The sequence below is a fragment of the Nilaparvata lugens genome, chromosome 10 (assembly GCF_014356525.2).
Source record: "Nilaparvata lugens isolate BPH chromosome 10, ASM1435652v1, whole genome shotgun sequence".
Classification (NCBI taxonomy): Eukaryota; Metazoa; Arthropoda; class Insecta; order Hemiptera; family Delphacidae; genus Nilaparvata; species Nilaparvata lugens.
This window is the reverse complement of record NC_052513.1, coordinates 24,147,195-24,426,438: the sequence shown is the minus strand read 5'-3', so window position 1 is coordinate 24,426,438 and position 279,244 is coordinate 24,147,195. Positions and strand designations below refer to the sequence as shown.

At 34.8% G+C, this 279,244-nt stretch overlaps 6 protein-coding genes, 1 long non-coding RNA gene and 1 other non-coding gene across 11 annotated transcripts; 5 read left to right on the top strand and 3 right to left on the bottom strand.

Annotated features, from left to right (window-relative positions):
- The first annotated feature begins 58,104 nt into the window (after positions 1-58,104).
- Positions 58,105-58,319, top strand: LOC120353449. Its single transcript, XR_005572408.1, has one exon. It is a non-coding gene; the product is annotated as a small nucleolar RNA U3 (small nucleolar RNA).
- A 3,723-nt stretch (positions 58,320-62,042) lies between these two features.
- On the top strand, positions 62,043-99,677 carry LOC111062464 (tektin-1). The gene is made up of 7 exons (XM_022350158.2): positions 62,043-62,220; positions 74,525-74,911; positions 75,891-76,163; positions 76,595-76,817; positions 77,796-77,932; positions 79,862-79,943; positions 98,832-99,677. The coding sequence occupies exons 2-7, from the start codon at positions 74,526-74,528 to the stop codon at positions 98,967-98,969; spliced, it is 1,239 nt and encodes a 412-aa protein (XP_022205850.2). The 5' UTR covers positions 62,043-62,220; position 74,525; the 3' UTR covers positions 98,970-99,677.
- LOC111062453 (astacin-like metalloendopeptidase) lies at positions 99,564-114,001 on the top strand. The gene is made up of 9 exons (XM_039436664.1): positions 99,564-99,575; positions 100,635-100,782; positions 101,652-101,822; positions 102,949-103,263; positions 104,220-104,353; positions 107,365-107,521; positions 108,858-109,169; positions 109,934-110,067; positions 113,728-114,001. Exons 1-9 carry the CDS (start codon positions 99,564-99,566, stop codon positions 113,899-113,901), a joined length of 1,557 nt encoding a protein of 518 aa, XP_039292598.1. The 3' UTR covers positions 113,902-114,001.
- A 715-nt stretch (positions 114,002-114,716) lies between these two features.
- LOC111062307 (calcium release-activated calcium channel protein 1) lies at positions 114,717-153,584 on the bottom strand. 3 transcript variants are annotated; one of them, XM_022350011.2, is made up of 5 exons: positions 153,558-153,584; positions 133,486-133,557; positions 126,093-126,245; positions 120,090-120,215; positions 114,717-117,271 (listed from the first exon to the last, which is right to left on the bottom strand). In XM_022350011.2, exons 1-5 carry the CDS (start codon positions 153,567-153,569, stop codon positions 116,738-116,740), a joined length of 897 nt encoding a protein of 298 aa, XP_022205703.1. In that variant the 5' UTR covers positions 153,570-153,584; the 3' UTR covers positions 114,717-116,737. The 3 variants fall into 3 exon arrangements, with proteins under 3 accessions (XP_022205703.1, XP_022205695.1, XP_022205710.1); XM_022350003.2 differs by lacking the exon at positions 153,558-153,584 and adding an exon at positions 151,757-152,189; XM_022350018.2 differs by lacking the exons at positions 133,486-133,557; positions 153,558-153,584 and adding an exon at positions 130,778-130,969.
- Positions 136,023-151,837, top strand: LOC120353412. Its single transcript, XR_005572365.1, has 3 exons — positions 136,023-136,243; positions 149,103-149,353; positions 151,594-151,837. It is a non-coding gene; the product is annotated as an uncharacterized LOC120353412 (long non-coding RNA).
- A 4,187-nt stretch (positions 153,585-157,771) lies between the features above and the next one.
- On the top strand, positions 157,772-168,690 carry LOC111062433 (dihydrolipoyllysine-residue acetyltransferase component of pyruvate dehydrogenase complex, mitochondrial-like). Of its 2 annotated transcripts, none has more exons than XM_039437012.1 (7): positions 157,772-158,058; positions 159,969-160,051; positions 161,872-162,054; positions 164,344-164,537; positions 165,623-165,782; positions 167,159-167,292; positions 168,415-168,690. In XM_039437012.1, exons 1-7 carry the CDS (start codon positions 157,899-157,901, stop codon positions 168,542-168,544), a joined length of 1,044 nt encoding a protein of 347 aa, XP_039292946.1. In that variant the 5' UTR covers positions 157,772-157,898; the 3' UTR covers positions 168,545-168,690. The 2 variants fall into 2 exon arrangements, with proteins under 2 accessions (XP_039292946.1, XP_022205821.2); XM_022350129.2 differs by having other exon boundaries at positions 157,773-158,058; positions 161,866-162,054.
- LOC120353408 lies at positions 168,690-174,924 on the bottom strand. The gene is made up of 2 exons (XM_039437016.1): positions 174,487-174,924; positions 168,690-168,980 (listed from the first exon to the last, which is right to left on the bottom strand). Exons 1-2 carry the CDS (start codon positions 174,622-174,624, stop codon positions 168,735-168,737), a joined length of 384 nt encoding a protein of 127 aa, XP_039292950.1. The 5' UTR covers positions 174,625-174,924; the 3' UTR covers positions 168,690-168,734.
- A 3,440-nt stretch (positions 174,925-178,364) lies between these two features.
- Positions 178,365-255,170, bottom strand: LOC111062415 (fatty acid synthase-like). Its single transcript, XM_039436663.1, has 34 exons — positions 254,983-255,170; positions 253,730-253,899; positions 252,957-253,109; positions 252,143-252,316; positions 238,644-238,844; positions 237,373-237,611; positions 236,050-236,283; positions 235,569-235,760; positions 234,723-234,851; positions 233,648-233,878; positions 232,554-232,736; positions 221,074-221,378; positions 218,687-218,831; positions 218,091-218,213; positions 217,158-217,266; positions 216,087-216,344; positions 198,049-198,225; positions 196,933-197,087; positions 196,766-196,773; positions 196,355-196,442; positions 195,569-195,765; positions 194,570-194,824; positions 194,222-194,345; positions 193,869-193,933; positions 192,754-192,837; positions 192,406-192,529; positions 191,129-191,305; positions 190,496-190,675; positions 185,678-185,876; positions 184,629-184,815; positions 183,718-183,863; positions 182,514-183,245; positions 181,491-181,726; positions 178,365-180,983 (listed from the first exon to the last, which is right to left on the bottom strand). The coding sequence occupies exons 2-34, from the start codon at positions 253,887-253,889 to the stop codon at positions 180,855-180,857; spliced, it is 6,099 nt and encodes a 2,032-aa protein (XP_039292597.1). The 5' UTR covers positions 253,890-253,899; positions 254,983-255,170; the 3' UTR covers positions 178,365-180,854.
- Between the last annotated feature and the right edge of the window lie 24,074 nt (positions 255,171-279,244).

Genomic DNA, 279,244 nt, shown 5'->3' with positions numbered 1-279,244 from the left:
TGATTTTCATGATGGTTAGCCTACATCATGGATTTTCTGAGATTTACATCATGGATTTTCGAGAAAATGAAAAATTTCAATTTTTCATGATTTTCATGATGGTTAGCCTACATCATGGATTTTCTGAGATTTACATCATGAATTTTCGAGAAAATAAAAAATTCAATTTTTCATGATTTTCATGATGGTTAGCCTACATCATGGATTTTCTGAGATTTACATCATGGATTTTCGAGAAAGTAAAAAATTTCAATTTTTCATGATTTCCATGATGGTTAGCCTACATCATGGATTTTCTGAGATTTACATCATAGATTTTCGAGAAAATAAAAAATTTCAATTTTTCATGATTTCCATGATGGTTAGCCTTCATCATGGATTTTCTGAGATTTACATCATGGATTTTCGAGAAAATGAAAAATTTCAATTTTTCATGATTTTCATGATGGTTAGCCTACATCATGGATTTTCTGAGATTTACATCATGATTTTCGAGAAAATAAAAAATTTCAATTTTCCATGATTTTCATGATGGTTAGCCTTCATCATGGATTTTCTGAGATTTACATAATGGATTTTCAAGAAAATAAAAAAATACAATTTTTCATGATTTTCATGATGGTTAGCCTACATCATGGATTTTCTGAGATTTACATCATGGATTTTCGAGAAAATAAAAAATTTCAATTTTTCATGATTTTCATGATGGTTAGCCTACATCATGGATTTTCTGAGATTTACATCATGAATTTTCGAGAAAATAAAAATTTCAATTTTTCATGATTTTCATGATGGTTAGCCTTCATCATGGATTCTCTGAGATTTACATCATGGATTTTCGAGAAAATAAAAAATTTCAATTTTTCATGATTTTCATGATGGTAGCCTACATCATGGATTTTCTGAGATTTACATCATGGATTTTCGAGAAAAAAAAATTTCAATTTTTCATGATTTTCATGATCGTTAGCCTACATCATGGATTTTCTGAGAGTTACATCAAGGATTTTCGAGAAAATAAAAAAATACGATTTTTCATGATTTTCATGATGGTTAGCCTACATCATGGATTTTCTGAGATTTACATCATGGATTTTCGAGAAAATAAAAAATTTAAATTTTCATGATTTTCATGATGGTGAGCCTACATCATGGATTTCCTGAGATTTACATCATGGATTTTCGAGAAAATAAAAAATTTCAATTTTTCATGATTTTCATGATGGTTAGCCTACATCATGGATTTCCTGAGATTTACATCATGGATTTTCGAGAAAATGAAAAATTTCAATTTTCCATGATTTTCATGATGGTTAGCCTTCATCATGGATTCTCTGAGATTTACATAATGGATTTTCAAGAAAATAAAAAAATACAATTTTTCATGATTTTCATGATGGTTAGCCTACATCATGGATTTTCTGAGATTTACATCATGGATTTTCGAGAAAATAAAAAAATTCAATTTTTCATGATTTTCATGATGGTGAGCCTACATCATGGATTTTATGAGATTTACATCATGAATTTTCGAGAAAATAAAAAATTTCAATTTTTCATGATTTTCATGATGGTTAGCCTACATCATGGATTTTCTGAGATTTACATAATGGATTTTCAAGAAAATAAAAAAATACAATTTTTCATGATTTTCATGATGGTAGCCTACATCATGGATTTTCTGAGATTTACATCATGGATTTTCGAGAAAATGAAAAATTTCAATTTTTCATGATTTTCATGATGGTTAGCCTACATCATGGATTTTCTGAGATTTACATCATGAATTTTCGAGAAAATAAAAAATTCAATTTTTCATGATTTTCATGATGGTTAGCCTACATCATGGATTCTCTGAGAATTACATCAAGGATTTTCGAGAAAATAAAAAATTTCAATTTTTCATGATTTCCATGATGGTTAGCCTACATCATGGATTTTCTGAGATTTACATCATAGATTTTCGAGAAAATAAAAAATTTCAATTTTTCATGATTTTCATGATGGTTAGCCTTCATCATGGATTTTCTGAGATTAAAAAATTCCAATTTTTCATGATTTTCATGATGGTTAGCCTACATCATGGATTTTCTGAGATTTACATCATGGATTTTCGAGAAAATAAAGGATTTCAATTTTTCATGATTTTCATGATGGTTAGCCTACATCATGGATTTTCTGAGATTTACATCATGGATTTTCGAGAAAATAAAAAATTTCAATTTTTCATGGTTTTCATGATGGTTAGCCTACATCATGGCTTTCTGAGATTTACATTATGGATTTTCGAGAAAATAAGATATTTCAATTTTTCATGATTTTCATGATGGTTAGCCTACATCATGGATTTTCTGAGATTCACATCATGGATTTTCGAGAAAATAAGAAATTTCAATTTTCCATGATATTCATGATGGTTAGCCTACATCATGGATTCCCTGAGATTTACATCATGGATTTTCGAGAAAATAAAAAATTTCAATTTTTCATGATTTTCATGATGGTTAGCCTACATCATGGATTTTCTGAGATTTACATCATGGATTTCCGAGAAAATAAAAAATTTAAATTTTTCATGATTTTCATGATGGTTAGCCTACATCATGGATTTTCTGAGATTTACATCATGGATTGAAATATTTTATTTTCTCGAAAATCCATGATGTAAATCTCAGAAAATCCATGATGTAGGCTAACCATCATGAAAATCATGGAAAATTGAAATTTTTTTTTCTCGTAAATCCATGATGTAAATCTCAGAAAATCCATGATGTAGGCTAACCATCATGAAAATCATGAAAAACTGAAATATTTATATTAATGAACAACGGTTTACAGTGAGTTTAAGGAGGCACATTACACATTGTTCCAATTGCTCTTTTTGTGATACTAATAAAGATTGAGAATGACTGCCATTCGCCCATAATATAGTGCCATAAAGAAGATGAGAATGAACATAACTATTAAACGTTTAATAATGTTTTCAAAGATACTATTTCCTTCAACTTTCCTAACATAAAAATACCTTTGGTAACTTTTGGAATAGTATACTCTACATGACGATTCCACTTCAAATTACTCTGAATAAATATACCTAAAAATCTTACTGAGTGCACTGTACTTAAGTTGCTGTATGAAACAGATAAGTTTTGTGTCTTGTCTAAATTAAGAGCTAGGTTATTGGCTTTACACCAGTCAAAAATTATGTCTATCCTTTCTTTGACAATAGCTTCACATAGGTTGTGATCAGTCTTAATATTCAAACACACATCATCAGCATACATATAACAATTAGTACATTCATCCTCAATGTTGGATGACAAGTCATTCATGTAAATTATAGAGAGCAAAGGCCCTAAAATTGAACCTTGAGGCACTCCATTAGGCACAACCCTTAAACTAGATGTATCTCCTTCAAAAGAAACAGCCTAAAATCTATCCGCTGAGTAAAATCTTACAAGAGCCATCGAGCCACCTGTGAATCCTATATTTTCTAGTTTTGAGATTAAAATGTCATGTGATACAGTGTCAAATGCTCTTGAAAGATCAAAAAATTTAGCATTTACAGCACTTTTTGCCTCCATTCCATCTAATACATCCTGAACAAAAGACATAACCGCCTGGCAAGTGGTATGATTCTTCCCAAAGCCAAACTGTCTGCATGACAACAAATTGTTGTTTTCAAGGAACTTGGAAATCTGCTGGGCAATCAGAAACTCAAAAATCTTTGAAAATATTGGAACTATTGAAATAGGTTTATAGTTTCCACAAAAGTTAAGGTCACCTTTTTTAAAAATGGGTACAACTTTGGAAATCTTAAGTAAGTCAGGAAAGATACCAGATTCAATACAACTATTAAAAATATGACATAGAACTTCACATATGTGGTAACTACTAGCTTTACATATGAAAGAGTTTAGATTAAAAATATCAAGACAGCCACTATTACTCAAACAGTTGATAGCAGAGAAGACCTCTTCAACAGTTACATATACAAAGGAAAAAGATATACCACGCGTTTGCACTCTCTCTAAATAATGTGAGACACTATAAGCACTATCTGGTATAGCAGCCAAAACTTCAGCTATACTGTCAATATAATAAGAATTGAAACTTTCAGCGTTCAAGTTTACATTTCTACGTCTAGATACAGATTTACTATTTAGTGTTAAGTTATCTTTGATAATTTTCCACATTATCTTTGGTTTGTTGATTGCATTACTGACTAGGCCGTTATTGAAATTCAATTTAGCCAGTTTTACTTGTCTGTTGTAAGAATACTTGATAATTTTTTTCTATATTTCTCTATGTACATCCAAATTAAAACGTTTTACCGAATTAAAATAAGTAAACAAGATTCTTTCATGACAGCCAATTCATTAGAGTACCATGTTTTACTTATAGACTTATGATTAACATTAACATTAGGCTTGAATGTTTTTACTGGGAAAGCAACATTTACATAATACAGAAATACATAGAAAAACAGTGAAAACTTATTACTAGGATTATCACAGGTATAAGTCATAAGTCACAGGTATCACAGGATTGTCTCTCCAATCAATGGCTCTTAGCATTCCATCAAACCAAATGGTGCATGTACTTTTAATTTCTCTTATAGTTATTGGTGTGGATTGAGAACAATGATTACATTTAAAGCTTGAGTTCAGATTAATTGTAGCAGTCACTGCATGGTGGTAAGACGCAGTCTGAGGCAAAACTGCTGCCTTCCACCTAGAGGGATGGATTGATGTAATTACATTATCAATACATGTGCCAGAGTCATTTCTTATATTCGGCCTGGTAACTTCGTCATTGAGCATGATATGCAAACCAAAACAATCAATTACATTTATAAACTCAAATGTCAAAGGATTTTGTCTATTGTTAAAATTCAGGTTAAAATCTGCACAAATCAAAACTTCACACTTGATTTCAGATGAAATATGAAGCATTTCATTGAATTTCTCCATGAAAAGAATACTGTTATTGAGATCAGGTACACGGTACAGACATAAAACAAGGATTTCAAGCTCTTTCAAGACTACTGCACATATTTCAAAGACATTCATCACAGTTAGGTTACAGAGTCTAGGGACTATTTCCCAAGACAGACGATTATTGATAAAAATAGCTGAACCTCCCCGGTTCACTGCAGGTCTGCAATAAGAACTACTCAATACATAGCCATTTAAGTTTACAAGATCAAGCTCCTCTCTCAACAACCAATGCTCAGTGAGGCAGACTATATCACAATTTAATTCTTGTACCTGAATTTCAATTAGTTCAGTTTTATTAAGGATACCTTGACAGTTCCACAGAAACAGTTTCACCTCCACATCAGCAGCTGGCGACTTCACTCCTGCTACCCTTCTTTTATTATTATTATTTTTATTATTAGTGTTGCCCGCTCCTAGGTATGAGGAGAATCCACTCTGTGAAGCTCGTTTCCCGGAAGTAATGCAGGAGAGATTGGTGTAGCCTGCGGCCCAACTCCAACATCTTGGCTCAAAATTTCGCGGTCCAACAGCAACGTTTCCACAACATTGTCACTGCAGTTCTGAATTGAACTCCGAAGTTGCTGTTCAATTTCTGTTGAGTTCACATCAGCTGTCAACCTGTGCATTGGTAAGGGCGTGTCCTGATGGGGACCAATCCTAGAGTATTCCAATGAGTCAGAAACATGGGCTGCATCCACTCCTGCTGGTTCTCCGATCTCTGCTGATCCGTTCTTGTCACGTCCTTTTGTAGAATCGCCTGCAAACTTCATAAAATGATTTGCAAGCATCACTTCAACTACTTTAGTAGGCTGAAACCAATAATCGAGAGACAGCACATAATTCCAAATCACCAATTTGGCTTCAGAGTGAAACACTCAACAATAGATCAAATGCATCAAATTATAAATGTAATAGAGAAGTGCTTAGAAGAGAAAAAAGTTTGTTCAGCAGCTTTCCTTGACATAGGGCAAGCTTTTGATAAAGTATGGCATGAAGGCCTCATTTTCAAGCTCAAAAAAGTGCTATCAAAGCAATATACAGATATATTACAATCCTATCTCACTGACAGATACTTTAGGGTCAGGCATGAAAGTTCATATTCTGATTTGAAGGAAATTAAAGCAGAAGTTCTTCAAGGCAGTGTTCTGTGACCAGTTCTTTATCTACTCTATACCAGCGATATTTCCAGCCTTGATGAGAGTACTACAGCAACATTTGCAGACGACACAGACATATTATCAGTAGACAGTAATATTCATATTGCAACAGAGAAACTACAGAGATCTATCAACAAAATTCAAGATTGGACTAGAAAGTGGAGAATGAAATTGAATGAAACAAAGTCTAATCAGGCCCTTAAACCCTGCTAATTCAGATCCTGATAGCAGGAGGATATCAGGAGGATATCTAGAGACAATCGGGAACGTTACTCCCGTAACAGAGACCCCCCTCACGGCCGACACCAGATTGTTCCTGTCCCTCTCACTCCACGCCCAACCCTGTTAGGCAGAGCGAAAGCACGGCCCCTCTAACCTAAAGGAGGGAAGCATTTCTCCCAGGTGCTCAAGACCCTGTTTCAACCCCCGACTCAAACGAGGGTGGTTGACGGAAGCCCCACCAAGTCTCCCGTCCCCTGCTGCAGCTCACCCCAGTCACCGACTGAGTCTAGCTGGCCCAGAGCGACACTGGGAATTCTGGTAGAAGAAGGTGTGGGCAAAAATCTACTCAGATAATGATGCCAAGTATCTAGGTATGACCTTGGACTCAAAGCTTCTCTGGAAGGCCCATGTCAAGAAGAAGAGAGAAGAGCTTGGAATCAAATATAAGAAGCTGTATTGGCTGATCAGAAGAAACTCCATCCTTTCAATCTGAAACAAAGTACTTCTGTACAGAGATATTAAGCCAGTTTGGACGTGTGGTATACAACTTTGGGGGTGTACCAAAGACAGCAACATCAATGTCATACAACGTTTTCAAAACAAAGTGCTAAGGAACATTGTGGATGCTCCTTGGTATGTCAGGAACAGCGATCTTCATAGAGACCTGCACATCGAGAGAGTAGATGAAGGAATTGATAAAACTTTGAAAGTAAACAATTCGCTTCATAATCAAAGAGTGAATAAGAATCGAGAGGTCTTAAAACGGTTGATTGATGTTACATGTTTCCTTGCCAAGCAGGAGCTACCATTCCGTGGACATGACGAGAGTGAAACATCTTTGAATAGAGGGAATTATGTTGAAACTTTGAATCTTCCTAAAATGTGGGATCCTACACTTTCTGACATTTTGAAACTGCAACAGTCTTTAAAGGAACATCTAGTGATATTCAAAATGAGCTGATTACAATAATTATTATAAGTGACATTGTAAATGAAGAAATTCAACGAGAGATAAAAAACGCAATTTTTGTTTCTATAATGCTTGATGAAACTTCTGACATGAGAAAAAAATCGCTGCTGTCTACAATTCTTAGATTTGTGCGTGAAAATGGATGTGTTGAGGAGCGGTTCATTGGATTTACGGATGTTAGTGCTGATCGTTCCGCAGATGGACTGTTGGCTCATGTTAAAAGAACTGTAGAAACGTACAACTTGGCTGATAAATTTGTGGCTCAAACATAGGTTGGCACTGCTGTTATGTCAGGTCATTTCACTGGTCTTCAGAAAAAAGTGCAAGACGAGTACCCTACTGCCCTTTTCACACATTGCTACGCACATGTTCTCAACCTTGTACTATCACAAGGGATGAATGAGATTCATGAGTGTAATGTATTTTTCTCTACTCTCAATGGGATATCAACATTTTCCTCGCATTCTTCAAAAAGATCATTTGCGGTTCAACAATATTTGAAGAAGTCTATACCATCATTTGCACCCACCAGGTGGTGTTTCACATCTCGACTTGTGAACACTATTGAGACTTACAGAGAAGAGATTATAAAATTTTTCAATAGAATCAATGAGAACGAAAATGATGAGTGGAAAGGAGCAGACAGATGCACTGCCATGGGATTCATTCAATAACTTGAAAGTTTTCAGACTGTGTTTCTTCTAAACACATTTTCGCAATTATTTCACAAACTGATTCAATCTACAATATTTTGCAAAGTGAGCAAGTGGACATAATGACATGTTTGAATGTGATAAGAGACTTTAAAAATGATCTAAAATTTTATCGGAAAGGGGTGAACAGTTGCAAAGATTGCAAGGAAAAGGAAACTGGAAGAGATGATATATCATGTGATCAATGCAAAACAGTAGGTTTCAAATCAGTGTGGGAAAAGACTGTTTCCACCGTGGGCCTACCCCCCAATACAAGAAAAAAGACCAAGGAAGAGTATGTATCTCCTGAACAAAAATACAGGAGGCTATATCATTCTATAATTAATAATTAAATTGGACACATCCAAGCTCGATTTTCAACATTGGGAAGCTTAAGATTTTTTGAAATTCTCAATCCCAAGAACTTTGAACTCTATTCCACCCCAGATATGTTTCCTGGCACTCTATTCGTTCTTTTGGAACAACTCTATCCAAAAGTTTTCGATTTTCAAGGACTAAAAAGTGAATTGGTAGTGTTCTATCGTTGGTCTGGCCAGAAAACTCGAATTGTAGTGCCAGAATGCCAGACTGTAGTTCTGCCAATAGCAGGCTTGTGTTTGCGCTGGCGCAGACCGTCCTGCTGCTTGGCATTGTGGATGTTTTTGTAAGTCTTGTCTGTCTTGTTTTGTCAGCCCATTTTTTTTGCAAGACCAAATTTGTGTTTGTCTGTCATGTAATTTTCGATCGGAAATTTCTTTTAAATTGTTTGAGTGTCATGTGTGTGAATTATGAATATAACAGCGTAAATAGTATTGAATTGAATTAATTTGAATTGGATTTGAATTTATAAAGAATCCAGTTTGAGCTTTGTTCAAAACACAGTGCATAACCTGCAAGTTGAACACAGAATCAATGAAGAAGCAGCCCATAAGCAAGAACCTGTCTACTCCCAGATTTCGTCCCACCCTGGACCTGACCAAAACACCCAATAAAGGCTTTGAAGGGCAAGTAATCAAGATTGAAATGAATTTGGTGAGTTTTTGCTTTTTTTTTATTGTTCATTAATTCAGAGTTTAACTGTACAAATAACCTGGCTCAAATTGAAGATTAAATTTTGCCCCTTGTTTGTATTTGATTATTTAAATAGTAAATTACAGTCCTATGGTAGCTCCAGCCTGAGCTTTGTTCAGAACATTCTATGATCCTGCCGAGCCGGGATAAATTTAAATCTGTAATTTGTTGATTAATTCACACACATTGGATTTAAGCAGTTTCGTATTTGTCCAATGTTGGCATGTTGAGAATGGTCTGATCCATGCTCAACTTAAGTTTGTTGTAGCCTTGTTCTAAGAGCAAGGTTTCTTGTCAATTTGTATTTGTCTGAAATTAAATTTATTTCAGTTAAAATTATAATTTCCCAAAACTAGGCTCATTGTGCTCTTTTTCAGGAATTTGTTTGTTTGTTGGAATTTGTATTGTCCATTTTTTATACATGTTAGTGAAGGTTAATCACCAGCATGATTTTGTTTGTTCAATTCAACAAGCTATCGTTTGTTTGTGAGTTGTTGGAAGAACATTATCTAATCATATAGTTTTGTTTTCAGCAATAACTTATCTTGTGAATTGATAATCAAAGTTTAACTTTGATAACTTACTAACTCGTGATTCTTCCTTTCATCTAGATTTGAACTCATTCTTGTTTTATTGTCTGTTGTTTGTATTGTTGGAGCTGAATTGTTTTGTGTATGAGTTCAAGATGGAGGAAAAATTACAGAAACAAATCAGGGTGCATCGCGTTAAACTGGAACAATTGTATGCCAGATTGCAAAGAATTTATGACCTGTCTAAAAATGTCTCTGATCCAAAAGTTGCTGAGCAATTTTCAATCTTGTACCCTCGGGTGTCTCAGACCATTTCGGATTATGAAAAGACAGAATTAGTGGTTAATGAATTGGAACTTGAGTTGAATAAAGATCATGTTGTAGCATTCAACGACTCACACCTAGATCTGTTTCAGTATATTGAAGTAGCTGCTAACACTCTTGAACAGAAAGAGGCGACTGTCGCTATTGCTCAATCTTTGGCAGCTACAGCAGCTAGTTCACAGCCGGTCATGTCTGAGTCGGTACTGCCTAAAATTGACCTTCCAAAATTTGATGGGAACAAGACTCAATGGTCGGTGTTTTATGAACTATTTAAGGCATTGGTACATGACAAAAAGAATTTGAACGATCAGCAGAAGGTCCAATATCTTGTAAGTAGACTCACTGGACAAGCAGCAAATATTTGTTGTCATTTGCCACCATTGGCTAACAATTATCAAATAATTTGGCAGGCATTATTGACCCACTATAACGATCCATGGGCATAAGTCGATGCCTATTTCAAACAAATTTTTGAATTTCGTCCAATAAAATCAGAATCGAAGGCAGGTTGTATTGCAATTTTGGATGGGTTTTGCAGTTCAATCAATGCATTGAAGAGATTGCAACTCACTGATTTGTCAGACTCGATATTCCTCTATCATGGCTTGAGATTGCTGGATCCAAGTTCTTGTAGAAATTTTGAATCGGCCATCCGTGACAAGGCTATGCCAACTTATACTGATTATGTCAAATTCATTGAAAAGCAAATTAAGACTCTTCCTTCTGATGAGAAACAGACTAAATCGTTTAATATGAAGCACAAAAAGGATAATAAATCAAAGGTGTTTGTGGTTCAATCTAATGATTCATCTAACGATGCATCTAGTAAAAATCCAAATTGTCTGAAGTGCTCAAAACTGGGTCATCGGTTAGTAGATTGTGCAAGTTTCTTGAAAATGACTCCTTGGGATCGTTATTGTTTGATTAAAGGAAAGTTTTGTTGTTTTCGTTGTCTTGATGTGGATCATTTGAGTAGAAATTGTCATAGTAAAACTCAGTGTGCTCAATGTTGAGAATCTCATCATTCTTTATTGCACTTTTCCAGATTAATTTCCAATGAAGGTGTTGCGTCCTTGTCGAACTCCAAGGCAGGTGGCACATCACCTATTAGTTGTTGTTCTACATCCAACGATGTAGAAAATTCGACCGTTGTGTTGTCAACCGTCACTGCACATGTTCGAGATTGTAATGATCAGCTTTGTGATGTTCGTTTCTTGGTTGACACCGAGAGTCAGTGTCATTTTGTTACAGCCAAATTGTGTCGGCGTTTGAGACTACCATTCCAGCCCATGAAAACTGTTGTTCGTGGATTCGGTGGTGGTACTAGTGAAGTTCGAGGTCATACTTGTGTGTTGATTCAGTCGAAGTTGGGTCCTACCGTCAAGTTTTCAATGAATGCCACAGTGGTAGATAAAATCATCGACAAGTTGCCTTCTTGTGAAATTGACAGATCCAAACTTCATCATCTTGAAAATCTCACACTGGCTGACGACAAATTCTACCTTCCTAGTAGAATAGATGGCATCATTGGTGCAGAGTTAGTTCCTCACCTGCTATGTGGGAGTCCTAGTACAGGTGAATCGCACGAATTGATGACTGTTAATAGTGTCTTTGGTCACATTCTGATGGGGAGAGTGCCGATTCTCACTTCAACAACGAATGTGTCGAATTGTTTTACAGCCATCTGTAGTCCATTCGTTGGTAGTCCATAGTTGGATAGTTTTGTGGAACGTTTTTGGGAGTTGGAATCGTGCCCTGCACCAAGCTGTCAACTGAAACCGGAAGAGTTGGAGTGTGAGGTAAATTTTCGGAAGTCTGTACATCGTGTGAATTCTGGTCGTTTTGTTGTTGCCTTGTCATTTGCGGAGCCGCCCAGCAGCATGGGAGATTCGTATGCTGTCGCCGAACACAGACTGCTGACTTTGGAGAGACGACTAGAGCTTGACAGCAATATTTGTATTTCATATCATGAAATATTGATCGATTACCTACGTCAGGGTCACATGTCATTTGTAGCAGATCAGACAGACTGAGGTGGTTACTACATACCGCATCACGCCATCGTGAAAGCAAGCAGCACTACCACGCCCATCTGAATTGTATTTGATGCTGGTTCCAGAACATCATCTGGTTTGTCATTGAACCAGGTTCTTCATGCTGGTCCCAAATTGCAGACTGACATTTTTGTTTTGTTAGTTAATTTTCGTTTGTTCCCAATTGCACTAACTGCCGACATTAAACAAATGTATCGACAGATATTAGTGGAGGATTCCTGCCGTCGTTATCAGCATGTATTGTGGAGATTTTTGCCGGAGGATCCAATCAAGATTTATCAGCTCAATTGTGTTGTTTTTGGTGTTTCAAGCTCTCCATATTTGGCGCTTCGCACCGTCCACCAGCTTGTAGAGGAGGATGGAAATCGTTTTCCAGTAGCCAAGGCGAGAATACCAGGAGACATGTTCATGGATGACTTAGTCACATCTGTCGCCACAGAGTCAGAGGCTGCGGAGCTGTATCGTCAGTCCAAGCAGCTGTTTGAGGGAGGAGGTTTCTCGCTCACAAAGTGGACTTCAAATTCACCATCGATGTTGGAGAAATTCTCGGAGGAAGAGAAATCGTTTTCGTACAAGGATTCACTTTGGTTTGTTTCAGGATTCTCACATCAGTTTGATTGGTTTTTGTGACGCATCATTGTCTTGTTTTGGTGCAGTTATCTATGTGAAGTCACAGAATGAGAGTGAAGAGCCAAGAGTTGTATTATTGTGTTCAAAGTCCAAGGTAGCACCATCTAAAGTTGTTTCAATACCTCGTTTGGAGTTGTGTGCAGCACTCTTGTTGGCAGAACTCATGAATTCAGTAGTCACTATTATTAGTAAACATTGTCATGTGTCTTGTATTCTATTGTCACTCTCTGATTCTACAGTCACCTTGTGTTGGATTAATGCTCCATCCACGAAATGGCAAACTTTTGTTGGTAATCGCATTGCAAAAATACAGGATTCTTGTATACAGGGGTGGATGCATGTTGCCGGAATTGAAAATCCCGCTGACTGTTTGTCTTGAGGTTTATCACCAGTTGAGCTTGTGAACTTTCCGTTGTGGCTCTCAGGTCCATCATGGATAGCAGAGGACGAATGCGATTGGCCCGTCCAAACTCAAATGGAAGAGATAGTGGATCCACCGGAGGCGAAAAAACCGTCAGTGTTGACAGTCACAAAATCTCCTGATTGTAACAGCAATGCAATATATTCATTGATTGGTCGTTGTTTGGATTATGGTCGCCTTTTGAGAATTGTAATTCTTGTTCTCAAATTCTTACGAATCTTACCCCAATTAGAAGAATCAGATTTTGATGTTGCTGAGAGGTATCTATGTAAAGTGGTACAGAAGATACATTCTTCATCTGAATTTGTGCAATTAGAGAAGGGAGAAGATTGTTCTATGCGCCTACGTCGCCTGTCTCCAATCATTGATAAAGGTGTGATTCGCGTCGGCAGTCGTTTGTCTCATGCTGGACTTGAATTTGAGACTTGTCATCAGATGATCTTACCAAAATCCGACGCTTTCGTATTGATGTTAATTGATTATCATCACAAGAAGAATTGTCATGCTGGACCTTCGTTATTGTTGTCCTTGATCAGACAGAAATTCTAGATACTGTCTGCTCACTCTATTATTCGTATTTGTGTCTTTAATGTCCGGTTTCTCAGTCGTTCCATAAACTGTTTATCCATTCAATAACTTTATTGAATCGATAAACATGAGAAATGCGTTTCTAGAACACTCCCTAAACTTATTGAATCCTTAAATCTCTCGATAAACACCATATGCCTGGTTTCTCAGTCGTTCCATAAGCTGTTTATCCATTCAATAACTTTATTGAACCGATAAATATGAAAATTGCGTTTCTAGAACGTTCCTTAAACTTATTGAATCTATAAATCTATCGATAAACTATAGTGCCAAAATCCAGCCTATAAATATTTATGGAATGGATAAAGTTCTAAAATTTTTGGTGGCAATCAAAAAATTAAGTTAGAAAAATTAAATTACAAAATAAAATTAAAATTAGTGTAGATCACCAGTATTTTAAAAACAAAACAGAATCAAAGTTGCACTATATTTAGCATTGATAGCCCTCATTTGGTGTCAGCCATCTTGTTTTGGAGACATCAGCCAAAAGATGTCAGTACTGTAGAAAATTACCTCACAACAGGAAGCATGGAATAAACATCCAAGATTTGGTTGGTTACCATAGGAACCATGTATAAAGTTTGTTTAAGAAAGTGCTAGTTTTGGATCATGCCATGTTGCCAGATTCAGTGAACAGATAAATCGTTCCATAGCTAGGGATTCTATGAATATGTTTGAGAAACCAATAAAAATTTATTGATTGGATAAAGTTATTGAATCAATAGCTATAGCGTTGTTTCTTCTTCTTCTTTGACTACCGTACGCCTAATCACAATCATATGGGATAAGCTATAGATTTGTTTATTGAACGAAATAATGCCAAAATCCAGCCTATAATAATAATTATTTATATCGAATCGATAATTTTGTTTAAAGGTTATGTTGGAATGTTTTGTGTTCGATGTTCTGTTATTTTAATATATTGAAATGGATCTAGATATAATTAGGTACAGCAGCAGTTCAGATGATGGAGTGTTTGAGTTAGATTTGAATAGAATTATATTCTTCTCTCACTGCATCCCATGCCTTGCTTTTATCTTTTATTGAATATTTATGTGTCTTTTTATTTTCTATCACATTTTTATACTTTAGGCAGATCTCTACTAATTGTTCTTTTTCAACCTCTGCAAAATTCTTGCCCCGGTCTCGTTTCTCTGCCATAATAAATTATAATAATAACTTGAAAAAATATCATCAACGTGGGAAAAAACCTTCAACTTGAACTTCACAACAAGCAGCAAGGAATAAACAAACAGGATTCAGTTGGTTACCATGGCTACCATATAAAGTTTGTTTACGAAAGTGGTCGGTTTGGAATCATGTCATGCTGCCAGATTCATTGAACAGATGAATTGCTATGGATTCTATAAATATGTTTAAGGAACCAATAAAAATTTATTGAATTGATAAAGTTATTGAATCAATAGCTATAGCGTTGTTTATTGAACGACTGAGAAACCGGGCATAAGTGTAATCGTTGTTTCCGTATTTGACCTAGTAATAATGCAATTATTCCGAAAATGGGTGACCTGCCTGCTTGTTGAGTGTCAAAATGCAAACCATTTAAAAATTGTGGTGTGGATTACGCTGGTCCTCTTGTAACGTTCAAGAATCCGAATGGATGAATAAAGATTCCTTTTGAAGAAATTCATAGGTCTAAGTGAAATAATAGGCTAATATTGCCAAAGATGATAACGTTAAAGATTAGATAATATCAGGCATCCTGGCCAAATTGTACAATGGCCAAATAGGAATGGAAATAATTTTTGCTACTGTATAATATTATATAAAATATTGAAAATTTGAGGTTAGGCATAAAAAATCTACTGATCGTCGACCTAATGATCGACCGAGTCGCACAACGTAGAATCTGACCAAACACCTTGGCAGAAACTTATTGTGGCGAAACAGTATTCAACTTGAGGAACTAAACGTCCCACGTGGCTAATTATTGTAATATACGAAACAACCAATAATCTGTAAAAAAATACTTTGCATGTAAAAAGCATATTAAAAAACCCCAACAAAAATAATTAAATGTATTAAGGAAGTAGGAGGTTACTAGGCGCATGAATACTATAATAATTTGCATGCACCAATCAAATGTTAGCAATTGATAGGCGGCAATAGTGAGCCAATTCAAATATATTTGTATATATTTCTACAAATGATAAAAATTTATAAATTATTATTGTGCAGTTTATGTTTTGGTTATGGCACGAAGGCAAATAAATTATTAAAGATGTAACATAAGTAATAGTTTAATAGTTTGGTACGGTCTATTTGAGCCATGAATGGCGGAGGAACAGAATATTTAAATTTCATGTAAATTTGGAAATCGGAAGTGAAAATTGTAACTGAGAAAAGAGAACTTCGACACTTGCCTGCCAACCACCACCATGTGAGGTCACCAAAAATTATAGAGCGCAATACCTTACTGTACCTATTAATAATTCAAAGTTAAATTGAATTACTAAATTTTCTCATAAGACTTTGTGATGCTAATGTAAAGCAAAAGTCATTTTTAAATAATTTTTCAACCCCTTGGAAAAGACGATTCCGGCTACAAATAATCCAGGACCACCAGGAGTTTGGATCGACACCAGCAGCTCATAGAAAATTCTGGCACATGAGTGAAAAATATTGAAATAGTGATAGGGCGCCCTCAGTGCTTCGAAATTAAATAAGAATCAAAGCTAGCTCGTCGAAAGGGTTTTTTATAAATTAAGAATTTGGTAAAATACTTGCGCAAGTAAATATAGTATAAAAGGTATTTTATTAGATAGTAACAAATCAATCCATATATCAAATGATCCATCAATCAAAGAAGACTAAGATCTAGGCTGTTAATACATTATTTATATGATCATTTATTTCTACAATATAATTTGTGATAATTTAATGTAGCTCTGATTCACTAGATGAATTGATCTATCTATTCTGTCAGGTGCCGAATCTCGCACCCTGAGATAAAATATAATTATTATAAAGAAATCTATTGGAAACCATAGAATTATATATATATATATATATATATATTTGGATTATTAGTTTATCAATTTATCATGCTGATTTAAGAAATTTATTCGAAATAGAATTGTCCAAGTCGACAAGTATCAGCAAGCTGATATCAAAGCTACATGCAAATAAATGCATATGATCATAAAAATGAAAGCACATGGTAGCGTTTTGTGCCATAGAAATTAAAGAATAGTCTTAGCCTGTGATATTTTATTGATTTCGATTATTGTTTTGTCTTATATTATATATTTCTGTCGCTCTCTATATTTTTGCTTGGATTTATTTTTTGAGATATTTGTTAATATATGTATCAAATTTTTTATGGTGTATGATTTATTTTATTCCTCAATACTATAGGATAAGTTTTATATATATATATATTTTTTTTATAAATTATCAGTATTATTTTTAATCTCCTGTCTGAGCCCATTAATGTATGATAGGCCACGAATGCACAGAAGAACATGGTGACTAAACGTGGGACTGATGATGAGAGCAGAGCTCATTAAATAATTATTGAAATTAAGTCAAGACCTATATTGAGGAGAATAACTAAAGACAAGTCTAGGCATATTGAAATTTGTCGTGGATAGATAATAGAATAATAGATACAAGAGTATTGAGGAATGCAGGCAGGTTACTTTTTGGGGAATCAATAGCTTTAAATAAGGAGAAATTATTTGTTTTAAAGAAATTTTTATATTATTATTGTGGAAAATATATTTTTATAGAGAGAGCTATTATATTTTATGGGCCTAAACTGTTCAAATTTTTCTAGTCATAGCCTAATTATTTTGTATATAAGCCGGTTGGAGAATATTATAAACCAGTCTGTAAGCCGATCAGGAATCAACATTCCAATATTGTAGTGCTAGAGCATAAAAAAAACTTAAGTATGAATACCATGTCTAGGGTTATCCAAACACTCTGCACATAACTGTTCCACTGTGAATCCTTGTTTGTGTCTTTCAAGCATTTTGCATATTATTCATCACTTTTTAATTAGCATTTATCACATTGGCATAATGAACCACACTCCTGCAAACTCTGAAGTTTCATATATGTACAGCGGTTGTACAGATCCCACTTTGTCGACTCCCAGCACATCAAACCCCACCATGGTAGATGCCAATACGCCATGAGAAAGGGAACCAGGAAGTGTTGGGTTGATAGTTTTCGATCCACAAGGTCTGCAACCTCTATCATCCACTCAAATCGATGCCGCTGACACACCATTGAATCAGAGGATAGCAGAGATCAACTTCGTGGGGGGCGAGGAGCAGCCTGCAGATCCCGTATCTCCAGAGGCCGAGTCACATCTGAGCAAACAAAGTATATTTTCAGTCACAGAGCTAGATCCATTTAAAAAGGTAATAATGGGACAAACTAGTAGTATGTTCACTATTATGCTACAGAACACAATGGATAACATGATGCAGGAAATTGAAAAAGAGAATGCAGCAATTAAAGAGGCAAACAAACAAACAGTAGAGCAGGGCATGAAGGAGACAGCAGATGCCATACAATCAATAGAATGGTGGTTAGATACTATTGATAGTAAAGTAGAGAATCAAAGAGAGGAGTTAAAAGCAATGATAAATCTACACAAATCACTTCACCCATTCAAGAAATAACAACTAGCATTAAAACCGATTGCCATCAAGAAATCAAAAAACAAATTACCGTTGTTAACCAAAACTTAGCAACTACAGTTGATAAAAATGTTAATAGTATTACAGCTATGCAAAATAAACAAACTAATATGTACACAAAAATGAACCAACTGCAAGGTAGCATCAATCAGAACACAGAAACCTGTAAGGCTTCAAATGGAACTCTGCTAATTCAAAAATCCACTCTAACTCAACTAAATCAAGAAGTAAATGCTAATAAAATTACAAATAATAATCAATGGCAGATGGCACAGGAGAAAATAACAGTATTAGAAAGTCATATCCAACAACGACCTCATGGAATCCAAGCAGATAGCATTAATTCACATAGTATATTGCAGGGACTTGGTAAATTTGATAATACTGATTGCCATTTGCAACCTCAACCATTCATTGATCAGATAAAATTAGTACAAACTCTTGCACCCACCTCTTGGAGTATGTGGCGTCTTCGTTTGACCAGCTTATTAATTGGCAAACCCCTGATGTTTTTTTCGGAGTAGAGCCCATGAGTTTACATCATTGGAGGAGTTTATAGTTGTCTTCCTGGAACAGTATTGGAGCAGAAGTGAACAGTTGGATGTGCTAGCGGATATCATATCATGTGATTTCAATCCTAATTTAGACGGTGCATGTACCACTTTCGTCACTGCCCTACAGTTCAAGAATTCTCAGCTGAACGAGCCAATTAATGAATCTGCATTAGCGAGTATTATTTTAAAGAAGCTACCATATCAAGTTAGAATGGCACTCGCCACCCAACCCATTACCGATTGCAAGCAACTAATAAATCATCTATATGGCATACAGTCTGTGATGGCAATATCAAATCACCGATCAGACCAAAGGTACACGCAGAATCAACATAATTCAAAAAGTAATCAGTATACCAGCCAAACCTATGAACCAGTATCATATGATCGCTCTTGATCTGCCCCACAATTTGAACGCCGCTATGAGCACAAACAAAATAATAACTGGAATAGTAGAAATTTTCAAAATTGCACAACTAATCATTACTCACAGCAAAATACTCGCAGGAATTATTATGATGGCCGTGATCGATTGAACACAAATAATGGTTACACTCAGAATAATTACAACAGAAATTACAAACCGCCACCTCATCAAATAAGTACAAATTATACATTAGCGCATGCAACAGGATTAAACCAACAAAGAACACAGAACCCAACACCCAACAACCCACCACCAGACACACAGAAGGCTACAGCTAAAAAACCATGACTCTATGATACCCCCGATATAACGCCTACAAGCTCCAATGAAACAAACAAAGAAAAGCAAGATATTTCAGCATCATACACCACCTTCAGAAATGATTTGCCGGAAATTTTGTTAGAAAAAACTAAGAAAGAATGCAGGCTACCCTATATCCAAATATAAATCAATATTGAAATATATGGAATGAAGGTTCAAGCATTAGTAGATAGTGGTTCACAATGTAGCCTTATACAAACAGACATATTTCAACGTCTAAAGGAAAAAACAAAATTAGCTACTCTACCGCTAACCAATGTATATGTATCAGGTATCAGTCCAGGACAGCAAATACATATAACTACCCAATGTTTACTGGAAATAAACCTTCAACAACAACGATTCGCTTATACATTTCTTGTATTACCTGTATCCGGTCCGCACCTAATAATAGGTACAGATTTTCTCCAACATTTCCAAGCCTGTTTAAATTTCCAAACATTGAAATTTCATGCTTTTACCGAATCCAAATCACACGGAGTTATAGTACCACTTGATCTGAAAAAACGCACTGAAGGAATTACGGAGATACACTTCACTCACTACATGGAAGGCGCGCCGAAGATGTGGGGTATCCACGAAATTAAGAATGCTATGGAGTATATGGAGGTACTAAGTCTAACAATTGAGAACCAGGTACAGATAGGAGATGATATCGAATTGACCCATCTGCCAGGAAAGAAAAATCAGACCGCCGACTTTTTATCCAGAGAAATAGATGCTACATATTGTCAAGATACTAACCTAAAATGTTTTGCTGTAAAGAGTGGAGAAAGCATACCAAATCCCCCCAATATCCAACCACGAATTCACACTGCCATATTGACCCCTAAAAAAATCCGCACCGCCCAGTACGAAGACCCAAGACTGTCCCGGATCCGCGAACTGATGGAAGAAGGAGCTACTGAACCACCCGATTACCTGCGACAGTACACCCACTACAAAGGATTTATGTTCCACCGACCGGCTAAAAATACTTACGACTGGCGCCTAATAATCCCTGCTAACATGGAAACAGATGTGATAAAAGAAGCTCACAAACGTATCGGACATTTTGGAACTACGAAGACCCTCCACCTACTAAAAGAAAGCTGTTATTTCAAAAGCATGCATAAAAAAGTGGCCAAAATAATAAAAGCTTGCAATATATGCCAGAAAGCCAAATACCCGCGATACCATATCAGAGGCGAAATGAATCCCATTCTCCCTAGTGCACCATTGGAATTGATATCAGCAGATATATATGGTCCATTACCCATGGCACAATACGGAAAGAAATACATATTCGTGCTTACATGTGTTTTTTTCAAAATATACAATGCTATTTCCCATAGGTAAATTGACCGGAGAAGTTTTGGCCCGATGCATAACGGAAAGATGGACTAGTGAAGTAGGAAAGCTTAAATGGATCCTATCCGACAATGCAACCTATTTTTGTAGCAAGCAGTGGAAGGAAATACTTCACCTGGCTAATATTAAATGGTCGAGGACATCTCTTTACAACTCCAGCGCTAGTCCGGTGGAGTGACGTATGGCAGAGATCTCTCGTTTTATGCGGACTTACTGTAACGAAAAACACCAACAATGGGTTAGATATGTACCATTTTTAGAAGAGTGTTATAATAACAGCCTAAATGAAAGCACTGGTCATACTCCTTACGAAATCATGTTCGGTAAAAGAAACACTACATTTATCGAAAAATTAATTGATTTTCCAAGCTCCGAGATAAATAAGCCGACAAGTTCTAATACCCATCATCTAGTCAGGCTAAAGCTAGAACAAATGGCAAGTAATAGAAAGAGATTTCACGACCAAGCCTACAAAATATTTTCGTATAAGATTGGAGATGAAGTTTTAGTAAAGAGCAACAGATTATCAAATGCTTTGGAGAAAGTAACCCATAAATTCTTTTTAATTTATTCAGGGCTATTCACTATCGTAGCCATATCGCATCACAATACAGTCCAGTTGCAAGAGAATGAAAATACACACACTGTTTGGTGTGAAAATGTAGCCAATATTAAACCATATCACAGAATTTGGAATAATATGATAAGAAATCAAGAGAAAACATCATTATCAGAAGAAATTACTGACCTATCATGATAAATTCAGTCTTGGCCTAGACCGCATGGCAACAACTCAACGTTTTAATTCCTTCCAACTGTCAGAAGCCTGAAACAGTCAAAGAACAATTTTTTAAGTATGTAATTTAATAATATACATCAGATAAAAAAGGACACAAACGGGGATAGTAGAAAATAAATTAATTAAATCACCTTAAATGTAGAAAATGTGACGAATAGGTTAGTTTCATGCTGTAAGCTAGAAAGCTAGCAAATTATGACGTATAACTCCAAAATTCAGTCAGCTGGCCAAAGCCACCTGAATCAAATGTAGCCCTCAAACATAAGATTATGAAGAAAGTATTGTACCCAAAAATGTTATTTATTATTGTTATTTATTGTATTTATCAGTGTTAATATATTTATTTATATGTTTTATAATTTATCACCATTATTTTATGCCATGTTTGTTACTGAAAAAACCTCAATTGAAAGCTAGTTACCATAAAAGCCTGAACCTTGTAGCAAAAGAAAAGAATTGTACCTGATATATAGAAAATTATTGATATTAAGACCTAGTAATTATAATGAAGTATAAGCCCCAGAAAATTTGTACATCGAAGTTATTGTTCAAAAGAAATTTATTGTAAGAGAATCAAGTGTATTGTGTGGAATTAGGTTGGTGACCTTGCGAGCAGCAAATTTTAAAATACTATGTTATGGATGTTGTAATGAGAAATGTGTCTAAGATGTTATATTCGTGATATTTTTGTGTTGATAAGGAGAATTTATTATTGTATTTGATGGAGATCTAAGGGGGGCGTAAGCAGATAAGTCTGTGAATTATTGTAAATCTTTGAGAGTATTTTCTTGTGGAGAAAGTATGGAATATGTTGATGTGTTGAAGGATGGATTTTCATTAAAAATATTGTGATTCTCAAAATATTTTGAATTCAAATCCAGGGGCATGTGTAACATTCAAAAATCTGAATGGATAAATGAAGATTCCTTTTGAAGAAATTTGTAGGTCTAAGTGAAATAATAGGCTAATATCGCCAAAGATGATAACATTAAAGATTAGATAATATCAGGCATCCTGGCCAAATTGTACAATGGCCAAATAGGAATGGAAATAATTTTTGCTACAGTATAATATTATATAAAATACTGAAAATTTGAGGTTAGGCATAAAACATCTACTGATCGGCGACCTAATGATCGACCGAGTCACACAACGTGGAATCTGACCAAACACCTTGGCAGAAACTTATTGTGGCGAAACAGTATTCATCTTGAGGAACTAAACGTCCCACGTGGCTAATTATTGTAATATACGAAACATAATCTGTAAAAAATTACTTTGCATGTAAAAAGCATATTAAAAAACCCCAACAAAAATAATTAAATGTATTAAGGAAGTAGGAGGTTACTGGGCGCATGAATACTGTAATAAATTGCATGCACCAATCAAATGTTAGCAATTGATAGGCGGCAATAGTGAGCCAATTAAAATATATTTGTATATATTTCTACAAATGATAAAAATTTATAAATAATTATTGTGCAGTTAATGTTTTGGATATGGCAAAAAGGCAAATAAATTATTAAAGATGTAACATAAGTAATAGTTTTATAGTTTGGTATGATTTATTTTTATTCCTCAATACTATAGGATAAGTTTTATATATATACTTTTTATAAATTATCAGTATTATTGTGGAAGCTCATATCTGGGCCTATAAAGATTTTTATGAGACTATATCCTAGTAAAAACAATGACCAGATTTTTATAATTATTAAAATATTCTTATGCTCTACCGATTGATGCCAAGCAGGAGGCTAATCGTTATTTAACTATAAAAATAACGTGACACTCTGCATATTACTATGACGAGACATCATAATCCTTGTGTTTTGAAAGCCTACATTTGTCTGTTTGTGTGTATGGCAACAAAGGCGGTACATATTGAGTTGGTATCGGATCTATCAACGCCCATGTTTTCAGCTGCGTTTTGTCATTTTTTGTCACGTTGTGGACCCTGTCGTGTGATGTATTCCGATTGTGTTACTAATTTTGTAGGTGCCAAGGAACAGTTGCGAGAAATATCTCAACTTTTGAACTCATCCGAGTTTCAAACCACATTGACTAGTCAACTTGCCAAACACAAAATTGATTGGAAATTCATTCCCCCTGGTTCGCCGCATTTTGGAGGTCTGTGGGAGGCAAATGTCAAATCTGTAAAGTTGCATCTGTTCCGAGTAATTGGCAATCAACTTCTCACCTATGAGGAACTGAACACTGTATTGGTGCAGATTGAAGGTGTCCTGAATTCCCACCCACTGTGTGTACAAAGTAAGGATCCGCGTGAACCGCTGGCTTTAACACCAGCGCACTTTTTGACTCTAACACCGTTGAAATCGTTTCCCATGCGGGACGTGGACAGTGTCCCTGTGAATCGTATCACCAGGTATGAATTGGTCAGTCAACTTATTTAATCGTTCTGGAACCGATGGAGAAGAGAGTACCTGCACGAACTTCAAAGTCATAAAAAATGGTTGAAATCACCCACTTCTATCGGTGTGGGAATGGTTGTGGTAGTTGACCAACCAATCACAACTCCATTGCAGTGGCCACTGGGTGTCATCGAACAAGTGTTTCCGGGAAGTGACGGCGAGGTTCGAGTGGCAACAAGTTCACCTAAAAACTGGTATTTATAAAAGACCAGTAACAAAATTTTATCCACTCCCAACTCAATAGTTGTTGTGATTGTTGCATTTTTTCTTTTGTGTTGTTTTTTGGTGTTGGTGTTTTGTTCTTTTTGGCATGTCTGGATTTTTCCTTTCCTTGGTTTTTTCAGTTTTGTAACTTGGCTGAAAAATAGTTTTTCAGAGGCGGGGGTATGGTCTGGCCAGAGAACTCGAATTGTAGCGCCAGAATGCCAGACTGTAGTTCTGCCAATAGCAGGCTTGTGTTTGCACTGGCGCAGAGCGTCCTGCTGCTTGGCATTGTGGATGTTTTTGTAAGTCTTGTCTGTCTTGTTTCGTCGACCCATTTTTTTGCAAGACCAAATTTGTGTTTGTCTGTCATGTAATTTTCGATCAGAAATTTCTTGTAAATTGTTTGAGTGTCGTGTGTGTGAATTATGAATATAACAGCGTAAATAGTATTGAATTGAGATAATTTGAATCGGATTTGAATTTATAAAGAATCCAGTTTGAGCTTTGTTCGAAACACAGTGCATAAGCTGCAAGTTGAACGCAGAATCAACGAAAAGGCAGCCCGTAAGCAAGAACCTGTCTATTCCCAGATTTCGTCCCACCCTGAAACTGACCAAAACACCCAATAAAGGCTTCAAAGGGCAAGTAATCAAGATTGGAATAAATTTGGTGAGTTTTTGCTCTCTTTTATTGTTAATTAATGCAGAGTTTAACTGTACAAATAACCTGGCTCAAATTGAAGATTAAATTTTGCCCCTTGTTTGTATTTGATTATTCAAATAGTAAATTACAGTCCTCTGGTAGCTCCAGCCTGAACTTTGTTCAGAACAATCGTACTTCAGTATTTCAAAAGAAATCACCAGTTGACTTGCTACAATTTCTGGAACAAGAAGGCCTCGATTCATCATTCAAAGAGGTGTTCCGACTAGCGAATTTGACCTGCACAATTCCAGCAACCACAGCATCAGTTGAGTGCAGTTTTTCAGCACTCAAAAGGATCCACACCTATAAAAGATCGAGCCAGACAGAAGAACGATTGAGTAATCTTGCTCCAATGTTGGTAGAAAAGGGGCTATTGGAGTCTTTGAGAGAGAAGAATGACTTCTGCAATGTAGTCATACAGAAATTCGCAGCCAAAACCAGGAGGGCCGAGTTACTGTATAAATAAGGTAGGATTTTGAATAGTAAGTTTATCTTATACTGTTATACTAGATGTATAACCTTCATGCTCCTTACCTTATGTACCTGCTCTATGAATAATCGTATGAAATGGGACATAATTATCTTCAAAGTAGTGAGGGGGGTGCAGCTTTCATTCGCACTTTCAACTGAATTGTTCCTGGAGATGACTGAGCCAAAAAGTCACGCCTCGCCCCTGGCTGAATGAAGTACTACATGTCAGTCCTAAAATTCAAAATGAATTGTCTCAAATTCTGTTGAGCTTCAGAATGCATAAAGTTGCTAATACAACCGATATTAAAATTATATACCGGATGATTTCCATCAGAGAGGAAGATCGTCAATACCAACATATCCTCTACCGTCCTTCAGCTGAAGAAGATTTGACTGAATTTCAACTCAACTGTGTGACATACGGTATGACCTCCTCTAGCTTCCTTGTGCAACGCACCATGCTTCAATTAGCAAACGACTATGAATCAGAATTTTCACTTGCTGTTCATTCCTTAAGACAATACATGTATGTGGATGACATAGTAACTGGTGCACCTAATATACCAGAAGCCAAACTATTGATTTCTCAATTGAATGACCTGATGAGAAAGGGAGAAATGCAGTTGAGAAAGTGGGCATCCAACATATCAGAAGTAATCGATGATTTCACAGATGAATTCTTGGAAAACCCGTTAGCATTTTCCGACTCAACTCAGAATATCAAGGTGCTTGGCTTCCATTGGAGTCTATCCTCCGACAATTTCTCATATGTGGTGACTCCGTTTAGTGAAAAACCAACTAAACGTTCAATATTGTCTTATATTGCGAAATTATTTGATCCACTAGGATTACTTGCTCCCTTTATATTTACATTCAAGTATTTTTTAAAATTGATTTGGTTGGCCAATTTAAGTTGGGATGACCCATTAAATGATGATTTGCTTCGTCAATGGAACAGTATCTCTAATTCAATGTTACTCCTTACAAATGTTCAAGGTCCTCGCCACATTGATACCACCTTTGTGAATGTTTCTCTACTTGGATTTTGTGATGTGTCAGAAAAGGGGTATGGTGCATGTATCTACCTTCACATAGCATCCAACGATCGATTCATTTCCATGGATCTGGTAATGGCAAAACAAGGATTTCCCCTGTCAAAGTGAACACACTTCATAGACTAGAACTATGTGGGGCTCTGCTTCTTGCAAAATTACATAAAAATGTATTATCTGCTTTTGGAAAGTGCATCTCTCGTTTATATTTGTACACTGATGCAAAACTAGTATTGACTTGGTTGAAAACTCCTGCCCATAAACTCAAAATTTTTGTAAGTAATCGAGTTATAAAAATACTTGACTTATCTTCACCAGAAAATTGGTCACATGTCACAACAGATCATAACCCAACAGATTTGTCTCAAGGAAAGGTCTTCCTTCTGATATGAATTCCGATAATGGTCTCAATTTTGTTGGAGCCTCCCGTCACTTATGTGAAGTTTCCAAATTTTTACAAGAAAATCGAAATGAAATCAATGATAATTTCATACAAAGAGAAATTAGATGGCACTTCTCACCACCAGGTAGTCCTACATTTGGTGGAATGTGGGAGAGTAATATTAAATCAGCAAAAACACTGATAAAAAACCAAATTGGAGAAACACCCCTCACCATGGAAGAGTATTCAACTATTTTCGCACGAGTTGAGGCTATATTGAATAGCCGTCCAATTCTAGATTTGTCAGCAGATCCTTCTGAAAATGCATTGTATCTGACACCGGTTCATTTTATATCTGCTTGTCCATTACTCCAAGCTCCTGAATTTCCTCTTGATGAAAAGATTTCAATCAATCAACGTTGGAGTCATCTAAAACAGAAGCAAGCATTTTGGAAAAGGTGGTCCACAGAATACCTCCATACAATGATCCAGAGAAACAAGTGGAAGAAGTTCACAGAAGAAATCAAACCAGGACAACTAGTGCTGATTCAAAATATGAATACGCCTCCCTCTGTTTGGCCACTGGCCAAAGTTGAAAATGTACATCCCGGAATCGATAAGGTGATAAGATTAGTATTGCTCCAAGCCTCAACTGGAATCATCAAAGGAGCTGTTAATCATCTGATAATACTCCCCATTGAATAATCTTCTTTCTTCAAGTGTAAATAAATCTTTGTTGAATGTGTTTTCTTCAAAGATACTCATCTTTATAGAATGTTCTACTCACCTTTTTTTTATATAAACTTTAGTCTTTTCTTCACTTCATTTGTGCTACATATCATTCATATTCTACAAACTCTTTATCTTAAAATGAACCTTGTTCATTTTATGTGGGCGGTATGGTTAGAATTCTCATAAACTTTAAGTGCGTGTATTGACTATTGACTCAAGCAGTACCTACCCCCTCCTCACCCTTCCACCTTGTTGTGACATTCTTCCAGAGTTCCTGTCAGTTGACATTCAGATGTCATCAGTTGCGTGTTGATTGCTCACTCAATCACTCTTACAGGTAATACCGCCTTTTTATATATTGTTTTTGAAAGTTACAATTTCATTCTTATAGTAAACTCTCGGTCCTCCGTCATAAACCCTCTCAACAATGGGTAAAATGATGGCTGAAATCCATCAAATGTTTGTGTGTGTGATGCTGTTATTAATAACAACCATAATTCATTCATCAATTAATAATCCAATTGAAGTTGAAAATTCTCAGCCGAAGTTCTCATTTTTATCCATTAAAGAATCAGAAAAAATACAGATGGAACAAAAAATTTGCATTCAAAATACACGCCAACAGCTGATTGGGATGGCTGCAAGATGGCTGAACTGACAAGCACGCGACCTAGCAGGAAGAATCGCACCTAAGTTTGTTTCATCCAGCTAAAAAGTACTGAAACAGGATTCAGAAATTTAGACTTTTGCTCAAATTACCAAGAAAAATGCTTAAAGAAAACGGAAAAATATTTATAAAAATAACATAGACAACAGAGAATATTTATTGTAGTATTCTTATGTTTTTTTATTATATTTATTTATATGGATATCGAATGGTAATCATTTAACCTCAAAATTCGAATTTTATATAATGTATATTTGCTACTTTTCATATTGCTTGCTGTTGAAATAATAATTATCAATAGAAAAGAACTATTATTTATTATTAAATGATGAGAATTCGTAAATGATGATTATGATTTAGATGAACATTATTCTTGTTTTGGATTTCTAGATTGGGATTTTATCATAAATGTAGGGTAGCCATTGAAATGATTCTTATCTAAATCTAACCACAGTCATTGTTACCAACTCAATTTTTGTTTTCGTGTACTAATCCTCCATAAAACTCACCAACTATTTTATGTTGCCATGTTGCAAATCTGGAGTATGCAAAGTAATACTTTGCGCACTAGAGCAGAAAATTGATTCTTTGCATTCTGTAATCAGTGCAAGAATGGTCACTTTTCAAGGTAACTGTAGGAAAAATTAATTTAACCCTAGAACATGAATAACATGAAAATGTGTTTAGAAGGGTTAGGTACATTTTGAAAAAAATGACATTTCAATTTGATTGAATGCTGAAAAATATACTGTCACAAAGTCACCCCACTTTCTGGGGTAAGTTTGTGACAACTTCGAGTTTTAATGAAATTTTAACTAAGCATTTTTTTAAGATATGGTTGATACAGTTAGAAAGACAAAATGTGGAGGATTGATATGGAATAGACACAAAAATTAAATTCTCTCTCATTCCAGTTCAGAGCTTGCAAATGTTTATAAACTGTCACAAAGTAACCCCCTGCTTCGGTATGTAATTTGATTACAGCCAAACATGTTGACATTTGGTAGAATTCTATGAGATTTGGCAGGAATATTACTTTTTCAACTGTGCATTGATGTACACAAGGTTTTTTGAAATTTTGCATTTTAAGGATAATATGAAAAAAAAGGAATTCCTCCATACTATGATATCACTATAATTATATATAATCTACTCTGAAGATAGCATTAATCAGATGCAATTAGAAAATTATTCATAATCAATCAGCTGACAAGTGGATTACATAGTAGATGTCTGGAGACTTAACACTGGAGAGAGACACAAAAATGCACTGTTTTTTGTATCAATCGCACTTCATAGCCGCTCTTTCATGATGCACTAATGTGTGTACAGGGCATTCCTATTGCTTTCCCTCTTCTTCTATATAAATGTGCGTACAGATATACGCGCCTCCAACAAGCTCTGCCATCGTACTGCACTCGCTCCAATCATGAACGTTACAGGAGATGTTAGCTCTTCTAGCATTTCACTCTTGCTCCTTGGTCGATCATCAATCGCTCTGCTGGAATGACGTTCGATTGCGGAGCAGAGCAAAAGTCTGTATGCACCTTAATAAGAGAGAGTAGGGTTGTGTTTGTTTGCATCAAAACATGTCATCTTGTAAATGAATAAGTCTTTCACAATTTGAATAGGCTAATAATTATTATTGTACTTCCTGTGATATTGGATGGGCATGTTAAACTCTCGGTCCCGGCTGAAGTATGACAGTCATAAGGCCCATTGATGGCTTAAATTATATAATCAGGCGGTGGGACCTTCCCACAAGGGACTCTCCACCAACAAAGGCCATACAAATTTACTTTACTTATTATTGTACCTGATAAGCTGAAAATTCAGTTGAAAAATAACAAAAATAATAACTGACAATTCTGAATAAAAGAAATTGGAGATTAAAAAAAAACAAATACTCTTTAGACATTGCAAAATACAATCTATATGATAAGAGAGAGTAGGGTTGTGTTTGTTTGTGTGTTTGTTCCCATTGCTGTGCTACCAAATTTTATCCAAATAGGTTTGATAGCTTTCACCTAAGGAAAGTTATCGGTTCCAAATATGCTAATATCTTGATAAATCATGAATGGATCTAATGCCTATGAATAATAACTCCAGTTCAGTCAAATTATAATTTTCATAAAACTTAGAGCAATTTACATGAAAATTTACTGAACAAAACCATTTTTACACTCAAACATAGAATCTTACAAGCTAAAATACTTACCCCCGGTTTTTCGTACGTCGGTTAACATTTAATCACGATTAGATGCTGAACTTCAATCGAGATTAGTGCTAACCGATGCATTTTGGTTTCACAAAACAGAAATTTCAAGCAATATCGCTGATTAAACTAACCAGCATGAAAAATTTTAATTCTGATTAGTTGGCACCATTTCAACCGCGATTAGTTGAAACGAAGAAGATTTGGTTGCACAAAGGTAAAAATCGAAAAATAACACCGGTTAAACTAATCGACATGAAAGATTATTTAACAGGCCATTCACGGGGAATTAAAATCGCTAATTCCGGTTAGTTTTCAGTTTGTTTTCATTTCAATCTATAGGTTATAGGAAAGTACGAATAATTATTGAGCTGTGTTCTAACTAGTTTTCTATTACCTTTGAACGAAATAGATGATATAAGCTGAAAATATTAATAAAAAGTAATGGTCAGTATTTGGAAAATATAAATCAAATGTCTATTTTATTTTATTTTTCAAAATATTGTAGGCGTTGAGTTACGGTACTATTATTGTGGAATTTAGTCTTAGAAAAGAGTGGACTGTATAAATAGGAGAGAATAAATCAAATTCTGATATTGAGAAACAATGTGTCTTGACTAATTTGACACCTGACTGAAATTCCACATGAGTGCAAGAACCGTTGTGCATTCAAAACCTGTGCACTGGAATGAATGCAAAACAGTTTTAGGCAACTCAGTATTAAAACTAATCAACAACATGTAGACTAAGGTGAAATGCCAAATGATAAAGTAGGTTAGTGAAATACAAACTTTAATCAGCATTAAAGAATGTCAAATCACATGAACAAGAAATAAAGAATTGAATACATGAAATAACCCCTCAGGGTGATTGGTCGACATATAAATTGGAATAGAATTTAACTTTGTTATGAACAAGATTAGGATTACCTAAGTTTAGAAAAGGATTGAAGTACATGAACAAACTTGAAAACGGTATTAATGATTCTAGTAAAAAAAACAAGTAAAAACAGCAATCTGAATGCAAGAACTGATTTCAATGTAACAATTTGAAATAGTAATAATTTGAATTTTAATTGTCGAAGAGTGACAGTAGAAAGTTATGAATATAACAGCAATGTACATAGAAAATAATCTATCTGGTTATCAAAATGGAATAATGAAACAGTTGCTAAATAAACGTTTATAGAATACCAGAGTCTATAATAAATAGTCTTTAGATTAAACCCACAATTGTCATTTCCAATAACAAACAACACCTGTGAAGATTAAGATGTAAATATGTTGAATCGCAAGGCTTCAACATTTGAATTGGTTCGGTACCAACAAAAGAAAACAGGTAGGTTAAAATTAACCATAAGGTTATATGAATAACAGTAGTTCATACTGAAATAGCAAAATTGCAAAATGCAGAAACTAAGCTTTAGCAATAATCAAAGAATAATAACAAAGAATTAAATAGGATTGATAATTGCAATGTTCACAGAACATTCATGAATTGATTACAAAAAACTGACAAACAATTCTCAAGAGCAATAACTCAAAAAATAAAGTAAAGTTGATTATGAACAACCATGAATTCCTAACCTGAAAGATAAAAACAATAGATTAGGGCAATATAAAAATACAAAGTAGGTGATACAAAAAATACTTAGCTGCGGAACATAATGCAAGAGCCAAGGTCCCGGTTTGGTCTAGGGCCTTCAAAGACAGCGTGAGCTTCCAATAGCTCGAATAGGCCAAAGTCAAGGTCCCGGTTTGGTCTAGGGCCTTCAAAGACAGCGTGAGCTTCCAATAGCTCAAATGGACACATCAGGAGAGGGACAAGATTCCAACTTGTTTGAAATGCCAATGAAACAGCAGCCAGTTGAAGAGGAAGAGTTTTCAATCAATGTTTCGAAGGATATATTTCCCAAGTTTTGAAAATATTCAGTTGCAATATTTGTGAAATGTGATTTACAATTGATTTACAGAGTCACATTAATCAGTGATATTGGCAATATATCACAATAATTATCAATAGAATGAATGATGGGTAAACTTTCAGTCCCACAATGCAAGTAAAGAATTACTAAACAAGGTTAGCACTCGATGTAAAAACAAGAGCCTGCAATATGTAAAACAAATTTAAACTTGTAGATAGACGCGGTGAAGCACACAAGCAGCCATTTTGAGAATGCTGTAATGGAAATAAAATATGTAAAATTGAAACAAGTGTTCAAGTCTTGAAAAACTAATAATAGTTCCACAGAACCAGTCAAGAATATCCAACAATTGAAATAAACAAAACAGGGTGAGTTGAAAACTATTTTCACGAGAGATGAGAGTTCAAGTTGTAACTTATATATTGTACAAGGTGTACACACACACACACACAAGAGTTCCCGAACACGTTGACAAATTAGAAATGAAATAGTAAATGAACTACTTATGCGATTTTTAAAGTTGATGGCTCCAAAGAACCGAAAAAATGTCTCCAACAAATGAAACAAGCAAAGCAGGGCAAGGTGAAACTATTTTCACGAATAAAACAGAATAAATGGAGACACACACGAAGTTGCTGCTAGACAGCCAAATGATGAACAGTGAAGACAGGAAGTGGATAGCAAGCAGGTGCTACCTTGATCAAGAAATCACCAATAAAATTGATGTTTAAAAAGATGCAAAAAATATCCGGAAGCCGAACAACAAATTGACAAATACAATAATAAAATAACAAAGGCTTCAGAACATATCCAAAAACTAAAACAAAGATAAATAAAATATGCAGCGAAAATGCACAGTATCAGGTCGGCAGTGGACCACTAGTGCTCCAGCTGCAAAGATACAAACTAAAAACTACCGTGCAGAGAAACATGACAATACAAAATCAAACATCAATAAAAAAGATTGTTTGAAGATGGAGAATAGTTTTAACAATTATGTCATATCATAATAGATGGAAGGTTTTATCCTAAGTAAATAGCTCTAGTTTTAACATTTTTATAAACGTTATCTTAATTATTAAAACAGAGCAACATTCAAATTGTATTTTTGTTGAGGTTTTACTCAAATTATAATTATTGGTAATAATATTCTAATCAATTTCAGCTCATTATTATAACCTGAAATCTAACCATTCTCAGCAAATAATAGCCTATATTGGTTGATTACGGCTTTACTATAACTATATTTTATAGAACCAATTTATTTAAGTAAAATCTATCTTTTATAGGTACAATGCGCACAATAATAGCCTACAATAGACTATACAATATTTTCTTAATTGATATTTGACATCTTCGCACCTTTGACCGAGCAGAGCTGGATTGATTGAATCACAGGTGGGTCTTGACGATGTCGCCCAAATTGTTCTTAAAATACTAGTTCAGTGAGTATTAAACACAGCCGACAAGCCAAATAATGGCTATAAATACCAGAAGATTTTTAAGTCTTTAGACTAATAAAGCAAAAAGGTTTTTAGTACACATTACAAATTTCTTCGTCTTAAAGTAGGCTACCGTACTGTAGGGTAAGCCTATACCCAAGTTTAGAAGCCTACACACATTCTCATTTTATGTATGGGCTGTAGTTTTTAGGACACCGCAACGGTGTAAATGTAGGTCCAGTGCCGATATAGCTGTCATCAAATTTTTGGTTGAGATCGATTAAGTGTATGTTATTTGGATCACAAAAATTAAATGGCGGTCACTATTGTTTATTGTTTTTATGAACTAAACGAAGTTCAAAGTAGCACAATTTTGCATGTATTTAACCTATACCGTGTCATCCATGTTGTTTTTTAAACTATTAAAATAATATTCTTATGGCTTTTATTGGTGGAGAGTCCCTGACGGACTTACGACAGTCATACTTCAGCCGGGACCGACAATTTAACGTGCCCATCTATACGGTACCATTGATAGGTCGGTACAGTACTTAGGTGTGAAAATAGTCTTGAACAAAGTAAAGTTAGCAAAAAGAAATTTTTTTGTAATGTATGATGAGTGGCTGCCGTTTAATTGTTGTGACCAAATAACATGCTTAATCGATTCCAATCAAAACTTCGATGACAGATATAATGGCATTAGGCATGGACTTTAGCCGAGCTTCTGTACCAAGTTTGAACATTTTTTCTCGATTTATTCTTGGAAAATATGAGAAAACGCCAAGTAACGCAAGGAAAATGCAGTAAAACTGCCCATCTTGGGCTTATCTTTGGCGAAATTCCGAAGTCTTCTCAAGACGAAATTTCTAGACCCTTGTGCTGAATTTATGTACCAAATCTGAACATGATCTGTCAATTAGTTCTTGATAAGAAATAGAAAACGCTCCAAAACCGCATAACTTAGGCATTATCAAAACTCTAAAATTTGAAATTATTAGAAATTAGAAAACAATATTGTATTTGCTTTTTGGGATGTATTCCATTGTATATTTATTTATTTTTTGAATAAAGAATAATATATATATATATATATGAGATATAGTTATTCCAAGATCCTCCTCCCTGTACAACATTTCCATACCTCAGCTGAGCCTGTGTACCAAATTTTAACATTTTCTCTCAATTAGTTCTTGCAAAATGTGAGAAAATGCAGATTTTGGGCATATCTTTGTATTTTGTTTCAAATCCGTTCTTAGTGCTCCTGTAGATGGCCAACTGAGCAAACCTACCAAATTTGAACGTATATTTGGTCTAGTAGATCTTTAGTTATGTTGATTATGAGTGAGTGGGTGAATGAATCAGTGTCATTTCGCTTTTATATAGGCTATAGATAATAGATATATTTATAATAATACCGTAGAATATGTAAAAAATTTATTTTTGAAAATTTGAATACCTAGATTATTATCTACTTACTGCTCATTAGTGACGACCGTTCAGTTGTATTATGTGTCGTGTTGACATTACACCATCATTCAACGGATGACACAACTAAACAGTGAGTTAACTATAAAATATTTATATTTTCAAGTTTTCAAAAATAGTTTGTAATATGAAGTCTCATTTGTTTCGCTAGCAGGAAATGGATTCATCAGATGAAGAGATATTTGAAAATTATGAAGAGTACATTGTTGAGTACAAGAATATTGAGAGAAAGGATTGAAATGATATACTTCTATGATGATGAAGAATTAATTTGTCAAGAGATTTCGACTTTCAAAAATGACATGTCTATTTATGAGTAGTAAAATTGAAAAAGAAGTGAAATCCAATACAAATAGAAACCTCCCATTATCCCCGACTCTGAGATTTTTTGCTACAGGGACGTTTCAAATGGTATCTGGCGACCTTGTGGGAGTCAACAAATCTACTATAAGTAGAATTGTGGCTCTAGTGACCGAAGTCCCTATCCTTCATTTAAAGGACCTCATCAAATTCCCCACTGACGATAATGAACTTTTAAAAATAAAAAGTGAATTTGCAAAAATTAGGGGGTTTCCTGGGGTGTTGGGGGCGATATACACATCCCTATAAAATCACCAGGTGGGCCAAATGCCGAACTTTTCAGAAATAGGAAAAGATGGTTTTCCATCAATGTGCAGGCTGTATGTACTGCATCATTAAAATTACAAATGTGGTGGCACGCTGGCATGGCTCCTGCCATGATAACACAATATTAACAAATAGCTGATTATGGGCTCAACTTCAAACTGGGGAGATCAAGGGAGGCTATTTGTTGGGAGATGGAGGTTATGCTTGCAGTCAACATCTCCTAACACCAGTGATTAACCCTAAAGACCCGGCAGAAGCCCTGTATAACAAATCACATATTCAAACAAGAAATTGTATCGAAAGAGCATTTGGCGTGGTGAAAAGAAGATTCCCATGCCTATCGAGTGGGTTAAGGGTAAAATTGCCCACTGCATTGAGGTGCTGCCATGCATTGTTCCTAAACCTCCACTATGAGTTTTTCGTTTAAGATTATTGTTTTTCACTGTAATGGAAGGCTGAATTATAATTTCCTCCTCGCCAATATCAATCACCTTTACTGACGCTTCAGTATCTTGAACCTGTAGAAATGTAATAATTATTTATCAACAATTGTGATCCAAAATAAGTACTATTTGGAAAAATAGAGTTGAAAGACATTAAAATCGTGACAAAAGCTTCAAACTGCTGAAATAATTAGAATTTATTAGTAACAGTGATATTAAATCCTAAAAGCTGTACTTTGTAGAATACCATTCAATCGTTTATTTGTGTGTTTTTGTATAAAATGATGAATACACTATGGAGCCAATGAGTGCATTCATGCACTGTTATTATGCTTTCCATGAAAGCGCGCATTATTGTGGAATGTACTTATCTTAAGATAAGTTAGTGATTTTTTGCATTATTACCTCATCTGTACTAGTAGCTGCCTGAGCGTCCATACTGTATTGAGAATGAATGATAAACCCACTTGTTTATTGAAATTCATGTCATAATGTTCATTGAAATTCAATCGATCATCATCCATCAATCAATATATTTCATAATAATTGAATACAATAGAATATTCATTTCAGATCTACTCTCTCTATTTTCGAGACAATAATTGATAAACTATTTGAAAGACAATATAATTGTAGGAATAGGATGTAATATCTGGACCAGATGGTAATGAAATGAACAAGAATACTTGAATAAAATAAAAAAACAGATAGTTTTCTACAAAACGCGCAAGCAAATCTGAATGAATGATTGCCTCCATTGATTTATTAGAAACGTGAGGCTCCATTAGGCCCCTATACATGGTAATGGTCATTGACCGAGCGAAGTGAGGTCTAAAATTGAAGTCGACGGTTTGGCATTTCTCTTAATGTTTATATGTTGCGCATTTACGGCGAAACGCGATAATAGATTTTCATGAAATTTGACAGGTATGTTCCTTTTTAAATTGCGCGTCCTTTAAAAAGGAGCCTTCTTCATACGCCAATATTGGAGTAAAAATCAGACTATCGAATTATTCAACATGAATCAGCTGTCGAGTGGATTATAAATCGCATGCCATGACGCATGCAATTCAATATCTCAATGTAACTTGGTAAGAAATCTGGTGTGGTACACTCACACAACTTTCCTTGCTCATTGAACTGCAAGCCTCATTCTCAAACGAGAATAATTTAGGGGAATAACATAATGACGATTGGCGGCAACATATTTGCAACTACGATCAGACTACTGTATATGTGTATATTATAATTTTTTTCAGACTACTTTTTCCTTTGTGTAAATTGTGGAATTCGATGATTTTTTTAAAAGTCGTCAAAACAGCTGTTCTACAGATGAAATATCTTGACTATGACTGTGTTCTTTTCATAAACTGCTCTACCTACCTCATGCACGAGAAGGAGGATACAAAGTCCATTTCTCAAGGATGGAGTGTACCCCCATTATTTTCACAGGAATGAGACTCATGTCAGTTGATGTGGCTAATGAATAGCTATCCATGGTATAAATTTGAAGAAAATCGTTTGAGCCGTTTTCGAGAAAACCGTGAAAAACATGGTTTTTTAGTCATTATCCGCCATTTTCTCATGAATATTACGGAGCTCCTGAAATTTTCCCAGAAATGAGACTCATGCCAATTGATAGGGCTTATGAATAGCTATCCATGGTATGAATTTGGAAAAAATCGTTAGAGCCGTTTTCGAGAAAACCGTGAAAAACATGGTTTTTTAGTCATTATCCGCCATTTTTCTCAAGAATATTACGGAGCTCCTGAAATTTTCCCAGAAATGAGGCTCATGCCAGTTGATAGGGCTTATGGATAGCTATCCATGGTATAAATTTGAAGAAAATCGTTAGAGCCGTTTTTGAGAAAAACGTGATAAACATGGTTTTTTAGTGATTATCCGCCATTTTTTCCGCCATCTTGAATTGAATTTTATTGAATTTCTTATTGTCGGATCCTCATGGTATAAGGACCTTAAGTTTAAAATTTCAAGTCAATCGGTTAATTAGGAATGGAGTTATAGTGTTCACAGACATACACACATACACACACACATACACAAAAATGTTGTACACAGACCAACACCCAAAAATCATGTTTTTGGACTCAGGGGACCTTGAAACGTATAGAAAACTTGAAATTGGGGTACCTTAATTTTTTTTGGAAAGCAATACTCTTTCCTTACCTATGGTAGTAGGGCAAGGAAGTAAAAATCAGTAGATGTGTAGACTATAAATTGCATGCCTCATTGAATGCGATTTTTATGCACTATTAAAATTTAATAGGATGCAAAGAGCTTATAACAGCTTGTCTTTTGGTGTTCTCGCGCTAAATTCCGGAAAGCGTTATGATAATTAAATCTTGTGTAAGCATGATCTGATCAAATAAATAGTTGGTGTATCAGTGTGGATGTGTGGGAGTGGCCGTAGTCGAGTGGATCAGATGCTGGCTTTATGATTCAGAGACCCGGGTTCAAATCCCGGCCCGGGCAAGATATTTATCTCGGGCCACTCCCGTGTATCGGATGGACACGTTAAGCCGTCGGTCCCGGTTGCCTAGAAAGCAGTCGTTAGGTCATGTCAGAGGCCCTGAAATTGATCAGTTGCGACCTGAAAACTCTGACACCAGACCTGAGCCAGCCAGGTCACACGATATTATTATTATTATATTATTATTATTATTATATTATTATTATTATTATATTATTATTATTATATTATTATTATTATTATTATTATATTATTATTATTATTATATTATTATTATTATAGTGTGAATGTGTATATGGTTTGGGACGTCGTTCAGTTATAAATTCTATTTATTCTATTGATAAAATTTTTGTTCATTATTTGTTATTATATTCTTTAATTTTTATAAGTTTTGGAATTTTGAATTCTCAATTTGTTTTATTTTTCCTTTTTTCATAAGTATTTGAAATCTTTGTATTTTTTATTTTTGAATTAGGTGGTATTTTTGCTGTTTGTACTATTTATTATTGCATAAGTTCGTATTATTTTTATCATTATTTTTCTTTTTCATTCGTATCTGTACAATTTTTATTGTTAAGGAGACAATTTGGGGAAACCCGTTGTCTCCATTGTGAATAAATAAATAAATGAACTATTGATTGCGTGCAATAACGCAAGCAATTAATAACTAAAATAACATAGTATTGTCTCTCGAACTTTCTTTGCTTTGAACTTGGGCTGTCCTGTTGCCAGTATGTCTTGAAGGAGATTAGCTTTTGATGTTAGCATTTTTGATCCACCAACCCCAACAGCCATTAGTCGTTTTCACACCGATATCTCGCCGACATGACATACAGACAGGATTTACTCTGATGGACAGTATAAGAGGAGGCTGCGGCACAGTATACATACAGTATGGAAACTTGGCTATAGTGAGGTCCACGTTATGACAGTATTTGATCAACTTTGGTTTTGCAATCCTTGTCTATCTTTCGACAAAGCCGGTGGTACTATCCTTTTCTAGGTACACAACGGTGCCAATTATATTTTTGACAGTGTAGAAATATGATTAATTGATACAGAGAATCGGCATCGCTATTCTTCTATCTTTATTCACTGTCATTATAACGTGGACCTCACTATAACACTCTGACGCAAAAATCCGCCATCTTGTTAGGAAGCGCCACAGAGAAGATTGGTATTTCACGTCCACAAGGCGGGGTATTGGTAAAAGTTTTTGATTAGCAATGAGCGTCTTCAGGGATACACTGCTCCAATGACTCGAGTGACTCGAGCTAGGTGACCCGCGTTTCATGGGAGCTTTTGACAGTTCATCACCCGGTCGCCATCTTTGATTTTTCTAGCCCGGGTCAGGAATCGTGACCCGACCAAATAGTACGGGCTACGAAGTTCTAGCTCGAGTCACCCGGAATCGGAGCGCTCCTATTGGTGGATAGATTCGCGTCATCTGCTCTGGTCTGCAGTCAAGAAAACAACACAACTTTTGAAAATATGGAGGATTACTATGAACAGCAGTATGTTTTTGATGGCATATTTTATAAAATAATCGAAAAGAAGGAGATTCATACATTATTGGCTGTTGAGTTTATTATTTACATTATTGACAATATTATTAGTTCTGTATGGCTATTCTATTAAAATATATTTGTGCTCATGACGTGATCTATCCAGAACTATTAGGCTTATTTGTTGACCAAGAAATTGTTAATATTATTCTGTGTAGTCATGAAAGTTATTGATCTATTCACACAAATTGTATTTGAATAGCATTGAGAAATTTACTTTTGATTTAGGCTACTTCTTTTTCTACTTAGATTTCTATTGCCGTTTAACCTCAATACCTATTTGTATTTTGTTTAGGGCCTCTTGATTTAATCACAAAATAAATAGAATTTAATTTTCAAATTTCAGAATACTTAATCGGCTGGACAATATATTCAACCTAATAAACTAAACTCATTTTCAGTTCATTAAAAAGTTTGTTATTCTTTAAGGAATAGGCCTCAGCTAGGCATCATAAAGATAATAAAAATTATCTCTTGCTTTCTATAAGAGCTGTGTTAAGAATAATTTTATTTGCTACGCAGGTCCTCTGCATTTTATTAAGATTAATTCTAATTTAAATTTACAGCTTAATTAAACTTTATGATTTTTGTTTTACAGGCAACCCGGACTTCTTCCAGTCCTATCTGAAAAAAACGATGGCCACATCGAGATGGCTGGTGTAGCAACAGTTAAGGCGCTTTTATACAATGCTCTTATAATACAAATTATATCACATAATAATTAGGCTAGCTGCATATTGAGACGCAACACAACGTGACGCAAGTCTGCTGATTAATATCAAACACAAATTAATATCATGTGATTATATTATAATGTTCACATTAAAATGGCTGGTATGAGGTTACAATGACTGTGTGACCTGAGGCTAATAATAATAGAAGTTGGTACAGATTCGCGCCACACGTCAGCTTAGTTTAGTGGGTGAAATATTTTGTGCTATAGTAAGGTACACGTTATAAGATGACAGCATTTGATTAACATTGGTGTTGCTGTGTTTCTATCCTTTTGCCTAATCTATTTTTATCAATGTAGGAATATAATCAATTAACAAATTTTTCAATCTAATTATGCAAATGTATTATTTAATCATTAAGAAATATAATTTCTTGATGAGTACAATCAATTGATTTTTTTAAACAAGAATGAACAGTTTAGTTTAATATGCAGCTTTATGTCCATTGCATTTTGAAAATTGCATTCTGACTAGGCAGAGAATCGGTAACGTTGTTCTTCTATATTTCTCTACTGCCAATATAACGTGGATCTCACTATAGACCCGTTTCTTCTATCATATACATTCATAATTATAACATAATAATAGGAATGACCTTGGTGATGTGAATGAAAGTCATACATAATTTTGCTCCTGGGTTTTGGAAGATTTTGTGTTATAAATAGTCACGGATAAGTACAAATTTTGTATTAATTTCATTATTAATTGTTTCTTGATCACGTTTTATCATTTTGTTTTAGATTTTAATTCTTAATTCTATTTTATAAGCCAAACATCGTTTAGAGGTTATTTTGAGGTTAGGTTTTCGAGATTTGAAAATAAACATAGATAGTTTACTTGACTAAAATTATAACCAAATTAAAATCCTATCATTTATAAATCAATTATTATTATTGCAAGTAATATAATTTCTTAGATAGGAAGATGAGCTCAAGTAAAACACCGAAGGTTAATAATAGAAATGTAAACATAGCAAGAGTACTTACGCGTTCCCAAAACCAAAATTCAAAAACGCCAAAACCAAAAACCCCAGTTCTTCAAACTACTTTAGCCGAAAAAGTTGCTCAACTACAAAGTAGCCACACTAATTTAAAAAACCAATTAGAAGTAACTTTAAAAACGTCTGAGGAAGAAAGGTTAGGGATGGTAGAAGAAATTAAATCTTTGGAACTGATTATAAAATTACAAGATGAAGACCATAAAAAAGAAATACTAAATCTAAAAAATCAATGTAGTCTAATGTCGGAGGAAATAAAGAAACTAAAATCTAAATTTGATAATACTAAATGTATGATAGAACCTCCGTCCAAATGCAAAAAAATAGAATCTAACCTAAATGATGGGAAATGCTCTGAAAATGGTCGAAATAAAACATACAGTGAGGTTTTGAAGACAGCAACCAAAAATATAGCTGAGGGAAATAAAGATAGGAAAGGGAGAGTTCTGCTACTGACGTCCAGTCATGGACGTGATTGCAGTGATCTCCTTGATAAAAGATTAAAAAATAAATTTGATGTCCAATGTTTTTTCAAGCCAAGTGCATCAATTAATGCAGTTGTAGAGTCAGCTAGGGAACAAACTAAAGATTTTGATGAAAATGACTATCTAATTGTACTGGGTGGCTCAAATAATATAAATGAACCTAACTTGAATCATCTTCCTCAAGTAACAGAAAAAATCAAGGAAATTGTGCCACTCAGCAAAAAAACAAACTTAATAATAAGTACTATTCCTAATAGGTTTGATAGGCCAGAATTAAATGAAGCAATCAACTCGACAAACAAATCAATCCATAATACAATCAACAGCCTAAAAAATAAGAATTCTAAACAACTGGGGATTTGTTTTCTAAATGAAAGGCTGAAAAGACATAACTTCACTAATCATGGGTTGCATCTAAATCGATCTGGCAAAGTAATCTTTTGTAATAGATTGGCAGAGCTGATTGAAAGCCGTTTGCAATCCTCTGGTTTAAAAACAGTCAAAAAAACAAATAACGATTTTTTAGTAAATTGGCTCAAAACAGGGAAAGGGAAATAGCTACAAATGCTATAGATAGAGTAGCACAAGATGGTAAGGTTTTTAGTATTTATCATCAAAATATTCAGTATCTTCGCAACAAAATTGACAGATTAGAAGTATTTCTTAAACAGGAGGATCCTGACATTGTTATTTTCACAGAGCATGGCTTAAAAATAAAGGAAATAAATCAAGTTAGGATTCCAGGCTATTCACTGAGATCAGAATTTTGTAGAATAGCTCATAGAAGTGGTGGTGTATGTATATTCACTAGCAATGCTAAACATACCCAAACTTATGAACTGGATTTTGTTAAGAGATTTTCTGTTGAGATGGATTTAGAGGTGACGGGACTAAGGTTAAAAATTGATGATCGATTTGAGGTAGCAGTGTTAGGTATCTATAGGTCACCAAATGGAGACTGGCAAAAATTTTGTGAGCTGCTCCATACACTTTTGGAAATTACAACCGCTCGTTTCACAAATGTTATAGTAGTAGGAGATTTCAATACCGATTTTGCCAGGCAGGATAAAATGACAGAGGACATTAGAGATATTATTAATATGAATAATTTAGAAATTAAGGTCCACGAATATACAAGAGTAACTCGAACTTCACAGACAATTATTGATAATATCCTCACAAATATAGAAGGTTGTAATGTCAGGTTAGGTAGCTCAGATCTGTCAGATCATAACTATCAAATTTTAGATGTTAAGCTGCAGGGCCAGAATCCAGCAGAAAAAAAACTTTTGTGAAAGAAATTCAGCAATATGAGCTAGGAAATATAAATTGTTTGAAGCAGGAACTGCTTCAAGAAAATTGGAGTAGTGTTTATAACAGTTGTAACCTAAATTACAAATATAAGCAATTCATTGATACTCTAAGATTTCACATTAGTGTATGCTGTCCAATAAAAAAAGTCAAAGTAAAAAGTAAATTAAACAAAGTAGATGAATGGATAACTGAAGATATTCTTACTCAAAGAAATATTGTTAGGGAAGCTTATGAGGAATTTAAATTAGTGAGGGATGTTCCGAGTGAAGTCAAATACAAATGTCTAAAGAAAAACTATGCAAAAGAAGTGAGGAAAGCTAAGTGTAAGAAAACAGCTGAAATATTAACAACTAGTACCAATTTTAACTCTGCTGTTTGGGAGGTAATTAATAGAAATAGGAGAGCAGCTCAAAAAGATACAGTTACTAATGTCCCTAGGATAATCGATGAACATGGAATTTATATGGATGATAGTATAGACATTTGTAACTTTTTCAATAAGTATTATCAACAGGTTGCATATAATCTCCAAAAGTCACTGAACACTAATACTTATAATACAACTACATTAAATGCTGAGCCAATTGAAAAGGTATTTAAATTTCATCCATTATCAAGAGATGAGTTGTCAAGAATAATAAAAAATTTGAATAACAAAAAAACAGTAGGATTGGATGGGGTCTCAAGCAAAATTTTAAAAGAATGTGAAAATGAATTACTGGACCCTTTATTGCATCTCCTTAATACTTCACTAGAGCAGGGTATTTTCCCTGATGATCTGAAACAAGGAAAAATTTTGCCAATTTTCAAGAGCGGTGATTCTGAAAGAGTTGAAAATTATAGACCCATTAGTATTCTAAATGTAATAAGTAAAATTTTTGAAAGAGTAGTTTTAAATAGGCTATTGATGCACCTGGAAGAAATTAATTTCATATGTGATGAACAGCATGGGTTCCAGAAAGGGAAATCTACTAAGACTGCAATAGTATCCCTTGTTGAAAGACTAATAGATATAATAGATTCAGGTGAGAAGGCAGCCGCAATATTTCTTGATTTATCCAAAGCTTTTGATTGTGTGAACCATAGAATATTATTGGAAATACTAAAAACTGTAGGTGTGAATGGTATAGAACTAAAATGGTTTGAATCATATCTCATAGGTAGAAACCAGTGTGTTGAGCTTACCAAGGTGGATGGGAATGAAATAGTAAAAATTAAATCTCAAAAACTGGAGGTCCAGGCTGGAGTACCTCAAGGCTCAATTCTGGGTCCCTTACTGTTTCTGTTGTATGTGAACCAATTACCAAAAGAGTTAAAAGATCACAGAGCTCTGTTGTTTGCTGATGACACATCGCTTATCTTTAACAATTATTTATTAGATAGTCTAGAAATAAATGCTTTTACTGGAGTACAGTCAATTGTCCAATTCTTGAAGCAAAGGCAATTAACAATAAATAGTAAGAAATGTCAATTCCTACAATTCAAAAGTAAATATAATTCAGTAGAGGATAGAGAAATAAATGTGTTTGTAGAGGAAAATGAATTAGACCAAGAAGAGAAAGTAGCATTCTTGGGAATTTTATTGGACAGGAAATTAACATGGCATCCTTACATTGAGAGGATATGTAATAAGATATCATCTGGAGTATTTGTCCTGCGGCAGCTTGCTAGGCTGAATGATAAAAAACTACTGTTAACTGCTTACCATGGACTTATACTATCTCATATTAGGTATGCTATTTTAGTATGGGGTAATTCATCTCAAGGACAGGGTGTTTAAGATTCAAAAGAAGGCACTCAGATGTATAGAGAAAGTGAATAGGTTAGACTCTTGTAGGCCTTTATTTAAAAAGCTTGGTCTATTGACTGTGCCATCTTTGTATGTATATGAAGTTGTAATGCATGTGAAAACGAGTGGTGTGATCCAGAATTCAGATGTTCATGAGTATAATACGCGAAACAGAGCAGATTATCATATAATGGGTCACAATAGTAGGTTATTTGAACAAAAACCAGATTATATTGGTAGGAAATTTTATAACAAGCTACCTCAAATCTTGAAAAGTAATGATGATTTGAAGATTTTCAAAAAACAAATTAAAAAATATTTAGTTGATAGAGCTTTTTATAGTGTACAAGAATTCCTTTCAAACCTAAACTAGGTTGAACTACTTAGTGTTAGAATTATTATGTAATAACATGACTTGTCTTATACTCCATGACTGGAGTCTTTAGGACGTAATCTTAAAAAATTATGCGTGCTACTCTTCCAGTGTGATTTAAGTTTCTGTGAGATTTATAGTATAGTTCAGGCAATGAATGCTCAAAAAAGGGTATAGAGGGAAATGTTTGGAAGACAATTTTTAACCCCACAGTTCTGTTGAGTGTAGTGAGGAGGTAAACATATTAAAAGTCCCCCTGTGCTAAGGGGGTGGGGGTGGTTTAGAGTGCCATTTTTGTATTCTCACATAAAACTCAGAAACTATGTTTCCTAAGGACTTGACTGTCTTATAAAAAATTGAAGCTTACGTAATTTCCTACAATATTCATTGTACAATTTTTTTATATATCCTCTAGTTTTCGAGATATCTGCTATTGAAGGTGTGACATTTAAAAATAAACATGTTTGTCACCAATTTTTTTCTATTAAATTTTGTAAAACTTTGAAGTGAAAAAAACACTCATGTGTGTGATGTGGTGTGATTTTTCACTTTAAAGTTTTACAAAATTTAATAGTAATAACCCCTCCAAATTCCTTTTACAATTGGTCTATTGTTGCAAAACTGGAGATTTCACACTCAACACTAAAACTGTTGCAAAAGGTGTAGGGAAGTTTGTAAAAGCGTGAAATTATATATCAAATTGGATAGAATTTAATGCCTTATAAGCTCATAATCAGCATGGGTTTTCCCGTCGATTTTTAAAAATTTATTAGAGCAAAAATAGAAAAAAATTGGTGGCAAACCTGTTTTTTTTTCAATAATGTCACACCTTCAATAGCAGATATCTCGAAAACTAGAGGAGATATAAGAAAGTTGTACAATGAATATTGTAGGAAATTATGCAAGCTTTAATTTTTTATATGACAGTCAAGTTCTTAGGAAACATAGTTTCTGAGTTTCATGCGAGAAACCAAGAAATTGTACTTTAAACCACTTTCAAAAATTGTCTTCCCAACTTTTTCCTCTATAACCTTTCCTTGACTGGACTAGTAGCCAAGCTTGAAGTTTCCTTCTTGAACAACTTCGAAAAAGTGTTACTGATGCAGCCTGTTTGAGAATGATTAATGTCATATTGAAAATTCATAACTATATTATATTTTGCAAGTACCACTGTATACTTTTTGTGTAGTTGAGAAGTTGATATTGTGGTAATTATTCATATCGAATGAAAAAGACTCAAAATTGTCAAAAACCACTGATTTATTGATAATTAGAAAGACCGGTTTTGGTTATTACACCATTGTCAATCTCTGATAAACTAAAGTTTAGTTTAACTAAGTTAAAACTAAGGGTTTTTGACAATTTCTGAGTCTTTTTCATTCAATACCACTGTATACAGACTGTACTACTAGTAATGATAATATAATGCTTAGTAGGCCTACCTTATGAAAGTCAATTATGTTCACTACTTAATGATGTTTTAATATGATTGTGCATTATATGCCACTCTCTTTATATTACAGAAGCCACCACAGACAGTCATGTGTGGACGACTGAAGCGACCAAACTACTTTTGGAAGAGTACCGCACGAGGACAAACACATTCAGAAATTCTAAAATTAAAAATGTAATACTATGGAGAGAAATCATTGATGTTTTTGAAGCCCATGTGTACTCTGGGATCACTGAAAAGATCCTAGATGATAAATTTAGAAGCTTGAAACGAACATTTAATCGTAGGCCTATAAAAAAACAATGATACTAGAAAAAGCACTGGTAAGGGGTCCATCAAGCCTTGGGAATTTTATGATTCGATGGCAGATATTTGGCAAGATGATTCTACGGTCAACTTGCATAAAGCATTTATTATGAGCAGCTCCTTTGCCCCTCATAGAATGTTCTATGAGTAGTACTTTGAGAAAAATTGTATCTGTCACCAGCAGCTAAGAATGTTTCTGGTTTGCTCAACATCCAAACTGTAAAAAGGACTTTTTTTCCCAAGAGTTATCTTTATATTTGCAGGCTGATTAATTCTCCTTCCTATGACTTCAAAGAGCACCTGAAAATGTTGGAGTTAATTTTTGTAAAATTGGAAATGAATTAAAACATACAATCTACCAGTCTTTTATTTTAATACACAAAAAATGAGATACTCAATTTTTAAAATAACAAACCAGCAGTTACTTGAGATGAGTAAAATGGTGTAACAACAGAAACTAGTCTCTTGAAACGTTTTTGAAATAAGTGTGGTTTAGAAAATGTAAAGTTGATGGTTTTATTCCTAAATACATTGAATGTTTTAATTCATTTTGGTTCTTTTAAAATGTCAAAACTAAATCAGTTTTTTGTTTTTATGCAATTTAAAAGCAGCCAAAATATATTTTCAGGGGAAAAAAGTATTATTTTCATTCAATGAAGACTAGTAGTCTATTTGATAACAACCCCCCCCCCTAAAATATATATTCATAATTAATAAACGAGAATCCAAAATCTACACCTCGACCCACTTGGTCTGTTACCGGTAGGTGACCTGAAAAGAGTAATGCTATATTAAACATAATTACAAAATTTCAGTGGAAAGATTCTGATGATGATAATAGTATGGAATCTTACCTGCATGGTCTGCCGAGACATTCTAAAATCACTTTTGAACTCACTCATATTATAACGTTGTATTACATTTTCATAATAGCCTAAGTTGTGAGGTCTTATTGTATTATCACGTTCATGATGAAATAATTCATTGAAATTCCTTAAAGGAATTTCCAATTCCTCCACAACAACTCCAGCAACTGGCCCTACAATGTTTGGTGCATCAAAATAATTATGGTTGTTTTGTTCCTCCTCTAATTCTCCCAGAATAAACTCATTCATCACATCATTAGCCATGTTTGCTTTGTTATGTTACGTGTTTGTTTGGCAAAACATAACCTGCGTTTAGTGTCACACCTGTGTGTGTGTGTGTGTGTGTGTGTGTGGTGTGTGTGTGTGTGTGTGTGTGTGTGTGTGTGTTGGAACAAGGTATAATACGGGGAGACAATCAAGTATACACAGCACATTAAGGGGAGGTGTGTACACTAAGGGGAGACCCCGTAGTGTCACTGCTCAATTTTAGTAAAAATCACTTCTACATGCTTAAAATCATGTAAAAACGTAATAAAAAAAAATCTCCCCATTTTGTTAGTACTCCACCTAATTGGGATACACTCCAGTTTCCAAAATTGCCACCACGTTCTGCTACGATCGCTAATACACACTTACACAAAACTCATTTACGGATTGAGCATACAATGCGGGGTACTTGCATATCCCTGCATATCTCCATTGTCTCCTTCACTGTTCGAAGTAACTGGTTTGCTATGGGGCTTGCCGTGAATTTATGAATCAGCAACTCATCTCCTTTTTCGTTCAGACTCATTGAGTCACAGCTTAGCGAATTCATAGTTTATTTTTCTGTTCATTCACTTGAGACATGAGAAGGGAGCGAGGAAACATGCTGCCAGAATGTATTGTGGTACTGATTTTTTAGTTATTTGGTACAAATAGTCTGAAAATGATTCTTCACAAAAAAATACCCTCTGCTAACCTTACAGTGTTAAAAATACCTGTTTTTTTCTCCATATAACTCAAAAACCTTTCATAGTGAAAAAATCCAGAACTGTTTCCAAGAGAATAAAATCCTCTACAATTCAACGCCAAATTAGGTTCATCACAATCAATGGTGACTTGGTAACACAATTTCCCGAGAATTTTCCGCATTGAATTTGGGTTATTGCTAGAATGATGCGAATGGGAGGCTTGTTAAGATTCAAGAATAGCACGTCAGTAAGTTTATATTCTTGAACAGGCTTCACTGAGAATTCACTTACTGTTTTAGAGAAGCGGATGCCTCAAACTTTGCTAACCTAACATGTATCTCAAGATCAGGATAGCCTATGATAAAATGAAATTTGTCTCTTAGTTTCTCTCCATATTGACATTTTCTTCTGTGTCTGTCAATCCTTGCAAAAACTCTCTTGTAAACCTTGGATTGAATATTTTACTTGTGTACGGCATGCTCACTTTTTGTGAAAAGACGTTGTTCCGGAGAAAAGATTTAGTAATCATACCCTGCTCAAAAAAAAAAAATAGTAGTCACAACACCTTTTCCAATTTTATTTGAGAAAGTAAAAAGTTAATTTGAGAAAGTATCAATTGTATTTGAGAATAGTCACTTGTAATTGAGAGAATGTCAGATGTAGCCTAAATGAGAATAGTCAATTGTATTTAGGAAGTCATCACACATGTAATTGAGAGTAGTGAATTGTATTTGAGAAATCGTCAAATGTAAATGAGAAGATATCATATCATGAGCAGACATTTGAAAATGAGAAAATTTTCCAATTGACATGTCGTGACTCTTCTGTAGCCTACAGTACAGGTTTGATTTGAGCAGGAAAGGATACTGTACTACGTACACAGTATTCCATAGACTTTGTATGAGTGAAATTATTATTTTCAATTGTGAAATATTATTTCCCCTGTACTGTTCACGAATGATTAATGAGAATCATTTCTATGTATGTATTGGCAACACGACTTTTGTCTCCAAACATTTGAACTTGATGAAGATCAAATTCTCTATGTTCACGGCGCAATTGAACTTTATCATCAATCAATTGAATCTCTTGATCAAGCAATTCGGTAACTCTCCAATGGATTTTGGGGCTCAAAAATATTTTTTATTTAAAAACTAAACGTTTCATTTGAATATAAAATATATTATCATATTATTTTTTATGAGTACAGTTATGGAAAATAAAAGTATTGGTTTTTTAAAATCATTCCCCAATTACAACTGACAACTTTTCGATTTCAAATCGTATGTTCTCAAATTAGGAGTTGATAGTGAGCTGTTGAACGGAGCGGTCGCAGAATTGTTTTGCTCTCTTATCTCAAGTTTCCGGACGGGTCGTGCTTAATCGGTTCATTTAGTGCATGTTTAACCTAAAACGTTCTTTCGTAATAAATTGAATTATCAATTTGTTATTTATTTGTGAAATTGTTTTCAAGTGAATCGAAATATTCAAAGTTTAAATTAATAAAAACAGTATCCACCAGACGGTAGTGCTAAAAAGAGACCTAGAGCTAAAAGTTCTTTCGTAATAAATTGAATTATCAATTTGTTTTTTATTTGTGAAATTGTTCTCAAGTGAATCGAAATATTCGAAGCTGAATGAATAAGAACAGTATCTAACAATACTTTTCACCGGACGATAGTGCTAAGAAGAGTCCTCGTGCTAAAAGTTCGCCTGAGCTCGAAGAGATGGAACAGAAAAAGCGTGCTCCAGACCCAAGTGTTAAAGCTTCCGGTAATGTGAACTCAGACTTTATTGAATCACTATTTGACCGTTTTGAAAAGCGGTTTAGTAAGGCTATGGATGAAAAACTCGCGCTGCTAGCTACAAAGGTGGATTTAAATGGTCTAATTGAAAAAGTGAATAAACTCTCTGTCGAGAATTAACAGTTAAGAAATCAAATTGTTGCTCAAAAAATTCAGAATAATCTCATAATCAGGAAGATGGAAAATTTTGAAAATAGATCGAGAAGGAACAATATAATTTTTCGCGGGCTGAAATATGAATGTGCAACAGTGCAACGAATGTGCAACGTGAGAACTGTCAAAGACTTTTGTGTGAGTCATTTGGGGGCACGAGCAGGTACCTGGGTTAATCGAGCACATGCATTGGGCAAGAAAATAGATAACGGGCCAATCATTGCGCATTTTCCGGACGATCAGGACATCCATTTCATCACGAGAAACAGTAGGAAGCTGAAGGGTACACAGTTTGTGATTCATAAAGACTTTGCTTTCGACACAAGAAAACGACGATCAAAGCTTTTCCGGGTGCTTGGCGAGTTGAAGAAACAAGTTCCGGGAGTGAGAGGAGAGTATCGGTTGAAGTGGATCTTTTAATCGTGAATAGTCGGGTTTTCACGCTGGATGAGGAGAATGGACTGGTCTCGGAGGGAGAGGATGGGCTGCAGAAGATCGGGAGCATGTTCGATGAGAGTGTGATGCGGGCCGTGAGGGGGAGCATGTGTGATGAGGAGGAGCGAGGCGGCGAGGACGAAGACCGCAACCGCTGAGATAACGCCGTCAGTCCGTGTGAGAAGGGACAGTTGAGTATAGTAGCGTACAATGTGGCTGGATTAAGTGGTAAGATTGTTCAAGTATATAATTTTATTTGTAATTATGATGTTTTTGTACTATTGGAGACGTTTGTTGAAAGAGGAAAGCAATTGTATTTTGAAAACTGTTTTCCAGATTACAGTTTATACTGGGAATTCGCAGTTGGAGAATCAAACTGAGGTAGAGCAAAGGGAGGAAAGTTAATAGAAATTAGTAAAAGAATAGAGAGTTTTTGTAAGGTAATCGATGCGCTTGAGAGGAAAGTTATTCACATGAATGCAGGACAACGGGATGAATATTATATAGTTCCAATTTACCTGAGTGGTGGAGGAGACATGGAATGGGAGAGAGAATTCAATACATTATGGAAGTTTATGATAGTGCAAGAGCATAATAGAAATAATATGATTCTAATTGGAGATTTTAACGGTAGAATAGGAAATGGACAGGACATGTCGGAATTAACAGATGTAATAGAATTGGGAAATGCACTGAGTAATAAGCAAGAGTCAAAGGATGAGTGATTAATATGAAAGGTAAGAAAATATTGGAGTTCTGTGAGGTTTTTATTTCATCATTATGAATAGAAGGATAAGTGGAGATAGGTGGGGAGACTTTACTTTTATAGGCAGAGGGGCTTCCGTAATAGATCTATGTTGCATGGCTGTCGAATTAGCGCAAATAGTTGGAAAATTTTCTATTGTGCCAGAATTTTTATCTGATCATTCCCAATTGAAGCTACGCTAATCACGGTTGATACTCTAGAAAGAGAGAGCACAATTTTACCACTCTTACCGAAGTTTAAATGGAAGGAAGCGAGGAAGAATGAATATATATCTAAACTCACCAATGCTTGTAGAGAAATAAATGGTCTTCCCGAGAGTAGTGAAGAGACTTATGAAGTATTAAATAATCTTGTATATAGAGCTGCAAATTATGTGCCCCAACCTGATAGAAAGAGAGAAGGATGGAGAGAAAAGTGGTTCGACAAAGAGTGTGCGGTTATGAGAAAGCGAGTGTTCAGCCTATTGAATGTGTTTAGAAAATCAAATTCGGAGCAGGTGAGAGAAAATATATGAAAGAGTAAAAGACAAGCGTATTACAGCGATATAAAAGAACAATTCAGAAGAGTCAAGGATTCCAGTGATTTGTGGGCTCTGATAAAGAAATTCAAGTGTAGAGAGTTCAAGATTTCGGGAACTGTGAGTGCTGAGGATTGGGTTGAACACTTCAGACGAGTGTTTGGATCAGTTTGCGGGGTAGTCCCATATTATGCGGCGAGGAATGTTGAAGATCAAACTCTTGACAAAGACATAGATATGAATGAATTGGAAAGTGCCTTCAAGACAATGCGCAACAATAAGGCTCCAGGTGATAACAGAGTTCCTGCTGAGTTTTACAAGAATGCGTCAAAAAATTACAAAGAGATTATTTTGACTTTTTCCAATGCCATCGTCAGAGGTGGACAGATACCAACAGGGTTTCCACGTTCAATTATATTTCCATTGCATAAAAAAGGTGATACTAATGAAGTGAATAATTATAGAGCTATATCTTTTATAAATGCTGTCGCTAAAGTATTTTCATTTATTTTACTGAGAAGGTTGCAGCTGTGGGAGGTAAGAGAAAGGATTATTAAAGAAAATCAGTGTGGCTTTCGGAGAGGTTATTCGGCTACTGATAATATTTTTGTTCTATTCAATATAGTAATGAAAACGTTGAATAGACCTACAAAGAAGTTGTACTGTTTCTTTTTGGGCTACGATAGTGTGGACAGAGAGGCTTTATTTTTTAAACTGAGTGAATTGGGACTAAATTTATTGCGATGTTGAGGAGTCTATATAGACATACGAAGTCAAAATTAAAATGAATGATGTTTCACTTTATATTCATACTTTATCAACATGATATTAATCAGTAACTATCTATAATATATATTTTCATGTATTTTTTGCAGTCATCCATTCTTATAAATAGGCTACATTATTTTTAATTTTTATGTGAATAATATTTACAACAGTTTCGCATCACAATATTTTATTGTAATTAGTCATGTTCGTTTAATATTATGTTATCCTTTGCTATTTTTTATTTTGTTAGATTTTTCGCTCACTTCCAATCTCTTAGTGAATGGATGCACATTCGATAATTCCATTGAGTGTTTGATGTAATCTAAAGTAATAAAATCTTCAGCTTGGCATTCAAGTCTCAAAAATAGCCTAGCATAATTAATAATAGCCCACAAAAGTTTTACATCATAATAATTTAGTTATTGTAGTGAGGTCTATGTTTTAACTCGGATTTTCTTTTGTCTGTCTGTCTGTCTGTATGTATGTATGTAACGCGTTGATAGAATTCTATGAGATTTGGCAGAAATATTCCTTTTTCAACTGCGCGTCGATGTATTAATACACAAGGTTTTTTCAAATTTTGCATTTTAAGGATAATATGAAAAGAGAAGGAATCCCTCATTACTCCGACATCACTGTATATAATTGACCGAGCGAAGTGAGGTCTAAGATTCATGTCGACGGCTGTGCATTTCTCTTTATGTTTATATGTTGCGCATTCACAGCGATATACGGCAATATATTTCCATGAAATTTAACAGGTATGTTCCTTTTTAATTGCGCGTCGACATATATACGAAGTTTTTCAAAATGTTGCATAATATAAAAGGAAAAGGAGCCTCCCAAAGATACTCACAAAGATACAGAATATCTCTTGCAGTTAACAGAAGGCTTGATGAACATGGATCTTTGAAAGTTGTTTTTTTTTGCATGCATCCACTCTTTAAAATAGGATACATTATTCTGAATTATTCTGTGAACATAGGTGTAGACTACTTTCTAGGATCATGTAAATGTTAGGGTCAAGCTACTGAGAAGTCATGGTGGGGGGAGTGAACAAGGCCGTCGTGTTTTTCTTAGGCTAGTTTCACACGGCAGAATCCCGTCTCCTGAAGATCATATTTCAGATCATTTCATATTTCGCAGCTCGAAGGCTTTCACAAGGGGATCTCAAATTTCAGACGCGTTTGCTCAGAGTATGACTCATTACTTTTCTCAAAGTATTCGGATTTGGATTCAGCGACCCCAAATTTTTTAAAGCGTAAGTCCCATTTTCGAAAATACCCAAAAACAAGGGAGTTACAGCAGTTTTTAATATAGCTTTTACATTATCATAAAGTTATGTTTAGTAAAAATGTACCTACTAAGATAATAATACTTCTGCCTCACAGGTAAAGGTTTTTAGAAGCTTCTAAACATTCTTGAAAAGTTCAAACATGAACATTTTAAAACATTAGGGGCCGGTTTCCGAGCTCGGGATTTAGCTGAGTCCAAGACTTTGAACAGCTGGAGTCAGAAATTTGGTTTTCCAAGACGGGGCGTAGTCGCAGTCATTGTCATAGTCACGTTTGAATTAAATCTCGAAAAACTAGAAAATTGAACACAAAATAAAATAAAGAGAAAATAGTGTAAAGTTTCAGCTATTTTGAATTATTCAGGAATGTCTAATTCCGTCAAGGAAAAACGTTTCCAATTATAGAAATGAGAAAATAGAAACTAAGACTTCTATTATAAAAGCTGACCTTTTGGAAAGCCAATTTTCTGACTATTGCTGTTTAGAGTCTGGGACTTAGCTAAATCCTGAGCTCGGAAACCGGCCCTAAAAGTTCTAGTTTAAAAAAAAAATTCCAGCTTTGAAAGTTTCAAACTTCAAAAGGTTGAATCCAAATATGGAATCAGAAATCATCTCCCATTATCACTCAATAAAATACGAGAAAAAGTAACCTTGTACAGTTAACTTCACTGAATTATTTACGTTGTCGGGATTTCAATTTTGTCATACAACAATCTAATTCATTAGGTTGAAATCGTTGAATATTACCATGGATTTCCTGTTGAATCATTGACTTAAAATCTTTGCAACAATCAATAAAATCTATTACACAGTATAAATATGCAGTCAGTGAGTATAGAATGTAACATTCTATACTCACTGCATACAGTAGGCTATAAACATTGTGCTGATCTGAACAGTGAGTATAGAATGTAATTACATATATTACTCTAACAGCTAACTGGATCTGAATTGATCTATTGTAATAATGGACATAATGAAATATTGAATATATATATATATACATAATGATATATACTATTCCAAGTAAAACGAAACTAATGTTTGTGTTTGTATAAGAGCTGCTGAGTGGATACTGCATACTGAGAAATTCATAAATGATCCAGACCAGCCTGGCGACTTCGATGCTATCGACACCGGAATCTCCTTTTATTTCTATCAATGAATGAATCTGAATTAAAACCATGTATTGTATCAACTATCCTATTATCGTATTGTAATTCGTGAAGCCTGTTTAGTAAAAGCCAGTTACATACACATCGATTTTTTACCGTCCTTATAAAATTCTATTAGATCAAACAGATGATGTTTGACAAGTTGCACTTATTCGAATTCATAAGGATGGCAAAAAACAATCGTACAAAAATCGACGTGCATGTAACTGGCTTTCGAAGACCCATACGATATTGTATTCTATGATCAATAGAATAGTAAATATCGAAATAAGTGTTGCAGCCAAAACTTGTGTTAAGAACCGGTTTTGTCCCCGCTTTGTAAGTTAAACTAAACACACAATTCCTCCCCGGAATGTGGGTTTGAAGTGTACACACCATTTCTCCCCGCTTTGTGCAGTGGAAGTGTACACACATTTCTCCTCGGTTTGTTCAGTGAAAGTGTACACACATTTCTCCCCTTTTTGTAGGTTTAATGCGTAATTTTTTTTTCAAGTTAACAGAAAAAAAGTTACAACTGTATTGAACACATATTAATATACTTTCTAAAACAAAAATTAAGTCTCCAACATGTGTGTAAATGTGTGTAAATCAGCCTCCCCGCAATGTATGTTCATTTCTCACCTCCCCGTTTGTTACCTTGTTCCAGTATGTGTGTGTGTGTGCGTGTGTGTTTTATGGTACTCCCGAATATTCAAAAGTACGCGCCAAACTGCATCGACCGGTCGATGTCAGGTTGTCGTTCCATGGGATCGCTCAGTCTGCCCCGGGTCAGCCGCCATTTTGTTCGGCTCTGGGTCACTCGAGTCACTGACTCAAAAGTATCCCTGAAGATAACCAATAATCGCACCTCAGTAAAACTTCATTGGTTACGATATCGCCACTGCGCAAAGTTAACTTAATCGACAAACTGAAGAGCACCCCGATCTTCCAACACACAAAACTCTGGCGAGAACTGGGAACACCCCAACTTTAATCGCGTTTTATGACCGTTAAAACAATTTCCATGTGAAACTTATTAGTTAATCAGATAAAACAAGTGTAAAATCATCATAAAACAATAACGTATTTATTTTAACTTGTTATTGAAGTAAGTATTATTGAATAAAAATGTAGACCTGCAAGGTATTTGGTATGACTAGCGGCATCTTTAGTCGAAACTTAGAAGCTTTGATTTTGTGGCCAAGAAGTGCTGTATCCATACACACTCGGCAGTCTTGTGATGCTACTTTCTAGCAACTCTCATTTGAGTTGTGTGTGTTGGTTGGTATAATTATAATATAGTTGGCCGTTGGAATGGAGAAATTGAAATCATACTTGACAGAATCTTTTCTGTAGTATGTATTTCTCATCTAAATCTCAACTTTTGAGTTCACTTTTACCACAATGAGGAATTCTTATCAAGTTCTCCTGAGCGTGAGGCAGATGTCATTGAAATCTTATGATTCTGATTTGGTCATCGATGATCGTTCAGATCAGGTTGTGTTGCCTGGTCTGAGGGAGTTCTTGATATCTGAGTGGTAAAAGTTAAATTAAACTAATTTAGTAATATGATTATCATTGATTATCATCAACATAATGAAATGTCTAGGTGAAATATCTAGGTGGTGAAATATATTCTATTCTATCCATCCATATCTAGTCAAGCATTTCATTAATTTATTATATGTAGAGGGAAGAGAGTAAGGATTATATAGAAAAAAATTCATTATTCATAAAAAAATGTGGATGTGGGTGATTGTAGTTTAAAAGTTGCATTTTGTGTACCAACTAAATTTCGCTAGATATACCAAATACCTTGCAGGTCTACATTTATTCAATAACTCTAACTTCAATAATAATTTAGTTTCAGCAAATAATTTTATTGCTAAATAACAATAATCTTGATATCAATTAGACCATTTAATTCTTTCTAGAACCAACAATCAAAAATTAGCTAGCCAAGCACCTCAAGTCAAAAGAGCAAAATTCACAGTTGTGATAATAAATATAGGATATAATATTAGAATAAGGTTGTCCTAATTTTGTATGATATTGTATGTAAAATGAAATAATAATGATTTTCTTATTTATCAGAAAAATTCATGCTACACTAATTTTTGTAATAATACAATACACAAAATAATAACAATTGAAAATATTAATGAATCCTTCTGATCAAATTACACATATGCAAAGCTTCAAAGCTTGACCGCATAATATGGGAGTATCTACAAAATAAAATAGAAAATTCATTTTGATAACAGTACATAACCAATAAAAAAAATTTTAATAATAAAAGATGACACATTGACAATCATGGTTTTTGCACTACCAGCTATGTATAAATATGTAGGTATAAAAATGGCATCCAATCACAACATAACAATAATTATTCATGAATTATAAACGATTTTTACACAATTTGTTCGAAATTTATCATATTGGAAACCATCAATCTTTTCTCATTAGAAATCCAAAGCTAGAAACGATTAATTTTATACAATAATATTATACATACTTTCTATATCTTCTTATTCACTCAGATTTAACAGGAAAGTCTTCAAATTACGTTTGAACAGCTTTGGTGAGCCACTATGCACAATGTATGAGGGCAGTTTATTATAGAATTTTCCTTCTAAGAATAGAAACGAATCTCTAAAAAAAGTTGAATTGGGTTTTGGCACTCTAACCTGACCAGCCCTCCGAGTAAGAGGGGCATGCTCAGCTAAATCTACTGTATTCCCCGAGTTCCCACTAGCGCAATAAAACTGTATAAATACTTTGAATATGTATAATGATCTTAGGCTAAGGATCCTCAAATTGTTGAAGAGATTGGAGTGAGCAATAGGTTTTTCATGCAAGAAATGAAGCAGGGATATCTGTAGACGCATTATTGGTTTCAAGTGGGTAAAATCAAGCATTGAGTAGGTACGGTACTACTAAAAATTGTCCTATAACTGCAATCAATAATAATTATTATAAGATGTATTTAATTATAAAAGTTTAGATGAGTCAATAACCAAGATAAAGAAGAGAAATCCTTTTTCAGATTTCAAAGATCTACTACATTAATACCTAACATTCTGCAGGTATTATGACATTGTCTATTATTGGGCATGATGGAAGGTCACATTCATTAAAAATAAAGACTGGGACAGCGCAAATGACTTTTGATGAAATTTGATGAATGACGGCTAAAATAGCAAAAATGTTGTCAAAACGGCTCGAACGATTTCGATCAAATTTATACCTGAAATAATCATTGATAAGCTCTATCAACTGCCACGAGTCCCATATCTGTAAAAATTTCAGGAGCTCCACCCCATCTATACTAAGTTTGATTCTAGATTCCCGATTATCAGGCTTCAGATACAATTTAAATAAAAAAATTAAAGTGGGAAAGATTGAGTATAAAAATAACTACAATTAATGTTTAGTAACATTTTCACCTAAAATTGAAAATACGCTCGAAATTTGAGAAAATGTGATTATTCAATTGCAAACTGTTGATTCTATTAAATTATTCACTATGAAGAGATAGCAGACCTTGTGTCTCCAGCGTTATTGTCCTGTCATCAGCTGGCTGAGATCTTTGAATAGTAGACTTGAGATGCGCGTGAGCACTAGCTTCAGGTGATCAATTTTCAAAACGGCACGGAAAGTTGTGTGAGTGCGCCATACCAGATTTTCTACTTTCCTTGCCCTACTACCGTAGGTAAGGAAAGTATTGCTTTCCAAAAAAAATTAAGGTACCCTAATTTCAAGTTTTCTATACGTTTCAAGGTCCCCTGAGTCCAAAAACATGATTTTTGGGTATTGGTCTGTGTGTGTGTATGTGTGTGTGTGTGTGTGTGTGTTGTGTGTGTGTGTGTGTGTGTGTGTGTGTGTGTGTGTGTATGTGTGTATGTCTGTGAACACGATAACTCCATTCCTAATTAACCGATTGACTTGAAATTTTAAACTTAAGGTCCTTATACCATGAGGACCCGACAATAAGAAATTCAATAGAATTCAATTCAAGATGGCGGAAAAAATGGCGGATAATTACTAAAAAACCATGTTTTTCACGTTTTTCTCGAAAATGGCTCTAACGATTTTCTTCAAATTCATACCATGGATAGCTATTTATAAGCCCTATCAACTGAAATGAGTCTCATTTCAGGGAAAATTTTAGGAGCTCCGTAATATTATTGAGAAAAATGGCGGATAATAACTAAAAAATCATGTTTTTCACGGTTTTCTCGAAAACGGCTCCAACGATTTTCTTCAAATTTATACCATAGATAACTATTCATAAGCCCTATCAACTGGCATGAGTCTCATTTCTGGGAAAATTTCAGGAGCTCCGTAATATTCTTGAGAAAAATGGCGGATAATGACTAAAAAGCCATGTTTTTGACGGTTTTCTCGAAAACGGCTTTAACGATTTTCTTCAAATTTATACCATGGATAGCTATTTATAAGCCCTATCAACTGACATGAGTCTCATTTCTGTGAAAATTGCAGGAGCTCCGTAATATTCTTGAGAAAAATGACAGTTACTAAAAACCATGTTTTTCACGATTTTCTCAAAAACGGCTCTAACAATTTTTTTCAAATCCATACCCTGTATAGTTATTTATTAGCTCTATCAACTAACATGAGTCTTTTTCCTGGGGTACTAATGGGGGGTCCACCCAATCCTTGAGAAATGGACTTTGTAACCTCCTTCTTGTGCATGAGGTAGGTAGGAACACGGTTTTTACTTTTTCTTCTTCCATATACCGTGGGTAGGTAGAGCAGTTTATAAAAAGAACACAGTCATAGTCAAGATATTTCATCTGTAGAACAGCTGTTTTGACGAATTTAAAAAAAAACATCTAATTTCACAATATTTACATAAAGGAAAAAGTACTCTGAAAACAATTGTATATACACATATACAGTAGTCTGATCGTAGTTGCAAATATGTTGCCGTCAATCTTCATTATGTTTTTCTCCTAAATTATTCTCGTTTGATATTGAGGCTTAGGTTTATTTAGCGAACTATATTGGAAATTTTAAGGTAGGGTTATAAAAAGGGCACTTTGTTCCGTGGATGTTTTTTTACAAGAGAAATATTTGATCAAAATAAGGGGAAAGGTTTTTAAACGAAAATAGATGTAAAATTTTAAATAGTTCAATGAGCAAGGAAAGTTGTGTGAGTGTACCACACCAGATTTTTATTTTGAAAAGCAATATTTTTCTTACCTATGGTAATAGGGCAAGGAAAGTACTAAGACTGTTTGACAATCACCATAGCAACTCCAACTCAATAAATTATTACAGTACCGTACTTCTACTCGCAGTCAGTTTAGACCTGTGCATTCAGTAAACAGTATTAATTGAAAATTGGGAACAAAATTTATTCTTCTGAATCTTTTTCCTAGGCTATCGACTTCTCCAAAATTTTCTAAATCAAGGTAAATGAGAGCAATTCCATGAATCATTAATCTTAGGTACGGTACTGTACGGTACCTTTTATTTTCAACTGAAGTAGGCTATTCGGTTTGAATTCAATTCAATTGAACAAAGTTTGTGCACACGGTAACAGTAATAAAAAAGTTCATTTTCAAAAAAGTACACTTTTTACGAAGTCGTCACGTATCTTCCCTTAGTTAGAGAAAGGGTGGTCTTCTGCTTCTGGAACTCAGTTGTTGCTGTGTTGGAAGGTGTGCTCCTGCACACGATACAACAATAACAATGAACAAAAACCTATCATCACCAAACCTTTTTATTCTATATCCTATATAAAATTCCAGTATATTTTGTGTGATATTATGCCAATAAATAATTGAATTCTAATGAAGAAAATTGGTTGCTAGTGTGCCTGACCTTTTAAAAGATGATAAAGAAGATAATTTTGAATAAAATTTAGAATTTAGAAATAGGCCGACACATCTAGAAAACACCTGAGTCTATACCTAATTCATGCAGGTGAACGGGCTAGAGTCAAGAAAACTTCAATTAATCTTGCCATGCCTGATTTAATAGGTTTCTACTATAGAATAACACTACAATTTGAAATAATTGAAAAATACAAACAGCTTCAATAAACATTGGCAACTAAAATCGAACAACAGAAACAACAATATCATGTTAATTTGCTGACATTCTTCATCTGATTCGGGGGCGCATTACTATCCCCGTTTAGATAGCAATACGTCACAAAACCAAACAATATCAGTCATAAAATAACCAATTGATTTCAATATGAAATTGCTCAAGAAAGAAAAGCCCGTTGAACCCAAATTTCGTCGATAGTAACCCATATAACCCATTTCATAATAATTTTGAATCCCCACTTTTGATTGACATTCTCGAATGAACCTGTGTTTCACTACACTGCACTTTCGTTGGTCTGTACGTTGCTTTATCGTCGGGGTTACAGTACCTTGTTTTTGGCGGTGAACTTTTACCGGTTGAATTTGGCTTGACGGCGAAGTCCTCTTACGTCCCTAGACCTGTCGTCTGAACGGGTGTCTTGAAGCGGTGTTACATAAAGTTGCGGAACCAAAGGGGTGGTACATGAAGTTGGTTTGGGGACACACATGAACCGCTGTAAATAAATGTATTACAGCATTAATTTCTAACTCTTCCTACAATTCATCAAAAGCTAAAACAGGAGTTTATTCTGTTATTTAATTTAGATTTTATCTTGACGTTCTGATTTCATTCTCAAAATTTGAGATTGAATTAAAACGAATTTACTTGCCAGAGTGTCATTAACCCTCCGTCAGACGCACCTATGGCCGAACCGAAATCGGGCGCACCCGGCCTGAGAGGCCACCTTCATATTCTAACCACCACTTCACACTAGATCAATTGAGTAGCCAATTTCCAAAACCTGTTATTTCTATGTTTCACAAATTCACAGTAATCGTCAAAAACTAATAAATTACTTACTAATAAAGATATTTTTATGATTTTTTCTGCTTAAATCATTAAAAAATCATGTTTTTAGATTTATATAGTGCTATATAATCACAGGTATCAAATTTTTTTATAATAAGCATTTAAAGGTTAGATATAGCTGGTTTTGGAAATGGAAAATAATTTAACAGGTTTTGGAATTTTACAGGAAGCCATCTTGTTTTCTGTCAATTTCCAAAGCCTGTTAAAACTACTTCCATTTCCATAGCCTGTTGGAGAGAGAATTCAATAAAATAGCCTTTTTTGTAATACAACTTGGTTCAATTATTAAAAATACTGTAGAATACTGTAATTACAACGAATGAAAAGATAAAAAAACAAAGATTAAAATATATTTGTGACAATACTTTGCAATTTATATGCGTCATACTTTTTTGCCATTTATCTACAGGGCAACATCATCTTCTGGATCTTCATTTAACTGAAAGTCTATTATTTCCTCCTGCTCTTCACAAAGTTCTTCTTGTCCCTCAGCTTGGTTTTGTCCATTGAACACCTCCTTGTAAAACTTCAATGACTGGGTCTCTTCCCAATTTTCACCAAAGTGCAGTTCCAACAGTCTTTTTACATCAGCAAGCTTAGCTGATTTTACAGTAACTCCTTCTTTCACTTTTTCCAAAGCAGCACTTCCAATCCTTTTTCCACGTTTACATAGGGTCCTGCTTGTGCCACTTTCAAAATTGTAAAATGGTTCCCCTCTGACCAAAATTGTAGACAATGCTTTATTTCTAAGGAAGACAATTTTTTTGGCTTTTTGGAATTGAAAATGCCAATCAGTAGTTCTTCTCAATACCTCGTCAGACAGTTGTTTCCATTCCAACACCTCACATTCTTCTCCAAGATGAATCACTGTTGTATACTTTCGGAAAATGTCCAAATACTGGTCTGGATTTTCAATCACACTTTTGGATTTGAACTGGCGTTCAAGAATTCCAAAAACCCTGTCAGGTGGAATGAATGAGTGTCCTACAATGGGGAAAGAAAGGACAACTTCTTTAACATGATTTGGTGCTTTGTTGAGCAGCCAGAAAGACAGCATAAAAACTATAGTGCTATTTTCATTTTGTCCACCACAGCCATCAGAAAATAGACGGACTGTGGTGACTTCATCAAGATTGGAAGAGCATAATCTGTGGTACAATGCTGAAGCAATTTGTACAGAACCTTTAGCAAATTCATTTTCACACCACACATATGAAAAACAGTTTTCCTTGTTCAGGCTTGATTTTGAATCCCCCTCAACCACTGTGAAATTGTAGAGGTACAACTGACGTCGATAATATGCCTCCTGATCAGGTACTTTGGGGAGAACCAAATTTTTTTTGACAGTCATAACTCAAGATTATTTCATGTTCTTTCTTTTCTTGCAAAGCAGCAAAAAATGTGTCTCTTTTTTTATGAACAGCAAGTTCAACTTTCAATCCATCACGCTTCTCCTTATTTCTTTCTAATTCTATCTTATTTTGAAGGCACGAGCAAGTTGAACATTTGTCACTGTAAGGTGCATGAAAACTTATGTTGAAATTTCCATTGAAAACATGCCTGAAAAATTCGTATTCTACACTAAGATTTTCATCTTTTTCTTTTTCCATATACATTTCCCACATCTTTTTAATAGAAAGCTCACTTGGTAGGTATTGTCATATTTTTATTTTACCTCTACAGTAGTGATTTTGAATAGGCTGGAACGTTTTTATGAAGTCCATAACTGCTTGCCTTTTCATGGCATACTTATCAACTTTATAACTTAATAAATATTTTGAGGATCATCCTCTTCCACTCCCATTTTGCCGTCAAAAACTCAATCTATAGCAATCTTACAATCTTAACAATCTTATAGCAACAGTATCTGATACGACAATGAGATCTGCCATCTGAGATGAGCAGTCTCCTGTTGGTCCAGCTCCAGTCAGCTAGAAAACAGCTGTCTAGAAAAATACTTTAAAAACACAGGTTTGCCAATACTCATTCCCTTTGTAAATAAAATGAATATAAGCCTAGCTGTAGTATAATGACAGGGAGAAGAGCTTTAGATCACGAGAAATAGATGCATGAGAGAATAAAGCTCGTTTTATTCATTTTTTAATTATTTTATTCATTATACTCATTCCCTTTGTAAATAAAATAAATATATAAGCCTAGCTGTAGTATAATGACAGGGAAAAGAGTTTTAGATCACGAGAAATAGATGCATGAGAGAATAAAGCTGGTTTTGGAAATGTTTTGCCACAGCCGCCATACTGAACTAATATATTTAACTGGTTTTGGAAAAGTAATCAAAAGTATGGTTTTATAACAGGTTTTGATTCTGTAGCTGCAGTGGAAATAACAGCTTTTGGAAATTGACAAACTTTTCAAATGCTTATTTAATACATATATAACAGACTTTGGAAGCAAATAACACATGGAAACGATAGCTGGCAGTATGAAGTAACCATAGATACCAACATCTCAATTTCGAAAAATTAGACCTATAACAGGTTTTGGAAATTGGCTACTCAATTATAATTCAAAATACCAATAGGGTAATGATTGGTTGGATCTATTCTAAGTAATTATACCAAACATATTACAAAAAATTGATATTTTGAACACTACTAGTATGGTTAAACTAAAAATGAAAATTATCAATAATTGTAAAAGAAAAAAATATTTTTTCAGCAATTCAGGCTATTTGTTGAAATTATAGGAACTGATCTTCAATAATTAGTCATTGTGATGTTGAGGCTCCCAAATTAGCTGCAGTCAAACAGGTTTGACACAGTGGCCTAATTTTTCTCATTTGTGATTTCATATTATTTACTTCAATAACAATATTTTTATAATTGATTATTCATTAGAATAGAGGAAGCTATTCAGATATTTTTTTTCTCTATTATTATGTTTTACATTCAGGCAAGAGTTTCTCCTATGCTTGATTGTGATGAAGTAAATTTATAGTACATGTAAACAACTAGAACTGAGTACATTAAAGAACCTATACTGTAGTAGCCTACTACTAGAGAATTGGACTATTAGAAGTTAGAAGGTTTCAATTTTCTTATCTATAGAATTCGATAAGCAGGGCGTTGTGCGTCACACTTATCGCTCACTTTCTTCTACTATAAATTCGTAACGTTTCTTACCTTATCAACTCCGAAAAATTGAATCAATGTCAAAATCAGCTTCTGTGAATTACGGTAGCCTATAGCTTTCACGATAAATGTAGTTGTACTATAAAGGTGGATACGATACTCACTATATTAATCTGCTCTATTCATAATCTTCCGACGTATTTAAAAACTTCTCTGAACAAATCTAACATGACTGGCAGGTCGGCTTGCCGTTGTTTATTTCATAGTATTTTCTTCTCCTATGATAAGAAGTGCTATGGACCTTTTGGACGTTTCACCAATTAAATGTGCAGAGTGTCAGGATATTAAAGATTTCCGTAGTATATTTATAGAGGGCGGGGGGCTCGAGAGTCGTGACTGTGCAGGCCAAAATAACTTCACTCTAATACAACAAAATATTAGAAGTTATAGGAAAAATATTGATGAATTCATAGTAGTATTGCAAAGCCTCGATTATCATTTCTCATGCATAATTCTAACAGAAGCTTGGTTGAATGATGAAAGCGATTTAATGAAAATCCCTGGTTACAATTTGTATAGATCATACAAAAACTTAAATCAGAGCGATGGTGTTGTTATATACATAGACAGAGAAATAGATGCTAATTGTCGCGAGCTCCAACTGGGGGGTTTAGCGACATGCCTCTCCCTCACCTTTGAATTGGCAGGTGTTTCTTGTGAACTTCTGGCTATCTATCGTAGCCCTAACTCCAGTCTTAGCATTTTTACAGACTCTATTGAATCATATTTCAATGAGCAAACAAATAATAGTAATTGTTTTAAAATTTTAGCTGGAGATATTAACTGTAACCTTTTGAATGTCAATCCTCATACGCTTGAAGAGAGGTATTTGGATGTGTTGAACGATGCGGGGCTCGCTTGCTGTGTCGACAAGGTTACTAGGCCAGCTAGTAATACATGCATCGACCACTACTTTGTTAAGTTACCACCCTTGTACGAAGCAGCTACAACTATAGTACAAACCTCAATTACCGACCACTACGCCGTGTGCATGAAATTATTCACACCTAACAAAAAACCGCCCAATAGAGATAATTATTACATGAAAATAGATTGGAATAGCGTAAAAAACACTTTGTCTTTGCAGAATTGGAACCATGTCACAAACGAAAATAATATCAATCTTGCAACTAATTCATTTATACAAACTACACAGAATATTATTCAACAAATGACAACAAAAACTAAAATATCAGCTAAACATACAAAAATAAAACCATGGATTACTAGAGGACTTATTAATTCCATACGCCATCGCGATAAATTGAGAAAAAAACTTAATAGACAACCTTATTGTATTTCCTTGAAAACTGAATTTACTCGTTTTAGAAACATGCTACATTCGACTATAAAACAAGCAAAACATAATTACTACAAAAATAAAATCGATGAAGTTTCAAATAACCCACACAAGTTCTGGAAGGTAGTAGAAGAAATCTCTGGAAAAGCCAAAGGACCCCATTCATTCCCAATCGACGCATTTGCCCAAAGAGGAGATCCTACTTCAAAACCTAACATTAAGGACATTGGGAATACTTTTAATCAGTATTTCACATCAGTTGGGTCCATACTCACTAGCTCCTTGAATCCAGTAGGGCAATCAGAGATCAGAGATCAAGAGTACGTGGTTGATGCTGTCTTCAAATTGAAAGAGGTGACAAAAGAGGAATTATCAAATGTAATTAATAGCCTCAAAGGCAGGAGTGCTCCCGGGTATGACTGTATTCCAACACGGATAATTAAAGACAGCCTTCATACACTAATAAGCCCAATACACCACATAGTGAATCTTAGCATTCAGACAGGACAGTTCCCAGAATACCTAAAAATAGCGAAGATCATTCCAATCCACAAATCAGGACCCAAAAACGAACCTACAAACTATAGACCCATTTCTCTGTTATCTACTCTGTCAAAGATCATTGAAAAATGCATTAAAATACAGTTAATGGAATATTTGAAAGAAAATAACATTCTAGCACATAACCAATACGGCTTCCAAAAAGATAAAAACACCAATGATGCATTATTTCAGGTAAACAAATACATAATAGAGTCAGTTAAAATTAAAAATAAAGTTATCATGACATTCCTGGACCTGGCTAAGGCGTTTGATTCAGTAGATAGAGACAAGCTTCTTAATAAACTTGAAGCTATTGGAGTTAGGGACACTTCTCTCCAGTGGTTCAAAAGTTATTTTTGTGAACGCCAACAATTTGTTCAGATTGATGGTGAAGACAGTGATAGGAATGGTGTAGACTATGGCGTCATTCAAGGTAGTACGCTGGGTCCAGTACTGTTCTTGATATATATTAATAATATTTCCCGGCTCAATACTACAAGCAGGATATTCCTATTTGCTGACGATACAGTGGTTATTTCTACAGGTAGGGAATGGGAAGAAGTTTATGAAAATGCCACTAAAGATCTTTCCAAAATAAAAAACTGGTTTGACCATAATAACCTCACTGTGAATCTTGGCAAAACCAAGTACTTGCCAGTTGTTACAAGAAACCAACCAGACCCAGGGCTGAGACAGGTGAAAATGCACTCATGTGGGGATGTTGGATCTTTATCATGTGCTTGCGGGGTAATTGACAGAGTGGATCAATATAAATATCTGGGGGTCATTTTTGACCATCAGCTGAGTTGGGCACCACATATGCAGTGTGTCAAGCAAAGGCTACGACGGATGCTGTATGGTCTATCTCAGTTGAGCCAAGTACTTGATACCAGATTAAGTAAAAGAGTATACCATGCTTATGCACAGTCAGTGTTACAGTATGGTATCATTGTCTGGGGAGGGGTGTCATCTGCTAGCCTGGAGCCTCTCTCGGTTACCCAGCGCACCATTATAAAAAAAATTCTTAAAAAAGAACCCAGATATCCCACGTCGCTGTTGTTCTCGGACTTCCCTGTGCTCAATTTAAGACAACTGTATATTAAAACACTTCTCACATATATCAGGAAACACAAAATAGAACTACTCAGCAATATTCAACATAACTATCAAACTCGACACAGAAATAACCATGGATATTCAACACCTCAATTATATCACGGAATAGAACTTAGGTCTCCTCACTATCTAGCACAAATCGTCTATAGAAATTTGCCCAATGATATCAGGGAGGCTGAGAGCTGCAGCGATGTGGTGTATAAAAGGAAGCTGTTTAAATGGTTGATTGGCATAGGTTGGGCTGGAACCGAGGGCTTACTTCATTCCTATGCTTCTTAAATCTCTACAATTTAATAAATAAATTGTCACAGTCTTGAGTCCTCTTGCTCTTTTTTTTAGCTCTTTCTTTCCATTTAAGCACTCTTCACAAATGGTCACAAAAACAGTGGTAGGGAAGTGCAATAGTCTGTAGATTGCACTCTATCATACTAGCATATATGTTAGGTTAACTTAGTATTATGAATGTATATTATTTTGCTTATAACTATTTCAAACTTAATTTACTTTTTGTTATATTCTTGCTCATAGGAACTCTCCCCCATTCACAGATGTATAGTCTTCTTGGGGGATTCCACTTTTCAATAACGTTACAAGTTTAAATAAAATATTAAAGTAATTTATCTTTATATTTATTGCTTTATTGTAACTTAACTATATTTACAAAATTGTAATTTCATGTGGAAATAAATTGAATTGAATTGAATTGAATTGGCATTCCACTTGTATTGGGACTTCGCCGGGCTAATTGTCCCATCACAAGCTGATGAGACAACGTTTTTAGATAATATATATTCTCCTTTTCTGAGGTTCAAGTTGATTTCCAATCAAGATCACTTGTGCATTGATGCACAACATTCAACATTCAGGTAGGCATAAAAAATAAACATTGGCCAGCATCTTGTGTTTATGACATAATCAGGCGCATGTGGCCTGTGAAGCCATGTTGAAATAACACGAACTATGCAAAAGTTGGCAACTGACTGAGGCTGGCATGTTGTGAGGTTGATAGATTTAGACGAAAAAATGGAGTGGTGGGGCGCTCGGCCGCCTGTATGAAGTGGAGAGGGAAATTATATTGTTGGTTGGCCTCTGAGGCCGGCTGCGCCCGACGGAGGGTTAATATACAATGCAAAATTTATGAAAACACCCGTAATAAATTGATATAATGCTTTTAGAAAATGAATACTTCATTAATTATGATGTTAACTTTTATATAAATTGATATAATACTCTTAGAAAAGGAATAATTCAGATTGAAATGATGCTAACTTATATGATATTTTTTGTTTGGTTTGCGAAATCAAATATAATTTTTCATATAGTAGCTCGGCTAGTATTGTTGGAAACTTGTGCGCTAGCCAACATTTATTTTATTTATTATTTATGAACTATAGGACGCAATCCAAGTGTAAACAACGGGCATTCGCCCAAAACTGCTCAGAACCTTAATTAAAAATGAACATTCCAGAGTTTATGATTTGATTTACCTACAAATACAAGTCCAAAAACGAGTATCAACTAGAATTATGAATTTATCACAAAATAAAACAAGACACTTTATAACACAATAAAAGAAAAAAATATTGAAAATTTCACTTTAAGGTAAAAATAATGTTTGCCTTATAAGATTCATCTTGTAGATAGTTTTTACTTTTAATTAAATAAAATTAGTAGACACATAGAAAATAATTTAAATTGTATTAAAATTTGAACATTCATTAATATTAATTTCCTGGAAAAGAAAAACTTTCTTCTTCGTCTATTAAGATTTCTATCATAAAAAAATTACTAAATCATTCGAAATCCTTAATGACATAAGAAAACAGAGTCTGAAAAATATAAATTATAAAATGTCATGAACTCAATATGAACATAATCTTAAAAATTTCATTCCAATTTAAAGGCTATCTTCCTGACTTTCAGCAATACTCTACGATAATATATCTCCAGAAACAATAACTCAAATGTAACATAAGTGAAAACTTTCTATACTTCTTTAGAAAAAATTTATAAGTATCTTCCATCACTAATAAAATCAAAAGGATTATTCTAAATCAATATTATTAACTTGCAAAATAACAGGCTTTGTTAATACAATACTCTTATGGAAGTTTCAATCAATTAAATTCCCTAAATTATATTTTAACCTTATTTTACGTACCTTAGCGGTTATTTGAAGAAACAATTATTCGTACATGATGAAGAAACACAATTAAACTTTTCAGGACATGACACTACTAGAAAATTTAAACTTTAATAAAAATAAAACTAGCTCCTACATTAACTAATGAAATAAGCTTGTAAACCTGCCCAAAAAGGGGGAAACATAGTGACTACATCTTTACTCTTGTAGTGCTCCTAGCAAAGTGTCCTCCGAAACGTAATCTGGTCTCGCGGCTGGGGAATCCCCACTACTGTATTTAGAAACAGGTCTCCTATTGGGCGAAGGGAATCAATTTGACCAATCGTCGCGTGGCTTCTAGAGCCTTTGGACCAAATAGTAACTGCAAAATCGGTAGTTTGTTATAATTTCAATGCTTGCTGTTTTCCAACTTATCGCACTCTATGTCGCGACAGGAAGGCTAAGTTTTAGAGATAATTCCATAATCTACATTCCTCGACGACTCGGAGCTACAATTTTTAAATATCTATCATGGGAAACTCGAAGTCATGGTCGTTCATAATAGAGAGAGAAAATAATTTATTTCGCTAACTCACTTACAATAATGGCTCTAGTCTATTGCGTATTAAATTTACTATTATAACTTGGGAAAAGGCCTGAATTAAAAATAGTGCTCGGCACACTAGTTACATAATATGTAAAAATATTATTTTTCTTCATGTTGTTTTTCATCACGAAATGCTTATTATTAAATCACTTTTTGCTTTTAGAAAAAACGACTAGCAGTGAAATATTTTACAATAAATGAATAAATCACTCACTGGACAACGAGGTCTTTCGGCAGTTCCGCCATCTTCTTGGTTGTCGTTTACAACTTGATTTAAGCTTACAACCAATTGGTTGTCGTTTACAACTTGGTTTAAGCTTACAACCAATTGGTTGTCGTTTACAACTTGGTTTACAACCAAGAAGATGGCGGTACTGCCGAAAGATCTCGTTGTCCAGTGAGTGATTTATTCATTTATTGTAAAATATTTGACTGCTAGTCGTTTTTTCTAAAAACAAAAAGTGATATTATATTTCTATACACATAGTTTGTAAAAATATATTTTACATACGTTTAGACATGCTTAAACTTGATATTTTTTTCTAAAAATAATAATAATGTATTATATTGCTGAAACATTATGCTTTGTTAAATTTATGTTATGGTTTAAATAATAAGTGGTCTGACCTGGACACGGAAACGAACGCTGAAACAAACCTGGATATAACTCATGCCAGATAATAGTACTCATGTATTTCTATAGTTTTTTTTTTAACAATATTGCAATTGTAAGTTACTTTGTTCATTGTTTTTTCATTGTATTGTTGTATTGTTGTATTTCACGTATTGTATCTTGTATTGTTGTATTTGTGAAGGAGACACATTAGGGGTAACCTGTTGTCTCCATAAATAAATAAATAATCATTCATAAAATGCGTTATTTGATATGATACGGGTATGGTGTTTTACATTATTTATATATAGACTACTTGCTGAATATAATAGTCCAGTATCACTACAATATGCATTGGTGCTTGCAATATAATCATATTGTAGTTCTATTTTTTTATAATAAATAATATATTGTTTCGATATAAGAGAAGCCCAGGACTAAATTTTCTCTTGCAAAATATTTTGCTGAATATAGCGATTGAGATTGCCCCAGATTGATCTAGATTACCCCAAAAACCTTCAATTAGTGGTCCAGTTTTCAATTATTTATTGTTGAGTGCACTTTTTTTAAACCTTACTCTCATAAACAACAAAATGGCCTTTTTCGGTATTCAGAGCTGCGTGTATCTCGGTAACTTGTTATTATAAAAATAACAATAAGTTTCTCACTTTTTTAACGACTTTGACTTATGATACATGAATTTGAGCTGAAAAGAATGAGATTGTTGTATTGTAGTACGATGAGATCCCATGATTTTGTCGAAAGTTATGAATGTTTGAAATTTTGACACTTTAGGTGTCCTTATTATACATGCGCACCTTACCATTAAGAAATATTGAAATTATGTGCATCTAATGAGGGAGTCTGATAGAACATGATCTTATAAACTTATATCTTTGTGCGAAATCTCAATGTGAGAAGAATGAAAATAGGTAGTAATAGATGAGGTGTTTTTCAAAATACCAGGATTATTTGTTATCAGGTGTACCTGGAAATAGAGCGCTCTAACTGGTCTCAAATTGTAGAGCACAGAATTATGTTCAGATAATTTTGAGTCATACTGTCAAATGGTTTGAATTGGAAGATAATGTTGATGATATGTTTTAATGACTGATTGATTGAAATAGAAAAAAAACTACCTTAGTCTACTGATTGACTCAATGGTTCTAGTTAAAGAGTGATCTTAAGAGTTTTAGGCAGTCAACCAGTACACTTGTGTTTAATAGTTCAATTCCAAGTCCTCTAACAAATTCTTCACTGTATAATACCGCGAATTGTGGCTGAATATTATAACGTCTATAAGTCCTCAAAAATGTGTCAAATATTTGAATTGAGAGCACAATTTTTTTCAATTTTTAGAATGGAATCAGAAAATTTTGTGCCCAACCTTGTTGGACTTCCTCCACCATCATTCCGGTTTACAATGAATCAGTGGCACTCAAAAAACAGCAACGAATACAAATCGGCCGAAACCCAACACCAAATGTCCGAGAAAATAATCAGCGAATCAGAGCGCACTATAGAGGATGCGCAGGAGCGCGTGGTCAAAAACAAAAATGAAGTCGATCATCAGTTATCCGTTAAGCTTTTCGATATTGAATTTCAAAAAAAGCAACTGGAAACTCAGAAGAAACTAGTTGACTTGGAAATTGAAGCACTGCTCACTTACAAAGAGAGAATTGAAGATGCACAAAAAGCTTTGAGTAAGAATGCTGAATGCATTTGCCGCAAATGTATTGTTCTTAGGTGAGTTTTGCTAAAATTCAGAAATTTATATTCTTATTGAAATACATAATAATATACACAAACATTTATAATTCCCCCTGTTATACTAATGTAATACAATCATACCTAATCTCATGAACGTGAATGTAATGTTTTAGCTTACAGTCTTGCTGAAATCCCATTATAAAAATTGGTTGATGATCCCAATATTATTTGAGTAGAAACATATTATAAAATGTGATCGACTCTAATTCAAACACTCGCTGTAGGCAATACTTTTACTCTTTACTATAAAGGCCTTTTCACTATTATTGAACAATCGGTGATAACAATAAAATTAATCTAATAATAATATTACAATTAATAATGAGTAAAAAAGAAGGTATAAAAATATCGTGTTGTAACGTATAGCCTATTGCTTAGATAATTAATTTCATCACGACTCGCCCAACAGGTATTATTTTCAAATTCATCTCAAATGTCGTATTATTGAGAATTCCTCGTTAATAGTTTTCCTTTCTTCTAGATCTAGATGGAATATATTATATAAAGAGAAATTACATACTTTACCAAAAATATTCATGCTTTACCTAATATATAAAGAAATAAAAACTGAAACTATTATTCTACTCAATATAGAGTATTTTACTCTAGAATATTATAATAGTATTCGATAATATTATAATATCTACATGAATAATACTTGTAGGTAAACTGATGGGAATTGATTTATTGTAATGATTAATCATTTTACAAGAATATACGGTACCTCCTGTAAATTAATGTATTATTGTTGTGTTGGTGCTACCTTTATCTAGCATCTCAACATGAACTAAAGTTTATTGAAATTTTCAAATTATTGAATGCTATTAAGCTTGAAAAAATGCAAGACAAATCGGTAAGCAAGCTTCAATCCCAACTTCCCATAGACAATTTAGTGAAAAGATCGGAATGATTTAAACCAAAATAAAATAGCTCGAATATCACTTGTTTTTCTTAGAGAAGGCCGTTTAGGAATCGATATGTGTGTGGATAAAGTAGAAATTGAACTGAAGAAGGAGTTGAAACTCATTGAAAGTACACATGTCATGCTGAACAAATGCATGGAGGAATTGAAAGAGCAAGTGAGAAAGCTGCGTGCATTGAACTACATACTGATGAGCGATATTAAGGATAAAATCAACTGCCTATCAATAGACAAGCATAATGCTACACTCAAACAGACAAGCCTCAATCTGTCCTTATACTGCGGCAACGAGAAACTATATCCTGCGTAAGTATATTTCAACTTTTCAAGATTGAAAATTACATTAATTCAATATTCAGTTTTTAATCGGCAAAAGTTTTCAATTCACTTGATGTGTAATTTTTTATTTGCATGATGCATGATAATAATTTAGGCAATTTGTTATTATGGAATAAAATAATTTGCTTTTTAACTTCAACTCTCGTGCTTATTCTTTCAATTTTCATATTACAGTACTAAAAGTATTCATGACCTCAGCTTATTTGTATGATTTAGTTGACTGGGCTATATTGGAAGCATTCATATCTCAGCATTAAAATTTGTTAAACATCAAGTGAGGAAATTTATATTATTCATGCGTCCCGATTGAAATCTCATGATGAATTTTTCTGGAACAGAAATATCTAATGGAATTATTTCCTATTCATAAGAACTAATAGAATATCTATTTGTCATAGAAAAATCACTGTAGATGAATGGGAAGCTTTTACACAAAGAAATATTGATGATGCAGCAAAAGAGCTGAAAGCAGGGAGACCGATCCGATCCTACATCGATATGCTGTTGAAACAAGTCATTGAAGATCTGTGGAAACAGTATAATGTGGTCAATGATGCCTTCAGACAACGAATAAGCGAATATAAGGAGGCCAAAATCAAATTAGAGAATCAGCATTGTGAGGTGAATTCTAGGACAACATAAACATAGCCTATAAGTTAGTTGTAATAAGGCCCGATTTGACCAAAAACTAGAACCAAGCTCAACGGTCGGTTACTTCTGAATGAATATTGATATCAATAGCATTATGATGATGCATTGCTGGTGATCATACATATAGGGGATAATATATACAGTTGATGATACTAGGTAAACAAAACACATCACAATAGACTACATTAATATATAATTATTATTAGTAGAACGATTTTTGGGAGTTTCATAAACTAGTTCATTTCACAGATTTTGTAATTAAAGTTATAAAATATGAATTTATTGGAAAAAATTGAAAAAAATCATGATAAGTAACTTATGTGACACAAAAATAAAGCTGTTTTAAATGAAAAAAAAGATTGCACAAATTTGTACAAACTCTTCTTAGGAAATCAGCATGGACCTTTTATACTGACACACTTGTCATATAGATTAAAATAATGATTGAAATTGAACAGTAAAAGCAAAGATAAATATTCTAGTCTTTTTTCTAAAATTAATGGGAAAATTTGCATAGATTTGATAGAAAATGAAGAAGTATCATTGCATTTATTCATTCTAGAGCTTATTACCCAACTATTATTGAAGAGCTTATTATAAAGATTCCTAAAAACGAAAACAAGATGTGTAATCCACTGTGAAGGTAATAATATTATTAAATAACCCATTACACAGTATATTTTTTTAGTTCCGGCCAGGTAGGTCAAGACGACTGAAGCGTTGCACAATTTCAAGTCTGCTAGAGCGCTACCTGATTGTGGGTTCGAATCCCGCCGGTAGACATGGACGTTATCAAATCACTCGTGCACTCATGCACTTCCCATCACCCACGCACAAGCTAAACAGTTTATGTGCAATGAAAATTAAAAACCTCTAAAACTGTTCAATCAAAGCCTGTGAGATTTAAATTTGTGAGTTAAAATGAACTAATGAATATCATGATTTTAGACGGTCCGTCAAGCGCATGCCATGATGGGAAATATCACTCAGCTTGAAAAAGCAATAGCTGACAAGGAAGGCTTCATGGCGCTTGCACACACACGACTGGGAAATCGTTGTCAAAGACCAGGCATAGAATTGTGCAGGTAGAACGTTTTTCTCAATATACTAGTAGTTCTGTGAACAGTAGACCTCACGCAGTATTCTCATCCACAAGTACCTGATTGAAAATATAGACCTTATGGAAATACAGCAATAGACTGGCTTCTCCACACATCTGTGTAATCACTTGTCAGCTGATTTATGATGAATAATTCTATAGTCTGATTTTTACTCTAATATTGGCGTACTAGCCGTCAGGCTCGCTTCGCCCCCTGGACCCCCGATTGGATCGTCCAAGAATAAGATCATCCTCGCTTCGCTCGCCTGCATTTTTCATTTGGGGGATTTTCATCATAAGTTAGGACGATCCAGTCGGGGGTCCAGACTGAACGTCTGGCTAAACGGATATGGCGAGTGAAGCGAGCCTGACGGCTAGTAATATAATATTCCCAGGAATAGCTCTGATCGAAGAAGCTGTGCCCAATCAATTTTTCCGCGATAAATGCATTTCAATCTTCAACTTGGTGCCAACCTAACAAAGTCAACTCAACTTAATGCCAACCTGACAAAATTATTAATTTAGTTACTAGTTAACAACTGTTTCGAAGAGGTACTCTCTCTAGATCATAGTTCTATATTAACATATGGTGTGGACATTTTTCAATTATAATTAAGAGAATAAGAATAATATACATGCTAAAAGACGAACTTTAAACCCTTAAAAACCACCCTTAGAGTTAAAATATTGCCAAAAGATTTCTTAGTGCGCCTCTAAAGGGCCAACTGGATATACCTACCAAATTTGAACGTTTCTGGTCCGGTAGATTTTTAGTTCTGCGAGTGAGTGAGTGAGTGAGTGAGTGAGTGAGTCAGTCAGTCAGTCAGTCAGTCAGTGAGTGAGTGCCATTTCGCTTTTATATATAGATGAAGAAGGCTCCTTTTTCCTTTTATTTTATCCTTGAAATGCAAAATTTCCAAAAACCTTGTACATACGTCGACGCGCAATTAAAAAAGGAACATACCTGTCAAATTTCATGAAAATCTATTATCGCGTTTCGCCGTAAATGCGCAACATATAAACATTCAAACATTTGAACATTTAAACATTAAGAGAAATGCCAAACCGTTGACTTGAATCTTAGACCTCACTTCGCTCGGTCAATTAAAAATACATATTATCTTTGTAAAGTTTACTCTGTATCAGTGTATTTTATAGCTGAATAAAAATAGTATTACTTGAGAATTTTTGGATTGAAAGAAATCCTTGGATAGATTATTAAAATTTCCATTCGAAAATCCGCGGTGTCTCAAGTGAAACAACAGCCAGACACCACAATCTGGTGTCTCGGCTGGTGTCCAAGCCCCAAGAGAACTAGCGCTCCGGACACTATTAAGAGTAAGAGAGAGATGCAGCGTTATATGCTCATTCCTGGTGTCCCAGCCTGCTGGTGTCCTGATGTAATAGGAGCCTAAGGAATGAGCCAAGAAAAACTAAATTAAAATTGTCTAAAAATGTATGTATTCAGGGCTACTTTCTTGTATTTATAAAATAGAATTATAGTACCCTAATGAGTAGGCTGCCCATTCCATTACTCCATTAACAGAATGCTGTTTAACGCAGTCGCTAAAAACTAAAATACCGTTATAATTAAATTATTGGAGTGAGAAAAATTCAATCTCTATTAAATTCGATAATTTCAACCATATAGCCTATACAATTGAATCATTTTTAGAAGACTATTTCATCTTATCAAGGTCAATCTATTTATAGGTAAGCAGCAGTTATATTTTAATAGCTTTTTGAAAGTTTCGGACATTTCTCATCCTATGGTCCGGTTGCACAACAGCCGGTTAAATTTTAACCGTGATTAATTTCACGAGAACCAATCAGAGAAGGCGTTTTTGAAAAAACGGCTTCTCTAAAACCGGCTTTTGTGCAACCAGCACTATATATAATCTTAACTATTTTTCAGTGATGATGTTGAGAGCAAACTGATGGAGGAGGTTTCTGACATCACCAAACTTTTGAAAAACCTTCAACAGATGCTGGCTGAGGTAAATTTCGTTACCGATAATCATTAATGATTTAAGGCCAGATTTTATTTATTTTGCACTTATTACATCTTTATTGAATTTCAATAGAATAGTACATTATATTCAATAAGTGTCCTAGAGACCAGATCAAGACCTGAATGTCTAAAATAAAACGTATATGTCACAAAAAGTATTCAATGCCACAGTAGTGTTTATTAGGGTAATGATAGTTATTTGTATATCTAGAGTGAAAAGTGCTGTTTTTTCTCCCTGAGGGAAAAGTTTGAAGCCCGAGGCTGAAGCCGAGGGCAACAATTTTCCTGAGGGAGAAAAAACATTTTTCACTCGTGATATACACAACATTTTTCCTCCACCTACATTTTTATAAAAACTGCAAATAAAATAATTTTTAAAAACGTATGTGACCAAACAATGTGTTACAACATAATCTAAAAAGTAAACAGAAACAGCTGGCTATTGTAATCACAGTTCTCCTCCGACAGCACTATCTGTCGGCTAAAGTTGTAACAACAATGACAGCCACAACTACAGCTATGATGAAGTTCCCGTTTCAAATTTGATTAGTTAATAAGTAATATTCGTTGGCTGGTATTTTGAATAACATGGATTGAAAGAAAAAATATATAAATTTGTTCTAGTATAGTGATATGAAGTTTGTAATAATTTCAGCATACAAACATAAATTTTATATATCGATCAAATGTCTGGTTGAGGTATTGAATTTAGTTGGTTTAATGACTACTCTATATGCTTCCACACCTTCCCAGATGTCCTTTCTCGATCCCGCACTGGATTAGTGCGCTGCGGCGGCCAGCACTCTGGACTTTCCTAAGTCCCACTTGCCGGGCACCAGCTGTCCTCCTGGGGTCCGGATCGGCGCGGAGTTGCGGGAAAGGTTTTTCCACACTTCCCAGATGTCCTTTCTCGATCCCGCACTGGATAGTGCGCTGCGGCGGCCAGCACTCTGGACTTTCCTAAGTCCCACTTGCCGGGCACCAGCTGTCTCCTGGGGTCCGGATCGGCGCGGAGTTGCGGGAAAGGTTTTCCTGGCCTTCCCAGACGTCCTCTTGCGATCCCGCACTGGACTAGTGCGCTGCGGCGGCCAGCACTCTGGACTTTTCTAAGTCCTACTGGCCGGGCACAGCTGTCCTCCTGGGGTCCGGATCGGCCGCGGAGTTGCGGGAAAGCTTTTCCTAGCCTTCCCAGACGTCCTCTTGCGATCCCGCACTGGACTAGTGCGCTGCGGCGGCCAGCACTCTGGACTTCCTAAGTCCTACTGGCCGGGCACCAGTTGTCTCGGGGGTCCGGATCGGCGCGGAGTTGCGGGAAAGGCTTTTCCTGCCTTCCAGACGTACTTGCGATCCCGCACTGGACTAGTGCGCTGCGGCGGCCAGCACTCTGGACTTTTCTAAGTCCTACTGGCCGGGCACCAGCTGTCCTCCTGGGGTCCGGACGGGCCGCGGAGTTGCGGGAAAGGCTTTTCCTGGCCTTCCCAGACGTCCTCTTGCGATCCCGCACTGGACTAGTGCGCTGCGGCGGCCAGCACTCTGGACTTTCCTAAGTCCTACTGGCCGGGCACCAGCTGTCCTCCTGGGGTCCGGATCGGCCGCGGAGTTGCGGGAAAGGCTTTTCCTGGCCTTCCCAGACGTCCTCTTGCGATCCCGCACTGGACTAGTGCGCTGCGGCGGCCAGCACTCTGGACTTTCCTAAGTCCTACTTGCCGGGCACCAGCTGTCCTCCTGGGGTCCGGATCGGCCGCGGAGTTGCGGGAAAGGCTTTTCCTCATCTTCCCGGATGTCCTTTCTCGCCTCGATGTCCCACTGGTGGCCTACCAATGGGGAGTCAGGTTTCGACCAAACCTGACGTGTTGTCGTTGGTCGAAACTGGCAACCCGTCGTCTAAACAGGTTAAATGTCGTTCAACACTCGCCCAAACGAGTGTAGAGCAGTGGAGTTCACCGTGTTGGAGGCTAATCGACTTTAGCCTCAACACAACTCCCGGTCGCTGAAGAAATCGGAGTTCACTTAGTACAAGACGTACTGTGACGTTGCTAGATGCTCGCTGCTTCCTTCTCACCTCTCTCGACCGCTCGACTTGGCTCTCCGAACTCGACTGCCTCCTGCTGGCCTTTCTCGAGCCTCCCTCAGTGACGAGAGGGAGGGGAGAGAGGATGCGCAGCATCGCTGAGCGGTAGGCCAGTGGCTGGCTTGAACGTTGACCCTCAGATTCTATGAAGATAGCGAGCGTCGAATAAATGAGCCCTAAATTCAATTCCTTTCTCTAGTTACGATATACATCGTGACACACTGTTCTACTAGGGAAGGGGGGGAAAAGAGAGGGGGAGGAGAGGGGGGGGTGAGGATGGAAGGGGTAAACGGCAGACAGAATGTCCCAAATGCCTGAGTACATTCTGCCGCTCTCCGCCGGTCAACATAGACCGAACATAAACTGGGCGCCAGGTTGGTTCCTCGCCAACCGGTGGTGATGCGTCGGCACCATCCGAAGAAATGAGCAAGCTACCCGGCCAGACTAGGCTAGCTCAGAAAAGATCTTGAAGATCTGCGCCGTGCTTTCGCACTGCGTTGAGACGCCGTGTTCGCACACTGCAAGAGACCGCCGTGCTTCCGCACTGCGATGGGGGACGCCGTGCTTTCGCACTGCAAGAAGCGCCGTGCTTTCGCACTGCAAAGGACCGCCGTGCTTCCGCACTGCAATGGGGGACGCCGTGTTTGCACACTGCAAGAGGTCGCCGTGCTTCCGCACTACGATGGGGGACGCCGTGCTTTCGCACTGCAAGAAGCGCCGTGCTTTCGCACTGCAAAGGACCGCCGTGCTTCTGCACTGCAATGGGGGACGCCGTGTTTGCACACTGCAAGAGGCCGCCGTGCTTCCGCACTGCGATGGGGACACCGTGCTTTCGCACTGCAAGAAGCGCCTGCTTTCGCACTGCAAAATAAGGACGCGGTGCTTTCGCACTGCAAAAGGAATGCCATGCTTCCGCACTGCCAGGAACGCATGCTTTGCATCGCGAAAAGACGCCGTGCTCCCGCACTGCAGAGTTGCCGTGTTTCCACACTGCCGAGGACGCGTGCTTCCGCACTGCAGATGAGGGCGCCGTGCTCTCGCACTGCCAGGAGGGGGGGTAACACAAAAAACGAGGTGAACAACACCTCAGACAGGTTCTGAGAACCTAAGTAGCATTACAAGGGAAACGCCGTGCTTCCGCACTGCAAAGAGTTGCCGTGCTCTCGCACTGCAAAATAAGGACGCGGTGCTTTCGCACTGCCGAGTCGCCGTGCTTCCGCACTGCCCAGGACGCCGTGCTCCGCACTGCAGGTGAGACCGCCGTGCTTTCGCACTGCCGGGGAGCGCCGTGTCACAATTGCAGGGACACTGCCGGGAAGTGTCGTGCTTCGCACTGTACATAAATGGACGCCGTGCTTCCGCACTGCCGAGTCGCCGTGTTTTCACACTGCAAAAGGACGCCGTGCTTTCGCACTGCAGGTGAGAGTCGCGGTGCTCTCGCACTGCCAGGAGGGAAAACACAGGGCACACAAAACACAAAAAAAAAACACAAAACACAAAAAACAGAGAAACCAAAAACACAGAAACACACAACACAGAAACAATCGCCGGGCTTTCGCCCTGCAGCCGTGCTTGCGCACTGCGTGCTGTGTTTTCACACTGCCGCGGTGTTCCCACACCGCGAAGGTGTGCGTCCACGTAATGACAATCCAGACACTCACTGACCGATGTGTATGCTTGCGCACAACGTTCGGACGAGCTCGCAATCTGGCTGCAGTGTTCCCACACTGCCTTGGTCAAGCTCGCGCACTACCTTTGCCGGGCTTTCGCCCTGCGGGCCGGGCTTTCGCCCTGCATGCCGTGCTTGCGCACTGCGATGGGGGATGCCGTGCTTTCGCACTGCAAGAAGCGCCGTGCTTTCGCACTGCAAAAATAAGGACGCGGTGCTTTCGCACTGCCAAAGGAATGCCGTGCTTTCGCACTGCTCGGAGCGCCGTGCTTCCGCACTGCCAGGAACGCTATGCTTTCGCATCGCGAAAAGGACGCCGTGCCTCGCACTGCAGAGTTGCCGTGTTTCCACACTGCCGAGGACGCCGTGCTTCCGCACTGCAGATGAGAGTTGTGGTGGTGCTCTCGCACTGCAGGAGGGGCGGGTAACACAAAAAACGAGGTGAACAATACCTCAGACAGCTTCTGAGAACCTAAATAACATTGCAAGGGAAACGCCGTGCTTCCGCACTGCAATGAGTTGCCATGCTCTCGCACTGCAAAAATAAGGACGCAGTGCTTGCGCAAAAGGAACGCCGTGCTTTCACACTGACCGGGGCGCCGTGCTCCGCACTGCCAGGAACGCTATGCTTTCGCATCGCGAAAAGGACGCCGTGCTCCCGCACTGCAGAATTGCCGTGTTTCCACACTGCCGGGGACGCCGTGCTTCCGCACTGCAGATGAGAGTCGCGGTGCTCTCGCACTGCCAGGAGGGGTGGGTAACACAAAAAACGAGGTGAACAATACCTCAGACAGGTTCTGAGAACCTAATAACATTGCAAGGGAACGCCGTGCTTCCGCACTGCAATGAGTCGCCGGCTCTCGCACTGCAAAAAAAAGGACGCGGTGCTTGCCACTGCAAAAGGAACGCCGTGCTTTCGCACTGCCCGGGGCGCCGTGCTTCCGCACTGCCAGGAACGCTATGCTTTCGCATCGCGAAAAGGACGCCGTGCTCCCGCACTGCAGAATTGCCATGTTTCCACACTGCCGGGGACGCCGTGCTTCCGCACTGCAGATGAGAGTCGCGGTGCTCTCGCACTGCCAGGAGGGGTGGGTAACACAAAAAACGAGGTGAACAATACCTCAGACAGGTTCTGAGAACCTAAATAACATTGCAAGGGAAACGCCGTGCTTCCGCACTGCAATGAGTCGCCATGCTCTCGCACTGCAAAAATAAGGACGCGGTGCTTACGCACTGCAAAAGGAACGCCGTGCTTTCGCACTGCCCGGGGCGCTGCTTCCGCACTGCCAGGAACGCTATGCTTTTGCATCGCGAAAAAGGACGCCGTGCTCCCGCACTGCAGAGTTGCCGTGTTTCCACACTGCCGGGGACGCCGTGCTTCCGCACTGCAGATGAGAGTCGCGGTGCTCTCGCACTGCCAGGAGGGGCGGGTAACACAAAAAACTAGGTGAACAACACCTCAGACAGGTTCTGAGAACCTAAATAACATTGCAAGGGAAACGCCGTGCTTCCGCACTGCAATGAGTCGCCGTGCTCTCGCACTGCAAAATATAGGACGCGGTGCTTGCGCACTGCAAAAGGAACGCCGTGCTTTCGCACTGCCCGGGGCGCCGTGCTCCGCACTGCCAGGAACGCTATGCTTTCGCATCGCGAAAAGGACGCCGTGCTCCCGCACTGCAGAGTTGCCGTGTTTCCACACAGCCGAGGACGCCGTGCTTCCGCACTGCAGATGAGAGTCGCGGTGCTCTCGCACTGCCAGGTGGGGCGGGTAACACAAAAAACGAGGTGAACAACACCTCAGACAGGTTCTGAGAACCGTGCTTCCGCACTGCATGTGCCGGGCTTTCGCCCTGCATGGCCGTGTTTTCACACTGCCTTGCTTCGCCGTGCTTGCGCACTGCATGTGCCGGGCTTTCGCCCTGCATGGCCGTGTTTTCACACTGCCTTGCTTCGCCGTGCTTGCGCACTGCATGTGCCGGGCTTTCGCCCTGCATGGCCGTGTTTTCACACTGCCTTGCTTCGCCGTGCTTGCGCACTGCATGTGCCGGGCTTTCGCCCTGCATGGCCGTGTTTTCACACTGCCTTGCTTCGCCGTGCTTGCGCACTGCATGTGCCGGGCTTTCGCCCTGCATGGCCGTGTTTTCACACTGCCTTGCTTCGCCGTGCTTGCGCACTGCATGTGCCGGGCTTTCGCCCTGCATGGCCGTGCTATCGCACTGCCTAACTTCCAGCATCAGACAGCTGGGATGAATCCCCAACACGACCAGGAACTTGTCGTGGTCTCAGCAATAATCAGCTGAGATACAGCTCCAATAATCCCAGGAGCTCACGAGGAAGTAGACTCAAGTTGCAGTCCCCATCCTCAAGAAGAAACGTGATACATAACAATGTAACACTTCACAGGAGGCAGAAGTTGATAGAGGTGAATTGGAGTCCAGGAAAATCACCAAGTGTCAGAGTGATGGATACTCTCAGTTAGTTCAGTGTATCAGCAACTTATTGTTCACAATAAAATATGAGAGATGATAATATGATGAGGAATACTGAATTATATGGTTGACATGAAGCCACTAGTTGTGATGTTACACCACATATTTCGATTTTATATCAAAATTAAATGTGGTCGAAATAATAATTCATTTTCGATCTGTTATGAGGATCTCAGCCTTCTCACTATATCACAATAATAAAATCAGAACTATAAATTTCAACTCAATATTCCACTTCTCACTGTTCATTTCAATAATGAAGTCAATCACATGATTTACTTATGCAAAGTAACCTTCCATTGGATATAAATGACAGTGTGTTTATTATAACAGACAAAATCTGCTAATCAATTCACAATCAGTGAACATTTATTCTCAATCTCTCTTTCTCACTTCAAGATTTATTTACCCCAAAATAAATCTTGATTTACTTTTTCAAAGTAATTGTTCACACAAGGCGTGTATAATGACACAACAGCTGTTAATTAATTCATACTCTGGAAGTATTGATTTTCCGAAAAATAATCACAACAATCAGCACAAATAGTAATAATTGAATGCTTTAATGCACCGTCAATAATAACTCATGATGGTAGGCTGAGTAAAAATTAGATTCACTCTCGAGACGTGATCTAATTCCAAACTAACAATAGCACGATCTAACACAGACTGACTCAATAACAGTAGAATATCTGGAAAAACTAGAATTCACATGAATTCTATTTTATAAATTGTTATTGAAAAGGAGAAGTAATTCTCTTCTACAGACTAGAAGCTTGGCGATAGCAGTTAGCCAGTTGAGATAATGTTTATCTTATCTGTACAGCACAGCACAAATAACTTTTCGATCCAATATAGAATTAATTCCAATTGAAATAATAATTATTTTATTCCAATTTATAGTAAGTCCTCCGACTTTATTTTCAAGTGAAATATTAGAAAATGTTAATCATAATCTGAAGCTAAAAAAAACCCCGATTGTAGTACATCTCGACTCACAATCAAACGCAATTTATTCATTCCACATGAATAATTAATTGCAACGTAATTCACTTTTATCCCACAGTATAATAACGTCTGTTAATTAACTGCACCGTAACACTTTACACGGATTAAAGCAATTACCACCAGCTTCATTAAATGATTTCAATTATTATAACCATTACCTCATGGTTAAAATATTATTCGGATCACACCGATCTATAATATTTTCTAATATTCTCTATCCACTCATTTCGCCATCAACTATTTATGGCAAATAGAAAACATGCTACTGCAAATTTTGTTTGTTAACCAGTACCTGGTTACAACAATATCGGTAATATACCGATCAAGAAAATTTATTCTAGTTGGAATCGACTTTGGCTGTTATTAACTAGTCATAGACTGTAGAAAATTTCCTTGATTACCCTTGCTTGGTCACATCATAATATTGTAAATAAATTTCAAACTGAAATTATTGGGATTGCCTTCAGATCAAAAGAAACGTATTGATTTGTCAATAATAATTTTTTTCCATTTAATCCAGCCAGTGCTTTATGACTGATTATATTAATTAAACTGTAATGGTTGAGTTGCCATTTAGTTTAAGTAGAACTCTATTTTATGAGAAAAATTAAACGGAATATGCTGTTTCCTTTTAATAAACTATTGACCAATTTCTTTCAATAACAATAATATTGTCAGTCTTTTAATATTTTCATCATTTTCGGAATCGTGCTAATGCTATTAATTTTCAAAATTCGGCTAATAAATCCGTGCTAATAATTCTGAATTATTTTTCTTCAATATCTATGCAATTTTGTCTTGGACAACAAAATTTAATTTCCTCATTTTAAATGGGATAATTTATGAATCAAAAATAGCTCTAAAGCTGTGATATGATTGAACTCTATGATATTCACCCCTTCTCGCCTCTTACCTCCTTATTGGCGGCGCGTGACACCTCTCTGGTATCCCATCCTCCGGATAGGCAGCGACCCTCTATAGACTCGCTTGGCCTCCTGCTGTCCATCCGCTCGAATTCCGTCCACCTTTTCCGCAACTGCTCCATCACCATCCTCTTCCTCATCTTCGGGCAGGTGTGGCTGGAGCTTGGTGCCCTTCTCGTGCACAGTAAACCTCTTACCGGCACTCAACATTTCCTCGACCTCATATGGGCCAGAAAATTCCGGCGCTAACTTCGCGGCAAGCTGATTAGCACCCGAGGACAGGTGACACTCCTTCCTGTAGACTAGCTGTCCAGAATTCACCTTCCTTGTCCTCCTTTTCCAATTATAATACCGGTTGGCATTATAATTCTTGTCTCCAATATCAGAAACTACTTCCTGTGTAGTTTCCAGCACCGGCAGTCTTCCAGACTGCACTGCTTGACGATTATCTCCAGCTCCTTGCTGAAAATTATCCTCCCTTCTTCCGCCTCCGGTACCGCTTTTCCGGACAGTTGAACCTCCAGTGCCCAGCTCGTTTACAGTGCCAGCAAATGAACTTTCCACGGGCTGGAGAAATTTTCTGAGAAAGAAATTCCTCTTTTCTAGTCTTCCACACGGCTCCTACATGTTTCTGGACTTGAGGAAATTTCTTCTTCTCCTGCTTCTTCACAGGAATAATCCCAGGTGGCTTCCTTGACCTCCCTATGTCAGGCTGGGTTTTAACAGTAGCCAGCCTCAAGTTGACAGCTCCTTTTCCCACTTTTGGAGTGGAAATATCGTCTCCAATGTGCTCTTTGACGAGATGAGGATCCCATTCCACTGACCCGGAATTGGGGTCTATTTTCACCCGGTGCTCACGGAGAAACTCCATACCAAGCAGAATATCTGGACAAAGCCCATCCATTATTGTGAGTTTTGTTGATAGGGATATTCTGCCAATTTTCAGGTTGGTTGTAACACCACCTCGCAGTCGTGCAGCCGCCCCGTTAGCCATAACAGCGCCGCGCTGCACAGGCTCTCGTTCCACTGCTTCCAAACTATTAAAAGCTTTAGAGCTAATATAGTTGGACTCTGCTCCTGTGTCGAGAAGAGCACTATACTGTCTGCTTCCTATTTCACTGTAGTGAAAAGACGGTTGTCATCCGGAGCTCTGGCTCTAGCTGGATTTGAAGCCTTGTTTTAACCCAGCTGTTTTATCAGAAGTCTTCTTCTGCTCTCTCTCACAGGAACAATTTGGTCGTGGCTTCCCGCACTTTGAGCAGAGTGAAACCTCCGGACACTCTGATCTCCAGTGTCCCACCTTCTTGCACTGCCAACACACGGGGCCTTCTGGAGGTTGTTCACTCCGACGCTGTGTAGTAGTAGTCTCCTGTCGAGGCTTGGTCTGCTTCCTCACCTCCTCCTGCTTCACAGCTCGTTGTCTCTGTTGAGCACTCTTCTCCTCGAATTTAATTCGTTCATATTGCCTCGCTAAGTGTAGCAAGTCGTCGGTGGTGTACACTTCAGCCTCCCTGATGTAGAGCTTGTAGCGTGGTAAAAGATTTTTGTACAATCTCTGTACCTGGCTACTCTCTGAAAAACCACCTCTTCTCCTCATCAGCGTTAGCAGCTCCTCAACATAGTCGTCTATGAGCTCGCCTTCTTTCTGCCGCCTGTCGAGAATTTCATTCTCAAGATCCTCCACATAAGTAGGTGGATAGTAACGAGACCGAAAGTCTCTCAGGAAATCGTCCCAGTGTCTCCACTGTTCTCTCCTATTCCTCATCCATAAGGAACATTTCCCCGCTAACATTTCAGGTAGCGCTGGAAATAACTGTCTGCCAGACAAGCCATATGCTTGTTGCAGCTCCTCGAGCCGCTCCATAAAACTTGGAGCATCTCCACTCCCATCATATGAGAGCCGCCACCCTCGAACCTTGTCACACACGGCACCCGGGTCCATACAGGATGTAGCAGGCACCGCTGACCTGGTAGGTGACCTCAACACATGCCTAGGCATGTTATTATGCCTCTCCGGCATCTCCGGCCTCACTAGCGCAGGCTCTGTCTCCTCGCTAACTGGTGCTGGCCTTCGCGCTCTTCGACGAAGCGCCTCCTCCCCATTATCCAGAACGGGGAGCATCGCAACAATCCGCTGTCGTTGCTCCAGTAGAGCCCTCCTCAGGCTCGTACTTGTGCTATCTGTCAGCACTGAGTCGAGTAGTAGATCAATCAAGCCCTGATCGTGCACTCTGTACACCCAGGAGTTGCTGGAGTCGCCATCAAACTCTGGAGACGTCTCCTTGGGTATCTCTTCCGGTCTGGAACATGCAGTGGCCTCCGCGACTGGTGGCCGCAAAGCTGCAGCTCCTTCCTCTTCCTGACCTGTGCCAGCTCCGCCACCGATCCTGTTTAGACCGGCAGCCTCCACCACTGTCCTCCGGTGGTTTTCGACAAGAGCTCTCCTGAGCTCTGCCATGGTACCTGTTGTAGGTAGCCCTGCTGATGCTGCTAGATCCACTGCTTCATTCCGGTGGAGTTTATAAATCCAGGACACTCCTGGATCGCTGCTATCCTCTCGCGCCTCCTGGTCTTCTCCGGCGCGATTACATTTCTCCTCTGCACTCATTGCTGCTTACTCCTCCTGCCTTGGGCCCCACGTTCGTGTGCCAATCTTCTGAGTAGATTTTTGCCCACACCTGTCTCTATCAGAGTTCCCAGTGTCGCTCTGGGCCGGCCTAAACTCAGTCGGCGACTGGGGGGGCAGCGGCAGGGGACGGGAGTCTTGGTGGGGCGTCCGTCAACCACCTCGTTCGAGTGGGGGTTGAAACAGGGTCTTGAGTGTTTTGGAGAATGTTTCCCTCTTTTAGGAAAGAGGGGCCGTGCTTTCGCACTGCCAAACAGGGTTGGTCGCGGAATGAAAGGAATAGGAACTTTGCTTGTCAGTCGAGAGAAAAAGGGCTTCGTGTCGGGACTAAGTCTTAGTCCCTGGGCACCGGGTGTCTTCCGGGGTCCGGGTTGGTCGCGGAGCTCTGGTAAAGGCCTTCCCGGCCTCCCAGAGGTCCTCTTTCGGTTCCGCACTGGATCAGTGCACTGCGGCGGCTCGCGCTCCGGACTTTCCTAAGTCCCACTTGCCGAGCACCAGCTGTCCTCCTGGGGTCCGGATCGGCCGCGGAGTTGCGGGAAAGGTTTTTCCACACCTTCCCAGATGTCCTTTCTCGATCCCGCACTGGATTAGTGCGCTGCGGCGGCCAGCACTCTGGACTTTTCTAAGTCCCACTTGCCGGGCACCAGCTGTCCTCCTGGGGTCCGGATCGGCCGCGGAGTTGCGGGAAAGGTTTTTCCACACCTTCCCAGATGTCCTTTCTCGATCCCGCACTGGATTAGTGCGCTGCGGCGGCCAGCACTCTGGACTTTCCTAAGTCCCACTTGCCGGGCACCAGCTGTCTCCTGGGGTCCGGATCGGCCGCGGAGTTGCGGGAAAGGTTTTTCCACACCTTCCCAGATGTCCTTTCTCGATCCCGCACTGGATTAGTGCGCTGCGGCGGCCAGCACTCTGGACTTTCCTAAGTCCCACTTGCCGGGCACAGCTGTCCTCCTGGGGTCCGGATCGGCCGCGGAGTTGCGGGAAAGGTTTTTCCACACCTTCCCAGATTATTAACTTCAATTTCTCAGCATAAAGTTTTCCTACGCGAGCAAAATGTTGATTTAGTGTATCAGCTTCTATTTTGGGAATTTTTTAGTATGTCTTCTACCTAACAATTCATTTAAAGTTTCCCAGATTTTCTTAGAGTTGTTTATATTCTGATTAATTTTATTCTTATAATACTCACATTTATTCTGTTTTATTAATTTATTAAGAAGATTTCTGTAATTTTTATACTCATTTCTTAAACGGTCATTGAAAGGCTGCTTTGAAAGTGTTTTAAACAATTTGTCCCGTTTTTTAATGGAATGTACAAGACCACGCGTAATCCAAGGTTTAAGGGGTTGTAATTTATGCGGAATCTTTACTGTAACTGTTGCAAGTTTAATGTGATTTGATATTTTGTCAGTTAAAATATGCATTGCTTCATTCACATGTAAATTGTCATCTAATAAGTTATCCCAGTTTTCAGTTTCAATGGATAATATTAATTTATTGAAATCTATTTTATTGAAAGAATTATTTTTACTTACAATTTTGTCAGTTGAAAGATCAATGTGGATGCTGACACAAAAGTGATCAGTGATGCTTGTTTTATTACTGAACTTAATACATTGTCAGGATTGAAAGTGGAATTCTTTAAAAATATGTGATCGATAATCGATTCAGTGCCGTTTTGAACTCTAGTAGGCTTGTTTATGTATGATTTAAAACCATTCAAAGATAAATTCCGAAATATTCATTAGTCGCAAGCGTAGACTTATTCAGATGTATATTCAAGTCACCGGCAAAAATTATATTGGGCTTATTTTTGATAAAATACAAACAATCATTCAAACAATTGAGAAAATTATCTACATTGGTTGAAGGAGACCTATAAACAGCGATAAGTGTTATCTTATCCTTCGCACCTGGCACTTGTACATCCAAAAGAATTGAGTTAGATTCTTTTATTTCGTAATCCAACTCATCTACTATAAAATTACATTTGAAAAAGACACAAATTCCATCACATTTATTTGTTTTACATGGCTTGTTAACCACTGAATAACCATTCAAATTAAAATTAAAATCATCCTCTTCAACTATCCAAGTCTCACTGAGGATAATAATATGAAACTCCAATGAACAATTACTGATAATGTATGACAGCTCATCAAAATTCTTTCGCAAACTTCTTATGTTTACGTGGATAATGTTCAGGTAAGATTGATTATCACTACTACCAAACAACTCAATCTGAGATTGAAAAATATCCTCTATTATAATAGTATTGTGAGTCTCAAGAGAAATATGCTCTTCAGGGTCATTTATAAGAACCATACAATAAAAGGAAAAATTAATAGGAAAACGAAAAATAAGCTATTTAAAATCTTGTAATAAAGGAGAAATTTAAAAAGGAATTAAGAAGGAATTGCATTTATTCATTCTAGAGCTTATTACCCAACTATTATTGAAGAGCTTATTATAAAGATTCCTAAAAACGAAAACAAGATGTGTAATCCACTGTGAAGGTAATAATATTATTAAATAACCCATTACACAGTATATTTTTTTAGTTCCGGCCAGGTAGGTCAAGACGACTGAAGCGTTGCACAATTTCAAGTCTGCTAGAGCGCTACCTGATTGTGGGTTCGAATCCCGCCGGTAGACATGGACGTTATCAATCACTCGTGCACTCATGCACTTCCCATCACCCACGCACAAGCTAAACAGTTTATGTGCAATGAAATTAAAAACCTCTAAAACTGTTCAATCAAAGCCTGTGAGATTTAAATTTGTGAGTTAAAATGAACTAATGAATATCATGATTTTAGACGGTCCGTCAAGCGCATGCCATGATGGGAAATATCACTCAGCTTGAAAAAGCAATAGCTGACAAGGAAGGCTTCATGGCGCTTGCACACACACGACTGGGAAATCGTTGTCAAAGACCAGGCATAGAATTGTGCAGGTAGAACGTTTTTCTCAATATACTAGTAGTTCTGTGAACAGTAGACCTCACGCAGTATTCTCATCCACAAGTACCTGATTGAAAATATAGACCTTATGGAAATACAGCAATAGACTGGCTTCTCCACACATCTGTGTAATCACTTGTCAGCTGATTTATGATGAATAATTCTATAGTCTGATTTTTACTCTAATATTGGCGTACTAGCCGTCAGGCTCGCTTCGCTCGCCATATCCGTCCAGCAAGGGGGCTTCGCCCCCTGGACCCCCGATTGGATCGTCCAAGAATGAGATCATCCTCGCTTCGCTCGCCTGCATTTTTCATTTGGGGATTTTCATCATAAGTTAGGACGATCCAGTCGGGGGTCCAGACTGAACGTCTGGCTAAACGGATATGGCGAGTGAAGCGAGCCTGACGGCTAGTAATATAATATTCCCAGGAATAGCTCTGATCGAAGAAGCTGCGCCCAATCAATTTTTCTGCGATAAATGCATTTCAATCTTCAACTTGGTGCCAACCTAACAAAGTCAACTCAACTTAATGCCAACCTGACAAAATTATTAATTTAGTTACTAGTTAACAACTGTTTCGAAGAGGTACTCTCTCTAGATCATAGTTCTATATTAACATATGGTGTGGACATTTTTCAATTATAATTAAGAGAATAAGAATAATATACATGCTAAAAGACGAACTTTAAACCCTTAAAAACCACCCTTAGAGTTAAAATATTGCCAAAAGATTCTTAGTGCGCCTCTAAAGGGCCAACTGGATATACCTACCAAATTTGAACGTTTCTGGTCCGGTAGATTTTTAGTTCTGCGAGTGAGTGAGTGAGTGAGTGAGTCAGTCAGTCAGTCAGTCAGTCAGTGAGTGAGTGCCATTTCGCTTTTATATATATAGATGAAGAAGGCTCCTTTTCCTTTTATTTTATCCTTGAAATGCGAAATTTCCAAAAACCTTGTACATACGTCGACGCGCAATTAAAAAAGGAACATACCTGTCAAATTTCATGAAAATCTATTATCGCGTTTCGCCGTAAATGCGCAACATATAAACATTCAAACATTTGAACATTTAAACATTAAGAGAAATGCCAAACCGTCGACTTGAATCTTAGACCTCACTTCGCTCGGTCAATTAAAAATACATATTATCTTTGTAAAGTTTACTCTGTATCAGTATTTTATAGTTGAATAAAAATAGTATTACTTGAGAATTTTTGGATTGAAAGAAATCCTTGGATAGATTATTAAAATTTCCATTCGAAAATCCGCGGTGTCTCAAGTGAAACAACAGCCAGACACCACAATCTGGTGTCTCGGCTGGTGTCCAAGCCCCAAGAGAACTAGCGCTCCGGACACTATTAAGAGTAAGAGAGAGATGCAGCGTTATATGCTCATTCCTGGTGTCCCAGCCTGCTGGTGTCCTGATGTAATAGGAGCCTAAGGAATGAGCCAAGAAAAACTAAATTAAAATTGTCTAAAAATGTATGTATTCAGGGCTACTTTCTTGTATTTATAAAATAGAATTATAGTACCCTAATGAGTAGGCTGCCCATTCCATTACTCCATTAACAGAATGCTGTTTAACGCAGTCGCTAAAAACTAAAATACCGTTATAATTAAATTATTGGAGTGAGAAAAATTCAATCTCTATTAAACTCGATAATTTCAACCATATAGCCTATACAATTGAATCATTTTTAGGAGACTATTTCATCTTATCAAGGTCAATCTATTTATAGGTAAGCAGCAGTTATATTTTAATAGCTTTTTGAAAGTTTCGGACATTTCTCATCCTATATGGTCCGGTTGCACAACAGCCGGTTAAATTTTAACCGTGATTAATTTCACGAGAACCAATCAGAGAAGGCGTTTTTGAAAAAAACGGCTTCTCTAAAACCGGCTGTTGTGCAACCAGCACTATAATCTTAACTATTTTTCAGTGATGATGTTGAGAGCAAACTGATGGAGGAGGTTTCTGACATCACCAAAGTTTTGAAAAACCTTCAACAGATGCTGGCTGAGGTAAATTTCGTTACCGATAATCATTAATGATTTAAGGCCAGATTTTATTTCTTTTGCACTTATTACATCTTTATTGAATTTATTAAATTTCAATAGAATAGTACATTATATTCAATAAGTGTCCTAGAAACCAGATCAAGACCTGAATGTCTAGAATAAAACGTATATGGCACAAAAAGTATTCAATGCCACAATAGTGTTTATTAGGGTAATGATAGTTATTTGTATATCTAGAGTGAAAAGTGCTGTTTTTTCTCCCTGAGGGAAAAGTTTGAAGCCCCAGGCGAAGCCGAGGGCAACAATTTTCCTGAGGGAGAAAAAAATTTTTCACTCGTGATGTACACAACATTTTTCCTCCACCTACATTTTTATAAAAACTGCAAATAAAATAATTTTTAAAAACGTATGTGACCAAACAATGTGTTACAACATTATCTAAAAAGTAAACAGAAACAGCTGGCTTGTAATCACAGTTCTCCTCCGACAGCACTATCTGTCGGCTAAAGTTGTAACAACAATGACAGCCACAACTACAGCTATGATGAAGTTCCCGTTTCAAATTTGATTTTATTTATTAATTTATTAATTCATTCATTTATTAAAAACACACATAACAAGACAAAACAAAATTACAAAGAATTTGAAACAAATAAAACACAATAAAATGTTACAAATATAAAAAACCATGGGCTTTGTGGTTGGGTGTGTTGGAGAAGAGAAAAAAAAGAGAGGAAGATACCTAGCCAACTATGGTTTCCCATGTAATAGGCAGGCAAAGAAGAGAAGAGAAGTAATGAGGGAAAAAGGTAAGGGAGAAATGGGGGGAAGGAAGAAAACAGAGGAATAGGTACTCAAAATAAAGGTAAGCGAGTCCACTGAAAAAAGAAAAAACAATGCTGGAGCAGAAATCTCGAGTCATATATCTAAATGGAAGAAGAAATTACTGTATGTCCAGTTTTTTATATCCTGTTTAATTTTTCCGCTGATCTTACTGTCCATGAGAAAGTGATTTGGAATGAGGTTTATTATTTTAGTACCTATGTAAATTAACTGCCTCCTTATACATTCAATATTAGTGTTATAGGTTACATATTTGTTAGCAGTGGCCCTTAGATTATAATAATTGAGTGTAGAGTTTATTGTGAGAGGAAAATCGGATCTATATTTTATTAAGTACTCAATTACGGTTTTTATGTATAATTGACGTATAGTCATGACCTCAAAATCACTAAAAACCATATCCGTTGGATAGAGCCTGGGTTTGCTTAATATAGTTTTAATTATCAGTTTTTGTGCTACAAATAATTCAGCAATATGACAGTTGAAACAGCCTCCCCAAACAACTATGCCATACTGCAGAATTGACTTGACTAGAGCATGATATATCATTTTCAGGTGGTTCTTATTAAGAATTCTGTTAACTTGGTAAAATTTAAAAGATAAATATCTAATTTTTCTACATATGTATTTAATATGAACATCCCATTTAAGGTTTTCATCAATTATGATTCCCAAGTACTTAGTATTATTGACTTTTTTAATGGTGGGACAATCACAATTACCCAAGTTTAAATTGCACTGAGAATGGAGTCTCAAATCTTTATTCTCGTTGGGCTGTCCTACTCTATTTGCAGAGAAAGTTATGTAATTCGTTTTTTCAATATTTAAACTCAAGGTATTCTTATCTAACCACTTCTTGATTAAAAGCATATTATTTTCAGCTATGGTATGAACTTCATTCCATGAATTACCGTGAAAAATAGCTGCAGTATCATCTGCAAAGGATAACACAGTTGAGTTTATAAGTCTTAAATTTAAAAAGTCATTTACATAGAGTATGAAAAGGATGGGAGAAAGTACAGTACCTTGAGGAAGACCATAAGAAGTTAAGTTAGTTACACTAGATTGATCATTTATGGTTAGGGACTGGGTTCTATTACTCATATAGCTTTTGAACAATTTAAGCGAGACTCCTCTGAAACCATAGGACTCCAGTTTATTGAACAAAGTATTATGAGGTATTGTATCAAAAGCTTTGCGTATATCCAGGAAGACTGCAATAGTTTTCTTATTGGAGTTTATTTTATCAGATAAAGTATTGACGAATTTTATTAGAGCGTCAGATGTACTTTTACCATTTTGGAAACCGAATTGGTTCTTGTTGATTATTCTGTTAAGATTCAAGAAAGAAACAACTCTTGACTTTATTAGTTTCTCCATTATTTTAGCAAGGTTGCTGATAAGACTAATCGGTCTATAATTACAGGGATTAGTCGGGTCACCTTGTTTGAATAGAGGTTTTATTTTGGCTGACTTGAGGTGCTCAGGAAAATATCCCTCCTCAAAGCATCTATTAAAAATGAAAGAGAGAGGTTGAGATATAAAATTGGCTATTTTCTTCAGCGTAATATTACCTAGACTATCAATACCAGGACTGCAGTTGTTCTTTAGATTTTTAATAGTTGCCTCAACCTCAACTGGGCACGTTGGTCTCATAAAAAACGTGTTATCGATCTGTATTTCAGGAAATCGATCACCAGTATTATCAGGGATATTGATAGTTTGAGCTTGTAATTTACCCATTTAGTTAATAAGATTAGTTAATAAGTAATATTTGTTGGCTGGTATTTTGAATAACATGGATTAAAAGAAAAAAATATAAATTTTTTCTAGTATAGTGATATGAAGTTTGTAATAATAATTTCAGCATACAAACATAAATTTTATATATCGATCAAATGTCTGGTTGAGGTATTGAATTTAGTTGGTTTAATGACTACTCTATATGCTTCCTCATCTGAGCTTAGACCTTCTGACCTATTCCAAATGTACGTTTTTAAAATAGAGATGCTTCCCATGTTATTTAAATGGAGTCACTTTTACTCCCTAGGGAGTTTTTCTGTTTTTTAGTACCGAGAGCGAAAAAGTGACACTTTAGTATCATGTTTCAGGGAGTAAAGTAAGTACTTTTGACAGTAGGTGGAGGAAAAGGTTATTTTCAATTCACACTACTTTTATATGAAATTTAATTTTTTATTTCCAATTCAAGGAATAAATTGATTCAGTGATCATCAATCAACGTAAACATTTTTTTTTCAATTTCAGTCTCAAGCATCTCTGCGTTACTTGCTGAGCACACAGGTGAAGCTGGAAGAAGACATCAATTTGAAAACAAATTCACTGAAAATCGATGAAGTCGACTGTATGACCCTCAGACTTGGAATGGATTATCATTCATATTGAATGATACATTACTTGAAAAATATATGGCGATTGGAAAATCTACATGGATATTGACAGGAAATTGAATAACTGGAATTATTGAGAAACAATAGATATATGTTCACCAGTATTGTATTGATGAAAGCTTGAAATTTATAATTTGGTAGGGAGTTCTGAAGTTTTGCCTTCGTTCCATAAAGAACTTCTACCGTGGGAAACTTCTTTTGCAATTGATTTGATTGAACTCAGTGTGGAATTTGAAATCAAATAAATTTTAGCATGTAAATTTGTAGTCTCAGATCATTCATGAAAATCATATAATATGACTGTGGAATTCAATAAGAAAAACGAAATTGAATGCAATTTTTTTAAATGTTGTATTATACTCATTTAATACGTTCATTACTATACGTTATGTCACCTAATTGACTTGAATGGATTATATATCAATTATATATTGAATTATGGTAAATTTCCAATGTACTTACATCAATTACATTTGTGTTCAATAGTTACGTTCATCCAATTCCACTCATAACGTTTCAATCGGATCTCAAATAAAATTCAACCTAGGGTTTTTTTACTTCGAATATTTACAAAAACAAGAGTATATATATGCCGCCTGAAGTAAAGGGGTGCAAGGAATTGATTTGAACCAGATCCTTTTGGCTCTTGAAGGATTTAAAAATTATTTCTTACATTGTGCTACAATAAAAATATGGAACTGAATGTGGAATTTTTAATGCCTACTATGATCTAGCATTCTAGACAGAATACAAGTACATTTTCAACAAATATTGTTTGTTGATTAAAGCCTACTTTGTCAGGTTGATAGTGCATTGATAGAAGACATCGAAATACAAATAATTAGCATAGATTGTCATTTTGTATTGTATACAAGAGAAAAATTTTGATAAAAACTACACGGTACATTCTGCATATTAATATTATCCTGCATAATGTTTTTGATAATGTTTCCATGTGTTCTTAGTAAGTCATGGGAACAATAATTATTTTTACATGAGAATTAGATCCTGTTTGAAAAAACTCTACAGTACAGTCTACATAATATTTTTATAATGTAATCGTTTTGATTTCTCTGCGTTTATGTTTTCATGTTTAATGGAAAATAAATTAATTTTGATACACTGATGAAAAACTTTTTTGATCTCTTACAATGAAACGCTTGAACGATATAATTTTCACAAATGCTTTGTGTCAGATTTTTCTTAATAGACAATATATCATTGAAACTTCTTTACTATTATTTGAATACCATAATAATATATATGTTTAAAATTAGATAAAAACTAGGATGTGAATCAACGCAATAAAACCTGAAAAATGTAATTGATTCTCCTTATTAATACGTATTGTGATCCATAAATTTCACAGGCATTAACATCAAGAAATTGAAAAAATGAAGAATCTTCAAAATGAGAGCTGCGACTCAATTTGAATAAGTCTACCATTTGAATTTGCATGTTAAAGGACTCAATTTGAATGTGGTCAAACATATTATCAGCTCATTCAAACTAGAGGGATAAACATTATTAAATGGGGTCATCGTAAAGTACATACTTACTATTGAGACAGTACAATTTTTTAGCACATCGTTGCAGTCACGGAATTATTGATTATTGCAATAACTAAGGTGATTTTTTATTGAAGGGGCTAATATCATAGTTTCATTGGACAACATCCCCAAGGTTGTGTTTCCTACAAAATGAAGATTTTAAGCTATTTTTTAATAGCGTTGTTTTTTTTACTACTGGAAGAAATTGTTTCAGCATCTCTGATTTGTTCACTGACTCATCGTTTGTTGCAAAGACAGGTAAGATTCATTTTACTAGCAATAAATCAAATTTATCTTGATTATGTAGTCTATTTTAGTTCTGCCTGGATGATAAATCTCATATACTGTAATTTTGCTGATGAAGTCAATGTGCTTGAATAAACAGGTTAGCATAGCTAATTATTTAGAAACATTCTAATATATTCTACCAATTTACCAACTACTTCATTCTACTTGATAGGTATTTTATAATAATGAGTTCCTGTTCATAAAATATTACTAACATGCGTGCGATAACTTATGTATAAATCTTATTTTTTATAACATTGTGAAATTCTTATTTGATATGATATTATGGAGTCTACAGTTTGTAGTAGAATATACAATTTAAATTCATTCCAAGACTGGAAAATGGTTAATTGGGATTCCAAGACTGGAATATGGTTAATTAGGGAGCTATCAAGTAGGCAAATTAACTCTTTCTGTAGGAGGTTACATACATATATAATATTATTGGATCTAATTTCGATTTCTGTATTTATTTTGGAACAAAAATCTCGATTAATTTTAAGTGAATCAGATGAATTTAGCAAACAATTATTCACAAACATGTATGGTTTTCATATAATCTTTAATATAATCAAGGAAAGAATCGGCTTATACGGTACATGCAAGGGATAGGAAATTCACGAATGAATTATTATGAATGATCACGTCTGAACTACTTAACTGATTAACTTGAAATTTTGCATATAGATTCTTGATTTACCGATGATGGTTAAAGGCCTATTTTTTAATTCTTCAAGATTTTTAATCTTCAAGATAATTCGTCAAGTATTCAGTTAGACCCTTGTAGAGCATGGGTTACCTGCTAGTAAATAATAAAAGTATCGTTGGTAACTTTTCAGCTCTAAGAAGCTACTACCCAGAGCTAGCATCTCCATCTCGTGATCTCTATCAGGGTGATATCTTGGCCACACCCGATCTGGTGGTCACTCAGGATGGGCGGAATGCTGTTATATCTACCAAATACAAATGGCCCAATGCAACAGTTCCATACCAGTTCACATCCAATTATAGTGAGTAATACATCTATATATTTATTATTTATATATTCATCTAAATATTGTGTACAAATAATACATTTTATTACAACTTGAGGAAAGGCACAATAACAGGCTCATGCCCAAAACTGTTCCAAATCCAATTTGGACATTATCTCAAAATGATCACATTTAAGTACTATTTTATAACAAAACTCAATGTTATTAGAACCCGGTCTGCTGTAACTTGCGCCTTAGGCAACCTAGAACATTTTCCGCCAATTTTCTTTATGTCTTTTCATTTTTATTTAAATCGATAGTTCAGGCCTGATAAACAGTTGTTTTTTGTAAAAATATTTCATAGTACCGTATTTAATCTGATATTTTGTCAACTTGAAAGCTTGGTAAATAGATATTTCAACAAGATTTTGCGCCCTAGGTGATCGCAAACTGAGCCCATTCATATACTGGGTACTGACTGTGAGATTCAACTTGGAATTATCAATAAACACTTGCAGACATTTTTATTTATTGTGAAAAATATGAAATATATTGGCACTTCTTGATCAATAAGTTATAATGTTGAATAAATAGATCTTTAGCCATTCCGAAGCATGTATAGTCAGTGAGTAATAGGCTAGTGTAGTAGAAATTTGAATTGAATATCAGATTTGAAAAGATAGAATTGGAATGGATAGAGATATTATAAACATGAACAGACAATTCATATTGACTGTATTAATAACACAAAAAATTATATTGGAAAATTCAAAATACCTATTAGAGAGAGTATATAATATGCTTCCATAATCTTGACCATATCCTAAAGGAAGTGACATTGGACATTACGGCACGGCAGAACATCCAAAAAGACATTGTCAGACATCTTTTTGCCAAAAAAGACTCACTGATAATAATAATAATAATAATTACAACTATTCCTACTCATTTATTACTACTATTACTATTACTACTATTACTATTACTACTATTACTACGGCCCTTGAAGAGCCTTGGCCTCCTCCAAAAGCCTTTTCCATTTATCTTTGTCCTGTGCTTGATTTCTCTATCTTCTTACGCCCAAGGATTGGAGGTCTAAGAAGCTACCAATAATAATTATTCTCTTGAAATTTATAAAAATAACCCTACTTTTTTTCTCCAGCTGAAGAAGAAAGAGAGAAAGTGGAGAGCAGTATGAAAGAGATAGAGACCAAAACCTGTGTGAAGTTCACACCAAAAGCCGATATTGACAAGGACTACATTCTGATAAACAAGATATCGAACCGGGGGTGTTTCGCGCTGGCAGGCTACCGGCCTGAGATTCGTCCAATGCCTGTCAACTTCATGCCTCCCGACTGCTTCAAGCACGCCGGAACCATTCAGCATGAGTTGCTGCATGTGTTGGGACTGTTGCATGAACAGGCAAGGCCAGACAGGGACCAACATGTCAAGGTGCTCTGGCAGAACATCGACGATAGTGAGTAGGCCTACTTGCATCACCTCATTTATTGAAGTCTGTTCAAAAACCATGAAATATGATACCGGTAAATATGATTTGATTGAAAGAGTTGAAGAGTGAGGAATAAGATTGGATTGAAAGAGTTTAAGAGTGTGTAAGGAATAATATAATAAATGCAATCCACTTTGTATCATCGTATCCATCAAATTCAATTAGAAAATCACCTGATTTGATTGAATTTTGATTGATTTGAGGGAGTGATTATGGAATATGATATAAAATTTCTTCGTTTTGTATCTTCTTTCCTATTGTTTATTACTTTTCCTATAATAAATTTATATTTACATTTCTAAATGAAATCCACTTTGCATTATATGACTCATTTATCAACTACCAGGCTACAAGAGAATAAGGCTAGCCATACAAAGTTCATGTGAGATCATACAAAACGTTTTTAGGTGGGCACTCCTTTGTTTTTGGAAGGGTATGTTAAACTGTCGGTCCTGGCTAGAATATATGAAAATCGCGAGGCTCATTAACAGCTGAAATATAAGGTATCAGAACCCTGAGGTGAGAGGTAAATAATTGAGTGGAAAATGAATGAATGTTATAGACAGGACATTTTGAAAAAAATATTTAATAGATGAATATTGAATTTGAAGGGTGGAATTCTTCATGACAAACACAGAATTTAAATTCAAGTATTACAAGCGTAGGAATTTTTTCATGTTTTTACACAGTTGCAAGTTTGAGGTCGAGATATACCTCGATTATTGGGGGAGATTATGCCTGAGAATCAACAAAGGATGTACCTATGTATCTTTGTGTTAATTGAAGACTTCAAATGAATGAGAAAGAATGAAAGTATAAATAAATATATTTAATTTATTCTGAATTATTTCTCCTGAATTTCATGAAACGTCCAAAGTTACAAAATTGAAGAATAAAAATAATAAACAAATCAAACGTTGCAGAGCACAAAAGCGATTTTGGAAAAGCACCTCCCAGTATGGTGACAACCTACGATGTACCTTACGATATGTTCAGTGTTATGCACTATCCAAACATGGCATTCTCAAAAAATGGAAAACCTACTTTGATTTCCAGGGTGAGTGAGAACTGGCTCATAGATGATTTTATTCTATTAGGATTATTGCGATTCATTTCTAATGGGTGTGGATTAATATGAGCTGAAAGTTATTATTTATCATCATATACAACAACACAGTTTTTTAATTATAATAAGAATATAATATTGAATTCCAAGCATGAAATACAGTTATTATACTGAACTGGGAGTCTAAGGAAAAAATCTACAAGAATAGTTTCATGAATGAATTTTACTACTAGTAAGTATTGTTTATTGGATAGTTACAGTTTGACTTTCAAATAATTTTGCAGTCTTATTTCAATTAAGTTTCATCATTTGCATTATGTTTATTGTTGAGCTGTAGAAATAATATTCATATTATCAACTCAGAAAGTTGATCATGAATATTTTTTATTTTTAATGATCTATCCAATACTGTTGATACGTTTTTGCTTGATAAAATAGTCACTAAGAGGCTAAGAGCATGAAATTCTCTAAGAATCGACAAGGCTATAAAAATAGTAGGCCATCTATAGTTTAGTTCTATCCAATATTTAATGTGATGTTCTTACATTAGGCTAATAACCTGATCATAATAAATGCTACGGATAAGAGTATTGCATGTATTTTAGAGAGCTATTAATATGAGAATACTATTGAAAAATAAAACTTCATGGAGTTCTCAACTAATTAAAGTTATAATAATAATTTTGAACCACATACTAATTAAAAAAATTAATTAATGTTTCAGAAAGAGCCAACAAAAGTATTTGGGCAACGGGATGGTGCTACAGATGGTGATTTAGAAAAAATCAGAAGAATGTATAATTGTTGAGATAAAAGTCTAATTATTCATAAAAATAAACTTTTCTGACAAATTATAATAATTTCAAACTTCTTTAAATCCATTCTTTTAAATTAAAAGTTTCCAGACCACCAACTATAAGAGACAAAATAGTTAATTAAGTGTGGTAACAAAGCATTTAATAAATTCCGAGGTGTTGCTTATCATATTTATGGAATGTTTCCAGTTTAAAATGTTTAGTGATAGAGTCAATTTTCCTAAGGCATGCTATACGTCAAATAAGAAACAAGCATTCAGTGACAGTAACATAGTTGCTTGATAGTGGAGTACATTGTTCAATAGTATCAATGTATTCAATGCAATCGATAGCACGTCTAAAAATTATTTTTGAATGCATGTTATTAGCATGAATTGATGCAATTTCTGAATAGATAGATAGTATCAATTTGTTAATACACTTGTTCAATAGTGAAAAGCCCCATGTTCAATCGATTCTACCTCTTAGCTGCATCAAATTTTGATAAGCTTGGGTAGAGAGCAATCTTGTGCAAGTTGGAGAAAAATTGTGATTTTATGGAATAATTGCTAAAATTAGAAGTGACAAAATTATTTACTTAAACAAATTTATGATTCTACATTTACTATTATTATTTCCTCTGATCATTGCATATAGCTGAATCTACTGAAACATTAATTTCCATCTAATTCGTAGAATTGAATAGAAACAAACAGTATTATAATAATGCTGACCACACAACTAAATGTGATCGAAATATGGAATCATTTATCGAAGGCTAATACAATTAGGCTGAATGAGTGAGAAAAATATAATTAAAAAATTTAATAAAGAAACTTTAAGGGCGATAATTCAGATGCTTGAAAGAAAAGATCATTTAGTTTGTATATAATTTAATATGTGAAAAATTATTCAATATGTACCGTACTATAATAAAATGGTCTTTGTTGAAGGAGAGAAAGTCCATTTGAGCGTTTACTAAACATTTTTGTCATGAATATGATATGGAATTAAACTTGAATAAAAAATGAATGAGAATATATTCTACACTGCCAATTGAATAATGGTTTTACCGATTGGCTAATTCAAAGTCAAAACACCTACTTGGTAATGCAAGTAAATATTGATAATAAACCATATCTTAAAAGAACTTTTCTACAATTTGACAAATTTTGATATACCCAAGATACTTTTACAGTAACATACAGATTAAAGCTGCGTTTACACCAAAGTTATTAACAAAATTTTAATAGCTTAATCCTTATAGATTCTATGTCAGTTTGAACGGAACTTGACAAACACAAACGTTCATCATTTGTATGATAAGTTATGTTCAATCTAATAGAATCTATAAGGATTATCTTATCAACATTTTGTTAATAACGTTGGTGTGAACGCAGCTTTAAATAATTAAATTCATCAATGTACTTGTACGTAATTATATTCAGATTTTTGTTGCAGATGGGGACACATTGGAAGTACCTTCCCCACCCAGATTTTCCAACTAAGAAAGTTCGAAATCGAAGATTATATATACATTAAAACATGAATGTTTCATGCCAAGTACCGCATTGATACTTATTAGGCTACATGCAGCACTTCTAATCCATCAGCACACAAGACACATACTCTCCAACATTATCAATTGACATTTCCTGTACAATTTACATAATTGTGAATAAAACATAGCCATCAGCCACAGGGTTCTAATTTCTATAAATAGATTAAAACTCCTATCTAGCAAGCCTTTTACTTGCATAGCTATTTTCTAGCTGCCTCCTTTCCAATTTATTATTATCATGTCAGTTCTACAGGATACATTGAATGATTCTCGGAATTATATTCATTTCTTACAAGTCAAGATCGATTGTGGACTTGTCAATTTTATTGGTAATCATTTTACTTTCTTCTACAAAACATCATTCAATATTAAGGCATTGTTGAAAGAATCTCAATTTCGTCAAAATTAGGCTATTCTATTCATTTAAAAATTCATACCGTATTGCAAAGGAATTCTCCAAATAAAATGGAATGGTATATTATGTATAAGTAATAGCCTAATGATGAATGAGAACTATCCGTGATTAATTTCACGTAAGAAATCGATTTGAGAAAACTATTTAGACAAATAAATAACTTATTGTGAATTTATCATTAACATGCAATATTTTTTAATACTTATGGTGGAAACTTAAAATTCAATATTTTCAATTTGCAGGAGATGAAAGGTATCCAGAACTTTCTTCACGACTGTTTCAAGGAGATATTCTTCTGGACTCCAGAGATGATGCAAAGAACGCAGTGGTCTCCCCTAAACTCAAATGGCCCAACGGAATAGTGCACTATGAATTCACTTCAAACTACAGTGAGTTTTTCTTATAACTCATCTCATTGACAATTCATGAATATTTTGTTACCTCCATAGCAAATGTGATGTTCATATAGTCTAGTTATAGAAATCCGTTATTGAGGTCAGATTTCTAGGACAAGTAAGTTATTGCAATATGAACATGCATCTGTGGTAAAATATTACATAGCCTACCTGTACATCCCAATTTTTTTTTTCTTCCTTCTTAAAATTTTCAATATAAAGTTTCCTATTGGGATTAAGATCTCACTTGCATTGTGTCACTTCATTGATCTCACTTCCAATTCACGGTTTGAGTTTTCTATTATGATGTTTCATTTTCTTGTGGAGAGACAGGAATTTATTATAAATAATCGCATTATACTTGCGGTTTCAGTAACTGATTTAAAGAAACATGAAAACATTTACTGTTTTAGTATATCTTTCGGTGAAAGTATTCTTGAAATAACTTCTCATAGATATTTATAAAACATCACCATTTAAAGAAAAATTAGTGCATATTCTGTTTGTAATCTGGTACCTTCTAAGCTTATGGATAACTGCTAAACATATTTTTGTAGATCATCTTCTGTACATTATTTTATCTGTTTTATTCACTTCCCCGAATTTTCCATTCACCCTGAAACCTAGATAATATATCTGGAAAGCCAAGTGTGTAGAGTCTAAAATAAGTAGTGAAATATTTTTCTGAGTTCCAAGTAAGATGGGTTTTCATTCATTCTTTGAGATTCTTCACCTACTCCTCAATTCAGAACTCTGTTGATAGCAACGGAGTCAATCCATCACCTTGTCTAGGGTCAGTCTTATCTTTAATGGTTCAACAATTTCTCCCGTGATTTTTACCTTGCAATTTTAAACTATCATAACCTGTGAAGTTTATAATATTATATTATGAGCCTTCCCATATTCATGCTGTATTCTATCTGTACACGTAAATTTACAGCAACTCTATGCATAAAGAAAACGATGAAGAGCTGAGTAGCCTACAATGCTTTAGCACGTTAAGCTGCTCACAGACTTGAGCGCCACGAACACGTGCAATCCACTTTTCAACAGCTTATCATATCTGTATTAATACAGAACAGATAAGCATAGCATCATATTAATTTGGTGTCAAATTTGAACTGTAATTGTCTGAAATAAGTATAGTACAGACAAACTATATTTGTCTGTATTAAAATAATACAGATATAATAATCATAGCATCAGATTAATTTAGTGTCAAATTTGAATAGAAAAATTAATGAGTGAATAAAGATAGCGTTTAATAAAAATGATAAGACTAGTAAATGAGGTTGTTCTCAATATCAATCTTGATAGCCAACTTTTGCAGCCGAGGAAGAGCGAACCAAAGTGCGCAAAAACATGGATCTACTAGAGTCGAAAACTTGCGTGAAGTTTGTGCAGCACAAAAACGAAGAGGTCTACATTCTAATCAACAAACGGCCCTACGTCGGATGCTACGCCATTCTCGGTTATCGCACTGAGATTGGCCCGATCCCCGTCAACTACATGTCGCCTCAATGTCTCAGCTATGCTGGCACCATTCAACATGAGCTGCTGCATGTGTTGGGACTCATGCACGAACAGGCGAGGACCGACCGCGATGCTTATGTCGATGTGCTGTGGGATAACATCGAGGAAGGTAAAAGGGTTTGGAAATTGTCTCTCATTACATGCCTGTTTCATAGAGATTGAGAAATCTTGTAAAAATAAGTCTGAAGATAGTACTGTACCTACTACCACAGCCTTTAAAGTTCGATGCCCTACTCAACGAGCTGGCGAAACTAACCGTGTATACCCACTACCTCCGTAAACCTGAGATAGTGGTATACCACGGTTCAGCTGACAGCTGGCTTGATAGCATTGCATGCAATGTATAATTCAATAAATTTCAATTTATATGTATATCTGTCAAGGTTGATGCTCTTAATAATTCTTTAATGCAAGAAATATGTAAATGCATTTTTTCATTTGGGATACATTTGAAGGCTCTCAGATAGCTCCATGAAGGGCCTTACTGACACAATTTTATCAATAATATGTAAAAAAAACTTGAAATATAACAAAAGCTACGGAAGTAAGAACAGAAGAAAAATATCATAATCAATATTAGACTATTTAAAAATAATACCATACGGTAGTACTTTTTAAGAACGTTTTAATTTAGAATAACAAAATAAAATACATTTCAAAACCAACCTGGTAGTTTTCTTTGATTGTATACTAAAAAGTTTTTAAAAAAGAGTACTACGGTATTATTTTTCAATTAACAAATTAAGTAGCCCTGAAGAAATACACTTTTAGAACATAATCAATATATTTATCATCACTTAAATTTGCCCTTAACAGGAAAGTACTCAATATATTTCATATCGTTGAGAATATACATATTATAAAAAATTTCAGCCCACTATAACGACTTTTCGCGGGCGTATCCTGGCTCAGCCACAGCTTTTGGACTTCCTTACAACATCATGAGTGTTATGCATTATCCGAACATTGCATTTTCGAAAAATGGGAAACCAACTATACTGTACAAGGTAAGAATCTTTTTAAAAAACACACACACAAGCGAATTCAGAATAATTCTATAAAATTATAAGGAAACTAGTTTCTGTTGAAAAATGTGTTAATTTTTAGTCTATCCTTCTCACTAATTGGTCAAAGTTGATTTGAGTGGAAATTTCTTTCAAGTGGAGTCTACTATTTTTTTGACCCAGAAATAAATTTGTTTTTTCTCTTGAAAGTTAAACTTTCTTAGATCAAATTTTGATAAGAGGCAGCTACAATAATATTGCACTGTACGGTACGAGTATAATATATCATTTATGTAATAATATTGTGAATTGTTATAAACATGATAACTATTACAAAGTGATTTTTAGTCCTGCCACCCTTTTTAAAGTGAGTGGGTGGTAATTTATTTCTAAAGAAGGAAAATGTTGTTTTGTTGTACGTCATGCACGAAGTTCATAGCCCTACTCAGTCGGTATATACACACGGCAGTGCGAGTTGATTCTCCTCAAGCTGTATAACATTGTGTGTGGATTCCGGTCGTCTTATGGAACGAATATATTTTAACATAGAACAATAATATTATGGTGAAGTGAATCAGAGCGTGTATAACCTTAATGAGTGGAAAATTTGAGCATATTCTTCAATAATCTTTAGAAACTAAGAAATCAGTAACAGAATATTATATTTTTTCTACACATTTCACGACTGAGTAACAGGATTAAAATCTCACCCTGTTAATAAGCTATATACCATGAATATCATCAATATGATCTATTTTTGTATCATTGTATTGATGGATCACTTACCTCAAGAGAATCCATTCAATCAGACATTTTCCCAGTAATTATTCTGTAAGTAATAGTGATAGTCATAGCAAGTTCGTAACCGGAGCTACAAAGAAGCATTTTTCCTGATGAACCGTTAAATTCCAATCTACTAAGTTTTATTATCCGATGCCTGTAACAGTGTTTGTTGAAATAGTGTACAAGATTAGAGAGTAAATATTTTTAAAGAATAATTTCAATATTTATTACCAATTTGTACAAACAATTATTACCCGGTATTGAAATTATTGAGAGAGAAAAACAGGATAACCCTAGACTTTCGAATTTTAATTAAATAACATAGTTGTATTCATTTAAATAACATAACAAATTGAGATAGAAAATATAAGTTGAGAGCTAATGTGGAATGTACTTTGAAGATTGAAACTGAAACTATTGATATAGATTAAAATAAAAGTATAGTTTCAATAAAAAACGAAAACCATCAATAATAGATTCAATAAAGGGTAATTTTAAAGTGATAGATGATAAAAGCATACAATGCTTGACAGAAAAATTGAAAAATAATTTCAAATCAGCAATTGAGGACATCAATGATGGGATGAAAGGGCAAATATTTGATTTAACACAGTTTTAATTATGGAAATTATACAGTAGGAGAAAGATTAAGTATGAATTTCAAAAAGATGAACTTAGAATCACTCTATTGGGTCATTAATAAACTAAACAGAAAATCAGGACCAGGTCCAGACAAGATCAAACCACAAGATTTAATCAATAATGTATTTTACTTGAGATTGATATTGATACACTTAGTCAACAGAATTGTGAGACTGGAGTTATACCACCACTTATGAAGGTAACGCATCTTAGACCAATCTTCAAGAAAGGTTCAAAAAAAGATATGGGATGTTACAGGCCAGTGGGTTCGGTTTCAGTTTTCATGAAGATTCTTGAGCATTTCATAGGTGCACAATCGCAACAACATCTAAACATACATAGAATAATAAATGAGAGTCGATATGGTTTTGTCCTCGGAAAACCGACAATTGATTTTATTAGAGAACATGACAGGTGACATCAATAGATCTTTAAATGAAAATAAATTTGTTATAGCTGTAACAACCGACCTGACAAGAGCTTTCGACCTTGTAAATGATGAAAGCATGATTCAGAAATTAATAAGAATAGATGTTGGAGGCAGACTTCTAAGGTTATTCAGTAATTATTTCGTGGATAGAACTCTGCAAATTGGAATAGGTACCTACATTAGTAGCAGTTATGAACAATCATGCGGATTGATTCAGGGTAGCATACTATCGCCGATTTTATTCAATATCTATGTAAACGATTTCGCAAGCCTGAAATTTAAAAGTAAAGTTATGCAATATGCTGATGATAATATTTTATATATAATACATAAAGATTTAGGAGCAGGGTTAGGTTTAATGCAGACCGATCTGGATTTGGCGATTAAATATTTATTTAATAATAGTTTAAAAAATAAATAAATTCACAAAAGACTCAATTAATAGTATTCAGAAATCAGAGACTTAATGTCAATGAGAATGAATTTGTTAAGTTAATTGGTCATAAAGCAGAATGTCTAGATAATCCACACATGAACGGATGTGATTGTCAAAAACTTGGTTTTTGTGACAGCTTAAAACATTTAGGAAGAATTTTTGATGATGATATGAGATTCAGATCACATAATAATTCACTTTGGAAAATCTTTATAAATGTTCAAGAATTAGCTATCACTTTCCAATCACTACTAAAAGAATGATCTACTACTCAATGGTGCAGAGCACTCTCTTCTACGGAATCACCATCCATTATTTAGCACCCAAATATATAAAACAGCCACTGCATAGGGCCGTAGAAAAATTAATAAAAACGCTTTTTAATGGTGTTGAACGTCACTTGTTCGGCATTATGACGGTGGAAGCTTTTGCCAGGTTCACAGATTTGTCACGAAACTACTATAAGAACGAATATAGAGAAATGAACGAAATAGAATATACATTGAGACATAGAAATTATAGAACCCAGAGATATAACAATGCCAATGGTAAAAGAGCTCCAGAATTCAGAATACCATTTCTGTTAAATTCATTGCCATTAGAGTTGACAATGTTACAGAGTAAAAATGAGATTCAAACAAAACTCAAAGTGCACTTCATAAGGATAAATCATTTTGATTAGTTTCAGGAAATGAGTTGTGTTTTGTTTATTGTGTTTATTCGAGTTTATTATGTATTTTTTATTAACTATTTATTATATTTTTTGAGTTTAAAAATAATTTTAATTTTACAATGAAGATATATTATGATTTAATATATATTTGTTTTCAGAGTGAATAACATTAGGTAATATCCCAGAGTGATTATCTTGTTAATTGTCGCTTACCAAGCAAAGTCTTTTTCTTTAAGTCTTATTTTGTAAGTTAAGTTAAGTTGAGTTATGGTGTAATGGACAAGACAGAACAATCAGTTACAGAAAATGAAGAAATATAATCAGGTAATTATTGAGAAATATAACTATTGTTATTGATTGTTTTCATTTTATGTAAAGGATTGTTTTTATATATCCCTCAAATAGCTTACAGCTAGAGGGATACTATCGCACAATTGTAATACTCAAATAAATAGGTAATGCACAAGGAGATGGTCCCTGATTTTCATTCTTTCAAATGACAGCCAGGGGCCATCTCGTCATGGGTTACCTATATGGAAATTATTTTTTTGAAAAACGATTAAATTTTATTGCTTTCAGCTTTGGAATCAAATGCATAATTTTTTAATTCTCATTTCGATTCAAGTCTATATTAAATTTTATGAATGTGAATGGATTTTTATATTTCATTTTAATATGTATTTTTATTGTATTCTTCAGAAAGATCCCAGCACTGAAATGGGACAGCGTGTCGGAGTGACTGAGGGAGATTTGGAGAAAGTCAGGCGAATGTACAATTGCCCAGAGCAGATGTCAAATGGCACATCGGGAAATTCACCTGGAGTCAACCCTAGCAATTTTTTCAATATTCTCAACATTTTCAAGCCCTCATGACTTTGTACAGTGCTTTGTTTTTAATTATTATTGTGAATTTATAATTTACAGTATTGTAATTGGAAGAGAAGATTAATTATGGCAAAATGGATATAGAAAAGTGTGTATTTTTTCTGATATTTCCTACGTATTTATTTCTTTTTAGAGGATAATTTGACGATAGGTTCTATCAGGGATCGTATTAGAATGGAAAACTTTAATTTCTTGTAGTCACAACATTTTAAAGCCACAGAAAAGTAGTTTTCTTTTATTGTAATAGGATCCTCAATGAAACCTATTATCAAAGTATCCTTGTAAAAGAAATATAAAGCTGTTGCCATAATTTTCACCAAACCTGTGTTTGTTCTTATGATTACTAGAAAATATAATAAGCTTCATGGTCAAATATTCTTTTCCACAGTTGTCTTTTTTCTTTAGGGCTACTTCTAATATAAATCTCGTACCCTTTAAGATCATTTTATCACAACATGTTTTTAAAATGATTTGAAAGGGTACTGAGATTTATATTTTTCTAAAGTTTTATCATATTTATTCAACAATTAAATTCCACCAACACTATAATAAAATAAGCAATTTTATTCAATAACCTCCTGGTTTCCAATGAATTTTCGTTTTGCTAAGAAAAAACAGAAACTGTAAAAAAACCTTGCTTCTTTTCGAAGTGTTGACACATTGAAGGATAGTATTAGACTGCCAATGAGTGAACACTTCCATAAGAAGTGATGGGTTTTCAAGGATTATGTTTCTTCTCAATAGAACAGAAATTCATTGGAAACCAGGCCTTAACTACACACACTGGAAAAAGATCACTACAATTTCACTGATGAAAATATTTTATTCATAGTAAAGTAAGATTATAACTATATTTATTAGTTAATGCATTATTGTAAATATTAATATAAGGCATTGACTTTCCTAAATAATATACATAGAGCCGATTAAGGCGTTTTATGTACATATATATCACAGATCTGTTCATTTCTTTTCATCGTCGAAGTAAACCAACAAAATCCTTATAGGTTGTTGGGAAATTACAATACATTGATTATTATTGGATGATATCTATGGATATTTACAAAACATAAATTGATTATAAAAATGTTTTCAATGAGATTAACCTTCTTAATGAGATGCCCAGTAAGATTGAATGTTATCCTGATTTGGATGACAGGTTCAAATGGAAATATTTTTCTAATTTTCAGGACAAAAATATGCTAAATATGAGTTTCTAGCTAGGCAAAAAATGATAACTATAGAGTACATAAAACAATAATGAAAAATTAAATAGACGTCGATGATTAGCAAAAGTCAAAAAACAAAAATATGAGTCCAAAAATGACAATTATTTCCCAGGCTTCAAAACATTAAAAATGTTCACGAAAAACATAAAACATGAAAAAGTGATCAATAAGCTATAAGGAGTTCAAATCACGTCTATCAATATAAAAATGTTCTAGTTCACAATTGATACCTATTAAGCTCTATTTATACTAGCTGCTGCACTAAATCCTGCCTACTCAAAAGAGTAAAGCTAAAAAGGTTCTCAGTTTAAAGTTCTCAGATGAAAAAATACAAAAATTGGAATCGAGTGAAATATTATTTTTGGATAATTAATTATAGTGTATATCAATTTGAATTTCTGTCAATTATTTTTCAACATTTCATAAATTATATAATTAATTTTGATGTCCAAAATCTATTCTATTTCTTTGAATTTCTTCTTTTCAATTACTGACAACTAATAATTAAATAAACCATAGATATTCTAAACTACTTTACAAGAACATAAGAAGCATTAACAAACCCATCTAAAAACACTCAGATCAAATATTATGATTCGAATTACAATTATTTTAGAATGTCAGCGATTATGATTCATCTAGAAGATTACAAGCTTTCTAAGTCATAATCATAGAATATATTTATATAATAATGGAAAATCGAATATGATACTAACACAAAAATTTAAACATTTGCAGGATGATCAATATTTATTATATCTACAACAAGTACATGCAAAAATAGCAATTGATATAACGCATATAAGTAACACTCTAGTAACTTCAAGAGAACAGAAAAGTTAGTTCTAGCTTCAAAAGGTTCAAAAATATCGGATTAAATAGTGCATGTTATATAAGTAGATAGGAGTGGTTTAGGTAGAGATGATTCTTGAAATCATTTCAAGAGTTACATAATATAAACAAATATACACTAAACAGTCAAATTATGTTGAAAAATTGGCACATTTTTGTCCCGTTTATCGAAGACATCACTTAATTGAACAAAAAATGAGTTCAATTCCGATACTCATTTATATACTATATATTATTTCGTGAATGATTCTTATAAGAATACTTGATAAAATAATTGGAAAACTTTTGAAGTATGATATATTTCATCTTATTTAGATACAAATTATTTCGTATCATCTACAAATACAAATAATAAACAAGATTGATCTGAAATGGGTAATTTTCATTTCGACTCCCTGAGTCAGATAGAGATGGACTAAACTTTGTAAATCTTTCTTAAGATCCACTTCAGTGTATCATTTCAGTTAATATTTATATTGGAAAATAATAAATTGACTTGAAACCGATCTCTCCAGAACAAAAACTTGGTTTGCGCGACAGTTCATTCTAAACCAACAAAAACTCTGCCGCTTCTACTTAGTTTTTGTTTTTGGTAAAATTGGACCATAGTATATATCTTCCTCAGTATACACTTCAGTGTTTCTATCGTTTCATTAAAAATATTCATATTTGGGAAAAAAATGAATGGACAGTCTACAGGGATATAAACAATGGATTTACAGCGGATATAAACCAAACAATTGTCAAACAATCTGCATGCTGTTGCCCTGATTGAGTAGGGTCATACCGTTGCCGGACCGTTCCATGTCACCGGCCTCTATCTGTTCTTTCAACAGTTCCAGTTCCCTGATACCAGAAACGGTTACCTCATACTTGTGCGTGACCAGCGACCGATAGAAATGTACAGCGAACGCCAGAAATATCACTAGAACTGGTATCAATAGTATACAGGCTGACCAGGCGGCGTACTGCGAGAAATCGTAGAACTTGACCCAGCAGAGAATGGCGATCTCTAGTAGGAAGAGAACGAGGCCGAGTAGCGTGGAGAACGCCCAGGCGGTCTCTATGTACCAGTGCAGGCGTTCGTGTGGGGATTCGTGCACAAGCGAGATGGAATGCAGATTGCAGACGGCGTCTATGTTGGGAAGTATGCAGGTGCTGATCATGAGAGCCAACATGTGCACTGCGACGAGCAGAGTCGTGCAGACGGCGAATGCGATCAGCATCTCCTGCGGCACTTTTGTCTTCTCCTGTAGCTGCACTTCAACCATTGCCACCTGGCGAATGTATATTCAGCTATCAATATTATTCATTATTGATATCAATTTGTTTTATTTAAGAGCCAATTTTCACAGACATACGTTGTGAAATCCTATAGCCTGGGTTACATTGGTCGAGTAAGCTCGGCCGATTTGACTCAGCCCAGTAACTCGGCCCAGCTTACTTGTCATGCTTTAGAAAAGTGGGTTACATTGATAAAGTTAACTATGAGTTGTCTACATAAGTTTTGATGATTACACGTTGTGTAATAGGCGTCGATTTATATAAAATATTGGGGTGGGGGGCTCATTATGGTTGGGGTTGATTTGGGAGGTATGAATTACCCCTTGAGAAAAGGGAGTCCAGGAGTTATCACTCGGGAAATTTCAAATGCCTTCATTGCAGCAAACCTGACATTATTGTTATATCTCTATACTACTTTGCATCAAATTGTGTAAATAGGGAAGGAAGTTAGACGAAAGCATCAGTGCAAAAACATTGATTTGATTTGAAAAAAGTTGCAGCTCTGATATTATGGTAGTTATACTGCTTTCTTGTGAAAGATGAGTTGAAAATAGCCTCATATTTTCTGTTATCATATTATAACATGATTGTGTTGAGGCTAAAAAGAATCATGATATCAAGCTTTCTATCTTTCTTTTAGATATCAACATTTATTAAATAAATATTATTATAAATTTGAAATCAATTACGTGTAATTTATCGATGGTGAGTCAATTTTTGGTTTAATTTATTGGAGCTTGAAGAGATGAAATTTCTCTACAGACTAGCTATAGTCAAAATTCTTTATCTTGAATATTTTCAAAATTGGACTCGGCATTTCAATGGCATTAGGTTGAAATGCTTATGCAGATCGCAAAACTTTTGTTGGTTGAAATGCCACTTTAAAAGGTTGAAATGCGACTTGCCGCGATATGACACAGCTGACTGAGCATGGTGGGGGTAGGGCGAGTGATGAAAACTGGTCGAGTGGCTGTTTGCTGGGTGAAACTACTCGATGCGCCCGCCAGCTCGGTTTGGCACTCGACTCGTTCAATTGTCTACTCAGGCAAAGTTGTCGGTAGAGGACTAACTCGCCTTACTAATCGCCCTCCTACTCGACCAATGTAGCCCAGGCTTAAACATGATTTAAACAGATTTGATAGTTTATAGACATGAATTGAGGTTACTAGAACCAAGAAGAGCAATCTCCATGCTAGTAATTTTTTCATTGGAAGCAGATTTTCTGTTCTCTCATTTGTAATAGAATATTTTAAGAAGTTTTTCTATTGTTATGTTGTAATATGTTATCAATAATTATTATTTATATCTCAATTAATTAGAAGAATTTTAGATTTTTAGTGGATGAAATATTGGAGATTGCTCGTTTTGGTAGAAAATATTCCACTATAGTGGATATTGTCTTTTTGGTCCCAAGATACTTGGATATTGTCCTTTTTGCTCAAACCTACACCAATATCAACATACAGAGTGGGTGAAATGTCCGAGAACGGCTCAATATCTCATACGCAAAGGCGATTTGACGGTGGGTGTGATTCGGGATCCTACTCAAATTGAAAATACTATACTACTTTACTATGACTTTGAAAATCTGGTTTGCCATATTGGATCCGCCAATTTGAATGTAACTTCATTTCTTTAAATAGGAAGGTGGTAATGCGATACGGAATTTAAAAAAAAATTAATGGCGAAACCGCACATCGATTTCTCAAACTTCGAAGGTAAAGGGTATGCTAAAGAGAAGCTTTTTCTATCGCCAAACACTCCTCCCCCCCTAACACCCTTTCAAGTTTATGTTGGCCATGTCACTAATTAGATAAGGGGCCCAACATTTATTGACAACGCCCCCCCCCCCCATACATTCCAAAATCCTGATGACGCTACTGCCATGCAGATGCCTTTGTAGTTGATAGTTGAATAGAATATATTGGTAGTTGAGGAATAACCGCGATAACTATGTGATGGTTTTGATGAATATGGTTGAGTTACATCAGGTCAAGGGAAGGAAAGCCAAGACTGGAGTATATAGAACTACTGAAGAAGGATCTAATATGTGTGCCAACATCAAAAGAGAGCTCAACAGGATAGCGGATGACAGAGAGGCAAGGAGAGTTGCTGCCAACGGATGTTAACCAAAGAAGAGAACAACAGGTCTCTTTATTTAAGATAACAGAGATTAGAATTCAGACAATTGATGACTATTGAACACAGCCTACCGGTACATAAAACAAAAATAAAGAAACATTAACACAGAAATATGCCTCAACATTGCGAACTCTATCCATCAACTAACAACTATACTTCGTTGATGTTATTTTCTGACAAACCAGAATAATTATCATCTAATTTATATAAATATTTTTTGAGAAAATAAATAAAATTATTTTGTTTCAAGTGTAAACTCGAAACGTCTTTAGTATTACATAGATCCAGTTTATCTTTAAACAACCTTTAAATATCTGAGTAAACTTTAAAATGCAGTTATTAACCAACCTCCATATAAATTCTAAATACAAAAGCAATCCATCCCGAAAAAAACCCAAAAGAGATGATCGTTATTGATATCAAACTACTAAAATATAAAAAAACATTAAATAATGTGGATCCAAACAACAAAGATATTCAAATCAATAACCAATATCTCTCCCAATTTAAAATGCAACGGAAATTATCACCAAAACTATTAAAGCCCAGCCCTTGAGGAAAAATTTGCTGTTGTTTTAGGATAGGAAGGGTTGGTGTGATGAATTATAGAATATCCAAATTCAAATATAACAGAGATAGATAAAGATAAAAAGAACTTCTGAAACTCACCATTGCAAATCCTGACAACAAAGCTGAAGTCTTACTAGAAGCTTTGAGCTTGGCACGACTCAATTGGAGCTTTCTCCATGACAAGTAGCTGGGAGAATTCAGTCCTTCACCGGAGGTCGACATTTTCTGCAAATAATAGATTGATATTAGCTTAATTGGAAAGCTTAAAAAACTTAAAAGGAGAAGCTTGAACTTAAGATCAATTAAAACGATTGAAACAATTTAAAAAACAACATAATTTAATGGAAGAACACTGGGAAAATAATAGGATTGTGGTTGATCACACAAATTAAAACTTTAATGCTATGTTACACAACGCGAGATAAATTTCAATCATTGATCAGCACTATCATAGATCATAGATCTTTGAGACCAACATATTCATTCAAGATTTTCTCAGTATTAGCAATACCGACATAAGTATTCTACGCACTGTAGAATATCCCTGGATAAGAATTGGAATCTTTCCTCAATGATGGTAAAATGAAATAAATTTTGCACGCAGAATAGTTTCCCTGGATAATTTTATAAGAAAGAACCTTCAAATCATTATAGAAAACTATTTTTGTTGTACTAGTTTGATAGTTTCCATATTGGAATTTCCACAAGATAAATATGCAAGTATTCATTCAAATTGGGAACCTTGTAATTTCTGCAGAATGTATGTGTTTTGGCCAAATAATTTTGTACAGAATATACACTGAAATTTCCATGAACAACATTTCTGTTCATACTAGCACAGAATACTTATTAAAAACGTGTTAAAATGCTAAACTCCTATATGCAATTACATCAATGAACAGTGAACAGGAAATACTATCAGCTAGCTTGATAAAGTGCTAATATAGGTGGAACGAGGAAAAATCAAATTCAAATGTGTCATAGTATTCGAAATTAGGTTTTTGTAAAACTAATTAGTTGCAAGCTAGTGTGGTGAAAGTGTATGTTACAAATCGCATGGAAAATTGCAGTCATTTACAGACGCTACCCTGGTTTTGAAACAAAATTATGAATATAAAAGTAAAAAAAACATAGTTTGAAACAAAATTATGAATATAAAAGTAAAAAAAACATCGTTTGAAACAAAATTATGAATATAAAAGTAAAAAAAACATCGTATTTTTATTTCATAATGAACAGCTCATATTACAATACATTAGTGCAGTATTTCACTAATGTTGAATACTTTGAGATTGAAAAGTAATTATAGTCAGATTCATATAATTTCACAGTATGCATGAGTGGCCGGACAATATTATAATCCACACATCTAGACCTTACTGCTGTCAAGTTCCTTGGTAATTACTAAGATTCGACTATAAAATGTAGTTCTACTACCAACTTATAGAATTATGATATACTGTATAATGTACCACAGAAATGAAGTATCAGAGGGAAAAAGTAAGATTGAGCATGATGACATCAATATTGAAAACAATCAGTCTACCTTTTTACCTTCAATTAAATACAAGCTATTGAGTACACTATAATTTAAACTATTGATTTGATTGATTCTGTTTCCTTGTTTTCTCAGTACCGTACTGCATTTTGTAATATTGATTTTATGAAATGAAGAATCTTGACATTTAAATAGACTTCATCTTGTATCCTCTCATAGTGACAACGTCTAATGTACTCTTGTGAACTCTTAATATGGACCAAGATGGCCAATAAAAACAAGACTTGAATATTGTATTACTATTTTTGCCATTCTACTCTAAGAGATTTCAACTCTAATGAAGAAGAAAGTGAATGAGAACAAAACATTGTAAGGAAAATAATATATTACTAGGATGTTAATAAAGTACTACAAATAATTATTGTACTTTACCAATGATAAATACATGCTTCCTATGGAATCATTCACAACAACACAAGCAATAGGTTAGACTGAGCACTGTATATTTGAAGTTGTTTAACTAGGAATCGAAGAGATGTATGTGACCCATTATCTAATAATTTATTTATTCATTGATTTGGAATTATATAATAGCTATGTTGTGATAGAAAAATTATCGAGCAAGGAATTCATTTATAAGCAATTTATTTGTGTGGAGAAATCTGAAAAATTGGAAAAATTACAGATGAAAATAGTTTTTGAATAGTAGCGCTCATCGAATTTCCATCTCGCTATTTACCCTGTTGTCAATATTTGCAGTAGCAGAAGTATTCGAAATGATTTACAGCATTTAATTCGGATTTTCGTTTAATAATAATTATTAATTCATTAGCATTTGAATAAATACAATTTCTCAGTAATTTCCATCAATAAAATAAATATTTTCACATTAAACATCACACATTGATTACTATAGTAGGGTCTACGCTATAATTGCAGTATTTGATTGACATTAATGTTGCTATCCTTGTCTACCATTCCACAAAGCAAATAGCGATATCCTTTTCTAGCTCCACAACGTTGCCAGGTCGTTTTCAACAATGTGGAAATAAAAGCAATTGACAAAATATTCAAGCTAAATATTAAGATAATTTATTATTTAATCATTGGAAAATATATTTTCTTGCCGAACAAAATAGAATTCATCAATTTAAACAAAAATGATGAGTTAATATTACATTAGATATTTATTACATTCTACAATCACAATATCAAATTAATGATTGGGGGAGAATCAGAAGGATGAACCCAGAACTGTTTCTCTCCATCATTTTGATAAAAATAGTTCAAATGAAGTTAATATACCGGTATCAGCTATCCACTATAGATGACAGTGGCAAGGCAGAGAATCTGCAACCCTGTTCTCTTACCTTCCTCCACTGCCATTATAACGTGGACCTCACTATAGAATTTGAATTTTATCTGATGTGTCAGATAAATTCGAGGAATCCATCCACCTTTAGTTGAACTAGTTTAAAGTCTTTAGTTGATCTTTCATCAAAAAATAATCATAAACAAACCTTGAAAGTACAACTAGAATTTAAAAGATTGAGGGCTTCATCTCAGTTTGAATGAAGATTGATCAGTTGTTGGTGGTTTAAACTTGGAGTTTTTATATAATCTTAGTTTAGCATTAGATGTAGTTGGTGTATGCAGCTCTAAGGGTATATTAGATTGGTTCTCCTGACATTGCTTCCGTTAGATGACATAGTTTTATATTCGATTGTATTTCAGTAAAACTGGCATTGAGCCCTTGAGGCTTCATGCATTTTTAAGGAGCATCCCACATTTAGCATCGCATTCGCTTTGATTGCATTTTTAAAAAAAAAACTTTTATAAAAATCAAGGTACCAAATAAATACTCTAACTAGAGGATAAGGATTAGAATAGCACAGAAAATTGCCTGAGAACTGATGTGCTACACTTAATATTGAATATTTTGAATTGAATAAGTGAGTGAATAAAACTTGTGAGGTGTCATATTATAATGCATGATAAAATATTGGTAGCCTACCGGTTCCTGTAAGAGAGGAAGAAATTTATTAATTTATAAACCAAACATAAATAACCATACCTTGAAACTCAATCACGTTGTAATAAATTTGATGTTCAAGCCAAGCAACAATGATAGTGGCACAGTCAACACAGAAATTATAAAAAATAGCAAAAATGCAAAATTCAAAATTATTCTGACTGGAGTCTTCTAGATTTAGGAATTCAAGCAATATTCCTTGTTTCTGATTCTATGGAAGTCTGAAAATAAGAGAACGAACTATAATTAAAATCTAATTTCGATGTTTGTGAAATAAATTTGAAATGAAGACTAAATAGAAAGTTACAATGGTGCTACTTTGGAAACTTAGTTGGTGGTATATATATTAAAAGATCAGATATTATTGAAAATGGAAGGACAGAAGAGGAAAACATCTAATGATTGATTGGTTATAATAGAGTTGAAAAAATACATCAATATTTTCTTTGAATCAAATCTTCACTTCCAAGAAATATTTCTATTGAATAATCGAAGAAATATTGATTGAGGAATTGAATTATATTTTTATTTCGTCAATGATTAAAATAAATATAATTGACGAATTTGAAAGAATATTTTTTTCAAATTTAATCCATACATTTATTTATCAACAGTTAAAACAAATAGGCGAAGACGAAAATAATAAAAGAATCAGGGTTGATAGATCAATTAAATAATGAATAATTGTGAACAAATAATTAATAGAAATTTAAGGATGTAGTAGTAAATAAGAACAATAAAGCAATGATAATAAGAAACCATAGAGCATATACCCATAGGTAATCACAAATTTAGATTAATCATTTACTTATAAAATAAAAAAAATCACTTTCCAACACCCCTACTATGAGGTTTTGATGACATGGAAGTTAAGCTTCATATTATAATGAATCAATTACTTCATGTTATGAGAATTCTATTACAAAACTAACAAACATCACTTGACTATCAGAACTGAACACCTTTGAACATAAAATCACACCATGCAAAATAACACTATTTACAAGATATCAAAAATCGATCAAATAATAATAAAAATCAGCAATATGATATATTAGTATAATGGGAATCTGTACATAACAATTTTAGAAAGTCAAGGCTGAAATGGATACTAGGATTGTCAAAATTAAAACAACCCAGTTCGAAAAAATACCAATTTTTAATTTAAAATTGAATTTTTATAAGACGAGCGTCATGCCTTGCACACACCGGTGCAGGATGAGAACGGATCGCGAAACGACAACTGGAGCGGGACAATTTTAAACAATAAACCTCGTTCTAACAATTGTCCCGCATACCGCACTCATCCCGCAACGGTTTACGCAAGGCTTAGTCACAGAAAAAGGAACCCTCATGTTTTTTACTCCGTGCTTTGGTGTAAGACTGTCATCTGCTCCCGTATAACGGGACTCCTATAAGTTACCTTTCACCATGTGCCTCCTCTAATGTGCTAGTACTGCTTGAATATTTTTTCAAAAATAGAGCATGTCTAGAGTCTAGCATTTGGGCATCTAACAGTCCTAGAATGAATCATATCATGTGGAACAGACAGTATTTGTCTTATTCAATCGCATAAAGGCCAAGACACACTGCAAAAGACAGACGGACAAAAAAAACAAATTTCTGCATGCAGACGTGAGCAGAATTATGCAAAATGACGGACGTCTATGTACGTTTCAACTCCTGGGGAGGGATATTTCCTCTGTTTGTCCGCATACGTCCGTCTGTTGCTGTATGCGTTTGCTTCAACATGGACAAGTTCCATAATATTTATGTATATTGTAACTTTATTTTAAGGTGGCTGTTGAACTTCTTTTGACACGTGTAGTGTGAGAACAACCTACAGCAGAGCAGAGAAAACGTATACAGATTGTTTTATTCATGCTTATAGTCAGCCGTATGCCGCTTTACAAGACACTAATTTCTATCAAACAGAGTCTTGTCACTTCAGATAGGTTTTACTTTGAGACAGTGTACTGTAACTTCAGGTAGAAAGTTGAGCGAAATGATGAGAAAACTTGAGTCGGCTGTCTCAGTTTACCCAAGCACTAATTTGTATGAAAACGTTGCAGATTTTCGAGATTCTAATTTCTAAGAGACTGTTCTCGTTTTCCAAGACTAATTTATGTGAAACCGTTCCTGTTTTTCAACTTTTAAATTCTATGAAAACGTTCCAGTTTTTCGAGAATCTAATTTCTAAGAAATAGTTCTAGTTTTCAAAGACTAATAATTACTGGGAACCCGTTCCCGTTTTTCAAGACTCTAATTTCTATGAAACCGTTCTAGTTTTCCAAGACTACTTTCTAAATGTGCGTACAGATATACGCGCCGCGAACATGAGCAATTCACTTTTAATCAGCTGACTATATCTGTATTTTTACAGAAACGGTAAGATACAGATATAAAAAGCTTGGCATCAGCTGATTAAAAGTGAATTTCTCATGTTCGCGGCGCGTAAATCTGTATGCACCTCAAGAAACAGGCCGCTGTAACTACAGGTGGTTTGACCTTTAAACAGTCACAAATCAACTGATGCACTCTAAATTGAGGGGGGCGGAGGTATGGCACTCACCCGGTTAGGGTTGTAGTTGGCCCAGGGAAGGTCGTAGTTGACGACAGCGAGTCCGTTATCGGGGGCGTCAAGAGTTCTGCGGCCGGTGCTCGTCGACCAAGAGGACATCGACCCTCTCTGTCCCTCCGACCGAGATATCTTCATAGGCCGCACCTGCACAATGCACAACACCCACATTTACTTCATAAAAATGCCATACAATGAAAATTCACCAAAACAATGATAATTGCCTGATAATAATAATGCCTGGTAAACAATGCCTGAATTGCCTAGATATAAAATCAGTTGAAAAGATGTTGACGCTACATACCACTAAGCTATCCCGGCACGCATAGTTGACATTGAGTCTAAACAGTCTGTTAACTGGGATGAAGAGTCACATAGTGAAAAACAAGAACAAGAACCTATTCAGTTGTCTTCAGTTTTGTTTCAATGTGGAAGTTAGTGAAGAATTGAAAAGTCACACATAACCTTTATTTGGACAATTTATTTTATGAAATTGGGATGAAAAGAAGTTTTGGACTGTTTCTTTGTCCTTGAGTTGATTGCAAATGATGAATAAATAAATATTGAAGGCAGAAAAAGTTTCTGGAAAAATGAATTCATGTTAATAACAATTTAAATTCTGTACATTTGAAAGTGCCAACGACTTTCTATTTCAATCAAGAGAATAAAGTTTCTACAAAACGGCACTGTCTTTCATCTGAAATTAAAACTGGATAATTATATTCTGCTAACAGTCTTCCTAGGAATGTAGGACTAATAATTTAGGTTATTTGACAATAATTACTGTCAAATACAAGTTCAGTGAACTGCAATAGCTGACTTGATTTATTATCAATTAAAACAAGATCACTTTCCATCACACCAACAAACTTAAAAATTATCTACTGGCACAAATCATGATGTAACTGTAATAGATTGTTAATAAAAGCATGAGCAATCCTCTCCATCTTCACTTCTGGTGGTTCTATTTCATAAGAGGTCAATGTGCTATTGAATTTGATTCCAATAAAGATCAATTAATAACTGAAAAACAATGAACGTTAACTGCCAAAAAATGTTACTGTACTCAACAGCAATCTTGAACTGTTTTAGTTTGCACTGAGTCTAAGTTTCAGTTTGTCAACTGTCAGTCAAAAAAGTCTTTATCTGACATAGTTGGGGAAGTGAATTCTTCAATCACAATATCAAAAAGAATTCACTTTGACTACAAACATAGATTTTCAGTAACCGTATCTAATGATAACCAGGATAATGAAAAATGAGAATTTACTTATGAAGATAGGTAGATATCAGTATTACTAATGATATCAGACTAGCTCTTAGAACTTTGAGTAATAGAAACAACAGGCACCCTTCTGTACAAAGTATTAATAAGTTAAAAAAAGTTCATGTAGGAAATACAAACATTTTCCAATTCAATTATTTTCAAGAAAATTTGACTTTTTAGAATAAATCATCATTATTATTGGTGAAAAGGCATACTTTGATAATACTGTACCGCCAAAAATATATTCAATAGCTATTCAAGTAACATACAATAAAGCTGATGATTATCAGCTTTCCAAAAATTATTAGAAATAAATTTCTTGCCTATGAATGAATGAAAAGAATAGCCTTGATATTCAATGGAATAATTCTTGCACTACTTAATTATCCGTATCCGGTTAACGTAAAATTAAGTATCGTGTAGAATATCCAAATGGTGATAAAAACACCTATACTGACCAATAGGGATTATAGTATTTCCTTTGAAATAATTTGATTCATAATATGAAGATTCAACTTGACTACAATGATCAATATAAAAACGAAAAAACAAAAACAAAATTAAATGAAAGTTAAAAAGGAGAAAATCTTGGGTGCATAATCCACCAATAATTGAATTAAAAACATATAAATAAGAAGAGTGAAAAAATCTATTACCAGTCAATTGATGCTCACAATAATATAAAGTTGGGTCTACTCGATTCTGATTTCAATTCACCTTGAAAACGCAGTAAGATAACATTGAAGTCCACAGGTCTGCAATTCTAATCACCTATCACCTTGGCTCCGTTAGACGACTTATCAATGCACAAACAGAAGGAAAAGTTTCATTTTGAACCGGTGAATTATTTCTTCGTTTCCGAATGTAATTTGTATTTCCTTGCATTGCATACATGCTCGGTTGATGGAGAATGTAACTTATGGTGGAAGTTATATACACGATTTCCAAAGGTTGAGAATGAAAAGAATATAATTTAAAGATGAAATTATGGCTAGTGATGTATTTCTCGAAGTAATCAATACAATTCAATTAATACAAGAGGACAAAGAAAATGCTGTTTTTTATAGCTGCACATAATAAGAAAGTATGAACTGCAATATGCATATTGGTGGATACATAATACACACATCACGATAACACTTATTGATATCAAAAAATTGATCAGTAGTTTTGAATTAATCTTCTAAAATGATTAATTTAATTGCTTTATTTTATCTCAAGCTCCAATATTGTTGAGATTCCTTATACATTTTCAAAATTACTGCATACATAACCATTTCATAATTTTATTAACTTACATAGGCTAATATACTACGCTGCCAATCATCAACACTATAAATTACTGATTATCTAGTACATAATTATCTCAAGAATTGCAATTTCAAACTTCAAATGAAATGATGTCGCATGTTCTATCAGTTCAAATCAAAATTGAATTATAAGGGAATTTCACAATGAAATGGAGTTGTAATTCACCGGAGATAATAGTATTTGACCATGGCTAGAGAATCTTAGCAAACCAATAATGCACTGTTTTTTTTCTTGTTAAAATCACTCTCTTTTTTATTGTGAATCACAAGGGAATATATCTTCGAATTGAAATTACACTTTGAGGTATCTTAACTACGAGATATCGAGAGGCATCTTTTCATATCCTGCAATAATTATTAATATTGGGAATTACGTGACCTTGGAAATTCTGCAGAGTAATCTTAAATTGATCAATTTTTGATCAATGAGGTAATAAAAAATTCAGTAAAAATCAAAGTAATAGTATCAGCTAATTCTAAATAAAAATTAAGGCGCAAATCATTAGAGGACTAATTACCTAGTAATTATAGATAGTTGAGTTTCCTTATTATTGGATTTCAATTCCTTTTGAAATGCTAGTTAGCGTACCTTACTATTCAATCAATACAGAATCAAAGCTTGCTTCACTGGTATAAGTCATTATTATGATCCAATGATCAATCAAATATTTTATGGCAATGGAAGAGAATTCAATAGAGATCAAATTAAAATACAAAAAATTGAGACATGGATAGTCGAATTGATAATTTCTCTGAAATTATGTTGAGATCTCACATGACTGGCATTCAATTCTCTTCATTGATACTAGTTAGATCATTATCAGTAGCCTATAGATCATTGCCTGTGTTCTAGAGTTTGTACAGTTTCATTCTTGTTCAAGAGTTTGATAGTTGAATACTATGTTCTACTTTTTTCATTTTTTAAATAATACACTTTTTTAATCTCTTTAATCAGTTCCTGGAGTCAGTAGGATGCTATATCACAATTTAGAAAAACTTTGGGAAAATGATATAATATTGGGCTTATAAAATAAGATACATAAATTTATTTGATTTAATCGATATGAATTATGCCGTCAATTTCTGTTACATTCATTATTATCGGTTATATCATATATCAAATTGCATTTTTTTCTCTGTATCGTAATACCGTACCTACATAATGTGATTTTTACTTATAAAACGGGGTTGGTTCTCACATTAAATTAATTCTAGAAGAAATACAAGATCTATGATTCTTAAGTAGTAATACTTAGCTACTCTATGTTACATCTTGAATTTTATCTTGCCACTACATATTTAATCGCGGTACCTATTCGAAATAAGTGTGTTATAATGGTAGATAAAATTATTGTTAAAAATTCTGGAAATTTTGATTGACAGAGTTCTGTCAGGTGCAGGCAACTCAAATAGCTTCAATCCCATTCTAGGTAATGGAAGATTGAAAAGAAAATAACAGAACTCAACATTATTGTTTAAAGTCTCAAATATTATTGTTTTCTAGATATGATTACATCTATCGACATAACGAGTCAATGACCTACTGTCGAGATCAGATGACATTCAACATTTTGCAAACCGGTTATTGTGGGAGACTTTTTATGAGATTAAGAAGTGATTTTTGACCATAAAAACTTACATTAGAGTTTGTGAATTTATCAAATTTGTAGCCGCAAAAATATGTGTTCTTAAAGCATATAAACAACGTAAATATCCATTTCCCTTAAATAATTTTTAATTTTCTACAAAGAAACTTGCTGACCATGCTGAATTATGATTAAGTACGATTATTGACTTTATAATGCCTAATAATGCCAAAATCTTAGATGCATGTAGCCTACGGTTGCTAAGGTAGTAAAAGTATTACCTGATGAAGGTGGAAAACAAACCAAACGCGTAGCCTAGATAGAGTTTAAAAAAGAATTTGTATTTTTTAGTTATTTCACATCAAATCAAAGTTCAGTGACAAAGTAAAATGAATTCAACCAGCTAACACTTTTTTATTTTATGATTCCAAGTAAAAAAATATTAAATTTATTTAAAGAACACACAAATTAGAATATTAAGGTTAGATAAAAACAGAAAAATATAAAAGTAAATACCAGAAATAAATGACAGCCTCTTCATAACACACAATGAAACTATTTCAAATGGAACTGGAACTATGATTTAAAAACTTCTGAGACTTTAAAAAACGTTTCCAAGTTAAATTTCCTGTTTCAATTTTTAAATAATTTATCCACAACACGAACACAACTCGGCCATCGCCACAATCAGAATCAGATGTTTTCAATCGGCTGAAAGTTGAATGCAAGCGCAAGCAGCTGTTTGGTTTCTAGTTACAAGTTTCACCGCAGCAACAGCACCGCGCAGGAGCATTTTTTAGGCGGCATTTTTAAAAGTGCGTAATAAAATCTTACATTGCTTACGACAAAAATAGTTTGTTTTGAAATGCAATTTTTGATACCTTCAACAGAAATCATTCCGCTTCTGAGCCAGCTCTGGAAGAGGGCATATATTTTTGAATAACCAAAGATCCAAGCATTGGAAAAATTCAAGATTTTAAATCTTGATTATGTATATAGTAAGAATAACTATTATTTATGAGTAAATTAACACTCACACCTCATGGAACTTGCAAAAATATTATCTGATTATGAATATTTTATTATCAGATAACCCCTGATAACAGGAATAACCCTTTCTGGATAACCCCTACCAAGGCTTCTTCCAACAGATCTGCCTGAGACAGCATAAAACAAAGAAGTTAAATGCGGCTTTGAACACAAACCACAGTAATAAAACTAAAAACTAGTAAGTAAATTTTATTCATGTTTACCCTTAAAACCTTGGTTACCTTGAATTTTTTTAGTAGACCAATACTATCTCATGGTTACCAACGCTCATTTCATTGAGTATGAGTAATCCTAATCAAACTGTTGAAAGTAGTTGTTTTCTATCTGGTTTCCACCACTATTGGTAATTTTTTCAGAATAAATATTGTTTTGGAAGTACCTATTCTTTCATACTTTCATTGAATTACATTTTTCATACTTCACTTCAGATTTTAGAGCATTGGTATTCAATCTTGGTTCAATAAATTTAATGCAGATTCAGAATTTGAATCAACAATACCTTTGAAATATATGGAAGAAAAAACTAAAGAGGTGATAGCCTACCGTAGTAAATGTTCAAACTAAAGACGCAGCCCTACATTGTGGTTACATGAATTCATTTTCTTAACCTTCCGGGACGCGCGCCTATTTTTGTAACACGAGGACGCGCGCGTTGTACTTTATACAACACTTGGTTTCTTCATTAAAATAGCTACTATATCAATTTATATGTGCAACTTTTACCATTATTTTCATTACAAGATTATTTTTGAATGTTCGTATGATATTTTTAGTATGTTTTGGATTTTTAATAATTATTAGAGGGAACAAAAAAATAATGGTTATGTTAGAAAACTTTTAATACACAATAGTAAAAACTCCGTACAGAAACATACCATTCATTCAATGTTTAAAGCTCTTTTTTATTTCTTAATTAATTTTTGTTTGTTCAGGCCACTTCAGTTCTATTCGATTGTGAACAATCTCGCTCTCTTTTGAATTGAGGTGCTAAAGATACAATATGCTAGTTAGTGCAATATAAAATCTCATAAATGATATCAAGGCTGATAACTGATGAAAGTGCTTCAACTCCATCTTTTGCATTCTTAGCCACCTTCTTAGCCACCAGGGAGAATTTTTATAATTTTTTTATTCTTAGTCTTGCTGGTTGTTTCTACTTCAGACGCACACCAGATTGTTTCATCATCCTTCCCAAGAATAAACTCAATATCATCATGTTCGGGAGAATTTTCATCAACGAAATTACTGGTTTCTCATTCATTTCCATTGCCACCTTCTACTTCACTATCATCCGAAAATTCGTTGTATTCTATCACTTCCTCACTGTCATCTGAAAAGTCAATGTTTTGCTCATCTTCTGAACCACTTTCATTGAGGAGTCGGTCTGTTTCACTTGTTCTTAGAACATCTGACATCACGAAAATTGTCAAAACTGTTTATAATTAACAAAATTAATAATAACTCATCTGAAACTAACGGTGAAATCACACTCACTTTTGAAAAATGGACCACTAGACTTCAAACTTTACACTAAGCTTAGACGCGCGCGATGTAAAAAGTACAACATTTCTGACACCGGTCTCTTCAACACTGAATAGGGTATGACCAGTGATTGATAGTAATGCAATATTTTGTCTAAGGGCGGAGTTAGATGTCGCAGAGGAATACTTGAAGTTTACCAACCTCACGGATGTGAATTTCTCAATTAAAACGAAAAACTTTCTGACTGTTGTACTTTTTACAACGGCGCGCGTCCCGGAAGGTTAATGTTAGCAAGTTTAGTGTTTAATGTTTATTCAGTTTCTTCATATTTCCATTTTTATATTAAACATTTGTGAAATAAAACTGACTTTTCATTCTATGATTAACAATGAGATTAACTATTTTAGTGCCAAATGTACACATTTTATATTTTATACACATCTTTTTCAATATTATTTTCCTTTACTAGTTTATTATTACAAGCTTGAAAAGTTTTTTTTCGTATTCTCATATGGAAAAGTTTTATTTGTGACAATCTGTTTTTGGGAGAAAACTGGAAGGTGAGTAAAATTTACTCATAGTTGTTACCTTTAAGTGCCTTTCATGGAACTTAACATTTCTAGGGTTAATGGAAAATATTAATAAAAAGCAAACATTAAAATTATGTATTGCTAATAGTTTATGATAATTACCTGCACTGCTCGATTTTCCGGAACATTGTTCTGTGGAGTCGGATTGGATCCCAGCAAAGTGTCAGCCAGACACTGAAATAAAGCGAACTTCATGAGATAAATTGAAAAAAAAAATAACCAGTATACATGCTAAATACTTGAAAAAACCTTTCAAGTATTCATGAAGATTTTTGTGATGAAAATAAATAAAGTAGGTAGTTTTTCAAACAACACATTCCCTATGACATAAATCCTATAAAGCAATCAAGGAAGGATAATTTTGTATGCAAATTGAGAAATGCGTAAATTTTAAAAGTAGGATCATTATCAAGAGTAATGTTAGGACAAACATTTTTGCTGTAATGTGTAGGCCTACAGAGAACATGAACACTTATTTTTTCATGAAGAAATCATACAAATGTTTCTTATCAGCTCAAAATATTCAAAGCTTATCACTTCTACAAGAGTGCATGAATCCGTACGTATGCAATTGCATTACCGATAGGGAAACGACAGGCTTTGAAAAATACATTAACACCTCTTGTATTGAACTGAATCGATGGATCCAATTCAGAATTTTATTATTTTTCTTTACTTTAATAAGTTTAACAATCTTTCTAGCATTCCTTAATAGGCTACTAAAATATCCGGTCATCATGTTCATTGCCTGTTTTTTAATAATTTGAGCTTTTCTATACCGTAGCTTGATTTACAAAGTTGAGATAGCCTACTTGTGAAGGGATGTATATATATTGTTTGGAAAACGTTGAATAATTATTATTATTTGATAATCATATTATATGAACTTGACCACGACATAATACTTAGCTCATCGCTCATGAAAGTGAAATTCAAGCTAATAACAATACAACACCTATCATTTGAATTCCAGACACTTTTTTGTTTTATAGTGGGAAAAATGTTGCACTGTAGAATTTGTAGTTGAAATTACATTTTCCAAAATGGTTGTGAAAATTTTAAGGCCCGTTGTTAAAATTTTAATGATACTCCGTTTAAACGGAGAAATGTCAGCTGTTTGTTTGAACCTTATATAAAACACATTATGATAAATGCAACATATCTATCAGTGAACATGGTTTAACGTTAAACGTAGTGTTAGCATAGGGCCCTAAAGCTGCGTTTACATCGGAGTTAATAACACGAGTTATTAACAAAAGTTATCAACTTGACTGAATCGTCAAAAATTTATCTTAACAAAAGTTAATGACTTGTGTTTTTAACAGAAAAATTCCTTGTTGTTGACAAGATTATGTTATAAATTAATTAATTTATTGACTTCCATATGATTTCATTTAATGAGAGTATTCATATAATATAACAGCCGGGATAGAAAATCTCTTCAAAATAATTTAAATTGAAACAGGTATGTGATCATTAACATCTGATCGAATATAGCAAGATTCGCATCAATATATGTCAGCATTATTCCAATGGGGAGTATTGATGCTATTATTAAGAAATGCTGACTGTTTGAAGTGAATATCAACAAGCTGCATACACAGGCGAGTTATTAACTTGACTGAATCATCAAAAATATTTCTCTTAACAAAAGTTAATAACTTGTCTTTTCAAAGGATAATTCCTGGTTATTAACAATATTTATGTTATCCATCGAGAGTGGGTAACTTTTGTTAATAACAGGGTTTTCTCTTCCCCGCAACACCCTCGCACAGCACACACTGCTACACATAGCGCGCCAGTGTTCCCAAAGACCTTAAAGATTAAGAGACCTTATCTCTTTAAGGTCTTTGAGTGTTCCCTACCAACTACAGCAGCAGGTGAAGCACGTAAACACATGATTGTGTTTGTCTATTTTGTGGATGTGGAGATCTATTGCTGACCTGAACAGACTGTTTTTGTATATTTTTCAATAAATAGATTGGAAGGTGAATGGAAGCAGGATCAAGTAATTAATTTGATAACGCTCTATCGTGAGCACCCGGTGCTATGGGACCCGACTAATGTTTTAGATATTTCGATATTTAAAATAAATATCCTAAACTTGTAGACGAGTCCCCTGTGGCTAAAAACCGCAAAGTGACTGCAAGTCTTTCTTTCACTGGAATGGCTTTTCTGTAGTTGGTGTCCTTTTTCCCAATTCTGTGCCCCAGTTGTCCGATCAAACACTCAACATCACAGCTGGTCATGCGGAGGAAATTCTTAATGCTTCCGTCGCACCTTAGCTCGCCTGAAAGAGGGTCACGATCATCTTCATGCAGATCTTTTAACATAGCACTCCCACTTTACCCAGTCATCCTTGCTCTGAGGGACGGTCTAACCCAGTATCTCCTACGTCCCCTTTGAACAGAGGTAGCCAATACAACGCACGCAGCTGCAGCGAGAACAACGCCTTCATCTCGCATCATTGTCTCATCTAGAACCCCATGAGCGTTGATATGGAGTGACTTTGAAATTCTTGCTAGAGCTTGTGGGAAGATCCCGACTTTTCATTTCTTTCAGATGATTGATTTTCTTTCAATGATATGATGAATACAGCTGACTGAAACGTTATAAACTTTTTTGATATCAAAACTAGCAGCTAAAATAAAATGTTATTAACATGTTAATTACTTTTGTTACCAACATCAAATAATAACAAACATGTTGAAAACATTTGTTATTAACTCCGGTGTAAACGCAGCTTAAGATATTTTATCTATGAAACTCAGAAAACATCTTAATGGCTCAAATCTTAGTGTGTGTGTGCTGATTTATAATAGTGAGCCTGATATGAATGAATCATTAGCACACTTTTCTGGTAAGAATCTATCTAGACTATCTATTCTAATATTTGCAGACTATGATCTGTCATAAAAATCTTGCTAATTGAACTCTATTTCAAAAACTCCTGTTTCAATATGTCAATAGATTATTCTTTGTACTTGTTTTTAAACAGAACAGTAATAAATATTGTCCTCTTTGAGTGATTGTCTATGAATGTGAAAATTCGTTGTGATACTTGTTGAACTTGAAATAGTCTACTTTGTTAGAGCTCTACTGTGAATTACATCACCATTCAGTTCAAATGTGTATTTTGAAGGAAAACTTTAAAACAATTTCACGATCATTGAAAAACTAATAGTTCTTGCAAACTTCACATTCTATTCTTCAATCTTCTTTCACAATATTACTTTGTGATGATGGCTTTTGGAATGTTATGTCTCAACACAATTTAGTTTATTGGTTATTCTATTCTTTTTGAAAAAATCATCAAATTATTCATAAATCATTATAATATCTTCAAAAAAACACGATGAATACTATTATTCTCATATTTTAATACCAATAATTTTATATAGCCTATTAGATTTTATAGTGGAAATAATTAAAAATTTAATCGGCCAATTCTGTTCTCCTACCCAATGTGGGTATGTAGGTCTGATCATATTATACGGTATGAAAATTATAAGATTCACATGAACATATTTTTTATTGATTTCATGGAACATAAAAATAACCATGCATTCTTTGCAGTAAACTGTTAACAAGTTTTCAAACAACATTGATTGCAATAAATAATGTTGTGAATCTTTTTGTTATTTTGACTGTAAGTCAATCAATATATTCGACACATATAAATTTGTTAGAGATACATATAAAATAATGTGTCAGTGGGACAGAACCTTAGAAACGATTAGACTGAAACTCACTCCCTTGAACTAAACTCTTCAAAGACAATAGCTCTTTTTTAAAAGCTTTAATAGCCAATTACGATACCTGATACTGTATAGGTAGGTAGTACGAGTGTGAGTTTGAGACAAAAGGTTTTGGGATGGGTGCTACTACTGTACTCAAAGTGATGAGGAGATAGATAAACATTGTAACAAAAAAATGTCTAGTTTTATTTTCTCTCTCATATTTTGAAATAGTGGACGAAGAAAAAAATCCTCATGTATATGACTGCTAGTCTGTTAGAAGATGATTATCATCAAAAATGTTCATCGTATATATGGATACAGAGACATAAGCTACGAGAATATCATAGCCTTAAGATCGGCTAAATAATAACAGCAGTTGCAATTTATATCATCAGTAAGTTATACACCCGCAATTAAGCCCCATTGGTTTTACAATATGAACCTAATAAAATAAATTGTTCAACTTCAATCCATGCCCATTTGATAGCTTTAAGATGTATTATAATAACACATATCCTATAATATGTATGAACTTGTCTTTCATTTTCTGGTACATTATCTGAACTAAACTGGACGGATATTAACTTGAAATTTTGAATATAGATTCTTAATTAACCGAGGATGATTCCAGACCTATTTCAAACTCTTCAAGATTCCACTCGGTCAAGTTTTCAGTTCGTCAAGTTTTAAAATAGGCCCCTGAGAGCACGGGATACCTGCTAGTAGAATATAAAATAATGTTAATTTTCATAGTGAAAGTTCTAAAGAATGGTAGCAATGCCACAGCGATATTCTCAGGATATTTTCTGAACTTGTCAACTGGAATCTGTCTAATATTGGAATAATTTTTTGAGGAAAATCGCCTGAATATATAGCCTTATAGCCTACTTCCTATAAAATATTCTTCCAAAAAGCAAAATTGATGGAATAACATGACCTGAAACTATGATAACTATTAGGCCGAATAGTACGATATTGGAGCTGCGAAGATTCTTCTTTCCTGGCAATAAATTAAACTTCAAATGTTAAACATTTGTAACTTGAATTCTGACTGTCTCAACAGTCAGTCTGTATCATAACTGTCTTTAACATTTCTACAACAACTAATAGCCTCTAAAGTTATTTGTTCGTCTGCATCAGTTGAATTTTTTAAAATGTTAATTCATAGTTCTTGGAAGAGCTTACGACAGTTTAAAAGTCTATATGCTAACGGCGGAGCAAGCAGGAAAGAATAAAATCTAACAGAATAAGGCAAGGAATCAAAAATCAACTTCCACTTCCCAATGCAAATGCGTGTCTTGTTTAGTGACTCTTTCAGTAAACTTGTTTGACATTATGTTAATCCTGACATCCGAATGAATAATGGCGTACCGTATATTTATTGTGTATGTCTGATTGTAGAAGCCATAAGTTGAACAGTGAGAACAAGCCATTATTAGTTTTGTTTTTGTTGCATTCGAATATTGTGAATGGAAACTACTTTATTTTGACGTAAATTTGGATGAAAAAATCGTTATATACATCCAGTACTTACTAGAGCTATAACGTTGTACAAAATCACTTGGCATTTTCATGAATAGAAAAACTACTGATGATAATATGTATAATTATTCTTATTAAGGAATTGGAATACCGCCGTATAAATTAAAACGTTTTATTTGATGAAAATTTTCCTACCTTTGGCCTCTTTAAGACTTCAAAAGGTGGTAGGTATATTACTTTCCTTGCCCTATTACCATAGGTATAAGTAGAAGTATTGCTTTCCGAAAAAATTAAGGTACCTCAATTTCTATACGTTTCAAGGTCCCCTGAGTCCAAAAAAGTAGTTTTTGGGTATTGGGTCTGTATGTGTGTGTGTGTGTGTGTGTGTGTGTGTGTGTGTGTGTGTGTGTGTGTGTGGTGTGTGTGTGTGTGTGTGTGTGTGTACACGATATCTCATCTTCCAATTAACGGAATGACTTGAAATTTGGAACTTAAGGTCCTTACAATATAAGGATCCGACACGAACAATTTCGATCAAATGCAATTCAAGATGGCGGCTAAAATGACAAAAATGTTGTCAAAAACAGAGTTTTTCGCGATTTTCTCAAAAACGGCTCCAACGATTTTGATTAAATTCATACCTAGAATAGTCATTGATAAGCTCTATCAACTGCCACAAGTCCCATATCTGTAAAAATTTCAGAAGCTCCACCCCATCTATGCAAAGTTTGATTTTAGATTCCCAATTATCAGGCTTCAGATACAATTTAAACAAAAAAATTTCAGTGAAAAAGATTGACCATTAAAATCTCTACAATTAATGTTCAGTAACATTTTCACCTAAAATTGAAAATAAGGTCGAAATTTGAGAAAATTTTATTATCCAATTGCAAACTGTTGGCAACTGTTGATTCTATTAAATGATTCACTATGAAGAGATAGCAGACCTCGTATGTCTCCAGCGTTATTGTCCTGTCACCAGCTGGCTCAGATCTTTGTTTATAAGTAGTAGACTTGAGATGCGCGTGCACTCTAGCGTCAGGTGATCAATTTTCATAACGGCAAGGAAAGTTGTGTGAGTGCGCCACACCAGATTTTTGTAATAGAGAATATTTTTGATTGATAAAGATTTTTCTTCAAATATGTTCTTTGAAAGTACGAGTACATGGTGTCCAATATAATATAAAACGAATTACAAAGTTGCAACTGAGAATAAACTGGAAAAATAGATATAGAAATACATTGTATAACACTGTTTTATTTTTGTCACATCCACATTCATCAGACATTTATACAGGACTGCAGTTTCGTGTTGAAACCAACACATCTTCAGCTGCTCCACAATTGTCATCCAACACATTTTATCAAATACATTGCACTCACACAATCAAAGAGGGTGGATAAAAATGAGTAAACTATTCTATTAGGCTTATTAGGTCTACTAAGTTTCAAAAGAGATCTCAACTTTACGGTAGGTCTAACTTTTTCTCCTTCTTCTTTTTCTTTTCCCCTTCTGCCATTACTGCGTAGGGGTCCGTGCCTCAGCCCATCTCTTCCACGCTTCCCGATCCTCAGCCATTCTTCTCATTTCCCTCATGGAACTTCCTCTCTCTCGACCCAGGCCTTCGAGGTAGCACTCCCAATTTATTCACGGTCTACCTTTCCTCCGTTTTCCCCGTTTTCCTTCTCTCCTGGCCTCCACCACTTTCTTTACCCCTCTACATTCCTCCATCCTGGTGACATGACCGAACCATTTGAGGTGTTTCCATTTTACATCCTCACTCAGCGCCTTCCTCCCCACCTTCTGTCTTACCCTCTCATCCTTCATTTATCTCTTCTCGTTTTGCCTACCAATTTTCTCAGGAATCTCATTTCTGTAGTAGTTATCCCACTCCAATGGTTTTTGAAGGTAACCCAGCTCTTACTTCCATACATGAGTGTAGGAGCAGTAAGGGCTGGAGAGTAAGGGCATGCCATATCTCCTCAATCCTGCCAATTCCTCTTCTTCCCATATCAATTCTTCTTCCATTTTTCTTTGAAACATATCTCTCCTTTCAGGCTTCCTCAGTTCTTCAGTTTTAACTTTCACGTATATCTTGCTTCTCCTTGCTTTCAGTAGGCTATGCTAGATTTTGTATCTATCTCAAGTAATTTGTAATCTGTGCAGAGCTCTGCACCTCTAATAAACTGAACATCACAGATGGCATAATTTTTTGTATGTCTTGTGTGCACCATATAATCGATTGTTCTTTCTGCTTGCCTTGTGCCGAGTACGTTATTTGGTGTATTCTTTTGTGGTTATAGAATGTGTTATCAATCATCAGAATATTTTATATACAGACATCAACTATTCTCTCTCCATTATCATTAATGATTCTGTCTTCAGCAAATTTTTCCATACATCCCTGTCCTCTAACCATGTCACGTCCTACTCTTTAATTCCAGTCTCCCATTATTATTATAACATGTCTGCTTCGTTCTCTTGCTTCATCCATTTCATTACGTAATTGCTCATGAAACGCGTCCTTTTCAGCGGGATCATGATCATCTGTTGGAACATAGATCTGGATTATAATCACCTTCTCCTCCATTACTGAATCAACATACATCAGCCTTGGGATTATTTCTTGCTACCCGCATACTTTCTTGTCTAGTTCTTCAGAAGTTACTATTCCAACTCCTTCTCGCTCGTCTTGCTCTATATATCCACTCTTTTGAGAATCTTAGACAAAAGCCCTTTTCCAGCTCCTTTCTTGTCTCGTCCCTCCTTTTTTGTTTCGCATGAGTTCAACCTTATCATTAAATTTCCTCTATTAACTCCACCACCTCCCCACTCAAAGTAATCACATTCCATGTACCAAATCGTATCTTGTTGCGTGTCCTGTTATTATTCTAATTCGATCTCCGAGACTCCTCTTACTTCTCTGAATCCCTGAATTCAAGTGTGCGGGTGATTTGCCCAGCGACACCGAGTCCCTTTCGGGACGGGGGTTTCTTTTAGTCGCTTCCTACGACAAGCAGGGATACTGTGTGGGTGTATTCTGGTCTTGAAGTTTTTTTCAGATGGTCTCCTCTATAACCCACAGGGGTCCAACTATCTTTTCAAAACTACTACTCTCACAATAGAACTCTTCTGTCAAATATTTTCAATTTTGCATCCATTATAGTATATATTCGTCTGAATATGGATCAGTTGCTTCATATTTTCAATTTCTTGTTAATTTTTATCAGTTTATCCATAGTAATTAACAAGAAGAGTACCTATAAATTAATATCAATGATAAAACTATTGTGAAGCCTACGTACTATTCCCTATGTTATTATTGACACACAAAAATAAAATAGTCGTGAGAAAGAAAACTGCTGATGAACGCGAATAAGACCGTCACTCCATTGTTCTATTGTCTCGGCTGCTTGGCTGAGCCTGGCTGGAGGGATCAAATAACCGACTGGTTTGTTCTTTCGTCTGTCCGCTAGGCGTAACTACGCCGACCATTGCTGGGTGGGAGGTGTTACTGCGGCCGCTCGCATTCCCACCAACGCTGCTATTATTTGCTGTCTCAGCGCCTAGTCCGATTCAGCCAAGCAACCAGCCTGCACTGCGGAGCTAGGTTAAGGGCTGGAGAGTAAGGGCATGCCATATCTCCTCAATCCTGCCAATTCCTCTTCTTCCCATATCAATTCTTCTTCCATTTTTCTTTGAAACATATCTCTCCTTTCAGGCTTCCTCAGTTCTTCAGTTTTAACTTTTACATATATTTTGCTTCTCCTTGCTTTCAGTAGGCTATGCTAGATTTTGTATCTATCTCAAGTAATTTGTAATCTGTGCAGAGCTCTGCACCTCTAATAACCTGAACATCACAGATGGCATAATTTTTTGTATGTCTTGTGTGCACCATATAATCGATTGTTCTTTCTGCTTGCCTTGTGCAGAGTACGTTATTTGGTGTATTCTTTTGTGGTTATAGAATGTGTTATCAATCATCAGAATATTTTATATACAGACATCAACTATTCTCTCTCCATTATCATTAATGATTCTGTCTTCAGCAAATTTTTCCATACATCCCTGTCCTCTAACCATGTCACGTCCTACTCTTTAATTCCAGTCTCCCATTATTATTATAACATGTCTGCTTCGTTCTCTTGCTTCATCCATTTCATTACGTAATTGCTCATGAAACGCGTCCTTTTCAGCGGGATCATGATCATCTGTTGGAACATAGATCTGGATTATAATCACCTTCTCCTCCATTACTGAATCAACATACATCAGCCTTGGGATTATTTCTTGCTACCCGCATACTTTCTTGTCTAGTTCTTCAGAAGTTACTATTCCAACTCCTTCTCGCTCGTCTTGCTCTATATATCCACTCTTTTGAGAATCTTAGACAAAAGCCCTTTTCCAGCTCCTTTCTTGTCTCGTCCCTCCTTTTTTGTTTCGCATGAGTTCAACCTTATCATTAAATTTCCTCTATTAACTCCACCACCTCCCCACTCAAAGTAATCACATTCCATGTACCAAATCGTATCTTGTTGCGTGTCCTGTTATTATTCTAATTCGATCTCCGAGACTCCTCTTACTTCTCTGAATCCCTGAATTCAAGTGTGCGGGTGATTTGCCCAGCGACACCGAGTCCCTTTCGGGACGGGGGTTTCTTTTAGTCGCTTCCTACGACAAGCAGGGATACTGTGTGGGTGTATTCTGGTCTTGAAGTTTTTTCAGATGGTCTCCTCTAACCCACAGGGGTCCAACTATCTTTTCAAAACTACTACTCTCACAATAGAACTCTTCTGTCAAATATTTTCAATTTTGCATCCATTATAGTATATATTCGTCTGAATATGGATCAGTTGCTTCATATTTTCAATTTCTTGTTAATTTTTATCAGTTTATCCATAGTAATTAACAAGAAGAGTACCTATAAATTAATATCAATGATAAAACTATTGTGAAGCCTACGTACTATTCCCTATGTTATAAATGCATACGTTATAAATTATGGTAGTAAGACTTACCGATAAGATTGTAAATAAGGTACCGGTAGGCTACTTATTTATTCTGATAGGTGCAGTGATGCTGGTTAAAGGACCTTGGTCTTCAATGTACCTCTGCATTTCGTTTTATTGCATACTGTCAGGTGTTAAATAAATAAATACATCTGATAACCGTGAATAATGGATTCCAGTTCCAAGAAATTCTAATAAATAAAATACAAACAAATTCAAAGCTCAAAGTGAGGAGCAAGTACAGTGGAACGATTCTGCATAACAGTTCCTATAAATTCAGGTTCATGAATGTATCTATCGATTTATTGATTACATAAGAATACCTATCAACAGCGATTTTCAAACCTCTCCTATGAACCGTAATGAGAACTATAGAAACCTAACCACTTTATAGATGAGAAATAAATCAGAAAATATCATGTTTTCACATTGAACAGTATTGAATAGCCTTTAACAGCCTTTTATATAATAATGGTTATAGCTGATAGACATTATATTGGATTCATGAAGTCGAATTATTCGGAGTTCTACCGTATAGTAGCAGTAAGTAAGCTGTGTTGAATTGAAATGAAGATTCATAATCACATTTATCTACTACGGTACCAATTATCTGTAATAATATTTACCTGTTCGAATAAAGAAGAAAATAGAAGGATATGGACCATACTCTTGATACTTGTTATCCTCTGTGTAGTAAACTTCAGTACACAGTACTAGCACCACTATACGATAGGCTACTTAAATCATTGGTAGGGCTAGGCCTACTGTAATCTATAATAGAATAAAGGAAAGAATTTGGCTTGTACACTAGATAGGAAATTCACGAATGACGCATCATCGCACGTGTAAACTACTGGACTGAGAATATTGTTATAGGACTATTTTAAATTCTTCAAGATTTCAGTTTATCAAGTTTTTAATTAGATACCCTTGCGAAGCACGGGTATACCTGCTAGTATGTAATAAACCAACTTAAACACCGTGGTCTATCAAACCGCCCCTATATAATATTGTTAATATAATTTATTGTTCTCCTTGAAATATCTTAAATACTTGCGTATAGTACACAGAGCTTATTTGAGTATTGTTGTAAACGTGGTAATATTATATTCTAAATAAGATATATTATATAATGTGTACTCATCTCGCTATTATTCAATCTTCGCCAATAAAGAGTGAATAAAGAAATCTTTATAATACTGCGAGTGGGGGCAGAGGAATTTTATTGATTGAGTTTTTACTGAATAAAAACATAACATGTACGAAGGTATAATTATTGATAATCGCTTAGAATGATAAGTTAACATGAAGTACAGTATGAGTAATTCATGTTATCTCCATATTAGGCTATGCTATATCAAGTTTCAAATATTTTATCAAGCGAATAATATCCACTATATAATAATAATGTCGTCGAGTGACCTACCTAGCTGACTCAGGTCTGGTGTTAGCTCTCAGGTCGAAACTGATCAATTTCAGGACCTCTGACATGACTTAATGACTGTTTTTTAGGCAGCCGGGACCGACAGCTTAAGGTCCGAAACTCGGATCAAATATTCACTTTTTTAATGTTTTTGTCAGTTAATTTTGAAAGCTATATATTTTGATTTCTTTTTTTGTCAATGGAGCTCACAACAGTTTCAGATAGAATCAAATAGGCTAGACAATTGAGTCTCTAGTTCAATATATTGTATGGATAATACGCCACACCAAAGAATGTGAGTGTTTTTCACTTTGAAGTTAAATAAAAATACAATAGTAATAATATCTGTAAGTGAAAACAAGATGGATAACCAACAACGGATAAAAATTTATTCAGCTGTAGGTTTCTATATGCATACAACATGTTAATGTAGCTTCTACATTGAAATACAGCATTCCAAACCGCTCAAGGATATAAAGGTATTACTTTCACTAGGTTGGATTAACACGTAGCTGTAAGAATGATTATAAAACCACATCTATATGTAAGCTTATCAGCCTATAAACAGTATACAATGAAGACAAGTAGACCTGAATGAACTAGATGCTAATTATAGTTTCTTTGTCATTCCTATATTGTTGAATGGAGTTTCTGAGAGGAATGTAAGACTGATACTGCGTATATAAAGGTATCATGATTGACTACTAATTTGACCTTCGATATTATTGATTAGTGAATAGAGCTCTGGAGCATGTTGTAAATATTGGAGGCTGTTTCAAGACTATATGATTGATAAATTATGATGGAAAATTAAAAAACTCACCCATGTCTATTTGATTCTCTGTGAGCCTGTTGTGAGCTCCATTATTACAGAAGGAGATCAAAACATATAGCTTCAAAAAGCAACAAAAATAGTGGATATCATTCTCCTGATGAATAATGTTTAACTCCATACTTCAATATAATTGACAAACTGAATCTCTCTGGAATCTATATGGAGATCCTGGATCTCGGGATCATGGAAACCCTGATAAAAACTCCTTTAATAGGAAAAACTAGAAACTAGAGAACGAATCACTTGGAACCCTAGTAGATCTATGAAGACTAGTAGGAAAATCAACTTAACCTTGAAAACAGCACTTTAATATTATCTTGGGGGATCCCGAACAAGGTCAGTAGGCCTATAGTATTTAAAATGACGATTAACGACCTTTTTTGCGAGGCTCCCAATTAATCGGTGGGGAGGGGTTTTTTTAATGCCTCATTGGAATTGGGCACCCCTGCTTCAATGTTAAGAATGAATATTGTAAGATGTATTTGACAGTATTAACAGTATGCCTAATCATGAATTTGAGAACGCTTTCAAAACTAAGTAATTATAATAACAAGATGTGAGGAATTCCATTGAAATTCGCTAGAAAATCCTCAATTTGTAAATTTTTCCTATAATGTCATTGGCATGGAACAATATCACTATAGACTTATCATTTAAAGCCTTTTATATAAATTATTAAAACTGAATCAATAACATATAACTTTTCATAAAAAACTGGTTTTGTACAAATCAGCTCATCCAATACCGTACGTTTATTGATTGGAAAACTCACTATTTGCGGAATCGCAAGATTCCTCTCTCCAAAGGCCGAACACAGTTATTTTTAACAATAAATCATGTCATTTCCGAGAAATTCCGTGGAAATTGATTGTTCTGCATGATTTCTGCAAGTACTCCAGCAATGAGTAAATTGAAATTGAAATTGAAATGTAATAAGTTTTCTCCAAGATTCTAGGAGTTATCATTTTTGAGAAATCCAGTACCGGTATAGTATTATCTCAATTATTTTATTTCCACTAGAGGGCGGTCATTTTATGGTATTGGGAAAAACACTTCATGAATTTCTTGAAGATTTACTAAAATAAAGAATAATATTATTTCATATCATATGTCGCATTAAACAGGATATACGATCTACGGAGTCCATTATTGCACCTCATGAATTAAAATTATTGTATAAGTTATAGGAAGTAGGAGGAAGAGCTGAAGAAGGCGAATGAATTCGTATGATGGTTCAATAGGAAAGTCTAATTAATTCGAGGATAACTCCTGGCATTTTGATTTGAATCATGCGATGTTCAGGCGTGTGCTGTCAATTCTACCAATCGAAAATAACTATTAGAAAAATAATGTATGTATTATTCACTCATTATTCTTGTTAATAAATTATAAACTTCGTGTGATTACATTCCATGTAATCACGAACAGAATAGTTGTTTGGTGATTTTTCATTGTTAGCTTGTCAAAGCTATATCAGTCAATAATAATCAAGAATCACTATTGTTTTATCTCAATGGAAAAGTTGGGATTCTTTTGAGAATCATATCATTTGAAGATGAAATCATAACAACAAGTAGTATTCAGTATTCGGTTTATTATCATGTGATGCCTACATAAGCCCCATAAACTTGCGGGAGTTCAAGCTGAGTAGTAGGAGGTGATCAATTACGGATGAGAGATCAATGAAAGGTTTCTTGTGAGTTCCAAACTATTGGAATTTGATTTCGAAGGTTGAAGCTCCCATACGACAGTAGACAGAACTGAGCACTAGCAGACACCATTTCAACGTACGAGATGAGAGAACACGGTGATTATATAATTTGTGCGATTTTATATGTGAGGATAACAACTGCCTGTGAAACAAGGGTCTTCCAAGGGATGACCAGGGTCTCCCGGGAAACTTTTCAGAGATAGCTTTCCCAAAAAGGAATTTCATGCAATAAAGTTTACCGGGAGACCATGGTCCTAAATTGGCTCAAAGCTTTGTCAATCTTACAGAAATTTATAAATAAAACGAGCTGGTTTTCTGCGTTCTGCTAAATATATACATTATAATGTTTGTGTTTTATCCACTTTCATCATCTCCTTCTTTTTCTTTTATTGCGGATGATGCCCACATAAGTTTCCTGTTTGTGCGTGGGTAATGAAAAGTAAGTTTATGAATTGATGAGATGATCAAACATCCATGCTGTCGACGGGATTAGAACCCACGAACCAGGTGGTACTAGCAGACCAAAGTTTGTACAACGCTCCTTACCATTAGACCAGACCAACCCGGCCGGCAAATTGAGCTTGTGAGAGATTAGAATTAAATTAATATTATCTTTATAATATAAGTTATAAAGCTCCAATAGGAGCTTCACAGGTTCAACTTGAAAGGACATAGATAATTTCTAGTATTTATGGCCGATTTTTCTCAAGAACGTTCTCAGCCAAGTGAGGTTTGCATGACTGGTAAACAGCTACCCGTACATTGATCATTTCCATTGGTTACTAGACAACCAAAGCGTGCTTGACTGGGAGAATTGTTTATAAATACGGGCCGTGAAACGTTTCTAATAGGTATAGCACACACTATTGCATAATAGTCTCAGCTAATGACCTAATGTGGGTGACTTGTATGGCTTTTAACAGTCTAGCGCGTCAGTCGATTAATGTTTCCATTTTGATAGTCGTCAAGTAGAACAGCCTTCATTATAGGTCAAACACAACTGTCCACTCTATTGTCTTGTTGTCTTTTTGTGTGGCCTATTCTTGTAGCTTGCGCACTTTTTCTTAGATAGAGTTAACAACAGCATTGGCGTCAAATGCTTATCTCTCAAATAACAACTATATGATTTTCCTTCCGTAATTCCTTGGAGGACTTGCTTTGATTAATCTTTGTTTGATTATTCAATGGAAATTAATTCAATTCCAAGCTTAATATGATGTGATACTCTAGAGTTCTAGACCTATTTCTGCCTCATTCCTGTTACCTCTGACATTTCTGAGATTAAGGGTCGGATCTCCTATTTGTAAATTATTCCAAATAGATCACGATTAGGATCAAGCGGTAACAGGACGGAGATTTCCAAGGATTTCACGGGCATTCTAAGCTATTTCAAGAAACGTTGCATCTGTTTTGTGAGCAGTAGTAACGCCCATGTTATCCTAGACCGTCATACTGAGGATGGAACTTTTCCAATAATAGCTAATCACTTTTCCAATAATCTCACTTACACTGTTTCAGCCTATTGCCACACAATGAGGAGACTTTGGAAATAAGAAAATACTATAGCTCCTTATTACTCCGTAGTGCTATTACGTAGAAGCATATCTGAAAACCCGGAGTACAGAAGAAATACGTTTTTTACTTCGTGTCCGGCGAGTTATCCGGGAGAAACCGGGAGTTTCCCGTGTGAGTCACCAAACGCGTTCCTGAAAATCCGAGAAAATGTTTCGGGTCTCCTTCTGTAATTGCAGCTTTTGTCAACATTGCAGGTAAACATTTTGAGTTAGTTTTCACATAAAGTAGAGTATAAATCAACATCCATCTAGTTTTGAGTCAATGTAGATAGAGTAGACGACAAACTGGTACTTTTGTAACTGATAGTTGCAGAAAGTAGTCATAGAAATGATGTAGATAGAAGAAAGTGATGCAAATATTATGTAAGTCAATGTGATTGGAAAGTAGAAATGGAACATTCATAAGTCGAAATCTACGAAGAAGTTATAATAAAATAACATGAACAAAGAGAATCTTTGCATTTTCAAACGCCGAAACTGTCATATTCCTCAACAATTTTTATTTCGAAAAAGCCGTGTGGATCGTAAATGAATAAAATACAGAAAGATTACGACAAAATTTTCAAGATATTAAATAGGTATTCAATGTCTTTTGTTTTCACTTATTTATTTTTTATCTTTTAGACTTTCATGTCACATGTCATATTTTTTCAAGGTTATTTTAGTGAAAATGTTCTGAGAGATTTTAATCGTCTTTGTAAATGCATCATTTACTGGTATTTTTGATTTGTATGCATCTTGTCACTGTTGAGAAAAACGATTCCCAATACGTATTCACATCCCTTTTTATGAGTAACTATCGAATAGATAGAACTCATATAGAAAATAATTTATAAATGTCAGTTAATGTTTATTCATTGTAGCTCAATAAATTGATTCTCTTATTCATTATTTATAATTTTGTTGTTTTATCTTTCAAAATAATTATCAATTCTAATACAAAATAAATTTCTTTTTTCGAGTACCTAATGAATTAGAATTTATAGAAATAGTCAGATTTGAATGATTTTATTCATTTATAATATTCTTAGTGAACTCTTTTGATAAAAACAGAACGAAAAAATCATTGAAAGACAGTCTCAGTTTCAAAAAGTCTCATAAGAATACCGCAAGTTTTATCTGATTGTTTATGTTTGCGAGTAGGCTTGCTGTGATTTCTTGAAATCAGTTTCATGTACCATTCATGTTTCTTCATCTTCATGAAAAAAGCTGTCATTCAGGTCTAATAATGCACATGGATCTGTTCTTAATGAACAGCATTCAAAAAATCAAATACAAATTGCAAGCTGCTTTCAATTAATGAAAAAAACTAGTTAATTCCTCTGTTTTATGTTCCAATCATTCATTCCTCCATTCTTGTGATTTTAATTGGAATTGTGATGTGCATGAATAATGAATGATCGTCATTTTTATTGATATAAGCTCATATGATTGAATATTTCTTGAGAATTGAGAAAATCCGTAGATTATAACTCTTGAATAACGACAAACTCGTTTTCACCCAATGTACTCTGCATAATACAGGATACTAAGCTATACTCAATATACACCCAGCAATATTCATAATTCATAGAAACACAAAATAATGAATTTCTATCTCTATCTATAATGTCTTCAGAATAACATTCATCTTTAGAGATTTTTTAAAACAATAATTCCAGTTATCTATGAAATAATGGGCCTATTTTACTCACATTAAATTTTCACACAATAGATATTATTTATTCGTACCTCACAGGTCAAATTGAAACAATAAGCTCATACAGAGATTATTTTCTTTATAACGTCTCTACAAAGTATTACAACAATATTAATTTGTTTAAAACCCATGAAAATTGAGTGAAAGATGTGTCATTTTCATTATATGTAACCACAAGATAACAATAAACTCCATAAAATGAGAATAATGATGACACGTCTTTTTCATGCGTTTGCCTAGTTTTTTCAGACCAAACGAAATATATAAAATGAAATCCCTCCAGGTGGCTGAAATTTCATGAAGCTGGATGCTCACTTCTAGTTCACAAGAAAATACCATGCAAGCAAACATTAATTTTTTAATCCATGAGAACAATCTTAATAATTTCTTGCAAGCCTTATCAATAACTTTTCTTTTTATTTTTATATATCTATATTGTTTCAAATAGTTGTCTACTGATCAAATACCTACGGTGTATTAAAAATATACAATCTCACATTCAACTTGAGCTATTACTTGAAATTTCATTCAATATCCTATTATAAAAAATATTGAGTATCCTAGGAAATGAATTAGAATGATTCACTATATTATTTTTTATTATCATAATAATATTATATCATTTACTATTTTGAAAGTATTCTCATCATCATTAGTTCAATGTGTTTTCAATGCATGTTATTTTTCTGGTAACAGAGATTTGGTAAAACATTCCTCTTTCTTCACTATTCAATAGGACTACTGTGAGAGCGAGCACAAATGAAGATACTGTGCTATCTGAAGTTTGAGGGTAAAAAGTGATTCCCACTTAAATAACCTTAAGCAAGCAATTACAAAACTCCAAGTACATGCATTGGAAAAATCGAAAAATGAAGAACTGTTAAGCACTAGAAACTCACTTTCAATCCATTGGAACTATAACAACTGTTCGTCACCATAATGGCACAATACTCCACACAAATAACACAAAATTTGTAAGTCTATCACATCAATAATCAATTTATTTACTCGCGTTTCGAAGCAACAACGGATTTATTTATTAGATACAATAGTTTTCTATGTAAAAACGTCTAATCCCTACCTATTATTCGGTTTACATCACCAGCAGTGATGTCAATCCCAACACTAATAAACTTACACACTCATTAACACGAACTGTAGCTATTTATGGAGCCACCAATCATTTAGGCTGTAAGTGACATTCAGAATCAGTATTTGTTACTCCGCAGAGTTGATGACATTAACGGTTTACATGTGGTCGGACACATGTTACGTTACAATGCGGCTGACGATTTGCTACTGAACAACAACTCAAGTTTAGTAGAAACGAAAGATTCAAAAAGTACGCTCGTTTAAAGTTGTTGGTACCACTCGATGGCAGGTCTACCAACCTGAACGTTCGATAGAGCTAAATTACCAGAAGAAGGCTGGTTTCATACACAATGCAACCGAAAACTATTATCTCTATAGAGATATTATTACACTCATACCAAATATACATATATGAGCTTTTACCAAAGACAATATAATTAGAATAGCTTAGCTGTATCTGTATTATGATAAAAGTGACTGGGTTGGAGTCTTGCTTCGATATATAGAGGGAGAAAATTATATCATCCACATAATGTTACACAGAATAAAATTTTCACATGTATTCACAGTATAAAAGTAACTACAGGCTCTGTGGATTTATATGGCTTGTTTAAAAGCACTGGCAGAGAAGACTACTGTAATGCTGTATTCGGTTGCACTGGGCTACTTCACCAGCATAAAATTAATGAAAAGTACTCCATTCTATCTTAAATTACCTTCCCAAGAAACTTGTTGATGAAAGGATAGGATTGAAATAATTATGGAATCTTCTGTAAAATATGTCTCAAACTTAAAACCGAAGATAAAAGGAGAATATTACTGCAACTCGAAATTTCAATGTTATAAAAAAGTGATGCTCTTGTCACTTTTGCCTTAGGATGCTCTCCACACAAGCGAAACAATGTTCATGATATAACTAGTTTGAATAATATGAATTATCTGTATTTCTTCTAGTAAGAGTAGATCGAATTCGAATTTCAATCCCATAGGCTCAGGAATATACCTAGATAAGCGATATAACTCGTGCAAGAGTAACTGTAGAGTCATTACAAAATCTGTGAATCATTCAACCACGTTTTGGGATTGGAATATTGCTTCATCATCTTGAGAGAGTAAAAAAAATCAAATTGTAGATTGATGGTTATTATTCCATGCCATGTCTCAAAAACCTATTGCATTTGGCATTACTCACTTATAAACTATATATACTTTTGTAAGTAAACATATTTACGTAAAAGGAAACATAAAATAAACAGCTCCAGTAGTCTCCTAAGAATAAACTAATAAGAACTATAATAAGAAAAGGTAGGAAGAGGAAGAAAATGAGTGAAAGGCGAATAAGCAGCAGCAGGTAGAAAGTGGAAGGAGTCAGTGACTCAAGAGACTCCTCAATATTTCTCAGCCTTCAAAAATGCTCAACTGTATTGAATGAACTCTGTCAATAAACAATTCTCAATCATCAAAAAGCAGAGAGTGTGTGAGAGAGAAGAATATGAGTGATTGACAAAAATGTTCTAAGAGTAAGCAATGACTTTGTATTATCATTTGCACGACAACTCGTCATTGACATTGTCAAAAATTATACAAAGAGAATAAATAATCACTTACCGTACTATACATGTTGAAAATAAAGAGTGCAACCTACTCAGTATCCCTCACTGATGAAACTTTCTCGAGAGATCATTTAGTATGAATAAAATATTATGAGACAGCTGAATCAAGAATGACTTGTTCAAATACAGTACCTGTAATTGAACACCTAATATTTTAAATCCTAGATGTGAAATCATGTCTTGTTGTTTCCACTCACAAACTATTTCATACTCTGCTCTTTGATTAATCAAGGATGAATAAGAAGAATAATCAATGTGATACATAGAGCACGTGGAGAAAAAAAATGAAAAAAAAAAATGGATCAGAGAGAGTAAAACAGTGATAGGTGATTTTCAAGGGATTTTAATGTACACCTTGATGGCAATGTAAGATTTGATAGCTCACTGATTATTAATTAGAACAATTTTCTTTCTCAGTCATCACTATTCTTCCATCATAGATTACCAAGTAGGCTGCGGTTCTTTGTTCTTCTCTATAGAATGTATTGTTCCACTCGTTTTTGTTTTTTCTTATTGCGTTCTTTATGAAATTCTTTTCAAGTTCTTCATAAAGTACTATACTGTATACTCAAACAATTTTATAAAGGTTTTTATTGTACTACCAAATCATGTATAAAATCTCTTAATGAAATATATGAATTAAGAATTTTTAACACATTTCAAGGTATTTCTCAAATATGAATGGAATCTTTAACATATAACATAATATAATATCTTATAAAATTTGCCTATCGTCAACTAACTATAACATTCTAGTTTGCAGTGTAACAGACACTGTGTGTTTATGAATTTACAAGTTTGTATAGGATAATGCCGTACCTTATTCACGCATCTGTACAGACTGATTATATAACATTCAATAATATTTCATTAAAGAGGTGGTGACACCTATAACAATGCTTGAAAACTCAATTACAGCTGGGTCTCAACAGTGCTCAACAATGGAAATATTTCCAAATATTATCAACGATCTTCATCTCATAATTATTGTAATCATGCGAAGCAATCAAGAGTTCAAGAAGCAGAATGAAATGTGTAACTATTGCACAGACTATTAAAGCAATCGGAATGCGCGATATTACATTTGGCCTTGTGATAGAAATGTTACATCACTTTTTGTCAAATACAGGTATTTACCGTACCGTAGCCTACTCGATAATATTCCATGCTTTTGAACCAACAATCAATGAACTACATTGAATTATTAATCGAGATTTGTATATGGTAGTAAAGTATAGGGACAGTGTTGGTTTTTCAAAACAAATCCATAGGTAGCTGCTAACTACATATTCAACAGCTATGCAATAATTGATTCAACATTTCTCTACGTGAACGTATTTTTGGACATGAGAATATTGTCTGTAGCTGGAATATTCTACTATACTTTGTTTTATGCTATCAGTTTCTCGAAATTTAAGATTTGACCAATGCTTTAAAGATTGGAAATATTGTGAGAGCAAATTTCTGTTGCTTACTATTTTCCTCAATAACTTTACTTTTTGGATTTTTCATCATTGTTACAAATTCACATGTTTTAAAACAGAAAACTTTAAACAAAACTTCTACTATATGAAAACTGAACCATATATAGAAAACTTTCTGAGTTTTTTTGTTAGTGCTCAGCCTGCTATTCTTCTCCTCCTACTACGCTTATAATTAATAATACGCTTTTGGAAAAACAAGTTTATGATACTGTAGATTGTCACTAAAGTGTGGCGTGTAGCGTTGAGTAGAATTTGAAGGCGCAAACTTGACTATGATTACTGATCATTTGATTGATTTTTCGAATTGATCATTTTGTATTTCACTGAATTACTCAGAAATATCACTTTTCTCTGCAGAAACATCACTACAGTGAGACACAGAGTTCAACAGTCAGTCTACTCCATTCAACAATGTGTTTTAAATTTTGTTGGACTTCAACTTATTGGTTTTCCAATGTCATGAAATTTCTAATTCCATCGGTAAATAAAATAATGCTTGGTTATTTGACTCCACAATCTGGAAATGCATTGAGAAAGTTTTACAAAAACATGGAGTTTTGATAAGATCATCACAAAAGTGATGAGCTTGAATAGAATTCAATTTGGAATAAGTGATACATTACTATTGGAGTTTCGAATTGAGTTGAATGATATAAAGGCTATGTCGTCACTGAGACTCATGGATATAGCGTTTCAGAGAATTAAAACTGTATTATTCCATCAAGTTCAAGCTTCGAGCTAATGATAAACCTCCCTCAATGATATTTTGAAAATAATATTGATAATTGAAATTAACGCCTGTTCATTAGTTCAATTAATCGACTACTGAAAAGTCAACACTTGATTTATTAAAAATTGATTTACATTACACAATGATTGGTTTCATAGTTATTGGTTCAACATTATTATTGTATAGTCTATCAATTTGGGAAAAATACGAATAGAAAATAAGTGAATATTGAGTATTCCAGTTGAATGTCCACCCTGCTGTTCCTTCTTCCCCACCAACCGTTGATTACTGCAAGTATAGTAATTGTTATAATTCTTCTCATTTTGTCAGTGGAGATATACAAATTTCACTCTGTATTTAGGTCAGAAGTCCTTCCCCGAATAGGCTTATGAAAACACATCAAAGTAGCACTGATAATATATCTTTTATCTGCAAGGTATTTTTGGATCGGTTAATTAATTTGAATAGCATCAATAATATTTTAGACTCATCTTCATAACAGTATCAAGTGCTGAATAAGTGTTGGAACTAGAATGATCTTCTGCCCCTTCAATTATGTTTGATACTGTTGTTTGTCATTGACGTGTGGCGTGTAGCGTTGAGCACAATTTGAAGGCGCCAGCTTGACTATGATGACACGTGACACCAACTGGAAACATTACTTTGAAGAGTCGGATGGAGAAAAACCCTAACTAGTGAGCCACTGGCTAGAGAACTCGCTCCAAATAATGCAGTGAGAGCTCGCTAACGCTCGTTCAAACAATTTTCGGTGGCGCAATAGATTTCTCTGTAAAAGCTCATGCAATTCTGAGCTAAATTTCCAAAAATATATAGTGATTGAATGTGATTTTCATGCCATGCCAATGATTTCGGTGACGGTGAACCAGAACATTAATTTAACTGTATAGCAATATTGATTTAGAAGCTTTCCGGCATTTTATCGGCCGAATCAGATACCAACATTTTCATTCGTGCAATTCCATTCAGATATTATAAAGATCATACAAAATACAATACATTTCTCTCGAATTCAGCTTTTTTGAATAGAATATATCTGCATAATATGAGGAGCTATCCTCAGTGTGTTTGCCACTCAACCGGAAATGTACGAGTGTGACGGGTCATACAACACCAGGAATAGGGAGATGCTGAGAGACTGGACTCTCACAGAACACCATTTTTCAAAGCAAGATGCTAACACATGGCAAAAAGATTAATGATCTTCCAATAGAAATTTGTGCGCTGGATGATTATGTCAGCAATTTAGAAAGAGGTTGAAGTTGTGGTTGATTGTGAAATGTTACTGTGACATTGGTGAATACCGTACATGATTTCCAACTTTAATTTATTCTTGCTGTGACATGAACTATTCTATTCAGAATTCAATGACATGTAAATATGTATGTGATTTGTTACAATATTTTATTTTGTACAATGCATGCATTTATCAAATAATAAGAAATGGAATCCTGTTTTACTTTAATCCATTTCTGCCAGTAGGCTATTCCTGATCGCAGAGGATTCAAAAAATACTCTCAGCTTTGTTTCTAAACTCGAATGAGAGAATGAGTGTGGCTTGATTCATCTATGACGTACAGTACTGGGAGTTCACTCTTTATTTCGTCATTATTCAGCCAATCTCTCCTGCTAGACCGTTGTCTGGTCTGAATTTAGAATTGAAGGAAGAACTGGAAATTTTTATGACCGTTATTTGGATAAATAATAGGCTATTGAGAGTCCTTGTAGGCGTAATATCACGTTCGATAGCTTTGATTAGAAAGAGACGCGAGTTTTTGTAATCCAGTCATCCAATCAGAGGCTGGAAAATGAATTCAATCGTGTTGAGTGTCTCGATAGACTATGTGTTTCACATTCAGTAGAATGTAGCAGAACGTAGAAGGTAGAAAAAGTGTAAGGTTTTACTTTATGCGACCAAGAATTTTTCTTCACCTTTTATTTTTGAGAGTATCCTATACTATTTGATTTACTTTTTTTGGTTTCATTCTGTTTAACGCTAAAATTCGTTATCTGGATTCAACTCGTCTCGACATTTACTAGATTTCTAGATTTAGATAAACTGGATTCATTTTAAAGTTGTATAAGAACCAACCGTATTCCTATCATGATCATGTTACAGAATAAGTTTCAATCTTCTTTCAAAGTTCAAAGAATATTTTGCAATAAGCAATCGTGGTTCATCTTAAAAGGCTGTAAAGCTCTGCTTTCTGTCTACTCGGCAACAAAAGAACATGATAACATTTCACGATGGGCGAGAGAAAAAGGTATGTAGAGCTTCTTGTGAATAATATGTTATTAATTTTGCAATGAAATAGAATCATTGTGTCAACCGTTACTGTCGTTCATCAGAAACCTCAAATCAATAATACATAGCATGAACCCAATTTGAAATTCACCAGGATCGTTGGCTTCATGTTTAAATGTTTGAATGTTCGAATGTTTAAATGTTCAAATGTTTAAATGTTCATATGTTTATATGTTTATATGTTTATATGTTTATATGTTTATATGTTTTATGTTTATATGTTTATATGTTTATATGTTTATATGTTTATATGTTTATATGTTTATATGTTATATGTTTAATGTTTATATGTTTATATGTTTATATGTTTATATGTTTATATGTTTATATGTTTATATGTTTATATGTTTATATGTTTATATGTTTATATGTTTATATGTTTATATGTTTATATGTTTATAGTTTATATGTTTATATGTTTATATGTTTATATGTTTATATGTTTATATGTTTATATGTTTATATGTTTATATGTTATATGTTTATATGTTTATATGTTTATATGTTTATATGTTTATATGTTTATATGTTTATATGTTTATATGTTTATATGTTTATATGTTTATATGTTTATATGGTATATGTTTATATGTTTATATGTTTATATGTTTATATGTGCGCATTCACAGCGAAAAACGGTAATAGATTTTCATAAAATTTGACATGCATGTTCCTTTTTTAATTGCGCGTCGACGTATACTCAATGTTTTTCGGAAATTTTGCATTTCAATGATAATGTAAAAGGAAATAGGAGTCCCCTTCATACGCCAAAATATTACTGTAAAAATCAGACTATAGAATCATTTATCATAAATCAGCTGTCTAGTGGACTATAATAATATACTACCCGTTCAAAAACATCGAGCATCTTGAAAATGTATCTTTCCATCAACGTTAGTAGACAGTTGCAGCCAGACCTGATAACAGCGCTCACACTCACATTCCGGGATGACACGTCACGGTACGATAGGACAGAAAGCTGTATGTTTATTTAGGAGTTTTTCTAGACATTTGAAACTGATGAATTATTCATTTAATTATTTTTGAGAGAACATAACAACGTAATGTAACTTACTCAGCGCGAGGTCTACTGTTCACAGAGCTACTAGTATAATTTGATAGATGTGAAGTGCCAGTTTCTTTGTGATTTAGTATGACTGTACAACGGAATCTTTTAACAGTAAAAAGAATACAATTCTCTAAAATGATCGTGTTTATATTTCTCAGCTGGCTATACGTTATCTTATGAATTTCAGGGATGCGATATTTTGATTTTTCACATCCTCACTAGCTCAATTTCTTTTTTACTATCCACAGCTGTTTCAGCCAAGGACGAATTATCCTTTTAATGTCGTTCAGCGAGTTTTCCCAAGGAGGAGACCTAGTACAATCGAATTCTTATATCATAAACCTTCTATGTTCCAAATTTCATGAAAATTGTTGTCTTGTTTTCGAGATTCGTTGAACATAAATATATACCCATATAACCACATAACCAGATAACCATATAAATATATATATATACATATATACAGAAATTGCTCGCTTAATATAATAGGATTTAATGCACAAAAATGTCGCCACAGAATATAATGTAAAATAAAATAACCTACAATGAAAAGGCTAGTTATTGTAATTCCTTGATATGAGAATCATGGGAATACGAGTATCAAGTCACTTACACTCACAGTGAACTGATTTCAGTATTCATTAACAGTAAATCCATCACAGTATTTTATTTACTTTCTTTGAAATTAAAGAATTCAAAAGAATTCATCTTATTATATCATAATATATCCGAATATATTTTGTGGAATATGATCATTCTTGATGAAGTGAGATTATAATAGTCTAAAATATTTTGAATAGGTGCAGCAGATAAAATAAATGAAAATCGTTCTCTGGCAAGAAGAGAAGAGAATAAAGCACCAAGAAGAGTGTCCACCGAAAAGGTTTGTTGATAATTTGTAAAATTTATACAATGTTGATATTTTAATAGTTGATAGTCTATGTGTGAATCTTTCATTCTTTAAGTTGTCTCCAAATTTAAGGAAGATTGGAAAAAAATCGCAGATGACTCTTCATCAGAACATGAAAGTTTATATACATATACATAAACATTTTTATTCATAGAATCATTTATAAGGTGCGCCAGAGAAACTGACTTATTTGAAAAAAGTCCATGCCTTGAATTGGTCGTGTAGAGGGGCAGGAGGGAGCGCATCTGGAGGGGGAAGTTCGTAAATTTATCCTCCCTCAAGTAAATAGCCATCATGTTCCGGTCTAGAGACCAGCGGGCCTTCGCAGTTGAGAGCTTCTTTTCTAATGGACGATCACCTTCCGCGCTCGATTCGAAATTCCTCCCCACAGACTCGATCCTGGCCATAATTCGATTCTGTCGTGGGTTAACTCATTTCAGGAGTGTAGAAGTGTCGTTAAACCCAGAAATGGACTTCAAGGAACCATAAGAACTCCAGAAAATATCGAAAGAGTGAGGCAGTCAGCTGTGCGTTCTCCCCGGCGTTCGGCTCGCAAACACGCAGCTGCTATGGCTATTTCTGACTCCACTGTTCGACGATTTTTTTATGAAGACCTTCAACTTCATCTCTTTAAATTGGCTGTTGTTCAAGAATTGACTTAACACGATTTTGTTGCCCGCAAAAATGCATGTGATATGCTGATTGACAATAACCTGCCTGAAGACGCGGTGATTTGACAAGGCTCATTTCCACATGCGTTTCTTCAATGGGATTTTTTATGAGGGTTTGAAATCCCTGGTTTATGTCGATCGACCACGGACCATAGCACACCTCAAGAACAACATTCGCGAAGCCGTTGTCAACATACCGATTAATATACTGCAACGACATTTCAAAAATCGACTTTGTCAGTGTATGCGCAATGGGGGTCGACATTGGTCTGATGTCATTTTCAAGACTGCATGAGAAAAATTGACTTATAAGAAAAAGATTGAAACAATATCTAAAGTACTTTTGTTTTTATTGACCTTTCTAATAAGTAAGTTTCTCTGGCACACCTTGTGCTTAGGCAACCCAGGTACCCTAAAGTGCTATTGAAGAGATAACATTCATTTTGTAAATATTATTAATTACCTCATCATTCAAGAGAGAAAAAGTAACTTTTTCTACCAAATTCATTCCTTATCCATCTATTAACCGATCTTATTCCCATCAACCACTACCGCTAATAATCTTAGAGCTCATCAAGTACCTAATTTGTAGAGCGAACCTTCATTTTATTCTATAAAATCAATACTCTCGTGAATTGTGTAAAATTATAATAAATCAGTCGGTATTACTATATTTGGAAGGCTCCTCTTCAATTGGATTATCGCTTACAAAGTATCAGTATTATCACATCCACATGTCATAACATTATCTCATAACACTATTGAGTTCTTCTTTGAGAATCAATTAATCATTCCGCCAACCTTCCATTCCTTCTATTATGAAAATATTTTCGAGCTTGTTCATCTTGTATTCAAACTCTTATTATCGATAACCAATGAAGTTGAAATGCTAGTGGTATTAGATAATTCCCATGTTTCTAATAAATTAATACAATTTAGTAAAGTTTTAAAAGTGTAGTACATTTCTGAAGTTTTGTAGTACATCTACATATTCTCTTATATAGACTGTACTGTAGATTCAATTCTGCAACAGTTTTTACTGTTTATTATTCTGAAAATGAATTTCCATATTATATAGAAATGTTTTCTATAACTCTAATAACAATGACGTTTCAGTTGCAGCTTATTCTTACCAATGAGGGTAATGAAGTTTTTGGGCCGATTCAGATTGAACATCTGATGAAAGTGCCTCATTCTGGACCAAGAATAAGGACAGATTACAGAAAATCTTCCTCTCCCTATAATGACAGAGCAATTTCAAATGATCGCGAAGAGTTGGCTCAAAAATTTTGCCAGTCCAAACAGGTAAATTTTTGTAGACAAGCTTTCTTCAATGATAAAGAAATACGGTATGAGATGGAATTCTCATCACTTATTCGCTCCATGTGGAAATATAATGAGAATAATTTCCTCCATATAAGACAACCTTCCTCTATTCAAGATTTTCTCCACATCCTATTATATCAAGCGAGCAATTTCTGTATGTCTGATTATATTTTTATATCTGGTTATTTTTATATCTGGCTATTTATGTTCAACGGATCTCGAAAACGGCTCTAACGATTTTCACGAAATTTGGAACAGTAAATTTATGATATAAAATTTCGATTGCACTATCATTGTCTCATCCCTGGGAAAACTCGCTGATGGACATTAAAAGGATAATTCATCCTTAGAAGTACAGATGATAATTTCGTCTTCTGTCAATAACAGAAGATGCGTGTGCCTGTGTGGGAGATCAGCTGTGTAATCATTCAATCAGCTTACCGTATCTCGCAAGAAATTATTGTCTAGAAACTTTATCAAAATAATCTGATTTGTTGACATGACATGGTTTATTACTCTTAATTAGAGTATAAATAATATTCGAAGGTAATCATTATTTCACAGTTTTAAGTGATCAGTGAGTGTTATTTTGTTAGGCTGAAGTGTACGTCCAGTGCCAACATACCTGTCATAAAATTTTTGGTTGGGATCGATTTAGTATGTTATTTTGAGCACTAAATCAGAAAAATTAAACGGCGGTCACTATTGTTTTTAAAATAAACTAAGTTCAAAGTAGCACAACATTACATGCATTTAACCTATAAGTAGCAACCATAAGTAGCTAAGGTTAGGAAAAGCTTTAGGTTAGGAAAAGCTTTAGGTTAGGAAAAGCTTTTGGTTAGAGAAACTCAGATTAGGAATATCATAATTTGATGATTTCAATAATCAAAATGGCTGCTACTCATAGGCTGAATGCATGTAAAATTGTGCTACTTTGAACTTAGTTTATTTTAAAAACAATAGTGACGCCGTTTAATTTTTGTGATTTTGTGCTCAAAATAACATAGGTACTAAATCGATCCCCAACCAAAAATTTGATGACAGGTATGTTGGTACTGGACGTGCACTTACACCTTTTGTTATTCAATTTTGTTTGTAAACAATCTAAATTATAACTTTTCTGTTTTCAAATATTTTGACTGAAAATTGGACCTGAATTCAAGTGTATGAAACATAACCTACTTTTTAGACCATTTATAGTGTATTTAAATCAAAATTCGGGGAAGAAACAGTTTTGAGCTGTGCCTGTTTGTCTTTCCCCAATCATTTTGAAGAACTGTGTTCTGTTTATCAAATCAAATCAAATAGCTTTTTATTCACAAAACATAATACAAATTTATAAAATTCATTTACACATTTAACAGTGAATACTCTCCACAAAGACTTGAGTCTGTGAGTGGAGAGTGAGTTCTTTCAAGTTGAGATTATGTTCTCATGTTTTGTACATATTATAATTGAAACTATTGTAATTGAATATACTAACACTCATCAGCAAATCAAGAATATAAATTGCACACAATGAAATTCCATACTGGTAATAAGTATATACAGACAAATATATATACATAGTACATATATTTAGAATCAATTATGTTTTTGACAGTGTAGAAATATAATTAATTAATACAGAGAATCGGCATCGCTATTCTTCTATCTTTATCCACTGCCATTATAATGTGGACCTCACTATAGCTGATGTTAAAGGCTATACTTAATCATTATAAATGGCAAATTCACTATGAGATCAAGTTCTGAATAAGAAGGCGGATTGAATCAGTTGCTCTGCAGCATCCCTGCCAATTTCTAATAGCCATCTACTCAAATGTTGCTTGTAGGTGTTAATACTGTAATTTTCAGACTGTTTTAAATGATTGGGAACGTTTCTATATAATATATGACAGATGTATTCACTATTATTTTTAAAGCAGTTATGTAGGAGTCGGGGATGAGCAATACCAAAGTTAATTAGATTTCTTGTATTATGAGTATGAGCTAAATTATTGAAAATGAAGTGTTTAGTATCAATAAATGAGTAACGAGCAAAGCTCGGTGCCCCGATATTATATTATTATACATGAGACAACAGATCACTTTATAAGATTATTTGACATTATTGAAGAGTATATAATTATTATGATTTGACTGGTTGAAAGTTGAAAAATCAGATTGGTAAAGTTATTTTGTTATATTGTTCTACACACTATATCTTTTGTTACTTCCCACACTTTTATGAATAACTGTTTCTATTTAATTATTGATATTTTTCAGACAATACCTCATTATTACTTGACCATGGACATTAATGCTGAAAAACTTATAAATTTGAGGAAGGAAATGAATGCCAATCTCCAAGAAGGAAATATCAAACTGAGCATTAATGATTTTATAATAAAAGCCACAGCATTGACTTGCCTGCAAGTGCCTGAAGCGAACAGTGTTTGGATGGATACATTTATTAGACAGTAAGTTTCCATACAGCATTTCCATTTCAAAATAGTAAATTATTATGTAGGCTACTTGTTGGCCCGGCGAACCTCGTACCTTCAAAAAGGCAATGTATCTCATGTCATACTTGACTTTATTTGGTGAATCATTAAATTTATCTGACAATCAATATTTCCATTTACATCTAAATACGGACTTCCTATGTGCTTAGTCATGCAGCACTCATTATACCGAAAACATATTTTTCTCAATCTATTGGTAGACAATCAATCTACGAGTAAAGTGTTCAATTAAAAAAAATAGATAGGTTGAGTCAGTGTTTCAAAGATTGCGTTCATAGTTGCCGATTGCCAATATATGGTCCAAGGAATATGCGATATACGATGAATCACACAGAATTCCTTATTCTTTCCATCTTCCACTTTAGGATGGATATCAGCTACGCTGAATGAAAAAATGGAAATTATTCTGTCATTCTTCAGTAATTAATGATGCAATATGAACAACTCTCTTTCATGAGGTGAATCATTTTTCTCCAACATTTTCCAGTTTCTCAATGAAAGGAAACTGATAATTTTGTATAGGTCTTCTATCTACAGCTTGTACCAATCAACTACACTTCAACCCCAAACTACCGTATTAAGCACGGGTGACCTTTTTATTACAGCCGATAACTTTAGATGCTAAATCATATTATCACAGCATGATCTTGAATCATGATCATCTTCCCGTTCTACTTTAGGCCCTTGGCCAGCAAGTACGAAAACATAGGTTTGTAGAATAGATTAATTGATTATTATTATTAGCCTCCCTATTAATATTTCTGGACAGAAATCATCCCCAATATTCACACAACATATTCCCAAAGTTTCATGCCGTTCTGTCAAGTCTAGAATGAACAAACATACATACAAACAAACACACAAACAGCAATTAAATTTAATATTTTAAATTAAAATAGATAAACTTCTCAACTAAAATCAATAATCAGCTTATAACAAGATGCGTTCTCAATAGAAAATCTTGTAATTATGTGCAAGCTTGGGCCTTGAGTGAATGAGGACATGTAGTGTTCATTTCTCAGATAATGTAATGTTTCCAGGTACAATACAGTGGACGTAAGCTTTATTGTCAGTAGTAAATCTGGTCTCACAATACCAACTATTTTTGAAGCAGACTCCAAAAGCTTAGCTGACATCAGTTCGGGTATCAGATCACTTACCCAAAAAGCCAAAGCAGGGAAGCTGCAGTCGGATTTCAAGGTCACAAATTTTTAATTATTATTTAACGAAAATCCTAAATAAATGCTGTAAATCAACCCGAAGACTTCTGCTACTGCAGACATTAACAACAGGGTTAACAGCTAGATGGAAATTCAATGAGAACTACTATCCAAAAATTATTTGCCAGCCCGGGAATCGAACCCGGTACCTCCCAATTGCTAGTCAGGAATGCTTACCCTTACACCAAACTGACAATCTCTGGATAGCAGCGCTCATTTTATACGAAGCCATAGCGGCCACAAATTTTAAGTATTGAAAGTGTCAAACCCTTTGCTACGATTATTTCATAATTTATTATAATCAAACGAAAATCCCAATCAAATGCTGTTAATCACACCGAAAACTGTTGCTATTGCAAATATTGACAACAGGGTAAACAGCTAGATGAAAATTCGATGAGCGCTATACTATTCAAAAATTATTTGTCAGCCCGGGAAATAGATTTGTCAGTCCTAGATTTCCATCTAGCTGTTTAACCTGTTGTCAATATTTGCAGAAGTCTTCGGAGTGATTTACAGCATTTAATTGGGATTTTCGTTTAAAAATAATTATTCACTATTTAGTATTTGAACAAATGCAATTTCCAATTTACTTCCATCTGTAGATTATTTCATCTTGACAGCGTTTAGCGGACAAGTTAAAAATCTCTGGACCTGACTACTGCCGCTTTTCGATTTTTTTTTCAAGTCGAAGATTTGTCCTACGATACATATTCACCGCAAATATGGTTTTTCTCGGTACTGTATTTAAGTCTCTTACATCAGGACCTCCTATATACTACCGGACTTGAGCCTAGAAAAAATGGCCGCCGTACGTGGTGTTCTTATAGAAATTCCTACTGATAAAAAATCACTAATCAGCTGTTAGAGAGCGTCTCAGTTTGTCGAAATCTCAGTTCGTCTAATTTCCGTTTAGAATATCAATGCCAGCCACCACCTTCGGCGGCCATTTTTTTTTTGTAGGCGCAGGTCCGGTATATTATAGGAAGTCCTGCCTGCTTGCATCCGAATTCATTGACATTGGAAAATCATTGGTTCATGATTTTACTCTCCATATGTTTTTATATAGGATTTTTCCCAAATTATTTGAAATCACTCAACCAAAATTCTCTATTTGATTATTCCATTCGAATTATTCTAGATTACTTCCTACATATTTACTTCAATACACGATTGGATTTGAAGAAGTTTGATTGTCAAGTCGACTTATTCCTATAGATTATATATTTTCTATGAAGTTGCTATCTACTTCCGAATCACCCCAATTTAGAGAGTTTGTTATTGTAGGGTTATTTCAACATTGAGATGGATATGAATTAGACCTACTTTAATTAATTTTTTCTTCGTGATTTTCAGGAAGGTACAATAACTGTATCAAATCTGGGAATGATGGGTATTAAACAATTCAGCGCGTTCATAAATCCATCTCAGTCGTGTATACTCGCCGTTGGTGGACTTGAGAAGCAACTTATTCCTACCCATGATGGAGGGTGAGTTTGCTGCCCTTATCAATTAGCCCTAACTTTACGAAGAATGAAGGTAGTCATTCTATTCTATCAATCAGCATCAATGTTGTACAGTTCACTGTAGATTTAACTACTCTTGTAAGTAGCATGATTAGCTATTTTGTTAGTTTCATTGTCGATGGAAAATAATAGTCCAGTCAACGAAAGATTATAGAGAGAAAAGTTTGGAACACAATTTGATCTCGCAGCTCTTTTAAAAATGTTTAGGGGGTAAATATATCAAAAGTCCTCAGCACTTACTCACTGTCATAAAGAGGTGAGGGTAAATTGAAAGTACCATTTTCTGGTTTTACACATAACTTATATCTCGAACAATATGAGAGTTTTACGGATATTTTTACTCAATGAAAAATTGAAGCTCACGAATTTCCCTACAAGTTTTATTCGTAACATTTTGAAAAAACCTTTTCCCTACGATTTTTTTCATTTTTGGCCTTATAACTTCTCAACGATGAATTGGAGAAGTATGTTCTAAAGATGAGCTTATAGAACATTAGATTCTCTTCAATTTGATGTCACAATTTTCAATTATCATACGCATCATACCTGAGAAATCAAGGAAAAATGTATCACTCGAAATATTCATTCTATTCTACTTTTATAAACATTTGTGTCAGCAGTGGTCCTTAAGATGTCATGTAGGCTATAGACATTTGCTAAAAAAAGTTGTTAATCATCAGTTTAAAGGTGTGAACTTGATTGATCGAGTGCTGAATCGGTTTATGGAATAGAAGATGGATTTCATAGATGGTTGAACTTAGAACGAAATTGTTAAGGTACCGGTATTCAATTATATAGACATTAATTATGTAGAATGTTTTTGATCATTACAAAGCTATATTCCAAATTGACTGAGCACACTAATAATTATCACAAAAAAAACAACCCTTGAAATTCTGATTCCTTAACTTTGGGTGAATTTCGGTTTATCAGGTCCCTAAACATACGAATCACGTACTTCTTTTGACTACAATGGCTTGTATAGTCACTGTTACCATAAATAAAACTCCAAACATTAGATGAGGTAGATTCCTCACATTTGTCGAGCAATTTCCTTACATTGTCAAATGATCTATGATTTATCAGGTCAAGAGCAGCAGATTTAATGAGCGTTACTCTCAGCTGCGACCAGCGCACCGTGGATGGTGCGGTAGGCGCTCACTGGCTGGCCACCTTTCGGCAGTTCATTGAAGCACCGCATCTTTTGATCACATAATTCTACATGTCTTTCTTCCCTGGTGAGGACCGGCTAGGAGACTTCTACATTCTCAAATGTTTTTTTTTTTGTGAATGTAGAATAGAATAGAATAGAATACGTTTATCCACCAATAAATACAATTTAATGTACATTAGGTGTCGTCAAGAATAATCCCATAAAACTACTGAGCCATTATAACTATATATTATCACACAAAATAAGTATTCACTACATCGACGGGCAAATTGAAAAATTCCTCTACATTATGTAATGGGTTCTCTGTTAGCAGCTTTTTAACTTGAGTTTTAAAACGGGCTTGATTCATATATCTCACACTAACAGGCAGCTTATTGAATGCCTTGATTGATGATATTCTATAATGTCCTTGAAGTTTTTTTAACCTGACAAAAGGAACATTCAGATGACATGCTTGTCTGGTGAAATGCCCGTGTATCTACGCTAAACACCCCTCCATAATAGCTTGTTTCTTATCGAGATCTACACGGGATTCGTGGTTGTCTGCTGGAAGAAAGCACCGATTAACGGCGAAGAAGGTGGACGCTGCCCTACCGGATGGAAATGTTTTCATCAACGAACACTTAACACCTCAGAACAAGTACATTCTATCGTACGGAAAAAGATTGGTGAAAGATAAAAAAATCGATAGTGCGTGGCTAAGGAACGGAAGAGTGTGGGTGAAGGTGGTTACCAACGACAGTCCTATCAGAGTATGGGTTCCAGATGACATTCATGAGGCAGTAGCTAACAGTTCACGTGAATCTGTTGAAAAAGTGGCCGGTAATGTGGAAAAAATTTTTGTAAAATAAGTCATGGATAAGCCAGGTACAATTTTTCTAATTCATTTCCTTGGGTCATTTAGATGGTTTTAATTTCTGTTGATTATTTTTTGCGGTATTTATTGAATGAATTCAATATTAATTCTATACATTTTATAGGATTATCTTTAGAGTAATAATTAATAAATCTATTTGCTTGTTTTATTTTCATTATTCCAGCATAAAAAAACAAAAATATAATTATCAGATTACTCAACATTCTTAACCAGTCATTACTTTAATTTAATTTATCTGCGTTATCCGCGTTGAAAACAATGGTTAGGTAGGTTCAATTTTTATTTTTTCATTATTATTTTTTATCTTGCTTTGAGTGAGGAGTAGGATAATATAGTGTGTCTTTTTTGGAGTGAATTATGTATTGTTCTCTAAATTATTTGAAAAATAATCTGGAAATATTTGAAAAATAATCTGGAAATATTTGAATTTAGTATAGGCCTTCTGGATCACAAGTGATTTCATAGAATTTAATTTACTGTAGAATCTTATTAGTATATTTACTGTAATTGTTACATGTAGCTCCGGGCTTGATTAGCTGACTTGACTTAAATATTTATTCTACTTCAACTGGTATCTTCTCTGTATAGTGATAACAGTCGAGTCTACTTTCTTTCCTAGCATTGTGCTGTTTTGTTAATTTATCTTGTTTTTGTTTTAGTTTTTATCTTGTTTTATTTCTACGCAGCTAAAAAAGAAAAACTTAACTAATTTCCTGTAACTTGGGTAGTTATAGTGAGGTTAAATATTTGTTTCGAATAATTGCATTATTAAAAAGTAATAGGATTCAATTCGAATAATTTTGTTATCAGAAAGTAATGTATTCAATTCGAATTAATAATTAAATTGAATAATTACATTGTTGGAAGATAATGATGCGATATTCAATTTGAATGATTGGCTAAAGTATTATGATCATTTGTAGTACGGTACCCTTTACAATTAATATTGATTGATGTCAATTAATATTGATATTAACGGATGTTGATTTAATCCTTATAATGCTGCTTGTAATTGCTAATAATATTGAATTATTCGAATAATTTTTCGAGAATTATCAAAAGTAATATGATATTCAAATAGTCTACTTTTAAATATTATCTATGATAACATAATTAGACTATATTGCTTTATTATTAGTTATGATACACCCTAGTGTTGGTCTAATAATTTATGGTTCTTATTTACACAAATACCAAAAAAAACCATCTATTCTGCCTCCAATGTATATTATCATGTTCAAATTTTTTCCGTACATTATGTTACATGAAATTTGTATTTTTTGTGGCGGTTGAGCGGGCGGATAGTCCCGGAGATTTTTTATTATTTTTTGTTTTAGAATTTTTTTTACTGTCTATGGACAGACATGAAATAGAATTAGACAATTATAATACAATATTTTGTAGAGAGTATGATACATTTAATTCATTCAATTCATTTTTTAATAAAGAGAGAAGCTTGAAAATAATTCATTTAAATATAAGAAGCTACAATGAAAACATTGACAATTTATTGGTGGGACTCAACTCATTAGATTTTGAAATAGACATTATTGTGTTGACTGAGACTTGGCTCAATATAGATGATATCAAGCAACTTGACGGTTATGAAACTTATCAGACAGCAGATAAGCGTAACAGAAACGACGGAGTGCTTGTTTTTATCAAGAAATCGTTATCATCAGTTGGGAGAAGTTTGAATATCGGTGGGGTCAATGCTGTAGAAATTGACTTTCACTATGATGAAAAAAAATACTGTTTATTAGCAATTTATCGAACCCATGATTCTAATGTACAGGAATTCACTGATCATCTTAGAAATTATTGTATTGAAACCAATAAGGGCAAAACCAATATAATCGCAGGAGACATTAATATTAATATATTAAATAACGACTTACAAACAGACAGTTATTTATATGCTTTGTACGAAAATGGGTTTATAAATTGTATTGATAAACCAACAAGAGAACGGAATAATAGCAGTACACTGATTGATCATGTATTTATAAAAAATATTGATGTGTCTTCAGTTCAGTCAGCAATTGCAAAAGTTTCTATAACAGACCATTACATAGTAGCCTTGCAAATAAATTCAAATTCTATGGATACAACCACAACTGAATCACCTAAATTTTACATTCATAGTGAAACTTTAGAATCTTTTCTCAGAGAGGAAACATGGGACTCTGTGATTGCCGAGCAAGATGTTAATACTTCAGCAGATAATTTTTTTTCTATTATAAAATTTAACGGTCAAAAAAGCCGGTCACACAAGTGAACTCACGTTTTAGAAAAATAAAGCCCTGGATAACGGATGGATTAGTTAGGTCAATTAGAGAGAGAGATAATTTACATAGGCTTACTAAGAGACAACCCTTTAATTTAGAATTAATTAATTACTTTAAAAACTATAGAAATAGATTAAATGACTTACTTAAAAAAACCAAAGCCCAGTATTATAGAGATCAAGTAAACGATAGTGGTAATGACCCAAAAAAGTTCTGGCGCGTAATAAATGAAATTTCAGGAAGAAATAATAAAAAAGAAGGATTTCCATTAGATCATTTCAAAAAAAATTATATTTTTGATTCTCCACTTCATAAAGCGAGAGTAGTTGCAGATTAATTCAACGACTATTTTTCGCACGTAGGGGAGAATTTGGCAAAGGCCGTTCATTCCAATAGTGTTCCAGCTATTGATGATGATCTCTATAGACTCGACACGAACTTCATCTTGCATCCGGTAAATGATGATGATATTTGTAGATTTGCTTCCGAAATAAGAGGCATGTCCGCTCCCGGCTTCGACAATATATCTGCTCAATTTTTCAAACAACATATTAAAATCTTTATTAAACCCCTTAAACACATTTATAATTTGAGCATTACTCAGGGTATTTATCCAGATAGTTTTAAAATAGCCAGAGTTTTTCCACTTTTTAAAAATGGTGATAGATCCCATGAAAGTAACTACAGACCTATTTCTATTTTAAGCATTTTCTCTAAAGTTTTAGAAAGAATTATAAAATTTCAGTTGAGTAATTATTACATTGAGGCTAACAACATTCTTGCAGATGGACAATTTGGATTCAGGAAGGACAAAAACATATCTGATGCACTGTATGAATTAATTCAAGAAGTAGACCAATCAATAAATAAAAACCTTAATAATTTAATAATATCTCGGGACCTGGCCAAAGCCTTCGATACAGTCAATAGATCGAAGCTATTAAAAAAACTTGAAATGTTAGGTATTCGTCACAACTCTTACAATTGGTTCAGGAGTTGTCTATCGGATAGAAAACAGGTCGTCCAACTGTTGGGTGTTGAGAGTAAAATTAACAACATTGAATACGGTGTGGTTCAGGGCAGCACCTTGGGGCCTCTCTTATTCCTGATTTATATAAACAACTTAGCTAAACTGCCACTTGACGGTAACCTGTTCCTATTTGCTGATGATACAGCTCTGCATGTAACCGGGGTGAATAAGGAAGAAATGTATCAAAAGGCTTCTCGTGATCTCCACCTTTTGAAGGCGTGGTTTGATGATAATATTTTGACGCTTAATATAAAAAAATCAAAATTCATGGAATTTCTTTACGGAAAAATCATGAGCCTTCTGTTGACACGTTAATGTTACATTCTTGTGGGAATCCAGATAACAATCAGTGTCAGTGCGATTGTATTGAGAGAGTGAGTTCTTACAAGTATTTGGGAATTATGATTGATGAAAGACTTAACTGGTCAGTTCACATTGCCTATCTGAAAAATAAAATACGTAAATCCATTTACATTTTTCTCAACTTACGTCAGTTTTTATCTAAAGATGAACTTAGGAATGTATACTTTGCATATGTCCAATCGTTATTAGTTGCTGGGATTTTAGCTTATGGGGTGCTTATAAAACAATTCTATCTCCGTTATTGATAACTCAAAAACTAATTATAAAAATTGCTTTAAAAAAACCCGTCCGTACCCCAACTGCACTAATATATGACGAGTTCAACGTTCTCGATATTCGCCAGTTGTATGTCAAGAGCCTACTGTTGTATATTCATAAATATAGAGCAGATATGTTCACGAGAGTTGCTCACAACTATAGTACTCGGTCGGCGGAGTCTTTGGGCATAGAAGTACCTAGACTTGTGGGGGCTCACTCCACTACAAACACTCATTACATTTCGCACATCATTTTCCGAAACATTCCGGCTTTCTTAAGAAGGGTAGAGGATTATTCCCTTTTTATTTATAAAAAACTTATTACTGGTTGGTTGAAGGAGATTGGCAGGGAGGGTATTGAAGAACTAATTCATTCTATTTATCAATAACTAATTAACTGATGCCCCACAGCTCCGTTTCATAAAAAGAAAAATTACTCATATAGTAATGATAATAATAAAAATAATAATAAAAAATAAAACAAAATATTAAATTTATTAATAACAATGAAAAAATAAATAAAAATGAATAGCGAGCATCTGCGATCTGTAAGGAAGCTGTATTGCAAACGATGTTTATAGTAATACAGTATTACGGTAATTTTATGGTTTTTGCTGATGAATGCGAGAGTCAATCAGTCAGTCGTGATCAGTTTTTATAATTTATATAAATAGATTTTACGCTTACCCTAGTATATGCTGTGTTGTTTATTGTAGTGCAACAATATATGGTTTCTTTGTTCCACTGATATGTGTTGTACTGTAGTTTTATATTGTTCTAGTTTCTAATACTTTTGTAATATTCTTCTCTCTTAAAGTATAGTATTCTCTCTTATAGTATATTCTCTAAAGTATATTCTCTCTTAAAGTATATTCTCTAGTATATTCTCTAGTATAAAGTATATTCTCTCTATAAGTATAGAATGCTTATTTTAAGTAACAATATAGGCTATTAGGCCTATATTTAAATAGTATTGGCTATTTTAACGGACTCCATGTACCACACTCAGGCTCTGGCCTAAGTGGTTGTGATGCATAATATTTTTAGAATTTGTTCTGCCTAAAGTATACACTGTTTGTAAAATTATGTTATGTTATTGAGTTATAAGTTTTTTCTTGTATTTTTGTTATATGCAAAATAAAAGCCAATTTGATTTGATTTGATTTGATCTCAGACCTACACTCAAGAACATCCAACTCGTCCCTGACCCTGACCAGGAGTCGCATGACGTACAGGCTGAACACAGTCATAACCTCCAACGAAACAAATATTGGGCGACAGTGAGCGAGGTAGTCAGCATTGGCCATAAGCCTTACTACTTTTTTCTGAAGAAGCAGCACCCTACTAGTATTGGCTGCTCCACCCCATAGGATAAGCCCATATTGAATTAAACTCTGGAAAAACCCGAAGTAGGACGTCCTCAAATATTGCTGAGGAACAAGAGTTCTCAGACGTCTTATAAGAAAAACCACTCTACTGAGCCGACCACATAACCAGTCAATGTGGCATGTCCATGTTAATTTTGTATCTAGAATAATACCAAGTAGCTTAGCTGAAGTGATTTCATCTTTTATATTTTTCAAATTAAAAATAATTGACTTGGTTTTTTCTCGATTTGATAAGAAGTAGTTTGCCCGAAACCAAGAAGAAATGTCGTTTTGAGCATCAACCATCCTTTCCCTTAACATATCCAGATTTGCATCACATGAAAGTAATGATGTGTCATCAGCATAGCTCACTATCCTACTATCCACACTCACTCTAATATCATTTGTCATTATTATAAAAAGCAATGGCCCCAGATTCGATCCCTGTGGGACGCCATATTTCACATATCTTGGATGAGAGAAGACACCATTAACACAAACCGTCTGCCTACGATCTGTCAAATATGATCTCAACAGCTGATTGCTCTTTCCCTCAATGCCAAAGTGTTCAAGCTTAGCCAACAATATATCATGGTCAACAACATCAAATGCACGGCTCAGATCGCACATGGTTACTCCAGCAAGGCTATTCATCTCAAAACTCTTCAAAATATCCGTCACCAAACTCTCCACAGCTTCAATTGCTGACCGACCAGACCTGAATCCATACTGGGAAGATGTGAATATATTCTTGCTTTCAAAATATTCATACAATGCTATTGCCATACCAGTCTCAAAAACCTTTGCAAATATTGATCCTACTGATATAGGTCGAAAATTGGCAGGATCGTCCCAACTCCCTTTCTTATGAACTGGCACTGTCTTGGAATGCTTCAGAATGTAGGGGAAAACTGCATCGTCAATACAGGCATTAATACAATTTGTAAGAGGAGTCACAATAAAAGCAATCACAGCTTTAATTAAGGAGCTTGAAAGATCATATATGTCCCTACTTTTGCTGTTTTTCATTTTCAATACTATGTTTTCAACAGTCTTGAAAGAGAGTGGCCTGAATCTGAATGTGGAAACCGGAGCAGAACTCCTGGCAAGTAATTGCACAGCTGACACTGGAGGAGTATCAATCTTTCACGTATATGGAGAACAGACGAGACAAAAAAATCATTGAATTCATCAGGTGTGACTGGCGTATTTCGTATTGTTTGTCTTGAAGGCTTAGATACTTCCCGGATAATGCTCCAAGCCGTAGAACACTTATTAGAAGCCCTCTCAATTTTCAGTGCATTGTACTGCAAATTAGCCTGTCTCAGTTCATGTCTGTACAGCTTACGTACAGATTTAAACACACGTTGATCATGTGGTGATTGACTCAATCTATACTTATCATATGCTATCAAGACACAATTCCTAAGAGCCAGTACAGACTGATTTATCCAATCAGGCATTCCTCTTTTTTTGTGAAACTCCTTTGTTTTGACAATCTAGCAGGAAAGAATTCATGGAAGAGCCTCATGAAAAGGTCAATGAAAGCATTGAAATTCTCCTCTCCCCCGGAGAAAATCAAAACATTGGGCCACTCAATCGCACTGAGACTATGACAGAAATTTTCAATTCTATCCTGTGTTATAGGTCTTATCAGTCTGGGGGGACAATTTGAATCATTAGGTCCACCTTCCCAACTGCGTCCCTCATCATTCACAGTTACCTTGAAAGACACCGAAAAATGATCACACAAAACGTAATCCCTTACTTCCACCAAGTACAAACCAGAATCTAAGTTGGTTGCTACATTATCCAGACAGGTTTGACCCCGAGTTGGTTCAAAGTTGGTCAGGTGTAAGTCATTTGATCTTAAAGTGTTTCTGAAATCAATTGTTTCTCTAGCAGTAGAATCGATTACATTTATATTAAAGTCACCCCCCACAACAAAATCATATTCGGGTCGATATTTAGCTAGTGATGTTAAGAGCCTATCAAAGTTGGCAAAGAACAAACCCAAATCACCATTTGGTGATCGATATACAGCCAATATAACAATTCTCTGCACAGGAAGAATCACACAGGCGAATTCATTATGCAATTCTGAACAATACCCCTCAACATCAATTTCTCTAATTGGATAACAAGAAGCATCTGAAGCAAACATAGCGACACCACCATGACTTTTCTCTTTTCTACAGAAAGCAGTTATTAAGGAATAGTCACGGATTCTAGCCACTTCAAGCTCTTCAACTCGCATCCAGTGCTCTGTAAAACATATAATATCATACTCATCTTTAAAATTCAACATTTCAACATCATAAATCTTATTATTCAATGATTGAACATTACAAAAAAGAACACTCAATCTAGGAGCTTCTGTCTTATCAATCATTCTACTTGAGATTGAACCCCTAAAAAAGTCGAATCAGATGAAGTGGAAGAAGTGGCTGATTGCACAGATTCCTGCTCTACACGAGAGATAATACGATTGAATAGATATCTAAGCTTCCGGGATCCTCTCCTATTAAGATGCAACCCATCTCGCCCAATGTCCCTATCGAAAACCCAACAATTAGGATCTACAAATATTGTGCAATCAGACTGTGCACAATGCCATTCAATGACACCATTTATTGCATCAATATACCTCATGTCTATGTCACGTCTATGCAGTAAACCGCTCACCACCAGCGTAGCTGTTTGGAATGTATTCCTAGCCATTTTAATTAGAGCTTTCATTTTAATGCCCAGGTCGTCTGGAGTTCTTGTATTCCAAGCATCATTAGTCCCCACATTCAGTAAAACCACATTATAAACATCCTTATATAATTTCAAAGAGTTCTTCAAATCGTCAATACCAATTCCCGGTGAGCTCACAATACATGTATTATCATTCAAAATATTGTCAGATTTCAGGTGTTTAATCATGGAATCCCCTATAATGAGGCTCTTGAATGCTTTCCTATTTTCATGTGCGGAATCCCCTGACCTTCCCCCGCAATGACTGGATATTCCCTCTGTATTCTCAACATTATCATTTATCAGCTGTTTTTCATCCTTCTGATACGACTCAGCTAAAGTGTTCAGACTTATGATTTTACCCTGTAACACTAAGTTGTCCATCTCCAATGTCCTTATTGTGGATATCATTTCCTTATCTGTAACTCCATGTCAATAATTTGTTTTGTCAATTCTACCACGCGCATGTCACCTTCACGACTCCTTATTGGAGGTACATCTACACTCGTATTCCCCTCAATCAATGAGGTATCGGGTGCTTTATCCAGTTCAAGCTCAGTAGCCTCCAGTTCAACTGATCTTTTTATCAAATTAGTCTTTATATGCTCCAACTCAACAATCTTGGAGCGTATGAAGCTCAACTCAGCTTTACTATCGTCAAATGTTGGGAGAGGGAAATATACACTTAAATCCTTATCACTACTTAGTCTCTCAGGTTCAGAATTTTCAGAATCTAGATCCAGATTTGTGCGCTGAATAAAATCATCATTATCATCATCATCATTATCACCATCATTCCGTCCACTCACAAAGGATATGCCGCTCTTATTAATAGGATGGTTATGAGAATCCCCTCTCATTTCTACTAGTGTAGATTTATTTGGTGTAGTCTTCAAGGTTACAGAACAATTTTTATTAGTACAACGCCATGAAAGATTCCCGCAACTCGAAGTGTTAGATTTACGGAAGATAAATGAGTTATAAAGGAGCCCCATTTTCCCTCTTGAAGTTCTTACTTCCATGAGATCCATGACAACAATCAATACCACAACAATATTTATAATTTGTCCTTAGCAACGTTAAACCCTCGCCAATGTCAAAGAATAGATCGTGATTCTGTAACTATTTTTGTTATAAAGGTTAACACGAGTGAGCTCTATTACATAACATAGAATAGAAGTAGAGAAGTGATTGGATAGAAATACTTTACAGGCTTTTATGTTGAAAGGTAAAAATGAGAGCTGAAGAAATAAACCGTTAGCCTAGCGAAGATAAGAGGCCGATGAGATTAGAGAGAAACAAGATGCAGTTGCATGATAGTACGGAAACAGTTCCGAAGCAAAATATTAATGTGCGATCATTTATCAATTATAATTACAGTAGATTTCTCTAATTATTGATATTTCTCAATCAGAGTGTTATAGTTAGATTTATAGTCAGATTGATAGTTAGATTGATTCAAACCGCTTCTCTGCCGGAAGCGAACGCAAGAAACTCACGTGGCCTTGCTTAGCTATAATAAGTTAATTTAAAATTGAAAGCCTAACTTATGCCTCCCCTATGGATCGGGCGTATCCCGTCCAGGCCCGGGACAAGCCCGACAACATGCCCATAGCAAGGCTGCTCAGTGTTTACAAAATATATTACACCACTGCACAACGCTTACTCGAACAGAAGGGACAAAACAATCAGTAAAGTCCTTTAATGCAGCTATATAATGTAATAAGCACCCAAACAAAAGAGCGGTGTGATGAATCAATCAATGCACATTAGGTAATAAAAATTCAAACTTTATTACAATGCAAATTAAATAGCTATATTATAATTAATTGACTTTATTAAAAATTATAATTTCTCTCAATTTCCTAGTATTATACCACGTGTATGTAGATTTACATATAGAAACTGTCGGCTGTATTACTTAATTAGGCTGGATTATTACTGAATTCCTAAATTAAAGCTTGACAAAACTATAAATTAGAGAGCGAAAAAACGTACACCAGAAATTCACTAGGCCTAGGCCCATTTATTAACTGAAATGGTTGGGTTAAATTGAATGAAGTTAAAAATATGAATTTAAGAAATTATAAATTGAACTAAGTTATATGCGTTATACCATAGATTAATAATAGTATAATAAGTCTTTACTTTGAAGAATTATTCGAAACTTTACTATATTACGTCTTTACTTTGTGGTTATACTATAAGTTTGATGCAAGAATTATTTGAATCCAGACTGTGATTACTCTACTATATTGTTAAAAACATGACATTAGTAATAATTATTATTATGTATATTATTAGTAATAATTATTAGTTGAGTTGATTGTGGTAGTTGACTAATTATTATTATGTTATTACGAATAATGACTGTTTTGAGGTTACAAAATGAGAGAAATCCAACAATCGCCAGAGACACAGCAATAACCGCTTATCTTATCGCTCCTCAAAACACAACCGGCCATCACCACTGCTCAAACGAGACCTCTCAATGTGTAACTTGAATGAAATAAATGGATAAATAAGGTGTTTTCATGAATAAATGCATGTAAATGCAGTAATTCCATTAAATTTTCTCAATCTTTTGAATACACAACATGTAATATCGAGAATGAGTGATAATGAAAAAATAGACTAAATATTAATATCATCTCTGAGAAGACAACATTCAACTGAGTCTACCCGATATTTATCAGAAATTATTAATATCCCTTGATATCTATAATGATAAGGTTTCCCGTGAACCTTATATTTTTAAAACATTATTGGGTGGAGAGAGCCTGTTTCCTTTTCTAAAGCTTCGTAGACTTATGCTCTGCGCAACAAACATGCGTTTCTCGTACAAGGATACGCCAAGTACGGTGATCGAGATCACAGTGCAAGCTTGCCACGTGTTCCATGTTATCAGCGGGAACGTGGTCAGTTCGTTGTACGCGAACAGGAATCGCGCGTCCTGCTATCATCTTGCGTACTGCTCGCATTTCGTTCGCACCTAATACACTGATGCTTGTAGAACAATTCTCTTCAATTGAATGAATAAAGTCAGTTTTGTATGAAAAAATTAAAATTAAACCATTTTTCGTCATTTGAATTGCTATTTTGATTAATGGTTATAAGACTACATCTTGAATGGTTGAAAAAGGAGTTACTCACGGAATACTATTTTTAACAATAGCCCATGATTTTTTCACAAAATGAACTGCATTATAATCACTATCATATATATTTTCTATTTTACTAATAATTATCATTATCCCCAGAGTGAATGTTTATAAGCTACATAGCCGAGGAGAGTGCATGTAGATAGATATACGATACATGTAATATTCTAGACGATGTAGTTTCAAATTCTATACTATTCATTCAAATGATAATATTATTTGCGTATGGCACTGTTCATGATGGAGAGTCCATTATTGTAAAGGTCCCATCTAGCCTGATAGTATATACTGTCTCTCGACTGGATATATCATGGAAACTGGCTGACCAATTCTGGATTCTGATGAAATATGTGAAATTATCTGTTTTGAATCCGATTTCTCTACTCCAATGTTATCAACCTGCAATAAAAAATGTAAAATGTCACCTTCGACATTGAAGAAAAGTTGCTAGAAATTCAATCACAATCATTTATAATATTATAGTTTACTGTTGAATAGAGTTTACAGTTCGATAGAGTCATTTGACACTTATTCAGAATAATATAATATTCCTTTTAGGCTACTGTGAAAATCTTCAAATGTGATAAAAAATCCTCATGGGTGAAAAACTGGTATATTGAGTATACTCGTGTATTATAAAATTGATACGGTAGATCATTCATCCTATTTGATGATGTGATAATATTTTCCTCATACTCTGTCACATAATGTTAAACTTGTAAAGTAGTATGTCTTTCCATCGTATTCAAGACTTTGAATGTAGGCTATTATTATTACTTGAAGCACACTTCTTGATTTCAAAATGTTTCAGAATAAATGACAGCCCACTATAAGACTTTGTGACGTGGTGATAAACGATTTTTGAATATATATCATTCTGTAGAGAAAGATGCATAGAAAAATCACCTCAACATTTTCTTGTGAAGTTTTATCACTGTGATCAGGGCCCGATGAAAGTTTTCCTCCATCAGCTGATGCGATCTCCTTGAAACGATCTAGAGTGAGAGTTCTGATCTCTGCTGTGCTGAGCTGCAGATCATAGCTGCGCTGCAGTGTCTGTTTGATCTCGGCAGCCATCAGAGAATCCATGCCAAGATCAGCTAAGGTTGTGCAGCTTCCTACTGCTGTTGCATCTTTGATGCCTACAAAGACAAACATGTGAACATCAAGTTGGATCTTATAGATCAGCACATTTTGAAGTAATGTTTAACAAAAATGTGGTATTGACTGTATTTAATGATAAACTAAAGATAAATATACATGAGAACATTTAATATATTTGTCCATACAATGAATGTATCCATAACAATGATATGAATGTAATATAATACCTAGATTTACATGATTAATACAGAACATGAACATAAGTAAAAATAATATCTAATCAAATGTGATCATAATAGATATATTATTCCTCTCATGATGGAGTAAGCTTCAAAAACAGTAGTATAAAATTAGGATTATTATGTTATATTGTGAACGCATATTTCAATATTGTAGAACCATATGAGGACTGTTTGAATTGTAGTCTTCACAATAATATGGAGTAAATGTGATGAAAGCTGAAGTGTCATCCTTCAGGAAAAGGTAAAAACTAGACAGTCAATATAATAAAGTCATTCTCTTATTTTATAATCGGAAAAATCCAATAACTTGGATTTTCGTTTAATAATTAATATTATTTATTCTCCATGAATATTCATCAATTCACATCCTGTTTAGTGGTGAATAGTGGAGGGCGATTGGGTTGAACATTGCAATAAATCCTCATCAAAGAGAAAAACGTTGACAACCTTTTCCTCAGTAAGTGGGAAGAGTGAATTTATAAGTTATGATCCAGTTTAATTATTGACTAATAGCATTTGGACAGTTTGAAGATTTTGAAAAATATAATGTATTTAGTCTACTTGAGAACTGAATCATACAAACCTAGTATATTGGCGACAGTATCGATAAGTGTCACCTGATTCACGTCAGAGGTTGAGTTTGTCTTCTCAGCAAGCACAATAGATGCAAGTACAGGATGAGGCTGCTGCAGGAAATAATCAATGGTTGCCAGACAAGAAATCATGCGCTGTGGCAGAGTTCCTCCAACCACTGACTCATTGTCACCAATAGTATCAACGACTAGTCCGACATCCCCTATGGCTCCCCATTGAATCGCCAGTCCCGGTAAACCAGACTCCCTTCGCGTTTCACAGATACGCTCCATAGCAGAGTTTGCAAAGCCGTAGTTAGTCTGTCCTGCATTGCCTCGACCGCTTGACACCGAAGAAAAAGCGACAAAGTAGTCCAAGTCAGGGCAGAGTCTTCGGGAAACAGCATCTAAACACTTGGTGGCATATATTTTCGGTCGGCAAACAGTTTCAAAATTATCAACCGTTTGATTCTCCATCAACGCGTCTCCTAGCACAGCCGCCAAATTGAAAATCCCGCCAACCGGTCCCATCTTGGCGGCTGTACCAATCAGCTGTTCGGCGCCCTCCAGTGTTGTGACGTCATTGGTCGAGATCTCCACTTTGACGTTGCGCTCCACCCATCTGCGCATGCGTACTGCCTGGTATCCGGTTCTGGTTCCCGCGCGCGAAGACAACACTATTTTGGTTGCCCCTCGCTCCAATAACCATCCGGCAAGTTCTAGACCGAAACCTCCCAGCCCACCTTTGACAAAAGAAAATATAAAAGTATAAATATGAATTTTATCAACAGGAAAAATAATACAAAAGAAGAGTTACAATGAATAGAGAGCATAGTTTATTAATTCCTTTGCTTTTGCTACAACATGCTATCTCTCAGTTTATCACCTTTCTAATTAGACAATGGTATCCTTTAACACTGTTCAATATGTTTTCACATGATTTTCTGTGTGCACTGTATTGTACAGCCACAGAGGAGGAAAATACAATAAAATTATGTTGATAATTATATAATAGAGGTAAACAGCCCATTGGCATTAGAGAGTAAATATCAGCGCCCATGTAGTTATCTGAAATAAAAAATGGAAAACCGGGTTTCTATTCCATCTAGCTATCCTTTTCCGTTGCTGTGATTGAGAAAAGAATCATTTCTAGATAGTTATCCTTATTTGAACCATTTTCATAAAGAGATTGGATGAAAAACAAATTTTTCTTACCCACAAGAATGTAAGATTTTTCCGGATCCATATATGTCCTTGAAAAAGCATTGATTGTTTTTGGCTTTGGTATTATGATTTTTGCTGCTTCTTCATCTCTCATCTTGAGGACAACTTTACCAATATGCTTTCCAGATCCGATGAATCTGTATGTGGAAATATGATTCATAAAAGTGATATAACATAAAAAGCAAAATTTGAAGTCTATCAATTTTCTCATAATAGGAAACAAAAACTTGAAAATAGAATTATTAAGAGTATATGTGTATACAGAGAGTTGTCAGGCTTTCTGAGATCCAATGGTCTTACAGCGGATTATATTCTCCTGTCTGTCTGTGTGCATACATCCTAAGGCCCAGCCACTCAGAGAGCGATCTGCGATCCTATAGGTATCTAAATCTAGAATTGCTCTCTAAAGGTGCGTACAGATATACGCTCCGCCATCGCTCCGCAATCGCACCGCCCTCGCTTTGCACTCGCTCCGATCATGAACGTTACGGGAGATGTTGGCTCTTATCGCGTTCCACTCTTGCTCCCGGTCGATCATCAATCGATCTGCTCGATCGACGTTCGATTGCGGAACAGAGCGAAAGTCTCTACGCACCTTAAGATATGTTTATGATACCTGTAGGATCGCTGATCGCTCTTTGTGTGCACTCATCTTAATCTATGTCGATTTCATGATAATTTTAATTGAATGCGGTAGCTCAGATGATACATGTAGAAAAGTGGTCTATGGAAATGATGAATCGCGGTAGTTACAGTCACACTAAATAGTATGATATTGAATAATTTCAGTTTTAAAGAGAGGAAGATGAACAGTCAAAAGCTATTAGTAGTGCAAAGGTATCAATTTATTGCACTTATCATCATTTACAATAACATAGTTATCATGATTATTTTCCTTTCACCTGAATGCCTGTTGAACTTGAGAATCGGAAAACACAGTGGATGGAAGTGGGCGGATTGCACCATTCTCTATTCCTTCTGAGACAAGTTGGAACACAGCATTTTTGTCATCATTCTCACTGTCAGCATCAAATAAGGCATCCACCAGAATTCCATGGAAAGTTGTGTTCTTCAAGAAAAAAGACATTCCTGTACAAACAAAAGTTTCCAAATTCATTTTATCAGTGTTGATATTCCATAATTATTCTTATTGGCATCCCATGATATGTCATTAATATTTTGTAGCACAAACCATATCACAACCCCAAGTCATATCACATTGAAAAGGCATAACATAATAATAATGATATGCCTACTCCTGTGTGAATGAATACTTTATGTAAATTATACCGTACACAATATTAAGTTACACTTCTCATTATTGAGTTTACCTACATGTGATACAAGCTTGATGGAATCAAACCACTTACAACAAAGTAGCAATAAAACAGGCAGTTTGCATATTTATTTAAATCAGTCGAAAGAAGGTTAACATTCTCCATCAAAATGAAATATTTCCATAATAAAATATTCAATTAGATATGAAGCTTGCACGATATGAATATTCTCTAATTCCTTAATCATAATAAAATAATTTATGTTATTTCCATGACGTAACACTTCATGATAACCTTGTTATAGTCTAGAGACTAGGAAATAATTCAACTAGGCCCGTGAATAAAAATTTTGTAACTTTTTTGTCAAATATAATCTCCAATGAAGTCACTTAAATTGCGTCTTGTACAGACTAAATCGAATGTGAAAAATATTAAATAATATACTCACTGATTGGAGAAGGCTTCAATGAATTTTTTAATGGTTTTATTCACTATTTATGTTATTAAACTTTTTTCAAATCAGAAAGGGAAGAATTTGTCTGATTCATGTACACTATTAATTAATGTGTTTAATAAATTAATGAATCAGTGGAATAGAATTAGAAAGAACAATGAATACAAAAATTAATTCTAGCGTTGATAAGAAGGAATTGACAGAAGTGACAAGTACTAACCAAGAGCGGTGTTGTTGGTGAGATCGATCTTTCCAATTTCGAGGAAGCGACCACCTTTGGCCAAGCATCGTACAGAGGCCTGCAACATCTCTTGAGCGAGTGAGTTGAGCACTAAGTCCACACCTCGCCCTTTCGTCTCTCTCATAATGTGTTGCTCAAAGCTGGTATCACGGGAATTGGTGATGTTTCTGTCGCTCAACTACACAAGAATAAGAAATTACAAGCTTGAGAAGCAACACTTTATTTAGAATGTTGTATCATAGAGCGTAACTGCGTAAGTAGATTTCCCATGGTATAGGGCGTTTATGTCGCAACTTTTACTGTTATCTGAAGCCGATTACTGTTGATTATTGTCGAATTCTACTGTTTTGTTGGGGTGAGAGTGTATGAACGGCACGATATGAGAGACTACCAGTGTCACACAGCTTCACGGGAAAGAATTGCATGAACCATCGGCTTGATATGACAGTAAAAGTTGCGACATAAACGCCCCATACCATGGGATATTTACTTATGCTATTGTTTCTCTATGGTTGTATCAACACAATGATATAGCTATAAGCTTTGTTGGAAGTAAGGTACCGGTACTCTATACAGTAGAATTGAGCGACAATTGATTATTTCGGTTGAACAATAATTAGATAATATAAACGTATAATGTTAAATTTTGTGAGTCCTAATTGAATCAATATCCTAATTACTGGAAAACAAAAAAAAATGTTGAAATATTGAATTTTGATGCATTGGGTTATATGCAATAGAAACATTTTTCTACTTATCTCCAACCTGGCGAGCATTCATTATAGGCCTGCAAAAGATCCTTGCGACTTCAACATCTTACAATCCAAGGACGTGCCTTGAAGTGATGCATATGCATTTCGAATTCAGCGCCTTGAAACAGGAACCCGCAACCCGCACAACAGCAATAAGTAGTACGGAGTAAAAAAAATAGTGTTCCTTCTGTAGTAGTAGAATGGTGACGTACTGTACGGATCTCAAACTGTACGAATTTGATAGTGGTATAATACATTTACTACTGCAATGTACTACTCGATAAATAAGTTTAGAAGTTGATTTATTATAATAACGCTGTAGGCATTATAGTGAGTATGTGCAGTTTTTCTGTAACTGAAAATACAGTTGAACTTATTATAACTCTTCAATTCATGGAAAGATTACAAATTCTATCAATTCTCTTCGAATTTCAAATCCACGCAGTTATTAACCACAGCCTCCTTTAATACTGTCAATTAGAGTAAATTATGTCCTGTCCTGTCGTGTCGGCGAGATATTGGTGTGTGAAAAACTAATGGCTGTTTGGGTTGTTCTACCGACAATTTCAATAATTTGTTGTTAACAACTATGCTACTATTACAAAAAGCTCACCGAGTTGAAAGCAGAAAAAAGTCGGGATAAAATACTATGCTATTTCGAGTTATCAATTGCATGCCTCATAGAATGCAGAATGTAGTCCACACGACAGCTTATTTTTAACCAAGTTACATTCAGATATTAATTGCATGCACCATTGCATGCAATTTATAATCCACTCGACAGCTTGTTTATGATAAATAATTCTATAGTCGGATTTTTACTCTAAAATTGAATTGAATTGAATCGCTGCCTTTCTTTACAATAGCTTCCAGTATAGGCTCCAGAGGCCAGTGCTACTTAATTTGACATCCACGTTATTCATATGGAAGTATAATATAAACTTGTCGCGTCGTCACCATCACGAATGGCTATAAAGTATGTAACGTCAGTGTAAAGAAATATGGAAAAATATGTTAATAATATAGAAATACGCTGAAAATGTGAAAAAATTTTTAGCAGATCTCAGGCGAAATATTTAGAGTCCTCTCAAAATAAAATTTCTATATCCTAGCTGAAAAAATGCTATTGTCAAGTATCTCAATTCCTTTCATTCAAACCAGTGTATTTTAACTGGTTTGAGATTATTATTAAAATAAAATAAAGTTATGACTGTCAAGTGAAACCTTCAAGCGCCGTTGAGCTGGCTATTATTAATATTGTATGCTTATACTGTAATCATATATATATATATTTTTTGGTCATATTCAACTCTGATTCCTAAGCTATCTTCAAGTAGACTATTTATCACAATTTCTTTTATTCAAACCACTATATTCCACTGTCTGATTCATTTCGACTCCTCTCTGCACACAGACGAATCATCCACGCAGGGGTTATAGGTATCCATTAAATTATTGTAACACTATTAATTTGTAAATATACTTTTTGAAGAATAAAAAGACATGAATTATTGAAAAAGGAGAGAAAAAACAGAAAAATTATTAAAAACGCTGGAGGAACGCCAATTTTTGACCTATCTTTGACGAAATATTGGAGTTCTCTCATCAGAAAATATTATGACCCTAGCTGGGTCATACCACTGTACGTAACTTGAAAGTTTTCTTTCAGCCTGCTTTCGAAAAAGGCAGAAACGCTGGAAAACGTAGATTTTTGGCTTTTGTTTGACGTTACTTCAAATTCCTTCGGAAGTTTAAATTTTTACACCTGTTCCTAAAAAAATATAAAACACTGGAATATCACCTATTTTGGTTGTAGCTTTGGGATATTTTTTGAAATTTGTCCTTGGTACTCCCCTAGAGGGCCAACTGAACATACATATCAACTTTGAACTTCATGGTTTTGAATCTTAGTTTTGTTGATGAGTGAGTGAGTTCTATTTCGCTTTCTTATATACAGATGAAGATAGTAGAAAACAAATTTTGCGTAGTCAAAATGTCGAATTCTAAAGCTGCGTTTACACCAAAGTTATTAACAAAATGTTTATTTCTCCGTCCTTATAGATTGTATTAGATTGAACATAACTTATCGTACACATGATGAACATATGTGTTTGTGAAGTTCTGTTCAATCTAATAGGATCTATAAGGACGGAGAAAAAAGCATTTTGTTAATAACTTTGGTGTAAACGCATCTTTAGAAACCACGAGACTACTAAATATGCTCAGGAGTCTACGGTTAACTACTACTATCACTTGTTATGAGGCAATTCAGCACTATCTAGCTATTAAAAATGAAAATTTGAAGTTTTTTCCTTCAAAACAACACTGTAAACAGTTCTTTATCTTTTTTGAATATTTTTTTATGAATTATCAAAGTTGTAGTAATTTTTGAAACACTCTGTATAACCTTAAAAATTCATTTTATGATGAACGTGATAACGCAAAATGTGGGAGCTGGACGTTCGAATTAAATTCGATGCCTATGGAGTTGCCGCTTTGATCACATGCGCCACTGTATTCACGACCTCTACAAGGCGGTTGTATATAGTCGAGGCTAGAGACGGCTGCTACACGGCGTCCGTACGATAAAAATCGTTGATCGACATGTTTGTAATCACCCATTCATTCCATTGCGCCACTATAAAAATTTGGACATTCGATTTTTTATCGGACGACCAAAATCGATGTGTGTGAAAAGCTGACTTTGTTTGAACATCCAACGTTCAATCGGCTTCACTACCACATAGCAAACATATGGCAAACTGCTGATGCGAATCATTAAAAATGCACGATCACGATGAAAATCGTTATAAAATCTATGTGTCTGAAAGCTACTTCAATTTTTGGTCATACGGTAAAAATTCGAACGATCTTTTATCGAACGACCAAGATCGATGTGAATGCTTCTTTATTTTTTTAAATAGGTGGTCATGCGATGCATGATTTCAAAATTGAATTTTAAGAAAAATGAATGGCGAAACCCGCTTATTGATATCTTATACCGTTTCGAAGATATTCACATTATCAATCAATCAATACCACTTATTTTTTTCATTTTTGATTTGCATGGTATTGATTTATAATGATGTGAATATCTTCCAAACGGTTGAGTTATCAATGCAAGGTTTACGTCATTCATTTTGTCTTGAAATCATGCATCGCATGACCACCTTCCTATTTAAAAAAAAAGTTGCATTCAAAATGGTGTATCCAAGATGGCGTATCAGATTTTTAAAGTAATAGAAAAGTAGTATTTTCAATATGAGTAGGATCCCCAATCACACCCACCTTGAAATCACATTTTTTTATAAGATACTAAGCCGTTCTCATACTTTTCTCTTTCCTTGCTGCTTCGAATAATATTGATTTATAATGTGAATATCTTCAAAATGGTTTGAGATATTGATATGCGGTTTTCGCCATTCATTTTTCTTGAAATCCCGTTTCGAAATCATGTATCGCATGACCACCTTCCTATTAAAAAAAAAGTTTCATTCAAAATTTCAGATCTAAGATGGCGGACCAGATTCTCATGAAGTCTTAGTGAAGTAGTGTTTTCAATTTGAGTAGGATCTCCAATGACACCCACCTTGAAATCACATTTTTTATAAGATACTAAGCCGCTCTCGTGATTTTCATTTCCTTTCTGCTTTGAATAGTATTGATTAATAATGTGAATATCTTCCAAACGGTTCGAGATACTATTGATATGCGGTTTTCGCCATTCATTTTTCTTAAAATTCCCTTTTGAAATCATGTATCGCATGACCACCTCCCTAAAAAAATGCATTTAAAATGGCGGATTCAAGATGGCAGACCAGATTCTTAAAGTCTTAGTGAAGTTGTATTTTCAATTTTAGTAGGATCCCCAATCACTCCCACCGTCAAATTACCTTTGTGTATGAGATATTAAGCCATTCTATGGGACTTTTCACCCATTCTGTATAAAATAGCCTGAACAGGAGCCTAGTCACTAGATGCATTATTGATGAACCTGTTTGTTTGGGATTTTTTTTGGAAAAGCTATGTTGGATTAAAAGCCTACCTGTGGGAAAGTAGATTTTATGAAGTTCCTTTTCTCCTGGCTGCTCACTGTGGTATAAACCGTGCAGCCCATGTGCAGAGCCAGAGCAATGGCTGCCTGGCCCACACCTCCGCTGCCTGCATGCACCAGAATCGACTCTCCTCTATTCATACGACCACGCACGATCAGCGCGTAGTAGCTCTGAAGTGAACAAAATACCAATTGTTATGGAGAAATACTTGAGTGAGTTATTGATGTGATACAGTATTATAAAAACTTGAGGAATAGTTAATTGGTAAAACGGACAAGGAGTTTCCATCCCTTACCGTTCATATTACTAATGATTGACAGTTTGTGGCAGTGAATATAATCAATCAATAAATTAATAATGATTTGATGAATGAAATCTACATAGATATATTTATTCAAGAATAATAGAATAGAACTGAACCAAATAATAATAATATAGAACACTCTGACCACTAATGTAAATATTTACAAAAAAAGGAACGGAGTTCTAAAGGAAAAGATTAGCTAAAGGAAATTTGATGAACGCTATTGCACAAAAAGGCTGATATAAGGGTATAATAAGAGTATAAGGGTGATATAATAAGGGTTACATAATAAGGGTATCTGATTATTTTTCAAACTTACGGTTGCATAAGCAACTGGAACAGTAGAGGCTTCTTCAAGAGTCCACTTGTCAGGAACGTGCCACAAGAATACAGAATCGGCGAGAACAGTGGTGGCCAAGCCTTTAGCAGCAACCATCCCCATAACTCTACGACCCTTGGTGTCTCTTCCAGAGAACTCGAGACCTAGAATGCAATCCTGTTGATGCAAAAACGTTAGCACATCTCATAATAGCCTTACATATTTTTTATATGATTTCATACTTATTCAATATTTCCCTAGTAAGCCTTTCAGAGAGAATTATAACATGGGCCTACTGATGTGAAAATTCGGTGCCTACAACTTCAAGAAAAAAAAGTAATTCAATTCAAGAACTCCAAAGTGAGAGAATCTCAGGAAAATACCTCCTACTGTACAGATACGAGTATATCACTGGTGTCTGAAAAATTGACATTATCACTAATTAGAGTCTGAAGATAACATTCATTCCAACTAATATTGTCACCCTGAATATCCTGGATTAGCTGGTGTTAATTTATTATTGAAAACAATGTTGCTCATATCATACTCATTCAATAGATATGACACATTCAATTAATTCATTCATTGAAAATTATCATAATCAGTTTATTTATTTGTTATCTTATATTTGTCTTAAAGAAACAATTTATACATTTATTTATTGTACAAAATACTACAATCTTGATATAATTATGACATTGGAGGAAAAACTAGGCTGAGCCTGTACTATTTCTCTCCAAAAATGTTGATAAAAAGTTAATGTTGTCCAATGGTTGAGGTTATAATATCACACACTGCTTCGTCACTTGATTTTTGGTCCAGGAACTCGAAGATTTCGAATTTTGAAGGATGACATAATTCTTCAAATGAATCAATGAACTTCACGCTTTCAATCCCAGTTCTCCATTGCTAAATTAATATGATTTGGTATGAAGATTGTGGATTGATGCAGAATAATTGATCATTTTGATCAATGGTGAAGTATTGTTCCTAAAAGCATGATATTAGTATTATTCTGCAGTGGATAAGAAATTATTTGTCAGTTATTTGATTTTGGAAATTAAAAACAAATAATTAATCAAACTGAAAAAATCTATAAAAACAGAATTATTATTGACAAGAATAATGTATGGGTATGGTATCGTAATATGTGGTAGGAATTAATGTATCATTTCGAGATGGAAAATTGTCAACTTTGGCATAGACCGATATCTTAAAGTAACTTAAGATGCTCATTCACATTCAATTAACAAAGATTCAATAAATTTTCAGCTGACCTGTCCAGCTAAGTCTCCGGGTAATGCATCAGGTGGCAGCTTTCCGGAAGCCAACATCACGTCACGGAAGTTGAGAGGCGCGAAATATACATTACACATTTCTTTGGTGGGATGATTTCCTCTACTGAAATAAAGAATATCACAAACTCAAGTACTATGCCTAATGATCTATCACGAATCATTATAATCATAAATGATGAATTATTTTCATAATTGAGTCTCAAGAGGTTAACAGACAAACTCTGACTCAGTAAAAGTGACTGTTAGTTCTGCAGTACCCAGTGGCTATGAGTCTCACTAATATAGAATACCTATTTTTCTGTTATTCTCAAACTTTTTCGGACTTACTTGTAAGAAGATAGAGGTCCTTGAATCCATTTGAGACTTGAGAGATCTCCCCTTGTGAGAGCATAGAAGTAAACAAATAAGGCTCTATATAAAAACGGTAGAAATTTATTTTTTAGATTTATGAGTAAAATTTAATAGTTACTGTAGGTACATACTTAGTTTTATGAAAAAAAACAGTTGTATCCCGATATTTCAACCATTTTTTATTGGCCTACTAAATTTTGTAAACCTAGACCAAAAGTTTAAAATCACAATGAAATTAATCAAAAATATCCTTGACATATATGGGTTGTAAACATGCATAAATTAATTGAAAATTTAATTTTAAATGAACAAGTTTAAGCTAAATTTCGTCACCATGGAATGACATATTTGGAAAATGTTAATATTTATGAGCTGAACTCCGGACACCCGTTTTCATTTCTTGGATCACCGAGTTAATTACTGAACTTGTTAAAAGCAATCACTTTGATGTTAAGTGATTTATATTATATTAAGTTCAGTGTTATTATATTAAGTTCGATGGAATTTCTCAACACAAGCAGTCCTGTGACAAAAATAATACATAGATAGCATAATGAAAATATTTGTGCAGGAATCAAAGTAATAGTAATTTATTTGGAAGTTAAGTAGTAGGCTACATGTAAAATACTTAAAACCAAGCTTATTGTATTATATTAATTTTTAATAATTATATTAAATTAGAGCCCTCTAATTTAAAACATAATATAACTTACCTAACCCTAACCTCAAATGTAAACATAATTATGTTCAACACACAATATTTGTTTTGAAGTTTAGACAATAAATCACCAAACAATCTCATCTTTTAAATAAGAATAATAAATTAAATAAACTTACCAAGTCAAAGTGGAATAGGTAGACTTTTCTAAAAGAGTTCACAGCTTTCATCAACGTGATGAGAATTCAAACATGAAATGGCGTTGATCAGTCGATCATCGTTGATAGATCCGTTTTTGTGTAAGGACTACTGTAGCGCTGTGAGTGGTGGAATTGGAAGCTCGTTTTCAACGTGTTTTCAACGATAGATCAACCGTTGAAAACAACGTTGCATTTAAAACGTTGAAAAATTCAACCGCTAACGGTTATTCAACCTCAACAACCAAATTTCAACGTTGGAAACACGTAGGTGTGCTACCTGGGTGGTGAAGTATTGTTCCTAAAAGCATGATATTAGTATGTATTCTGCAGTAGATAAAAAATTATTTGTCAGTTATTTGATTTTGGAAATTAAAAACAAATAAATAATTGAACTGAAAAAATCTATAAAAACAGAATTATTATTGACAAGAATAATGTATGGGTATGGTATCGTAATATGTGGTAGGAATTAATGTATCATTTTGAGATGGAAAATTGTCAACTTTGGCATAGACCGATATCTTAAAGTAACTTAAGATGCTCATTCACATTCAATTAACAAAGATTCAATAAATTTTCAACTGACCTGTCCAGCTAAGTCTCCGGGTAATGCATCAGGTGGCAGCTTTCCGGAAGCCAACATCACGTCACGGAAGTTGAGAGGCGCGAAATATACATTACACATTTCTTTGGTGGGATGATTTCCTCTACTGAAATAAAGAATATCACAGACTCAAGTACTATGCCTAATGATCTATCACGAATCATTATAATCATAAATGGTGGATTATTTTCATAATTGAGTCTCAAGAGGTTAACAGACAAACTCTGACTCAGTAAAAGTGACTGTTAGTTCTGCAGTACCCAGTGGCTATGAGTCTCACTAATATAGAATACCTATTTTTCTGTTATTCTCAAACTTTTTCGGACTTACTTGTAAGAAGATAGAGGTCCTTGAATCCATTTGAGACTTGAGAGGTCTCCCCTTGTGAGAGCATTGACGTAAGCATGCTCGACCTGTGTTGTAGCTGCACTATCATTCAATGTATTACTGAGCCGGATGTGACGGTAACCACCCCACACACCATCCTTCAGCACATTCAACACCAAATTCTTCTTAAGCTGATCAGCGTACTGAGGAACGTCTAGAGAGAAAGCTGGTGCTGTTGTGTCTTGAATGAATACTGTCCTACAAGCAAAATTAAACTGAAATTAACGAAAGCACTAGACTAGTGGGTTCTGAAAATTAAATCGATATAGCCACTTTTCCACTAACCATTACCGTATAAGGTCACCACCTCCGTAAACAAAGCCATAGTGCATTCGTGTGACATCAGCACAGGTAGGGCTCCTACACCAATAAAAAATCTTTGATTTCAGCTGATCTATATAAGCTAGTATTTTTATTGGTGTAGGAGTCCTACCTGTGCTGACGTCACACGAATGCATTATGGCTTTGTTTACGGGGGTAGTGATAAGGTACAGTTTTATTAGCAGGGTGTCATCTCCCTAACACTGACGAAGCAGTGTGTGATTACATAACCTTATCTTTTGGACAACATCAACATTTTATCAAAATTTTTGGAGAGAAATCGTACAGGCTCAGCCTAGTTTTCCCTCCAATGTCATAATTGTATTATGATTATAGTATTTTATACAATAAATGAATAAATAAATAAATAAATAACCCAACGACGCACCCCTTCCCTCTAAATCTCGAAAAATAACCCCCCCCCATAAATTGGGAACTCAAAAAAAGATCAGCCCTATGAATCGTTTTATGCTAGCAAGTTGTAGTTCCTCCCTGTAGAGGAACAATAGAATTCATCCCTGTAATTTCCATATGATATGCAATACCGTACCAGTATTCAATTATGTAATAGAATAATATACAGTCAACTCATGTTTTAGTTTGACGGTTATCATCACTCACCTAAAATTGCAGCCTCCTGGTTCTTGTCTGATACAGTTCATCATGCCAACTAAACCACACGTCTTCTCCCCTTGACAGACAATCAAGTATTGTTTGCCATTGCTCTCACTGCTCTTCGAAGCCTTCTTCAGACGTTCAACCCAGTCGAAATTCTTCTCACTTACTTCAATTATTGTCGGTCGTGGTTTCTGAGCAGCCTGTTAAATAAATAACGTAGGTATTATTAGAACTTTCAGTTTACATGAATAACATACAGTAGGTAGTTGATTAAAACCATTTTCAATCAATTACTGACTCTAAATTTCAACAGATTTAGAGTTAACAAAGTTAGTGTCGACAAATTTAGTTAATATTAGTTGACTCATAACTAGTTTAATGATTAACATTATTGGGTGTAATAAATTCATGGTCTTAATAGTCTCATTCTTCAGAATAGCCCATTGACAAGTAGTCATATTCTTTTGAAACAGTGAAAATAATTTCTTCTATTACCTAGTAACAGTGGCGTTGCGAAGGGGGGAGGTTGCGGTGACAACATTTTTGGAAACCCCCTCATTCCAAAATCCTGGCTACGCTACTGCCTAGTGAATAATCTATATTTGCTTTTCCAATTATAAGCTTATAGTCTTAATGGCTGTGTACTACTTCAAGTAAAAAGTTATAAGTTAACTCACATGAAAAAGGAAACTCGTCCTTGAAAATGGAATGGAAACTTATCAAATCTTATTGAATGAGACATATACATGAAGCAACAGTAATTTCAAGTGATACCATAAAATAAATTACTTTTCTAAGAAGTGCAAAAATCTTGTTGCAGGTTGTCAGTCTGGAGATGACTGCCAAGCCAGTCTGCTTGATAGCTTCATCATCAACACTTTATTCACAGAATTTGCATTAGAATAAATGGAGAGAGAATGCTGGGCAGTACGCTGAAATTTCTAATATTGATTAGAAAGAGAATTATTTTTATTAATAGAATGATCTATTATTGAACTGGGTACTTCAGTTCCATTGAATTTTCCATGTTCTGATTGTAGCCTACATAAATTTCAAAACAATATAGCTGATTGGTTATGAATTTGAAAAAATAAGATCAAATTATAATAATGAAACAGAATATTGAAAATATTCCACCTCTCAAAAATACAACAGCCAATTAGAACGGGGTCAAAATAGCTCATGAATGTATTTTGTCACTGCATGAGCTCAAAAAATGATTTAACCCTTTGATGACATTTATTGAAGGTAAACACAGAATATCAAACAATAGAAATGTAAAATATTAACTGCAAAACTCTTTCTACTGATGATAAAAACAAGGTAGAAGAAATGAAGAAATGAATCTATTGGATGATTTCCATTACCTTGTTATATTCATAAGGAATAAAAATATATTGTTCCAGCTTTGGAGATGCCTGGCTTAGCTGCCTTCGTGGAGCAAGTGATACCTCCATTCCACGAATTTCGATACCGCCGGCCTTCATAACATCAATATCCCGATACATGAACACTGGCAAACCTTGGAAAGAGAAAAATTGAAACAGACTTCTCATTAGCTTGAAGAAATAGCTTCAATAAGAAACGAGTGGGGTTTTACGTTTTACGATGTTACTAATAGTTTTTATAACTCCTTCCGGTACTCTAGAACAGCATTATTGTGTATTTAAACTCTACCGGTTTATGAAAAAAACCTTGAAGTAGGATTGCTTACTAAACTTTTAGTCTAGGTGATGCTTCACTAAGTAAATAATCAATGTTTACTTCTAAGTTCTTAATAGTTTATCACACAGTATGAGGGATTCATTTTGCTAATCATCAATCATTTACATAGATGGTACATCTCGACGCATAATTTCAAAGAAATGCAGTAATAAACCTGTTCATACTTGAATTTACGACTTTACTTTTCCTGCCATTTTTAATTATGTGAAACATTTTGTTAATACGTTCTTCAAGCTTGTTTTTTGCATATTTTTGTTTTTTTTTTTCATTTAAATAGCTCATGGCTAGAGGGATTTTGAAGTATATGTATACTGTTTTCATTGAGCTTGAATTTTGAATAGATAATTTAATATCAAAAAAATAAATAAAATCCTCTGATGGTGATTTTTCTACAACCAGAGAAATGAATAGTTCTTTTGTTTCTAATAGAACATCATTACGTAAAATCATATTATGGTCGGGTCCGTAGTCTCACAAGGCTTTAAAATATATGACTTCAAAACACTATAATATTTGAGACTCCTGGTGGAGAGTCCAGTCTCACAAGACGTCAAGTTATCAGTCGATAGCCTGAAAAACTTGGATAATGGTCAACCTTATACATCATTTCAGTTGCTAAAACACAGTTTTACAAGCTCTTTCAGTTTTACATAGCGAGAGGTACCATATACGAAATTAGTTTTATTATAATGAGAAATAGAAAGAAACTATTTATAGATACGGTAACTCGGCTTACTGAAAGACTTAGCTTACGGTACCTGAGTTATTGAAGAATGATTGAACTTGATGCAGATGCTTTTTGGGATCGATTATAACTCGCTGTATATTAGTGTACAGGTAGAGTTGGCGGGTGGTCAAACCCAGGATAGAAAACTGCAGCATCGAGTCAATAAAACTGGTCCAGTTACCAATCCATTCGAGTCTACCAAACGTCGCTGAAAGATTAAACAGAAAAAATGAACAATCAAAATGGATTTATAATTATATTTCTTGAAGCTCAATATTACTTACGATGATGACTTACACCAACAAGAGGATTTTAAGAACAGTAAATTCATGTTTCATAGCCTATTTGATAAAAATCTGAGAGTCATGTATGATATATAAAGGAAGGAGACTTTCTTACACAAGACATTATTATGAAAGAAAATGGGTTTCTCAGCTCTCATAACTTTCATAAATTTATATGCCTATAGTGTGTGGCAGACTTTTCACATTTTGACTTCTGAATGTTTCATGGAACAGACTCAGATCTATGACTCCGATCTTGGTTATGTCAAGTGAGTAAACGTGTGTTAGTTCAGCTCTGTCTTCTAACAGGTATTTTGTAGGGTTATACAGTTAAATTCACTACAAATTATACATCTAGTTATTCAGTTTCTTGAGCTAGATTCAATAGTAAAATTATATTTTTGATTATCTCACACTCTTTTTATTTATCTTGAAAAACATTCCTAATTCTTCAGTCTACCTTCTCGCCTGTAAAAGTGTAAATCCACCTAACTGTACACTATGGTTTGACCGAACAGAGGCACGCCGAAGAATGAGAATGCTCCGAAGCCAGGGCCAGCTATTTCTGGATCATTGTCTGAAGAGACCCTCTGCATTATTCGACAGCAAATCGAGGAATCTGTCCATAATGCCGTCCCAATGGCTGTGAAGTCTATATTTGAGGAACTTCAGGCATTGAAGGAGGAGAACAAACAGCTGCATGATAGAATTCGTGAGCTGGAGGTGTCTTGTCACCTGAAGGTCGACGACCTCGAGCAATACGGGCGCCGACATTCAATACATATTTTCGGGATCCCAGAGAGTGACAAAGAAGACATGGACCTGCTGGCGCTTGATGTCTCACATTGCGTTGGAAGGCGTCAACCACCTCAACAAGGGCAAACCTAAGAACCGACCCATCATAGTTCGACTCTGCAGCTACCGGACCAGAAAGATGATCTTTGATGCTAAGAGGAGGCTGAAGGGTTCTGGCGTCACCATTTGCGAGAATCTGACTGCGGAGCATCTCAAGATCCTCAACGCTGTGGCCGACCGTCATGGGCATAGGAATGTCTGGTCATCGGACGGGAGGATCAAGATCTCTATCGGTGAGGGAGGATCCAAGAGGGTCCACACAGTCGAGAGGATGACCGACCTTCAAGAAATAAAGGTGAATTAAATCATTTCAGGATTCGATGACTGAGGTGCCCTTCACTACAATAATAGGAAATTTGTATTGATACATTTCACAGTGGATATACCTTGGCATTTTTCATGAGCTGGCTTTCTGTTCTATAAATGAATCTTTTCACTGCTATTTATGATTATATATGAGGCAATTATTTCAAACTAAGGAGATCCACATCTGTTAATACTGATTAATAATATTTATCTTGATATTAATTCCCAAAACTATGTTCAATGCATCAACTACTATACTCCAGAGGGTACTTAGAGAATCATTATCTCTATTCTTACTAATAAATATTACATCTCTTACCAAAATTATTTCCATAATTAATAATTTTCGAAATGCTGAATTTCAAATAAATTGGATGATTAACATACGTTATAGATATAGATGTAATCTATAGGTATAGATAGTAATCTCTTCTATATTAGGTGTACATAATGATATCTTCTACTATTGCCACAGCTCGAACAATAGAATCTGGAGTGTGAAGAATTATTGATAGAACAGAGGGGTGGGTAGTCTGTTCATATGCTTATATATAGGGGCTGTGTTTCATTTAACATTATCTTAGACATTCATCACTAAAATATTACAGTACTCAATTTACTACTTCTATCGTTATTGCAACTCCCAATAGTTAATTATACTTCTAATACTATATAATATTTTTTATACTTCACCGTTCAATCCTATATAAAACTCATCTAAAATAATCTAGCACTTTCTCCATCATTGCCTCTACTTCTTATTTTTCTTTCTCATTTCTCTCCTTGATCTTATATTTATAATGATTACTAGAATATTGTTGTAATTTTTATTACATTTATTATAACTGGTGTGATTTTTGTGATGATGATTATTATTCTTTTCTATTCTTCTTCTTCTTCTTCTTCTTCTTCTTCTTCTTCTTCTTCTTCTTCTTCTTCTTCTTCTTCTTCTTCTCTTCTTCTTCTTCTTCTTCTTCTCTTTCTTTTTATTTTCTTCTTCTTCTTATCTCCTTGATTAATTCAAGATCACAATACAATGTTCTATTTCTTATTCTATAGTTCAGTTTCATAAGTTCTTCTCAATTTGTGCACATCCCTTCTTTCTCTTCTCTTCTTCCCTATTATTATCATTATTTTCCCTGTGATTTTTCCACTAGCTATCCAGCATGTTCAAATGTTTATTTCTCTTTCTATATCTATTTCTCTTTCTACCTTTTCTCTTCCTATCTCATTACTTTCTACTAATATCCATATTTGATATTCGATTCTTCCCCACATTCAATCATACTATTCCTCTTCAATTTCATGCAAATATTATTCATTATCAGTTCTATTATGTATCTTTTCTCTATTGATAACTTTCTTCAAAGATTTTTCGTTTTTCTGCTGGCTTTTTCTTCTCTTTTGCAGTTTTTACTGGATCCCATTTCGCTCTATCTCCACCTTGAACACGATCTTCCACTACTGGATTCCATCTCTCTCTATCTCCACTTGGACTCGATTTTCCACCACTGGATTCCATCTCTCTCTGTCTCCACTTGGACTCGATCTTCCACTACTGGATTCCTTCTCGCTCTACCTCCACTTGTACCCGGTTCTTCCACTACTGGATACCTACTCACCCTATCTCCACTTGGACTAGATCTCCCACTACCAGTTCTCCCTCAATCTTCATCTTCTTCACCATTAGGATTATTCATCACCGGAACTGCATACATCTACATCTTATTGTCTTTAGTGAATTTTTTGAACTAGTGTTTTAAATAGTGAAGGGAGCCGAACTGTCAAGGCATACTGAATGCACTCGAATCAAGAGACTTTTTCATTTAGGTTGAGTTTTATCAGTTTCATCCCCATTTTCCCCGTCATGTGTCGTTCTGAGGTCGGTTCACGATTCGTCTGCTGCTTCCATGATGCCTCTCACTGACACGTCAGCTCGCTCGCCCTCAAGTAGGTATGATTATTTCAATAATAGTAATAATGGCGCAGGTATGTTTCTAGCAAATAAGCTCCACTCTTTCAAAAAACTTTTCAAGGTTGCTCACCTTAACGTACAATCCCTCAGCTGCCACATTGATGAACTCAGAGCAATCTTCCGTTTTCAGGACTTCAATATAATCGGAATTCCCGAATTATTTTTGAAGCCTAGTATTTCATCAAATTTTGTTGCATTGCCTGGATATAATCTTTTCCGGAATGATAGATTAAATAAAGCTTGTGGGGATGTAGCAATTTATGTGAAACATGGTATCAAAACAAAAGTTTTAATCACATCTAAACAAGAGTATTGTTCCAGACTAGAGTTTATGCTACTTGAATTATCCTTATCTAGTACTGATAAATTACTCGTTGGTATCTGTTATCGCCCACCAAAAATAGGTCATTTCACAGATTTCGAAAATGCCTTGCTTTCTCTTATGCCTTGTTATAACCGTATACTAGTTATGGGGGATATGAACACCGACTTGAACATGACAAATCGTAACTTTGACTACTTTCAACTGACTACAATTTTCCAATGCCTAAACATGACTATTTTACCTCTCGATCCAACTCATCATACTAATGAATCAGACACACTCATTTACCTTCTCATTGTTAGTGATCCCAATGAGGTTGTTCAAGCAGGCCAAATCTCATTCCCAGCTATTTCTAGACATGATTTGATCTACTGTGTACTTTCCCATAAGATACCCAAGCCAGAACAGAAAATTTACACATATAGAGACTTCAAAAACTTTGATGAAGCCGCCCTCCTGACTGATGTGGCTCAGACTCCATGGCATCAAATTGAAGCATTACCCTCAGTTGATGACATGGTCAAGAATTTCGAGAATTGGACTTTGACTTTGCATGACAAACATGCACCTTATGTGACAAGGAGGATTAATAGAAAATGACGAGTACCGTGGATGACTGAAGACATACTTAAGATGATGGAACGTAGAGACAAAGCACATAGAAAATTGAAAAAGACATTCGACTTGAACAGTTTAATTTATTATGGGAGCCTTAGAAATAGAGTTAAACAGGAATTACGGAACTCAAAGATTAGGTACTTGAATTCGTTCATGACAAACAATGGACAAGACTCTTAATCACTTTGGCCGGGAATAAAAGAATTCGGGCTTGGCAAACAGAAATCGAATCCCCGAATTGACTTACCATTGAACAATATAAATGACCATTTCGTTCCACACTCTAACCAACGCGACGAAGTTGTCATTGCTAATCATATCGATGTTCTTGAAGAGCAGGTTACAAACTTAGATTTACTGAATCAATTTCATTTCCATCCAATCTCAGAAGAAGACACTTTCAAAGCAATTCAACGTATTCATAGTTATGCTATGGGTGTAGACAAAATTCCTATTAATTTATCAAGAAGATGTTATTTGCTGTTTTACCAACCATTACATACATTTTCAACAAGTCACTTGAAGAAGGCAATTTCCCTGAAAACTGGGAGTTTGCTCTGGTTCGCCCTCTAAATAAAGTTCCATCACCCAATAAAGTTGAGGATTTTAGACCAATCAGAGTATTCTACCTGCATTGTCCAACCTGCATTGTCCAAAGTGCTAGAAAGACTCATTCATGCTCAAGTTGTGAAATTTTTAGATAAGAATAGTAAGCTTCATAACTTTCAATCAGGCTCTAGGAAATTCCATTCAACTGAGACAGCTCTGCTTCGTGTCACTGATGATATAAGGTTAGTTATGGACCAAAGAAAATGCACCATCCTCACCCTATTGGATTTTTCTAAAGCATTCGATACTGTTGATCATACAGTCCTTTTGAATAAGTTGGCTATTCTTGGTTTCAGTCACAACTCGTTAGTTTGGTTCAAATCCTATCTATTGGCTAGGAAACAATGTTTATCTGTCGTTGACAAAAAGTCAACTTGGAAAAACGTTATGCATGGAGTACCACAAGGTTCAATTTTAGGCCCTCTCCTCTTCACTTTGTATGCTAATGACCTTTCTTCCATTATCAAATTCTCCAGTTTCCATACTTATGCAGACGACCTTCAAATCTATTTAAGCTGTCCCATAACAAAAATTAATGAAACAGTTGGATTAATGAATCAGGATATCAATTCAATAGTGGAATGGACAAATAAAAATGGCCTTAAGCTTAATCCCATCAGAACACAACCCATTATAATTGGATATTCTCGTCTTACAAACAATATTGACCTTCGAGTCGATTCACAAAATTAGTGTAGACGGTAATGACATTCCTTACTGTAGCTCAGTTAAAAATTTAGTATTATTAAGAATGATACTCTTGACTGGTCAGAACAAGTGAACAAAACTTGTAAAAAGGTATTCTCAGCCATGCATGCATTGAAGAAAATGCACGATATCCTCCCTAGAAACATTAAATTATTATTGGTTCAATCTCTCATCTTCCCACATCTAATGTATTGTAATTCTGTTCTTAACGATATGCAAGTCACTCTGAATGATAAACTACAGCGTTGCCAAAATTATTGTCTAAGTTTCGTCTACTCTCTCCAACGCCATGATCATATCACCCCAGCCCACATTGCTAGTTCAACATTAAAGCTTCCCGATCAAAGGCTTTTTCGAATAGTCAAGCTTGTTAGAGATATCTTGAAATACGGTTATCTGAACTATTTTAAAGATGATTTCAAATTTGTCTCTGAAGGTAGAAGGATAGATGCTTCACATACTAGAACTGGAGAAAGTACTTTAAGGATACCCAATCATCGAACTACTATTTTCACAAAATCCTTCTCAGTCAGTGCCTGTCGTGCATGGAATGCACTTCCTGTTTCTATCAAGCTTCATCCTGACTTTGAAAAAACATCTTTGGGACAAATGACTGAAACTGTCCGGCCCTAGAACGATCACATGACAACCATCCCTCACCCATTCCACCAATATAAACCTTTAAACCTGTTATAGAACGAATTATATATATATATATATATATATATATATATATATATATATATATATATATATATATAAATTATGTAAACTTAAACAATTGATGTGCTGACTACTATTTCTGTCAGTACCGCTTAGTGTCGCTCTCAGCGCGCTCATTTTAGTTAGTCTACTCCAGCCACTTGATGTGTTAACATGTATTTTTTGCAAATAAAATTTCTTTTTAAAAACTGAGTTTTAATGAACGTGAACGTGTTTGGCGCCCGAACAGGGACCCCGAAGAGTTTTTCGTGAAAATTTCGTGAAAATTGTGCTGTTCATTTAACCGCCAGTTTATATTGATCAATTATCAATCACAAGTGATCGCGGAAAATTCGAAAGTCGGGGTCGCAACTGATATGAACCATCATCAAGACCGTCAAGTGGAAGAGTGACTCATCAACACCAACAACCAACAACCACCATCCTGGGGAAGAAAGGCAAGAAGGATAGCAGACCAGACCATAAACTTCTTATCGATTACCGGCCAAGGTTAAGATCGTACCTGGCTCTGGCTGCATAAATAGACTGCAACAAAAAAGAACCGTGATCATCTCAAGACACAAACTCGATGGACTAACTGGTCCAATTCTTGAAACTATCTCATCTCAGTTGGATAAACAAATTGTAATGATTTTAGTCGAAGGAATCAACCACCAGCTTGGAGCTCACCTACAAACGCTAGGAATCAAAGACCTCAGTGATGCAAGACAGGCTATTATCAATAAGAGTAGTGCTTATTTGAAACATTTAGGATTTACTACTGATGTAGCACAAATGAATCAAACTTTCAGTAAATCTGAAGGAAAACAAAACTCGTCAAATTCCAATCAAAATTCGCATCCGAAAAATTTCCATCAGTTTCAAAACCAAAACAATTCAAATCAAAGAAACTTTTCTCAATCTCAAAATCGTAATTTCAATTTCAATCAGAGAAATTTTTCTCAACCTCAAAATCATTTCAATCAGAGAAATTTCTCTCAGCCTCAAAATAATTTCAACAGAGGACAATCCTTTCAAAGTAGATTTCGTAATGGACAAAGTTTCCAAAATCACAACTTCAATCGTAATCCAAATGCAAACTTCAATAATAACAACCAAAATTTGAATCAAAAATCAAACGATGTGAGCATGAGAACAGTTTCCAACTTTCAAAAGTTTCCAGTTCACAATATTGAATCTTCTGAAAATGAGTTTTCCGAATTTGAAAGCATGAATGCTAGAATGAGTTCTATGGAAAATGCTGTAAGTGACCTTTGCGAGAAAATGAATCATTTTTTAGAAGTAGGCTCGAACAACAATCCAAAAACGTAGTATTAGATTTGAATACGATCTCTCTTGATTTGCCTCATATTCATTACAATGATTCACGAATTTTGATCGATACAGGTAGTAAATATAATTTCATTAAACCTCAAATGGTTTCTCCTCAGACAAAAATAATTGATTGTGATTATAAAATTCGTACACCCGCTGGTGAATCTAATGGAAAAGGTTGTGTAAATATTAATGCTAAGAATATGCTTGGTGTTGATAAAGATGAAAAATTTTATGTGTATGATTTTAGCGATAATTATGATGTTCATATTGGAAAGCAAACATTGCAAGGGTTGAAAGCTAAAATTTATTTGGAGACCAATTGTCTCATAACGAAAGATTGCACGATACCACTGTTAGGAATGAATCATATTGAAATCAACAAAGGTTGGAATGAATTGAAAATTAAAACTAATGTTTGCACTCCATCAGATAAGCTATGTGCTGTTAGTATTAAGGAATTGCAGTTGTATAATATTGTAACTGATATTGATAGGAATGGTTTTATTGAGATTGAATATTTTTCTGATTGTGACAAAACGTTGAATATCGAAACAGTTTCTGTAGAAGAATGTGAATTGTACATGGATTATGTGAGATGATCGATAATCCCCTCTCCATTGACGAAATCACTTCTTTATTGAGAACTGAGCATATGAACTCAGAAGAGAAAGAATGCATTATTAGTACTCTTATGAAATATCCCGAAATAATAAAATTCGAAGGTGATATATTAACTGCTACTAACTTGCTCAAGCTTAAAATAGTGACTGCAGACGAAGAACCTGTTTATTCAAAAAACTACCGCTATCCTATCTCATTCAGGCAGGATATTAGTAATGAAATAAACAAGTTACTCGAACAAAAGATAATAAGACCGTCTAATTCTCCGTACAACTCTCCCTTATGGGTTGTGCCGAAGAAACCTGATGCTTCAGGAAAACGCAAAGTTCGTCTTGTAGTAGATTATCGGAAATTGAACAACAAAACTAAAGATGATAGATTTCCTCTCCCGAATATTGAAGACTTGTTCTCAAAAATCGGTCGAGCAACGTACTTTTCGGCTATTGACCTTGTTTCAGGATTCCATCAAATTGAAATGGAACCCGAATCAAAAACAGCTTTTAGTACTGAAAATGGTCATTATGAGTTTCTCAGAATGCCATTTGGGTTGAAAAATGCTCCACCTCAATTTCAAAGGACAATGAACTTGATATTTTGTGATTTACCAAATGTTTTTGTATATCTCGATAATATTATTATTTTTAGTGATAGCTTACAAGAGCACATGAAACACCTGAACGTTGTATTCAAACGATTGAAAACTCATCAACTAAAAATACAATTGGACAAGACCGAATTCTTTAAGAAAGAACTTCTATTTCTAGGTAACATAGTTTCGGAAAAAGGCATTCAGCCTAACCCTGAAAAAGTAAAAGCAATAAAAGATTTTCCCGTTCCACAAACTACTAAACAAATAAAACAATTTTTAGGTTTGGCAGGATACTACAGAAAAATGATAAAAGGATTCGCTAAAATAGCTCAACCTTTAACTAACGCATTGAGAAAAACATCCACTATAAACCCAAAAGATCCTAAATTCATTGAAGCTGTCAATTTTCTGAAAGAAGCAATTACTAACGCACCAATATTGCAGTTACCTAATTGAATGATCCATATATTTTGACAACAGACGCATCCAATGTAAGCTTAGGGGCGGTCCTTAGTCAAATGACTGACAATAAAGATCTCCCAATTTCATTCGCTTCTAGAACACTCAATCCCGCTGAACAAAATCTTTCTACTATTGAAAAAGAAATGTTGGCAATAACTTGGGCAGTGAAACATTTCAGGCCATATTTGTATGGAAGAAAATTCACCCTAAGAACAGATCACAAGCCACTCCAATGGCTTCATTCTCTAAAAGAACCAAATGCTAAATTAATGTGATGGAAATTGTTAATGGAAGAGTATGATTACACCGTAGAATTCATAAAAGGTCGCTCAAATTGTGTTGCTGATTGTCTCTCACGGCCTTTCAATGTAAATATGATGGAAAGTAGTGATGAATTTACAGGTTTTGACGATTCAGAATTATTCCCAGGCTTTCCCGCGGAAAATAATGCGAACAATGCCAATGACAATGCCAATGACAATGTCAATAACAATGATTGAATTGAATTGAATTGAATTGAATGACTGCCTTTATTTTCGTAGAGAGCGAAGTTAGGGCGCAGTCGGCCCTCTCTTACACTTAACTCTCTATTACAAGATAACAATACAAAAAATACAAATAATATGATAAAGAAAAAAAAATATTACAAACAATATGAAAAAACAAACTATATCTACTTATTAAAATAATAACAAATTTTAAATAATTGAAAAGAGAACAAAATAAATTAACTTGGGGAAAAAAAATGTATATAACAATACTGATTAACAGTAGTGATACTTCATCACTGTAGTGAACAAAAAAAAAAAAAAAAGATCCTAATGTAAACAAAATACAAAAACGACAACTATAGTGTTTGCTATACATTCCATTCCTACATATTATTATAAATCTTGAAGTGAATAAGTAAATCACATTTATATTTAATTGATTGTAAAAAAAAAAAAAAAAAAAAGACCATCAAGGAGCCAATTTCAAGATTCTACATTCACACACACACACACACACACACACACACACACACACACACACACACACACACACACACACACACACACACACACACACACACACACACACACACACACACACACACACACACACACACACACACACACACACACACACACACACACACAAAGAAGATATATTGATCAATACACAGTCGCTATAAGTCGCTCCAGCCAGCCCCCCTCACAAAGTTCATGACAGCCGCACTGAACTGGGATTGCCGCTGAATTGCCCTCACCTCCATTGGTAGCGAGTTCCACAGTCGGCAGGCAGTCACATGAAAAGACCTGTTATAGACCACCGTACGATGCCTAGGCACAGTCAACACAGACAAACTATTTCTAGTTCCACCTCTCCCAACCTCTCCCAGAAATCTAAATTTAATACTCAAATAATCAGGGCTCTTATTGGCGATTAGTTTAAATAGAAACATAAGTATGCGGTAGGATCGAAACCTTTTGAGCCTGAGCACGTTAAGCTGAACGAAGTAGGGAGTGATATGTTCACCTCGATCTAGATTATTAACAAATCTTAAGCAATAATTTTGAGCTCTCTGAAGCCTATCGGACAGTGCCACAGTCATGTCATGGGTAACAGCGTCACAGTAGAGAAAGGTCGGAAAGATTAGGGTCTTTACCAGCATCAATCTTACCTGAAAAGGTAGAAAAGGGCTGATCTTCTTCAGAGAATGTATGCCAGCAAAGACCCTATTACAAGTGCTAGTAATGTGTTCGGTCCAGTCGAGATGTCTGTTCATTAAGACACCCAAGTTTTTTACTGTATTACAGTACTCCAACTGTTGGTCATTTATTGTCACAAAAGGTCCATTGGCATAGTCAAGGTTAGGTAAGCGTCTATTATGTCCTATTACTATTGCTTTTGATTTATTTTCATTAATGTTTAAACCATGTTGTGATGTCCATTCCGTGATGCTGAGTAAGTCAAAGTTCATTTTGTTAACAGCGTTGTCAAAGTCGTCAATGTCAAAATGCAAGTAAATTTGCAGGTCGTCAGCATACATGTGATATTTAGTATTGGTCAGTCTGTGAGGTAAGTCATTAATGTATAAGCTGAATAACAGAGGGCCCAGCACCGATCCCTGTGGCACACCCCTATTGACCACCCGCCACCCAGATTGACCTCCATTTGCCAGTACACACTGCTGTCTATCTGCTAGATATGATCTAATCCAGGCAATGCTGTTGGCTGAAAAACCCAGATTAATCATTTTTTTAAGCAGAAGAGGATGATATATTGAATTAAAGGCCTTACTCATATCAATCAGTACCATCAGAGTGAGCTGTCCATTATCCATAGCCAAGCGTATATCATCTGTTACACATAAAAGGGCACTCATAGTACTGTATCCCTTCCTGAAGCCTGATTGGAATTTATTGAGAAGATTGAACGTTGAAACATGACCATTAATTTGTTCATGTGCATATTTTTCTAGCCCCTTGGACATGACAGACAGCACTGCAACTGGACGATAATCAGATGGAGAGGAAGGATTGGAAGTTTTATTGAGAGGGATGATTTTGGAGGTTTTGAATTCAGTGGGGAAAACAGAAGAAATGAGTGAAGTGTTATAGAGATGTGTGATGAATGGAAGGGCAATAGGCAAAATAATTTTGATAAATTTCATTGGAAGCAAATCAGCACCAACAGCTTCACTCCTGATGGACAAGATTGCATTCAGTACATTGGCTTCAGTGTCCGCAGCAAAGTAGAACTCATCCTGCCTTCGTGCTGTCCTGTACTGGTCTGTATACTCTTGTGCCATATCCAATGTCCCTGGAATATCCACAAAGAAATTATTCAATTCATCAGGGCTGTGATTCAGTATCAACCTGTTCCTATCCTTGCCAACTCCGAGTTTCCTCAGTGTTCGCCATTTGGATGCAGTCGATCTAGCAGACCCAAGAGTGCTGCGGAAGTATCGGCACTTGGAGTTTCGAAGTTGCTGTTTGCAGTGATTCCTTGCTCTTTTATACTCGGCAAACAGCAGCGGGTCACGTGAGCGCCTGGAAAGTCTACATAATCTGTCTCGCTCCTTCATCAGCCGCCTGATCTCAGGACTAATCCATGGCGCCGGTACTCTTGTTACGCGCCTTACCTTAGGAGGTACAAACTTGTTGAAGAGGTAATGTGTATACTCATAAAACATTGTCAGCATTTCATTAACATCATTTGTAAAGTAAAAATAGTACCAGGGCAGACCAGACGCCTCTCTAAAAAGTTCAGGATAGTTAATATTCTTGAAATCTCGATAATGAATCAATCTTGGCTCAGGCTTGGGAACTTTGATGGCATAGACACAATAAATAAGGTCATGGTGTGACAATCCTGGAGCCGGCATCTGCCCATGTGTTCTGACCGCATCCTCCTCTGAAACAGCAATCAGATCCAACAGGGTGTGGGAGGCTGAGGTATGGTGAGTGGCCTGCACAGGCAACAGGGATAAATTACAGGAGTTGAAAATTGTCATTAATTGATTTTTCTCAGGTGAATTGTGTCTGAGTAAGTCCGTGTTAAAGTCACCCATGACTATGATATGTCTGTAGGCAGCCATACTCTCAATGAGGGCAACTTCAAACTCCTCCATAAACCCAATGTGCGGAGGTCTGTAGCACACAGCGATAAGCACCTTGCTCCCATTGATAAAAATATCCAGAAGCATGAACTCTGGTTTACTTGCTCTGTTTGTGTCGGATTTAACAATAATTCTAGGCTTTAGAGCATGCTTCACATAGGCTGCAACACCACCTCCGTTTTTATGAAGGCGATCATTTCTCAGCAACGAGTATCCCGCTAGTTCAACTCGGCTTGAAGGCACGATCGGTTTTAACCATGTTTCGCATACCAAGATCACATCACACTCCTGTGTCTCAAACATACAGCGAAACTCATCAATGTGACAACCTATAGACTGCGCATTCACATGAGCTACTTTGAGAAATTTTGAATAATTAAGAAAATTATTGCGGAGCTGCTCCCCAACGCTCAGCGCGGCGCCGTCATCATTTCGATAACTCATTGGCTGAGATTACAATCACTAACGCGAGAGGAAAAGGCCGACAGAGACAGACCCCACAACCATAGACTACATCAAAATATCTTCTCAACACTATCACACAAACATTCATACTCCCTTGCATACTTATTAATACTAATGAGATATAGATCATGATGCTTTAACTAAATTTTAAGATTAGTAGGGATAAAAAAAAAAAAAAGAAGAGGGAAAGCAAGGGTAAAAATAGGTGAATTATAAACGCGGAGAAAAAAAAATAAGCCCACCAGAAAGCCAGACGAACATCATTGACTCCAATATTATTATATATAAAAATTTTAAGTTCGATGATTATTGAATGAAACATTTAAGATCTTCCAAGCAACAAGTAACAGAACATGAGAGCTGACAGCCTGATGCTTAACAAGATGAGTTACTAGAGCAGATATGTAATAATTTATTATTTAAATCAATTCAGTGTCATACAAGAAATATAATTGGAAGTGATAAGTGAAAGGATTCCTATGCTTAAAGCGCATTTAAAGATAAATTTTCATTTACATCCTTACAAAAAAAAGAAGTAGATATATCATTAAAGTACAAAAGAAAAATCATGCTTTTTATTCTATGTAATGATATTCGATTGGTAGTGTCCATATTGGAAGTGAAATGTGGCTTAAACTAACAAGATAGAATGAAGGCATGAGGAAAATCATCACAAACTGAGAGAATTGATTTGAAAAATAGATAAATAAATAAATCAGTAAAATACCAACAGTAATAGAACATAGCACAAACAGCATTGATCTACTAAAATATAACATTCATACATAAGAAAGGAAACAGAAGAGAGTGGCAGATGTATAGGATAGCAATGCAGATAATTAAATAGCAAGAAAAAAAATAATTACATTTAGTAGGTAACGAATTGTTTTGTAAATCTGATCGAAATAATCAATCTACTAAATACATGAGAAATATATTAATTACATAAGAACAATTTGCATTCTAATACTATATCAACTAAAATGCATCGCACAAGATGAGTGCGATGAGCACATGATGAGTACGATGACATTGATATCAATGATCTGCTAAGATTCCATAACAATGAAGCTCCTCCGTCGGTAAATGAAAGTATATTGAATGATCTTGATGAACAATTAGGTAACAATTCGATAGTTAATGCAAATATTGATAATATTAATGAAAATAATGTGGAAACTGGCAACGAAAACCTTGTAAATAATACTAATAATGATAATGACAATGACTCACTAATGACACAACATTCTCAAGAAAGTTCAGATGATAGAATAGGTATAATGGACGAAAATAGTATCACAAACACTGAAGCAAACCAAATAGTTATTTCACGAGGTAAAGGAAAACCCCAATTCAAAAAGATCTTTAATAAAAACAGAATAATTTTCAAATACAGAGACGCACGTGACATTGGAAACAACGTAGAAGAAATACGAGAGTATTTGAAACCTGATACTGTGTACGGTATAGTATTTTCAAATAAAAGTCCATTGTTTGAAGCTCTAAAAACAGAAATTCTAAGTTCAATGACCAATGAAATTGTCAAAATAGTTCCCAACATAAAATTCCGAATCTACAAAAGAATAAACGCCGACATAACTGATGTAGATGAACAAACAATGATAATAGCTCGATGTCATGAAGACAAAAACTTCCACAGAGGAATTAACGAGAATTATAAACAAATACGTAAAAACTACTATTGGCCCGCAATGCACAAAGACGTAACCGAATTTGTAAATAAATGTGAAATCTGTTTGAAAACCAAGTATGAAAGAAACCCAATTAAAACTAAATTCAAAGTAACTCCCACACCTACTAAACCTTTCGAAAAACTTCAGATTGACACTTTCACGTATATTAAAATCCTCACAATTGTCGATTCGTTTTCTAAAAGACTTTCCGCCTACACATTGAAATCAGCTAACAGTATCGAAATAATAAAAAATCTTAACAACTATCTTTCAGTTTTCCCAATTCCAAAATGCATTCAAACCGATAACGGATTAGAATTCAACAATGCACTATACAAACAATTCACTGAAATAAATGGTATTGAAACTTACTTCACCACACCTTATCATCCCCAATCTCAAGGACTAATAGAAAGAACACACTCCACAATTATTGAAATTCTACAAGGACTCGAAATTAAATTCCCAAAATATAGTGTTGATCAAAAACTTCGATTAGCTTTGCGAACCTATAACAATTCGATAAAAGATCAATTTAACTTAAGCCCAAATGAACTAACTTTCGGAATTCAGAATTATTTACCAAAAAATCAAGATCAGGATAATCCCGCAGTAATCACTGAAGAACTTGCTAATCAATACTTCAAAGAAATACAAGCGTTGAATGATGCCGTTTACAAGAAAATAATCGAGGAAAAAGAAAAACGAACAGAAAAATGTAACAAAAATAGAAAGGAACCACCTGAAATACCAGATAGGATATTCATCAAAAACCCGAAATTTCACAAAAATGTTCCAAGGTATAGCACAGCTACTAAGGAAGGTGATAGGTTTAAACTGAAAAGAAATTTAATCAAAATCCACCCTAACAGAATGGAAAGGCCTCGTAAAAAAGTAAAAGATAATCTAATTGTTGCAGATGAAGGCAATGACCATCCTTCTGTTGTTCCTGATCCCAGCAACGTTGACAGACTTGACAAAGACAGCAGGAATAATTCCGATTAAAATAGGACAATCAATGCTCATTAACGACACATACAAAGTTATCCATTTTACTAATGTGACTGACCTTAAACTACAATCTTTGAAATTACAGACTCATATTAATAATCTGCAAGTCGCTTACATATCCTCTGACATTATTGAATCTTTGAAGAAAATTTCACTCAACCAATATTTTAAATTAGAAATGATTTCTGAAAATTAAAATAAAAAGCTAAAACGTGGACTAATGAACGGATTAGGAAACGCCATATCATGGTTGACAGGACTTATGACTGCTGACGACAAAGAACACCTCATGTTATTGGTAAAATAGAAAATAATGAATTACATCTTGTTAAAAATGAAGAACATAATTTCGAAATGAACCATGAGTTAATTAAGAAATTTAATTTCGATGTTGAGCATATTAATTCAAATAATAAAGCATTAGAAAATATTACTAACGAAACTGCCAATATTGTCGAAAATATGCCAGCTGTTGACTTAATTACTTTGACTATACAATAATTGTTGGATGATGAAATAAATGATGTTGTTAACTCGTTGATGTATTGCAAAGAAGGGAAACTTCATCCATCAATTTTGAGCTTTGATGATTTTCGTAGATTAATTAATTATAAGAATTATTCATAAGCTAGTAGAGATTCCAGTATTTTATGGGAAATTAGTAATAGCACTTGTATTTTATCGAAATCTGTTATAACTTACATTATCCATTTACCGAAATTAAACGATTTATTTGAAAAATATGACCTTCTGTCCTATCCTGTTGAAATGGAATCAAATGTTTACACCATGAAATTGAAAGAAAAATCGATATCTGTGTCTCAAAACAAAAAGCTTTGGAAACTGACCAATTGTCAAAAATTCTCTTCTATTTCTTTCTGTACTTCAGGAGAAATTATACATGATAACTGTATTTTGTCTGTAGTAAATTAGTTGTGTAAGAATAGAAATAATTAATGATAGACCATTTATGAATTATTTCGAAAATTGTAATTGTATTTTAGGATATAAGTTTGATCAAATTAATATCAATAATGGCACTATAAATACTCCTTCATCTTTCCTTATCAATCTGGATATCAATGATAAAATGACAGATGTAAAATTACCGTTTACTTCAGTTACCACATACGCACAAAAATTAAGTCATGTACCAAATAAAATTCATACTAAACTTATCGATTTGAAAGATGTTAGTGAACTTGATGATATTGAACCTAGAGATTTTGATTTTATAAATTTTGAAGATTCTTTCGTCCTTAAGACACGCCACATTGTAATTTTTGTTCTAAGTACATTTATACTTCTTGTAATTTTGATAATTGTTTATTACAAATTTAAGAAGCCAACCAGTGTACTAAATTACCGAATTGATACACAAGTACCAATATCATCAACCCCTACCATAAGCTATATTGTACCACCTAGAAATTATATCTAAGTTAGTAAACTTTAATTTGTAACTTCATTTCAATTTTTGATTTAAACTTTTACAATATTTCCATTAATAAATAAATCCTTAGTTTAAATAATTAAATTAACGTTTTGGTAGAGAGCTAGTGGGGAGGATATTTTTAATATTCTTTCCGAAGAATGGACATTGATATGTCCAAAGCTCCGCCAATTTATGTAGATGCATAACAATATAATTATTATCTATAGTTATTATATCACAAATTGCTTTTTCATATCATATACAGTTCAATAATTATTTTCTTAGTCTATATTATGTAAATTCATCTATAATAAATTTTGCTGTATAGCTATTGTATATAAGTGTATAAGCCAGTATATATTGTAATCTACATAAATAAAGTACTCAATCAGTCAATCAATCAATCTACTTTGACCACCCCCAGCATGAATGAATTTTGCATTTTTAAGGAAATTTTGGTTCAGATACCTTTGTCATCAGCTTCTAGAACTCCACGAAAGACGCCACTGTATTCGTATCCACGGAGACGGAGCTCTTTGTAAATATCAGAAGCATTGAGAGTGATGTTACAGGAACGTGAAAATGCTAAAGGGCTGCTGAGGTCAATCTGTTGTTTGGTGACATCTTGAGGCAAGTGCACCCGGCCGGAAACTGCCAATGATCCTCCTTCAGACACTTCGAACTCACCTGTGTAATCCAAAACATTGAACAGAAACCTGACAGGCCCTGCAACATTAAAAGGTCAATTCTTACGATCTTATTCATTGTTCCAGAAAATCCAAAAAAATTGAAAGTATATTTAGACATTGCATTTCTTAGCAATGAGAGTCATACAACTGTTCAGTCATTTCACTATTATATTATATTGACGAGCTGAAGGAATAAGTTATTACCAGGAAATAGAAGCAACTGTAAAACACATCCCTTAACAAAAAGTTCTTTCAATAGGCTTTGAAAAATAATTCACTGCAGTTTCATGTTGGGTAGACTTCAAGATGGAATATTAAATTCAGTTAACCAGTGTCAATATCGTTAATCCTAGTTTTGTTATGATATATCGTAGGAGGGAAGCACCCTTACATTTTGTGAATCATAAATAATATGTTATTTCAATTGAAATTAATTAATCCATTTATTCAATATCATCCAAGAATGATTACAAAATAGGTTGATACAATTGGGTGCAACGTTGCCAAATAAGAGTTTATCAACTTCATCCATAGCTACTGATTATAAATGAGAATAATTCAATATCTTTATAATGCACCTGACGAATTGGCAACGTCAATGGGTGAGAGAGGTGAGGGGGACTCAACTATTCTAATTTCCATCGGACTATTTTCGTGCGGTTGACTTTAGTGTTGGTTTTGGTGTCACCTTTTATGATGGATGAATGAAACCATGTAGGCTACCGTACTTGAAGATTAAGCCAATGTTCATGGTAATAAGTTACTGTCAGGCATATTCAGAGCTAAAATTGCTTGATCATTTATTAACATTTTTAACATTTTATTAACATTTAATTATTTGTACATTTACCTTCCATGGGCATGACGGTTGCACGATGAATCTTAAAATTTTCCAGTATGACAGGAGTCTCTTCAAAGGACAGGCCCTGCATTTCGACGAATTTTCTCCACACAAGAGTCTTGAAAATCAATTACAATCATTAAAAAAATATTCTTCTATAACATTTTTGAAAATCATCAAAATGAGATGAAAAATCATAAAAGTAGCGTAACGACATATTATGACTTATGACTGCTTGAAGAAGGACATTTTTGATAAAATTGAAAACTGGAATGGTAGGTACCGGTAGCCTATCTTTTCCTCTTCAGAAAATATAAATTATTATTTTTACTTCCTTAACAATTCATTTTCAAAGTAAGATGAAGATCTCTTGAGTACTTGGGAACGGAAAGTATTGAGAAAGATTTACGGACCAGTCTGAAACAATGGGGTGTGGAGAATAAGGACAAATCAAGAGTTACGTGACCTATACCAAAAAACAGAAATTGTTAACAAAATAAAATACAGGCGACTGAGTTGGTTGGGTCACGTGGGAAGGATGAGTGACTCAAGAGCAGTAAAGAAGGTCTTCAGAGAAAATCCAGGAGGAAGGAGACTACGAGGACGCCCACGAAAACGCTGGCTACAAGATGTGGAACAAGATTTGAGGTGGCTGGGTGTCCGAGGTTGGAGAAGAAGAACTGGTGACAGAGAGGAATGGAGAGGCATCATAGAGGAGGTCAAGGCCCTAAACGGGCCGTAGCACCACGAAGTAAGTAAGTAAGTAACAATTCATTTGGAATTGATATGATTCACCATTCAATGAGATATAGTTTCTCACCACCATTCATCCTCTCGACAAAGAAATATCAATTGAATAGAATTCTCAATAGGCTACCGTATTCATATATATTTCATGCACTCAATACCTATCATATTTATCAGTTCCTTTAATTCACATACCAGGTATCCTGCAGCAGGGAAGAGGACACGTTCATCAATAGCATGGCCAGTCAAGAAAGCATCAGATTCCTTGCTCAATTCAATTTCAATCACACATTCTCTGGAGCGAAATTCATCTTGTATCTGCAATAGAACCGAATTTCAATTACAAGACATGAGTAATTATTTTGAATCTTTGGAATTTTTCTCTATAAAACTGTTCATACTTGTTACTAATATTTAGAGAAGCTTTTTTATACTCCACGTATTACAGTCATATGAATACAGCTTATTATGTAGTTTTTAGTTTTGTGATGCTATCGTAAATTAGAATGATTTACTTGTTTCACTTTCCCAATTAATATTTTCAACTTTACATTCAGATTCCCAATTTTGGTTTTATATTTCTTAATTTATGTTGAATATTTGTTTCACTCACCTCGCCTCACCTACTACCAAAGGTAAGGAAAGTATTTTGCTTCCCAAAAAAATTAAGGTACCCCAATATTTCATGTTTTCTATACGTTTCAAGGTCCCCTATGTGCAAAAACATTATTTTTTGGTATCTTATTAATTTTTAATAATTTCATTATGATTGTTTGTTTGGACAAACTCACTTTTTGTGAAAAATTTGCCACACTCCATTCCATGGAATGATCCCATTTGACCATGGACTGAATCATTGGTGTTCCTCGAGATACTGGAAACGTGACAGGCTTGTAGAGTTTCCCAACATTGGGCTGGACACCAGCGTTATAAGCTCTGCAAATAATTTCATTATGACTACGGTACAACAATTCTTTAATTTTCAAAGTATTGATCAAATAAAATATGAAAGACAGCCTCACCCATATTCTGCAATATCAACTAAACTAAAACTAGATATGCCTATATGTATGATATTTTTACAGACATATTATTTATTATTATGAGTGTCATAATTCTATAGTAGATCTACCATAGAGATAATATAGCATAATGCTATTAATTTCAGAACTAATCCTATTAATAGAACTGATATTCTATGAATCTACACATATAAATCCAAAATAATCTTTTACGCCTTGACAATATAGACTACGGTACCGTACACACTAAAGTGTTTGGAGTGCCACTCACTGAATATAAAAGAAATGATTTTTTCTACAACTGCGTGTAAAGAAAGAATTTGCATACTCAATTCTCCACGTGAAACAGCCTATTTCTGAGGAGAATCTACCTTTTCGCTTGCTAACCATCTGCGCATGCGCAGTAGATTTTCTTTACGCTCACAAATCATTCGCGCATGCGCAGAAGAGTTTCTTTATGCTTGCTAATCAGCTGATAATAAGCAGTTCGCTAAAGACAAACCACTCTCGGTCAGATCTTAACCTGAAAAGTCGGAAATTATACTTATACCGATTCTACAGCCATGATGGATATCAGTGTAGACGAATTATTATAAACTCCACCAGATATAAGTGATTTAACAGGTATGTGCAGTTGTAGAAAAAAATTTGTATGTAATTCGCGCGTAATGCTTCTTTATTGCTCTTGCAAAATTATCACGCTCCGCTTCGTGTCATGTGATAACTGTTTTGCGCGAGCGATAAAGTCGTGCATTATGCTCTTAATACATAAATAGCTATTTCACCCCACTTGGATGTAATGAGCTGTTTTTCGTGCGTCATATTATGGAGGAAAGTGATTGTTTTCTGACCAGGCCGGTGAAATTTTTACGGCCCTGGGGCTCTAAAACAACTGTGAAGTCAGCTGATTCTGATATGAACGTGTTTACAAAATAGTTTATGGAACGGAATTATGCTTCTAGAATTAAATAAAGTATTTTGCAATAAGATACTATCATTCTATTTGGATGAATGAAATACAAATAAGGTATTATAAACTATTCAAATTCAATTTTCAGAGTATAATAGAATCTAACCTCAAACCTCATAGCACTGCATATCAAGAGACCTGGTGGATAATTTTGGAACTACTTGAACAATATCCATGGTGCTGAACGTTTTTACAATAATAGTTTATGAAACGGAATCAGTTTATGCTTCTAGAATTGAATAAAGTTTTCTGCAATAATATACTGTCATTTTATTTGGTTGAATGCATGAAATACAGATAAGATATTCTATTATAAACTATTCAAACTCGATTTTTAGAGTAGTATGAACTTCTAACCTAAACTTTCGAAGTCGACAACAACAAGCATTGTTGACATTGACATTCAGATTGGTCAAATTCCAAGTGTGCTAAAACAGCTGATCAAAAAACTTTTCATCATATGTATTTATTATTCAATAATTGAAACATTTATAATAATATCATCTTATAATCATTTGTAAGAATAAAAAAGTATAAACTCAACCTCCCACATAATTAAACATAATCTTTTAGGTTATTTAAACAAATCAGAATAAAAAATAAAAATACTTGGACAATTTCCTGATATTCAGATTATCTCAGATTTGCTAGAGCTTTGATCTTCCACTTTTGCTTTCAGAAGAGCTTAATAAACAATTATTCTCATATATATATTGTTTATTTTTCTGTGTGGCAAAAAATAGGTTCGCACCATGGGCAAAAATGTTTTTCCAGCTCTCAATTTTTTCTAGTCCTCGGCCTAAGGCCTCAGACTTGAAAACCGATTTCGAGCCGGAAAAGTCTCATTCTCGGCCCTAGGTGTGAAATATACTATTACAATGAATCTTCTCAAGTGATGTAGGTAATGGCTATGATTTACGTAAATTACATCACACCTAATATTGTTGCTGTTGTTGAAAATAATTGCTTTGCATTCGAATTGTGAAATTTATATAAGCGGATGGAATAAGTGAATTTTCAAGATTTAAAGATTTCACAGCACTTTAAAGACTGACTTTTGCTTCTGAATGAGCATTCAAATGGACGATTACCACATATACAGCATTTTATAACATTTACATCCGTCATCTTGATATTCTATTTGAAGAAAGGAATAATTGTTGACATATAAGTTTTTGACTCTTACTTTCCAATGCCGCTCAGCAAATAGCTCAAATTATCGGTATGTCCACGTTTTGAAAGACCAATGTTAGTGCAGCTGGAACCCAATGAGCGTTTGAGTATGGCCTGCAGAGCACAGTGAGGTGCCACTTCGAACACGATTGCATTCTCTGGAATGTGTTGAATGGCCTCGTAGAAGAGAACAGGAGACAGCAGATTGTTAACATAGTAGTCTGCAGATGAGCTTTGTGCCAGAGCTGTGTGCCATGAGCTTTCTGGAATTGATGAACTGATCCATTTGGCTGTGCGTGGCTTAGGGTTTGGTAGCATCTGAAAATAAGTAACGATTCAATAAGGATATAAATTTATCAGAATCAAATTTGCTTAAGATATATGTTTCTTTGTGTATTTGTGTAATTTCATCTGAAGATTATAAGTTAATTTGCTCTGAAAACTGGATTTCTCATTCATAGGCAATAGATCCATTCACAGTTTATCAAGAATCTATTTTATTGGAGCCGACAACTATCCTTAGGTTGATAGGTGTTAAATGCTATTCCAACCGTTTAAGGAAAAATTGGTAGCACGGCAAATGGTACGCCCTGGTGTGGGACTCAAACTACAAAATATATCCCTGGTTATAAAAAATTATTGGTAGGATAGATATCTTGATAGATTGTGAATGGGAGATGCTGCTGAGTGGGAAATCGGTTCAAGAAAGTTCAGGTTCTAATGAGTAAATATTTTTTACGCAGTAGCAAGATGGAGAGCAATAAAAATAATGAAGTTTTATCCAGTGAAAACATTCAAAACTTAGATGAAGAATCACAAGATTTAGACCTAACCTTAAACAATGACTCAAACGATAGTGTAGCTGTAAGTGAAAACGTTTCAAATGTAACAATCATGAGAAAGTAGTAGAAATATCAAATGAAACAAGTATGGTAGGAGCTAAAAATGATATAAATCTTATAGCATTCCTAACACAAAGGTTTGATGAGCAAAATGCTAGGTTTGACGAGCAAAATGCTAGGTTTGACGAGCAAAATGCCAAGATTGATGAGCAAAATGCTAAGATTGATAATTTGAAACAAGATCAAAATGCTAGGTTTGATGATATGAAGCAAGAATTTGCTAGCATAAAACTAGATCAGGTTAGTACAAAGCGGGAAATAAAAGAGATAAATGATACATTAAGTAAAAATCACAAAGAAATAGGTCATCTACAGCAGAAAACTAATGATCTTGAAACATCAATGTTAGATGTAGAAACATCAATGCAAAACAAAATCATTCAAGTTTCTGATAGGGTCAGTGAGGTTAATGAAAGAGTAAATAAAAATAAGATCATAGTTGAGCAACAAAATATGACACAAAATGCTATCAATGCAGAAAATAATGAAAGTATTAAGCATGTTGAAAAAGAGGTTGTAGAATTAAACGAAAAAGTAGACAAGGAAATCAAGGTATTATCCTCTTTGAAAATAGATTGTCAAGAAAATACAGCTGCTATAACTGAGGTTAGAAAAAACATAAATAAAATTAACATGTCAACAAAACCGATGTGTAATCATACTGGTAACAATAGTAATTTCGATAGGTTTGAATTCCAAATGCAAATTGACAAAAAGAATCCAATGCATTTCTTAATAAACTTGACCGAGTATCTTGAGAGAAATGAAATCACAAACTGGATCAAAATTAAGGGTATTTTGGAAAACAATTTTAATTCAAATTTTGCTCATCGTGATTGGTGGATTTTCATTCGTTTTGATATAAATAACTTTGAAGAATTTAAAGAGAAATTCATTGCTAGAATGTGGTCAGACAACATTCAGTCATCTGCTAGAGATGATTTGAGATTTGGAAAATATAAGCCAAACTTATCTAAGAATCTTACTGAGTATTATATTTCTCGTTTCAACATTGCTAAGAATCTAATTCCAGCCTTAGATAAAGATACTATTTTCAAGTTTTTGAAAGGTCATTTTGATGAAACCATATCTACAGCTGCTATTATTCGTAACATTAAGACTAGTGATGAGTTTATTTGTTTGTTGAATGAGTTTGACAATACTGACACTTACAAAGTAAACAGACAAATGCCCCGTGATCATAACAATGCTCAAGCTGGAAGTCAAAATAAAACAATAAGTTTTCATCAGAGTGAACATAGGGATGATAGAAATAGGTCTCAGAATTCAAATGGTGTGATGTTTCATGATAATAATAAGCAGTATCAAGGAGGTAGGAATTATTTCCAAAATCGACGGTACCAAAATGGACCAAACAATAATGGTCATAGAGATCAAAATTTTCAGCATAATTTCAGAGATAATAGAAATCATCAACTTGGGAATTCAAATCAATCAAATCCAAATCGACCAGCTAACAACTACCAGTTAGATTTCAGCCTACCACCGCCAGGTTATATGCCTGCTCAAACTTCAAATCAGACAAATGCAAATCGTCCAAGACATAATGCTCCTTTAAACTAATAATGGGACGACGAAACGACAGCCCTGCTCTCCCAGTTAAGGAAAGGTCAAATTTTGATATAACTGTAGACATGAATAAAATAAATTTTGAAACTGAAACTTCAAACAGATTTGAAGTAAGAAAGCCAGAATTAATCAGTCAAATTCATGTGCAAGAAAATAGCTGTAAGAATTTAAGTAATGAAGTAATGCCTAGTTATCAAGAAAGTCATATTAAAGCATCAAGTGTTAATATGGTACATACTCCAGAAATTCAGGTAGATGAAGCTATGAGTAAATCTGAAATTGTTTGTCAAGAAGAACCATACATGATAGGTTGTATTTTTAATGAACTATTGGAGGAACAAGAGAATACTCCACCTACTGGATATGACTTAGCAGAAATAGAAGTACAAATTTTCAATAAGAAATATCAAATGATTATTGACACCGGCTCTGAGGTAAATGTAATTAATGAGAAACTTGTTGATGAAATGAAGAAAAACAATCTCAAGTTGAACTTGGTACCAGCTCCTAATGTAAGTATAGTTGTAGCTACTGGTATGAGACATAAGAAGATAAATAAACAGATTATGTTAGAGGTATTTTTTGGTAAGTTAGAATTGCCAATAGTTTTTCTTATAGTTCAAGATTTAAATGTGGATATTTTGGTGGGTTGTGATTTCTTAAAAGATGCTGGAGCAATTATTGATTTTAATCAAAATATGATATCACTGAAAGATTGTTGTTTTCCATTTATAAAAAAGGATACCTTGAAGTACAATAGACTTTTTCATGTTAACATGGTAAGAGACCAAGAAACGTTTGATACTTTATGGAAGCAGCAGATTGATAATTTAAGATTACAGCTAAGCGATGAATCTCCTGAATTGGTAAACAAATTAATTGAAGTATTTGAAAATAACAAAGATATTTTCTCTGATAGTCCTGGATCTGCAAAAGACTATTTATGTCAACTTAAAATGAAAAATGATGTGAAATTAGATAAGAAGAGTTATCCGATTCCATATCAGTATAGAGATCAAGTCAAGAAAGAATTGAAGAAAATGTTAGATCAGAAAATCATTGAACCAGGTAGTTCTGAATATACAAGCCCTATGGTAGTAGTGAAAAAACCAAACAATGAAATTCGATTATGTTTAGATGGAAGAGAAATAAATAAGTACATAATAAGGGATTTTACAGAAACTGAACCAATAGATAACTTGATCATACGTTTCAATAAGTGCAACTACATTAGCAGTTTTGATCTCACTCAAGGTTTCAATCAGGTAAAATTAACTGAAGATAGTAAAAAGTATGTAGCTTTCAATGTTTTTGGACAGACTTATCAATATACACATCTACCATTTGGATTGAATATTAGTGGTTCTGAATTTATCAAGTGCTTGTACAAAATGCTAGGTGAAGAGGTTTGTGAGTTTACTATTGCTTATATTGATGATCTTGCCATTTCTAGTATATCTCTTGAACAACATATCAGTCGAATTGAATTATTATTCAATAAGTTGAGGGAAAGTAATTTGAAGTTGAAACTGAATAAATCGAAATTTATTGCAGATAAGATAAAGTATTTGGGTTATATTATCAGTAAAAATGGTATTGAAGCAGATGACTCTAAGCTAAATGCTATTCAGAAATTTCCCATTCCTCAAAATTTGAAACAATTGCAGTCATTCATAGGTCTCTGTAATTTTTACAGAAAGTTTCAGAAAAATTATTCATACTTGACAAATCGTTTTAAGCATCTTCTATGCAAGAAAAATAAATTCATTTGGACTGAAAAAGATAATGATACCTTTCAAGAAATCAAAGATAGGTTCATCGACTGTGTGATCTTGAAACATCCTGATTATAACAAAAATTTCATTTTGGCCACTGATGCCAGTGATGTAGGAATTGCAGCTGAGTTATTTCAGGAAGGTGAAGATAAGGAACACTGTGTCATTGCATATGCTAGCAGAAGCTTAACGAAATCTGAATTAAATTACACAATATGTGAGAAAGAATGTTTAGCTGTATTATTTGGCTTGATGAAACTTCAAAATTATTTTGGTAATCAAAAAATAGTTGTCCGTACAGATCATAAAGCCTTGACCTTTTTAAAAAAATGTAAGATAGGACATGGTCGTTTGGGAAGATGGATTCTTGCATTACAGAATTTTAATATTGAGTGGGAATTTGTAGCAGGAAAGGATAACATTGTGCCAGATATCATTTCTAGAACTGATTATGAAGGTAATTTAGAAAATCGAAATTCAAATGAATTCAAGGTATTGAATATCATTAAGAGTGATAACAAGTTAATTGAGATAGTAAAGAAGATCAAAGAAATTCAAAAAGATGATGTTTGGTTAAAAAATGTAAGAGAAAAGTTGGAGACAGGTAATTTGAATATCAACAAATTTTTTAAAGTAAATGATGATCTTTTGTTCACTAGAAAATCTGGAAAGAATAGTTTTTGGAAAGTTTGTGTGCCTTCAGCACTGTATGAAGAATTGATAGTTGAATTTCATGAAAGATTAGGTCATGTAGGTATATCAAAAACATGCAAATTTATTGAAGAAACTTTTTACATAAAAGATTGTTACAGACTTGTTACCAAAACTATAAGATACTGTAAGTATTGTCAACTTGTAAAGACATCAAATGAAAAGAAATTATTAGAAATGCATACCATAATTTCTGAGAAAAAACATCACAAAGTGTTCATTGATGTTTATGGAGAATTACCAGGTGGCAAGTACAAATGGATGTGCATTATTCATGATGGCTTTACTAAGTTTACAAAGTTGTATCCTATAGTTAAGGCTAACGCCCATAATTTAGTAAAAGTTGTTGAGAAATATGTAAATGAATTTGGTAAATTTGAATATATAATCAGTGATAATGGTACTTGTTTTCAAAGCAGATTGTGGAAAGAATCTATGGAAAGATTAGGTATAAAATATTACTACATTTCAGTTTATCATCCCCAGGCAAATCTTAGTGAAAGACCATTGAAAGAGGTCAATCGCATATTGAGAACTTACGTTCCTGTAAATAAGCATAATATTTGGTACAAGTATATTGATAAGGTTGAATTTGTCATCAACAACAATTTTCATGAATCGACTGGTCACATACCCATGGAGCTTATGATGAATCATAAATTGGCACATCTTGTTTTCAAGTATATCAAATATCCTGTAGAAAATAAGTTTGAACTTGAAGAAGAAAGTATCAGAAACAAACGAATACTGTACAGAATAAAGAATAGAGGTGTCATCAGGAGATTCAAACAGAATATGCATAATAAACCCAAGTATAAATTCAAGGTTGATGATCTAGTTGTAATTCGAAATTACATTTTGTCGAGCAAGCTGAAGAAGTTTTCTGCCAAGCTGTGTCCTAAATATCGTGGACCTTACATAATAAGAGATGATCTCAATAAAGGGTGTTTCAAACTGGAAGAGATAAGTACAGGTAAAATTGTGAGAGTCAATCAATATATGATGAAGAAATACCATCAGAAAGCACACAATGATTAGGAATCCTGTGTTATGCCGGGATTCAGAATAGCATAATCGCTACACAGTGTATGGTAAGAGTCCATAATTGTGTCTTTTTTCTTTCCTGTAGCCTATTTTCTTGGCCCTTAATCTTTTCAATTTTCGATTCTTTCCTGTCTTTGTGTAATATTCAGTAAATTTCTTCTATGATGCATATCTTAACCAATCTTGTCCATAGTCATTTAAATTTGTATTTTTTCTGAAATAATATTAGAAGTTGAAATAGTAGCTTATTTTCCTAATCTTTAATTGTTGATAAAACTTAACTTTTCTAAAATCTATCCATTGTAGTGTAAATAATTGTTTGCTTGCGGTATATTTTTTCATCATGTATTACATATTTTAATCATGTCTATTTTTTTTTAGGTATCATATTAGGTAATTAGGTTTTTCAGAGCAATTATGTCCCATGTTCTCATCTTTCATTGCATATTGTGCCATAAGCCATATGTAATTAGGTTATAGTTTTCTTCTGGGCTTTTAACCCATTTTGCATTTTATTTTTTCTTTGCTGTCCAATACTTTGGATTTTTGGTAGACAAGTAGGTGTGATTCTTTTAGAGGTGTGGGCGTGAACCACATACGGCTGGACTCGATTATCTGACCTACTTGTTTGCGATATAAAAACCTTATGACTGCAACAACAAATGTTTGTAAAACCTTTTGCATACTTTTGTTTTTGTGGTCCGATACTAGAGTCTGCTATCACATTGCCTTACAGACATCTAGGAACTTTCCACCCAGTCACAATAGTCAACATTTTTTTCCTTCACCAGTTGTTTTTGTGGGAGTGATAGCTCACAATTATAACAAATTAGAGTCATACTTGGAATTTACAAAATTCCATAGTAGTATATTTTATTAAATATACTTCCTCATGAAAGTTCAGTACTGACATGTAGGATAGGCTCTAATTAATCTTTCTCTTCTTTGTATTGTTTTAGGGAATTTATTTACCCAGTTTTCTTTTCTCTTGTTTGTATTTTTTAGGGAACTTATTTACCCAGTATTCATCTTGATCATCTTTGTATTATAATCTTGAAATGTTTGTACTTATTATACAGTCTTTAAATTTTAAATTATTTTAAAAAAATAATTGGTTCAATTTAAAACGTTTTGTTATATTATTAATTGAAATAAGTGTTTTGTAATTGATTTTTTTTTTAATTTTAAAACTGTTTGTTCTATAAATTTTGATATGATTGATTATCGTTTGAAATGGATGCTGGAGTGTATGTAGAATTTTTAGTGGGGTTTGTTGATTAGAATTTTGCTGGTATGTGATTGTTTTTTGAGATGGAAACCCATTATTGCCTAAAGAAGGAATAACAGAGGTTATGACTTAGAGAGGCAGTAATGAGATAATATTTTTTGTGTTGATTACTTATGTTGATTGCCATAGATGCAAAATAATGATTAATAATGTTGATTGCCATAGATGCAGATTACTTATGAATATTGTTTGCCTTTGAAGCAAAATATTATTGATGTTTTGAATGGTTTCTTGTTTAATGATTGATAGTAAAGTTTTGTCATGAAATGTAGTTTGTGTTTAGAACATTGAAGAGTCGAAATAAACTATAGTATCCAACAAACGATGATTAACAATATTAAATAATTTGCTTTTTATACAATTTTTGAACACAAAATTAAAACTAAATAATTTTGAAACCCTGAATGATAAATCATAAATGTGAAATGAACATGCTATAAATGAAATGTTATATTAAATGATAATGAAATGCAGATATATTATGAAATGATTGTGAATAGAAGACCAATTGTCTGAAATTATTGAAATATGTATTGAAATTAAATTTTGTTGTGATAATCTGATGTTTTTTTTTTTACAATTTTGATAATGATACAGGGTGTTATGAAATTATATTTCTATTTTGAAGAATGGATTAAAATTTGATATTTGAACAGTGAATAGATGAAAATGAATGATTTTTTTTTAAATTTATCATTGATATGTCCATATTTCACAATTTATGTATTGCTGACTGTATAATAAGATGTTAACAAATTTCAATTTCATAGATACTTAAAATAATTTTCATGTGTATTAGATTGTATTGATAGCCTAATCAAGTTTTTCTTTTTAGTTTATAAGCATTTTAAGATAACAGGTACAGCACAGACATTAACATTGAAATAGTTATCATGTGAATCTCGAAATCAGCAACAAGTGAACGCCATGAAGAGTGTTAAGAACATTTGGGTGATTTTCGAACTAGTGTGACTCATCTACGCTGCGGCCTACACCAATAACTACGCCAAAATCTACGCTGATGCCTACACTAATAACTACGCCAATAACTACGCCAAAATGCCAAAATCTACGCCGATGCCTGTGCTGATATCAATGCCTGCGCCAATGCCAATAGCTACGTCAATGCCTGCGCCAATGCCAAAATCTGCGCCAATGCTGCAACAATGCCAAAATCTGTGCCAATGCTGCACCAATGCCAATAGCTACGCCAATGCCTGCGCCAATGCTGATGCCAACACCAAAATCAACGCCGATGCCTGTGCTGATGTCAATGCCTGCGCCAATGCCAATAGCTACGCCAATGCCAAAATCTGCGCCAATGCTAATGCCAATGCCTGCGCCAATGCCAATGCCTGCGCCAATGCCAATATCAACGCCGATGCCAAAGCCGACACCAAAGCATACGCCAATAGCAATGCCAATGCTTATTGCTGACTCTGTATCTCAAACTTCAACACTACTGCATTACCTGGAGGTAATTGCCATCCATGTTCACATTCACAACTTTGAATTCAGAAGAACAGTCACAGTATCATGAAAGAATTGATTCAAAAAATCCTCTCCTAAATTATTCCTGTATGCAGAACTCTAAACCTTGAAAGCTGAAAATATCAAAAAACCAAACCTTACCTAAATTAATCCTCACCTAAATTAATCCTGTATGCAGCGTCTATCTCTTTTCCAAAAAACGAATTACATTGTCATTTCAAGCCTGAAATGTACATTGTATAATTACAAATATGATACAAAATTTATGTGACTCTGTATTGAATTTGGAATGCAGCCGTCTACTACAAACATGAAGCAATGCTAACTGAGATGTCACCTGTATCGAGTTTGGTATGCAGCAGTCGACTACAAGTATCAGCCCAACACTACGTGCATCCAGATCAGCCCAACACTTAACGTCATCACATTGGAGTCACACTTAACTGAAAATCATACTGAGTGCCTTAACGGACTGTTTTCCAAAATGTGCATCAATAAAATCAACCGCGTCAATAGTGAAAGAAATGAACATTTTTTGATTTATTGAAATTTTATGTGAAAATTAAATGTAACAATTCATCAATTCATTTAAAAAAAAATAATAATAATAATAAATTTTTCATTCAACATACATAATTTTTTTTATGCAATAAAAATTGAATTTTTCTATCTATTAAATTTATGTGCAATTTCAAAAAACTATTCTTTACATATTAAACTTTCTGTTGAGATATTTTTCTTTAAATTATAAAGCTAAATCAAAAGTAATATTGATATTCTATATTTTGAGATATTGTTTGGAAACATATAACAAACGCTATTGATGAATTTTTATAATAATTTTCAATATTTTGGATGACATGTAATGTTTTTCTAGAAAAAATTGTTACTGTTCTCAAATTTAAATTTCAACAATTTTCATTAGGGTCAATGTAAATTTTTTCTTTAAATTTTCAAACAGTAAAATTTTTTTATGTCAAGAGGGGGGTATTTGTAATATTACATTTTTCTTCTCACATTGGAATCGAATCTTCAATTCGAGATCTATGGAACTTTATAGTAAATGTCAGAGTTATCAATAGACGGACAAATTTTTTGACGGAGAATTTATTATCGTAAATGTTTGTTGCATTGTTCCATGGTGTCACCGAGGCAGGGTTAACAAATTACTGGATAAATGGTTTATTTAAATCGAGATATATATAAAAATTTAAAATAACATTTTCAAAATAAAGTTTTATTGAGAACAGATGTAGAATGTGAATTCTAAACTTGTAAATTATAATTTTTTGGTGACGTGTCTGTAAAAATCGATACTGAACTAGGCGTTGGCTTCGTGACTTGCAACTTATGTCTTTTCCTGTTCCTCCTTCTCTAGAAAAATGGCTGGCTACAAGTGTTGTCGTGGAGTTTTGCTCTAAATCATTTTCGTTTATTAATGTTTTAAATTGAGTTTTATATAAATTTTTACATTCTGTTTTGTTCATAATTAGCTAGTAGTGTAGTCAAGCCAATAGCCACTGTGTTTCAACTGTAAACTAGATAAGTATTTTAGTTCGTAATAACTCTGAAATAATTAGGCTTAAGACATATGTTTCTTTGTGTATTTGTGTAATTTCATCTGAAGATTATAAGTTAATTTGCTCTGAAAACTGGATTTCTCATTCATAGGCAATAGATCCATTCACAGTTTATCAAGAATCTATTTTATTGGAGCCGACAACTATCCTTAGGTTGATAGGTGTTAAATGCTATTCCAACCATTTAAGGAAAAATTGGTAGCACGGCAGTCTGATTTCAAAGAGAAAATGCTATGTCATAGTGTTTACTTCCATAATGCTGTACTATAATGAGAATTTATTGATTGTGTGTGACTTTAGGCTACTAAGGAATAGTTTTTATTTTATAGTTCCGTGATGACAAAAATGTATATTACGTATACGTATAAATTCATCACTGGCCTACATTCATTCAATGATCTGGGCTTGGCTTCTATGTTGAGTTGAGTGTTTGATTTTTTCAATAAAACCACTAATAATCCTATATAATATTATAATTCCTTATGAGTCAACAAACGTTGCAATCTGGTTATGTCATAGGATGTAATTATTTTTTTCAATCACCATTTCTATTTATTGAAATTTCGAATATCAAGTAATCTTTTATCTTAATCTCATAGATTATAATTTTTCTTCTCGCAGATTTTCTTCATCTTTCATCAGTTTATTATTATAGTTTTGTATGTTTTTACTTCTTTAGTCCAATCCTTATTTCTCTATTACCCTCCCCAGTTAAAAATCAATATTCTTGGGAATGTATTGATCTGCTCGAAATATCCCAATATTTACATTCAAATCCCAGTAAATTCGCTCACTATAAAAAATCTACAGGTTTGGAAATGTATTAATCATGTGTACTATTTATGGTTTGAATGAAATAAATTAGTTGATTCTTGTAGTTTCTAAGAAAAAACTCATTGCTCCTCCTATAATTTTCATACCATATTCATTTATTAATCGGCTGTTAATAATTTGTATCAATGTAGCCTACCTAGAATGCATTCGCTCTCTAGGTACCTTGATTTGTATACTACTTTCATTTAATCTATTTTGTTGCCAGTTATATGAAACAAAGCAATAATACCGCGGTAATAACAAATTATGAAATTGATGTATAGAATCTGACCAACTACAGCCATAGAGCCGGGTGTAAGTTTAGAGTGGAGGATGCTGCGGCCTCTCCAATAGGCTGCTAGCACCGTCTGCTCAGCTGTGAATGCTCCATCCGCGTAAGCGCATCCCAGCTCACCCACTGAGTGACCGATTATTCCGTCTGCATGTATTCCTACGCTGGTCAACACATCAACTAGAGCCACCTAAATGGAAAACAGTAAAATTAAAAATAGTCCTTCATTTCTCTTACTGTCCGTTTTTGGGTCATGAGATTTGCTTTTTCATGATTAATTGTTTCATTTTATTCATTATTATGGAGATATATTGACAACAATTGAAAATTAGTACAAAGAAATAATGGACAATAAATGAAAATAAGGAATATTTGCTCTTTCATGATTAATTATTTCATTCTATTCACTATTATGAAGATATGTTGACAAAAATTGAAAATTAGTACAAAGGACAATAAATGAAAATAATAAATATTTGAAGGTCTATTACATTATATAATGAAGATTTCTTCAAGAGAAGTTTAAACCGACTCTATGACAAGATAACTGGAGAATAAGATATTATTCATTGTAAACATATAAAGGTACACAGTATACATGTATAATACTTTCTCGAATAATCTCTAGAACTTCAAAGATAGTAGAGTACCGGTTGCACAAAAGCCTGTTGAATTTTAATCATGATTAAATGTCACGAGGATCAATCAGGGAAGGCTTCTCATCTGATTGATTCTCGTGGAATTTAACTACGATATGCATGATCTGTAATCTTAAAATAATGAAATATTCAACTTTAGATAATTTGGGAAGAGATTTGGTTTTGTGGTCGTTCTGATAAGCTACCGATAAGATAAGCTACCGTACCTCCTGCTACTCCCGCTGTAGAGGTGATTACTTCAAATACAAAATTCTCTGAGTACCATAATGATATGAGTTTAAAAATGTTTATATTTGATTTTTTCTCATTCATACCTATAGAAGTCTCCAGAAATCTAAAATCTGATAGAATAACCTTTGATTTGGTTCTAGACAGAGGTTTTTAATCAAGAGGACAGTATTATAGGCTATTATATGAAAATGAGTATGGTAAGGTGCTGTACCTGGATTGCAGCAATCGATACGAAAGAATTCAGAAGGTTCTTGAAAGTGGCATCGTCTCCCTTCATGATAATGTCAAGTAGATCTACACCTTCAGGTCTGAGAGCATCAGCGCATTTGTTGATGGCTTTCTGGAATGGTTCCAGCACCATGAGATCACGACCCATGCCAGTCCATTGGCTCCCCATTCCAGAAAACACAAACCAGATGGGCTTCTTATTGCCATTGAATGTCTATGGAAAAAATATTGTTATTCAAATTCTTTATTCAACAAAACAAGCATATAGATTACAAACATTTGTTAATCGCCCATATGGGCCTCAAAGGGTCTGTATTTGGATCGACGAATCAGTAGCCTAGTCCATCAGAGAAATTATTTCTAATAGATCAGTAATACGGTATGATATACTTGTATTAGATACAATAGTATATGAAAATTATATGCATTATATTATATACTAAAAAAGATCTCTAATATAGATGAAACATTTCCATGGATTTGGAACATAATTTTCAATAAGTAGCCTACCTAGTTTCGAAGGCAATAAAGAGTACAATAGTATATTAGAGGAACTTCGATCTCGTCAGGAGCAAAGTTCAAATAACTCGTTGAAAAGATACAGAGAAATGTCTGCTCTTTTCTCCTAATCATTGCATTTTCTTTTATACATTCTTGTGAAAAAAATATGCACATATAGTGTTAGAATATTTATAAAAGTGTTTCATATAGCCTATATTTGAAATATGGTCATCTTTTTTTTAGATTAAGGTATGCGCACTGAAGTTCATCATGATATCATCAGATGAAGAAGAAGCCCTATTATTACTTGTTGAGGCGGCAGATTCTGAAAAAGTTGAAAGGCCAAAAAATGTGGGTGCATGCCATTAATAAAGATAGACTATGTCATGAATACGGTAGTTGAAAACTGTAATGAGGAAGCACCAACAACAGAATAAACTTTAACTTGTTATCACATGAACTAGAGGTAAAATCATAACAACTACTCAATTAAACAACAAATAACGCATCACTTAAATTCAAAATACAATTGAAGTGTATTCAATAATACTCATTACCTGAACATGTCGTTCCATCCTATCACTAATAATTATGGCATATCCACGATAGCCATGACCTGGTATATTGGAACTATGGATATTATGAAGTAGTGAGAAAAACTCTTCATTCCAAGGTAGAGCTTCAATCTTGAAAGAATAGAAACATCTTGAATCAAATAGGTTGTTAACGAGTAGTTTATTCTATGAGATACAGTAATTCCAATGAGATAACATCTACAATATACGAGTGATAGGTACTTCTTTCGTGATGATAAGATCTGATATAGTATTACAATTGTTTCAGATTATGTGTCTTATGATACGGAAATAGATTCAAATCAAATAGAAATAGATTCAATTAGTTATATAATTTTACAGCAATAGAGGTTGCTGTTGTGTAATTCTGAAAATGTTGTTCTATTTACTATGAGTTCCATAAAAAGATATAATATTCTACTTTTTGAATTCTATCTATATTATAGTGCACGATAATAATAATAATACTGAGGATGATGCCCACATAATCTCTAAGGGTTGTGCGTGGGTAATGGGTGAGATGAGGGATGATGATGACTACTTTTTAGGTAGATGGGACCGTGGTCTAATCGTCTCCTCCGAAATACGGGGTGGCCATATCTATGTGATTGAGCTGTGGTCAAAAACTTTTGCCCCGGTCGAGATTCGAACTCGGGTTCTCTTGATTATTACACCGGCGCGTTATCACTTCCCGGTACTTCAACGAGCCACCCAATTTATGTAAAAAACATCATTTATTTCAAAGAAAATAGTGATCATGCAGTCATTGTTCAAGATTACTCTCTCAAAAGAGCGCCTATACCTTTATAGGCCTTCCGTATTATTTACCTTGTCTAGAATGGCATTAACAGCTTCCTCAGTTCGACCAGAAACCGTGACAAGACGGGGTACTGGACCTGGGCAGGACATCATCTTCCGTTTAGCATTGGAACGCAGGATCACATGGGCGTTCGCTCCTCCGAATCCAAACGAATTCACACCAACGATGCCACCATTCCACGACATGTTCTTATCAACAACCTGCAGCAGAGGATACACAAATATATATTAAATACCGTTCTTGAAGTGGAAAAATTATTTCCAAGTATTTTTAATCTATTATTTTATTAATGTCAAAAAAGGGTGCTAGAATTCTATTTTATAAAAAATACCAAGTAATTTTATACACGTTATTTCCTACACTCTGAACAGAGATGTTGTGGAATTTCTCCATATGAAGGTGGAATAGAAGCGGAATTGTCAATATCGCTTTTATTAACCTTAACACGTTATTTTATTAAATCGATGTTATGAAAAAGCTCTATAATACCTGTAATCGCCCATCACTGAGTGCTGGAATATCAGGATTGGGACTTTTAAAATGGATATTTCCTGGAATTACACCCTGCTCCATGGCAATGATGATTTTGGCAACTGAGCAAAGTCCAGATGCTGGCTCTGAGTGACCCATATTCGATTTGACTGAGCCGATGAGCAACGGCGCAGCCCGATCCTTGGTGCAGAAGTAGTCTGCCAACGCATTCACTTCTTGTGGATCACCAACCTACAAAAATTTACACGGAGAATTAATAAATCACCGGGAAACTAAAAGAGTTTACAAGATTCCAAAATCAAAAAAAGTATCTGTTCATATATGAACTCAAAGTGAATTTGTAGTTTGTTGATGGCCAGTCACAAACAGAACTCCAACTTCAATAATATATCAGAATGAAATGGTAACTCCACAAATATTGTGTTTCTTCTCTCCTACAGTGCAGGTGTTGAGAAAGAGTATTATAAGTACATGAAATTTATTTACATGATAAATACGTTCATCATGCCTATAAAGGAATCTTCCAAAACACCGTAAAGATTTATTCACGTATATAAAAAATACATTCAATCAGGAATCTTCAAAAAAGCATATTATCAAAATAAAGTAAAATAAAATATCCGAATGCATATATTTTTATTACCTACCGGTATATCAATTATTTGGAGGTGTAAATAATAGAAGCAGAGAAACTGACAATTTCTGTGTTATCAAATTTCATTTAATGTGAGAATTAAATTTGTATGTTTTAGATTTTGTAAGACCAGCCTTTAACGAATATCCTCTACTTTTCATTGTTACATTTATTTTTATATCAACAATCCACCATATTGTAATAAACATATATAAACTTCTTGAAGAAACGAAAAGGGTCTATAAAATCAAAAAAAAAAAATTATAAATAGAAAATACGCCTACGTCATTCAAACTCATCTATTCAATTGAACAACTCTGGTTTACACTGCTATTTTTCTCATTAAAAACTTCACATTCTTACTATTGCTATAGAAATGTTATTTAATATGTCATTGACTAGATCTAGAGAAAGATAATTATTTTTAAGTTAGGGTACCTACTTACTATATTAGAAAAAGTGTCTTATTGGTTTTATTCAAGTAAAATTAGCTGTTCTCTTCATGTTTCCTCTCATTAACACAGTCTCCCTGTGTATATTGAATGAAGGCTAATTCGCATACAGAATGTACTCTGTAAAATGTGTTTTGATTCATGTAGGCAAATGTAACTTGGAAAATTCATGAGGATCAAATGTATTCATTACCGTACATATTTTGAGGATTACGGTGTGCCGTATCACTGTACCTTTGTCCCTGTTCCATGTGCTTCCACATACACTACATCAGCTGGATTGACACCTACTTCTGAATAGGTCTCTCTGATGAGTTTGTTCTGCATGTGACCAGCTGGAAAGGTGATTCCCTGCCTTTTATATCCGTCGTTGTTGGTTCTGGCATTCAAAATGGTTGCATAAATACGCTTTGCATCTTGAGCTTTCTGCAAAAATATCACTACTGCTGCCTCACTTCTCACATATCCGGTACCTGTTCACATCAACTCGTTTCATTGGTTTGACAATAATACAATAGTAATATTATTTTCCATGTGAAGTTACATCATCATTAAAACTATTTCCTCCAAATTTGTACAATAACTTCAATGTGCATATGATTTTCTTACCTACATCATCAAAAGATTTCCTCCAGATTGGTATAATAACTTCTCCACAAAGAATGTGGATATGATTGTGTTGAACTCTGTCATCAAAATTTTTCCTTTAAATTGGTACCTATTATAGCTTCTCTACTAAGAATTCAAACAATTAAACTCTAGGTACAAAGAACATTGATGAAGAATCAACTCTATAAAAGCCTATACCTGGATATTTAAATGGAAACAAACCTAAAAATATATAAACAGAGAACGAACTCTACAATGATAATAACCAAATCACAAAAAAACATACAATCCACTGGACATTGGGAAATTTTTAAAAATAAATTATTTATATCTTTGTATATTTCATATTTTATCAAGATAACTCTTTTTATCGTCTTTGTAAAAAAAAACTTATTTCAAAGCTTGTAGATGTAGTTTAATGTTTCTTTTAATTGCAACGTCAAGAGACATATTTCAAATGTGCGCAGAATCATATTGTCTAATAGACTATGTTTTCAAAGAAAAAAAATCATTCATGCAACTTTACAAAGATTAAGCATATTCAGAAGAATGAGAATATTAGCGTGAAAGAGTAGAATTTGGGATAGCAAATATAATCAATTGTTAGATACATATCTCATTTCAAATAAAATTATTTAAAAACTGGAGTTCAAGATTTCTTTATACTCGTATTCTCATTGAAAACTTATACTATTTTATAATTCATTCCACAATGGTAATACCGTATTAGATTATTTACAATATTGAGTATAATGCTGTTGGATAAATTGAAATTGAAGGGAGATTGAGTTCGAGAGAATGGTCCTGTATTAATTAATACGTGGTAGGTAGTTATTGTATCACTATAAAAATGATTAAATACTAAAATTTGAAAACGGTTAATCATAAGTATTTGCCTGAACTGTCAAAGGTTTTACACATTCCCTCCGGTGAGAGCATACTGAGCCTTTGAAATTGGAGAGAAGATGTGGGCTTGAGTAGAATATTGACTCCACCAGCAATAGCAGAATCACATTGTCCAGATCTCATTGCAGCAAATGCCTGCTGAAGGCCAAACATGCTGCTGGAACAGGCTGTGTCAATAGCGTAACTGGGACCTGTTAACAATGAACATCATCATGACTGCTTTCAAACATTATTAGTCGGTTTCTTCTATTATATTATTGTAAAAAGCAACTATAAAAATGATTCAATCAAATAGGTAGTCAATACGATACACTTGATATTATAGCCTATAGCCTACCTCCTTTTTCTAAAGAGAATATGCTGGATTTCTTTTTAAAGCTCTCAGACCACTACTGGTTGTAGTCCATATTCCAGGAAATAGTATTGAAAACTATAAATGCTACCATCAGTTAATTGCCTAAAATATGATGCATTCATTAAAGATGCAATGCATAAATGATGTAAAAAGAGTGACAAAATTATGATGGATTCATTAAAGATGCAGTGAATAAAATGATGTAAAAAGAGTGACAAAAATATGATGATTGTATATAAAGATACAATGCATATGTGACATGGATAGAATTTGATTTCTTATTTTATTGATTGATTTTTATGTGTTTTAGATTTAAGATTTTTCAGGAGAAAAGACTCTGATATTAGAATAATACTTTCCGTAGTTGGAATTTAGTGGGAAAATATAATTTAGGGAGTAAGTAGTATTATTGCAGCGACAATAAGATTCTGCTAACTTATGTCTAAACGACTCTGGGAACCAGCAAATTCAGGGATATTTGCTAGTTCTCACGGATGAGGCGGCTACACGAGGCAAGGACAAGGCGGATGTTTGGTAGCCTGTAGATATTTTCACAGAGGAATACTGCAGACCTGGCAAGTACCCGCTTGCCGAATCTCGTGAGAACCGACTCTTCCAATAGCAGCAGTTAGGCCTTCTGGCACACTGACGTGGAGAGGGGGAAGTTTTCCGGACGGAAAACCTCCAGTCGTTAAACAACCGAGGTATCAAGCGGATCAAAATCCAAACCGTATTGCAAAAAGTTAAGTTATTTTTCCGGCATTATGATATACGTGAGTGTCCTGTGGTTTGGGATTACGGTGGAAGTGATAGCTGTGGGTAAGTGCCAAAATTTCTAGCTCCTTATAAAACATTTTCACCCGGCCGAGACCCTAATCAATAAAATCATTGTTGTAGTAAATTTCTAGTTAGCAGAATCGTATTGAAAGGTAGTTGGGTTTTGAAGGAATAATATTTGGATAAAATGTACTGCATATTTCATTCTTTAAATTTCAAGTAATTGTCATAGCCTAATAAATGAGAAATTCTTTAGGTAATACCATGTTGTTGTCTATCCAGTTCCCATGACTCCTTTGAAGTAGTAATAAGATATCTTCAACCCCCATCAAGGGCGGTTACAAAACTGGTGGCTTGCGGTGAGATAGCTTGCAAAAATGTCTATCAAACCAGATCTGAGTCATGGGACAAAAATTCACTGTTAGAAACGAGAAAATAATAGAAAATTTGAATTGAAAAATAGATTTAATTGAGAAAGTGAATGTTGATTACTTTATTATAATCAGATCTTAGATGGAAATAGAATTGTTAGATTAATAGAAATAAGATTTTTCAGAGAAACCATTCAAAATTTAAGATTCCATGTCAACCCTTCAAGATGAATGAAGTACAACCTGATCTATCTGTTCAAAATGTAGATAGATCAGAAATAGAGTGTTTACAAGAGCAATTGAGACAACTTAGGGCACACTCGGAACGTGAACACTTAGAAAAAGCTAGATTACAGCAAGAGTTAGACACTGTTAATGCTTCAAACAGTCAACAGGTTCGACCAACAACCTTAGTACGTAAGGATTTAGGTTTACAATCACTTGTAAGAACATTTTCAGGTGAAGAAGGTGGACAAAAAGTAGAGGAATTTATTCAAAATTCAAAATTTGTAGCACAGTCTGGTAATTGGTCTGATAACGATAAAAAGCTCATATGTAAATTAAAAACATCTGGGGCTGCGTCTGTCTGTTTGAACACTCATCCCGAATCATTATCCGAGGGAGCAAATTTTGTTGAGTATGAAAAAGTTCTTCTAGAAAGATTCAAAGAGTTACGAGAACCTGAAAGTCATTTATTCGCGTTGAGTGCGATTAAACAACACCGGAATGAGCCAATACGCGCGTATGCGGATCGCTGTCGAGAATTAGGCTTAAAGGCAATACCAATCCCCAACGATCATCCTACAAAAGCTAAATACGCTCGCCTCCAACTAGATAGAACGGTTTTGACAGCTTTCATTCGAGGATTATTTGGTTCCGCGTCCATAACCCTACAAGTTCATCCCCCAAAAACCTTGGAAGAGGCGGTAGTCGTAGCCGAACGAGTTGAACAAGCGACCGCAGCAAATCAAGACAACGTGTTCGCTCTTTCATTTAAGAAGGATCAGAATGTGAAATCATACGGATATTTTAAGAGCAATCCAAATACACAGTTCAGACAGTCTGATAAGAAGGGACCTTGCTTTGCATGTGGTAGGATGGGTCACTTTGCTAGGGAATGTACCAACACGGGAACAGACTATTCCCCAAATCAGCAGAGAAATTTTTCTGAGTCACAACCGCGTAAATTCTACAATAAATTTGTGAGATACTGTTTTGTTTGTGGAGAATCGTCTCATACAGCGTATAATTGCGCTAAACGCGCTGCTCCTGTGAAAAATGAAAACATTAGTGCCCAAAAACCACAGCACTCGGAAAACTAAGATTGGCTGGGAGTCGCCCAACTACTCAGCCTAATCATGGAGAGGGGCATTGCAATATAGTTCCAAGAGTATCAACTCGCGGTAGAGGAAGTCACGTTACCATCGAGATTGAAGGTCAGTGCAAAACATTTTTAGTTGACACCGGCGCGGAGATATCTATCTTGAAAGAGGCTATTTCAGGTGTAAAACTAATAGAGGAAAAAGCTGTTGCTAAGGGTGTGACAGGCATGAATTAAGCAGTGATAGGAGCACAAGTTTTACAAATAAATGTCTTAAAGTTCAAGTTTGAACATAGATTTCTTATCGCCAATGTTGAGATTGAAGAGGATGGTTTGTTTGGTTGGGATTTGTTATCCAAATTGTACGCAGTTATCGATGTAGGTAATAATTCAATAACATTTGGAGGTGAGAAAGTAGGTGAAGTTCAAAATGAGTCATACAATAATATTGAAACGTCATATTTTTGTGATTGTGTTAGTGAAAATGAAAGTAGGAAAACTATAAGCTGTAATGCCCCGTCCGACCCCACCCATCCACTCCATGACAGGAGGAGGTCTGAGTTCAAAGATCGCGGAATGTCAAGAAAGACCCATTGTTTAAATGATCAAGTAAGACCGGCTACAGTATATACCGCACAAAGCACTTTTATCCCTGCTCATTCTGAAATTTTGATCGATGTTACTCTGAGAGATGTAATCAAGGAAGGGCTTATATTCATTGAACCCCCATTAGATCCACTGCCTGGAATAAGGGTTGCTCGTAGTGTTCAGCATGTCAACAATTCAATCTCATTTGTTAAAGTTATAAACCTTAATCCGTATCCAGTACAGCTATTAAAAATAAATGTATGGGTATTGCAGAGCATGTGAGGATTACTGAACCATCTTTACAGATAGCATCTGTATCAATGGATGAAAATAATTCAAAATTAGAAAAACAAATTGATGAGACTTTATCACATCTAAAGACTGAAGAAGCTGCGTTAATAAGTAAAGTATTAAAGCGCTATATCACAACATTTGAAGAGCCAGGATTAGAGGGATGTAATGTACCCGTTGAACATCATATCCCCACATTTGAAGAACGACCGATTGCGAAAAGACCCTATAGAGTACCTTACCACATGCGCCCAGTAGTGGAAGAGCATATAGCCGAAATGCTGAATAAAGGTATAATTGTACCGTCAAACAGTCCTTGGAGTGCACCGATTGTACTTGTAAGAAAGAAAACAACCGATGGAAGCCTCAAATATCGTTACTGTTCAGATTTCAGGCTTTTAAATTCAGTTACTAAAGCAAATGCATATCCATTATCGCTTATAAATGAGACACTTGAAGGACTAGGCAATAGTAAATATTTCTCAACTTTGGATTTGCAAAGTGGGTACCACCAAATAAAAATAGCAGAAGAGGACCAAGAAAAGACTGCTTTCACAACCGTCGGTGGGCATTTTGAGTATAAGAGAATGGCTTTTGGATTGACAGGTGCCCCTCATACATTCCAAAAATTGATGGACTCCCTCCTGGCCGAAATTTTAGGAACAGGGTGTTTTGTTTATTTAGACAATGTAATAGATCACAGTCAAACAATCAACCAACATGCAGAACGTCTAGCTCACGTGTTAGCAGTATTCGAGAATGCTGATTTGAAAGTAAATCTCGAAAAGTGCAATTTTGTGAAAAGTTGTGTTCGTTATCTGGGTCACCTGGTGACATCGGAAGGAGTGAAACCCGATCCGGAGAAAATCAAGGCGGTTAAACAATACCCTGAGCCGAAGAACGTGCAAGAAGTCAGGAGTTGGCTTGGTTTAGCCAATGTGACGTTTTATCGATGGATTTGCCTTAATAGCTCAACCCCTAACACAATTAACAAAGAAAGGAGTGGACTTTGTATGGGGGCCACAACAGATGGAATCATTCGAAAAATTGAAGAAATTATTGTGTTCGGAGAATGTTCTTATATTCCCTGACTTTGATCGCGAATTTATTGTTGCAACAGACACGTCAAGCACATCGATTGGCGTGATACTTTCACAGCAAACGGATAACGGAGAGAGGCCTGTAGCATTCGTGAGTCGACAATTGAATGACGCCGAGAAAAATTATAGTAGGCTACTACAGAACGTGAACTGCTGGCTGTTATGTATGCAACAAAAGAGTTTCGATGCTATCTTTTAGGAAGGAAGTTCACGCTAGTCACCGACCATGCAGCTCTGAAATGGATGCTAAGTCTGCGCGACCCTTCATCCAGACTAACCAGGTGGGCTCTGAGATTGGCTGAGTTTCAGTACGACGTGGTTCATAAGCCGGGTAAAAGACACTTCAATGCAGATGCTCTCAGTCGCGCCGTAAATGGAGTACAAATAGAAGGATTATCAGAAGATTGTGTTGCAGCCGAACAGCTGCATGATGATTGGTGCAATAAATTGTTGGAATCAAATCTGGGTCAAATAGAGAATGGATTAGTATGGTGGACCAACAAAAACGACGATCCATCTCACTGGAAATTAGCTGTCCCTAAAACACTAAGAACAACTGTGTTGAAACTGAATCACAGCACCCCTTGGGCGGGACACTCAGGACAAGAGAGAACCGCTAGTCGTGTGAAACAGAGATACTATTGGCCCGCACTAGGAGAAGATGTGAGAAAGTTTGTAGCAGAATGTCATGAATGTGCTCGTCGAAAAACTCCCGTGTCTTTGAAAGCCCCTGTCCAACCCGCTGAAGAGCCGAGTTATCCTTTCGACCTTGTATCGATGGACGTAGTCGGCCCACTTCCAACAACAAGGAATGGAAACAAATACTATGTTAGTTTTATTGATCATTTTACACGTTATGCGGAGGTCATTCCCATCGTCAATCAAACAGCGGAAACAATAGCTAAAGTCTTCATCACCAACATTATAACTCGACACGGTGTACCCAACCGTCTACTGAGTGATCAAGGCCGAAACTTTTTATCCAGTTTATTTGTGGAAACTTGTAAAATGCTGGGTATTGACAAAATGAGAACGACAGTGTATCATCTGGAATGTAATGGTAGAATTGAGCGATTACATCGTACCCTGAACGAATCCATAGCACATTTCGTAAAAAGAGACGGTACTGATTGGGACACCTGGTTGCCCTATGCCCTGATAGCATACAGATCCACACCTCATGCATCTATCGGTTATTCTCCTCATTTCATGCTATATGGACAAGAAATAGTGCTTCCAGGATCGTGGGTCATACCAGATAAGGTTCGCGGAAAAACTACTGAGTTTCATCTGAAAGAGTTGAAGGAAAGATTCTCACAAGCATACAAAATAGCAAATGAACGATCTATACAAGCGGCGCAAAAACGAATGAAGCAAGTCAATCTCAGTAGAAAACTTCGGAGTTTTGAGGAAGGAGATTTAGTGTATCTGTTAGAGCCAGCTGTTAAACCAGGAAACTCAGCGAAATTCCACCTTCCTTGGGAGGGACCCTATGTTGTAAGTAAGAAGCTATCCGATGTAAATTATATGATAAATTTATCGGATGGAAAAAGAGTAATAGTACATATTAATAGGATGAAACCATGTTACAAGAAAATGGAGGTTTTTGAACAAGAAAATGAACCGTTGACAGATAAAGACATAGCTGGGAATGATGAGGATCTCGATCATAGGAGGAATGAGGAGTTCATCGATTATCGTGCACCCAAGGATGAGGATGACGAACTTGTTGAAGCCGAAGAGATTGAACGAGAAGAGGTGGTAGAAAATATTGAAGAAAATGTCGAGGAGGAAGAAGAAGAAAATCTCCCTAGCCCCGTGTTGGATGAGAGAGAAGACCCACTCTACCCTCCAGGTAGAAGTAGAATAGTTGAACGATCACCTTATTTCACTAGAAGTCAAGCTAGGAGTAATGCTTTCGATGGACGTAGAAATTTGCATTAGAAGTTCAAACTAATTATGTTATGACAGCTTGATAATTATTGGACAGTTGGATCGAGTAGACTGTTCTTATTATTGAGGAGTCAGGATGATTAGTAAACAAACAAATGCCCCGAGTAAAGCGTTAAACTGCTCATCATCATAATGAAATAGATTTCAGAAATGAACTATTGATTTGAATTGATAAAACATGAAAGGAAATTGTCTGCAGCGAGACTCTAAACTGCTTTATTTTAAGAATTCAGCTAGCTGAATGTGGAGAAAAGTGAAATGGAGAAAGAGTGATCTGAGTAATTGAATATAAGAGAAATATCAGTGGAATAATTGTGTGATAATTATGTGTTATTTTATAAATGAGTTGAATGAGAGTGATGAAATAACCTTTAGGTATTGGCTAGATGATGAATTAGAATATAATTATGTAGTTATATTATATTAGATGAATGAAAAGATACTCGACAAGGATGGAAGATCAGCCTTCAAAAGAGATAGAGAGAGAAGTAAAACGTTGCTACTTGCCGCGAGACAATGCAATCCTTCGTCATCAGAAAAACATCTGTGACGAACTTATAGGCCTCTTTCACACGGTAGGAGACGTGCAACTTGAACACTGAACAGTGTTCTCGTTTTTTTGTCGAAGTACATTGAGTCAAATCGTGTCTTTCACATGGTGACTCCTATCCAGGAACCTCGTTTTGTCACGTCTTTTCCCCTCGAGGCAAGCAGAGGCAAGATCTAACAACTATGCCGCCGTTTCCACAAAGTATGACTCATCACTTTTTTCTCAAAGTCTAACTTCCTTAAAAATATAGATAGAAGATTTCTGATTTCGGATTTGGATTCAGCGACCCCAAATTCTTTAAAGCGTAAGTCCCGTTTTCGAAAATATCCGAAAACAAGGAAGTTATGGCTGTTTTTAATAAAGCTTTCTATTATCATATAATTATACGGTAAAAACGAACAGGTACTGTACTATACAGTACGTAAGTACTCTAGCTATTATAATACAACTTACACTGTATTCGTGTAGGAATTTGGTAGGTTATTTATCTTGATTTCTGAAAATACCCCAAAATAAGGGAGTAAGATAACTTTGAAAAACCAAAGTTTTCCTGCCGATTGAAGAAACATTAAAAATTAGTCTAAGACATATTATGTCTTAGAATAAAAACGTGTAACAAATATCAGATCACTATTCAAGCTATCAAGCTTTTCATAAATTTCATAAGTTTGTGTCGACGGTATATGACATAAAAGGCAAATGCTCGCGCTTGGTCCATAGTTCTACGACTGAGGAATGAGGATTTAGGTCAGCAACTAAAATCGACAAGCCATGATTGTCAATCTTACTCATGATACAAAGCTTTGTACTATGATACATGGTTTTCATTCCGTATCATTCTTTAATAAAAATAAAACAAGATTCTGGTTTCAAAAGCATCAAAGTCGCCAGGCTGGTCTGAGCTATTCATGACTTTTTTTCAGTATGCATTATCAACTCAGCAGTTCTAATACACAGACATCACTACTTGGAATGCCATGACATTTTCTATTCTTTCAATTCCTATTATTACCATAGATCGATTCAGATCAGCACAATGTTTATACTGTATGTTCATAATAGATTTTTCTGATTGTAAAAAGAAATAGTCAATAATTGCTGGGAATTTAAAGTGATATTCAACGATTTGAACCTGATAAATTGGATTGTTGAATGACAATTGAAATTCAGTGAATTTTACTGTACAACATTCCTTTTCCTCCTATTTTATTGGGTGATGAGTGGAGATGATTTATGATTTCATATTTGGATTCATCTTTTCATAGTTCAATATTTTTTTGGAAAACTAGAACTTTTAAAAATTAAAAATGTTTATGTATAAACTTCTCAGGTGTTCAAAAACTTCTTAAAACCTTTGCCTGTCCCTTTGTGAGGCAGGAGTATTATTATCTTAGTATGTACTATATAATCATATGATAATGGAAAGCTATATTAAAAACAGCTATAACTCCCTTGTTTTTGGGTATTTTTGAAAATGGGACTTACGCTTTAAAGAATTTGGGGTCGCTGAATCCAAATCCGAAAATCAGAAATCTTCTATCTATATTTTTAAGGAAGTTAGACTTTGAGAAAAAGTGATGAGTCATAGGTTTGAGCAAACGGCGGCGTAGTTGTTAGATCTGTCGGCTTATTCGTAAGATCCCCATGTGAAAGTACAGGAGAGCTGCAAAATATGAAATATGATCTTCCGTAATATGATATTCCAGGAGCGAGGTCTCTGCCGTGTGAAACTGGCCATAGGATGAATGACAATGGACTTTGGATTTACAGAAATTGTATGGAAAGACTCTTACCTACCACAACTATTTGACAAAGAAGAAGAATAGAAAGAAGAAAATAATATAAACAGTAGTAACCCAGATTGTAAACAAATTTGACCCGGTGAAGGGTGATGACCGTTCTACTGTTTACGTTATTGTTATGATTCAGCCCAGTATGATGTAGATGAAGCTATTAACTGTATAATCGATGAGATGTTAAAAAGCAGATGTTTACAAAAATTAGACTATTGTTCTTGTAAAATAGTTTGAATGAATTAGGAGTAAGATGCTTTGATACTATTGTTTGATACTGTAAGAAGAAAAATATTGACATTATTTACTTGATTGAATGGAATTCATTCATAGATGATAGGTGATCATTGTTATATAGGTATAGAGGTACTTGAGAGTACCTTCTAGATATCATTAATATTAGATAGATTGAACAATGATATTGCTATTATATAAGGGTTTACTAGAACTTGAGGAAATGAAACCGAAGATTTTATTGATATTTTACTTGAATATGAATGTATAGGAATTATATTATAGGAAAATATTGAGATAGATTAATCATATTTGAATATATTTTATCGATAAACAAATGAGTTTTTCGTGTGAGAACATGTTGCATTATTATTTTTTTTTGTTAAGGAATGCAAGTACTGCTATTAGGCTTGATATTGTCAATTGAATTACTTGTTTGAAGTAGATAGCCTTTGAATTTGACTCATCAATGATTTCAAAGTATAGTTAGGAATTTTTGTGATTGCTAACTCCAAGGTATTAAATCATAGGCTACTAAGGGGAAGAAGAAGGACAACAAGGTTCTCCTCTAGGACATCATTGTTGTTAAAGGGGCCCTTAATCTTCGTCCAACTTCAAGAGAATCCAGCATAAATGGCGTATGGTTCGAACAGCAGGGAGAAGTACTGATGTCAGGCGACAAGTGGACAATTGTAATTGAAATCAACGTGACTGAAATTCAACAGGTATTAGCTGAATTACAAGGTCGTACCCAAGACACGGCCTTCAAATTGATCAAGGCTGCCGCCAAGATGCCCGCACTAGAAGTTCAAACTCAGACCTTGGAAAGAATTCAAAGCATGGAAACCGAGCTGATGGCAACCACGCTGACCCTCACCGACTTATGTCAGAGTCGTAGTCGGCGAGGACTCATCAATTTAGGAGGAAAGCTGCTTTGTGTATTGTTTGGAGTAGCCGAGGACGAGGACTTACAATCCGTGCTTCGAAGTGAAGAAGCCCTCAAGCTTCAGACCGCTAGCCTCCTACACATAGAAAAAGGTCATCTGTCAATTACCAGAGAGCTTAGTCAACAAACGGTCAAAACCAACCAAGATCTAGCCAGAATTTCAAAAGAAGTGTATGCATGCGTTGCCAACGTGGAACGAAATCTACACTCGTTATCTTTGCAGACCTCAGCAACCGACACCCTTCTACACATGTACATTAATGTGACCAATATGATTCAGAACTTGGAGTTAGCAACTTATAAGGCAATGTTAGATTTAAGGAAAGTTTTATTTTTATTGAATCAACTAGCAAATGGACAGTTAAGTGTGGAATTGATATCACCCCTAGAATTAAGTGTAATTTTGGAAAGGGCTCGGTCGAGTTTACCTGGGTAGCTAGAGTTAGTTTTTGGAACTGGCACTTCCCAAATTTTCAAATACTATCAACTGATAAAAACGAGTTCAATAACTGTGAACAATGTAATCAAAATATTGCTGACTGTTCCATTATCTTCTGCGAGTCGAAGATTTGAGCTGTTCCAGGCCACGACACTACCCGTGAGAGACTCTAGCAGCAACCTGACCGTACGTTATGAGCTGAGTCATAACTTGCTACTCATCTCCCAGGATCGAGACCGCTACACTACCTTCTCTTCCGAGATGCTACAGAGATGTGAGCCGGGACCAATCATGCTATGCACAATCCTGACACCAGTTTACAATAGACACTACCCATCGTGTCTCAGCTCTCTATTCCTGGGCAAACACCAGAGTGTCAAGGAGACGTGTACTCTCAAGGTGTTGGCCGACGATCCGCCAGACATTTTGGTGTGGCTAGCCGGAGAGTTCAGCTGGGCTTACAGTTTAGCCATGGAACAACGTTTCATCTCACAGTGTCAGTCCAACGGGAAAATGAATGTTGAAGAATTCAAGTTACGGGGAACTGGTCTCCTAAAAGCAGCGCGGGGTTGTACCATTAGCAACCCCAAATATCAGATTCTGGCTCCCGCTCGAAACATGGGTCATTCAGACACTCATCAGAAACCATTTGATATCTACCTTCCACCACTCTTGACACTGGCTCACGACTCCAGCTTGGCCTCTCGACTGCGGACAAGTATACGAGAGCGACAACAAGAAGGCCAACTCTCCCCTGGACCGATCGGCATAGATGAGATAGCTATCTTCAATCTCATGTATGCTGTGCAGCAGACGGAGAAGCTGCAACCGACGTCGGCCGATGACAACACCATGAAGTTCATCTGTGGAGGGCTGGGACTCCTTTTCCTGGGGCTCTTGGGAGCCTACTGCTTGTACGAGAGGTGCTACTTCCTGATGTGTGGTCGCACGCCAACTTCACTGCCACGATGGAGGCACGTGCTCTGTCCAGTGCGCACGAAACCAGCACCAGTACCATCAGCAAGCGAGCCACCCCACACAGCGCCCCCGACTGCGAGTCCACCAGCCAGCAACTCTATTCATTTGGTCGACACCGCTCAGCCAGTACAGCACAGCAGTGCACAGCAGTGTTATTGTGGCGAGTGAGAAGTGAGAAGCAATAAAAAGTGTGAAGTGAAAAGCAATCAGTGATAGTCACCCTTTTGCGAAGAAGGGGGTAGTGTGACATGGATAGAATTTGATTTCTTATTTTATTGATTGATTTTTATGTGTTTTAGATTTAAGATTTTTCTAGGAGAAAAGACTCTGATATTAGAATAATACTTTCCGTAGTTGGACTTTAGTGGGAAAATATAATTTAGTGAGTAAGTAGTATTATTGCAGAGACAATAAGATTCTGCTAACTTATGTCTAAACGACTCTGGGAACCAGCAAATTCAGGGATATTTGCTAGTTCTCACGGATGAGGCGGCTACACGAGGCAAGGACAAGGCGGATGTTTGGTAGCCTGTAGATATTTTCACAGAGGAATACTGCAGACCTGGCAAGTACCCGCTTGCCGAATCACGTGAGAACCGACTCTTCCAATAGCAGCAGTTAGGCCTTCTGGCACACTGACGTGGAGAGGGGGAAGTTTTCCGGACGGAAAACCTCCAGTCGTTAAACAACCGAGGTATCGAGCGGATCAAAATCCAAACCATATTGCAAAAAGTTAAGTTATTTTTCCGGCATTATGATATACGTGAGTGTCCTGTGGTTTGGGATTACGGTGGGAGTGATAGCTGTGGGTAAGTGCCAAAATTTCTAGCTCCTTATAAAACATTTTCATCCGGCTGAGACCCTAATCAATAAAATCATTGTTGTAGTAAATTTCTAGTTAGCAGAATCGTATTGAAAGGTAGTTGGGTTTTGAAGGAATAATATTCGGATAAAATGTACTGCATATTTCATTCTTTAAATTGCAAGTAATTGTCATAGCCTAATAAATGAGAAAATTCTTTAGGTAATACCATGTTGTTGTCTATCCAGTTCCCATGACTCCTTTGAAGTAGTAATAAGATATCTTCAACCCCCATCAAGGGCGGTTACACATAAATGATGTAGAAAGAGTGACAAAATTATGATGCATTCATTAAAGATGCAATGCATAAATGATGTGAGAAGAGTTACAGAGCTTTTACAATATTCAATTCTATTCTTTGGTTGTTGAAGCATTCATTACCACTAGTGAAGTTAATTCACAAAACCACTTGAAATTCATAAAACCATATAATCATATATACAAATATTTATGTTCTGTAGGGAAAATGAAGTCTCACATTTGAATACAAACATGATTTTATACGGTAGATCCAACAATAAATTGATATGCATTCGGATAATAATGCAATCATTTTCATTTATTATTTGATTGATACCTACTAGGCAATTCAAAAAAATCATCATTCAATATTATATAGTCTCCACCTGATTTGAATGCCAATGTTAATAAGCAGCCATTTATATATATATATATATATATATATATATATATGCTGTGATCAATTTCATATTTTGTCAAAACTCCACAACAACATTGATGAGTCATAACAAATAATTCAATACCATTGCATACACATTCTATGCTAATGCCACAACTAGTTATAGTTGAAAACGTAACTAGTATTCAGTTGGTTGTAGACTTGGAAACGACAAGCTCTCTTCCTAGCTCTCTTCCTGTCACAGGAAATTGGAAAAACTGCTTTTATTAAAAAAAAGGAATTTTCGCTCACCAATGAAGTCAAAAGAATAAGATATTCTGTTGGCGAACATAGCCCTACAACAGCCAGTGAATCCATATCCATTCACTTTAGCAGGGTCCGTACCCCAGAATTCTTCTGAGTCGTTGGCAGACACACCTATGAATACACCCGTGCGAGATCCACGTATATCAGTCGGGTTCACACCTACAAATTGAAGCACAATCGCTTAGCTTTTCATCAAATCTAGGGCTACACTTGAGCAATCACAAAAATCAACTACATTATTGAAATTATTGAATATATTTCAAGCTATTAATTCTTGATGCATCCATAGCCCAGCACCTTATGTTATGAAACAACTTCGATCTCCATCATCTATTAAAGTTATTTTTGCAAAAATTATTATAGTAGGCATACTATTTTTTATGACTGCAAAAGCAATAATTAATTCTTGTTTATTGCTGTGAATATCAAAACTACTTAGGCCTATTTGAGGTACCGATAAAATACCACACATATTATTATTTATTCTACACTATCACTACAGTATTATCACTTTTTCTGTCTATCTAAACTGTTTTTTACAATTTTGCGATATTATTATTTGATCTTTAATTTATTTATTAAAACTCATATAAGAATTTATTGGATCACATAGAATCTACTGTCTTGTATCTACTGAGTAGGCCTATTTGAGGCAGAATCGAAAGAGTACTGACAATAATAATGCAAATTTAGTACAATGTATTTTTTTATTCTATTATAATATAGCTCACATCATCATAAATAAAAAATACTGTGGCATAATAGATCAACTTCATTATTTTTTTTAATAAACACGTACCTGCATCCATAATTGCTTCGTGGGTCAATTCGAGCAATATACGCAGTTGCGGATCCATGACATGGGCTTGCTTTCCATGCACACCAAAAAAAAGTGCATCAAAGTGCTCAAGATTTTTCAGCTTGCCAGATCTAGTTGGAAGATTGTACATACCTGTGGAATCACAATTTCTTCAATAGAATAATTGATTTAAACTCAAGAAATAGAAAAATCCATAAATAGTAAATACTCATGGTGTAGATTCAAATTTATTGCTTGATGTAGGAGAAAAATCAGAATTTAGAATGAGAAAAATGGAAGATTGAAATTATGGAATACCAACTATGATATGAACTTGATAATAATTGAATAAACACTTATAACTAATTATCATTCTGGTCGTAATATACTAACTCCATAACCCGTATTATTCTCTGTGATGATAAATATAGAATGTGAAAATCATCTTCTCTTCATTTTACATTAATTATATTTCTTGAATTCAAATTTAGTTTGGAAAAGGCTTAGTTTTATGTGAGCAGTCATTATTATTATTATTATAAGGCCTTCTCAGGTTGGTACCGTAGTGCAATCAAATCAGTCTCAAGAGAACAATAATTAAGGTAACTTAAATTGATAATTTATTTGATAATTTGAAATAATAATCAGTTTAATGTGGGAATCTCATTGATGACAGAAGGTCTTTCAAATTGGGTACGATAGTACGGAAGTACTACTTTTTAGTGACTATTTTCAATTAATAAATTATTTTAAGAGATAACTCTGTATCTTACCTGATGGCCAACGTCTTCCATCATCAGTGACAAGATCAACGCCAGCAAATAGATGATCTTTGAATTCTTCGACATTACTGCTTTCAGGAAATCGTCCAGACAGACCAGTGATGACAATTTCTTCATTGTCATGATCAGCGCTGCTCAATACGTTTTCCATATTCTATTTCCTATAAGAAATCCAAACCTGTGGTTGTTATGGATCAGTTTAATAAAAAGTGAGTAATGGATCAATAATAATAGACAGACCATCTGCTCTCCAGGTCTCAGCTTCAAGTCTGAAAAAATATATATTTCAATATTCACGCAGATAATAAATCAGAACATGATGACACGCGTTCCATAATCAATTTGAAAATGGGTTAGCAAGAACATTCCATAATTCAATTTGTGAAAAGAAGGTTATGTGTGGATGAAGAAATATTTATTGAGTCTGACATTATTATTTAACCATCTATTAGATTTTCCGTGGGAAAAAACGTTTTATATGATTGTAGCCTATCCTATGAAAAATTTAAATTAATTACTAGGTATTATCTTGTTTCTATGTTAATATATAGTGTAAGAATACAATAAGGTACAACATTAACTTATAAGATATTCATTTCATACAGAAATTCTTCACAAACTATTCATTAGAGCTTTAATTGAATAGGAATAAAATTCATACGGTATTTGCATATTATGAAGAGAGCTTCTTGAAATTAATACTCATTAGGACATGACATTTTTTATTACAGTATCGGAAGTTGGAAACTGAAAAAAAACGTTGAGTTAAAGATGCATCTTTCAATTACCACCCTATAGATCTCCATTGATTAGATTTCCTTAATCTCCTCTAGCTAGATCATAATGTTTTTGACCGATTAATAATCCTTATTTGTGAAAATTGAAAAACTGATCTGATAAATGCAAAATTTTGAAACATGTGAATCAAAAACTCTTATATCCTATAATTTATTTAAATTATCCAGATTCAAAGTTGTAAAACCTACCTACCGGTATATGAATGACAGACTTAGTACTCAGCACTTAATTAGGCCTATAATGAGAAAACGTTTCGAAATTATATACTAACTATAAATATTATCACTCTTCCCCAATGTTGTAACAGAAAAAATACCACTCGTGTATACAATATACAATAGGCCTACTACCCGTGTATTTTACAGTGTTATATTGTGCCAACTCCCATATTACAATACTGATATAAGTATAAACAGTAAATTAATAGCGAATTATTAAAAACTAACCTTTTCTCTTGTAAGACACCAGATATTAGTGAATTAAGTTAATACTGTGTGTTCAAGAATTTCGAATCGAATAGAATCCTATTCATGGGCTGCGATCAGTTTTATAGTTCTACTCATTGCAGCTGCCCCCACTTTCATCGACTTCGCCCGCCTGGACCGGATGGAAACGGAGACTATCTCAGTTTTTCAACACACATTATAATGAGGCGATTTTCTACGATTTTCTATTGTGAATAGCACTCTCTGCACCAATCCAATTCTATCAAACAAAAAAATAGATTAAATAATGAATATGATCAAATGATGATATTGATTGATCAATTAAATAAATATTCATGTACATAGTTCTCGTGTATTAAGGGGTTTCCCTTTAGGGGTTTTATCTAGTCTGAGATCAATTTTCAACTAGAAACCTATTATTTATATTTTCTGGAGAGAAGCCATATCACTCCTTTCCTTAAGAAAGGTTTCCTCCTAATAATTTGTTGAAAAATGTGGGTGAAAGATTATAGATCCTTCTTCAGTCATTTTCGTTTTTAGTTTTTTTAAAGTTTTCCATTGAAATATGAATACAAAAATAAAATCTCATTATTCTCCTCCTCTACATCCATCATTTTCAGATTTCCTTCATTGCTTTTCAGTGATGAATATATCAGTATGTAGCTACCGTATGTTTTACCTTTTTTTGACTGAATGAGAAACTTGTCTGAGATTGAATAGGACAAACTTCAATATCAGCATTGAAATATATTGATCTTAAGTGAGGATAATTGTGATAATATTATCTTTTTCTTTATTCTTCAAGATGAAATAACTATTTATCATTATTGATTTCCAACCTTGACAATCAGTTGATAGTTCAGTCACTATATATATATATATATATATATATATATAATATATATATATATATATTATATATATATATATATTGGTGCTTGAATTTTATATTGTACATAACTTACGGTAGTTCTGATTTTTTATATATTGTTTGGATACATAGGAGAAGTCCAGAACCAATATTACTTTCATGAAAATTTCCTTGTGCTAGATACGTACAGAGTAGCCCAAAAACCTCGTATTTTAAGTTCATTTTCCAGTTTTCAGTTATTTCCGCCAAGTCGGATAGAACAATTCGCTCCTGCCTTTATTTTTAAATAATAATATTTTGAATAAAATTAGATCATTCGGAGCTCTCTATGAGTACTGAGTACTGCGATCACTTTAATGGGTACCGATAGTGAGTAATTTTTCAAAAATGAGTGAAATTTCAAGAAAAAATACATTTTTAGAAATTTTGATCAACTATATCTTCCGATTGTTGCCATTATGGATAATTCAAAATCCCTCTGGGCGTAATTTTATGCTCTACAATCTGAGAACAGGTAGAGCGCTCTATCTAATTATCTCATATAGATTTCCAGGAACATCTGACAACAATGCTTGTTCTATTTTGAAAAACACCTCATTTTTAGCTTCAATCATCATCACATTGTCATCACATTGATATATCGCACAATGATATGAGTTTATAAGATCATGTCCTATGCGAGTCACCCGTTAGATGCACTTGATGTAGAGTGGTGGAAAGGTACGCTTAAGGACACTTTAAGGACAAAAATTCCAAACACTCATATAAACACTCATATTTATCTTTTGACACAATAATCGGCTCATTCTCCTCGGCTCGTCAAGGCGCTTCATGATTCAATTATGAATCATAAGTCAAATTCGGTTGAAAAATAGAAGATTCATCCTTGAGTGTACGGTAATTTAACTATTCATAATAAGGATAATTATTACATTTTTTTCTCTTTGTTTGAATTTGTCCAACTGAAAATTAACGTAACAGACAGTTCTATTAAAATATAGAACCGCGGTTCAATTAGGAGAACACTGATCAATCCATTATTAATCACCCCTTTTGTAGTCTTGCCCTTGTAGTGTATTGTTCCACTGATCAGTTGAAATAGCTAAGTGCACGTTTTTCTTTTAAGGAAGTTTTCCTTGTTCCAATTATTTTTTATTTTCTTGGAGCCGTGCTGTGTTTGATTATCCTATGCATAACAATAAAATCAATAAATGGAAAATAATACGTTTCCACCTTTACTAATAATGGTACAAAATAGTAATAATATATCATTACTTACTTCACATATTCAGTGGGTGATTATCTGGTGGAGTTTTCATTCCCTCAAACAACTTAACAAGTTCATGCTGACGTCACTAGACGGAACCGCAACTGGTTTAATGCTAATTAAAGTGTTCCATGATTCTCCAAAATTTTCCTAAGGACTGTTCATTGGGCGTGTTTTATTACTGCTGCAGGAGTTGAAAGTTCTCTCACATTAATTTATTTCAGAATGATCTCTGGTCAAGCACAGAAATTACTTCCATTGACAAGAGATATTTACTGGAGAATAATAATTATTCAATTTTCAACTGAATAGTAGTGCTTGATGTTAGAGTTGTCGAAGTTGATTGACATGTACATTCACTTTGGAATTTGGAATAATTTTTCAAAGTTATTGAAGCATCACAATATCATGATGCATGCCATTATTATATGTTAGAATCTTCTAAGTGGTGATAAAGTATGCTTCGACTAATATTAGGCCTATCACTGACGTCATACTGTGGACCGGTTAGAGTTTGTGAATGGATTCACACATACCTAGTTTGACACCTACCTGCCTACCTATTATACCATACTACCGTATTGAATATTCCGATTGTTATTCTTCAAACGGTATTCATCTTACTAGTTCAAATTATGATCATATGATTTGCTTATGTCACTAATTAAGATAATAAATTTATACAATTTTTTCTATTTATTCACATATCATACAACTTCAACAACACAATTACAATAATTATAAAATTAATATTAGAACCCACATAGACTATTACGTCCGTGTGTGGGAGCAGTTCTTAAGATTAGCTGTGCTACAATAAATAATAATTGGGCTATACCAGAGAAAACTCCTATAATGAGAATAACAACGTAGTGCATTTATAATATCACGCATAAGTTAGTTCTGCATTGTCCCACCAGATCGCATAAGCATGTCAACAGTCGCTTGTAATGGCTTGTAATGAGTGGAAGGAGAAAAGTGGGCTGGCATGGGAATATGGAAGGAGAGTGTCAGTCTTTTGATCCGGTTTTTTATAGCTGCATCTGGCAGCCTGCCAGGCTTTCAACTCATTTCTGAGGAAGCCTCAACAATAATATTGCAAGCACAACCAAAGGCCAATTAGTGGCCTATTATAAAAGACAAAAAGTTTCATTCCTTTGTGACATGTAGCTTTCTGCTCTGACAACTCTAGAGCTGAATAATGAATATATAAAGATTCTATTTTTCTATAATCTGTTGATATGAGAAGTTCTTTAATATGATAAGGAGAAGAAAAGGAGGATGATAAGAATAATGAGAAAAATAAGAAGAAAATATTATTTGATGATCATGAGTAGAAAAGAGTAGGATGAGATGATGATAATGATGATAATATTAATAAGAGAAGGAGGAGTGATGATGGGATATGACAGATGAGGAGAAGAAAGAGAAGAAAAAGAAGAACTTCTGATCATTCTCTTTCCCTCTCATAATTATTATCCTTCTTCTCACTTCTTCTTCCACTATTATTCTCAGCTCTTCACCTACTTCACATTCTCTTCCTCTTCCTCCTCCATTCTCATCTTCATTTTCTTCTTCTTCTCCTTATTCTTCTTCTGCTATTTCTTTGTTTCTTCTTTTTCTCCTCCTCTTCTTCCTCCTCCTAGAAGAAAAAGAAGAATAAGAAGACACGAAGAAATAGCAGAAGAAGAATAAGAAGGAGAAGAAGAAGAAGAAGAGAAAGAAGAAGAAGAAGGAGAAGAAGAAGAAGAAGAAGAAGGAGAAGAAGAAGAAGAAGAAGAAGAAGAAGAAGAAGAGAAGAAGAAGAAGACGAAGAAGAAGAAGAAGAAGAAGAAGAAGAAGAAGAAGAAGAAGAAGAAGAAGAAGAAGAGAAGAAGAAGAAGAAGAAGAAGAAGAAGAAGAAGAAGAAGAAGAAGAAGAAGAAGAAGAAGAAGAAGAAGAAGAAGAAGAAGAAGAAGAAGTAGAAGGGGAAGGAGGAGGTGATGGAGTAGGAGGAAGTGTGAGTGTTAACTATTGTTATATTCTTATTGTTGAAGTTAAACTAACAATTTCTTCCAGGTTTCAGACTGGACAGACAACCAGTCCTCTTTTGAAAAAAACATGTTCTATCCAAAAATTGTTTTTGTTCAAAAAAAGGTCTGGTAAGCTTTGTTATGAAATACAGTCGAATCTCTGAAAAAGTCTCTCTTTGTTTTTGGGGACCCAGGAGAACATAAGAATGTTCACACATATCAGGTCACGTCTCTTATCATTATCATCATCATCAGTCTCATCACCCTTATACAAACCATGAAGTGGGCATCATCCCCAGCGAAAAAAATTCTCACCAAATTATTAGATTAATAGAGTTTTTGATGTGAGATTTGAAGTTATAAGATAAAATCATGGTAGCCATTCTCTTAGTGCCACAGGTTTATGCAGTCTAGTAATTTCAAATTATATTCTAAATCTGTACATGAACTGAATCACATCAAAATAACAAAAGTTGAATTCCATAAATTTAACTACAACCCCTCCACATTCCCCAACCGCAAAGATTGGGCCCGGGCTAGGGACCGGCTTGCGGCTGTGTTACATATATACATATATTACAATTCATATAATACCGTATCATTCCTTGTTGGACTCCACCCCGAATTCCTCCACCTACAACATTTATTCCGGGCTTGCAGGTACAGCTTTGCTCGCCTTCAACTCGCAGTTAGTTCAGATTGCGTACTACCTTTACAAATATAATTATTTGTGGGGATCTAATATCCGGATCCATATCCTTGGTTAAGGTTACCTCAATTCTCCCTAACACCCAACCTGAATTCCAAGAGCCGAGGGCCGAATCGGCCAGCAACGGCACAGGCACACACTCTTCCCTTCAAGTTAAATACCTCCCGCCAAAGACAGAGAGTAAAGAATCAGGATAGGGGGAGAAGTGTAGGTCCCGTGTCTCCACCCGTCAGTACGGCTACTGACCCCAACCCATACCCAGCTGTAGCTAGTCCGCGTCGTAGTAATACTTCGCAATTATTAGGAAACCTAGAGGGTGGAATAGGACATTCTAATACAAGTAAGGTTATGAACATGGTAAGGTGAACGCCATATGGAACTGAAATAACCGACACATGATATTCAAACATATATGTTGTAATCATTGGAAAGCTTAAAATAATCTTATCAATCAGCTGATCGAATTAACTTTGTATTTATCGAGAGAGCAAACTTGCCAAGTGTTTGTTCCATTGTATGCTTGGCCAGTTCGGTTTGCGCCTTCTATCAGCTGTATTTATGGAGTGTCATACATTCCGATTAGAACAGAGCACAGAGATTTTCTTTGGTTAGGAGTTTGTTGATAATTCTTTTTTCAAATTTAAATTTTATTGTCTTGAAAAATCACATTGGAAACTTTCTTAATTAATAGACAACGAAATTACAAAAACAAAATGTCAAACATATACCTACATTTATTTGTAGCACAGCCAGAAAAAGACAAACTTAAGTACTAAAACTGTGAGTTCATTTAATATAACTTTTTTTTTCAATATTTTTTGAATAAAAAGTACAAGTTGATAAGAGATGTGAGTAATTTCTTATATTTGATCCAAATGTTTATTTTGATTTTATTTGATTAAATTTTCTCCATGGAGACTCTTTAAAGAGTATAGGAAATCGTCAAGGACAATTTGTCAAAAAAATAAAGGAATACATATAAACATATATTATATACATCACATTCCACAATGAACATTGCAATTTAATCCTCCCAAAAACCTCATTCTCCATCCATAAATTCTTGAATACTGTAGTGAACCCCGTTTGCTAAATATTTTCTCAATAGCTTTTTGAAAATATCCTTATTCTCATTCTCTCTCAAAGCTGACGGCAGTTTACTCATAAATTTCATACCCATATAAGAAGGCTTATTTTCATACTGAGCTGTCCTGTGGTATTCTGCAGAAAGTTTACTCTTATTTCTAGTGTCATAATTATGTAAGTCACAGTTTCTTAAAATTTTTTTGTCTCTTATATACATGATCACTTCGAAAATGTACAGTGCAGGCACAGTTAATAGTCCTAGATCTTTAAAATACTCTCTGCAGGACTCTAATAGCTTAAGACTTTTTATCGCTCTCACAGCTCTCTTTTGCATTCTAAAGATTCTATCTAAATTTTTGAGACTGGAGCCACCCCAAACCAATATTGCATACCAAATATGTGACATTATGAGGGCATGATATACTGTACATGTTAAGATAGTGTTCCCAGTACTTTAACTTGAAATCTGCCTGAGTGCAAAAACTCCAGATGATATTTTACAGCACAAATGATCAAATATAGATGACCAAGACAAGTTCTGGTCCAGCAAGACACCTAGAAATTTCACAGACACAGGTTGTTCAACATTCACTCCATTTATTTTAACGTTTATCTCTTCAAGATCTCTATAATTATTTCTATGTTTGAACTTAAAAACTGCGTTTTAGTTTCGTTCACTTAGAGGTTATGTTGACTGAGGAATTGGGCTATGACATTTACATTGACAAAAGTATCTAATTCTAATTTTTACTTTCCTTGCCCTATTACCATAGGTAAGGAAAGTATTGCTTTCCGAAAAAAATTAATGTACCCTAATTTCTAAATTTCTATACGTTTCAAGGTCCCCTGAGTCCAAAAAACTGGTTTTTGGGTATTGGGTGTGTATGAGTGTATGTGCGTTTGTGTACACGATATCTCATCTCCCAATTAACGGAATGACTTGAAATTTGGAACTTAAGGTCCTTTCACTATAAGGATCCGACACGAACAATTTCGATCAAATGCAATTCAAGATGGCGGCTAAAATGGCGAAAATGTTGTCAAAAACAGGGTTTTTCGTGATTTTCTCGGAAACGGCTCCAACGATTTTGATCAAATTCATACCTAAAATAGTCATCGATAAGCTCTATCAACTGCCACAATTCCTATATCTGTAAAAATTTCAGGAGCTCCGCCCCATCAATGCAGATAGATTCCCAATTATCAGGCTTCAGATACAATTGGAACAAAAAAAATCAAGTGGAGTAGATTGAGCATGAAAATCTCTACAATTAATGTTCAGTAACATTTTCAAAACTGTATCAATTCGATCACAGAAATTATTCAACTCTCCATTTGGTGATCTGTATACTCCAACAATCACAAACTTCTCTCTACATTTTCCTATTTCCACTCCAGTTATTTCCATATCCATTTCAATCGAACAACTATCTAGGTAAGAGAGTTTACGGACTTTAACAGTATTTTTGCTAGAATACAAACTCCACCACTTCTGTGTGATTTTCTACAAAAATTTGCATTTATGTTGTAGCCATCAAATTTCAACTTTGATATTTCAGCATCTGTGAGCCCATGTTCTGTAAAAACAACAACATGTGCAGATTCAGCTTTCAAAAATACATTTAACCTATCAACTTTATTTCTGATATATTGTCTATATTGGTGAATAAGAATTAAATCGTTTAACCGTCAGCAAAGGAAGATCAAACCGAATAACCTGTATTAGGACACATCAAGGCTTCTTCCCTCTCTTCAGCCATCTCACTAAAAAAGAATCTTCGCTTACTGCACTGTTGCAAGGTGATTTATTTACAATCATTTCTGCCAGTCTAGTGCACAGGATTTCTTTCCCCGATCCATTGAGATGAAGCCCGCATGTTGAGTGAAATTTTCCCTCCTCAATCTCTCATTGAGAAAACAAATACTTATCCTCTTTACATTCTTTCTTGAAATACTATTTATGTGTTTGTGTATTATTTCGTTCATCTTGTTTATCGAATGGTTCAGGTCGGGTCTGTCAAAGCGATTTGGAATGTTGTCATTATAAGATTGGTTTTCAGACTTATTGGAACCAAGATATCAAGTACTTTCTTCACATCATTAACATTCAGCACTGTGTTAGCCTTAATGTCATTTGTGCCACCCATAACTATAAGGTAATCATTTGGACCAAAATTTTTCGTTTGCCTATCAGCTCCTTCAACAATTTGACTCAGTGTAGCATTTGGTTTGAAGAAAACCTAGGTTTCAAAATTTGGAAGTTCTTCGCATATAAAATCCATTATTTTTCTTCCATGGTTATCCACCATAATTAATATTTTATTTCTAATGATAGTATTCTTTTTAAAATTAGTATAATTTTTCCTCTTCACTTGTACATATGACTCAACTTTATTTCCGTTTTTCTCGATTACATCATTACTACCATCTTGATCCTTTCTTATCACCCTATTTTTATTTTGGGTTTTGTAAGTTTGGGCAGATGATTTTCTTTTACTCTAATTTGCATCTATATTCTCATTTTCCTTATTATACATAGCCAATTTTCCAGTTTGGCTGAAAACATTGAAAGAGTTTCCTACTCTTATTGCACCACACTCGAAAGATGAATCAATTATAGTGTCACCTGATGAATAGAAATTTCTTAATTCTTCTGTCTCAATTTTCAGAGATTTATTCTCGGCTCTCAATGAGATATTTTCTGCCTCCAGAACTTCTATTGTTGTCAACATTCTCGCATTGTTTTCAATTATGTTTTCATTTTCATTTTTCAATAAGGCTTGATCTTGGAGGGCCGTTTCAAGTTCATCAATATTCGCCTGGAGAGACCCTAACAAGGAATTTTTTTCTCCAACTCTATCTGTAAGCTCATAGAATGTTCAATTATGTCGTCTATTTTTTTTGGAGTTCAACTTCCCTTAGAGATTCATTTATTAATGACACACAAGGTGATGGAGAATCTCCACGATAAGAAGGTGTGTTCACTTCTGCATTTCTCATCGTTGTCTCGTCAGATCCACCTCCTTCTGCATGTGTTTGAGAGTTACTAGCGGCTAACATAATTTGTTGATCATCATTTTTTTACTTTCAATGTTGGTTGGGGAATTCAATACACCATTTTTCACCCCAGTAGATTTCAAAAAATAATGAGCATGAATACCATCAGTTTTCACAACTTTAGACTCGCTTGAATCTGTTCTTACCGTAGCTGAACACGATCGGTCCAGACACCTCCACACCACTGTACCATCAGCACGTCGATAATCTCGCCTATATCTATAACCCTTCACGATTAAACCAGATTTTCTTTGCAGTGTCAAAAATTTTTCAATTTTCTCCATACCCAATTTCCTATCTTATGACCATTCAAAAACAACTTATCTATATTCAGTCACCAACACCATACAAAAAGGTTAAAGAGAGAAATCCGTAAGATTATAATAACACTTGAAAAAACTTTTTTTTAATCAGTTACGAAACTGAACTATTTTTACACTAATTGGTTACTAACAAATATTATTTCAACCGGTATAGTTTTTCTGTATTCAGTCTACAAGAACTAGAAAAATTTAAACCCAGAACAAACGAATGCAATATTCTTTACTATTTTATTCAATTATTTTAATAGAATTTATGCTGATATTTATATTTTTTATAAACCTCCTGCAGAAATAAGCAAGACCAGACAAGGATTCAAGATGGAAAATCAAACTCAAAACAGAAAAAAATACAGAAATCTGTATAAAGAAAAGAATTTAATTTAGTGAAAAATTTATTTCTGATTTTAATTTACAGAAAAATCAAAACAGGCGGAAAAGTAAAAAATGAAATAGTCTGTCGTCGAAATCGCTCGTACCCCGTCCCACTCCGGGCCAAGAGCGACTACTACAGGATACAATGCTTACAAATATATTAATACAAAGCAGCCTACCGAATTTTACAGAACCATTTCAGCCTGCAATATCTAAAACGTTTGAGCACCAAGGAAAAATCTAAGTCCAGTTAAAATTTAGAGATGATATGAATATGTAGAAATTAAGAGGAAAGTATCAACTAGAATTAAGACTTTAATAAAGCTCTAAACATCGAAAGTTTCTATTTACGATAAAAAAATTTATCAGTTTACATCAGGATACAAACGAATACTAAAATTGGGAATTAAATAAGAGGAGGTTGATATGAAATTAAAAAACACCTTTAATTGAATAGAAAAAATTGTATTATTTGATTTGAAAAACTCTATAATGAATTATTATAAACGAAAGCCAGAAATTATGAGTAATAGTTGAGGAAAAATTGATTAAAAATTTATTTTAGAAATTTTAAGAGCGTTTATACCATTAAGGGGAGAAATGTTTTGTGTTTAATGAAATGAAATTAGTATATTTTAGTTGAGAAGTTGTTTCAAAATAGTTATAATTATAAAAAAAGTTTACATTTTATAGGTTAGAAGCTACAACGAGAAGTCAAAGATTCATTTTCTACAGGATAAAAACGAAAACAGTTATCTTATCTGTTTCAGTTGTCGATTAGATTTTGCCGTGAGCAGACGCCAAGTACAGGTGCTCTCTTATCTCCTATGAAATAGTTTGTTCGTTCTTGCGCCGTGCCTCTTGTTCAATATTGACTACTTTCCGTTTCCTAAACGTTCAGTTCAGGATTAATTTTAATTTTTCCATCACTTTCGAGCTCGTATAAAAGTTAAAAATGAGTGTCTGTGAAACCTGCAAATTCTCAGTTAATCGACAGGCGAGGGACAAATTAGTCTGTTCTATTTGTAAGTCCATGTTCCATGGACAGTGTATTGGTGGCAAAAAAATGACTGATGCAGAATTAGAGATCCTGATGTCGAATTCCTGGTCGTGCAATAAATGTGAGGCTAAGTTACGCAGTCAACGAAATGATAACACAGTTGCAACGCCGGTGAAATCATCGCCAGGTAACGCTAGTACTCTGTCCGACGTATCAGCGGATTGCTTCAGGACAACTATGTCCGACCTTGAAAAAAAATTTGGTGAGGGTCAGGCAAGATTAGAACTTCCGCTTGAAACTTGTTTGAATAAAATCAGTGCAAATTCTGACACATTAATTAGGCTGGAGGGTATAATAAAGGCCCAGCAGGATATAATATTACACTTAAAAACTGAAAACACTACACTAAAAACAAGTGTAGAGGTGCTTAACGATAGGGTGGATTCGCTCGAACAGTATGGCCGTAGAGACATGGTCGAGATACACGGGGTTCCTACTGTGCATGGGGAAAATACCAGAGACGTTGTGCTAGCCACATGTAAAGCAGTCGGAGTTGACGTGGGTCCGGAGGCGACTCAGCTAACTCAGCTAACTAGGCTGATAGACAACTGCCACCGCCTGCCCAAGGGGGCAAACCAACACTCCCCCGGGATCATCGTCAAATTCGTACGACGAGATGATGCGCACAAGGTACTAGATAAGAAGAAACACGTGAGGAGACTTTCCACTCGCGACGTCGGATTTCAAGCGGAGGATCGCCCAGTGTTCATCAATTTGTCACTTACTCTGTTACGTAGAAAGATTCTATCACAACTAAAGAATCTCCAAAAAGAGAAGGATTTTAAATATGTGTGGGTGGATAGTGCAGGAAACATAAAAGTAAGACCAGTGGATAAGGGAAAAGTGTCAATGATTAACAGTGATAAGGATCTGGAAGCTTTTATTGCTGCTATGGTTTAAATTGATGATAGACTACGATTCCGTATGTTTTAAAGTGTTATTATCCGTTGTTGGAAGAAATAAATTCGCTCCATGTGAAATAGTATAATTTTTGAGATGGAATGAAATAGACACAACAGATTCACTTTGGTTGTTAAATGGCTTATCTTGGTGATTGATGTATATACTTAAGTATTAATAAGGCTATATTATGCTTATATGTTAATCTATATAGATATGCCCATGAAATTTACATTATTATAATTCATGTACTCGTGCATGAAACTCTGTGTAAAGAAACATATTGATATTAATTGAAAACTCTTTAATCTAATGATTGCCAGGCGAATGTATGTGAATGAATTACTCTGCTAAGCTGGACATTACTATTATTATTGTGACTTCTGCAATATCCGACGGCTTACAGTTAAAACGTTTTCTCAGTGCAGTTCAGAGATACCTTTTGCCCTGTGTAATAGAGACCATTGAAGAGCTAGAATAATGGCTTTTATTGACTAAAATAAACTGAGATAAAATAACAAACTTTCTGATGATTTAGAATAATTCAAACAACTGATTTATGACATATGATTATCATATCATTCTTCCCTCCCAGTGGTGGAACCTACCGGGGCCAATCTACGAATGTTGACAGAAACTTCTCTTCCATCAGAAAGTCTTACTTGAGCGACATGAGGGTTCAAATGAATAATTTCTACCTTTTCAACTTCAGGATCATGCTTACTGCGTCTTACAAAGGTCTTCATCCATGCCTCCTTGGCGTTGATCAGCCAGGATGGCAAGTTTGTCATAGACGTGGGATTACGAGGATGAATGAACATTCGCTCGTGAGGTGTGCAATTGATGGTCGTGCAGAGAAGCGAGCGAATGCTGCTTAGTGATTCTAAGAGTACCTTTTCCCAGTGAGAAGTATCCATGTTCCTGGACCGTAGGGCTAAACGGATTGTCTTCCAAATTATTCCATTGTAGCGTTCCACCTGTCCATTACCTTGAGGGTTGTAAGGTGTTGTGGAACTGGTAGCTACACCCTTGGACATTAAGTAATCTTTGACATCTTTTGATAGAAAACTGGTCCCTCTATCAGTGTGTATGTATGAAGGATAGCCGTATGTGGTGAATAAGTCATTGAGATTTTGAATTACTGTTTCTGATGACATGTCTCGACAGGGATAGGCAAAGAGAAATCTCGAATATTCATCCTCAATAGTGAGGATGTACTTGTTTCTAGTTGATGATGGCAGGGGTCCTTTGAAGTCAATGTTGATCCTTTCAAAAGGCCGAGTTGCTTTTATCAATTTTCCTTTGAAACAGTTGAATCTTGGCTTCAGTTCTGAGCAGATCTTGCATTCCATGCAGACTTCTCTGATGTCATCTACCGAGTATGGAAGGTTATAAGCTTTAGTCCAGTGAAAAAATCTTGTGATGCCGGGGTGGCAGAGGTCTTGATGATATTTTATCAAGTCTTGTTTTGATGTGATACATCCCATTATCACACATGCTCGAGAAAGAGCGTCAGCAGTTATGTTCTCTTTTCCAGGTCGGTAAATGATTTCATAGGTGTATTGAGATAGCTCAAGGCGCCACCTCATGATTTTTTCGTTCTTCACCTTGCCTCTTGCCGTGCTATTGAACATGAATGAAACAGATTTTTGATCAGTAATAAGTTGAAAGAAACGACCAGATAAGTTATGACGCCACTTCCTAATAGATTCTACAATGGCATATGCCTCTTTTCAACTGATGAGTGTCGTTTTTTCACTTTCGTTTAGCATTCGTGAAAAATATGCAACAGGACTTTCATTGTAAGATAGTGTTGCTGCTATGCAGAAATCTGAGGCATCAGTCTCTACAGTGAGAATAGAATAGAATAGAATAGAATAGAATAGAATAGAATAGTTTATTCTCTGCATTTACATATTGTATCAAATATGTTTCACAGTCGTCATACATAATAGACTATATAAAATTTCAATTTCATGAGAATTTACAAATTTAAATGTAAGACAACGTAATAAATACATTTATACATATGTGATGTGAGTACCATAGTAAATAATCGCAAATAACATTTTAAGCACCTCTCTGATCAAAAAGTTCCACCACACTGTAAAAACACATTTCTATTAGCCAGTTCTTCAATTTATTCTTAAACAAAACTTTGGATTCAATTGTAGATAATATAGGTGGGAGAGAGTTCAATATTTTTCTGCTCATGTGATCAGGACTACTTTGGAAAAACGAAGTTCTATGTACATCCAGTCTTAGAGCATTCCTAGACCTCGTGTTGTAGCTATGAATGTCCGATCCTCTAGCCCAGGAAGCTCTATGTTTAAATCCATGTAGTGCAGCCTCGAGTATGTATAGACAGGGAAGAGTGAGACTTCTGGCGCTTTGGAACAGGGGCCTACAAGGGGTTCTGGGAGGTTTCCCAAGCATCATCCTGACTACTCGCTTTTGTGATCTGAATACTCTGCCGATCCAGTTGAAGAGCCCCAGAATATCAAGCCGTATGTTAGTAGAGGTTGGAAGTATCCATAATAAGCCGCGAACACTACGCTCTTGTTCATATTCAACGTTAATCTTGAGATAGCAAATGTCGCTCTGCTCAGTCGTTTCACAACTTCGTCAACATGATTGTTCCACCTCAAACAAGCATCAACCTCAATTCCTAGAAAGCCACAAGCACCTTTGTGTTGATTTCTTTCGAATCCATCTTGAAATCCAGTAAATTAGGGAATGCAGGGCGGTTGGAATCATTAATTATTGAAAAATTGACAAAACAGGTCTTCTCCACGTTGACTTTGAGTCTGTTTGCCCTGCACCAATTCTCGATGCTTTCTATGACGAGCTCTCCCTGCCTTAGAAGTTGCTGCAGATTATTTCCGACAACAAGAAAGTTCGCATCATCTGCAAATAGAACACTACTGGCAACAGGTACATTACTGGGTAAATCATTTATAAACAATGAAAATAATACAGGACCGAGAACTGTCCCTGTGGTACTCCTCTCTTTATCTGGCAAGCTTTCGATCTGTATTTATGATTCACTATTTTCTGTTTTGTGTCTTCAATTTCTACAATCTGCAATCTATCCGTTGTGAATGATTTCAGCCATTTTAGTGCTGACCTCTAAAACCATAATGTCGCAACTTCTCTATCAAAATATCGTGCTCAATACTATCGAATGCTCGTTGGAAATCGATAAAGAAACCCAAAGCCTTTTTTTCAGTATCCAGTGACTTGTATATTCGGCAAAGGAAGTTATTAATGGCATCGATAGTCGACTTTCCGTGTCGAAACCCGAACTGACTTGAGAGAGAATTGCATTTACTTCAAGGTGCTCTGCAACGGTTGTTATAGCCAATTTCTCATACAACTTAGCAAATGAGCTCGTGACTGATATTGGTTCGAAAGTTGCTTACTTCTGAAGTGGATCCTTTTTTATGAACTGGAATAACTTTCCCCACCTTCAATTGACAAGGAAACGTTCCTGAGCTGAATGATAAATTGATAAGCTTTGTTGTTATACTTCTTATTGGCTCGAAACACTCCTTCAATATACTGCTTGGAATATCACACTCCACTCGACATTTTGCTCTTGACATTTTTTCAAGGCTGAAGAAACCTCCTCCTCTGAAAATTTAGGAAATCTATCTAAGGTGGCGCCTACGTACATACGATTTGATAGCAAAGGCTTGAACGATAAGTTTGAGTGCATAGTTTGATCAGCAACATTATGAATACTCATTTATCCTATTTGGTATGAGATCAATCGAGCAGACTTCGACACGATTAAGAGTTTCATGCAAAGACATATCTGGGCTTTCTAAAATTCGTTGGCGGATTTCGGATGAATATAAACCTGCAATCAATGCTTCTTTTGTGCTCCCTCTCGATTCTCTGTAGCAGAGACCGCTGTAAAATTACATTAGGCTGAGTTCTTTCAGTTTTAGGAAAAATTATCGATGGAACTCACCTTGTTTTTTGTTTCTATTAGAGAGAAGGTACCTTGTAAGATTTCGCTTTTCTTCATGATAAATATGCCTTCAAGGATGGAGATACTTTCCTCGAATGTAGTACAAATCTATTATCAATTTGTAATTTTCAGCTGACGCAAGGTAACTAAGATATCCAATTCGTATCTTCAGTGTAATAGTTTCTTTCAGTAGGCATCCCAGCATTCTTTCCAGTGTCTCCATTCCAATGGGACACTTAGTGGATCCACACTTAGACATTTTGGTTTGAGAATTTTCCCATTAATTCCGAGTTGAAAGATGTATCAACGGGTTTCATTCGAGATAATTCGGTAGGCTTATCCTGATTCCGTGATGGAGATTCAACATTATTTTGATCCGGGTTTTCCTCTTTGGCATTTTGATTACCGGTACTTATTTAGTCATAAAATTGTAATAAATAGAGACAATGAAGAGCTAGAATAATGGCTTTTATTGACTAGAATAAATGAGATAAAATAACAACTTTCTGATGATTTAGAATAATTCAAACAACTGATTTATGACATATGATTATCATATCACCCTGCATTACAATAACAACTATTCAATGAATTCTTCTTTTCGTTTCATATCATTTATTGTTATCTCTTTCTTTCGCTCTCAGTGAAGTTAAGAATGACTAAGCTGTAGCCTACACTAGTATCCAATCTGTTTACTGCCTCCTGTAATTATTATGATAAGATTGCGTTGTACGAATTCAGTTATCGCAATCAGATATCGGTGTTAGGTGCAATATTGGTTGTGACAATTCAGATAGCGGTGGAGGCCGAAATAGCAATCTGATATTGTCTGTGATATTCTAGCTGCGTACCGAACCCTGGAATTATCTTCAGAGTGACTCAGTGCAGTGAGTGCATGCATTATAGAATAATTGTAGGGGGCGATTGAAACAGTTTATTCGATGGTTTTTGCTATTACGATCACGGTGTCAGCTTGTTTTATTCCAAACTTCATTTCTACTCAACTTACTTATTTATGCAACTCCGAACCCATTTCTTGTTATTTGGTTTTAGCAAAAACTGCTTCTTTTGTTTAAAGAATTCTCACTAATTTTTTTATTTGAGTGTTCTGGATCCTTCTATGGGTTGGAAAAGACTTTTCTTGTTTAAAAGAGGCGCGCCGGAAGTCGCAAGATTGTAAATAACTTTACCCGCTCTGTTAACATATTTTTTATCTTCTTCCTTATTAACTTACTTTCTTTGTTTTTTTTCTTTTTCATTACAATTAAATTATTATAAATTTTACAGAATAGTATATACTCTTATAGAAAAATATATGTCAGTTCTTGAATGTGATGATGATCTCATAGGCTATCATGATACAAGTGAAATAGATGATTTATTCTCATTCGAACCACATAACATCTATATAATAAGAGAGAGTAGGGTTGTGTTTGTTCGTGTGTTCGTTTGTTCGCAAAAACATGTCAACTTGTGGATTGCATACCGGAAAACGGGAATGATTTAAATCTCAAAATTTTGAACATAGATTCTAAAATATCAATCTCGTGCACCTGGAAGCCCAATTTCAATTTTCCTTCTAGATTTTTCAGAATTAGTGTTCAAACTTCATTAATCTTATACTTATAAATTCTTATCTCACTCACTCACTGATCATGATTTCTGGAAAATACTGGATGGATTGCAACAAACTTGGATATAGCTTCCTTAAATGTCCTAGGTGCTCACTAAGACCTCTTGCGATATTTCAACTCTAAGGGTGGTTTTTAAGGGTTAAAGTTCGTCTTTTAGCATGTATATTCTTCTTTTCCCAATCTCCTTATTATAATAGAAATGTCCATATCATATGTTATTATAGATCGATAATCTAGAGAGAGTACCCTTCGAACAGTTGTTAACTGGCAACTTAATTAATAATTTGACAGGTTGGCATTAGTGAGATGACTTCAGTGATCCTATTCTATCAAGACTAATTTAATTTTGTTTTGTATATCCGATCGCGATAACTGCTTAAAAACAATTCGATGAAATTATAATAATTCAGTATATATGTGAGGGTAGTTTCAAAACTTCAGAAGTGTCCGTTGTGGAATCTGTTTGCAAAAATTGAGGAAATTCGACCAAAATTCTACTTGGGAGGAAAAAGGGGTCATTTATTAAAACGGCCAATAGCTTTTTGTTCCTTTTCCCAATATTCTACAAAATCCGCTGCTATTGGACTACTATTCTACAGAGCACTTCCAACACATCAATGATTAATCGAATGATTTGACTCAATAGTTTTCATGCCAAGTTTGTGGCTAATCTCAAAACGATTATAACAATGTTGTAGAATTTTAGATTGGTTCACAAAATAATCTTATCTTTAAATTCCCGAAGCGAAGCACGGGTGCCCTGCTAGTATAAAATATATACAGAAATTGCTCGCTTAATATAACAGGATTATTCTAAATCGAGTGATGATACATAATGGTATTGTACTCATGAATTCACAATAATTTTTAGGAAATCTGTGTTGGGACGCCTAATTGAACTAAACAGTGAGACGTTTTCCCCTTGTCTTTCTCAAGGCATGTACACTTGGTGCGGTCAGAGGCGATCTGAGATCCAGCGTTCTTATAAGGGTAGTCTATGGATATCTGTATTGAAGTGTTCGGGGTTGCTGCATTTATTATTATTCTATTCCATTCCATTTATTCATAGTTACGAATCAAAATCTATAAAGAATAGAATTTTGTAATATAGGAAAGAATTGACTATATACGTACGGGATAGGATTCATCATCTCGTCTTAACTACTGGACTGATTAACATGAATCTTGCATATAGATTCTTGATTTATCGAGGATGCTTATAGGCCTATTTTAAATTCTTCAAGATCTCAAGTAGGTCAGTTTTAAATTCGACCCTTGCGGAGCACGGTTACTTGCTAGTATATAAGAATATGTATGTAGGAATAAGTATACTTAATACCTTGATTGATAAAAGAATAAATAAAGAAGAATAACAATATTTTTTTGAAGACCGCAGTGGCAGGGATTCCAGAAATTCTCAGAAGAGAGAATGAAAAAAAAAGCATAAACCAGAAAGGCAAAACAGTCAAATCGGTTATATCAATGATAAAATAAATACCAATCAATTGTCTGGAAACCTTGAAGTCGTGTTGGTCACCAAGCATAACGAGATTGGAGTAGTTCTTCTGAAGCTTCCCAACCAATCTGGTACAGCCACCTGTCCACCCTCTTCCTAAACACTACCAAACTAAATGCCTCTGCTTCCCTAATCACCCCTGGCACATTTCTGTACAAGACATGGGCCAGGTATGAAGGATTTGTCAATTCAGAGCCGTGAGTCAGCTGAGGTATCTCAAAGCTGTAATTGGATCTGTGGCGAGTTGAGTAGCTATGGTTAACTGTTTCTCCCAGAAGTTCAGTTTGTATTTTTTTATGTGGATCAACAAGGATTTAATAAAAAGTTGTCTAACATTCAGTACGGGAAATTCGATAAACAATTGTCTTGTTGGGTATCTAAAGTCTCTCTTTAAAATTGTTTTATAATTGATCTTTGGGTGACTGCGAGAGGCTCAATGACTGAGGAGGAAGCCCCTCCCCAAGCTAGAATTCCATATAGTATTATAGATTGGACATAGGCAAAGTAAACTACTTTGCACTGATCCACACTCAGAACATTACTAAGCTCTGAAAATGCGTGAAGCAGCTTTCTGAGCCTATTCTTAGCACACTGGACATGTTGTACCCAACTCATCTTGGAATCCAAGACAACGCCCAGGTATTTGTAATGATCAACGCGCTCAATCATACTACAATTACATCCAGCAGACCTGGGATTATTACAAGAATGCATCGTTAGTATTAGAGAGCCTGGATCAGCTTGATTTCTTGTAACTATTGGCATAAACTTCGTTTTTTCCACATTTACTGTAAGGCTATTGTGATCAAACCAGTTCTTATTTTTGACAAATCAATTGAAGCACTCATGTAGGCCTCCTCCCAAGTGCTCCCAGTAGACACTAGTGCTGTGTCATCAGCAAACAGATACAACTCACCTTCAACTACTAATTTTGACAGATTGTTGATATAGATTAGGAATAGCAGTGGCCCAAGGGTGCTTCCCTGGACTACCCCATACTCAACATTCATGCAAACTGATTGCTGTCGATTGTGAAAGTAACTCTTAAACCATCGGAGAGAGATATTTTTTATCCCCAATGATTCAAGTTTTTTTATTAAAATTCTCCTGTCAACTGTATCAAAGGCTTTTGCCAAGTCCAAAAAGGTTATCAGTACTTTTCTTCTTGATTTAATACTACTTGAGATAGCCCTAGACATATTGAAAAGAGTATCAGATGTATTTTGGACTTTTGAAAACCATACTGTGTGTAGGGGGGGAGTTCCACTTTATACATAATAAGCTTAATCTGCTCATAGAAGTAAATAATAGAGAATACACTTATATATGGATGTATTATTAATATTCTGATTATAAAATAGATAATATATGTGCTGATGTATATTTAAGAATGAGTATGTAGGAATATGTATGTAGGAATAAGTATACTTAATACCTTGATTGATAAAAGAATAAATAAAGAAGAAAAACAATATTTTATTGAAGACCGCAGTGGCAGGGATTCCAGAAATTCTCAGAAGAGAGAATGAAAAAAAGCATAAACCAGAAAGGCAAAACAGTCAAATCGGTTATATCAATGATAAAATAAATACCAATCAATTGTCTGGAAACCTTGAAGTCGTGTTGGTCACCAAGCATAACGAGATTGGAGTAGTTCTTCTGAAGCTTCCCAACCAATCTGGTACAGCCACCTGTCCACCCTCTTCCTAAACACTACCAAACTAAATGCCTCTGCTTCCCTAATCACCCCTGGCACATTTCTGTACAAGATATGGGCCAGGTATGAAGGATTTGTCAATTCAGAGCCGTGAGTCAGCTGAGGTATCTCAAAGCTGTAATTGGATCTGTGGCGAGTTGAGTAGCTATGGTTAACTGTTTCTCCCAGAAGTTCAGTTTTGTATTTTTTTATGTGGATCAACAAGGATTTAATAAAAAGTTGTCTAACATTCAGTACGGGAAATTCGATAAACAATTGTCTTGTTGGGTATCTAAAGTCTCTCTTTAAAATTGTTTTTATAATTGATCTTTGGGTGACTGCGAGAGGCTCAATGACTGAGGAGGAAGCCCCTCCCCAAGCTAGAATTCCATATAGTATTATAGATTGGACATAGGCAAAGTAAACTACTTTGCACTGATCCACACTCAGAACATTACTAAGCTCTGAAAATGCGTGAAGCAGCTTTCTGAGCCTATTCTTAGCACACTGGACATGTTGTACCCAACTCATCTTGGAATCCAAGACAACGCCCAGGTATTTGTAATGATCAACGCGCTCAATCATACTACAATTACATCCAGCAGACCTGGGATTATTACAAGAATGCATCGTTAGTATTAGAGAGCCTGGATCAGCTTGATTTCTTGTAACTATTGGCATAAACTTCGTTTTTTCCACATTTACTGTAAGGCTATTGTGATCAAACCAGTTCTTTATTTTTGACAAATCAATTGAAGCACTCATGTAGGCCTCCTCCCAAGTGCTCCCAGTAGACACTAGTGCTGTGTCATCAGCAAACAGATACAACTCACCTTCAACTACTAATTTTGACAGATTGTTGATATAGATTAGGAATAGCAGTGGCCCAAGGGTGCTTCCCTGGACTACCCCATACTCAACATTCTCTTTATCACTATTTTCACCATTTATGCAAACTGATTGCTGTCGATTGTGAAAGTAACTCTTAAACCATCGGAGAGAGATATTTTTTATCCCCAATGATTCAAGTTTTTTTATTAAAATTCTCCTGTCAACTGTATCAAAGGCTTTTGCCAAGTCCAAAAAGGTTATCAGTACTTTTCTTCTTGATTTAATACTACTTGAGATAGCCCTAGACATATTGAAAAGAGTATCAGATGTATTTTTGGACTTTTGAAAACCATACTGTGAGTTGGAGATGAGATTGTACTCGTTTAAATACTTAGTCAGTTGTATTTTTATACACTTTTCGATTATTTTAGATAATGTTGCCAACAAAGAAATAGGTCTGTAATTGGAGAATATGCCTTTGGGGCCTGATTTATAAATAGGTATTACTCTGGCTGTTTTGAGAGCGCAAGGAAAGTGTCCAACCAGAATGCTTAAATTGACTATATGTAGGATAGGATGTATTAATATGTCAATATTGTTTTTAATCACTCTAGTAGGGATTCCATCACAACCTGGAGCTGATCGCCCTTTCAAACTCTTCACTACCTCCTCCAATTCCTGCCTTGAGACCGGTTGCAGTTGAAATTCAGAGTCCGCAGCATGTTCATCATCTCTCACTACTGGTGCATCCTGGGTTATTATAGAATTTGCTAGGTTTGTCCCAACTTTGGCAAAATATTGATTAAATTGGTTGGCAATTTCTTTAGTTTTTTGAGAGTCGATGACTTCACCAGGGCGGGAGAATGCACTAACGGGGAATGATTTACTATTATCTATACGACCTGAGATTTCGTTTATAACCGACCAAAATTTTCTAGGGTTACCAGTCGCTTCTTCAACTTTGTTTTTGTAATAGTTATACTTGGCTCGCTTGATTGCTGAATGTAGCATATTTCTATATTGAGTAAACTCATTTCTAAGGAGATAGTTAAATGGTTGTCTATTGAGTTTTTTTCTGAGTTTATCACGATGTCGAATAGAATTTACTAGTCCAGCAGTTATCCATGGTTTGAGTTGAGTATTTCTAGATGAAACTTTTACTTCATGTGATTTTTCGGCAATTATGTTTTGTACCGATTCAATGAAAATATCTGTTGCATTGTCAACGTTGTTTTGTTCAATGACTCTATTCCAATTGTGACTAGAAAGTGTGTTCCTCACCTTTTTCCAGTCTGTTTTAATAATGACTCTATCTGTATTAGGCGGCTTATGAGTTTTTGTCGATAATATATTCAAGCAAATAGCATAGTGATCGGTAACCGAGGACTGCAGAATAACAGAAGATGCATTGAAGAAACGCGGAAGCTTGACAAAAAAGTGGTCAATACAGGTTCCGCTGGCCGGCCGTGTAACCTTGTCAATACAGGGCACAAATCCTGCGTCACTCAAAATATCGATATAATGCTCCTCAACAGAGCCAGGGGCAACATTCAACGTATCGCAATTGAAATCACCTGCCAGAATTCGGACGACACCTGGCGATTGTTCATTGCAATATACGTTTAACGCGTTTATGAATGTAGTTAGATTAGTGCTGGGGCTGCGGTAGACAGCTAGAATTTCGCATGCCGCCCCCGCCCAGGTAAAGGTGAGAGAGAGACAGGTGGCCAGACCGCCCAGTACCAGTTCATTGCAAGTGACTGGAAGTCCTTCATCGATGTAGACCACCAACCCATCGCTCTGGTTCAGATTATTGAATGATCTAAAAGAATGGTAACCTGAAATGTTAATTGGATGGCTGTCGTCGTTAAGCCATGCCTCAGTTAATATTATGCAGTTAAACTTATGCCCTAATCCCTGTAATACTGTTGAAAATTCGTCAAAGTTACGTCTATAACTACGTATGTTCTGATGAATGACCGAGAAGCCCATGCCACTGCCGTTTCCCATAGAATCTCTATTACTAAATTTACCATGAAAGTCAAATATATCAGCACACTCTGTGCATCTTATTAGAGATACATCAAGTTCATCAAACGATTCTCTTATCATCCACCTTCTAGTGCCTTATGATCGGCATCCCAACGTGACAGCCGTTATTTATAGTAATTATTATAGTAGAAATGTAACTATTTCGTTTCACTAATTTAACATGTTAAAGCAGGAGAGGAAGAAAAGCGTTACTACTATTTTTATGTTTTTCTTTTAGATGACAATAACCCATAGATGAAAAGAAAATTATGTTGAACAAAATAGAGTGAAGGCTTGAATAGGTCAGCGGTCTGATAAAATAAAGCCCAAGCACAGATTGCAAACTTGACTCTGAAGCAATTTCAAGGTGGCAATGCAAGATGCATTGCACAACAGAGACTAAGTTCGACTATGTTAATTAGTTTTAAAATATCAAAATTTAAAATTTTTAGTTTAGGCATTAGTTTTGAAGTGTAAATTGGACTTTTTGAAGTGAAAAGTGGAATCTAACCTCCTTTTTGGAGACTTTTATTTGTAAAAATTTGGGAGAAGACAGTTTTGGGCTATGCCTGTTGTCTTTTCCCAATCATATTTTAATTATGATTGTGATTGTGAATAAAATAATTAAAATAAAATGTTTACCTATTCATAACAACGTAAACAATCATAATTTCAGCTATGACCTATGTTAAGATAAACAAATTTACGATGCATAAGTTTAAGACAAGTTTGGTATTATATATGTGTGGCATAGAAAAAAAAATATGTATAGCCTATCAGAAACTAATGGCATTACGATATTATTCATGGTTATTAATTCATCATTTGTGGAATTTGAACCTACAATATTGGTGAAACACAGTAAGCTTAGTAATCTTAATTGAGCTGTGGTAGCACCAGTGAGGATAGAAGAGAGAGCTA

Coding starts and splice junctions, on each gene's coding strand:
- LOC111062464 (XM_022350158.2), top strand. CDS start 74,526: ATGGAATCAGAAAATTTTGTGCCCAACCTTGTTGGACTTCCTCCACCA. Junction 76,818..77,795: donor TAGAGAATCAGCATTGTGAG/GTGAATTCTAGG, acceptor TCATGATTTTAG/ACGGTCCGTCAAGCGCATGC. Junction 79,944..98,831: donor TTCAACAGATGCTGGCTGAG/GTAAATTTCGTT, acceptor TTTCAATTTCAG/TCTCAAGCATCTCTGCGTTA.
- LOC111062453 (XM_039436664.1), top strand. Junction 103,264..104,219: donor CTGGCAGAACATCGACGATA/GTGAGTAGGCCT, acceptor CAAACGTTGCAG/AGCACAAAAGCGATTTTGGA. Junction 109,170..109,933: donor GTGGGATAACATCGAGGAAG/GTAAAAGGGTTT, acceptor AAAAAATTTCAG/CCCACTATAACGACTTTTCG.
- LOC111062307 (XM_022350003.2), bottom strand. CDS start 151,795: ATGGTGACGAACAGTTGTTATAGTTCCAATGGATTGAAA. Junction 133,558..151,756: donor ATAGTTCCAATGGATTGAAA/GTGAGTTTCTAG, acceptor GCTTTATTTCAG/TGTCTGGCTGACACTTTGCT. Junction 120,216..126,092: donor CCAACTACAACCCTAACCGG/GTGAGTGCCATA, acceptor TATTATTTGCAG/AAAATGTCGACCTCCGGTGA.
- LOC111062433 (XM_022350129.2), top strand. CDS start 157,899: ATGATCATGTTACAGAATAAGTTTCAATCTTCTTTCAAAGTTCAAAGA. Junction 164,538..165,622: donor ATGGATACATTTATTAGACA/GTAAGTTTCCAT, acceptor TAATGTTTCCAG/GTACAATACAGTGGACGTAA. Junction 167,293..168,414: donor ATTCCTACCCATGATGGAGG/GTGAGTTTGCTG, acceptor ATGATTTATCAG/GTCAAGAGCAGCAGATTTAA.
- LOC120353408 (XM_039437016.1), bottom strand. CDS start 174,624: ATGGCCAATGCTGACTACCTCGCTCACTGTCGCCCAATATTTGTTTCG. Junction 168,981..174,486: donor TTCTTGAGTGTAGGTCTGAG/ATCAAATCAAAT, acceptor TGTTTAGCGTAG/ATACACGGGCATTTCACCAG.
- LOC111062415 (XM_039436663.1), bottom strand. CDS start 253,889: ATGGAAAACGTATTGAGCAGCGCTGATCATGACAATGAAGAAATTGTC. Junction 194,825..195,568: donor CCAGGAGGCTGCAATTTTAG/GTGAGTGATGAT, acceptor TTTTGCTTGTAG/GACAGTATTCATTCAAGACA. Junction 184,816..185,677: donor CACCAACAACACCGCTCTTG/GTTAGTACTTGT, acceptor TTGTTTGTACAG/GAATGTCTTTTTTCTTGAAG.